This window comes from Narcine bancroftii, chromosome 9, assembly GCF_036971445.1.
Source record: "Narcine bancroftii isolate sNarBan1 chromosome 9, sNarBan1.hap1, whole genome shotgun sequence".
Classification (NCBI taxonomy): domain Eukaryota; kingdom Metazoa; phylum Chordata; class Chondrichthyes; order Torpediniformes; family Narcinidae; genus Narcine; species Narcine bancroftii.
This window is the reverse complement of record NC_091477.1, coordinates 4,088,579-4,376,936: the sequence shown is the minus strand read 5'-3', so window position 1 is coordinate 4,376,936 and position 288,358 is coordinate 4,088,579. Positions and strand designations below refer to the sequence as shown.

General features: G+C 44.5%; 7 protein-coding genes and 1 long non-coding RNA gene across 15 annotated transcripts; 2 read left to right on the top strand and 6 right to left on the bottom strand.

Moving 5' to 3' along the window:
• Positions 1 to 37,763: 37,763 nt before the first annotated feature.
• zmat2 (zinc finger, matrin-type 2) lies at positions 37,764 to 70,510 on the bottom strand. The gene is made up of 6 exons (XM_069898038.1): positions 70,401 to 70,510; positions 64,633 to 64,726; positions 60,924 to 61,047; positions 56,709 to 56,782; positions 46,637 to 46,782; positions 37,764 to 38,050 (listed from the first exon to the last, which is right to left on the bottom strand). The coding sequence occupies exons 1-6, from the start codon at positions 70,416 to 70,418 to the stop codon at positions 37,907 to 37,909; spliced, it is 600 nt and encodes a 199-aa protein (XP_069754139.1). The 5' UTR covers positions 70,419 to 70,510; the 3' UTR covers positions 37,764 to 37,906.
• Positions 70,511 to 76,920: 6,410 nt separating this feature from the next.
• LOC138742801 (dead end protein homolog 1-like) lies at positions 76,921 to 87,565 on the bottom strand. Its single transcript, XM_069897736.1, has 4 exons — positions 87,448 to 87,565; positions 85,130 to 85,594; positions 81,351 to 81,857; positions 76,921 to 78,610 (listed from the first exon to the last, which is right to left on the bottom strand). Exons 1-4 carry the CDS (start codon positions 87,563 to 87,565, stop codon positions 78,546 to 78,548), a joined length of 1,155 nt encoding a protein of 384 aa, XP_069753837.1. The 3' UTR covers positions 76,921 to 78,545.
• Positions 87,566 to 103,193: 15,628 nt separating this feature from the next.
• Positions 103,194 to 146,057, bottom strand: hars (histidyl-tRNA synthetase). 4 transcript variants are annotated; one of them, XM_069898033.1, is made up of 15 exons: positions 145,941 to 145,982; positions 142,355 to 142,383; positions 141,907 to 142,228; positions 138,744 to 138,833; positions 138,161 to 138,280; positions 134,298 to 134,393; positions 132,704 to 132,829; positions 130,332 to 130,439; positions 125,636 to 125,734; positions 119,200 to 119,293; positions 114,526 to 114,653; positions 111,734 to 111,994; positions 107,190 to 107,306; positions 105,747 to 105,893; positions 103,194 to 103,371 (listed from the first exon to the last, which is right to left on the bottom strand). In XM_069898033.1, exons 3-15 carry the CDS (start codon positions 142,015 to 142,017, stop codon positions 103,312 to 103,314), a joined length of 1,557 nt encoding a protein of 518 aa, XP_069754134.1. In that variant the 5' UTR covers positions 142,018 to 142,228; positions 142,355 to 142,383; positions 145,941 to 145,982; the 3' UTR covers positions 103,194 to 103,311. The 4 variants fall into 4 exon arrangements, with proteins under 4 accessions (XP_069754134.1, XP_069754138.1, XP_069754136.1 ...); XM_069898037.1 differs by lacking the exon at positions 141,907 to 142,228 and having other exon boundaries at positions 145,941 to 146,056; XM_069898035.1 differs by lacking the exon at positions 142,355 to 142,383 and having other exon boundaries at positions 145,941 to 146,029.
• Positions 146,058 to 151,575: 5,518 nt separating this feature from the next.
• Positions 151,576 to 188,597, bottom strand: LOC138743143 (UDP-glucose 6-dehydrogenase-like). Of its 3 annotated transcripts, XM_069898030.1 has the most exons (13): positions 188,445 to 188,597; positions 187,004 to 187,160; positions 182,239 to 182,413; positions 176,771 to 176,872; positions 172,237 to 172,437; positions 167,635 to 167,832; positions 166,532 to 166,679; positions 163,223 to 163,317; positions 159,458 to 159,588; positions 158,619 to 158,758; positions 157,121 to 157,212; positions 155,050 to 155,160; positions 151,576 to 152,593 (listed from the first exon to the last, which is right to left on the bottom strand). In XM_069898030.1, exons 3-13 carry the CDS (start codon positions 182,398 to 182,400, stop codon positions 152,486 to 152,488), a joined length of 1,488 nt encoding a protein of 495 aa, XP_069754131.1. In that variant the 5' UTR covers positions 182,401 to 182,413; positions 187,004 to 187,160; positions 188,445 to 188,597; the 3' UTR covers positions 151,576 to 152,485. The 3 variants fall into 3 exon arrangements, with proteins under 3 accessions (XP_069754131.1, XP_069754133.1, XP_069754132.1); XM_069898032.1 differs by lacking the exon at positions 172,237 to 172,437; XM_069898031.1 differs by lacking the exon at positions 187,004 to 187,160.
• Positions 188,598 to 196,414: 7,817 nt separating this feature from the next.
• On the bottom strand, positions 196,415 to 239,690 carry ik (IK cytokine). Its single transcript, XM_069898025.1, has 20 exons — positions 239,470 to 239,690; positions 234,164 to 234,230; positions 231,944 to 232,036; positions 229,702 to 229,761; positions 227,787 to 227,954; positions 225,698 to 225,812; positions 224,333 to 224,403; positions 222,601 to 222,647; positions 218,154 to 218,317; positions 216,520 to 216,628; positions 215,123 to 215,168; positions 212,924 to 213,134; positions 211,122 to 211,140; positions 209,305 to 209,383; positions 208,211 to 208,291; positions 206,869 to 206,926; positions 203,330 to 203,418; positions 201,519 to 201,627; positions 199,626 to 199,660; positions 196,415 to 196,835 (listed from the first exon to the last, which is right to left on the bottom strand). Exons 1-20 carry the CDS (start codon positions 239,483 to 239,485, stop codon positions 196,808 to 196,810), a joined length of 1,665 nt encoding a protein of 554 aa, XP_069754126.1. The 5' UTR covers positions 239,486 to 239,690; the 3' UTR covers positions 196,415 to 196,807.
• Positions 203,770 to 230,981, top strand: LOC138743142 (uncharacterized). Its single transcript, XR_011344667.1, has 2 exons — positions 203,770 to 203,921; positions 230,452 to 230,981. It is a non-coding gene; the product is annotated as an uncharacterized lncRNA (long non-coding RNA).
• Positions 239,691 to 239,781: 91 nt separating the features above from the next.
• On the top strand, positions 239,782 to 245,216 carry ndufa2 (NADH:ubiquinone oxidoreductase subunit A2). Its single transcript, XM_069898029.1, has 3 exons — positions 239,782 to 239,945; positions 244,123 to 244,229; positions 245,003 to 245,216. The coding sequence occupies exons 1-3, from the start codon at positions 239,842 to 239,844 to the stop codon at positions 245,089 to 245,091; spliced, it is 300 nt and encodes a 99-aa protein (XP_069754130.1). The 5' UTR covers positions 239,782 to 239,841; the 3' UTR covers positions 245,092 to 245,216.
• On the bottom strand, positions 240,470 to 286,771 carry tmco6 (transmembrane and coiled-coil domains 6). 3 transcript variants are annotated; one of them, XR_011344666.1, is made up of 14 exons: positions 286,633 to 286,771; positions 285,208 to 285,320; positions 283,688 to 283,797; positions 281,924 to 282,107; positions 281,574 to 281,678; positions 280,025 to 280,110; positions 275,788 to 275,904; positions 273,938 to 274,055; positions 270,043 to 270,223; positions 266,299 to 266,393; positions 264,104 to 264,274; positions 255,358 to 255,477; positions 250,425 to 250,785; positions 240,470 to 241,077 (listed from the first exon to the last, which is right to left on the bottom strand). XR_011344666.1 is itself a non-coding variant. In XM_069898028.1 (13 exons), exons 1-13 carry the CDS (start codon positions 286,721 to 286,723, stop codon positions 250,777 to 250,779), a joined length of 1,500 nt encoding a protein of 499 aa, XP_069754129.1. In that variant the 5' UTR covers positions 286,724 to 286,771; the 3' UTR covers positions 250,285 to 250,776. The 3 variants fall into 3 exon arrangements, 2 of the variants coding, with proteins under 2 accessions (XP_069754129.1, XP_069754128.1); XM_069898028.1 differs by lacking the exon at positions 240,470 to 241,077 and having other exon boundaries at positions 250,285 to 250,785; XM_069898027.1 differs by lacking the exons at positions 240,470 to 241,077; positions 250,425 to 250,785 and adding an exon at positions 252,177 to 255,057.
• Between the last annotated feature and the right edge of the window lie 1,587 nt (positions 286,772 to 288,358).

The window sequence follows — 288,358 nt, the reverse complement described above, 5'->3', positions numbered from 1 at the left end:
CTCTTTCTTCTACGCTCCAGGGAATAAAGTCCTAACCTGTTCATCCTTTCTCTGTAACTCAGTTCCTGAAGTCCTGGTTACATCCTAGTAAATCTTCTCTGCACTCTTTCAAGCTTATTGATATCTTTCCTGTAGTTAGGTGACCAAAACTGCACACAATGCTCCAACTTCAGCCTCATCAATGTCTTATACAATTTTACCAAAACATTCCAACTCCTGTACTCCATACTTTGATTTATGAAGGCCATGTGCCAAAAGATCTCTTAATAACCCAATCTATCTGTGGTGCCTGTTCTAGGGAGATTCCCAGATCCCTCTGTTCTATTGCACTCCTCCGTTTCCTACCATTTACTGTGTACGTCCTACCTTGGTTTGTCCTTCCCGAAAGCAACAGCTCACATGCTTTCTATGTTAGAAATTGTCATGTGAAAAATGGCCATTGGTGTTTGAATATCCCTTATTATTCTGCTCAAAGTTCAAAAAAAACTTCACTGATCGAAAAAAAAACCATTTGGGACGTTATTATAATGACTTGAAATCTGCTGTGCAAATGTAAATCTTTCTTCCAGCCCTGCTCTCTGGCAGGTGAGGGGGTGGGGGAAGGGGATTTTTCTTTCATCTGGTTCTAAATTTGGATGCTAAAACTACCAGTAGAATAATACCAATCCAAGGGTGCTTTCACAGATATGTACAAACAGACAAAGTCAGTGCAGTAGCAGGTCACTTTCCCCTTCCAACCTGTTCCACGATTCAGTTAGATCATGACTGACCTAATTGTCATCACAACTTGCCCCATTGTCTTTCACCCCATTGATTTTCCAATATCTATCTACCTCTCCCTCAAAAATATTCACATTCTGCACCCACCACCCTTAGAAGAAGAGAGTTCAAGAACCTCATGACCCTCAGGTCCTCAGCATTGTCTTAGATGGGTAACCACTGATTCTTAAACTATGATACTTTGTTCAAGAGCTAATGTAATGGAAACATCTTCACATAAATTCTGTAAAGACTCCTTGTTTCAATCCTTACTTCCTAATCTTCGAAACTCCTCCATATTCAACTCTAACCTCTCCAACTTTTGTTATTGATAATGACTGAGTAAAGATTCTCTGAACTGCTTCCAATGTATTGCTATCTTTTGATAAATAAGGAAAACTGCCATCCTTAGAATTCCAGAAGCATCATAAAAGGGTAATAGAATGATAGAGCATGGAAGAAGACCCCCTCAGCCCAATCCATGCCAACCAAGTTTCCAATTGCTAGCAGTTTGCCCATACCTCTCTAAACATTTCCAATCTGCATACCTGCCCAAAGGTGACTGGGTATGTTAAAGTGTTAGGGGATTGGATGGGATGAAAATTATTTAGTTTGTCCAGGGAACTTTCGGCAGCCATATGTGCCTAAACCTACCAGGGATGAGGCAATATTGAATCTTTACTTGGGGAATTAAACTGGTAAAGTAACTAAGGTGTCAGTAGAAGAACACGATGGACCATGAACACAATTCTATTAGTTTCAAAATAGTAATGGAAAAGGAGAGCTCTGGTCCTCATGTTAGAATCCAAGTCTTTCTAATCTACTTCCACTCTTTGGGGTGCTTCACTGCTGTTGTCTTTATGTATTTTGTTAGCTTTTTAGAACTGTGGACTGTTGTCATTGTTGCACACCAAAGTGCTCCAGAAAAGGTCGCCAAATTTTGGCAAAAGTATTGTACTTATTTCTTAAATTATACATTATTTCCTTCATGGGCACGTGGTTGTAAATCTCCGTGGTCCGTCGAGAGATGAGCAGGGGGGAGTTGGACTTCCAGGTGATTGCAATGCATTTTTTTGCTACTGACAGGGCAATAGCTACAAATTTAATTTGGAATTTAGTTAATGTTCTGCCCACGTCCTCTAGGTTTCCCAATAAATGGAGCTCCAGATCCAGCGGGAAGTCTGTTTCCATAATCTTAGTTAATATATTAGATAATTCCAACCATAAGGGTTTTACCTTCGCGCAGGTCCATGTGGAGTGTATAAAAGTACCAATTTCTAACCCACACCTGAAGCACATTTCCAATATCTCTGACTTTCCTTTATGTAATTTTTGTGGTGTGAGATATAATTGGTATAAGAAATTATATTGTACCAATCTTAGTCTGGCATCGATGACCAATGTTACATTTTCCCTACAGAGATCTGACCAACACTCTTCATCAATCATTATTCCCAAGTTCGACTCCCACCTCTCTTTCGATATTTGCAGGCCTGGCTTTGGGCTCTCACTTTGAAGTACAAAGTATATTCTGAGTATAAATTTGGGAGCACCTCCCAGTCGAAGTAGCCCTTCCACCTCGTTCCCTTCAGGTGGGGTCGTGGTAGGGCCCCAATTTTCCCTCAGGAAGGATCTTAAGTGGAAAAAGTAGTGAAACAAATCCTATTTACACTTCAGTTGTTTGAAGGACATAAGCTGTCTACTTTCATAGCAGTCCTCAATAGTTTGGATCCCCTTTCAGTGCCAAATATCCAGAATTATTTACCGAAATTCATAGGCATCAGTTTATTACGTATTAAGGTGCTTTTGGCAATATTGCAATCTCTTTACCGATACGATCATTAATTTCCTTCCAGATTTTTACCAGATGCTTCAGGATGGGATTATCCCTTCTTTTATTTATTAATTTGGTTTTTTTTTGTAAATTGTTACTATTTTTCTGTTTGTCACTTTAATTGCTTTCGTTGTTGTTTAATTTTCAGAGTTTTGGGAGGAGGGAAGGAAGTTGTAAGTAGGCTGACATCATGTTTGTATCTGAGAAATGAATTATACTAAAAGAAAGTGTAAATACGCTAAAAATAATTGTTTTTTTCAGATGTAGAAATATTGAAAAATAAAATTTTCAGAAAAAATTGTTAGAATCCCAAACTGGGGCGAGGCCAATTTTATCAAGATTATGCAAGAATTAGCAATGGTTGATTGGATGCATCGGTTAAAGAGTAAAAGCACAAATGCATAACAGGAAGCATTTAAAAGTGTGGTAAGGAAGGGCCAGATGAATATGTTCTCAGTAGGCTGGAGGGCAGAAATGGCAAGATCAAGGAACACTAGCTAACAAGAGAGATAGAAGCATAGATTAGAAAGAGAAAGAAGGTATTTATCAGGTACAGGTGGACAAGTTAGAGGGAATCCCAAGGAAAATAAGGAATGTCAGAAATAAAGAGGCTTTGAGTTGGCTTTGACAAACAGTGTAAGAACATAGAACACAAAGCAGACCCTTCCGCTCACGATGTGGTGCTGACCTACAGAAACCTACTCCATATCAATCTAACACTTCCCAACTTCAAACCTTACCTCTCCATTTTTCTGATAATACATGAGCCCATCTGAGTCTCTTAAATGTCCATATTGAACCAGACTCAACCACTACCTCCAGTATTTCAGGCAGTCGCCACACTCTCTGTGTAAAAAGAAACCTACCTCTAATGTGTCCCCAAACCTTCTTCCACTCACCTTAAACAGACGTCTTCTGATATTGAACATTACTATTCTGGGAAACAGGTGCTGCCTCTCCTCCCTTTCTCTGCCTCTCCTCCTCCATTGCTCTGAACAGAAACCTCCTAGCTTGGCCAATCTTTCTTCATCAGACCTGTTCACCAGTCTCAGTGACATCCTGGCAAATCTCCTCTGCACCCTCTCTGAAGCTTCCATGTCTTTCCTGTAATGAGGCGACCAGAACTGAATGCAATACTCTAAATATAGTCTAACCAGAGTTTCATCAAGCTGAATCCCTACCTCAGGGCTCTTGAACTTGATGCCCCCAACTATTGAAAGCCAGCAAAACATACACCTCTTAACCATCTTATCAACTCATGCAGCAACTTGTGGACTTCCCTCTGTTCCTCCACACTACTTAAAAATCCTGCCATTAACCACGTACCTTTAACTTCAACTTTTCAAAATGCATCACCTTACATTTTTCTAGATTGAACTTTATCTGTCACTTTTGCCACCCGACTCAAGCATCCTGCTTCTATCCTGCTGGTAATGTATGACAACCTTCTACATTATCCGCAGCATTTCCAACCTTCATATCATCTGCAGATTTATTGACCCACTCCTCCATTTATTCAACAAAGTCATTTCTAAAACTCACAGAGGGCAGGGATCCCAGAACAGAACAGATTCCTGCAAACACAAAAGTTCTGGAGGAACACGGCAGGTCACGCTTGACCAGTGGAGTTTCTCCAGCACTTTTGTGGACTTCAGAGATGCCAGCATCTACAGATTTTCTCATTTACTCATCACCAAACTCTAGACAGAATACATTCCATCTACTACCACCCTCTGCCGTCTGTGGGCAAGCCAATTCTGAATCCACACAGGTAAATACAGACTTGTTAGTCTGATGTCAGTGGTAGGAAAGCTCCTGGAGAGGATTCTGAGAGATAGATGGCCAGGGCAAAATTAAGGAGAGCCAACATGGATTTGAGCATGGGTAATTGTGTCTCACAAACCTGTTAGAATATTTTGAAGAGGCAATGTAGAGTGTGGAGAAGGGCAAGGCAATTGATGCTATTTACATGGATTTTAGTAAAGCATTTTATAAGGTCCTATACAGTAGATTGGTATGGAAGATTAGGACAGAGGATAGGAGACTAGCTAGCCAATTTGATTAAAAATTGGCTCAGTGATAGGAGTCAGAGAGTGGATGTAATGAACAGTTTTTCAGACTGAAGGACCGTGACCAGTGGAGTGCCTCAGTGTTCGATACTGGGACCCTTACTTTTTGTAATGTACATAAATAACTTGGACAAGGATGTTTGTGGCAAGGTGAGTCTGCTGATGGCAAGAAAATATGTGCTTCAGTGGATGGTGAAGAAGGTTAATTGCGTTTGTAATAGGATCTAGATCAGGTGGGGAGTTGAGGTAATGCAGTTTAACTGGGAGAAGTGGGAGGTGTTGCATTTAGGTAAATCGAGCCAGGGTAGGACTTACTCTGTTAACGACAGTGTCTTATGGAGTGCTGTGGAGCAGAGGAACCTTGGAGTGAAGGTATATAGCTCTAAAGATGGCAGCACAAGAAGACACCAAGGGGTGAAGAGCTTGTTTGCGACACACCCCTTCATTAGACAGGGCATTGGAAACAAGTGTTGGGAGGTCCTGCAGAAGTTACACAAGACTTTGGTGAGGCCACACTTAGAACATTATGAGCTGTTTCGGTCACCGAGCTATAGGATGGATAATGATAAAGTCTGAAAGAGTACAGAAGGGGTTTATGAAGTTTAGGAAAGTTGAGACACTGGAAAAACAAGGCCTGTTCATTAGAGAGTGGGTGGTTGAGAGGGGATCTTAATGGGGTCTACAAAATCATGAGGGGTCTAGATAAGATGAATAGTGGCAGTCTGTTTACTTGACTAAACATGGACTCTCCAGTTGTTAATTATGCCACAGACATACATATTTAAGGCACAGTTAAATAGAGTTTGAAGAATTGGGGAATTAGGGTTATGAGGAAAAGGCAGGCAAGTGGACCCAAGTCCACATCCAGAACTGACATGATCTTATTGAACGGCAGGGCAGGCTCGATGAGTTGAGTGGCCATCTACTGCTCCTTTTTATATTTTTATTTAAAACTTTATAGATGTTCCCATGATTAGTGCATGGACCCCTCCACAGCCTCTCCCTTTGGACATATTCAGTCCCCGCTCCCTTTAAATGCCCTTCCTTCAGTGCTCCATATTACTCATCGCCAGCTCTCACTGATCAAAGCAGGGGATGTGAGCGTTTCCAACCATGCAGGATAACAGCGCCCAGCCACAGCCACCTCCCCCCCCCCCCCCGCCCCACTTTCACCCAACACAACTGAACGATCGCTTTCATCTGCCAGCTTTTGCTCCGCATTAACTCAGGACCAGGGATGAGGACATTCTTCTCAGCTCTCTTAGCAGATGGTGTGCCCTAATTGTACATTCTGATTAAAGTGTGGGATCGGTGCTTCGGTTTAAAACCTTTTTACTTACCTTGAAGTCAGATATTTCAAGCTTCAGTCTGAACCCGTGCCCGACGCTGATACATTGTTGCGTGTGACAAGATTGGCCATGGATGCGGACTCAGACTCAGAGAAATAATAACATGTCGGGCATTACTAGTATATCTTCTGTTTATTTTCATATTACAGCTTGTAAACATGTGTAATGCCAGCTTAATCGCATAAACAAAAATCAACTTCGGATTTAAGGCTTTTGGATGAAAGGATTTATCCTAAATCCGATGAATTTATGATTACCACTCATACCTCGTATTTAAGGGTTGGTGACATCAGGCTCCGAACCAAGTAAACACACAATGGACAGATACATTGGGGCATCTTTCCATGTCAAACTGTTATTCTGCTCCAGTTGTGAATGTGGATTGGGAGTAGGCCAATTACCCCCCCCCCCCCCACCCCACTTGGCTTGAAGTAAAACACAAAAGTCTGAAGACACTTTGTAAAAACACGTTGCTGGAGAAACTCAGCAGGTCAAACCGTGTCCTTTATGGAGCTAATGGAAAAATACATGATTGACATTAAAGTGTGGGCGGGGACCCGAACTATATATAGCAAAGATAAAGATACATAACCAACGATTTGGGCTTGAGCCCTTCTTCAAGGTACCTTGATGAAGATCTCAAACCCAAAACATCAGTTATGTATCTTTACCTTTGTCAGAGTTCATACACGGCATCATACCCAACCATGACATTCTTTTTCTTTTGCAGGCCAGGCAGGATTACCACTTACTGCTGGTGCAAAAATAAATGCTGAGTTAGTTCTCTCATAGGAGTCCATAAGACACAGAAGCAGAAATCAGCTATTCAGGCATTCAAGCTGCCCCGCCATTCAATCATAGCACAGTACAGGCCCTTCAGCCCATGATGTTGTGCCAACCTATATATTCTGACCAAAAAAAAACTAAACCCTTCCTACCTCATCACCCTCTAATCTTCTTTCATTCATGCACCTGTCTCTGAAATGCCCCTAATGTTTCAGCCTCCACTGCTACTATCCCTGGTAAGATATTCCAGGCACCTGTGTAAAAATAAACTTACCCCTGATGTCTCGCTTAAATGTTTCTCCCTTCACTTTGTAAGTGCAATCATGAGCTGATCCATTTCCCCACTCAGCCCCACTGACTAGCCTTCTCCCCTTAATCTTTGATGCCTAGTCTGCTCATGAACCTGTCAATCTCTGCCTTAAATACACCCAATGATCTGGCCTCTCCAACCACCCATGGCAACAAATTCTGCAGATTTACCACCTGCTGGCTGAAGAAATTCCTCCCCTTCTCTGTTCTAAAGCAGACGCCCTTCAATCCTGAAGTTGTGCCCCTCTTGTCCTAGACCACACATGTCAAACTCAGGCCCACGGGCCAAATTTGGCCCGTGATATAATTATATTTGGCCCACAAAATCATATCAAATATGTATTAGAGCTGGCCCGCTGGCCACCGCGCCAGTATAGCGCATGCACAGCTAATACTACAAATCCCAGAATGCTTTGCAAATGCATTGGCATCAGCCCACTAATCGCCCCCACCTCCTCTCTTTACTTCCATTAGCATCTGCGACCTGTCGCCGAACTCACATGTAATAAACCCCTTACGAAAAATGGCCAAACGAAAGACAGAAAACAGGACCTTTCAAGACAGGTGGGAGGCAAACTCTGACCCCAGAGTTTGATGAACTTGCATCTAAGAAGAGATGCCAAGTATCTGGTTTAGACCCAGGTGCATCAGGGTAAATCACAGTGTAGCAAGCTAAGCTTGGATTAATATTTTCTTTGGTTAACTTTGGACTGTTCATCGTTGAAAGATTGGATTTTCATTGAAGCAAGTTATTATTTTTTTGACTTGTTGGCTTGTGAAAAAAAATACAATTAAAAGGAGCTTAAAGGCTATAGAGAAATATTATTTATTGAATATTTTATTTCTCATTTGTTAATGCTTCTTCTGGAAAGAGTTTAACCAAAACTATTATTAAACATTTATTTTAATAAGAAAAAGTTTAACTTTACATATGTTGAAAGAAGAGAAAACATGCAGATGTTGTTGAAAATTTTCAAAAAATATTTAGTTTGGCCCATGACTTAGTCCAAGTTTTTAGTTTTGGCCCTCTGTGAATTTGAGTTTGACACCCCTGTCCTAGACTCTCCCTCCATGGGAACCAACCTTTCTACATCTACTCTGTCCACCCCTTTCAACATTTGAAATATTTCAATGAGATTCCCCTCATTCTCCTAAATTCCAATGAGTGCAGGGCAAGAGCCGTCAAACACTCCCTATATGATAAACCTTTCATTCCTGGAATCATCCTTGTGAACCTCCTCTGAACCCTCCCCAATGTCATTCAGTAGGGCTGAAATTTTTTTGGCTATTGCACCACTCTCCCACCTTCTTCTTTGAAAAGGTTAAAACCTTGGGATTTGATTCTTAGTTAATTTTGTTTGTAGTGTTACCATAGTGACAATGATGGACTATGTCGCAATATCTGCCCAGACTAACCACATGCTCATTATTCTACGGGATGTGAAGGAAGCGTGAGCATGAGAAATTTTTCTTTGAACTTTTGTATCTCTTCAATGTTTATGTATCTCTTTAAAGTTTGTGTATCTCTTTAAAAGCTTTTTATATCTTTTGCTATTATGCAGTAAATGCTTTGTTATTCATCATTATGAAAGTTTTGAGATGAAGCTATGCAAAATGTTTATCTGTTTTATCAATGAATTAAAACTACATAAAGTAACAGCCACAGAGTGTGATTTGTTGTATTAAAGAGATTGAAATTTGGGATATCGTACCTCATGCTTTGGAAGATGATACTTTGAAATTAGGATATATTAGAAGAAAGAAAGTGTTCTCTATATCCTCGACTCCCTGTGGGGGAAAATAGCTTCACTTCCACTACCTGTCGTACTTCAGTATGGGTTGACTGGCCTGGATGGCACAGAAAACAAAGTTATTTATCTTGGCACATCTGACAATACTAAACAACTTAATTCATCTCCAGCCAGGGTGTCAGCCTTTTAATCAGCAAGGGTATTCCAGCCCTTCACTTACACAAGACGCATCCCAGATATGTGCGGACAATGATCGAGGCCAACACCACGTTCAGAGAGAGCTGCACTGCCCTCTTTCTGACAGGGACCTTTCTGATTGGCTCAGAAACAGATTCAATAACATTATTTCGAAGAAAAAGAACAGTGAAGTTATGGCCATATTCTTTCTCCTTAATACCTTAAATGATGTCATCTACGGACAGATAGTATTGTTAGTCTAATTGGATGCAAAATGGTTCTGTCTTTTGCAGCATTACAAGTCATGGATCTATACAGATCTACATCGTGGTCCTTGCCCAGCTGACCCATTAACCCTCACCTATCTCCGCACCTGTCCAAATATCTTAAAAATGTCATAAAGGTACTTCTTCCTGCAAGCTGACATAGATGAACAGCATCGAGTAAATATCCTAAAATATTTATTCAAAATTATATCTTCTTGAATACATGTGATTATTATGCACCCGCAAAGGGCCTCGGGCACTGAAGGTTTCCTGATCGTGTCGGAGGTTTGGACCTGGAGCTTGGGATGCCAATGGATCGATCAGGGGTTTGTGTGGCTGCAGAGTCTGCGGGGGCTGGAGTCAGTGACTCCCTTTTGTGTCTCTTTCTCTCGTACTGTAGGGGCACCAGGCAACACTAATGGCGACTCTTTGTCTGCATTACGGCAAGCGGAAGCCAATGTTGTGTAATATTACATGACAATAAAGGAATCGTGAATGTTGTGTATGTGTGTGCACAATGGTCTGAAGCAAAGCGGTTTTTGTTGTACATGTCAAATGATAATAAACTTCACCTTCCTTTGGCAGCTCATCCCATATACTCATCACTCTGTTCAAAGGTACTAACATGTGTGATTATTTGCACCTTTTTGCATCTGTGGTGCAATAAGTCACTGGTAGATCTAACAAAGGTAATTAAGTGCTTTGGGATATGGTGGGAGCACGGAAGATTGCAATTATAAGAATTTGCGTTCCCTTTTTCCTAACTCAGTGGGCATCCCAAAGACCTTTACAAGCAATGAATAATTCCATTGTTTTGTAGCCATTATTGAACTAGCATTGTTCTATGTATCGAGCCACTGAGGTGTGCTTTGAAGCAGATAGCGTAAAATGTAAGCCATTGCCAAAGTTTCAATAAAAGCAACTCACCACATATATATCATTTAGACACCAAGGAATGAATTAGTTCGCAAAAGCCTATTTAATCAAAACATTGATCCAAGTCCATGCTTTTTAAATTTAGTTAACGGCCATTGAAATTTTTAGGATGCAATTCCTGAGAATGTGATTCTGATGCAAGGAATAAATGGCAGGCAGTCACAGTAAAGGTCCTCTAGCGTTTCATAAACAACTAATAGACCACTTAAATGTCAGAAGATTAGTTAATCCAGCCAGAGTGCTTGCAATTATTCATGGATAATTCAGAAGACATCAGGTTTGCCAATGAGCTTGTGCATATCATTAATGGGAAACGAGAAGGGACCTTGTTCTTGTCTAATGACACCTGCACATTAGTGCTGTAATATAGCTGCACAAATTATCATGTTAATACAGAACCCCTCACACATTTCCACTGCAGTAGAGCCAATAAAACCCTCTCTTATTTCTTTCTATAAAGCATAAGACATTTCCTCTATCTCAATGTTAAATCTGGATCTTTTGTGCATCGATAGGCTCAGAATTCTATACCACAAATGTAGGCCCTTCAGCCCATTTTGTCCATGCTGCCCCAGCTAGTTCCTGTTGCTTGTGTTCATCCACTGTTCACCTTCCTGTCCATCCACTGTCTAAATGTCAGTTAGACATTATAATTGTTGACACTTCTAACACTTGCTCCAGCAGAACGTTCCACACGCCCACCCACCTCTGAGTGAAGAAGGTGCCTCCCTTAAATATTTTGCCTCCCATCTTAAATCTGTTCCCTCCAGTTTTATATTCCCTATGCTGAGAACAAGAGTGAATTTACCTTAACTTCAAAACGTACGGGGGTTGTAGGTTAATTGGGGTATTTGGACCAATTGTCTATTAACCATCTATGTTCTTCATGACTTTATAAGCCTAATGTAAAACACTGCACACGTTCACACTGTAAAATAACACAGAGAGGGAGGCCATTCCACCTTTGAGGCAATGCTGGCTCTCAGAAGAATCAAACCCCTGCCACTCCCCCTCCCCTTATTCCCCGTGACTGTTTCTCTTTCACATGCCCACTGTATTTCCTCTGATTCTTCGACAACCCCCCGAGAGCAGAAGGAACTTCCAGCAGTAAAACGAAACTAACATCCAAGGAATCTTTGGGATGTGGAAGGAAACCGGACCACCTGGAGAAAACCCCTAGAGTCGCAGAGAGAGCACGCAAAATCCACGCAGTCAGCACCAATCGATCCCTTGTGACCGGAACTTAGCCAGCAGCACTACCTGCTGTGCCACTCTAATGCTCATACAATCTCACGGTAATCTTCAAAGTTCTTTCACGTTACAGCACGATCTCCATATCCTCTTCAACACCACATCACCCTTCAACCTTCCCACTGTAATGTGTCGACTTCCAACATACCATTCATATATCCTTTGAGCTGTGAGGCGGTGTCTTGAGAGCAGCATCTAACCTCAAGGGCCCCCACCACCATTGTCCTCTTCTCACTGCTACCATCGGGAAGGAGGTACAGGAGCCTTAAGATGAGCACCCAACAGCACAGGAACAGCTTTGTCCTGTCTGCCCTCAGATTTCTGAACAGACAGGAACCACAGACACCCCCTCACTTCCTCTTCTTTTGCATAGGTTTATGTATTTTAAGTGTAATTTATAGCAATGTTTGTGCTGTGTGCTGCTGTATTTGAGATGACTAATTCCTCTCACATATTCTCAACTACGGAGAATGCCCATCAGGGAAAGCCTGCCCAATCCAGCAGACTCTCCGGCTTTACAATACCTGATGACATATCAATGCAAAACACTTGATTTTCTAAGTTCTGGTCAGACCACACTTAGAACATTGCATGATAACCTCATGCCCATGGTGTGGACAGGGTGCAGAAGAGATTCACCAGGATGCTGCCTGGATTGGAGAACATGTCTTAAGAGGGCAAGATTGACAGAGCTCAGGAAGAAGCATATGAGATGCGGCTTTAATAGAGATGTTTAAGATTATGAAGGGCAAAAGCAGCGAAATACCAAAGGACAGCTATTTAAGTGAGTAGAGGCAAGTTTAGGGGAGATGCCAGATTTAAGTGTTTTCTGACATACAGAGAGCGGTGGGTGTTTGGAATGCATTGCCAGGGGCGGTGGTGGGGGCTGGTACAATAGGGACATTCAAAACACTCTGACAGGATGTAACAAAAATCAAGTCAAGTTTATTGTCACCTGATTGAACAAGTACAACCCGATGAAACAGCGTTCTCCGGACCTCAGTGCAAAACAACCAGACAGAACATACCCATAGACAAACAATACATATGCAGGACAAGTATATTCATCTATATAAATAAATAAATAAATAGATAGATTTTGTTCTGTACAAATGAGTCTTTGATTGTGTGAACAGTTCCTTTGGAAATAGAAAATAGAGGGTCATGGGTGTGAGGGAGGGAAGGGTTAGATTGTTGTGGAGTAGATTTACATAGGTTAGCACAACATCATGGGCTGAATGGCTAGTACTGTGCTGTAATAATCTATGTTCTAAAAAAACTTTCTATCACTCCCCTTTACCTTGCAAGATCACAAGAGCATGAGCAACCTCTTCAACCAATAACTATATCATGGGCGAAATAATACTTTTGGTTAAATAAGAAATTTCAGTCTCAACCCCAAATCAATTCGCTCCAAACTGCTTCCTCGTTCCCTGGCTGCTCATAGCACACCCCCACCACCCACTGTGTGAAAATGTTGCTCACCAGGTCTCTTTTAAATCTTTCTCCTCTCACCTTCAACCAGTGCCTTCGAGTTTTAGAAAAACAGTGATTAGTTACTTGATCGATAAAGTAAAAACACAACGTTGGCGAATCTCAGCAGGTCAAAGAGTGCACTTTGTGCAGCACAGATGTTTCAGGCTTGAGCCCCTCATCAAGGTGTGAACAAAATGTGGCCAGGTGTCCGAACAAAATAGTGGGGGGGAAGAGCACGCTCCCTCAGGCAGGAGGTAATATGTGGATGAGGGAGGGAGGGCACAGCAGCCAGGAGGGGGGAGGGGGCAATGGAAAGGGATGCCTCTTACCTCAGAAATAGAAGGATTCTAGTTCTTTCTCTTTCCACTCACATACTACCTTAAGTAATCTCTTACTAGCTACTGAGCATCTATACCATCCTCAGCCATAGGTGGTCTGTGGTTGGTAAGGGATTACTTAAGGGGGTATGTGAATGGAAAGAATTACTGCTTTAAATTGTGCTTCTCCCCTCCCCTTCCTCTCTCCTTTATTTTCTCCCCCCCCCCCCCCACCACTTTTTTACTCAGAAGGCTGCCTGCTATTTGCTCATTCCTTGACAAAGAACTCAGGCCCAAAACGTTTACTCACCATGTATGCTGTGTGACCTGCTGAGTTTCTCCAGCAAGTTTGTGCATTGCACTTGACCCAAGCGTCTGTCAAATTCCCTGTTTAACTCCAGTTGCTCCAAATTTGTACTAATCCCTCATAACCACAGTGGTGCCACAATAGATTCACCAATTAGAGGATCAAGTGCTGTGGGGGGGTGGGGGGGGGAGGGTGGGTAACTGAGGCAGGGCACAGCCAACGTGAAGGCTTTGAGGGGGAGGACCACACAGTCTAGAGTCCTTCCACTACCGAGTATTGAGGGGCTGAAACCGAGATGAAGTCCCTCAAATGACTGGGGGAGGGGAGGTGGGGGGAAAGCAAGGAACCACAGTAGTAGCAACAGTACTCTGAATTAAAGGGGCAAGGTCTACCTTCTGGAAAGCTTCCTGATTGTACTAGAGGTTCAGATCTGGAGCTCCGTCTGCCACTGGACTGAACAGGAGTCTGTGAAACTGCAGGAGCGCTGGAAGCAAATCCACAAGCACTCAGTGTCTCTGAAGGGACCTCTCTTTCTCTTATTATTGGGGGTGCTGGGCAATGTTCGTGGTAACCTCTTTGCCTTTATGGCAGGCAAACATTGAGGCATATCACGTAGATTATAAAACAATGAAGATCTGTCCTGGAGCCTCCATATCGATGTAATCATGAAGACCCGTCAGCGGCTTGAGGAGATTTGATACGTCATCACCCTTGCAAATTTTCACAGGTGTACCGAGGGGAGCATTCTGACTGGCTACATCATTGTCTGGTTTGGAGGTGCCAATGCACTCGACGGGGAAAGATCACAGAGGGTTGTGAACTCGGCTAGCGCCATCACGGGCACCAGGCTTCACTCCATTGAGGACGTCTACAAGTGGCAGTGCCTCAAGAAAGCTGCCTCTAGCCTCAAGGACCGCCCCCCCCCACCATGCTCTCTTCACTCTGCTACCATGGGAAGAAGGTCCAGGAGCCTGAAGACGAACACCTAACTGTACAGAAACAGCTTCTTCCACTCCACCATCAGATTTCTCAACGGCCACTAAAACACAGACTCACTTTCTCTTATCTTTGTACTAATTTATTTATTTTGAAAGGTAAACTATAGCAATAGTTGCACAGTGATACTCCCATAAACAACTGATTTTATGAAATGTTCACGACAATAAACTCGGATTCTGGAAAAGCATTAATGTAACAGTGTGCAGTCATGGAATGCATATCAACTATAGCACTAAGGACACTAAAGGATTTTGCAGAGTGTTCCTTTGTACATAGTTTCATTGTGAACAAAGTTTATTTTTGGTATAATAGATTCATCAACCATACTAGGATTAAATTCTTCAAAGTCCTGGACAAGCAGCGATGCTCTGCTTATCTGTCTGCCCCTACTGGGTGTTTGATTGGGTCGCTTTGTCCCCTATTCTAAACATTTCCTGCTGTGCACCTGATTATTTTAATTGCAAAAAGGAGCAAAAAAGGTTTGTTTGATCTCTTATTAATTTTCTGTGGATTAGAAACAGTTGCATTTTGTTTGAATGGGCATTTCTTTTAAACACACAAAGAAACTTTGGTGGTCGTTTACACAGGGGCACTTTCCTTCCTACATTGTGGAGTTTGTCAGAGGGTCGATTTAGACTGCAGCCACTCCATAAAAAGATGTGGGGGTCTTGGTGGAAAAAAATTACGGGATGGAATTTGGCAAATAAATTCCGACAGGATATTTTTATACTGCCAGCGGAGCAGAAAATTTGACGCTTCTCAGGGGCTGTGTAAAAGTGCCCAAGGCATTAACAGAGAAATTGTCCTTTCTGGGTGCTGTCTGGTGTGTAAATATTGTAAGTAACAGGAGATTTAGTTGAAAGTAGGGTGTCTTAGCACTGAATCACAAGGGTTCTACTGGCCTTTATACACAGAAACCAAGAAAAACTCAGTTTACTTACGCCCAGTGTGTCCCAATGTGATCGTTTACTCAGGGGCCCTTACAGCCTGTGTAGGGGTCCTGATGGAAAAATTATGGGATGGAAGTGACATTTTTATACTGTCACCGGAGCAGACGATTTCCTGCTCTTCAGCAGCTGTGTAAAACGTTTCTTCCTCTTGGCTCCATCCCCACCACTTCTTTCCCTAAACACTGACTTCAGGCTCTGTCCCTGCCAGCAACTAAGCCCCAAAGAGGGAAGCTCAACTGCCAGGAACCCACGTGGTGTACCACAATGCTGGAGGATCTCAGCAGGGCATGCGGCATCCGCAGAGAGGAGTGGGTAAGTCGACATTTCGGGCCTGAGCCCTTCATCACAAATTCTTACCAATAAGGAGGTGATTTGTGGATACAGGTGGTGGAGGGTGAAAAAGGAGCTGAGAAGTGATGGGGAGAGGGGTGAGAAAAATGCTCTCTGGTAGGCAAAGGAAGGGAAGTGGGTGGGAAAGGCTGAGGGCCAGAGGGATGAGGAAAAGAGAGAGAGACACAGGAGGAGGCAGTTTAATGGATTTTGGAAGTCGATATTGACACCAACAAGTTGGAATATAAAGGGCTGTTCCTCCAATTTGCAGGGGGCCGTGGACAGACATGTCAGTGTGGGAATGGGGTGTGGAATTGATGTGGCTGGCCACTGGAAGGTCCAGGCTGTTGCGGCAGACAGAGCGAAGGTGCTCAACAAAACGATCTCCTGTATGCGCCCAGTCTCTTGGATGTAGAGGAGATCGCAATGGGAGCCCCAGATTCAGCAAAGGGACCCCTGCAGATGCCCAGGTGAAGTGTTCCACTTCAAAGGTCTGTTTTCTGACCCCAAATGATGGTAAGGGAGGAGTTGTGGATGAAAGAGCAGCACTCGGGGTAGGTGGGAAGGGACGAGTGAACAAGGGGACAGGGATTCGCAGAGTCCCTGCAGAAAACAGATACGTCTCATTGTAGGTGGCAGAAATGTTTGTGTTTGTCCATTTAACTCATCCATAGACTTGAATGAATATGCAATTGGTGTCACCAACTTCATTAAGACCTGCGTGGACGAGTGTGAACCCAACGCATATACTGGGTGTTCCCCAACCAGAAGCCCTGGACGAATCAGAGGATTCGCAACCTGCTGAGGGTAAAAACAAGGGCATTTAAAGCTGGGGATCGAGATCTTTACAAGAGCAGGTACGACCTGCAGAAAGCCATCTCTGAGGCAAAGCGGCAATTCTGGAGGAAGCGACAAAGAAGATTCACGCCAGCTAAGGCCATTACAGCCTGCAATGCAAGGGCAAACACTATAGATGGCTGTGAGGCTTCACTACCCGATGAGCTGAACACCTTCTATGCCCACTTTGAGGAGAAGAACCAAACAGTGCCAACTAGAATCCCTGCAAAGGCTGAGGACCCCATGATATCTGTTTCTGAGAACATCATTCAAGAGAGTGAACACTTGCAAGGCGTCAGGCCCTGACGGCGTACCTGGCAGGATACTGAAAATCTGCACCAACCAACTAGCCGCAGTGTTCATGGACATTTTCAACCTCTCATTACTGCAGTCGGAGGTTCCTGATACCCAAGATGAGTTGTGTGAGCTGCCTCAATAACTACTGTCCAGTAGCACTAACCTCTATGGTGATTAAGTGCTTTGAGAAGCCGGCCATGGCCAGAATTAACATGTACCTAAGTAAAGATCTGGACCCGCTGCAATTCACCTATTGTCACAATGGCTCCACAGCAGATACAATATTGCTGGTTCTCCACTCAGCTCTGGATCAGCTCGAAAACAGCAACTCATACATATGGCTGCTCTTCATCGACTACAGCTCAGCCTCCAACACCATTATTCCCTCAGTACTGGTGAAGAAGCTTCAAACTCCAGGCCTCTGTACTCACTCTGCAACTGGATTCCCGGAAGACCACAGTCAGTACAAATTAGATCATCAACACAGGCACACCCCAAGGATGTGTTCTTAGCCCACTGCTCTACTCATTACACACCCATGACTGTGTGACCAGGCACAATTCCAAGGCCATCTACAAGTTTGCCGATGACACCACAGTTGTCAACAGAATCAAAAATGGCAGTGAGGAAGTGAACAGGAGGGAGATAGATCAGCTCATTGAATAGTGTCACATCAACAACCTTGCACTCAACATCAGCAAGTTTTTCAGGAGGAAGTCAGGGGAACATGACCCAGTGCTCATTGAGGGCTCAGTAGTGGAGAGGGCCAAGAACTTCAAATTCCTGGGTGTCAATATCTCCGAGGATCTGTCCTGGAGCCTCCATGTTGATGCAATCACAAAGAAGGCTCGCCAGCGGCTATAGCTGGTGAGGTGTTTGAGGAGATCTGGTATGTCACTGAAGACTCTCGTACACTTCTACAGGTGAACCGTAGAGAACATTCTGGCTGGTCTGATAGCCAACTCTCAGGAGAAGAATAAACTCCAGAGTTGTTAATTCGGCCTGTGACATCACAGGCACCAGACATCACTCCATCGGGGATATCGACATAAGGGGGTGTCTAAAGAAAGAAGCCTCTACCCTTAAAGACCCCCACCAGCCAGGCCACACCCTCTTCACTCTGCTCCCATCAGGAAAAAGGTACAGGACCCTGAAGACGAGCGCTCAATGATATAAGGACAGGCTCTTCCCCTTTGTCACAGATTCTTGAATAATCAATGAACCAAAGACACTGCCTGACTTTTTGTGCACGATTTTTTTATGGTAATGTTGTAAGATGGTTATAATATGAATGTTTGATCTATGATGTTGCCACAAAACACAGAATTCAGGACAATAAATTCTGAAATACTCTCATACTTTGTGGGAGAAGGAAGGTCAGGGTGGGAGCGGAGGGGGGGGAAGGTGTGGTGGGTGGAGGTCAAGAGAGTAATATTTATATTTTAACAGAAAAACCTGATCCTTTCAGCAATGATTCTGTGCAGAGGGTTGTTGGCTCAACACCGCCTCCCTGTGGAATGTCCAGGAATGCAGAAGGCTACAACAAACACAACTGAGTCCATCACAGGCTCCAACCTCCCACCATTGAAGACATCTGTGTCAGGCACTGCCTCAAGAAGGCAACTAATAATTTTACTCGTGTGAGACTTATTCAGGAGCCTTTTCTCTACCATATTTTGAGCCGCAGAGTGCAGCCCCAAAGGCCGAAGCAGCCCGGTGAGGCTGTCACAGCCCACCGGCCGCCCCGTGAGGGCTCCCGCCACCTTCCACTGCCCCCTCCCCACCACCCCTGCCTTGAGGGGATCATGGAGGGAGAGAGGTGAGTGGGGAGATGGGTCACAGGCTGACAGCGCCATCAATCCAAAACCCCAAAGGCATCATGAAAAAAGCTCATCAGCACCTCTACTTCTTCAGGAGTTTACAGAGGTTTGGTATGACACCAGAAACCGTGGCAAATTTCTGCAGAGGTGTGGTGGAAAGTACTTTGACCTGATGCATCACAGTCTGGTATGGGAAACACTAATTCTCCTCCAAAAGAAAGTGGCCACACATTCCACTATTGAGAACATCTATAGGGAACGCTACCGTCGGATAGCAGCAGCAATCATCAAAGACCCAAATCAATCAACACATGCTCTGTTCTCGCTGCTGCCATCGGGAAAGAGGTATCGGTGCCACAAGACTCGCACCACCAGGTTCAGGAATAGCTGCTCCTCCTCCACCATCAGACTCCTCAATGACATACTAATCAGAGACTCATTTAAGGGCTCTTACTTGTGCAGTTTATTAATTTCCTATGCTCTCTCTATATTGGACAATTTGTTTACATTTGTTATTGGTTTACATTTTTATGACATTTTTGCTGTGTACAGTTTATTTTTTGCACAACCAATTAGTGTAATTCTGCCTCACCTGCAGGAAAAAGGAATCTTAGGGCTGTATGTGACAATAAATCTGAAATCTGAATCTGAGGTCTTGGAGCCACAAGACACACACCACCAGGTTCAGGAACAGCTGCTCCCCTCCACCATCAGTCTCCTCAACAACAAACTCAATCAGGGACACATTTAGGGACTCTGACTTGTGCAATTTATTAATTTTTTTAAAAATTCTCTTTGTACAGTCAGTTTTCTTAAATTGCTTTAGCAGTTTACATTTCTTTATTTGTTTACATTTCTTTATTTGTTTACATGTGTACGTTGTGTACAGTTTTTTTCTACACTACCAATAAGTGATCATTCTGCCTTAACTGTAGAAAAAAAGAATCTCAGGGTTGTATGTGATATCATGTATGTACTCTGACAACAAATCTGAAATCTGTCCCCTCAGGTTGGTGTTTAGCCTCACCCTGGCAACGGATGCGGCCAAAGACAGACAAGCCTGTCTAGGAGTGGTGAAGGGAATTGAAAAGGCTACTAACCAGGAGTTGTAGCCCAGTGGTTCTCAACCTTTTTCTTTCTACTCACATCCCTCTGTAATCCCTCTGCCATCAGTGCTCTGTGATTAGTAAGGGGTTGCTTAAGGTGGGATGTGAATGGGAAGGAAAGATTGAGAACTACGGTTTTAATCATCCCTAATGACTTGTATTGTGCACGGTTTCATAACTCCAAAGGAAATGGGCCAAGGACAATTTTTCTGAAGCAAAATATTTCAGTAACAATTGGGTCAAGAGCAGTGATTCTCAACCTTCCCTCCCCACCCACGGACCACCTCAAGTAACCCCTTATTAATCACAGAGCACCGATGGCATAGGGATTACGCAAAGTGGGATGTGAGTGGAGAGAAAAAGGTTGAGAACCGTTGCATCTAAGGGCAGGGGGAAGCTGCTCGGGTTGATACACGGAAAACAAGAAAAAAAATACAGAATAGAAAATCCTGGAGAAAAAAATAACTAAGCAGTTTGAGCAGCATATGGGGAAAGATTTTTCTCCCCAGATGAGGAGCACTTCATCAGACTGAGGGAAGCAGCGAGATGTGGGTGAACCCGTGGGAATCCGATAGAATGAATTTACGTCATATCGTTTAAAGTCACATAGTTGTACAATCTGTGCCAAGTTTAGTAGGTCTAGGGACACACAGAGAGTTGGGGGGAGGGGGAGAGGGGAGGGGAAGGGGGAGGAGGAGGGGAGGGGAAGGGGGAGGAGGAGGGGAGGGGAAGGGGGAGGAGGAGGGGAGGGGGAGGGGAGGGGAGGGGGAAGGGGAGGAGGGGAGGGGAAGGGGGAGGGGAGGGGAAGGAGGAGGGGAGGGGAAGGAGGAGGGGAGGGGAAGGAGGAGGGGAGGGGAAGGGGGAAGAGGAGGGGAGGGGAAGGGGGGAGGGGAGGGGAAGGGGAGAAAACGCCAGATGGAAATTGTCCTTCTATTTATTGAAAGAAAGAAAGTTCAGACAGGAGCTGGTTTGCCGTTTGCAGAAATCACTTTCTTCCGTGAAATAAAAAGTTACATTTTAAAAATTGCACCAAAATATCAATGGAGTATGTGTAAATTTAAGAAAGTAAAACGCCGGGCAGCGCCCGTGGTTAACCAGACGCGAACTCGCGACTAGTTGATGACAATGAGCAATTGTTTCGAAGTAACCACTGAGCTAAAGCCGACGCCAATGAATTAGCTCGTCTGAATCCTATTTAAGGCTGACATCATGTGCTGGATCATGTGATATTACTGAGATGACGAATCATTGATCCTGTGAACAGCGCTCACGACAATTACCCACCTTGCTAAAATTCCACCTTTTTCCGGCCTTTTGCGCTCTCCCACAAGTTAAATCACGGCCCCGCCCATGGCGTCGAAGATATCCCATCATGCACTGCGGCGGAAAGTGCTCTATTTCACCCACAGCCCAATGTCTGCAAGCCGAGCACTTCCAAGGGGGTCATGTGAAACCCATTAACAGGCTCTGGTGTGAAATTCTGCACGTTTCCTGGGGCAGCGACCCATCTGGTCTCCCTGCTTCCCCCGATGTTCAGTTTGCATCACCAAACCTGCGGGTTAAACACCAAAATCTACACATGCCTGGGCTCCCCCAAAACATCTTGTACCCCACCTCCCTACCACCTGTACCCCCCCCCCTCCCATCTATCCCTATGACTCATTTCGTCTCTCTCTTTCTCTCTCCCCTTTACCCCAATTCTGCATTCAGTCCACCCCCCTCTCCACCCAATCAATTCTCACCTTCCCTCTCTCCTGGCCTCCCCTCCATACCCGACGAACACCTTTTGTCTTGGTCTGCCCTCCTCTCCCTGCCCTGTCTTTTAATTCAGACCCCCGCCTGCTTTTTACTCACACCTTGTGGCAGCCCGCAGAGTCGCGACCCGGCTCACAAAACGGCCGGTGATCACGAGGGCCCCGCAGAGACCAGCGGCCATTGTCCCGCGTGACCTCCCGCACGGCGGGAAACAGAGGGAATGCCGGCCATTGCTGCGATGACATCACTCGTGTCATCAGACACGAGGAGCGAATTTAAAGAATTGGCAGAACAATAAATCAGTCTTCGACCTCGACTCAACTGTGTATCATTCTTGCTCCACACTTGACGTAGCATGCACACTACATTGGTGACCCCAGCAGGTCCAACCAGCAGTTGGATGCAAAGATGACGGACCAAGCAGCTCTCCATGCAATCTCGCTAAAGCTGCCAATGTTCTGGGCATTACAGCCACACATATGATTCAAACAGGCCAAGGCCCAGTTCCACCTTCGACAGATCGCCGCCGACACCCGCTACTACTACGTCGTGAGCTCACTCAACCAGGACACAGCAGCAAGGGTCATTGGTTCCCTACGGCAGCCTCCGGACCAAGGCAAATACACGGCCCTCAAAGAGCAACTAACCTGCACTTTTGGGTTACACATGGACAGTTTGGGGGACAGGGCCCCATTCGCCTTCGTGAGCAAGATGCTCGCACTCACCAAGGGGCACAGGCCTTGCATGTTCTTAGAGCAGATTTTCCTGGAGCAGCTGCCCAAGGATATCCGACACTTGCTCACCAACAAGGACTCCAGCGACCCGCAGAAAGTCGCAGCCCGGGTGGACATGCTCTGGAGAGCAAAGAAAGAAAACGGAGCCTCAGTGGAACAGATCGCCAAGCCCTGACCCCAGCCAGCAACAAGGCCGCAGCAGACGAAAAGGGGTGGACCCCCCTCCCCACCCAGCCATATTATCATCAACGATGGGGTCCAGGGGGCCCGTCAATGCCGCCCACCCTGCATGTTTCTGGTAAAGGCCATGGCCAGACGTCATTAATGGCTGCAGAGGTTGGCTAACGTGACAGCCTCCTCCATGTGTGGAACTCTCTGTCGGGAAGGCGGTTCCTCATGGATACCAGTGCTGAAATAACTGTCCTTCCCCCTAAGGCCTACAACACCCGGAACACCAAACCAGCCCCGGCACTGAGGGCAGTGAACAGCATCTCTATACGTACTTACAGCCCTCACATAGTGCCCCTACGATTTGCTGGCCACCGATTTAAGTGGGTTTTTTACTGTCTCGGCAGTGGCACAACCGCTCCTGGGAGCCCGTTTGCTGCATTCCCACTGCCTGCTGGTAGAAAGGGCAGCACTTAGTGCACACCAGAACTTTTCAGAAAATGCCCTGGGGGAAGCCAAACTATCAGCCCTCCATCTCAACTCCATCACGCTGTCTGACGACACCCTCATGCGCATCCTGGTGGAATTCCCCGCATCTGTGGCACCACAATTCTCCTCCATGGAACCAAAGCATGGGGTAAGGCACCACATCCTCACCGACCCCCCCCCCCCCCCCACCCCGGCTCCACGCCAGAGCATACTGCCTTTCTCCCCGAAAAACTTGCCGTCATCAAAGAGGAATTGAAGAAAATGGAGAATTTGGGGATAGTGCGGTGGTCAGAGAGCCCATGGGCCTCCCCCCCTGCACGTGGTCCCAAAGGCAGCAGGAGGGTGGAGGCCATGTAGTGATTACCAAAGTCCCAATAAGCCCACCACATCGGACAGATATCCCATGTCCCATATCCAAGACTTTACAGCCAACCTACAAGGAGCAAGGGTGTTTCCAAAGGTCGATTTAATTGGGGGTTATCATCAGATCCCAGTGCACCTCAAGGACGAGCCGAAAATCACAATAATGACCCCCTTTGGCCTGTTCAATTTCACGAGGATGCCCTTAAGCCTTAAGAACGCTGCTCAGACTTTTCAGCGCCTGATGGACGCAGTGGGCTGGGACCTCCCATTCACGTTCATCTACTTGGACGATATCCTTATTGCCAGTCGCAACCATTCGGAGTACACGGCCCACCTCAGTCAACTATTCACTCGCCTGCTGGTGTTCGGGCCGACCATCAACCCTGCCAAGTGTCAGTTCAGGCAGGACACAATTGACTTCCTGGGGCATTGGACTAACAGGTAAGGGGCAAAACCACTGCCCGAGAAGGTGGAGGCCATTCAAAGGGCCTGCAGGAGTTCGTCGGTATGATCAACTTCTACTAGTGATTCATACCGGCAGCAGCTCGGATCATGTGCCCCCTTTTTGCGCTTATGGCGGGAAAAAATAAAGTCATTGCCTGGGACGAGGAGGCCTCGGAGACATTCCAGAAGGCTAAGGATGTTGTGGCTAACGCCACCCTTCTGGTCCACCCCAGACTGGAGGAGCTAATCGTCCTCACAGTGGATGCCTCTAGCATGGCTCCTTGAACAGCTAATCAATGGGCAATGGCTGCCCCTGGCCTTCTTTAGCAGCCACCTCTGGCCACCTGAACTCAAATACAGCACCTCTGACCAGGAGCTATTGACACTGTAGCTGGAAGACAGACAATTCAAGGTCTTCATGGACCACAAACTACTGACTTTCGCCTTCCACAAAGTGTCTGACCCATGGTCAGCCAGGCAGCAGAGGTACCTTTCCTATGTGTCCAAATTCAACATGGACATCCAGCACATCGTCGGAAAGAGCAACGTGGTGGCCAGTGCACTCTCCCATCCCATCATCGAGTCTGTTTGTAAGCAGGCTTTCCCACTGAGGTTAAGTGAGACAAGAACTAGGGGACATAGGTTAAGGGTGAACAGGAAATTGTTTAGAGGAATTTCTTCACGCAGAGAGTGGTGGGGGTGTGGAACGAGTTTCCAGCTGAAGTGGTGAATGCGGGTTCAATTTTAACATTTAAGAAGAATTTGAACAGGTACGTGGATGGGGCTGATGGGGAAATATGGAGGGAGGTGGCCGGATAATGGTTTGGCACAGACTTGATGTACCAAATGGCCTGTTTATGAGCTGTTGTGTTTAATGGTTCTCATCTTTTCCTGCTTCCTTCCTCCAGAACCCTGTTCCAGAGCAGTTCATCAACCTCTTCCTCTTCTTCTTCATCCTCCCATATTTATTTCATCGATCTTTCTAGTTTCTCTTTCCAATGCGGGCTCCTGGGCGTAGAAGGCTCCTGTTACTCTCTGCTGTCTCCTGCTGGCAGTCACCCTTCTTGCACGAGGCTTTAAAGCAAACGATCAGCAGTGGTGATCAGAAGAAGGGTTTCCTGATTTTTTTTTAAAAAAGACTAATAGGGGAACTGTCTGTGAGAAAATAAAACAATCCAAAATTACTGCAGTTGCTGCCATTTTATAGCAAAACTGAACATAAAGGCATATCCAAAATATTTTGCCCTTGCTGTAGGGTTCCCTCAAAAAATACATCACAGTTCTGTTCCTCCATCCAGAAAGATTGGACTCTTTAATGTTTTTTAGATGGCTATGTCAGGAAAATTGCAGAAAAAATTAACATAATTACTGCCCATGTGGTCATTCATGGGCGCCTTTTTAGTCTGCAAGTGCCTGAGTGCAACAGTCCCGAGGGTTGGACGTGCAGTCGAGTGGATGACCGACAATGATTTTTTCCGGTACGATTTATATTGCAGGCTTCCTCCAAAAAGTTGTAGGGGGTTATGCAGGATAAACCGCGGTGCTGGAATGGACTCAAAATTCCAGCACATTCCTTTTTAGACTGGCCGTTTAGCGGCAAAATTCCTTGATTGTGCCGTTACACGACTGCAGTCTAGAAACCAGAATTGCCTTTATTAGTTACCATTCTAAATGTTCCTATTTCAATGGATAGGACAAGATTATTTAACGTGGAGGTAGAAATAAAGTTCTGCAGAACAGGCACTTTGGCACAATTTGTCCTTCTCTAGCCAGCTAGTCCCATTTGCCCAAGTTTGGTTCCTATCCTTCCAAACCTTTCCTACCCATCTACTTGCCTAAATGTCTATTGAAGGGTACAATTCTACCCCACTTCTACCACTTTCTCCGGCAGCTTGTTCCACAGACCCCACCACCCTCTGTGTGAAATAAAAACTCGACACTGGAGAAACTCAGCAGGTCAGACAAGGTCCTTTATGTAGCCAAGATAAAGATGCATCACCGACGCTTGGGGCTTGAGCACTTCATCAAGGAATGCGCAGGCGCCTGAATAAAATAGTGGGGGGGTTGGGGCAGGGGAAGGAGAAGGGGCACCCTCCTGCCCCTCCCCTTACCATTCAAGTACCTGCTACATTTGCTCATACATGGATGAAGGACTCAAGCCTGAAACGTTGGTTCTGTATCTTTATCTTTGCCATATAAAGTACACGGAACTGCTGAGTTTCTCCAGCATCGTGTTTTAACATGGTGTATGCAGACTTTGAAAACATTACTCCTCTGGGGACCCCTTCAAATCTTCCCATTCTCACCTTCAAATCTGTGCTCTCTGGTTTTAGTTTTAGATTCCGTGACACTGGCGAGAAGGCTGCATCTATTTACCTTATCTGTGCCCCTCGTGGTTTTACAAACCGCTGTAAGGTCCCCTCAACCTCACACACTCCAGGGAGAAAGGTCCCAGCCTATTCTGTCTCTCCTTATAACACAAGCCCCAGGCCCAGCAACATTTTCAGCTTAACTATTTCCTCTCTAGCTAGGTGACCAAAACTGCGCAAATAGAACAAATCCTTTTTTTGGAGCATTAAGGAGAACCTTTTTAAATTTAGCCATAGAAGCTCATCCGGTCACTGAAATTCATGTCACCCAATTACACCCCATCAACCTACCATCCCCAGACATTCTGAAGGGTGGGAGGAAACCCATGCAGGTCATGGGGAGAATGGACAAACTCCTGACAGACTACTGGATTCAAACCTCGGTCTCTAGCATTGTAACAGTGGCACATGGGGGGGTGGCAAGGTCAGCACCTGGGTTTGAATCTGGTGCTATCCGTAGGGTGTTTGCACGCCCTGCCCATGTCTGCGCGGGTTTTCCCCGAGAGCTCCGGTTTCCTCCCACAGTTCCAAACATACAGGGGTTCTAGGGGGCAGCATTAGCTCATGGGCCAAAGGAGCTTGTTAACGTGCTGTTTGTCCAAATTTAAATTTAAAAACTACACTAATCGTACCTCCTGGAAACCTGAGGTCTGGGATGCAATAACCATGATCAAATGGAATGCCAGCGAGGCTCAAGGGACCCGACAATTTATTTCTGCCATTTTCTTGTATTGGGCAACAAACAAAGACAAAGCAGCAGAAAACTCAGTGGGCCAGGCAGGGAAAGCCAAAATTCCTTCATTAGGAAGCACTTGTGTCCATTTTGCTTTGTCTTCTAACTTCTTCCACATCTGGTGAAAGGTCATCTATTCGAAACAAGCAAGGCAAAGATGATGTTCAAAATACAACTCGACAGATCACTGAAATGGAAGAGAAACTGCAAGGCTTTGGGGAGAGGCTGTCCGGAGGCCTGAGGCAAAAATCCTTTGAGGTGGAAAAAAAACTGCCATTGGTCAAATAACGACCCACACTCTACAGTTCTGAGAACAGAATGTGAAATGATAACTGGTTTCAGGACATGGTCCTTATGCAGGCAAGTGGAATTAGTGTAGAATCAGGGGTAGCCAACCTTTCGACATACAGCATGGTAACAAGCTATTTCAGCCTATGAATACATACCAGGGTGTGGTGGTACACCACCAGCCTACTGCAGGGGGAAACCTCTGTACCTGCAGGAGTATAAGGGGACAGGACTACACCTGGCCGGTTGCCAATCAGTCGGCCTGAAGGGATCAAGCCCCACCCAGTCAGGTGTCAATCACCCTCTGGGATATAAGCCTGCACCGGCTTTGTTGCTGCAGCCACAGACAGCCTGGCCCTGTAGAAGTCTTTGTGGATTAAAGCCTGTTGTACAGTCTTTATCTATGTGTGTGTCTGATTCTGGCTAACAGACCACCACACAGGGGTGTTGGTTAATTTGGAGGTTCAGACTTGTGGGCCGAAATGGCCTGTTACCGTGCTGTATGTCTAAATTAAAAATTAAAAGGTTGGCTTGTTTTTTAAAAATTTTAGACATACAGCACGGTAACAGGCCATTTCGGCCCACGAAACTGAGCCATCCAATTTATACCCCATTAACCTACAATCCCCGGTACATTGATGGGAGGAAACCTGAGCCCCTAGAGAAAACCCACGCAGACACAGGGTGAATGTACAAACTCCTTACAGACAGCACTGGACTCGAACCCCGGTCTGGTCCCAATCGCTGACCACAATGCCAACCATCTAAGATTCTAATGTCACTCCACATTTGTAACTCAGTTCATTTAGAAGGTCATTTCCAAAGTCCTCTTAAATTGGTAATCATTGTGTAATTCAATGAGGGAACCATTGTCTTTCTAGTTAGCCCCAATAACAACTCAATACAAATCAGTAAATTAGAGCACAGGAGGAGGCTTCTTGAATCATTGGGTTTGCATCAGTTCATTAAAAAAGGACACCGATCAGTTGCACCCCTCTACTGATTTTATCTTCAAATACTTATTCATTTCCACAGAAGAAATACTGGAATACAAAGCAATAAACAACCTGCTATAAAGCCATTCGACAAGCAGAAATAAGCTGTTCAGCCCGAGTCTGCTCCGCCATTCAATGATGATCTGATTCACTTTCCCCACACTGCCCCACAGCCCGGCCTTCTCCCCACAACCTTTGATGACCTATCAATCCCTGCCTTAATCCCAATGACTCAGCCTCCACAACCACCCGAGGTAACAAATTCCACAGATTCTCCGCCCTCTGGCTGAAGAAATTCCTCCACATCTCTGTTCTCAGCGGATGCCTGTCAATCCTGAGGTTATGCCCTCTTGTCCTACTCTCCCTCCATTGGAAACCTTTCTGTATCTACTCTGTCCATGCCTTTCAGGATTCAAAATGTTTCAATGAGATCCCTGCCTTTTCTCCTAAATTCCAACGAGTACAGGCCAAGAGCCGTCAAATGCCCCTTTCATTCCTGGAATCGTCCTTGTGAACCTTCTCTGAACCCTCTCCAACGTCAGCACGTCCTCTATTCCTTAAGAAGAGCTTGGCGACTGTGACCCTTTTTAAATGAAAGGTAAACCAGAATTTTTTTGGAATCATTGTTTTATTTTGATAGAAGATACTATGCTTGAAAAAAAATGATCCAATTCTTTCTCCTTCCCTCAACACATTCCCCCCCTACTTCTTTCTCCTTCCCTCAACACATATTCCCCCCCTCCCCGCCCCCCACTTCTAATTTTATATCGTGATTTTTGGGGATAAAAATGCTCTGAACACTTTACATTATATTGTGTGACCTACCTTCTGTTAAGAATAGATTGGCTAGATACATGGATGGGAGAGGTCTGGAAGGTTATGGAGTGGGAGCAGGTCAGTGGGACTAGCGGAATAGTGGCCGGCACAGACTAGAGGAGCTGGATGGCCTGTTCTCTGTGCTGCAGCGTTCTATGGTACATGGATCTGGGACTCTCTGTTTGAAGTTGGCTCAGTTATACGGTGCCCTTCAATCCTGAAGTTGTGGCCTCTTGTCTGAAACTTTCCTACCTGTCTACTGTCAAGGGAACTCAGCGTGTGAGGCAGCATCGGAGACTCACAGAGGAGGTTGCAGCTGCTGGTAAATGGAGACACACAGGACCCTGGTGCTGCTCCACTGCTGAGCTCCTCCAGCAGATTCTACCTTAATTTCCTTACTGAATGTTTCTATTGAACTTGCTCCCACTGTCCAACTGCAGATCAGAACATACTGAGAGAGCACAGTATTATTTTCCCTCCTGTTATCTTTACTTTCTTTATCTGGCAGAATATGGCAAAGGCTACACAGCCTCTCAAGCTTGTTCAGACATTCATCATTCAACAGCAGTCAAAATCTGGTCATACCGACATGTCTGTCCATGGCCCTGTGCACTGCCAAATCAAGGCCACCTACAAATTGGAGGAACCACAGCTTATATTCTATCTCGGCCATCTCCAACCAGACGGCACCAATATCGACTCTTCCAGTTTCCGTTAACTCCCTCCTCCTGGTCTTTCTCACTCCCTCTCCCCCTCTCCCTCATTTCTTCCAGCTTCCCAGCCAATCTCTCTCCCATCAGAAAGCTACCCTTCTTGCCTCTCTGTTCTCTACACATTAGCGTAATGGTTAGTGCTACGAGCTTGAGTCCGGCACAGTCTGCAAGTGTGTACGTTCGCCCCATGTCTGGGTGGGTTTCCTCCGGGGGCTCCACTTTCCTCCCACCCTCCAAAAACGTACAGGGATTGTTGTTGGTTACTTGGGCAGCAGGGACTTGTAGATGGGTAGGTCCTGATACCGTGCTGTATCTCTAAACACTTCTCCGCTTCTCTTCTACCCTCCCACCTGTATCCACATACTACCTCTTAATTGTTAGCTTGCATTCCTTCCCCTTCTCCCCCACCTTTTAATTCATAAACCAGATTCCTGTCAAAAGGCTCAGGCCCAAAACATTGATTGCCTTATTCTTCCTATGGATGTTGTGTGACCTGCTGAGTTTCTCCAGAACGATTGTGTAATGCACTGGACCCCAGCATCTGCAGACTTTAACCATATAGCAATTACAACATGGAAACAGGCCTTTTTGGCCCTTCTAGTCTGCACTGAACCAAGTCCTCTCCTCTAGTCCCACCTACCTGCACCCTGCCCATAACCCTCCATTCCCCTCCCATCCATTTACCTATCCAATTTTTCCTTAAATGACAAAATGGACCCTGCCGCCACTACTTTTCCCAGAAGCTCATTCCACACAGCTACCACTCTCTGAGTGAAGAAGTTCCCCCTCATGTTACTTCTAAACTTTTGCCCCTTAACTCATGACACCTTGTTTCAATCTCTCCTACCCTCAATGGAAAAAGCCCATCCGCGTGAGATTCTTGTTTGACTGTGTCCTCTATTCACCTACTTTGAGCCACCAGTGACATTTTCTGCTTCATTACTTCATCAACACCTCCACAAAATTTTGCTTGAAGATCACTGGGAGGGTCGTCTCTCTCCTCCATGCCCACCCCTCCCCCCAACATCAACGTGATCTACCAGGATCGTTGTCTAAAGAGGGTGCACAAAATCATTGAGGACCCCTTCCACCCCACACACAGAATCTTTCAGCTATACAGGAGGATCAAAGCCAGCACCACCAGGCTGAGAAACAGCTTCCCCCCTCGGGCAGTGAGAACGTTGAACGATGATGAACTGTTCGCACAGAGGTCATGATTATTATTTAATTAATAATAGTATTTATTAATTTTAATATTTGTATGGTACATACTGTGCGTATGTATTGTTTGTCTAGATGTGCAATAAGTCTGGATGTGTTTGCAGTTTTTGCACCGAGGACTTGAGATCGCTGTTTTGTCAGGTTGTACTTGTACAATCAGATGACAAATAAACTTGAATTTGATGCTTCTCCACAAAACCAGTCTCATGTTTTAGTAAATCTCATCCACATCCTCTCCAATCCATGATGGGATGAACTTCCCAAATCATTATTCCTAGTCAGTTCCAAGTGCCTTTTGTAGACATACAGCACGGTAACCGGCCCTTCCAGCCCACGAGCCTGTGCCGACCTAATTTCCCAACGAACCTACGACCCCCGTATGTTTTGAAGGGTGGGAGGAAACCCAGGCAGACATGCGGAGAACGTACATTCTCCTTTCAGAGAGCGCAGGTCACTGCCTCTGTAATAGCATTCTGCCAACCACTATGTTAATGGTTTTTGCTCTAACCCTCAGCAATTTCTTGTTGGACACAGACTGGAGACTGCAAGGGGCTAGAATCTGAAGCTGAGCACAATCTGTTGGAAGCTCCAAACACTGACTGCTCTCTTCCTCCCACTGATGCTGCTTTGCCCTGCTGAGTTTCTCCAGCTGACTCTGTTTAGCATTTTACCAGCAAACTTAGAAAGATATGGGGAGAACATACAAATTCCTTAGATTTGGATTCAAACCCGCATCACTGGGGCTGAAATGGCATTGTGTTAGGCTAACTGTGCCGCCCCAATTTCCACGAGCAAACTGTGGAAAGTGCACTGACTGCCTGCATTACGACACAGTTCGTCACCTCGAGTGCTCAGGAACACAGATCGCGGAAAGTCACAAATCTAGCCAAGTCGATCGATCTCCTGTCCATTGAAGACGTCAGTGTGAGAAGCTCCCTCGAGAAGGCAGCCAGCAGCATAAACTGCCCCGGTCACCCTGCTCATGCACTTTTCTCGCTGCTACCTTCAGGCAAATCATACAGGACCTCAGGTTTGGAACCCCTGATTAAGAACAGCTTTTATTCCAACAGCTATTGGGTCCTTGACTCTCCGTCTCCACATCACCAGCACACTATTCTAGGGCCAACTTTGAATATTTATCTTCTTTCACTTTCATTGTGGGATTTCAATTATATTTGGTTTCCATTAGTGGCTTCCACACAACTGGGAAACTGCAGCAAGCAAAACTTCATTGCATCTCTACGTTGCAGTCATGTACACTGCAAACCCTCTTTCATTCTTAGGGTGTCGTTAAATCTTGCCTGATAATTACCTCTGACAATCATCTTGGGAGATTTATGTTAAAGGTTACATTTGTTATCGGCTTGTAATTCTGCTCTTTTCCCTTTAGGTCTTATAGTCTCATTAATGTGTCAATAATATCTCGATCTCTAATTGGAACTGACACAATACAATTCACAAAGCTCGCCGGCACAACAGTGACCTTCTGATTGTGATCTGAATGAATGCAGCTTCACTGAACACCTTGAAGCTTTGCAGCTCCTGATGGAATTATAGAGCGATCAATTCAGGATACATGACCGCTCTCACATGATCCTTTAATCCACTTCATATTGGAAAATACTCCATTTTATAGGCAATTCTTTCAGCTTGGTACATTGATGTGTACAATTGTATACAAGTGTAATTTTAGTTCTGTCACTACCTGGACAAATAATACATGCAAGTCAAGTCCAACATGAATTCATGTGGGCAGGGAAAGCTAAATAATGTAGTTTATGGGTCACTTATTGGAACAGATACTAATAATATACATGTGTGACTTTAAAGGAGGCAGCATTTGATGTTGATTTTAAAAAATGATCCTTGCCTTTATAAACAATGGAAAATATAAAGTTTTAATTTAAATTTATTGTCATTTGCACCAAGGTACAGTGAGAAAGTTCAATTTGCAAGCAGTCCATTTAGTCAACCTATAGATTGTACAGCAGGAAAGGTACAGCAGAAAGAGAGAGATCAGTGGGTACAGAGAGGAGGCAACGTTATTTTACTCATGTGAGGTTCATGCAGGACCCGGATAAAGGTGAGAAAAGAAACTCTTCTTGTATCTGGGGCTGCGTGGTCTCACACTCGAGGACCTACTTCCCAACGGAAGGATGGAGAGAGTTAGAACATTAGAGTACAGGTCTTTCGGCCTACAATGCTGTGCCAACCTATATATACCAAAATAAAACTAAACTCTCCATACCTCATAACCCTCTAATTTTATTTCATTCATATAGATGGAGGGTGCAATAGTTAGATCTAAAACTAGTGTATTATGCTTGATCAGAGGAGACTACAACAGGATGAGGGAGGAATTGGATAGTGTGGACTGGAAGCACAGACTAGTTGGCCAACAGTTGAGGAACAGTGGAAGACTTTTAAAGAGATTTTGCACAGTACTCAACAAAAATATATTCCTGTTAAAAATAAGGGCAGTAAGAGAGGGAAGAGTCAGCCTTGGTTAACTAAGGAAATAAAGGAAAGTATAAAATTAAAAGCTCGTGTACAAAGTAGCCAAGAGTCGTGGGAAACTGAAGGATTGGGAAAACTTTAAAAGGCAACAAAGGAGAACTAAATGGGAAATAAGGGAAGGGAGGAAGGATCATGAAGGGAAATTAGCACAAAATATAAAAACAGGTAGCAAAATTTTTTATAAATATATAAATGGAGAAGGGTGGCTCGAATCAACATGGGTCCCTTGGAAGATGAGAAAGAGAGATTGATATTGAGTAATGAGGAAATGGCCGAGGCATTGAACAGATATTTTGTGTCAGTCTTCACGGTGGAAGACACGTCCAGCATGTCTAAGAGTGGTGATGAGGATGTGAAAGGAAGTGAGGGCCTCAACAAAATAATTGTTACAAAAGAGATAGTGGTGAGAAAATTAATGGGACTGAAAGCGGACAAATCCCCTGGTCCTGATGGGATGCATCCCAGGGTAATGAAGGAAATGGTGGGAGTTATAGTCAATGCCGCCCAAATACACCAATTAACCGAACGACTCCATAAGCCTTTGGAACGTGGAAGGAAACTAGAGCACCTGGAGAAAACCCACATGGACACGGAGAGAACATACAAACTCCTTACAGACAAGGCTGGATTCAAACCCCAGACGCTGGTCCTGCAACAGTGTTGCATTAACTGCTATGCTAACCTTCCTCTAATATTTCCTTCCGCACTATTAAACGGCATCTAACTGAGCCAATGAGCAGAGGGTCTCAGGCCCATGTAGGCCAGTGGTTTTCATCCTGCCCCCCCCTAAACTCACATCCCACTTTAAGCAATCCCTATGCAATAGGTGCTCTGTGATTAGTAAGGGATTGCTTAAGATGGGATGTAAGTGTAAGAAAAAGTTTGAAAACCCCTGTTTTAATCGTCCCCAATTGACTCGTTATGTGCTCGGTTTCAGAACTCCAAAGGAAATGGGCCAATGACAATTTTTCTCACGCAGAATATTTCAGCAACAATTGGGCCTACAACCTTCCCTTCCCACTCACATCCCACCTCAAGCAATCCCTTACTGATCACAGAGCACCGATGGCATAGGGGCTACTCAAGGTGGGATGTGAGTTTAGGGGACAGTTTGAAAACCATTGATTGTTGCCCATACAATATATCATATGAGCACTCTGAGATACCCCAAAAAACACAACATAAAATTAGAAGGGAGGTGGAGGAAAATGTGGTGAGGGAAGCAGAAAGAATTGGATTACATTTTTTTCAAGCATAGTATTTTCTTTCAAAATTAAACCAAGATTGCAAAAAAAAAATCTATTTACTTTTAATTTAAAAATGGTCACAGGCGCCAAGCTCTTCAGAAGGAAGAAAGGATGTGCTGACTTTGGAGAGGGTTCAGAGGAGGTTCACAAGGATGATTCCAGGAATGAAAGGGTTATCGTACGAGGAGCGTTTGACGGCTCTTGGTTTGTTCTCATTGGAATTTAGGAGAATGAGAAGGGATCCCATTGAAATATTTCAAAATGTTGAAGGAGGTTGACAGAGACGTAGAAAGGTTGTTTCCCATGGAGGGAGAGTCTAGGACAAGGGGGCACAACTTCAGGATTGAAGGGTGTCCACTTAGAACAGAGATGCAGAGGAATTTCTTCAGCCAGAGGGTGGTAAATCTGTGGAATTTATTACCACAGGTGGTTGTGGAGGCTGGGTCATTGAGTGTATTTAAGGCAGAGATTGAAAGGTTCTTGATTAGCCAGGGCATCAAAGATTGCGAGGAGAAGGCTGGGCAGTGGGGCTAAGTGGGAAAATGGATCAGCTCATGATTGAATAGTGAGGCAGAGTCGATGGGCTGAATGGCCTATTTCTGCTCCTATGTATTATGGTCTAAGATGCACACACTTAAGGAAAATAAAATCTTTGCTTTAGGAAACAGCGACTGGAAGAGTAAAAGGATGAGAATAATTGTTAAGAGCACAGCAAACGCAATGCAGAGGAACCTGACAGAGAATCTCCCTGGATTCAAATGTATCTTCAAATCATTCACCGTGCTTCTTCCTTGTGTACAGTACTTCGTTGCACACATTTACTTTGATGCAGCAAGAGACAATTACTTTGCAATTACCCCTTGCAACTTGTAGTCTTAGTGGTTTTTCAAAATTCAGTTCCCTCCCATTTGCAGCAAGAAATTTAACTACGACAGAGGTTAGGTTGTTTAACTCTGTACCACCTCCCCACCTCATTACTCTTAACAAAGGGCAGCAACCCCAACTGTTCTCATTATTCAGAAAAGCTGTATTGGAGGGACAGGACACAAATCTGTGGCGGCGTGGTTAGCACAATGCTTTTATTGCGCCAGTGACCAGGCTTCGAATCCACGCTGCCTGTAAGGAGCTGTGTCTGTGTGGGTTTCCTTCAGGTGCCGGCAGTTTCCTCCCACCCATCAAAAATGTACAAATGTTGTAGGTTATTGGGGTGCTTGGCCGGCATGGGTTCATGGGCCTGCCTACTATGCGGTATATCTATATATAAAAAAAATAATTTGCAGTAATAATAGTTCATATGTTTTAACGCATGCAATTATGATCTGAAATTTTCTGTGGGAAAAGATGAGAAAAACAGATTCAAATTTGCTTTCAAAAGGGAAGAAAATCAACAAGTCGATAAAGAGCAGAAGGGATCCATTCATCACAAGAGTTAACGAGGAACAGGAACTGAGTCTGATTTCTTTCAGCGCCCAGTTCAAGAGCGGCCCACTCAGCAGGTAGGCATTCAAACCAAATAATCAGTGCACAAGTTTCAGAACCATTCCACACCCACATTTCCCATCAAGCTGTAAGCAAAACCTCACTGATCGTTTTAACAAGGAGATGCATTTATGAAAGACTGTGATTTCGGAGTCAAAAGTTTAAAAAGTCTCCAAATGATGCAGAAAATAAACAGATGGCAATGAGTTGAGAGTCTTAGAAAAACGCTCGCACATACAATTTTGCATGCAGTTTTTGCTGATTAAACCTCTTCTTGGCATGCAATTCCCCTCTCGAGATGCACACAACACAATTTTCAATCAAACAAATTGTCCTAGAGTCTGAATCGTTCTCATCCTTGAAGATCTATCCTGGGGTTTTCATGTTGATGCAATCATAAAGAAGGCTCGCCAGTGGCTAGACTTCACCAAAGTTTGAGGAGATTTGGTACGTCACCAAAGATTCTTGCGACAAGTGCACCATGGACGGCATTCTGTCTGGTTGCATCACTGTCTGGTATGGAGGTGCCAATGCGCAGGACAGGAAAAATCTAGAGAGTTGTGAACTCAGCCAGCACCATCAGTCTTCATTCTATTAATGACATCTGCAAGAGGTGGTGTTAGAAGAAAGCAGCCTCTATCCTCAAGGATCCCCGACATGCCCTCTTCTCACTGCTACCATCAGGAAGGGGGTAGAGAGGTCTGAAGACAAACACCCAATGATACAGAAACAGCTTCCTCCCGTCCGCCATCAGATGTCTGAGCCACAGACACAACCTCACTTTTCTTTTGCGCTAATTTATTTGTTTTAAAAAAAATGTAATTTACAGAAATGTTTGCACCTGTAATGCTGCCACAAAACAAATTTTGTGACACATAAATTCTGATTTTTAATTATTTTGAATAGTCAACCAAAAGGTGTTTAATAAAGGATTTGTACTCTCCACCTGGATCAGAGCCAGAGGGGATAACAAAATCAGACACGTTTTTTTAAACCTCTGTCGTTTTGCGCCGCTGTACTGACTCCAGAGTTAGCAGCTGTCCAGAATTGCACTAATTCAGCGATTTCTCGTGTAAGAACACACATTCAGTCACAGGGGCACCACTTCTGAACCTGATGTTTGAACTCTCTGCAGAAATTGCTCCTTTAATAATTCGTCAAGGGAATCCGCCTGCTGCTACCCGCTCTTACCTTATTCCAAAGGGGGTGGAGCCAATTGCAAGAACCTTGGACTTGAACAGTAGTCTTGGTACAGGCCGAGAATTGAACCAGGGCCATTGTTGTCTGCAGGCCACAGCCATGAACGCATGGGCCTTCAGGAGAAGGCAATAGGGAAGGCTGGGGAAACCAATGCAGGCTATCTTTAACAAAGGAAAAAATATACAGGTCAGCAATGATCATATCGAAACAAGAGACTGAAAGGCCTCTTCGTGCTTATTAGTAAATCTTTGAATGGCTGAACCCATAACCAACTTTCTGTCAAAGGTTTTTAGAGGAAGGGATAACTTTTCTTAAAAAAAATCCTTTATTAACAAACACCTTCATTCACGCTACACACAACCCCATTCTAAAGGGAGCAAGGAGGTTTGGAAGGAAATAAGGGGAGAAAGTGGAAAGAAAAGTCACGGGAAAGACATGTGATGGTTTGGTCAGCTGCTCTTCTTCGATGATCCGAAGCCGGAGAATCCCATCACCGCCGCCATCTCGTCATCTTCCTCGAACGTCAGCTCCTCTTCTGCTTTCCGCTTCTTCTCTTTCAGTTTCTCCTTCCTGTATGCTTTTGCTTTTTCTTCCTAGAACAACAATGTCATGTCTTTAACATACTGTCACCCTGAAAGGTGACTCACTGGAGCATACACAAATACAAACTCAGCATTGAACAGATCATTCATTGGGGGAATCAGAGGTGGAGAGGGTAAGCACATTTAAGTTCTTGGGAATCACTATCTTGAAGGATCTTTCCTGGACCCTGCACACTGATGGCATCATGAAGAAAGCACGTCAGCGCTTCTACTTCCCCAGGAGTTAGCAGAGGTTTGGTATGACATCAGAAACCCTGGCAAATTTCTACAGATGTGTGGTGGAAAGTGTGTTGACCAGCTGCATGGAACACTAATATCACTAACAGAAAGTGGTGGACACAGCCCAGGACATCACAGGCAAAACCCTCACCACCATCGAGAACATCTACAGGAAATGCTGCCGTCAGAGAACAGCAGCAATTATCAAGGATCCACACCACCCAGCACATGCTCTATTCTCGCTGCTGCCATCAGGATAGAAGTATTGGTGCCACAAAACTCATACCGCCAGGTTCAGGAACAGCTGCTCCCCCTCCACCATCAGACTCCTCAACGACAAACTCAATCAGGGACTCGTTTAAGGACTCTTACTTGTGCACTTTATTGATTTTCTTTCTTTTATCTCTCTAATAGTGCACACTTTGTTTACATTTCATTATTTGTTTACATGTTTACAGTTTTATTTTGCACTACCAATAAGTGATAATTCTGCCTTGCCCACAGGGAAAAAGAATCTCAGGGTTGTATGTGATGTCGTGAATATACTCTGACAATAAATCTGAAATCTAATCTAAATGCAGACAACATAGGGTAGTGGTTGAGGCTGATACAATAGGAACATTTCAGACTCATGGGTACATGGAGGGAGGGTTATGGCCGAGGTAGAGGTTAGATTGATTGTGAAATAGTGTTATATAGGTCAGTACAACATTGTGGGGTGGGCCGAAAGGGTTCAATTATGAGCTGGATTCGAACCCAGGTCTCCGGCAGTGTAATAGCGTTGCACTAACCACTAAACGAATGACAGGCACAAATTGGATGAATGGAAATCGATGCAGAAGAGTTTACCAAGCCTAATGAAAATATAACAGGGAGAGCTTCTATCATAATTACAATGGACACAACCAAAAGATTGGGAAATCTAAGGGGAGGTCAACAGTTTACACTAGTTTACAAATAATTCAATCAGAAATTGGGCAGAAAAGTTAGTGCTTGGTAGAGATCTGCCTGAGCTGCAGAAAAAAGAACCTCAGGGTTGCATGTGATGCCATGTATGTACTCTGATAGCAAGTCTGAACTTTGAACGAGCTTTATCACTGTGCCTTGGTACATGTTACAAACTTGAACGTGGTCAACGTGGACAAGTAGGGCCAAAGAGTGTTATAAAACTCTAAGTGGCTTCTGTCGGTTGTGGTTGACCATGGGTACTGCGCCTCTGGTAGTAGCAGGGCACAAGCCAGGGTAGACGATTTGGAGATCTGTCTGTTGCCCATGCAGTGGTACCACCCTCTCCATGGTAAAATGACAAGTCCAAAGGAACGATGAAAGCCGATACAGTTTGGTGCCAGCAGTATCGCAGGAGTTGCTGTGCTGAGTAAAGTAGTCGGCTGCCTTTGGGACTCCAACTCTGGGCTTTCCCTCGGAGTTTACACCCAAAGCCTTTCCCGTGACCAGGTACAGCCACAAGGCAGCAGGGGTTTGAAATCAGAGATTTCCCTCTCTTAGATGAGTTACCATCTGTGGTTGACGAGCCCCATCTGCCCAGAGCAACTAGTTTCAAGGAGCCAGTGGCCCGCCTTTGCCCCTTCTCATGTCAGTGAGAACAGCTCCTCCGGGTATAACTATACCACCTGTGAAGGCCAGGACTGGACTTTGTTATCAGAGGCTGTATGAGATGCAGGCCATGAAGAGCATTTGTGTAGTAGTAGGAGCTCGTCCCCACTACCACCCTTTGGCTATGACAATCTTTAGAGCCTGTAAAACTCAATGATTTTATAAATTCACATTGTGTTTCCACTAACAGTAATTATCTTTGCATTTGTCTTTGCACCAATTCATCCAAAAAAAAATGCAAGAAAAAAAATGACAGACCCAGGAGAGCGGAGACACTGGTCCGCATGCCGGGGGTTCCCTACAGGTTTGAAACAGACTGTTAAAGTAAGTAAATTCCTGCAGCTGTGGAGGTTTGTGCCCAAGATGGCAGCACCTGTGCTTGGCATCGGCCACGAGGGGTTGCAGACTCAGGGGAGCAGTGGACTAGCACAGGGGACCAGGAACAAGGAGAACACACCCTATCACTTGTTGAGAAGCAGCAGAGGGGATGACCCTATATGGAAGGTGACCATGGCAGCAGACCAGCAAGGGACTCACCAGCTGAATGGCCCTCACAGGCAGTGGGCAACTTGCATTTGGATGACACGCACTTGTTCATGAGAACCAGGTATTGGAGCCAGGATTCAAGAGGGTGCTGAGCACAAAAAGGGCTGCAGAAGGGATGAAGGTGAATTCACACACTCACGCAGTGACTCTGAGGGGAATCTCTTTTGCTTCTCTTTCTCTCTTACTGTAGGGGGTGCCAGGCAACACCATTGTTGACTCTTCGTGTGCCTTACAGCAGACAGAAGGCAATTTCATGTAATATTGTTTGTTTTGTCCTATTACATGACAATAATCTTGAATATTATTGCAACTTCTGCTGGATCACAATGGTACTATGGTACAACTTGTTCAAAATGAGGCAAGGTACTTCACCACAATAAATTTACCTTCTTCGGTCATCCCTACCTTCATCTAACATAAAAGTGCACACGTAGATGAGTAGGAGGTGCCACACAGATGCCCACGCAGAGTCTTATTATCCCTAAAAGCAGCAACACTGGGATTACCCAAATTATAACAGTGATAATAATTGTAGACTGTCATTCTTATTTTGCTGCAGTCTGGAGTTAATGCAGAAGCAGCTTTATCAGTCAAAAAATTCAGCCAGAATAAAATTGTGCACTTGGATTACAACCAGAAAGAATTGTCTTACAATCTGTATTCCACTCAGGTCACAGCTCGAATTAGTTCAGTGGTTTTAACAGTGGACAGTTAATCAATATTACGCACATAATCAAAGACTCAAAAGTAATGATGAATTAAAGTTGAAACAAAATGCTCTCGTCTCCACTGAAGCATCAATGCCAAATAAATTCGGAGCGTTGGTTCATTACCGGGATGTCTCTCCCTAATTACATGGCAGCACTGCAGGGCTGCCTGGAGCACTGATAAATAAAAGGCAGGAAATCTGACCCCTGTCCCATGAAAAACAAACCACCACAGACTTCAGAGTTAGCTTGTTGATCCAGCTTTATGCGTGCGACTCTGGAATTCAAACAAGAAAATCTGCAGATGCTGCTGTCTGGTCCATCCAGATGGCATCAATATCGACTCCACCAATTTTCAGTGATTCTCTTTCCCTCATCCCTCTGTCTTTCTTCCAGCTCCTCACCTCCTCCTCTCCTATCAAGAGAACTATCCTTCTTAGCCCTCTCCCCCATTACTGATCACCTTCTACCCTTCTAACTATCACCTATTACCTCTTACCCGTTAGTTTGTGTTCCTCCCCCACTCTTCACCTTTTTATTCAGTTGTGATTTTAATGTTCACAATGAAGGGCTCAGGCCCAAAATTTCAACTGCCTTTTGCTTCCTATGAATGTTGTGTGACCTGCTGAGTTTCCTCCAGCACTTTTGTGTAGTGCCCTGAGGAGCAGAACTGTTATTGGAGGCAAAAGGGCGAATGGTCTTTATCTATCAGACACCAAAGGGAATCAAGGGCAGAGAAACAAGATACTGAACTGCAGCATCAGATGGGGCAGCACAGTTAGCGTAGAGGTTAGCGCAATGATGTTACACTGCCAGCGACCGGGGTTCGAATCCGGTGCTGTCTGTAAGGAGTTTGTATGTTCTCAATTTACTCCAGGTGCTCCGGTTTCCTCCCACCATTCAAAAAATGTACCAGGCACTGTAGGTCAATTGGGTGCAATTGGGCGGCAAGGGGTCATGGGCCGACAGGGCGTTACCATGCTGTATGTCTGAAGAAAAATTACAATTGCACTCCACAAGGCTCCTTTCCTTCCTTCCTCCTTCCGGGGAAAGGTTAAATAGGTTAGGACTTTATTCCTTGGAGCAAAGAAGAATGAGGGACGATTTGATAGAGGTACTCAAAATTATGAGTGGTTGAGACAGAGTAAATGCAAGTAGGCTTGATACTGAGGGTAGGTGAGATACAAACCAGAGGATATGGATTAAGGGTGAAAGGGAAGAAGTTTAGGGGGAACATCAGGGGAAATTTCTTTATTTGAAATGGGCTCAATTTTAACATTTAAGAACAATTTTGGTAGGGACATGAATGGGAGGGTTATGGAGGGATACAGATGCTGAAGGTCAGTGGGACTATACAGAATAATAGGGCCGATAAGGTGTTTTCTGTGCTGTAATGTTCCATGTTCTATGTTTCAATTGTGTTTCTTTTGACTCTTTTCTCAATCATAATTATTCACATATTTTTCTCTTAAAACCATCTCTGCTATGCGTCACAAAGTTCCCATGGGAATAAGTTCTTCTCTGGGTAAAAAAAAGTTCTCCTGAATTCCCTGTTGGGTTTATTAGTGGCTGCTTTGCATTTTGATGGCTGGCTCATAATCCTGCAATGGATGCAGAAAGTGAAGTCTATAAAGTACAACAAACCATGAAACAGAGAAATAAAAACTGCTGGAAATATACCACAGGAAAATAGAATACAGTGGGGGAGTCTCAGTCAGAAATATTAATCGAGCTTATCTTTTGCAATTGTTTATGGAATCCTTTATCCATTCATTTACATTCACTGGCATGGTCCATTTCATTCTCGAGAAATTGACGATGAGCTGCCTTCTTGAATCTGGTGAAAGTGCTGCTCAGGAGTCAGTTCCAGATTTAAACCCAATGACAAAAAGAAATGGAAATAGATTTTCAAGCCAGGATAACGCACAACTTGTAAGAGGACCTTGCAAGCGATAATGTCCTTGTTCTTAGTGGTAGGAATTGAGGATTTTTCAAAGACTTTAAGGCAAAAAACTGCAGTGTATTTTGTTGCTGGTATGCAAGTCATTGGTGAGGGAAGTTAATGTGCTTGGTAGTGCATGGGTGACAAACACATGTATTCATTCAGCTTTGAATGGTAGTGAACTTGCACACTCCAAACATTGTATTGAACCAACACCTTGCTCTTTATCACCAGTCCTCCTGCAAGACATGGCCTCCTGTTGGCATCCATGGTTCGATTACGGAAACTTGAAGCCAGTGAAGACTATCTGGTCCTTCGAGCCTGCTCTCCCATTCAATATGATCTGGCCAAGACCTCGATTTCTGTTCAAGTTTATGGCCATCTGTTTATAGTCATAGAGATACAGAGCACAGGTCCTTCAGCCCAACTTGGCCCTGTCCACCAAGATGGCATTCTGGGCTAGTCCCATTTGTCTGCACTTGGTCCATATCCTTCTAAACCCTTCTTGTCCACATATCTGTCCTAATATTTTTTGAATGTCAAAATTATGCCCACTTCTTTGATTTCCTTGACAATTCATCTCATACATGGACCATCATGCGTAAAAAGGTGGCCCCTCAGGTCCTTCTTAAATCTCGTACCTCTCGTGCTAAATCTATGCCCTCTAATTCTAGAATGTACCCTGGGGATGGTGGGGGGGAGGGGGAAAGACTGTGAGTATACAACCCTCTCATGATTTTATAAACTTCTATAAGATCACCTCTCAGCCTCCTGTGTTCCATGGAAAATAGCGCCTATAGCGCCCTCTGTCCAAACGTCTGACACCCATCTTTTAGATAACTTTACCATAATATCAGCTCAAAAATACAAGTCAAGCTCAGGAATCTTTTAATTAACAAATTATGGCACTACTTGAAAATTATAACTGCAGCTTCCTTGCTTTCACTGATGCAAATTGGTCCTTGATGTGATCAAAAGTCAGATTTTTCAGTTTCTTCTCTTTCTACACTCAGCAGAGCAAGATCACAGAGTCCACCTTGACCCATGGAGGCTCGGTGTGGCCTGCTCCTGAAGACCAGCAGGATGGACAGACAGTCTTCGACATGTGTGTCATTGACAAGCTCCTGCAGCCCGTCGTCGCGGTTCAGCAGCTTCTTGATACACTCGGGCTTGTTTCGGCCAGACACCTCATAAACACAGTCCCAGAGCCACTCGAGGTGGGGGTCATCGATTGACATGGCCGTCCTGGGTCGGGCTTCACCGTCAGATCCACACTCTTAATGGCTGAGCTCGCGACCTCGGTCCCTGGGCACGGACCAGAGTCCTGTCTCCATGAAGATGGTGGAGTTTACTCCCATTCTCATGGTAACCAACATGTCTCTTCTCCAGAGTTGAACTGTTGAGCATCAGCAACGTTGATGCACAGGCACAAGTGGCCAAAACTTCTGCTCCTCAGAGGATGGCTTGTCTAACTTTAATAGAAACTGCTCAGTGATGCTGAGTGGTAAAGGAAAGAAATGGCAGAGGGCGAAAGATGCACGTGATAGGAGGATGCCCTGTTGTTATACCTGATGAAGGTTACAACTGAAACTTTGATTGTCTACTGACTTCCATGGATTCTGTCTGACCTGCTGAGTTCCTCCAGCATTTTCTGTGTTGCTCCAGGTTTTTAGCAGCCATGTCTCCCTTGTTTGTCTTTCAAAAAATGCCACAGCTTTCCGGCCTAAAGCCTTTCTAGAATTCCACCAGGAATTGCACAGTTCTCCCTCAGAAAATGGTTTTCTTATTAATCCTATTGAATTGCAAACATCCAAATCAGAGATGGTTTGCTCCTGGGAGGTTCCGTAATGTATCGTTCCAAGAAACAATCCCTGATGTACTCCACAAATTCTTCTTCCACAGCACGCTTGCTAATCTGATTTGTCCAATCAATGCACATATTATAACCATCCATGATAACAGCGATTCCATCTTACACGATTTTGAGACTTCTTGTTCACATTTGTAAGGCAACACTCTGGAGGCCTCAACACTACTCCTGCCTGTATCCTCATTCTCATTTCTTATTTCTACCCAAATTGATTGCACTTCACAATCCACAGCATCTGACACCTTCCTCGATCAGCACTCCTCCCTCTCCTTTTGCCTGTTCCTTTGGAATAGTTCCCAAACCTGGTCACCTTGAACTCTGTGGTGGCTACAAATTCAGTTCTTTCTGTCAAATCATCTATGCTGTTAAAGTTCTCTGCTTAGATGAGGTACACTTAAATCTGGCATTGGCCAGATAATAGTCTCTTCCTTTGCTGTAGAGAACAGTAATGTAACCAGCTGGAACTTTGCTATCTGCTATCACATTGTGGGCCAGTCCCGTTTGCCTGCATCCTTCCAAAACCTTCTTATCCATAAATCTGCCCAAATGTCTTTTGTAATTCTACCCAGTCTAAAGCTGCCTCCAGCAGTTCATTTCAGATATAAACCATCCAGAGTGAGAAATCTGCCCCTCAAGTCCCTCTTAAATTCTCCCTTTTCACCATGAACACATACTCTCTAGTTCTAGAGTTGTCTACCCCAGGTACAAAGACTGTGAACATTCAATTTATCCATTATTTTATAAACCTCTACAAGGTCACCCCTGAAGGACAGTTTACACTTTCTTTCTGCACTCCCCATCCTCAACCAGGAACCTTGGATCTGCGACTCATGGGTTAGGATTGAGACTTCTCCAGCAACACCCTCAGTCATCCACCAATTAACATTTTCCGACTGGTTGTCAGGCAAGTTGCTCCATTATGACAGTAAATCACAATATTTGGATTCCACCCAATTTATAAATATAGAACATACCAGCACAGTCCAGGCCCTTCAGCCCATGATGTTGTGCTGACCGAAGTAAACCTACTCCACCACAATCTAACTCTTCCCTACCTCACACCCAAAACCCTATTTTGCATTTGCCTATCTAAGAGTCTTTTAAATGTCCCAATTGCAGCAGTCTCCACCACCACCCCTGGCGATGCATTCCAGGCACCCACCATTATCTTTCTAAAACTTACTTCTGTCATCTCCCCTAAACTTTTCTCCATTCACCTTAAGCAGATGACTTCTGGTGTGTTATTGTCACCCTGGGAAAAAGGTACTGGCTGTCCACCAGATCTCAGCCCCTCATAATCGTATACATCTCTATTAAGCCACTTCTCATCCTTTGTCGCTCTGAAAAGCCCCAGCTCTGTCAACCATGCTTCATTCTTGTCTGGAGAGCACGCTGAAAAAAGCTGCACAATGTATATGTGACAATAAAAAATTCATTTGTGGGACCAGAGAGCAGGAGCTGGAGAGGAAACATGGTGGCCAATGGATGTTTAGCAAGATCACTACTGAAAGAGCATCTCAGTTTTATTTTACTGATCCCAAACGATGGACAAATATTGGTTGGGACATCTCAGCTTCTATGATGCTACATTAATTTGTTAAATGTCAACAAGACAGAACTCCCGTCATTCACCTCAGACTACACATCCCTCTCCCCCCCAACAACCCCACAAGGCTTACCTCTTCCCGCAGCTCCTTCATGCGCTCCTCAAAGTCGTATTCCTTCTGTTTTTCCTCAATTTTCTTCTTATTAATTTCAAAACGTTTCTTTACTTGGTCCAATGTTGAGCGCTCAACCTTCATCGACATACCCAGGTTTCTTTGGTCTGCCAAGTGAAGCAGAAATGGCATTACCCAACTTGTTGCAATAAAATAATTCGTGAACGAATCGGTATAATTTGGAAATGCAACAAAAAAATAAATGATTCATTCTTGGGAAAGGAAGTAAAACAAGGATAGGCACCAATTATATCCCGGTTATCACTGATACTTCACTGAGTTTCTGAAAATAATATTCAGAAAGATGGATTGGTCCTGGAGGGGAGAACAGTGGAGATTCCTCATTACATAAATATGGCTTGTATTGTGTGGGAAAGCACGGACCATAAAGATATTTACAGCACAGGTTCCCTCTACTGGGGATACTTCTGCAAACATTTGATCTTAAAACTGAGGCTGCATCATTTAGGAACAATGTCAACAGACACTTTCACATATACATTGAAGATGAGGCTTACTCACTCAAGGCAAAGAGTCAACTGAAACTTTAAACACTGAGATCTGGAGGTTACCAGATGTTACAGAACCTAGACAGATAGTAATGTTAAGGTACAGATTGAGGTAGATAATAGTGTTCAGATACGGTCCAGTCATGGTGTACTTGACTAGTGAAATCAGCTGAAGGGTGAATTCTGGAACACAACTTCTATATACCATGCCCTCACAACAAAGACTTTCTTCTTCCACCTCCATAGTTTGCCCTGATTCCACTCCTTCTTCAAGTCACCTAATGCTGAAACCTTCACTTGTGCTTATTTGAAACTATCCCGTCCATACCTTAGTTCCAATCCCCTATAATCTCGGAGGTTGCTAACTTCTGGTTTCCAGGTAGAGTACCAAATTTTATTCCTCAATGTTGCTTTCAAATGGTTTGCCCCATCCATCTCCAATTTCCTCCCGAACTACAGCCTTTAGATAAATCACCAAGGAATTCCCCACTTCTCTAGTTTCACAAAATGGAAATCAGAATAGTAAAGAGATCAAGGTAACAAGAGTTCAAAGTCACCAAGGTATTTTCTATCCACAGCCAGACAATTTAATGAAGTAACCAAAAAATAATTTTAACAATATAGCACAGTAGAAGGCCCTTCCAGCCCATGAAACCCAATTACACTCAATTAACCCTCAAACCCTACACATTTTGGAGAGTGGGATGAAATCAGAGCTCCTGGAGAAAACCCATGCAGGTCACGGGGAGAAGGTACAAAGTCCTTACAGACAGTGCCAGATTCAAACCTGGTCATTGATGCTGCAGTAGCGTTGTGCCAACCACCCTTAATCTTTCTCTGGAACTCTTGGACTATTTCTTGAGTTTTCACCTACAATGTTCTGGAATGTACCACCTAGCACAGGTTGGTGGTAACAGATTTCATCAGAAACTTTTCAAGTACTTGACCTATTAGTTTTTGGTGTGGCTAGATTTTCCCAAAAAGTTGTGGAGCAAACGTTATGGAGGTATAGGTCTGGTCAGATAGATATCTCAAGGAATCAGAACAGAAATGATGGGCTAAATGGTCTTGGCAAATGTTTCAGCATTCTCTGTCACACTGCCTGTATCTGAGGCTATTTGGGCCCTGTTTGCTCCAGTGCAGTCAGCCTACATGAAAAAGTACTATCATTTCATTTAAAATGGAATGGAATACAAATCAGAGCCTAGAGATCTCAACATTTCTATTACATCTTACAGAAATTTTACAAACCCATTTGATATAAGTACTGAAATGCCTGCTGATGCCAGAATGGGAATTGAATTCTGACTGGATGACCTTGTGTGAGGTGGTGGGAGGAGACAGAAACTTTTATAAAACCCTTGACAAAAAGAAATACCAATTATCTTCAGGATTATGAAACGGTTGGACAGGACAAATGTGCGGAAGATGCTTCCACTTGTAGGTCGGACTAGAACCAAGGGACCCTAAATATTTGATGGTCACTAGGAAATCCAATAGGGGATTCAGCAGCAAACCCATTCTTAACGCACTCTGGGCAAAGATGAAACTCATTATCACGTGGAGCCATTGAGGCGAGAAGCAGTGATGCATTTAAAGGAAAAGAGAGAAGCACACAAGGGAGAAAAGAGTGGGAGCAGAGTGGTCATACCACTAAGCTGTTAACCCAGAAACAAGTTCAAATCCCAGCACATGGATCTATTAATGCAGTTAATTAAATAAAAATCTTCAATTAAGAAGCCATCAGCAATTCTGGCTGAAAAACCTCTCAGTTCCCAAATATCTCTCAGGAAGCAAATCTACTGTTCTTATCCGATCTGACTTTTAAAATGCTGATCATGTTAGCGGCTATTAGCAATGAAGAAGGAGGATACATTGATGGATTGAGAAGGATGAGCGAGAGGAGGTTTGTGTAGCATTAACACTTGGATGGACCTTTTGGTCTGAATACCAGATTTCAGGAAGGGAAATCCAGAGGTATACGATCCAGTGATCACTGGAGGTCAGGGGTGGAGAGGGTGAGCAAATTTAAGTTCTTGGGAGTCAGTATCTCGGAGGATACTGACACACAAATAACATCGTGAAGAAAGCACGTCAGACCTCTGCTTCCTCAAATATTACAGAGGTTTGGTATGACATCAGAAAACTTCTACAGGTGTACTCTGGAGAACATTCTGGCTGGTTACATCACTGCCTGGTATGGTGGTGCCAACTCTCAGGACAAGAATAAACTCCGGAGGGTTGTTAACTCGATCTGCGACATCACAGGCACCAGACTTCACTCCATCGAGGACATCTACAAGAGACGATGCCTTAAGAAAGCAGCCTCTATCCTCAAGGACCCTTATCACCCAGGCCATGCCCTCTTCACTCTCTACCATCAGGAAAAAGGTACATGAGCATTCACCAGCACAAGGACGGCTTCTTCCCCGCTGCCATCAGATTTCCGAATGAACAATGAACCAAAGAAACTGCCTCACTTTGACTTTTCATGCACTACCTTTATTTATTCTTATAAGGTGGTTTTTATGAATGTTTGCACTGTGAGATGCTACTGCAGAACAACAACAAATTTTGTGACTTGTTTATGGCAATAAATTCTGGTTCGGATTCCAAAACCCTGGGAAATTTCTACAACCGTGTGGTGGAAAGTGCGCTGACCGCTGCATCACAGTCTGGTACGGGAACACCAATACCCCTGCCACTGGTAGAGGACACAGCCCCGGACGTCACAGGCAAAACCCTCCCCACCATCAAGAGCATCTACAGGGAATTCTGCCACCAGAGAGCAGCAGCAATCATCAAGGATCCACACCACCCAGTACACGCTCTGTTCTCGCTGCTGCCATCAGGAAAGAGGTCTCGGTGCCACAAGACTCACACCCCCAGATTCAGGGACAGCCACTCCCCCTCCACCATCAGACTCCTCCACAACAAACTCAATCAGGGACTCATTTGATGGCTCTGATGAGCACTTTTATTGATTTTTTTCCCCCCTAACTCTGTATTACACAGTTGGTTTACATTTCTTTATTTGGTTCAATGTGTACACTGAGTCAGTTTTTTTTATTTGCAATGTCAATACTTGGTTAATCTTCTTCGCCCACAGGAAAAGGAATCTCAGGGTTGCATGTGATGCCATGTGCGTGCTCTGACAAGAAATCTGAATCTGTCCTGTGTTATAAACACTCTACAAGGTGAACCTGCTGTCTAAATTACAATGAGATGCAGGAGGAACTCAGCAGGTCAAGTAGCATCTAAGGGTAGAAATGGTCAGCTAATGTTTCAGGTCAGAACTCTATCTTGAAAAGGGTCCGACCCAAAATGTTGTCTGACCTATGGACGTTGGCTGAATGCAGAGTTCCTCCAGCATCCCATTGTATGCTCAAGGCTCTAAGCATTTGCTGTTTATGTGTCTCACTAATTTACATGCAATCTCATTCTCACTTTGTGAACAGGCACACAGTTAACTGAGAGGGTTCAGGATTAAACACATTCATACTGAAATGAAAACCTCCTGAATATAGAATTCAGATGAAGACAGCGCAGTTTGTGGAATGCTGTTACAGCGCCAGGAACCAGGGTTCGAATCAGGTGCTGTCTCTAAGGAGTTTGCATGATCTCTCCATGTCTGCATGGGTTTCCTCCAGGTGCTCTGGTTTCTTCCCACTGTTCAAAACTTATCGGGATCAATTGTGTGTAATTGGGCAGCACAAGATCGTAGGCCAAGAGCCCTGTTGCCGTGTTGTACGTCTAAATTTAAATTTAATCTCAATTCATTTCCTACCCCTCTTTAACCACCAGTGTCCTGGGCCTAACTACAATGTGACATAGACACAAAACAAACAATGAGCTGTGGGAGGAACTCAGCGGGTCAGGCAGCATCCATGGGTAGAAATGGCCAATGGATGTTTCGGGACGGGCCCCTTTATAAACTTGATAAAGGGTCCCAACCCAAAATGTTGCCTGACCATTTGTACCCGTGGATACTGTCCAATCCACCGAGTTCCTCCGCTAGCTCATTGTTTCCTCAAGATTTGAGCATCTGTAGTCTTTATGTTATAATAAAGCACTCTAGGTTCATAAATAAATAATGCCACTTTATCTCACAGAAACGTCCCAAATTTATAAAAAGGGCTGCTTTGTGGTCCCTATGTTTGCTCCATCATTCAATATGGCGGCATGGTTCGTGTAGTGGTTACATCGCTATTACAGTGACCAGTGACCCGGGTTCCAATCCACCACTATCCGTATGGACGTTCTACATTCTCCTCACGCTTGCACGAGTTTTCTCTGGGTGCTCCAGCTTCCCCCCACATTCTGAAGATGTTCACGGATAGTCGGTTAATTGGTCACATGGGTGTTTTTGGGCCGTGTGGACTAGAAGGACCTGGTACAGTACTGTATCTCTAAAAATTTTTAAAAATGAAAGATTATGGTTCATTTTTATTTAACTCAGTGCCACTTCCTGGACTAACTAATCCCTTTTGGTTTATTTACTGCTGGTCAGAAAACACATTTTCCAGCAAGTACTGGATGATCTGTGCAGATTGCTTTGAATTTACTGAGTGAAGTTACTTCCAGAATTATCTAAATTCTGTAGATGACAGAAAACTGTGAACATTCATTTAAGTATTTATGTGTCCCTCTTGTTTTCCCATCAGAGAGGTAGTTTAACACTGGCACCTTTCAAGCCTGGTGTCTCTTTTATTGTTCAATATGTACATTGATGGCAAATTGCTAAATGCTCTTAATCAGTTGGGGCGACCCATCTTCCTGAACTCCAGCCGTTCATCTGGAAAACACTGCATGTTCAAGGGCAGGAAGCTAGAGGGCATGTTCCTCAGCACTGTTGGGTAGGGAGCTCCAGGATTTGGATGCCACAATGAACAATGAGGTATTGGTCAGGATAGGATGTTAAGCAACTTGGACAGGAACCTCTGGGTGGAAATGCTGCCCTTAATACAATAACAAAGCAGGAGTAAACCATTTGTTCTTCACACCTACTCCACTGCTTTCCTAAATTATTACCATATCTTTCAACTCCCTTAAATGCACAAAAGTACATGGCTCTTTTCCCTGAACGTACAATTGTCTCCAAAGATTCGCCACCCTCTGGTTGAAGAAATTTCTGGTCATCTCTGTCCTGACCAGCTCCTTATTTAAAGACAATGACTCTGGTTCCAGATACACTGACCATGGAAAACATCTACTGTCAAGTCTGAGAAAAACGCTGGTACATTACTTTAGAAACTAAGAGATGATTTTATTGACTAGAGTAGAGGCCTCGTCTGCTCAATCCCTTCACATTCTCTTCTAAACTCAGGAGTAGTCAAGCTGACTTTGTGTGTTATTGGCATGAATATTGCTTATCGGTTTGTATCTGGATGCTAGCTGTGTCTTGTTGCATGTAGGGATGGATTGCTTCATTTAAAGTTCCAGACAAATGCAGCACAGCATAGAGTTGACCCCAATGTCCTCTGCAATGTGAAAGAGGCATTAAAACGCAGCAAGAGGCCTGTTGGACTATCGATCCTGTGCTTTATGTAAGGAGCAATTCATTCAATTCCATTCCTCAGCTCTGTCTCTTGGGTTTTGCTCATTTGCTTTTAAGTATATAATGAATTCATTTTCGAAAGCCAAAATTGAATCTACTTTCACTCTCCTTTCCAGCTCGTAGCTACCCATTTCATCGTATATCTCCTTATAGAAGTCATAGTTACACAGCAAAGAAACAGGACATCTGGCCCATTTAAAGTAATCCAATTTTATTTTATATAAATAATATATATAAAAACCGGTTGAGGTCGAATTTGTAGAATTGTGAGCAGCTTTGGGCTCCTTGTTTAGGAAAGGATGTGCTGGTGTTGGAGAGGGTTCAAAGGAGGTTCACAAGTATGATTCCAGGTTATCATTTGAGGAATGTTTGACAGCTCTTGGCCTATATTCATTGGAACTTAGGTTAACATTTCTCTTCAATCTGCATTGGTCACAGGGCAATCAAGACCGAGCGAGATAATTTTGACGGTTCTTGGCCTGTACTCGTTGGAATTTAGGAGAAAGAGGGAGGGATCTCATTGAAACATTTTGAATGTTGAAAGGCATGGAAAGTGTAGATGTCGAAAGGTTGATTCCCCATGATGGGAGAGTTAAGGACAAGAGGACACAACTTCAAGATTGAAGGGTGTCTGCTTAGAACAGAGATGAGGAGGAATTTTTTTTTTTGCTGAGGGTGGGATCCATTTTCCCACTCAGCCCCATTGCCCGGCCTTCTCCCCAAAACCTTTGATGTCCTGGCTAATCAAGAACATATCAATCTCTGCCTTAAATACACCCAATAACCTGACCTCCAAATTGCCCGTGACAACAAATTCCACAAATTTACCACCCTCTGGCTGATGAAATTCTTCCTCATCTCTGTTCTAAGCAGATCCCCTTCAATCCTGAAGTTGTGCCCTCTTGTCCTTGACTCTCCCACCATGGGAAACAACATTTCAACATCTACTCAGTCCACGCCTTTCAACTTTCAAAATATTTCAATGAGATCCCCCACATTCCCCTAAATTCCAACAAATACAGGCCAGGAGCTGTCAAAAGCTCCTTGTACGATAACCCTTTCATTCCTGGAATCATCCTTGTGAACCTCCTCTGAACTCTCTCCAATGTCAGCACAACTTTTCTAAAATGAAGAGCCCAAAACTGCTCACAATCCTCCAAGTGAGGCCTCATTAGTGCCTTGTAAAGCTTCAACATCACATCCCTGCTCTTATATTCTATTCCTCGAAATGAACGCCAGCAACGCATTTGTCCTCTTCACCAGCGGCGCCACATATAAGATTGGCTTCAGGCTGTTCTGCACAAGGACTCTGATGTTCCTTTGCATCTGGATTTTTTTTTCCCGATTTTCTCATGCTCATTTATTTTTTTCTACCAAAGTCCGTGACCATACACTTTCCGACATTATATCAATTATATAATTTACCACTTCGCTGCCCATTCTCATAATCAGCCTAAAATCCCTTCTGAAGCTTCCATGTTTCCTCTACACTAGCTGCTCCTCCACCTACCTTCGTAATATCTGCAAAATTGGCCACAAAGCCGTTCGGTATGAGGCAGTTCGATTTGTTACCGAAGACTCTCATAAACTTCTACAGGTGTACCGTGGAGAGCATTCTGGCTGGTTGCATCACTGTCTGGTATGGAGGCGCCAACTCTCAGGGCAATAAACTCCAAGAATAACAAGAAAAAACTCCAGAAGTTGTTAACTCGGCCTGTGACATCACAGACACTAGACTTCACTCCATTGAGGACATGAGGCTCTCTTAAGAAAGCAGCCTCTATCCTCAAAGACCCCCATGCCCTCTTCACTCTGCTACCATCAGGGGGGAAAGGTACAAGAGCCTAAAGACGAGCACTCAGCGACACAAGGACAGCTTCTTCCCCACTGCCATTAGATTCCTCAATAATCAAAGAACCAAAGACACTGCCTGACTTTTTGGGAACTAATACTGTTATTATTTTATTGTAATGTTGTCAGATGGTTATAATATGAATGTTTACATTACGACGCTGCCACAAAACACCGAATTTCATGACTTGTTCATGACATGAACTCCTGACTGATTCATTCCATAATCAGAATCATTAACATACAGCATAAAATGAATCGGCCCCAACATTGACTTCTGTGGAACACCACTAGCAAATAGTAGCCAATGCGAATAAGATCCTTCTATTCTAACTCTCTGCTTCCTGCCAATCAGCCAATGGTCTACCCACGCTAGTATGTTTCCTGTTACACCATGGGGTCATCTTGTAAAGTAGTCTCAAGTGCGGCACCTTGTCAAAGGCCTTCTGAAAATCAAAATGCACAACATCCACTGCATCTCCCTTATCCAGCCTGCTTGTCATGTCTTCAAAGAATTCCAATGGGTTTGTCCGGCAAGATTTTCTCTTCAGGAAACCATGCTAGGTTTGGCCTATCCTGTTAGGTCTCCAAGTACTCATTCTTTGCAATCGACTCCAAAATTTTTCCAAGGCCATGAAAACTAAGGTACTTTCAGATCCAAACCTACCATACCTTTCAATGAGCTGATGGTTGATCAATTAAAAACCCCTTTGTCTCATCCATATCCTCTATTTCTCAATAGATTTGTGTTAATCGACTCAAATTTAAAACTATTCATGACCCTAATATCCTTTCTGATTGAGGAAGACAGCAATAAATTTCTACCCCATGGCTTGTAGAGCATTTACTAACACGATGAAAGATTCTGAGCTCCATGTAACAAAAATGGCTTCAAGGCTGGGAAGTAGCAATGACAGCAAGCCAAAGTGATCACAGATCACAATACACAGGAGTTCAGTCTATCTGCACTTAATTAGGGACACTCCAGTCTTTTCTACACAGATTTCAAAATTTCCCAATTGTTAACCGATTTATTTTTGAAAGTTAATGTATCCATTATGGAGAGGTCCTTCAGACTCAATGACTCTGAAGGGACTCTCTTTTGCTTCTCTCTCTTGTACTGTGTGGGGTAACACTAGTAGCAACTCTTATGGCAGGCAGAAGGCAATTTCATGTAATATTACATGCTTTGTACTGTTGCCTGAAAATAAAGGAATCTTGAATAAAAGCTTTTTCCAAGACCACATTGAAATGTGAGACACAGGACACTGCAGATGCTGGAATCTTGCAGCTTCTCTTTCTTTTCACGTTAAAACTTGCCTCTCATTTTCTTTTAGCCTATAATCTAAAATCAGTTCTCTGGTTACCGATTCCCCTCGATCAAGCTTAATTGCATAAACAATGATGACGATGAGATCTCTGCTGCAGGAGAGTAGCTTGAAGCTCTGAAGGATTAGTGATAGGGCAACAGTGAACGATGATGAGAATGAAAACTTATTGTCATATATACAAGTACAATGAATAGATGAATTGAAATTTGTGCTTGCTGCAGCTACACTGGTATGTAAAATACACTAACAATAAGCACCATACAAGAAAAAAACTATCCAAGGAAAGATGAATATTCACAGCCACAGATAATATAAAAATAATAGTTGTTACAATAGTGGACATAATCTTTATTCTTGCAATGGGCCCCTGGTGATATATCTGTAATGTGGCATTAACATCGACTTCTCCCCCACCCCCCAATTTTTCCCCTGTCTCCTTTTCTCGAGTTCTCTCTCTCTCTTTCTGTTTCCTTTCACAGAGCCAAAATCTATTCTTACCTTTCCTCTTATCCTATCCAATTAACACCTTTGTCTATTGGTCCAGACTCCTCCCCCTCCTTTCTTCCCCCTTTCTCTCCTCAGGTTTTAATTCAGACACCTTCCTTTTACTTCTACCTTGCAGAAGGGCTCAGGCCCAAAACATCAGTAATATATCTTTATTTCCTATGGTCGCTGCGAGACCAGCTGTGTGGGTTTTATTTTTACTATGGCCATGTAATTTTCAGATTCTCTGATAAACCATCTTGGATTCATCACTACCACCTGCAACCTCTTTGTTTACTTACGTTTTTTGCCATTTATATGATCCAGAAAATTGATTGAATCCTTCACCACACAGTCACAAACGTTGCAGTAATATCTGCCAAGAGAAATCATAGGCAAAATAAAGTCAGGGTTGGAGGAAGTTGAGGGAATCTTAAATCCAGATGTTTAAAATGATGAAATGTCTACACGTGATAATTAGGAGACAACTAGTCCCCTTGTAGTGGCCAAAAAATAGATCAGAATTTCTACAGGAAAACATCTTCACTCCGATTGGGGGAAGGGGTTGGTTCTGACTGTGAAAGGAGAAAGAGGGAAAGGGAAGATACAAAGAGACAGAGCTAGAGGAAAGGAAACACAGGTAATGTTGGGATGGGGCTAACGGAAAACTACAAGCAGCATGTTCGATATAGAAACTGTAGCTGTGCTATCCTGTGCTACACTCGACATATTGCAAGACCACATAGAAACCCTCACCTACATTTACACAAAGTACAGAGGTGAACATTTGATAGGTGGTAACTAACAAAGCTGAGGACCGAGAGCCAGTAAATGAGATCAGTCAACGTTGCTCTTTTTCCAGCCTGCATTTCAGCAAATCCTACAGAGAAAACAGGAGAATGGAAAAGGTTTTCTCTTCCACTGAACTGCTTTAGCTATGTCATCCCTTAATCCTCTGGAACAGGAGAACTGCTTTACCAATGTGCAAGATCATGAATGTTCTTTATCATAGAAAGACTGTGAATTGTCTTTATGGTGGCAGGAATCTCCTCAATGCCAAAAGATGTGTTTAAATACTTAATTTAAAAAGTTCTTGCCATTTTCTTGCATGTCTTACTTAAGTATTTAAACTATATCAAAAGCATAAATGCATTCTCTTTAACGTTACATCTGACGAGATCTTTTTCCCATGCGTCAAAGGCTAGAGGACACGTGTTTAATGTGTGGGAGGGGTGGAGCTTAACGCTAATATGGAAAGGGTTTTTTTTGCACACAGTGGTAATGGCCAGGAGCAGTTTGACAGAGGTAGTGGTGGACTATAATAGCAGCTTTTATGAGGCTTGCAGAAAGATCTGAAATGTACATCATGAGGAAGCTGTGGAAGCACGAAAGCCTGCAGATGCTGTAAAGGTAATAAAAGCACAGAAATGTTGGAGGATTTCGGGTTTCATAGCATCCAGAGGAGGTTAAGATGTATGATGTCTGAGCTCTTCCTCAAGGTATGAGTAAAAAAAGACAGGCTTCTGTATTAAAAGACTGGGGAAAAGGGAAGAATGGGAGAGGGAGGAATATAGACCAACAGACAAAAATGTTAATTAGATATGATAAGAGGACAGGAGAGAGGAAGGGTTAGAATTAATTGGGGAGAAGGAGGTTGTTTTCGGCTCTGTGAAAGTAGACAGAAGGGAATGGGAAGAATGGCAGGGGGAGGGGTACAGACCAACAGACAAAAGGTATTAATTGGATATGAGGAGGAAAGGTGAGAATTGATTGGGGGAAGGGGTTGGTTTTGACTCTGTGAAAAGAAAAAGAGGGAAATGGAAGATACAGAGAGACAGAGCTAGAGGAAAGGAAACACAGGTAAAGTTGGGATAGGGCTAACAGAAAACTACAAGCAGCATGTTCGATATAGAAACTGTTCGATATACATGGTCTTGTAATATGTCGAGTGTAGCACAGGATGGCACAGCTGCAAAGACCATGTATGATCTTTATCAGTGTTCTTCAATCTATTTTCACCTACAAACCACATTAAGTATTCCTTTACCTACCACAGACCACTACCTATAACAAACATCTGTGTAGAGGGAGGGGATGATGGGAAGCTCGAGCTGCTTTCCAGATCACCAATGGGATTTTTTTTTATTTTGGTGGAAACAATTTATGAATATTTGAGGGTTTTTTTGGTCAGGAAATATAAAGCCTTGTTTACACATTACCTGATCATTCCATCAGTCACATATGTCTTCAGCACATCACCAAATAGAACAAATCCACAGGTTGAAAAGTACTGATCTATGTCATTACAGGAATGATATACAGGAAGATCACATTATTCATCAGTTTGTGCCTGGATGCACTTTAAGTCTTGCTGCAAGACTATGAGTCTTCCTTGTCTTTTATTTTTATCCCTTTTATTTTATTTTCTGTTCTTATCAGTTCTGCTAGTGGTTCTATGGCTAACGCGAACAATAAGGGTGATAGTGGGCATCCCTGCCTTGTTGATCTGCTTAAGTTAAATTGTTTTGATATATATCCATTTACTGTCACTTTCACCAATGGCCCCTTATATAATGCTTTAATCCAATTAATATATTTCTCTGGTAAGCTGAATTTTTGTAGTACTTTGAATAAATAATTCCATTCTACTCTGTCAAAGGCCTTCTCTGCGTCTAAAGCCACCGCTACTGTTGGAGCTTTATTTCCTTCTACTGCATGAATTAAGTTAATAAATTTACAAATATTGTCTGTTGTTTGTCTTTTTTTAATAAATCCAGTTTGGTCTAGGTTTACTATTTTTGGTACATAGTCGGCTAATCTGTTTGCTAATAGTTTAGCTATTATCTTATAATCTGTGTTAAGTAAAGATATTGGTCTATATTACGCTGGTGCGAGTGGATCTTTCCCTGTCTTTGGTATTACTGTAATTATTGCTGTTTTGCATGAATCTGGTAAGCTTTGTGTTTTATCAATCTGGTTGATTACTTCCAGGAGGGGAGGAATTAATAAATCTTTAAATGTTTTATAGAATTCTATTGGGAATCCATCCTCTCCTGGTGTTTTATTATTCGGTAGTTTTTTTATTATTGTATTTCTACTATTTCAAATGGTTCTGTTAATTTATTTTGTTCCTCTGTTTGTAATTTCGGTAGTTCAATTTTAGTTAAAAATTCATCTATTTTGTCTTCTTTCCCTTCATTTTCAGTTTGGTATAATTGTTCGTAGAATTCTCTGAAGTTTTCATTAATCTCCGTTGGATTATATGTGATTTGTTTGTCTTTTTTCCTTGATGCCAATACCATTCTCTTAGTTTGTTCTGTCTTAAGCTGCCATGCTAGAATTTTGTGCGTTTTTTCTCCTAGTTTATAATATTTCTGTTTTGTCTTCATTATGTTCTTCTCCACCTTATATGTTTGTAGTGTTTCATATTTTATTTCTTTATCTGCCAATTCTCTTCTTTTAGTTGAGTTTTCCTTCATTGCTAATTCTTTTTCTATATTTGCTATTTCCCTTCCCAACTGCTCTGTTTCCTGATTGTAGTCCTTCTTCATCCTGGTTACATAACTTATTATTTGCCCTCTGATGAATGCTTTCATTGCGTCCCATAGTATAAACTTATCTTTCACTGATTCCGTATTTATTTCAAATTTGTCTTTCAATTAATTCTCTAAAATCCTGCCTTTTAAGTAGCATGGAGTTTAATCTCCATCTATACATTCTTGGAGGGATGTCCTCTAACTAAGTCTATGAGTCTTGAGGAGGAATTGCTTTTCCCAGCTGGTGATAAATCTATGGAATTCACTTTCCAATAAAGGGTTGGAGGCTACCTCAAAATATTTAAGACAAAGTTGGATCAATTTTTACATAGTTGGGGAATTGAGGGATATGGTGAAAAGGCAGGTAGGTGGAACTGAGCCTATCATCAGATCAGCCATGATCTCATTGAATGGTGAAGCAGGCTTGACGGGCCAAATGACCTACTCCTTCTCCTATTTCTTATATATGTATGGATAGTCTTTATTTAAAGTTACTCCATAAATTTTAACATCATTAAAGCAGTAACTACAGCAGTGGACATTGCGTATCGGTCAACTCTAACCCTATGTGCAAAGACTGATTTCTACAGCAAAGTCCCGAAGGGCCGCAGACACTGAAGGCTTCCCAATCGTATCAGAGGTTTGGATCTCAAGCTCGGGTGGCCAGTGCTTTGACCTGGAGTCTGTGCGGCTGCAGAGGCTGCAGGACCACTAGAAGCGAATCCACGAACACTCAGTGACTCTGAATGGACTCTCTTTTGCTCCTCTTTCTCCTATTGTTAGGGGTGCTGGGCAATTCTCACAGTGACTCTTTGTTTGCCTTATGGCAGTCAAAGGTTAAGGTATATCATGTAACATTACTTGACAATAAAAGGAACTTTTGGTCGCAGTGATGTAGAGCATCCAGGCACAGTTGACTAGTTGTATATCTGAGTAGAGCAAACATTTCTGGAAGAGGAAAGAGAGAAACACAGCACTCACCCTCCCATTTCAGACTGGGGAGTTGTCTTTGTAATAACAATCGTTTTGCCCAATTTTGATTCCAAATCCACTTTGTAATCTCTGTGACGCAGGAGCTCACGTTTGATTGGCGCTGGAGGCTTTGCTGCACATAAAGTATCAAGGTATAAAATAAGGTATGAATGCAGTTGGGAAAATCACCAATAAAACTGGAAAGATTCCGGATTTTTTTCTTTTACGGAGTGTGAAATGTACATCCTGCCTCGTTCAACATTCATGGCAAACTTCAAACTGTGAAATATGAACCTTATCAAAAAAAGGCAAATTGTTAAGCAAAGTCCACATAACATTGTTTAGTCATTTTGGAATGAACTCTGAATTTACTTTTACATTCACACCAATGATTCTCTAATCGCTAAACAAAAACTGAACCTTCCAAATGACAAAGCATCTGCATTTCACTTTCATGACAGTGTCAAAAATTGTCAGACAGCATCGGGCGCTGGAGCGAAAGCTTCCACAGGTGCACCGTGGAGAGAATTCTGGCTGGTTGCTTCACTGCCTGGTATGGAGATGCCAGTGCTGAGGACAGGAAAAAAATTCCAGAGAGTTGTTAACTCGGCCAGCGACATCACAGGCACCAGATTCACTCCGTCAACCATAACTACTAGAGGTGGTGTCTGAAGAAAGCAGCCTCTATCCTCATGGACCTTCTTTCTCTCCCCCTCCCTCCCCACCCCCCAAAAAAAAGAGAGAACACCTGAATTTATTTATCATTCACTATTCGTATATTCCTAACATATTATTCTATCCTGTACATATTAATTGGGAGGAGTGGGTGCCATGGACAATATGGATGGACTCTTACTGATTAAATCCATACATGGTTTCCAAATCATATAAAAATTCTCAGGTTGGTTCCTTAAATTATAAATAATCGTTTCCAATGGTATACAGTTTTGAATTTCTGTATGCCATCTATCCAACTTTATAAAATTATCTGACTTCCCTGTTACTGCCATACCCACCAATTTTCCCTTGCAACCGCTGCAACCGTGTCTGCCTGTCCCGCATCGGACTTGTCAGCCACAAATGAGCCTGCAGCTGACGTGGACATTACCCCTCCATAAATCTTCGACCGCGAAGCCAAAGCCAAAGAGACAGACTTCTGAGCTGCATTTATGATTACTATGGATCGCCACAACCCAGAAAACTACATTGATCCAAAATCTTAGCCTGCCAGTCTTGGTATGTATGGGCTCTCCTACATTATCAATTTAACAATCAGAAGGAGGAACATGAAACCAGTTCTCCACTGGCCAATAAAAGGACCATTGGAGCCAAATGCAGCAAATCTTCTGATGTTCCGTCTGACCCCATGGACCTAACCTGGAAACATTGAACAAACCTACTTCAAATCATTATGTCCGATAAGAACCCCAGCGGATGTTGGCTTGCAAAATAATTACTTTACAATAAATCCTAACGATATGTTTAGTGGCCAAATTACAATTTTAGTTTACATAGAATCCTGCAGCATTCTCTTCTCGGCAGTTACACCCTGCGCTCTAGCAAACGTCGAGTAATGAATCCTATTTTGAAATTCTCTCTCACACTTCCCCAGCCTCTTCTATTTTCCTCGAGACCTGGGCCCCAATGCTTGGTCATCAATCATTAAAACGTAATTCTGCCTTTGCAGTGAGTTTTCGCGTCCCATTCAATCACGGAATGGTTTGCTTCAGGGGAGATTGTAAAGCACTGCCTCACGCACCATGTCTCCACCTGCCTCCAGCCCACGTTATCCAACACCCTGCAGTCATTCATTATGTACTAACGAAAGATTCCATGCCTGTGAGGCTGAGCAGTCCAAACATTTTAATGAAGAAACTAGGGAATATTTTAAAAAATTGGGTCTGTCAGAAAGCTTGAAAAATAATGCACTATGTTGGAGTACCTTAAAATTTCATAGGTAAATATGCTACTTGTTACAGTACTATGGTGCAAAGACCAGGTCTTCATTCAATCCAAGTAAAACAGGAAGGTCTGCAGACACTGTGGTTGAAGTAAGAACACAATGCTGGAGAAACTAAGCAGGTCAGTGTACTGTACATAACAAAGATAAAATACGGAACCAACGTTTCAGGCTTGACCCTTTCATCAAGGTATTAGCAAAATGTTGCCAGGTGCCTATATCAAGTACACTGTTTGACCTGCTGAGTTTCTCCAGCATCGTGTTCTTACTCCATTAAATCCACACAGTCTGTGCCAAGTTCAACTAGATACCCATAGAGTACAAATGCATCAGCACTCCAAAATCGAGAAAAGAAACATATCTCAAGTCTCAACTACTCATGTCGCAAAGTGCACATGTCGACATCTCTCAACAGGATGACGGTACAGACCAGGGAAGAAATTATGGGCATTCCTTCCTAAGGCTCAAACTCTCCCAAATAGGACAGCTAACTTTTCTTTTCAAGGTGTCCACCATCCCATAATGAATGGCTGCAGAGTGTGGGATAATGGGGGCTTAAGCAGGTGGGTGAATGAGGCAGTGGTTTGCAATCTCCCCTGAAGCAAACCATTCCATATATGAAAAGGAAGTGGAAGTTTTCTGGGAGGATTAAACTATATTTTAGTGATTGATGGCCCAGCATCAATTAAACTGAGCTTGTTAATTACTGTGTCTGGAAGTCACTCTCCTCCTGGGTTACGTGTCAGCAAAATTTCACTGTCAAAAAGCAGCAATGTTGCAGACAAAACCATTTGTACTGAAGTGACACAATGATTATAAAACATTCATAATAAAAAAGCATTAGCTTCAGCTTTTCAAACTCAAACAATGCATTTTTTTTGAAATTAAAAATTTAGACATATAGCACAGTAAAAGGCCCTTCCAGCCTATGCCTGCCCAATCACCCCAACTGATCAACTTCCCAGTAAGTTTTGAAGGGTGGGAGGAAACTGGACCACCAAGAGGAAACACACGCAGACACAGGGAGAACATACAAATTCCTTACAGACAGCGCCGGATTCGAACCCAGGTCGTTAGTGCGGTAACTGTGATGCGCTAACTGTGATGCCCAATTAAATTGCCCTACTGCGACATTCTACTTTTAAAGAGCCCCCATCCTGAATGGTTAGAGTAGTGGATAGCACAACGCTAGCAGCCTGAGTCTGAATCCACCAATGTCAGTAAAGAGTCTGTACATTCGCCCCATGTCTGCATGGATTTTCCCCAGGTGCTCCAGTTTCCTTCCACATTCCAAGGATGGTCGGGGTTAGTTGGTCACATCGGCATATTTGGGAGGCATTGGCAGGAAGGTCCTCTCTAATAAAATAAAGGAACATTGATCATACCCACTAAGGTGTACTATAAACTTTAAACCAGCCATTCCTATGGTGGGGAGCCATACAACCCCACCCCACCCCACACCCACGGGGGCCATGGCATATCTAAGGGGGGGAGGCACAAATTGAAATTATAAAATATCTTTCACATTATTTTTATGTAGTTGGTAGGAAAGTATTAAGGACTTCTTCTCGGGGAAGGAGGCCCATAAACTTTGAGTCCTAAGGGGTCCAGAGTCAAAAAATGGCTGAGAATAACTGCTTTAAACCATCCTAAAATAAAAAGGGGATTAGCCCTAGCTTTAAAAGAGCAAGCAGAAAAATCCTGACTACTTCATTTCAGGGAAGGGGAATAATTCTCCAGTCCACAACGTCAACTCACCATCTCGCTTCTCCCTTTCTTCCTGCAGCCGTTTCTGTGCCAATTTTTCATACTCATCCTTGTCCCATTTCTTACGGAAGTCCATATTTTTCATCTGCGGGGGTGAAGACAGCTGGATTTAGACATAGAAACTGGGATGGGACATTGGGAAGGGTTAGCAGATCAGTGAAAGGAACATCTGCATCTCCTCCTTGAGCACACGGAAGGAAGCTTGATTTCACTCTCAGGTGAACCCAACATTATGCCATTTCAATAAATTTAACATTTTATTTGGAATCTGCAATGTAGAAAACGTGGAAGCTAATTCGCACATTGCAGCTCCCATACATGGAAATGGAACAAATTACTGCCTGTGGATGATGAAAGTGGGACATATATTAGTCCAGGACACCAGCATGAACTTACTTGCACCGCTTCAGAAATATTTAAGTTCATTGTCATATACATGATGGACAGATGCAAAGGAAGTTCTTAATTGCTGCAGCTTCCCAGGTACATGCATGTGCACGCACACGCACAAAAAAGGAGAATAAAGGATAGTAACATAATTGAAGGGGAAACTAAATAAATAAATGATCTGTGATGTGTGTAATCGGTGATTCAATATCAACAAGGCAAAGTATGCAGAGACTTCGGTTTAACTAAAAGTTATTCCAACAGTTCCTCTCCCTAGATTAGGTGGTAATATATATACTTATCCTTTCACACCCTTGAATCTTCTGAAATGCTGTGCATCCAAGAAGCACATTTGTTCACAGTCATCTTCTTTATCTTCTGGTTGTCCATCCCATAGGATGATGATGGTCCCTTTCAGTCAGTTTGTGGGGTTTGATATGTGGATACCCCACTCCTCAGAAAGGAGCAGCGTGTGCGTGAATGGATTTAGGTGAGTGGGGGTTGCACAGGTCCAGACCCACTCTCTCGACATCGCCTCCCGGATCCAGTGGCATGTTGAGGTCCAAGACGGCTGGGGTAGTTCTGTTGCAGTGAATGGCCAGACCAAGCTTTGATGTAAGCGATGCCCTTTCCGCGCTTCACAGCACGTGCTTGCTAGATGGCCTTTAACCCTACGAGAAGGTTTGTCCACCCTTGTTTTACATCCTGCAGGGTGTCTATCCACCCTCCACACAAGGCAAACCTGGTGGGGGAGCTGGTTTAGTCGCCGACCGCCCAATTATTTGACAGGTAGTACTGGGTTTCATGGTACCAGTAGCTCTCAGATGAGTGAGCTGTTCACAGTACAGGAAGTCCAGCAAGAGCCCACTAAAACAGTGTGGATGCTACTTCAGTAAACAGACCAGAATGGATAGATTTTTGCATAGTAGGAAGGAATCTTGGGAAAAGACAGGTAGCTGGAGATCAGCCCAACATCAGACCAGCCATGATCTCACTGAATGGCCTGCTCCTGCTCCTATTTCTTATGTGTTCTAACCGTGTCCACAAGAATGTACTTATAATTCAGAGCATTTAATTGAGAAAAATAATGAACAGATTTGTGTTTACGTTATTGTAAGAAGTATTAAGAATAAGGGTGATAAACTTTGAGTATGGTTCCATAAGTATGTGGAATTACCATTACAGAAACTTGGGTGACACAAGGACAAGTTTGGCTGATACATGTTGTGGGATTTCAAAAGGGATAAGGGAGGGAGGTAAAAGAGAAGAGTGGCATTGGTAATCAAAGATAGTATCACAACTGCAAAAAGGGAGTTCACGGAGGAGGGGCTGACGATTGAGTCATTGTGGGTGGAATCAGAAACAGGAAGGAGGCAATCCCTGTATTTGCAGTAGTCTATAGGCCTCCAAATAGCCACAGGCCACTGAGGGGCAGAGAAGTAGCTACATTTTGGAAAGGTCCAAAAATAACAGGGCTGTTATTATGGGAGACTCCAACTTCCCTAATGTTTACTGGCATCTCCTGAGGGGAAAATGTTCAGATTGGGCATAGTTTGTCAAGTGTGTCCAAGAAAGATTCACGACACAGAATGTGTACAAGCTAACTAGAACAGAGGCCTTTATGGATCTGGTACTGGGCAATGAACTTGGTCAGGAGACAGACCTCTCAGTGGGGGAGAATTTCAGAGACAATGACCACACCTCCCAGACCTTTCACATAGCTATGGGCAAGGATAAGAGTGAACAAAATGGGAAAGTGTTTCATTGGGGAAGGGTTAATTACAATGAGATTAGACAGGACTCATGAGAGTAAATTGGGAGCAGACATTCTCAGGGAAATGCACAGCAGAAATGTGGAGGATGTTTTGGGACCACTTGTGTGAGGTTCTGGATAGGTTGGAAAAGATGCTATAGTAAAGGAGCCATAGTTGCCAAGAGAGGTGGGAGAGCTAGTCAAGAGGAAGAAGGAAGCATACACAAGGTTTAGGAAGCAAACATCAGGAAGGGCTCAATGAGAATTATATGGTAGCCAGGAAGAAACAAGAAAAGACCAAAGAGAGCGAGAAGGGTTCATGGATTTGCCCAAAAGGCTGGCTATACTGAGTGTAGATAAGGACCCTGGTCCAGATGGGTTGCATCCTAAATTGAAGAGGGAAATGAAAGTGGAGATAAAAGAGATTGTCATAATCTTTACCAGATATGGGAGATTATAGAATATTGGAAACTGGCAAATCAAAGGATGAGAGGGCATTATGAACAATCAAAAAATAGCACAAACTGAAATGCTGGAAATCTGAAATAAAATTAGAAAATAATGGTGATATTCTTGATGAGTAATATCACCATTTTTAGGGAGAGAATCTTTAGAGTTTAGTTTGCTAACATTTCAAAAGAGCTGTCCATAGATCATCCAACAAATGGATCCAACACAGACCCAATCCCAGTGCAGACGGGGATCAAGCAAGACCCTGCCACTATTCTTCTAAAACTTCCTCTAGTTAGAAGCTGACAAACCTATTCAAATTTCAACATCTCCACTCCACAAGCAAGACTACTCCAATCTCGGATATGACAGATTGTAGGTGATGTGTGTACATGAAGACTTGAAGACTGAGTTCCAAGTGGACATACATGACAATCAATAAAGTAACCAATGACTCCTTCAGAACTAAATGGATGTCACATAAAAAACCAAAAGATAAAGGCTCTCTACCATCCTGCCCACACTGCACATCAACTCCCAACAATTAATATCCTGGTTACAACATTTAAAAACATGAATCACTTTCTGTCTCTTGGACACCAATTGTCAGCGAATGCAGAATCAATGCCAAAATTCACCTTGCTCTGATGTGAAAAAGGATTTTCACAGGTCAAAACCTCAAATCTGGTACCAAATGCTCTGCTCTGCTGCAGAGAGAGGCAACTTGCAGCGCAGGAGAATGAACACCAACACTGCTGCAAGACAATTAACATAACCAATCTCAGTATCCTCTCCAACACCAACATCCCTCTCTGGACACTCCTTGGAACCTTTCTCCACATTTCCCACTGGAGGGTCTTTTCATCCTTCTTTGAGAAGATCCTCAAATAAAGATGGTGGAGAAGACTCACAGAAATGCTCCAGGGATGGGGAAACATCCGCTGGAGTAAGAACAGATTTGGTCTCCTTGTATAAAAAATGACTGAGAAGAAATTTGACAGGAGATATTCTGATCTGCAGGGTTTTGCACCCCCCCAGCACCCCCCACATTGGAACATAGAAATCCACAGCACATTACACACCTTTCGGCCCTCAATATTGAGTCGACTTAATCGCCTGTCTAGAATTTCCCTCCTGCATAACCCTCCATCTTTCTCAGATCCATGTATCTATTGAATAATATTGCACCTGCCTCTACTACTGTTGCCAGCAGCACATTCCAAGGCTCCTACAACTCTGTGAAGAATGAACCTCTTGCAACCCCACCCCGGTACTTACTCCCAAGCTCCTTAAAACTATGCCACCTCGTATTAGCTGTTTCAGTCCTGGTTAAAGCCTCTAGTCATCCACCTGATCAACACCTCTATCAGGCCACCCCTCATCTTGCTCCAAGGAGAATAGACTGAGTTCACTCATTACTGATCCTCAGTGCCCCTCACCTCTCTCTGTATTGCCTTCCCTCCTTCTCAACTCCCTCACACCTTCCTAGTTTCCATCCCTATAATTCCAAAATCATCTCTTCCTTACTGCTACCCTTGCTGTTCCTCACGGTCCCCTCCCTCTCTCCAATTGTCCTTGAACTCATCAACCCTGCCCCCTCTCCATTTACTCTGACCTCTTTTGGCCATTCTCCCCTCTCCATTTGCTCTGAACCCCCTCTCTGTGACACCTGCCCCTTCTTGATTTGCTTTGAACCTCTTGTGACCCACTGCCCCCTCTCCATTAATCCTGAGCCCCCTCTGTGACCCCTCTCCATTTCCCCTGAGCCCTCGTGACCCCTCCCAATTTACCGAGCCCTCTCTGTGACCCACCTCCATTTACCCTGAGCCCCCTTACCCCTCCCCATTTGCTCTGAGCCCCCTCTGTGACCCATTCCCTCTTCATTTACCTGAGCCCCCTCTGATCCCTCCCCATTGACCCTGAGCACCCCATGACCCCTCCCCATTGACCCTGAGCACCCCGACCCCTGCCCCCTCCCCATTGACCCTGTCCCCCCAGCCCCCTCTGTGACGCTGCCCCCTCTCCATTTACCTGAGCCCCTTCTGATCCATCCCCATTGACTTTGAGCCCCCCATGACCCTGCCCCCTCTGTGACCCCTGCCCCCTCCCCATTGACCCTGAGCCCCCTGTCCCCTCCCCATTTGCTCTGAGCCACCTTTGTGACCCATTCCCCCTCTCCATTTACCTGAGCCCCCTCTGATCCCTCCCCATTGACTCTGAGCTCCCATTGACCGAGGCCCCATGACCCCTGCCCCCTCTGTGACCCCTGCCCCCTCCCCATTGACCCTGAGCCCCCTGTCCCCTCCCCATTTGCTCTGAGCCCCCCTGTGACTCATTCCCCCTCTCCATTTACCTGAGCCCCCTCTGATCCCTCCCCATTGACTCTTGAGCTCCCATTGACCGAGCCCCCATGACCCCTGCCCCCTCTGTGACCCCTGCCCCCTCCCTATTGACCCTGAGCCCCCTGACCCCTCCCCATTTGCTCTGAGCCCCCTCTGTGACCCATTCCCCCTCTCCATTTACCTGAGCCCCCTCTGATCCCTCCCCATTGACCCTGAGCCCCCATGACCCCTGCCCCCTCTGTGACCCCTGACCCCTCCCCATTGACCCTGAGCCCTCTGTCCCTTCCCCATTTGCTCTGAGCCCCCTCTGTGACCCATCACCCCTCTCCATTTACCTGAGCCCCCTCTGATCCCTCCCCATTGACCCTGAGCCCCCATGACCCCTGCCCCCTCTGTGACCCCTGACCCCTCCCCATTGACCCTGAGCCCCCTGTCCCTTCCCCATTTGCTCTGAGCCCCTGTGACCCATCACCCCTCTCCATTTACCTGAGCCGCCTCTGATCCCTCCCATTGACTCTGAGCCCCCATGACCCCTGCCCCCTGTGACCCCTGCCCCCCATTGACCCTGAGCCCCCTGACCCCTCCCCATTTACCTGAGCCCCCTCTAATCCCTCCCCATTGACCCTGAGCCCCCCATGACCCCTGCCCCCTCTGTGACTCCCTCCCCATTGAACCTGAGCCCCCCATGACCCCTGCCCCCTCTGTGACCCCTGCCCCCTCTCCATTTCCCCTGTTCCGCCTCCCATCCCGGCCGCCTGCCCTGTCTTTATCCCGGCCCCAGCCGGTTTCGGCCCGTCCTGGGCCCCGCTCCCCGGCTCCACACTCACCCCGCTCCCCGACGCCATCCTGCCTCCCTCCGTCTGCCCGTCCGCCGACCGGCTATGAAACCGCGGCACCCTTCCCTCCAGCAGGCAAGAGGCTCCCTGCGGTCTGCACGGGGCTCTGCGGCGCCGCAGCGCCACCTGCAGCCTCGGCAGAATTTGTTCCTCCTTCAACTCAAGTGTCAATCAAAGCCCAGAGGCCACAACAACAATGTGCATTCATGCAGCACCTCTGAGCAGCAAGTCACTTGGATAGATCAATGTTCCTGCTTAAAAAAATAGGGAGATGCTAAAACCTGTGAAGTTCGAGCAAAAATTATGGATTAGGAATGGAGAGGGTGAGCAAATTTATCCACACCTTGGTGAAGGGTTCAAGCCCAAAACTTTGGTATCTTTGTTCTAGAAAGGACAATGTTTGACCTGCTGAGTTTCTCCAGCATCATGCTTCGACTTCAACCGTGGTGTCTGCAGACTCTTGTATTTTACTCCTGAGCAAAGTTTCTGGGAGTCACTATCTCAGAGGACCTTTCCTGGACCCAACACACTAATGGCATCGTGAAGAAAGCACCTCAGCGCCTCGACTTCCTCAGGAGTTTGCGGAGGTTTGGTGTGACATCGGAAACCCCGGCAAATTTCTAGTGGAAAGTGTGCTGATTGGCTACATCATGGTCTGGTACGGGGACACCAATATCCCTAAACGTAAAGCCTTGCAAAAGGTAGTGGACTCCACCCAGGATGCCACATGTAAAACCCTCCCCACTATCAAGAACATCTGCGGGGAATGCAGCTATCAGAGAGCAGCAGCAGCAATCATCAAGGATCCACACCACCCAGCACACGCTCTGTTCTCACTACTGCCATCAGGAAAGAGATCAGTGCCACAACACTCGCACCACCAGGTTCAGGGAAAGCCACTCGCCCTCCACCATCAGACTCCCCACAACAAACTCCATCAGGGACTCATTTAAGGACTCTACTTGTGCCCTTTTATTGATTTTTTTTCCCCTAACTCTGTATTACACAGTTCTGTATTACATTTCTTTATTTGGTTCAATGTGTACATTGAGTCAGTTTTTTTTTAAAATTTGCAATGTCAATACGTGGTTAATCTGCTTTACCCACAGGAAAAGGAATCTCAGGGTTGCATGTGATGTCATATATGTGCTCGGACAATAAATCTGAAATCTAAAAAACATGCAGGAACTCATCAGATTGAACAGTATCTGCCAGACTAAAGGAATGGTCAACATTTCATCGAACAGTACAGCACATGTACAGGCCCTTTGGCCCACACGAACGTGATGCCCAAATTGAACAAACTCTTCTGCTTGCATGATACACACCCTCCTATTGCCATACATATTCACCTATCTGGAAGCCTCTAAATAAGACAATGTTATCTGCTTCTGCCACTACCCCTGGCAGCCCACTCAAGGCTCCTACCACTGTGTTTAAAAACTTACCCCCTCCCCAATCTCTTTTAAACACTCTCACTTTAAATGCATGTCTTATATATAACCATATAACAATTACAGCACGGAAACAGGCCAATTTGGCCCTTCTAGTCCGCACTGATCCAAGTACCCTCCTCTAATCTCACTTACCAGAACTCTGGCCAAATCCCTCCATCCCCCTCCCATCCATACACTTATCCAATTCTTTTTTAAATGACAAAATTGACCCTGCCTCCACCACCTTTCCCACAAGTCCATTCTACACAGTAACCACTCTGAGTAAAGAAGTTCCCCCTCATGTTACTCCTAAACCTTTGCCTGTCAACTCTCAACCCATGACCCCTTGGATCCATCTCTCCTACTCTCAATGGGAAAAGCCTTTCCACATCAACTCTATCTATCCCTCTCATTATCTTAAACACCTCCATCAAATCCCCTCTCAGCCTTCTATGTTCTTGTGTGTGACATTTTTATCCTGGGGAAAAAATTTCGCTGTTTCTCATAGCATTATAAACTTCCATCAGGTCAGCTTCCAATGCTCTGGAGAAAACAACTCCAAGTTTGTTCACCCTTTATTTGGGGATAAAGTGCTAATATATATGACAGACCCAGCAAGTTCGTTGACCAAGCTTTACTCTACCCTGGAGAGAATATGGGCAAGTCTCTGGGTTCAAGATCAATTGGGACAAGGGCAAAATTATGACACTTGCAAAAGGGGACTATAGTATATTCAAAGAAAGTGGTCAATTGAAGTGGCCACAAAAGGGGAGTCAGGGTGGATTATAATCTACAAGTGTTATAAACTAAATTATATCCTCTTGATCAAAAAAATTGAGGAGGACCTAAATAGATGGATGATCCTACCCCTCATATTAGTGCAGGGTCCATTGAACCAAGATGAATATTCTGCCAAGACTTCAATACCTCTTCCAGACTCTGCCTCGGGCACTGCCCCAGAGATTCTTTCAGAATATTAATGTACAGGTAAGTAGGTTCATTAGGAATAGGAGAGTGACCAGGGTCTCCATGCAGAAATTAACCTGGGATTACTGTCTGGGCAGACTGAGATTACCAGACTTTAAGAAATACTATTAGGCAGCACAGTCGAGGTCCATCACCTCACTCACTGAGGAAGGAGGTATACCATCCTGGGCACAAATTGATCTGTACACAATAGGTGAGAAGATAGCAGAAGACTTTATTTATAAATAGGATTCTAAATTGTTATCGGCAACAGACACCCCCTTATTAAAACACACTCTTGATGTGTGGAACAAGATTAATCGATGCATTGGATTTGCAGTCCGTTTACATTTCTCTCTTTTGTATACACATCTTTTTCTTGAGTACAGTTTGCACAAGCAGAAATTCTGTCTGGCCCACAGGCAAAAGAAATTCAGGGTTGTATGTGATGTCATGTATGTACTTTGACAATAAATCTGAACTTTTGACTTTGTTTAATCAAACTCATTAAGGACATTTCTCATAATTTAGACATACAGCTGGTAACAGGCCATTTTTAGCTCTTGGGTTCATGCAAACCAATTTACATTCCATTAACCGACACCCCAATACATTTTTGAACAGTGGGAGGAAACCGGGGCTCAGCTTCAGGGCAGTGTGCACCTTACCTGCGACTCTTCCAAGACACATCTGCAGTAGTGACCTGGCATAGAGTGGTGTCCAGGGCTATCACCACAGGGCAGAGAGAGTGTGTGTCCTCCATGCTGGTGCTAAAAACAGGACTCTAGCCAGTAAGGTCGCTAAGTGATTTGAATCAGCCAATGGCAAAGGTGTGCACTGACCAGTGGTCGGAGCCCAACCTTAACTGGAGTTCCACCTGCAAACCATAACTTTGTAACTTTGAGTGGTACAAAAGTACACATATTGACAAGTGGTACGACTTCCAAATGGGAGGGCACGTGACCATCACACACAATGTCTTAAACAACTTTACCATGACAGCCCAAGTTCTATATTCAATACTTTGATTTATGAAGGTTAATATGACCCTGTCCACCTGTGACACCACTTTCAGGGAATTATGTATCTGTGTTCCCAGATTCCTCTGTTCTACCACTGTTAAAACCAGTCTTAAACCTACCTGTACTCCTTCTTTGGCTTGGCTTCGCGGACGAAGATTTATGGAGGGGGTAAAAAGTCCACGTCAGCTGCAGGCTCGTTTGTGGCTGACAAGTCCGATGCGGGACAGGCAGACACGATTGCAGCGGTTGCAAGGGAAAATTGGTTGGTTGGGGTTGGGTGTTGGGTTTTTCCTCCTTTGCCTTTTGTCAGTGAGGTGGGCTCTGCAGTCTTCTTCAAAGGAGGTTGCTGCCCGCCAAACTGTGAGGCGCCAAGATGCACGGTTTGAGGCGTTATCAGCCCACTGGCGGTGGTCAATGTGGCAGGCACCAAGAGATTTCTTTAGGCAGTCCTTGTACCTTTTCTTTGGTGCACCTCTGTCACGGTGGCCAGTGGAGAGCTCGCCATATAACACGATCTTGGGAAGGCGATGGTCCTCCATTCTGGAGACGTGACCCATCCAGCGCAGCTGGATCTTCAGCAGCGTGGACTCGATGCTGTCGACCTCTGCCATCTCGAGTACTTCGACGTTAGGGGTGTAAGCGCTCCAATGGATGTTGAGGATGGAGCGGAGACAACGCTGGTGGAAGCGTTCTAGGAGCCGTAGGTGGTGCCTGTACTACCCAACCATGAATTACACCAGGAGTATAAATTACCACAATATGCCAAAAGACAGATAAAGAATAACAATGAAGGGATAGATGGACAAATAAATATTCATATTTGCAGTTAATGCAAGAAGAAAGTGACATTTGAGTCGTAGGCTGATCTTTTAGTGGTCCTGGAGTAGTTGGTGATGAATGCAGTAAGAGCCTGACATCTAGTCCTGATCCCAGAGGTGATCTTCAGGCTTCTGTACCTTCTGCCCAAAGCGAGCCATGAGAAGAGGTTGTGATGGGCATCCGTGATGATATTGGCCAACTTCGTGACCAATCTGATCAAAGAAAATTACACCTTGGGAGCACACCCTTCAATTTTCGCTGCAGTTTTTCAGCCGAGACAGGCTCGGAGATGCAAGGCTAAGATTTGAACCCTTCCCTTCGACATTAATGGAAGGCCTGCAACACTCTGAGCCACAGATGAAAGATGTTGCAACTTTGGCACGGGGAGGGGGGGGGGGGTTTGCATCACAGGAAGGAAGTCACATACAGCATGATGAATCTACATAATCTCTTTTAAGTCCAAACTAGTGCATCCAAATATTAACAGAAACCCACTGCAGAATCATTGCCTACAAACCAAACTAGTGAACCTGCCTCAGAGCACAGAATGAAAAGCTCAATTATATACTTTCACTTCCCTTTTAGACCAGTGGTTCACAACCTTTTACTTTCCACTCATATACTACTTTAAATATTCCCTCTACCATAGGTGCTCTGTGATTAGTAAGGAATTGCTTAAGGTGGTATGTCGGTGGAAAGAAAAAGTTTGAAAAAAACCACTGTTTTAATCGTCCCTCATTGACTCGTTATGTGCTCGGTTTCAGAACTCCGAAGGAAATGAATGGGCCAATGACAACTTTTCTCAAGCAAAATATTTCAGTAACATTTGGGTCTAGAGCAGTGATTCTCAACCTTCCCTTCCCTCTTAGTAAGCAATTCCTTACTAATCACAAAGCACTGATGGCATAGGGATTATTTAAAGTGGGATGTGAGTGGAAAGAAAATGGTCGAGAACCACTGGCTTAGAGCTTCCTAAAACTCTATATCCAAGAACTTGTATCAGAGATAACCACTTTAATAAATAGTGCAGTGAAATTCAATATTTTCAAGTATCCAAAGGTGTCAAAATTAACAATTGCATGCAAACTATTAGTGCAACATTTTGTCCTATTGAGGTAGTGACATGGTTCAAGTACTGAACTAGTAATTTGATTTCAAGATGCTACATAATAACAGACCCATCTGGCCCTTGAGACATCCAATTACATCCACGTAACCAATTAACCTACCAACCCCATACCTCTTTGGAATGTGGTAGGAAACCAGCAGTTACAAGGAGAACGTACAAAGTCCTTATAGACAGCAGCAGATTCGAACTCAGGTCACTGGTATTGTTGCTAACCATGTCATTAATTTAATTAAAAGGAAGAATCATCTATAAACACTCTGCTTTAGGATTTAACCCAGTGGTTCTCAACCCTTTTCTTTCCACTCACATACCACTGTAAGTAATCTCAATGCCATCTTGATAAGGGTTCTGGCCTGAAACAGCTGCCATTCCTTTCTCCTGCTGACACGGCTCGACCTACTGAGTTCCTCCTGCAGTTTGGTTTCATCTTGAGACACTATGTGGCCGCCTTCAAATGACATCAGGATACTTAGTTCAGCATTACATAGGGGAACACAGTTAGCGCCATGCTGTTACAGCGCTGTCTGTAAGGAGTTAGCACGTTCTACCTGCATCTGTACGAGTTTCCTCCAGGTGCTCCAGTCTCCTCCCGCCATTCAAAACATACTGGGGTTGTAGGTTATGTAAGGCAGCAGTGGCATATGGACCAAAAGGACCTGTTACCGTGCTGTGCAGGTGGTCCCCTACTTATGACCTATGTGACTTAAGGCCATCATACATACGAATGGAAAAAAAATACTGCATAAATTTTTTAAAATATATATAAATATAAAAATGACACTTCAGGTCCCGGGGATCCAGGGGCTGTTTATTTTGACCGACCAACATGCCGGCAGCCACGAGCCAGGACTCCACTGCTGCTGAGTGCGTTCTATTTTCGGGACACGAAGGCTGTGGCGGACCCAGTGTTCGAGGTGGGGGAGGTAAGCACAAGCCCAGAGTAACACGCGTCCTTCAAGATCCGACTGATCGGACAGAATAGAACTTGGACGCATGTCGGGGACCATCTGTGTATCAAAAAATCTCAACTCCATTGAGTCAACATGCTAACTGGTCTCGCTAATCACTGATGCCTGAATTAAACAAGCTAGGATGCAAGAGACATGTACCAAACCCAACAGTTTTTCACATCCATCCTTTTAATAAACTAAACAGTAACATTTTGTTCAAACAGAAGTTTTGCAACAGGATCAAAAATTAAACAGAAGTCAAACTAAAACCACTTGACTATAACCCAAAATATACATTTTTCACAGCTTTGCAAACTAGACTATTCGAGAAACCTGACGCAGACCAACAAAAAAATGAAGTTGCAAATAACAATCAACTATCACTTCTGCAAGGCCGCAAGAACCAGAATGTGTCCAATCAGGAAGATGCTCAATGCATGGAACTCATCGGTGTTGGTCCATCAGCCTTCCAAATATTTACCCCCGCAATACACACTTATGTAACACAGAATCTAGGTCTTCAGGAAGAGAAAAGGATCGACTCACAAGACCATAATTTTAAGATCTCCAGGGAATGAACTAGAGAATAGGGCGGAACAGTCTCCAATGTCTCGATTCTCTGGCGCTGGTGAGAGCAGAGGAATCTGAAGAGATGTTTGGGGCGGGGGGGGGGGGTTTAAAAAAATGCTGAGAAGCAAATGCATTCTGTGACTGCAAACTTGGTCACAGAGATTTAAACGAAAGGGGAGCGGGCTATCAAACGATGGGTTGAAGTGGCAAAGGCTGGTGATCAGCTATCAATGCTTTGTGGATGATTCTTATATCTTGAGCCAATTGTTCAAATCTGGAGATTAAGTATTTATTATAAATATTAACCAGAGGTTCTCGCTCCTTCATTTGTTCATCTCTCTCATCAAATAAAATCGATTGGCAAGACAGAAACTAAGTGGTTAATTCCAAATCTAAGCCACACAATATGATCCTTAAGCTTTTTTTCTGCATTGTGACACAGAACTTCCATGAAAACCCTGCAATTCCCATTTTTACATCATTGTTGGGAGAGGCAGGAGTGCCTGTTGTCAGGGGTCCATTTAGCAAGGCTGACCCAGAACTATTCTGCATTACTTGGGATCAAAGCTGTGTTCTCTTCTGGTTTAGTTTTGCCTACAAGGCCAGATCTGGGCCCTAGAGGATGACGTGCATCGGGGAAGCAAATTCACCCACCAAAAGGTATGAAAACAAAGTTCCAAACAACGAGCCACATCGAGCGAACGCACAACACACCAAGATGAGAGACTGAAGACAAACTAAAACCATCACCAATCCAGAAATGATTCATCCAGTAATTTTCATACAAATTCAGCAGTTTGTGTACTTGCAGGGGAGGATGCATTCCAAGTCGGTGTCCGTTCTTGAAATGCGCCATCATTACCACAGCCTCACATGTAAAAGCTTCAATGAAAAATTATGCCCTAAAGAAAATTCCCACCCAAAGTTTTCCACCTGTATCTTAATATCATTGTATCAAACTTCTAATACTCATCAACTTTTTCTTGCCTCCAACTTTACCTTATAAAACTACAAACCAGTCAGAGGCTGTCACATAAAGACAGTTTCAAAAAGACTCACCCGTGTTAGCTCGCTTCTGGTTAACTGGTTACATCAAAAAGGAACTGTAAAGAGCTCATAGGAACAAAACTCACCAACTAACTTTAAATATCTTTTTTTTTAAAAAACAATGATAAACTGTGCAAAAACTTTAAAACAAAAAAAATTTTCATTCAAGAGAGATGCAGTTCAGTGAAGCCAATCTTTCAGATATGGCTCTCTAGAGATGAAGTATTGGGGGGGTTAAAGCCAACAAAATCCATGGAGTGACCTGTAAATGAAAATAAAACTTTAATAGTTCAAAATATACGTGATGCATTATTTCCCTAAGTGTAGCAGCCTTGAAAGGTAAAGCCATTGTTGACCCAAATTTATACAAATGGGTTATACCAATTGTACATGAAAATTTATTTGTTCCTTGGTTACAACAGCATCACACTATTAAAAAGCCCCAAGGATTTAACTGCAAGTTGGTCTAAAAGCTTTTAGACAAATGCAGGGGAGCGGCAAATGTGGAGCTGACTGAATCTGTAACAACAAAGGAAAATCAGTCAGAAGGGAGTACAAGCAGGGATATAAAAAAAGGTGTAAATGCTTCATGAAAAGATTGAAAGGGACATGGTGTGTGAGCCCATTAACAGTAGGAGAGGGGATGGAAGATGGTTCATCTTGTGATGAGGAGAGAATACAACATACCAGGAAAAATACAACAAATAGTGCTGATTCATTATTGAAAAATAAAACCGATGTTAGGATTTGGTGGGTTAATTGGCCACTGCACAAATTTAATGTTTAGAATCGGAGGAGAATTGTGCAGAGGATAAAAATGGGATCAATGTAGAGTTGATGGAAATGGCACAGCCGTGGGGGGTTTTTGTGCTAGATCTCCCAATTGTGCTGGATGTGAAATTGGCCACGCATGTTGATAATGGCACACTTGCTTTCACTGGGTGGGCAGCAGTAAAAGAGTCCATAAAACTTCAGCTGTTCAGGCTGGACAAAATCCTGCACGGAATATTGGGCGTAATTCTGTTTACCCCACTACAGGAAGTAGGCCATTCCATCCCAAACTGATCCATTCTTCTCCTCAGCCCAACTCCCTGGCCTCACCAAAACCATCGATGCCCTGACTAATTAGACATCTATCAATCTCTGCCCAACGACCCAGCCTCTTTACCCGGCCTCGGCAGCAAAATTCCAGAGGTTCCCCAGACTCCAGCTAAAAAAAAATTCCTCCACATCTGTTTTAAATGGTCACCCTTCAATCCTGAAACTGTGCCCTCTTGTACTGGACTCTCCTACCAGGATTAGATTAGATTCAACTTCATTGTTATTCTGCCAAGTACACATAACAAAGCCGCCAATTAAATGCAATTAGCATCCAACCAGAAGTACAAAGACTGGTCCTATTTACAAGAAACTATGAATGAAAGCAAGTGCTCCAGCAAACAAACAAATATAAAAGCACTGACAGTACAATGTGGGTGCAATACTGCTCAGTGCTGAGATGAGAGGTTGAGTAGGGTCACAGCCTCAGGAAAAAAGTTCTTCCTGAACCTGCTGGTTCAGGAGCAGATGGAAGGAGAGTAAACAGGTAATCGGGCACCTAGCTACATTTTGCTCACACCTTGATGAAGGGCTAAAACCTGAAACATCAGTTATGTCTCTTTATCTTTGCTTATACAAAGGACTCTGAGCTAATAAGGTTATCCAGCGTTGTGTTTTTACTTCAACTCGTGTCTGCAGACTTTTGTGTTTTACTACTGAGGAGAGATGAGAATTGATTTTGGCTCTCTGAAAGGAGATAAAGGCGAGCCGGCGAGCCAGCGGGAGGAAAAGACATAAAGGGAAGATAGGGGGGGAGGGGGGGGGAAGAGAGGAGAAGGAGTTTCTAACAGAAACCAGAGAAGTCAATGTTAATGCCACCTGGTTGGAGGGTGCCCAGATGGAAGATTTAAGTGCTGTTCCTCCACATTTGTTAGTGATCTCAGTCTGGCAGTGCAGGAGACCATCGACAGACATGTCAGCAAGGTAATGGGGCAAGGAATTGAAATGGGTAGCCAATGGGAGATCCATGTTATTGCGGCAGACAGAGCCGAAGCCTCAAAGGAGCAATCTCCCAGTCTGCCTCCAGTCTCTGTAACGTAGAGAAGACCACAGATGCAGTAGATGGCCCCTACAGATTCATGTGATGGCCCCTACAGATTCATGTGATGGCCCCTACAGATTCATGTGATGGCCCCTACAGATTCATGTGATGGCCCCTACAGATTCATGTGATGGCCCCTACAGATTCATGTGATGGCCCCTACAGATTCATGTGATGGCCCCTACAGATTCATGTGATGGCCCCTACAGATTCATGTGATGGCCCCTACAGATTCATGTGATGGCCCCTACAGATTCATGTGATGGCCCCTACAGATTCATGTGATGGCCCCTACAGATTCATGTGATGGCCCCTACAGATTCATGTGATGGCCCCTACAGATTCATGTGATGGCCCCTACAGATTCATGTGATGGCCCCTACAGATTCATGTGATGGCCCCTACAGATTCATGTGATGGCCCCTACAGATTCATGTGATGGCCCCTGCAGATTCATGTGATGGCCCCTGCAGATTCATGTGATGGCCCCTGCAGATTCATGTGATGGCCCCTGCAGATTCATGTGATGGCCCCTGCAGATTCATGTGATGGCCCCTGCAGATTCATGTGATGGCCCCTGCAGATTCATGTGATGGCCCCTGCAGATTCATGTGATGGCCCCTGCAGATTCATGTGATGGCCCCTGCAGATTCATGTGATGGCCCCTGCAGATTCATGTGATGGCCCCTGCAGATTCATGTGATGGCCCCTGCAGATTCATGTGATGGCCCCTGCAGATTCATGTGATGGCCCCTGCAGATTCATGTGATGGCCCCTGCAGATTCATGTGATGGCCCCTACAGATTCATGTGATGGCCCCTACAGATTCATGTGCTGCTAAAGGTAGACAAAGCTCACTCACCCAAGTACGACAGGACCTGGCGGGCTGCCTCTCGCTTGGGAACATCCTGCCCCAAAGCCAGATCTTTTGGGGTGAGGTTCCCCACCCCAGTGAAATAAGCAGCAAGTCTTGGCAAGAAGACCTTAAACAAAAAATAACGTTTGTTGGATCCCAGAGGCTGCACGCTGTAGATCGGGCACCCAAGTTGCTTCTTCAAACAGTAGGCATTCAAGAGGCGGATAACATCAAAGCTCGGGTCGATTGGTCCTGGGGCCTCCCCTGCATGCAACTGTTGGGTCTTCCCATCTCTCTCCTCCAGGGGCGAGAGGCTCTGGCTGACATCAGCAGGTTCAGAGCATCTGGTACGGCCTATGGATGGCAAGTAAAACTCACGGGTCATCAACTGCCAGGCAGGGGCCAGGGGTCTAGGCTGTGGGTCAGACAGAAGAAGCATCTGCTGACCCCTCTGCTTTCCATCTGGCTTCATCCAATCAACGTCAATGGGCTGGCCCCAGAGCTCAATGCCACCTGCAAAGGAAACACAAGCCAGGTTAACAGGGTCAGCCGAAGCACTGACTACAGATTCAAGCTTCTTTTTATTGTCATGTAATAATACAAAATCCTGCACAAAATTTCCTTCTGCCGATCTTAGGGCAAAGAGTGGCCATTAGTGTTGTCCGGCGCCCCTTACAGAAAGGGAGAAAGAGAAGCAAAAGAGAGCTCCTTCAGAGATACTGAGTCCACTGCTCCACTGGAGTCTGTAACCCCTCGAGACCACTGCCACAGTACCCTTGGTTAAAACGATGGCTTCTCCAACAGGCTGTTTAAAGCCCGTACAGAGCTGCCGGCATTGGGTCGAGGAGGAGCAGCACTTTCTGCTCTCCCACATCCACGCCAGTGGCAACGCTGCCGTTACACAACTGATCCAGCAGAACCGCAGTTTTCTTTTTTCCCCCAAATAAAAAATGGAATCAACCTCTACTCTCGGTCCAACAAGCATTCCAGCCCTTTCAACCCTTGCATATCTTCCTGATCTGGGAGTACAGGCGATAAAGAGTTCAAGAGCTGCAAGGTAATGCTGCAGTTCTATAAAACTCCATCTGGATCACACATGATGTCCAATTATGGTCATCTCTTTAGCGCCGGTGATCCAGGTTAGAATCCACCATTCACCGCACGTTCTCCCCCACCCTCGAACCTGAACTGTCCCACTTCACTCCTGTGACCAATTAACCTACAACATTCATATCCTCTTGGCAGAAACCAAAGCGCCTGGAGGAAGCCCACGCAGACAAGGGGAGAATGTACAAACTCCTTACAGACAGCGACGGAATCGAACCCAGTTCGCTGGTGCTGTGACAGCGTTCCACTAACTGTTACACTAACCACGCCGCCCTCAACATCAAGGGCAGCATTTACTGCCCACCCCCCAATTCCCCTCGATGGGTTGGGGCTAGCAAAGACGCAACGCTGGAGAAACTCAGCAGGTCAAACCAAGTGGTTTATGTAGCAAAGATACATGACAAATGTTTCAGGCTTGAGCCCTTCATCAAGGCATGGGGCTCGAGTTGGGGCTGCCCTGCTTTCTCAAAATGCTGCAACTCCTTCCGGTGAAAGTTCTCCCACAGAGGTGTCTAGGAGGGAGTTCTAGGATTCGGACCCAGCCACAGGGAAGGGTCAGAGGCACATTGTTTTTTTGAATATTTAATTTATAATAAACACATGCAAAATTACAGTTTTCATTTATCACAATGGTACAAAAATTAAATAAATACATGTGTATTTTATAAACAAGGAGAAAAAAAACCATCTAACACCCTCCCCCAAACCACCCACTGTCAACCCAAAAAAAAAACTAAACAACAAAGAAACTATAAAAATGCTAAAAAACTAAGGATAATATAGCAAATATATAACTATGGAAAAATGAATATACATCATGAACTGGATTGCTCTTGGGAACACTCAAAGATCACATAATAAACTGATTTTTTGTGAAATGTCTTTAAGGGAAGACTTCAGGGAACCAGAGGAATAAAAGGAATTATTCATAATTTCCAATCCTAATACTTGAGCATACAGGCTCCAAATCTGTAAGAAAATAGAATATTTGCCTCTCAAAATTGTATGCAATTTTTTCTAATGGAATACAGCTTTGAATTTCTGCTTGCCACCTTCCTAATGTTAAAGAAGCATCCGAGTTCCAGGCAGCACAGAGGTGCATTTCCGAGAGAAGGTGGTGTGCACACTGGGAGGGCAGCCGGCAAGTGAGCCCGCTGTCCTTGCCGCTCTCACCGGGAGAGGCCACGGATTCAGGAGCAATGTGGGCTCCCCACCCCTTCCCCGCCTGGGGCGGCACGGTTAGTACAGCGCTGTTACACTGCCAGCAAACGGGACTGGGGTCTGAAACCTGTGCTGTCTGTAAGGAGTTTGTCCGTTCTCCACGTGCCTGCGTGGGTTTTTTTTTTTTCCGGGGTGCTCTGGTTTCCTCCCACCCTTCAAAATGTACCATGTAGGTCAATTAAGTGTATTTGGGTGGCATGGGCTCGTGGGCCGAAAGGATCCGTTAGCGTGATGCATTTCTAAATTTAAAAAAAATTGAATTCCCTCTCTGCTCAGTGCCACCCTCCTGAGCCCTATTCCCCCTCTACCCTCCCACCTATTAGCCTGTGCCCCGTCCTCCCTACTCTCCCCCCTTCCATTTTATCCTGTTCCTCCTCATTCCCGACCAAGAGCTCGGGCCTGAAACAGCAGCCTCTTTTTACTTCCTATGGATGCTGTGTGTCCTGCTGAGTTTCCCCAGCAGTTTTGGCATCAGTCCTCAGATGTACTTGTTTAACTCCCAAGTGAAATCAGCACAGGATTAGGGTACGTGATGGGAAGCGACCAGTGGTCTGAGGAGGCTGCTTCTGTGTCCCACCTCTACCATCGCCAGTGACCCAGCCTTAGGTCTGTACTGAAAAATACAGATGACGCTGGAGGAACTCAGCAAGTCAAATAGTGTGGATAATGTTGCAAAGATCTTAATTAGCCTTTCGGGTTTGAGCCCTTCATGGCCAGCCGCCTGAACAAAATGTTAGGGTAGGGGAGGGGGGAACCAGGCCCACAGGATGGAGGCAATAGGTGGATAAGGCAGGGAGGGGACACCAGCAAACAGGGGGAGGGGGGATGGCTCTGTGAATGGAGAATGGGGTAGACAGCTAGAGGGAAGGGAGGGAAAACAGAGAGTGGGCGAGTAGAAACGGGAGAGGTCGATGTTAATGCCGTCTGGTGGGAGAGCTCCCGGTTGGAATATGCTGTGTTGCTCCTCCAATTTACCAGTGGCCTTGGTTTGACAGAGCACGAGGTCATGGACAGACATGTCAGTGCAGTAATGGGGCGCAGAATTTGTAGCTTTGCCATATAAAATATGCTGTTTGATCTGCTGAGTTTCTCCAGCATTGCAATTTTACTTCAACCCCGGTGTCTGCAGACTCTTGTGTTTTACTTACATTTGCTTTTCAAATGCACCTTCCTGCATTTTGCTCGTACTTTGATGAAGAGCTCAAGCCCAAAACTTTGGTTATATATTGTTATCTATATAAAGGACAGTGTTTGACTGGCTGAGTTTATCTGGCATTGTGTTTTTACTTCAACCACGGTGTCTGAGACTTTCGCTTTTACTCTAGTGACTGTACTGCTCGTTTAGATTATCGCAGTCTCGCCTGACTGCTGGTTAATGTGGGCTTCATCCATTTCTGTTGACAAGTGGGGGAAAGCGCTTTGTGAAGGGTTCCAACCCTTGCTTGATCATACCGTACCTTCTACCAGTCTCTTCTTGGCCATTGCAGCTGCTCGATGGCTCTCATACTTGACCACAGCGAACACTGCTAACTTCTTCTGATTGGTGCTGAAGTGCAGCGACAGATCGGACACGCCCGAGGTCAGCTCCTTCAGCACCTCGAGCACCTCCACTCTGCGCCTGCCCCAGGGGATACCCTCAATGCACAGCTCGTTCTTCTCGGTGCTTCTGCACACAACAATGGGGCAGCCGTCCCGGACCTGGTGGCCGTTGAGCATCACGATGGCACACTGGGCATACCAGCGGTTGGCATACTTGGCGTAGGCGAACCCTCGGTTCTCCCCACTGAACGTCATCATGAGGCGGAACTCATAGAGTTTTCCAGCTGACTGGAACAACGGGATCAGCTTGTCCTCGTACAGGTCCTGCGGCAACTTCCCAATGAACACCTCAGAGCCAATCAAGGGAGGAGGCCCCTTCCAGCCTGCAGAACACAGACAGCAACACAGGCAGCTGAAATACTTCCACGAAACATCAACAGAAAGTACACTAGACAATGAGGAATTTGGTTTCTAAACACTTTTGGGTCTATTTTAAGGATTTTGGGCTGCTGATCACGAAAATCACCTTAAAATTTTCCGATCACGTACCATTTTTAGAAAAAAATATATTCTATTTTTGTGATTTCCTGTCATGTTTTTACACCTACATCAAGCTACAAAACCATGAAGTGCAACATGTCATTGAAAATTAATTTTATATATTCGCACGTGGACGTCTTCCCTCTGATCTCGGTGCGGTCAATGACGAACACGATGAGAGGTTTCACCAGGACATTACAACCATGGAAAAGTGGCATCAGGGCAACTGGAATCCATCAATGCTGGGCTGACTATTGTTGGACACTGACACGAGAGGCATCAGATGCTGAGTACAAATGAAAATCAGCGGCAAAACATTTTTAGCTCAGTTGAACTTGCATAATTCGTCAGCATCGTTAAGCGATTAAACATGCTAAATTCAATAAAAGAATGTTTCTCCATTTTCCTACGTGAAACAGCAAATCTGAAATCATCTTTGCGTTGAGCTTAAAGTTATCTTATAGTCCCCAATTATTTTTCAGGAAGCAAATCTTTTGAAAAACATTGTTGTCCAGTGTAATCTATTGCCAGAGCACCCAAGCTTTTTGAACGTCCCTGTTGTACCAGCCTCTACCACTACCCCCGGCAACACATTCCAGGCACCCACCCAATGTAAAAAAAAACTTACCTATGAATTCTCCCTCCACTTTGGACTTTTGTCTTTCTAGTGCTCACCTGTTGCACTTAAATTCGAGTTGAGTTGCAGAATACAGGGATCATATGCTGGTTGGCTGCCAATTGTTAGTGGTGTCCCACAGGGGTTGGTTTTGGGTCCATGTTGCATATTAATGTTTCGGATGATGAAATGAACGGCTTTGGGGCCAGGTTTGCAGAATATACATAGGTGGAGGAGCAAGTACTGTTCAGGAAACATGGAGGCTGCAGAAGGACTTGGACAGATTAACGCTGGCGTTTATATCAAGAGGAATAGAATATCAGAGCAGGGATGTGGAGACTTTATGAGATACTTGGAATATTGTGAGCAATTTTGGGCTCCTTGTTTAGGAAAGGATGTGCTGATGTTGGAGACGGTTCAGAGGAGGTTCACAAGGATGATTCTGGGAATGAAAGGGTTATCATATGAGGAGTGTTTCACTGCTCCTGGCCTGTACTCATTGGAATTTAAGAGAATAAGGAGGGATCTCATTGAAACATTTCCAATGTTGAAAGATATGGACAGAGTAGATATAGGAAGGTTGTTTCCCATGGTGGGAGAGTCTAGGACAAGAGGGCACAACTTCAGGATTGAAGGGTGTCCACTTAGAACAGAGATGCCAAGGAATTTCTTTAGCCAGATCATGGCAAATCTGAAATTTGTTGCCACAGGCAGTTGTGGAGGCTGGGTGTATTTTAGGCAGAGATTGATTGGTTATTGATTAGCAAGGGCATCAAAGGTTGTGGGGAGAAGACTGGGGAGTGGGGCTGAGTGGGAAAACGGACCAGTTCATTGAATGGCAGGATAGACTTGATGGGCTGAAAGGCCTAATTCTGCTCTTTTACATTATGATCTTATGGGTAAAACGAGCTCTTCCTATATCTCAGTGCACGTGACAATAAATAATTAAATTCTTCATCATTTATACAAGTTGTGTAGACGGGTGTCCAAACATCTACAAGGCCAAGATTTGCACTGAAGAACCAAGAATTACTCAGGCACGAAACGGAATACAAGTTGGATAATGTATCGAGGACTAACCTGGAGGGGGTCCACCAAACTTCCTTTGGCCATTGATCTGGACCAGGTCGATGCCAGTTTCTGCCACCCAGGCCTCAAATGCCAGCTTCGCAGCAGATTTCAACAAGATGTTTGCCATAACCTGTGCACATTAAATTACCACAAAAGGCCAAGGCAGAAGAGTATAAACAAATAAATATTTACAGTTGCAGATAATGCAATTAAAAAAGTGATGCTCGAAAAAAAGATCATCTTGGCTTTCCTTTCTTGGTGAATGCACAGGGGTTTGTATTTAATGGTCTATGATCCAGGATCCCTTTATGCCACAAAATTAGGTGCCGTTACTTCACCTTCCCATCCTTCATTCCAAAGTGGACAATAATAGTTTCTTGTCATACACATTGCATCCCATGTACATTTCACCAAAATTCTGACTTGCTGCAGTTGAACAGTAATAAAAACTATTGTAATAAATGGAATATAGAACCTCCCATTGCTCCACACTACATTCCAGCTATCCACGTCTTGCCCTGTCATTGAACCCATTTCCCCCTTCTTGCAATGTGCCAAACCACCAGGTGAACTGCACCCCCATCCAAAAACTATGCAACACAAGACCAGCAGATTCTCAAACTGCAACTCTTTCATAACACAAACCAAAGACCCAAGTAACAATTCATCAACATTTCTTCAACATTAAAGTGTAGATATACTACAAGAGAAAAGGTACTGGAGAAGACAATGGAAAAAGTAAGAGAGGGCAACAAACCACTGGAGTATAAAGGGCAAAAAATCTTCATTTATCCAGATACAAGTTTTGAACTCCTAAAGAAGAGAAAAGAGTTCAATACAGCAAAGGCGATTTTATGGAAGAAAGGGTATAAATTTATACTAAAGCATCCAGCGGTATTGAAAATATTTATTCCAGGACAACAAAACAGACTATTCTCGGATCCAGAAGAAGCACGAAAATTTGCAGAACAATTACAAAAATAGACTGAGGGAGGAAGACAGGTAATGAGAGTTAAAATGATCACAATTGATATGTATGTGGGTAAAGACAAAAATAGACTGAGGGATGAAGACGGGTAATGAGAGTAAAAATGATCATGATTGATACGTATGCAGGTAAAGAGGTATAAGAGTGAATAGAGACAATGAGCATACATGAATGTATCTGTAGTTAGAGGAAAATATAGATAGTATAGACAAGAATTAATAAGGGAAGGTAATGGAATAGAGAGAATAAGGAGGGAATTAAAAGAGTGACCTTTGTGACATATGAAAAGTGAAATCTTTTCTGGGGGAGGCGGGGTGGGGGGAAATAGCGGTCACTGCAAAATCAGTTGACGCTTGCGAGTGGATTCGCAAATCCAAATGGAGAGAGGAGATGTGGTTGTCCGACAAGGGATAAAGGACAACTCAGGAGGTGAAGGGGAGATTGGGGATAAATAAGATAGAAATAGGAGAATAAGGAAAATGTTGGATGTTGTAGGAATGTTGTCTTATAAAGAGTTGAAAATAAGAAAACAGAAATGGAAAAGGAGGAAAGGTAATGATGGAAAAACGGAAAGAGAAGATAAACAAAATATAAAAGGGCTACGCTGAACTATATGTCTTTAAATATTAATGGAATACATAACCAAATTAAAAAGGAAGAAACTACTAAATTTAAATGAATAAATGTATTCCATTAGAAAAAATAACATATAGGTTAAGAAATAATATTGAAATATTCGAACAAGTATAGGAGCCTTACATTAAATACAATAGCGAAAACCTACCGGGGACAAACATTACCTAAGTTGATGGAAGGAGAAGGAAAGAAAAGAATGGACTCAGTAGAATTTCTGGTGTAATTTTGTTGAATGACAACATTGTCTGACTGGCTTAATGCAACCTAGATTGTATACCTAAAATTGATGAGAGGTGGGGGTGGGGGGGTGGTTTGGGAGGAAAGGGGGGGGGGGAGAAAAAGTCACTGTATATGTGTGAAAAAGAAATAGTGTATATCATGGCTAATGTGATTTATGGTGTGAAAAATAAAACATTAAAAAAAAAGGAGGTGCTGCCCGCCGAACTGTGAGGCGCCAAGATGCACGGTTGGAGGTGAGATCAGCCCACTGACGGTGGTCAATGTGGCAGGCACCAAGAGATTTCTTTAAAAAAAAATAAAAATTCAAGTGTAGTGTGTGTGGGTATGTATTAGAGTTGCTGAAAGCATGGAGAGCATTAATTAAGCTTAAAACAAGGATCTCTGCAGATGCTGGGTGGGGTCGAGCGCAACGCGCAAATCTGCTGCAGAAACTCAGCTGGTCACACGGCATCCATGGCAGGTAAACAGTGACCAACCTTTTGGGCCTGAGTGCTTCGTCAGGACTGTTAATCAAGAAGACTGCCCAGGGTCAGGCAGTACACTGGCATATTACAGAATTAGCACAGGGTAAGATTATGGTAAAAATATTAACAAAGGAAGATCAGTGTTGTGGGCCAAAAAAGGCATCCTTTGTCTGTGCTGCATAACCATCTGTTAGCCATATAACTGTTTACGGCGTGGAAAAGGCCACGTTGGCCCTTCAAGTCCACGCCGGTTTACTTGAACTTTTCAACAGATTCACTTCTTCCTGTAAAGTGCAAAATCTTAATGAAGTTAATTCTCAGAAACTGTTAGTTTCAGCACGATTCGGAAGTGACTGAGAATTACATTTTATATATTTTTTTAAATTTTAGACATGCAGCAATAGTAAAATGCCCTTCCAGGTCACGAGTCTGAGATGCACAAATAATCCAATTCATCTACATTTTCAATGATTCCCATTTCAGTATAAGGTCACGTAGGATCAGCTGAAACCGGAGAGAGTTCGGCGAACATTCACTGGGATCTCAGAGCTAATATAATGAGAAGCTGAAGGGGCTCAGCGGTACATAGAGGGGAACAGTCAGCCAACGTTTTGGGCCGAGATTCTTTATCTCAACTGGGGACTTCAGCTATGGGGAGAGATCAGTATACATCGGGTAGGGGGTCTCAAAAACAAGAGTGCTTCAGATCAAGATGAGAGATAGGAGTTTTAAAGTGGATCTTATGGTGGAACTAAAATAAAAGCCAGAATGGTTGCATCTGTTGGTAAAATCCAATGCAATTACCCCTTTTAAGATGCATTTGGACAGGTATTTAAATAGGGAAGGCATAGAAGGCCATGGTCTTAATAGTGGCAAATGAGATGAGGGTAGAGAGGAAAGTACAGTAGTGGTGGGCCGAAGCCTGTTTGTTTTTGCTGTCCAACTCTGACTAAACGACAATTACTGTATGGAGACGTGTCCCTATCATGAACCAACAGTCCTTAGCACTTCAAGTCCAGGGGAGCACGTTTGAAGAATCACAGAACCCTTCCGCTACCAGGCATTTGAGGGGCTGAGACTGAGGGGGAAGTCCCTCAACCACAAAGGGGGTAGCAATGACAAGGTGCCTCAGTGAAGGCAAAGGTGTTAAAAGAGAAAGGTCTTGAAAAGGTTTTCTTTTGCAAATAAGGGGTGAAATTCAGAAGTTAACGGCGCTATGGTTGTATTAAAAACTCAGGAACTCGGCAAGCTTCTAGCGTCCATGCGAGGCAAAGATAGATTACTGACGTGTCAGGCCTGAGCCCTTCAAGGTTCGAGTAAAATGCAGACAGGGGCCCGATTCTTTTGCAAATAATTTATCATGAATAAAGTTTATTTTTGGCAAAAAAAAGACACAGTATGGTTACCAACTCATGGAGATGTCGGTGAGGGAATGCTGCTGACCAGCACATTCCAGACTGCAGGAGTACGTGCTGAGGAACGCACTGAGGCTCGGTGTGGCCAATGCGAGGACGCTGTGGGGAAGGGCCACAGTCTGGAATGCTCCCATTACTGGGCACTAAGACCAAGGGGAAGTCCCTCAAACAACCTGGGGGTGCGGGGGGAGGGAGGGGAAGAGTAAAGACAAGGTGCCACAGGGTGGTAACAGTGCTACATACTAATCAGAGAATGTCTATAACAGAGTTATGGAGTGCACGAATCTGACACCAAAGATGCACGGTTATCTTCTGAAAATTATTTTATTGTGAATAAAGTTTATTTTTGGGGGGGGAAAGGAGTGGAAAACAGTATCTCTTCCATTATCAGTCCCTGGGTTGCAGACTCAGGTGATTGCAGATGCTGGAATCTATTGCAAAAAAAAACAACTGGAACAAATTCCAGTGGTTGAAGCAACATCTGTGGAAGGGAAGATGGAGGAGAGGGGAGGAGATTCCACAGATGGACCCTAGCTCTTTTTAAGAGTTTAATGCCCTCAACTCTGTGGACATTATTCCCTGGAGTATAGAAGATGGAGGTGCACACAATCATGAAGGGTAAAGAGTTAATGCAAGTTGGCTCTTCCTACTGAGGTTAGGCAAGGTACAAACCAGAGGACATGGGTTAGGGGTGAAAGGGGAGACGTTTAGGGAGAACTTCTTCACAGAGAGTGGTGGGGATGTGGAATGAACTGAGGTGGAGAATGAGGGCTCAATTTTCACATTTAAGAAGAATTTGGACAGGTACATCGATGGGAGTGGATTGGGTGCTGGTCAGTCAGGCCAGGCCAGTGGATGAAGTGAATTTCTCAAAGAGAATTCATAATTTACTTTTGACTGCAGCTCAACCACAGTGTTTGCAGAACTTTGTGTTTTAAATTTACCAGCCCAGTGGTTCTTGACCCTTCCCTACTCCCTCCTCACACAGCAATGCCACAGATGCTCTGTGGTTGTTAAGGGATGATGTAAGGGAGGGGGGAAGTGGACTAGGAAGAATAAGTTTGGCACAGACTGGAAGGGTCGAAGGGCGCTGCATTCGTTTTCGGATCCGGTTGAAAGACCCTTTGGAGAGGTTCCCCCAGCAGAGCTGCCCCGGGCTGCAGGACTGCGACCACAAGCTGGGCTCCCCGGAGCGGTCCGGGCTGCGCAAGGACTTGCAGCGCGTAAAAAGGTGGGGGACAGATTTAAACGCCAAGGCGCCTACCGGTCGCAGCAGAGAGGGGTCTGGTGCCTCGTCCCGGTCGCTCCGTCTCTCGCCGTCCTCCTGCACTGCTCGGACGCACCCACCCACCCTTTAAACCTTCCACGCCCAGCTCAATGCTCATCCAACCTGGGTGGCCGCGCCGACGCCAGACCCCGCCCTGGTGAGGGCTTGGGGGAGTGAGGACCCCTTTCCCTGGGCAGGGGCAGTGAAGAGACCAGCCTCCCCCCTGTCTCCTGTTACCTTGCCACAATATTCACAAATTGTTTGGAAACTGTTTCTATAAACAAGAATGATCTACAAACAACTTTTTTTTAAACTTGCTCTAACAGCCTTTTACTGAAATTATGAGGGGTATTCACAAAGTAAACACTCTTTCCATAGATTAGGAGGCAATAAATACAAGAGGATGAGGACTTAGGGTGAAAGGTTTAAGGGGAACTTTTCCACTCAGAGAGGGTTGAGAGTCTGGAAGATCTCCCATCTAAAATGTGGGAGTTTTAAAATTAAAACTGGATAGATACATGGATGCGAGAGGTCTGGAGGGTTTTGGAACAGGCACAGGTCAGTGGGACCTACAGTATGCTGTTTTGTGGCAGAGACTAGCAGGGCCAAAGGGCCTGTTCTCTATGCTGTTGTGTTCTATGGGCATCTGTTATTTAATGTGAGTTGGAGGGCAAGGTTCAGAATCACTGCTCTAGACCCAATTGTTACTAAATATTGGCCCATTAGCTTTGCAGTTCTGAAACCTTGCACATAACGATTCAATGAGGGACGATTAAAACAGCGGTTTTCAACCTTTTTCTTTCCACCTACATCCCACCTTAAGCAATCCCTTACAAATCACAGAGCACCGATGGCAGAGGGGTTACTTAAAGTGGGATGTGAGTGGAAAGATAAAGGTTGAGAATCACTGCTTTAACCAATTACCTTTCATTACATTTAAAACAACCCATTTTTTCTCTTGACACCTTTCACCATCTCAGAATAGCAGGTGTCGCAGTACATGGCTTTCATTCATTGGGTGCAGGCTACAAGAGCACAGCTGGGTCCTAATCCTTTTTTTTTAAATAAAGAAAGTGATGTGACTGAGGGACAGGCATTCAGTTCCTTTACTCCACTGACCATAGAACACTGCAGCACACAAACAGACCCCTTTGGCCCTTCTATTCTGCACCAAACCATTTTTCTGCTTAGTTCCACTGACCTGCATCCAGTCCATAACCCTCCCTACCTCTCCCACTCATGTATCTGTCCAAATTCTTCTTAAATGTTATAATTAAGCCCACATTCACCACTTCTGCTGGCAGCTCGTTCCACACCCCCACCACTCTCTGTGTGAAGAAATTTCCCCTCCCTTCAAATGTTACCCCTAAACTTCTCCCCTTTCACCCTTAACCCATGTCCTCCAGTTTGTATCTCATCTAACCGGATTGGGAAAAGCCTACCTGCATTTACTCTATCTATACCCATCAAAATTACTAAAGCTAATACTTTACACAATTAATAAATTCTTTCCCCTGTATTGACCCTGACCCCATTAAAACTTCTAAAAATTTTAAATATGTCTTTCACTTCTTTGCTCTTTCAAAGCCAAGACTTAACACCTCTGTGTTAACAGTGCTCCAGCAGATTGTAACACCTGCTATTCAATTGACAAGATTGTGAATTGTACAGGTGTGATTTATCAATTCACATCAATTGTTTTCAGGTGGTTGCAGGAAGAGAATGATGAAGGGGGTATGGAAAGAGAGTCTCGATGGTGGGGAGAGTTTTGCCTGTGATATACAGGGCTTTGTCCACTACCTTTTGCAGGGGTTTCCACTCAGAGGAATTGGTGTCCCAATATTTGGGCATGATGCAGCCAGTCAGCACACTTTCCACCACACATCTGTAGAAGTTTGCAAAGGTTTCCGATGTCATACCAAACCTCAGCAAACTCCTGGGAAAGTGGAGGAACTGTCGTTCTTTCTTCATGATGACGCCATTGTGCTGAGTTGAGGAAAGATCCATTAAAGTTGTATACTAAGTTTGGATGGTCACTTTGCGATATCCAGCCACTTAAATGGATGATCATGGACTTCAGGAGGACCAGGAACAACCACCCTCCACTACACATTAATAACTTGGTAGAGGAAAGAGTGGAGAGCACCAAGTTCCTTGGAGTCCACTTAACAAGTGACCTATCCTGGACACTCAACATTTCCTTAATTGTCAGGAAGTCAGAACAGTGACTACATTTCCTGAGTAGACTGAAGTGGGCAAGGCTACCGGCCTCTATCATGTCAATCTTCTACAGGAGTTCAATCACAGGTGGCAGTGGAAGCAAGGTCAATGCATGTATTGACCAAGGTCAAATCAACAGATATTTGATTAGTCAGGGCATCATGGGTTACGGGGAAAAGGCCAGTGAGTGGGGCTAAGTGATAAGGATCAGATCATGATTAAATGGCAGAGTAGACTTGATGGGCCGATTGGCCTACTTCTGCTCTTGTATCTTGTGATGATCAAGAGTGTCGTGGGCGGCTATATCACAGTGTGGTACAGTTGCTGTAGAGAATTTGATTGGATTTGATCTACTGGGATTGTTGTCAGAATTGTTCAGGACCCCACCGCCCAGTGCCGGATTACGGTATTGTGGGGCCTGTGGTATTAATTTAAAGGGGCCCTAAATTGTGCCGGCTCAGTGAGGGGGAAATGTGACTGCAGTCCCTCCTCCCAACCCCGAGAGAGTTTCTGACAGTAAGTTTGAAATAGTCTTAATTATTCTGAACAAACAGATGCTAGCTTTCTCAGATCTCTATATATTCAATGATTACCAGTGGCGTATCTAGGGAACATAGCACCAATAGCAAGCTCTGAAATTGGGCCCCCTCCCCTCCCTGTTAAAACCTATTTACTCATTTTGTTAAAACAAACCTTATGGAGGCTGGCTCAATGGGGAATCAATGGCTGTCTTCATTACCCATAATCCCCCACACAGCTGGAACCGCTCTGCGTTTCCCATTGCTATCTGCAGCATGCAGCTCCCCCGACGTAAATGAATGAAACCAGCCAGCTGACTGAGGGGCTGAGGTGAGGATTCGTTTTTGTTCCATTTCCATTTCCATTTATATATTCGCTTTCATCTTTGTGCAGGGGCGATGAGATACCACAGTGACGGTCTGTGTTAATAACCCCGATTAAAGGTGATAATTGGCCCAAAATCACATTGGGGTTATTAACACAGACTGTCAGTGTGGTATCTCATCGCCCCTGCACAAACATGAAAAGGAAAAGGATTCTCATAATTCATAGTACATAAACGCGGAGGCCCTTGAAAATTCAGGGACTGCAGCTAATGCCACTTTCTCCACTATGTTAATCTGGCCCTGCCACCGCCCTGCACACAGCATCTTTCAGCTGCTCCCGTCAGGGAAGAGATGCAGGAGTATCAGAGCCAGAACCATCAGGCTGAGGAACAGTTTCTTCCCATAGGCAGGGAGAAGGCCGAAAGACCAAAGGAACGGCTCACATTTTTATTTATGTACATTGTTCTGCATATGCATTGTTTGTCTACATGTGTGCTATGGGAAAGTAGAATCACAAACGGCAATGAGGAAGCATACAGGAGGGAGATAGATCAGCGATGCTAGTGACGATGGAAGGGGTGGGGGCAGGTCTGATGGCAAGCGATGACCGCAACTGTATGGGGGGGAACAGCACTCACTTGGGGGGGGAAAAACCCACAGATGCCCCTGCCCCCCCCCCCTCCCCACGTTGGCACTGACCCTGTATAGGTGTACCATGGAGAGTATTCTGGCTGCAACATCACTCCATCAAGGACATTGACATGAGGAAGACGAGCACTCAACAGCACAAGGACAGCTCCTTCCCCTCATCATCAGATTCCTGAATGATCAATGAACCAAAGACACTGCCTTTCTTTGACTTTTCGTGCACCATTTTTATTTATTGTTGTAAAGTGGTTTATATGAATGTTTGCCCCGTGACGCTGCTGCAAAACAACAAATTTCATGACTTATTCGTGACAATAAATTCTGATTCTGAACTTCAGGAAGGGGAAACCAGGAGAACACGAACCAGATCTTATCAAGGGGTCAATATCAGAGAGGGTAAAGGACTTTGAATTCTTCTGTATCAACATCTTCGAAGATCTATCCTGGGGCCTCCATGTTGACACTCACCAGCGGCTACACTTCGTTGGGAGTTTAGGGAGATTTGGAACATCATCAAAGACTCCTGCAAATTTCTACAGGAGTACCATGGGGAGCATTCTGACTGGCTGCATCACTGTCTGGTACGGAGGTTCCAATGCACAGGACAGGAACAGGCTACAGAGGGTTGTGAACTCAGCCTGTGACATCGCAGGCACCAGACTTCACTCCATTGAGGATATCTAAAGAGGTGATGTCTTAAGAAAGCAGCCTTTATCCTCAAGGACCTCCACCCCCCCAGGCCCTGCCCTCTTCACTCTGCTACCATCAGGAAGGGGGTACAGGAACCTGAAGACAAGCACCCAAAGGTACAGAAACAGCTTCTTCCCCTCCGCCATCAGATTCCTGAACGGACAATGAACCCCAGACAATACCTCATTTTCTCTTCTTTTGCACTAATTTATTTTTAAAAATGTAATTTATAGCGGTTTTTGAACCCGTAATGCTGCCGCAAAGCAACCATTTTCCTGATGGATGACGCAATAAATTCAGATTCAATACTGAAACCACATTTTTTGCACTAACTTCAACTGTGAATATTTACCTGTCCTTTTCTATTGCGTGTTTTTGTCTTGTGTGGCAATTTAATGTAAACATTGTTTATAGGGTGTTTTATATAGTTGTGTGACTGCAGCAGGCAATTTCATTTCATTTGTACATTGTATTTAAGGATTTAATTTTTTTCATTTAGATATTAGCACAGTTTCAGCCCACAAGCCCGTGCTGCCCCAATATACCTATGAGACCAATCAACCTACAACCTCCGTATGTTTTGAACGGTGGGAGGAAACCAGAGCACCCGGTGGAAACCCATGCAAACATGAAGAGAACGTACAAACTTGAACCCCGGTCACTGGTGATATAGTAGTGTTATACATTATATATGTGGCCAGTGGAGAGCTCGCCATATAACACGATATTGGGAAGGCGATGGTCCTCCATTCTGGAGACGTGACCCATCCAGCGCAGCTGGATCTTCAGCAGCGTGGACTCGATGCTGTCGACCTCTGCCATCTCGAGTACTTCGACGTTAGGGATGAAAGCGCTCCAATGGATGTTGAGGATGGAGCGGAGACAACGCTGGTGGAAGCGTTCTAGGAGCCGTAGGTGGTGCCGGTAGAGGACCCATGATTCGGAGCCGAACAGGAGTGTGGGTATGACAACGGCTCTGTATATGCTTATCTTTGTGAGGTTTTTCAGTTGGTTATTCACCGTGACAGAGGTGCACCAAAGAAAAGGTACAAGGACTGCCTAAAGAAATCTCTTGGTGCCTGCCACATTGACCACCGCCAGTGGGCTGATAACGCCTCAAACCGTGCATCTTGGCGCCTCACAGTTTGGCGGGCAGCAACCTCCTTTGAAGAAGACCGCAGAGCCCACCTCACTGACAAAAGGCAAAGGAGGAAAAACCCAACACCCAACCCCAACCAACCAATTTTCCCCTGCAACCGCTGCAACCGTGTCTGCCTGTCCCGCATCGGACTTGTCAGCCACAAACGAGCCTGCAGCTAACGTGGACTTTTTACCCCCTCCATAAATCTTCGTCCGTGAAGCCAAGCCAAAAAAGACATTATATATGTACAATCATCTCACATAAAGTCAGATATCCAAACAAATTGTCTATTCAATCTCATCCAAGGGAAACAAATATACCCATTCTTGAAAGAGAAAGAGGACTGTTTTTAACAGGGGTTTGTTACCTTTCTTTGAAAGGCTGCCTCATTCAAGAGGCTTATTGTCTTTAGTTTCTTGTAGATCTCTTATCTCCCAGCTCCGTTGTCTGGTGACCAAGGCTGGTGTCTGTGAAAATCTGGAGCCAGCTTATTGTCTGTTGCTCCAGTAACATCTGCTTGGGATAAGTTGCGGGGGTGTGGGGGGAAGGTGTGGTGTTGCAAACCTGGAGAATAGGATCAGGAGTGATGGATTCAGAGGAAGTTGGTTACTTCTATGGATGTGTGGTGACTAGCTCCATCATGTCCTGGTATGGGAACATCAATACCTTTGAGTGGAAAACCCTGCAAAAGGGAGTGGACACCATCCAGGATCCCTTCCTTGAAGAAGGGCTCAAGCCCAAAACGTTGGCAATATATCTTTGTCTCCTATAGATGCTGAATAGACCAGCTGAGTTCCTCGGCATTTTGATGTTTTTTACAACAAACACAGCATCTGTAGCCTACCATGTTTCTCACAGCTCAGGACATCACAGGCAAAACTCTCCCTGTCATCGAGAATATCTATGTCAACGCTGCCGTCAGAGAACAGCAGCAATCATCAAGGATCCACACCACCCAACACAAGCTCTGTTCTCACTGCTACCATCAGGAAAGAGGTATAGGGAGTCACAAAACTCATAGCACCAGGTTCAGGAACAGCTCCTACCCCTCCATCAGACTCCTTAACGACAAACTCAATCAGGGACTCATTTAAGGACATTTCTTTACTTGCTTACATTTCTCTCTTTTGTACCTTTTTAACTTGAGTACAGCTGAGTTACCAATAAGAAATTCTGCCTGGCCTGCAGGAAAAAGAAACTAAGGGTTGTATGTGGTGTCATGTACGCACTCTGACAATAAATCTGAACTTTGTCTTGGACCTTTCATTTCCTGTTGGTGTTACGTAACCTGCTGAGTTTCTCCAGCACATTTGTGTAGTGAATTCAGATGATTTTGCACGCATTCATGGAAAGAACAACACAGTCACCGATTAATTGGAAGGTACAAATCGTGAAGTAACTGAAGATTAAAGGGATCTTGGAATACAAACGAACCAACCCTTAAACATTGCACCACAGTTGTCAGGGCTGTAAAAAAGCAGGCAGAGCACCTCGATTTAATTTTAGAGGGGTAGCATGAAAAAGTTGGGCAGTTGTGGCCTGAGATCATAGGGAGGGAGTAAATACATGGGGCCAGAGCAGTGGCATTGGTGATACATAGCAAATTAGAGGATTGATATAACAATGTAGAAGTTCAAGTTTATTATCATCTGATTGTACAAGTACAACCCAACGAAACAGCGTTCTCTGGTCCTCGGTGAAAAACACGCAGACACACAACCAGACATAACTCACACACAGACAAATAGTACACATGCAGTTATTATATACATAGATATATAAATATTGCTTAACAAATAGAAGAGCTTTGGAGGATTTGTATACACAGTTCATTCAGTTGTTCACTGTTGTAAGGAGCCGAAATGTCCGCTGCAACTTTGGTGCAGTAGAATGTGTGTGAATGTGCATGTGGCGGCCCGCCACAGTGGTGAACGAGCCAGCACTCTGGGCAGCGAGCGCAACCAAAGGGCAGCTGCCCGCGCAGCGGCACTGGCTCCAACAAATGAACCGGCGGGTGAACGGCAAGGGCAGCAACCCCAAAATTGTGCTGGCCTTGCTGCACAGCCTAGACAGTGACAGCGCGCGGGGAAGAAGGGCATTGTTATGCAGGAAAGTACCCGCTTGCGGGAAACCTGCTTTTGTTATGCATGTTGTGACGTCAGCCAAGGGGACAGTGCAAATGTAAAAGTCGGGCCTGAGCCCCAATAAAACTCAGAGCTTAACCTGACTACACTACGTGTGTGTGTGTGTGTCTTTCGAGTAGCACGTGGCTATGTATGTGTGTATGTGAGAGTGAGACTTAAGGATGTGAAAAGACTACATGGTTTTCCTTTGTACATAATTTTAATGTGAATAACATTCATTTTTGGCATAAACTGTTTTATACCTTGGATTGACACAGTTGTGGATAATTCGGGTTCCTATGTTTTCTATCTTTTCTGTAGCTGGGTGACCAGGTATTGCACAACACTTCCACCAAATGTGTTCTCACCAATGTCAGGAATTCCGTGCTCTTGAACTCAGTTTCCTAGCTTGCACATGTATGTGTATTATAGTCAGGATACTCATCTGAGTGCTACTGGTGCCATGTAACCCAGTACTACCTGTCACATGGTCAGGTGGTCGGCGACTAAACCGGCTCCCCCACCAGTCTTGCCTTGTGCGGAGGGTGGCTAGACACCCGTCAGGATGAAAATAAGACATGTTAAAGGGTGGACGAATCCTCTCGTAGGGTTAATGGCCATCTGGCAAACATGTGCCGTGAAGCGCGGAAGGGGCATCCCTTGCATTGAAGCTTGGTCTGGCCATTCACTGCAATAAAACTTCCCCCAGCCATCTTGGGCTTCACCATGCTGTTGGGTCCGGGAGAGGGTGGGTTTGGACCTGTGCAACCCCCTACTCATCTAAATCCATTCACGCACACACATTGTTCCTTTCTGAGGAGTGGGGTATCCTCATATCAAACCCCACAAACTGACTGAAAGGGACCATCATCATCCTATGGGATGGACAACCAGAAATTTGTCTCTGTACATAGAAGGGAGGTGGTAAAAGAAAAAGTTAGAGAATTATCTTGTTACAAGCCCATGAAATACCCCACAGAAAACTCATTTATTTTTAAACATACAGCACAGTAACAGGCCCTTTGGCCCACGAGCCTGTCAATTACACCCAATTGACCAACAATCCCCATATGATTTTGGAGGGTGGGAGGAAACAAGGGGACAACATACAAACTCCTTGCAGACAGCGCTGGTGTTGATTCAGCGTAGCGCTAACCACTACACTAACCGTGATTTTAAAACAAGGGTTAAACCACATGAATACCACAACTATTGAATTTAACAGTTTATCGCCACTTGCACCGAGAAACAGTGAAAAGCTCGGTTTTCTGTGCCATTCAGGTAAGTCAACTCATACTCAGGTGCAGCAGTTAGTACAACAATAAAAAGAGAAGTACAGGATGTAGAGTTACAATAAAACAAAAAGTGCGGAGAAATCACAATTGGGAGAAAAGAAATAGGTTCTAACAGAGACAAACAACGGGGAGCTGGAGGGACTCTGCAGCATGTATGGAAAGGAACAGACATTCAATGTTTCAGGTCAGGACCTTCCCTCCAGTGTTTAGTCCAGACCCTTCAAGAACAAGAAGAACTTGGCAATAATTGTCTGGTAGATTGTCATAATTTGAAAAAGGGATACATGGATAGGATAGGTTTTAAGGGATAGGGGCCAAATACCGGCAGGTGGGAACAGTGTGGATGGGGCCTTTTGTCGGTATGGGTAAGTTGGGTCAAACGGCCTGTTTCCATAGTGTATGATTCTCTGACTATGAAATGCTCCACACGAATACATGTGTGTGCATTTTCACCAGATTCCCTTTTTCATCCGGATAAATGAGTTTGTTTTAAACCAACAATTGCTTTTCTGATACTTCTCCAGAACAAACTTACCACGACTTCATAAGATCCGCAAACAATAGTTCACATTAATAAAAGCACACAGCTTAGAAACAGGCTCTTCTGCCCATCAAATCTGGGCCAACCATCAGCATCGACCTGCACAGATCCTACACCAATTCCATTGTGCATCCTCCCAGCATTCCCACCAACTTCATCTGGATTCTAACCCCAACCCAATACACTACAGGCCTTTCACAGCAACCAATTAACCTACCAACTGGCACATCTTTGGGATGTGGGAGGAGACCAGAGCATCTGGAAGAAATCCATGCAGCCACAGGGAAAACTTGCAAACTCCACATAGACAGACCCAGAGGTCAGGATACTACCCTGGTGCGACAATGTGAAGTAATACGAGACTATTAAAGCCAAATGAAAAGCAAATGAGAGATACAATGGAGGGGAGGGAGGAAAAGGGCAAGGATTTTCATGCGCTGACCTTTAATGTGGGATACTTGTAAGTTAATTCATCAAATTGACATCCAATGGTGAGTATTTCATCTTGAAATGTTCTGAGACAGGATGGGTAAGGAACAGACTAAATACATGCTCTGAAAACATGTAACTACAGATTGAAGGTCAGTTTCATTTCTGCCTTTACCATATTCTTAAATGAACCTTTCAATGGTAAAAGGTGATCACTGTTTAACCATACCTTACACTTGGTGACTCTGTAATACCACACCCTGCATTCTGTGACTGTAATACCCCACCCTTCACTCTGTAACTCAGTGTAATACCCCACCCTTTCGACTCTGCACAAAGTTTATGGGCCCCCTTCCCTGTGCCTGTGAAGCAGTCAAATTTTAGTTTCTTCTGTACTTCTCTCCTACTGACTGCATAAAGAACATAAAAAATATTTGTTACACAAGGTGGAATGGGGCTGGTGCTGTAGGGCTCCCGTTGGGAATAGCTGGTTTGAAGGGAATGCATCCGAAAACAGGCAAACAGGACTCGCTCAGTTAAGCAGCTGGATCAGCATGGACAAGTTGGGCTGAAGGGCTTGAATCCATGCTGTATAATTTTAGGGAGCTATGACTATGACCTGATTCTAACTGGGTACAGAGGGGATCAAACAACAAGTTGCCAGCATGCTTTTATTGATTTGGCTAGACCAGCAAACTGCTGTAAAAGGCAGGATCATATCAAACATTATTTTAACAGGATACTCATTCAAAACCAAATGTAATACCCAATTATTTTCAGGCTCTTATTGAGAAGAATCAGTAAGACTCTTAATCGTGTTGGAACCAGAGATTAGTATTTATTCAGTAGCACATTATACTGACAAGAGACCATGAATAAAAGTGCTTCTGAGCTGCACCCTGGAAAGCAGACGAGCATCTTTGGGTCGAGATTAGAATGAGCATATTCGCTTCTCAATTTCTTCTATGAGATTTTCTCTTCTGACAGTAATCTGCAAGAGATGACAAAAGCACGAGGCAAAATTAAAAATAAATAGAAACATTGATCCACATTAAAAATACTCTATTTCAGCTCAGTTGTTCATTATCTTTTCAAAGAAGACAAGTCAAAAATGGTGGATTTAATCACCAAATATTAGAGTCTTAGAAACACACCAAAATACTGAAGGAACTCAGTCAGTCTTTCAAAGTCCATAGGAGACTAAGATTTATTGCCAATGTTTCAGGCCTGAGCCCTTCTTCGAGGAGAGCCTATTCTTGGCTTATTCCTTGAAGAAGGGCTAAGGCCTGAAATGTCAGCAATATATCTTTCTCTTCTCTGGACACTGAAAGACCAGATGAGTTCTTCCAGCATTTCAGTGTTTTTACTACAATCATAACGTCTGCAGACTTTCGTGTTTCACTCATTAGACACTTAGAGAACAGCAACAGGTTTCTTTTTTCTTGTTACCATGCCAATTTAAAAAATATTCAGAGGTACATTGAAAAATAATCTCACTCTCTTAGTGGAGTGAGAAGGTTTCTCAACAGCTATTCTTGCTATTGTTGGGGGGGGGTTTGCAGTGAAGGTTCACCAGACCAATCCCTGGGAAGGCATGACGAATAGATGAAGAAAGACTGGATAGACCAGGGTTATACTCACTGGAATTTCGAAGAACGAGACGGGATCTCATTGTGACGTACAAAATTCTGATAGGACCAGACAGGTTAGCTCAGTGATTCTCAACCTTTTTCTTTCTACTCATAGACCACTTTAAGTATTCCCTAGGCCATAGTTGCTCTATGATTAGTAAGGGATTGCTTAAGGTGGTATGTGGGTGGAAAAAAAGTTTGGAAACCACCGTTTTAATCGTACCTCATTGACTCGTTATGTGTACAGTTTCAGGACTCCATAGTAAATGGACCAATGACAATTTTTCTCAAGCAAAATATTTCAGTAACAATTGGGTCGAGAGCAGTGGTTCTCAACCTTCCCATCCCACTCGCATACCACCTTAAGCAATCCTTTACTAATCACAGAACACCTATGGCAGAGCAATTACTTAAAAGTGGTATGTGAAAGTGGTATGTGAATGAAAAAGGTTGAGAACCAATGGGTTAGCTGCAAGGAGAATGTTTTTGATGTTGGGGACAACCAAAGAAAGAGGTCAAGAGTCTAAGGACAAGGGGGAAGGCATTTAGGACCAAGATGAGGAGATACTTGTTCCTCTCAGAGAGCTGTGAACTTGTGGAATTTCCTTCCAAGAAAGTTGTTGAGGCCCGTTCATTTGATGTAATCAAATAATATATTTGTTTCCCTACTGGCTAAAGAGATCAAGGGGTAAGGTACGAAAGCAGCAACAGGGTACTGAGCAGTGATCATATTGAAGGGCTGAATGGCCTTCTCCTGCTCCTATTTTCTATGTTCCTACATTTCGTAGCAGCAGAGAAATCATTCCATCCCTTGGAATGGTGCAGGGCAAATACACCAGTGCTACTTGTGGTGGATATAGGCCACCAATCTTGAAACTGGGTCCATTATTTGATGCTGTTGGTTTCACTGAGGCATACAGACTTTAGGATTCACTATTACATTTCTTTTAAGTACAAGATTTCCTGGTCGCTTTGCCATGAGAAGGATGTCATTGAACTGGATGGGGTGCAGGAAAGATTCATGGGATGTGACCATGATTGGAGGGCTGAAACTTTCTTTTAAATGAAAGGATATAAAAACAGGCTGGAGAGGCAAGAATATTTTCCCTAGAGTGAAGGAGGCTGACAGAGGAACTTTACAGAGGTTTATAAAATCATGAAGGTCAGTGATGAGGTAAAGTGTCCTTTTCCCCAGAGTAGGAGAGTCTAAAACTAGAAGGCACAAGTTTAAGATGAAAGAAGAGAGATTTAAAGAGCACCTGAGGGGTATTTTATTCAAAAGGGTGGCACGTTTCGCACAGTGCTTACCACCGGCAGCCCAGGTTCGAATCTGGCACTGTCTGAAGGAGTTTATATGTTCCTTCTGTGTCTGCATGGGTTTCTTCCAGGTGCTCTGGTTCCCTCCCACCTTTCAAAATCTGTGGGAGTTGTAGGTTAATTAGGGTATTTGGGCCTGAAGGGCCTGCTATTGTTCTGTATGTCTACATTTAAAAAAAAGTTTATCCACACAATGAGCTGTGGGTATGTGGAATGAGCTGCCAGAGGAAACCGTTGAGGTAGGTGCAATTACATCAAAAAGACATTTGGAAAGGTGCATGATTAAGAAATGGGATATGGGCCAAATGTAGGCAAATGGGACCAGCTCAGATGGGCAACTTGGTTGGCATGGATGAGTTGGGCCAAATGGCCTGTTTCTGTGCTATTTGACTATGATTCAATGTGTAAATAAAATAACCTCTTCTCTTGTAGAAACATCTCGAAGTTTGACAACTCCTTCTGTTAGTTCTTGCTCTCCAATTATAGCCACCAGGGGAATTCCAGATTCCTCACTGTACTGAAGCTGGTTCAGGAGCTTTGGATTCTTCTTGTACATAATTTCAGCCTTCAAAATAGCACAATAAAAATACCAACAATTTAATAGTTTGGATTTCACTGTAACAAAATAAACACACTCTATTAACCATTATTAATAAGTGTGACAGGTTGCATTATTTTATTAATCCTTCCAGAAGAATAACGACTCCAAGCTTTATTTAATAAGATCTGATCGTTGCCTAAATTTAATCATCTCTGATTGAAAACAATGCCTCAAGATGGCAGCCAGCATCGCAACATTGCCCTGGTCACAACCTCTTCCCACTGCTCCCTTCAAGTAGAAAGAAATGATGCCTGAAATCCAGCACCCCTAGATTCAAGAACAGGTTTCCTCCCCCCCAACTGTTATCAGATTCTTGAACCTTCCCACTGTAACTTCCTTACCTGTAACCTACTCTTGACCCATTACCTATGATAAATTGGTGAGGTAATATTGCAGGTCTATAAATCTCTGGTGATTTCCGATCAGTTCTGGTCACCTCATTACAGGAAGGATGTAGAAGGTATGAAGAGGGTGCAGAGGAGATTGGAAAATATGCCTGGATTGGAAAATATGTCGTGAGGCAACATTAGCAGGGCTAGGGTTTTTCCTCTTTAGAGCAAAGGATGAGAGGTGTCTTAATAGAGGTCTACAAGATTATGAGAGGCATAGATAAGGTAGACAGCCAGTGCTTTTTCCCCAGGGCATTGTAGCAAACACCAGAGGACAGCTTTACAAAGTAAAGAAAGGAAAGTATCAGGAAAACATCAGGGGTAAGTGTATATACAGAATTGTGAGTGCCTGGAATCCATTGCCAGGTGTGATGATGGAGGCTGCTACAATAAGGGCATTTAAGACTCTCTTAAAGGCACATGGATGAAAGAAAAATAGAAAGGCTTTTGTTTTTGTTAGGTATATATAGGTCAGCACAACATCGTGGGCCAAAGGGCCTGTACTGTCTGTAATCTTCTATGACCACCAAATGGAGGATCTGAACTATAGAAAATTCACCTATTTTCTTCCACAAACTGCAATTTTGAATATATGTTCATTTATCATTTTATATTTAGCTCTTTTCTTTATATCTTGCTATATATACATATATATAGATATATATCTATATCTATCTATCTATATATAGATATAAATATATATATATATATATATATAATATATCTATATATAGATATATATATTATAGATATATGTTCAACACACAAGTGCTGAAGGCTGATATATTCGCTGTTCCAGCAGAAAGCATATTAGATCATGCTTTAACCTTCACGGAACTTCTTCATTCTCCCACGCACACCGTGCACAGACCTTGATTCCTGACTCCCAAAGCTCTGACAGCAACTTCATCCTTTCTTCCAGAAGATGCTTCTGTGCAGTGGCAACAAAAACTTGAGTCTCTGTCGTACGGACTTTTTGATTGGAGGCCTGTCGATAGAAATCAGACTGTTGTCAGTGATCTGGGTTGTTGAGGTGATGGGTGCAAGCTGTACGATAGCTGTTAAAAATATCGATTTCAAAAGAACCACAGACAAATCCGATCTTTGAAGTACATGTGGACACAAGAGTGGAATTCAAATTAGCCCGCTGAATGTGTGCACATCTCTTGGAATACATTATCCAATTAGTCTTGCATCAGGTTTAAAGGGTTTACTTCTACAAATCTTCCTTGTACTTCCAGCCTGATGGAACTTTATCAGAGGCATTGATTAGGTGGACAGTCCAGAATCTTTTCCCCAGCCTTTTGGTGGAGGCTATGTTTGGTGGAGGCTATGTTTGGTGGAGGCTATGTTTGGTGGAGGCTATGTTTGGTGGAGGCTATGTTTGATGGAGGCTATGTTTGGTGGAGGCTATGTTTGGTGGAGGCTATGTTTGGTGGAGGCTATGTTTGGTGGAGGCTATGTTTGGTGGAGGCTATGTTTGGTGGAGGCTATGTTTGGTGGAGGCTATGTTTGGTGGAGGCTATGTTTGAGGGCTGTACATTCTGTGAATGTTGAAAAAGATTGTATTGATTGTTGAAAAGTCAAAATAAAATATCCAAAAATAAAATAATCTTTTCCCCAAGAGAAAAGCATCAGACATTCTCAACTTTTCTTATGGCCCCCTTAGGACTTAGGACTCTGCTCAAAGTTTACAGGCCCCCTTCTCTGTGAAGCAGTCAAGTTTAGTTGGTTTCTTCTGTACTTCTCTCCTTCCAACTACATCAAGAACATAAAACAAAATTTATGACTTGAGTCTGTGGCCCACATTGGGAATGGCTGTACTAGAGGAAATGCTTTTGAGGGCAGGTAAGGCATATGGAGGGGGTTTAAAAGGAGATGTGGATGGGAGCATGGCAAGTATTTTTTTAATATAAACAGTACCTATGGGGATTGATAGATGCTGGATAAGTGTATTTTTCGGTTGTTTGAGACTTACTCTTACAATGCCGAACTAATAGACCTGCAATAAGAATAAAGTTTAAAAGACAAAAATGCTCTACTGTACTTACACTTGCATGAATATATAAACCTTAAAGTTTTATTTTCAGTCACATTCTTTGAAAATATTTAACCATCATTCCATCTGCAGGTTCCTCCCCCCTCCATGGAGCCAGCCGAAAGACAAACAATTTCATTATAGATAATTAAATACACCCCACCCAACCAAGTTTACAGATAAAGCCTCTATCTGGGGCAACTCTTAATAAGCAGGGATAAGGAAACATTTTTAGAGAATTACCCCAAAGGCGAGCGGCATCAACCAGCTCTTCATTCTGGGTGATGCCATTTTATTCAAACAGGTGCCATAAGCAAAGTGCGACCAAGGCACTCGCTGGCTGAATATTTGTGCCCATCTTCACTAAAGGTTTATGTGTTATTTCAGAACAGTTACTTTTAGTATTTTAAACTTGCCTATTTTTTACATATTATTTTAATTTATTCTACTTTTTAAAAAATTTTTTTTTCTCGATTTTTGTTTTTTTGCAGTTTGCTTGAAGATACCAGAGGTTTTACTGCTTTCACAATAGTAAATGCCTGGAACAGTCTAGTCTGCCAGGGGCAGTGGTGGAAGCTGCCAGTCTCTCCCCCTCACGCGCCCGACTCGCACTGCGGTCTCTCTCCCCCTCGCCCGCCTGACTCACGCTGCCGGTCTCCTGCCGGCCGGACTCGCGCTGCCGGTCTCTCCCCCTCACCCGCTGGACTCGCGCCGTGGTCTCTCCCCCTTGCCTGCCCGACTTGCCCTGCCAGTCTCTCTCCCCACTTGCCGGATTTTGGAGCTTTCCGGATTTTAGATGTCCAGATAAAGGATTGTGTACCTGTACACTTATGTTTCCCAAATCATTCACCCTACTTTTATGTTTCACAAGGAGCCCAGCCAACAACCACTAATGCACTGGAACACAGAAATGCTGGAAAAGGTAAAAATGTATTACCGAGGTTTCAGGCTTGAGCCCTTCTTCAAGGTTCATGAAGAGGTTGGGGATGAAGTGGGAGGGGATGAAGTGGTAGGTGTCTGGAATCTTGGGATCACTTTGGATCAAGGAAGAAGGGCTCAGGCCTGAAACATTGGTAAAATATCTTTAACTCCTATTGACACTGTGATTCCGGCCGAGTTTCTACTCCATTTCATTGCTTTTATTGCAATCAGAGTGTCTGCAGACTTTGTACATTGGCGGTGGAAACATGAACCTTGTGGATGCTGGCAGATGAGAGCTTTGATAAGTTTCTTGATCTTGCAATGGACTAAGACTGTGGCAGTGTGCTGTGCAGTGGTGAATGTTTTATCTTACTTCATCCACAGAAACATTAAATTGTTTAATCACTTTGAGTTATAAACTGCAACAAAAATAAATCTGCTTGATTTGTAACATTTAAATACAAATGAATAAATACTTTTGATTCTGATCCAAGACCACAAGAAAGTCCTCTCAGAATCTAGGAGGAAATGAATTAATTTTAATGAAAACAAAATTCAAGAACCCTTGGTGCAGCAAAAAGGCTCCAGAAAGTCTGTGTGGAATTGTAACTCATTGTTAAGAAGTGTGAAATTTGGAACCTACCCTTATAAGCACCAATACACATTCATCATTATCAAATTCAACATCTAAAGCTCTGATAACAGCTCAATCTCTTGCTGGGTCACTTCAGAGAGAAGTCAGTGAAGTGGCTACAAGTGATCCCAAGATTCTAGACACCTGCCACTCTAGCCCTTCCCACTTGGATCTCCTGGTCTTAACCTCCTCAAACAAGGTTGAGCAACCACACTTATAGTTAATGTACAATCTTCCAGAATCACCAATTAAGTTTAATGATTGACGTGATAATAAATCCAAACTTTCAACTAGACTGTACCATCTACCTCGGACTAGTGGCTATTGTATTATTTTTGCCATTTCACCTCTGCTGCCTACCATCTTAGAGGGTGATCAAATTTAAGATCTTGGGAGTGACTTTCTGGGAAGATCTTTCCTGGACCCAACAGATCAATAGCATCGTGAAGAAAGCATGTCAGCACCCCTACTTGCTCAGAAGTTTGTTGAGGTTTGGTAATGACACCAGAAACTCTGGCAAATTTCTACATATGTGTGGTGGAAAGGGTGCTGACTGGCTGCATCACCGTCTGGTATGGGGACACCAATACCCCTGAGCATAAAACCCTCTAAAAGATAGTGGACACAGCCCAAGACATCACAGACAAAACCCTCTTTACCATTGAGAACATCTACAGGGAACACTTCTGACAAAGAGCAACATCAATCAGCAAGGATTCACGCCACCCAGCATGCTGCTGCCATCAGGAAAAAGGTCTAAGAAAGAGGTCCAGGAGCCACAAGATTCGCACCACCAGGTTCAGGAACAGTTACTACACCATCAAACCTCCACCATCAGACTCCTCAATCAGGGACTCATTAATGGACTCTTACTTGTGATTTTATTTATACTCTGCATTGCACAGTTTGTTTACAGTTCTTTATTCCTTTACATGTATATGCTGTGTAGTTTGTTTGCACTTCCAATAAGTGGTAATTCTGCCTCACCTGCAGAAAAAAAGAATCTCCAATTTGTATGTGATATCATGTACGTACTACATGATCGTATTATATGGCGAGCTCTCCACTGGCCACCGTGACAGAGGTGCACCAAAGAAAAGGTACAAGGACTGCCTAAAGAAATCTCTTGGTGCCTGCCACATTGACCACCGCCAGTGGGCTGATAACGCCTCAAACCGTGCATCTTGGCGCCTCACAGTTTGGCGGGCAGCAGCCTCTTTTGAAGAAGACCGCAGAGCCCACCTCACTGACAAAAGGCAAAGGAGGAAAAACCCAACACCCAACCCCAACCAACCAATTTTCCCTTGCAACCGCTGCAATCGTGTCTGCCTGTCCCGCATCGGACTGGTCAGCCACAAACGAGCCTGCAGCTGACGTGGACTTTTTACCCCCTCCATAAATCTTCGTCCGCGAAGCCAAGCCAAAGAAAAGAAAGAAAAGAAAGAACTTTGACAATAAATCTGAAATCAACATTTGACCTTAACGGGGTCACTGAAGGGCTTTGGGCATGGACAGCTTGCTAATCGTATTGGGGTTTGGAACACTACACAATCAAGAGCCTTAACTGAATATAGAGATCCATGTTTTATACATTTTTTAATAATTTAGACATACAGCATGGTAACAGGCCATTTCAGCCCATAAGCCCGTGCCACCCAATTACACCCAATTCACCTACAACCCTCGATATGTTTTGAACAGTGGGAAGAAACTGGAGCACCTGGATGAAACTCATGCAGACATGGGGAGAATGTACATTCATTTTGTTTTTAAAGTCTTTATTCTTTTACTCCAAAGTAACATAACGAACTAGCAGTGATACCTCTACATTTTGCTCCATGATAGAGAAAATCCTTTCGATTCCAACGCTAAACCCCACACACGGGACTTTCCGACCCTTGGGATCAAACATCCCAACGAGACCATCGTATCGCCCTCCACCAGCGACACTGCCGACACCGACCGACTCACAGGATTCATTCTGTTGTGTCGACTCATTCGCCTGCTTTTGTATTAGTACAGCCTCGTAGATAACACCCGTGTAGTAGTCCAAACCTCGAGCTAAACTCAAGTCAAAGATAATCTGCAAAAAAAAAGCCAATTCAAGATAAATTGAATGCAATTTTCAATTACGACATTCCTCTTCCAGCAGAGGTTTTAAAAAATGTAAACTAGTGAATTACTTTTGTGAATGTTATACACCTACTAGAAGATTATCAGAGATGCAACAAAATGGCAATGATGCTGTTACTTCCCCTGCCCCAACCCCAAAATTTTACTCATACCTTGATGAAGGGTTCAGGCCCAAAATATTGGTTATGTATCTTTATCTTTGCTACATGAAGAACGTTGCATGACTTGTTGAGTTCATCTAGCATTTTTGTGTAAACTACAATCACAGCATCTGCAGATTTTCTAGTTTTAACTCCTTCGATGCATGCAGTTATCAGGCTACATCAGGGGTCTCCAAAGTGGTCGATGGGACAATTCAAGGGATCAATAAATGCCAGTGGGGCAAAAGGGGGTCGATAAACAGAGGGTGTTGGGGTCGTTTGAACTTTTGTGGTCAAAAGCAGGGCTGTGTCTATGGAAATTAGCACCTATGGCAGGGATGGCCAACCTCTCGCAATTCTGGCCCTTAGTGATTGCCGTGTATTTGACCGACCTATTAATAAGTAGAGAGCAAAGGACTGATGGAGCAGAAGGAGGTATGTGTCTAACTCTGCTCGCTCACCAAGTCCAGTGCTTACCCTGGCTAGCACTGCCACGACCCTGAGGATTCCATTCCATCCTTGGGGATCAAGGAATCCATGAAGGAGTCAATGGGATAAATTGTTTGGTGACCCCTGGGCTAAATGCAGTCATCACCCCACCTCTCATTTACTTTTTCATTCATGATAGCTACAGGAATGACATAAATAGAGATAGCCTCTACTTTCTGAGGCAATTCAACAAGTCATCAGATACTCCATCAGAGAGGTGCACTAAGGAAAGAAGACTGACTGGTTACATCACGGCCTGGTTTGGAAACTCAATTGCCTAGGAATGCAAAAGCCTGCAGAGTGGCAAGTCTAGTCTTGCCCGTCACGGATAGCGACGTCCCATTCGTGCCTCAAGAAGGCAGCCAACATCACAAAGGATCCCCACTGCCCTGGTCACAATCGCTTCTCACTGCTGCCTTCAGGCAGAAGGTACAGAAGCCTGGGGTCCAGCATCTCAAGGTTCAAGAGTAGTCCCCCCCCAGAAGTTCTCAGGCTCTTGAACCTCTCTGTTCTCCCCTCACCCTAAACTACTCCTGCAGCACTAAAAGATCTGTCTACACGATTGATACATCACCTTTTTTTGCACTAACTGCAACTGTGAACATGTATTCATAATCTCTCTTTGTGTCCCATAGCACATTGTGGTAATTTAATGTCTTCTCCTGTTAGTGCATCTTGTGTATCTGTGTGGCTGCAGGAAGAATTTTGGTGCATTTGTACACTGTAATCAAGTATAAGACAATAAACTCACAAATCACTCTTTGATGTTTAAGATTTCTACCAAGAAATAATAATTTTAGAATTGAGTTGCGAATTCCTGAGAATGAAAGCAACACGAATAATACTCGTGCCACACAGGGAATATAATACAGGTACAAAATCTTTTATCCAATATTCTGAAAACCTCCAAAATCCAAACATTTTTCAATGGATGTCTTTGCACACCAAAGCTCGTGCTTGGCGCCAAACGTGACCTGACGCAACCTACGCTCAACTCATGCCATGTCAGTCCATGTTGGTAATTAGTGGAACTCGAGGGAATCCTTACTTTTTGGTGCCAGTAGAAAAAGGTCCAGCGCCTCCAATTCACCATGTATTGTTGCCTGATTTGTCGTAGATGGCCCGATGCCCCCTACCCCGTCCAGCGCCACCACCGCCCACCCCCCCCATCAATAGAATGACAGAATGCTGTAGCACAGAAAATAGGCCTTTCAGCCCTTCTTGTCTGTGCCGAACATTATTTTGCTCGTCCCAGCACTGCTGAAAACACCCCCCATCCAGCAATATCGCAAACCCCCCCCCGTCCAGAGACCCTTCTAGTTGGAGTGTGTTTTTATTTTGTGTGAATCTGAAATCAGCACCATTGATTAACGTACCACCATTACCATTATCCGAAAAATTCTGAATTCCAAAAAGTATCTGGTCTCAAGGGTTTTGGATAAAAGATTTTGTACCTGTACTGTACATGGTGCACACTAAGGGCACTCTATTTACATTATCAATCCTTTTCTAAATGACGTACACTTCCAAATGTCAAATGAACCAGTAATCAGCCTGACAATGCCTTCCAGAAACAAATTATTTTTATTTCTCAAGGAATGGAATCAAAAGTGCTGCCGCAGCAAAGCACTGAGTAAAATATTGCAAATGCTGGGGAACCGCAGCAGGTCTCAGCAGGTCACGCAGCAAGCATGGAGAGCAATGGGCTGTCCACGATTGCCTGGTTTGATGCATTCCTGATGGAGGGTTCTGGCCAAAACCGTAGTGTTCCATGAATGATACATGTCCTTCTGAAGGAACTCAGCACCTTTGTGCATTGCAAAATATTGCAAATTATACAAAGCCTACTTACCTTTTCCTCAACGCCAAAAATGTTCAAATAGACAAAAAGCTGCTTCATGTCATTCAGACCTTCTAACGCCTCCTTATTCTGACACAGTTTGTCATCCTGCAGCAGTTTGTTGATTAATTCAGATTTCCCTGCAAAAGAGAGTGCATTAGGCTCTTGTGCATTATGAAAGAGTAAATAGATTTCAGATTTATTGTCTGAATAAGACAATTTAGAGTACATCAATAACATCACCTACAACCCTGAGATTGTTTTTCCTACAAGCAAGGTAGAATGATCACTTGTACACAACAAACACGTGTAAGCAAATAAAGAAATGTTAACAAATGACTATGCAATACAGAGAAGAAAAAAATAAAGTGCAAAATCCTTAAATGAGTCCCTAATTGAGTCTGTTGTTGGGGATTCTGTTGGTAAAGGGGTAGCAGCTGTTCATGAACCTAATGATGTGAGTCTTGTGGCACTCGACCTCTTTCCTGATGGTAGCAGCGAGAACAGAGTGTGTGTGGGGGGGGGGTGGATCTTTGATGCTTGCTGTTGCACTCTGATGGCAGTGTTTTCCGTAAATATTCTCGATGGTGGAGAGGGTTTTGCCTGTGATGTCCTGGGCTCTGTCCACTACCTTTTGCAGAGCTTTACGCTTGGAGGCATTGGTGTCCGATCAACACACTTTCCACCACACATCTGCAAAATCTGCCAGGGTTTACGTTGTCATACCAAACCTCTGCAAACAACCAAAGAAGTAGAGGTACTGACGAGCTTTCTTCACGATGCCATTAGTGTGTTGGGTCCAGGAAAGATCCTGCAAGATAGTGTCTCCCAAGAACTTAAATTTGCTCACCGTCTCCACCTCTGATCTTCCATTGATCACTGGATCATACACCTCTGGTTTTCCCCTCCTGAAGTTAACAATCAGCTCCTTGTTTTCGGTGACATTGAAGTGCAAGGTTGTTGTTGGTGCACCATTCTCCAAATTTTCAATCTCTCTCCTGTACGCTGACTAATCGCCCCTTTTTATACAACCCATGACCATGGTATCGTCAGCGAAATAACAGGATTAGATTTTTTTTAAAACTTGCTGCTTGATTAATCATAAAAAAATTAAACAAATGAATGATACCCTGCTAAACAGACTTTAATCCACACAAGTTAAGACATTCATTTTACATGCAGAATATCCTACACCGTTGTTTTGTGCATTTGTTCTCGTTGTACTACCTGCATTATGAGTTGACTTACCTGAATAGCACACGAAACAAAGCTTTTTACTATAGTTTGGAACACAAGATAATGAAGCAATTGCTTTTGGTACATAGATTCCATGTGGAGATTTCAGCCCAAGGTGCATCAGCAACCTGACCTCAAAGCTCAGGCTGATTTTTCTTGCTCTTCTATTGAGCCTTTGCTTGGAAGACATCAGGTAGTGAAAGCGAGCTGCCTTGCTCATGTCACTTTGGTGATGGGACCACCACTGTTGTTCTCAGCCCCAATGAAGGCTGCCCTTCTCTGGATTCTGATGGATTGCAACGTGCTTATACAGCATCTTTCGGTCATACAGCATGGCCAACAATCCACAGTGGCACCAGGGTGGTCAGTTATCATATATGGCAGCATACAAGATGACTCTGTGTAAGACCATCCCCAGCATTTTCACAAAATATAGTTTTTGAGCTATACTCACTGTACAAGACTACCCTATGTCCGTACTTTTTACTGACCAGTGGAGTGATGCTGTCACAATATTTTAAAAGCATATTTTAAATGTCAGCTCCTTTAACAGGTCATTTAAAGTCTGTACAGAGTTGACGGCCGTCATATTGCGCACCTGGGGAAACACTGAGACTTTGCTGTGAAAGTTTAGATTCTATACTTAGTGCGGGAGAATGCTGAGACTTTGCTGTTAAGGTTCGGATTGCGTAGGGGAGCAGTGAGAATTTGCTGTGAAGGTTAGGATTTTATACAGTGTACAAGATGACCCCTGGTTTTAGGGTGTCATTTTTCAGATTCAAATACCGTTTAAAATGCTGACATACGCGGTATTCACTTTGCAGTTTGTGACACCTTGCAGTCTGCAAAATGGTCACCATGTTTGTCTAAACAATTCACTGTAAAGTACATTAAAATAGCAAGAACTCGGGGAGGAGTCACGTGATGGAGTAGTGGCCGGACAGTGAACTCCAGCCCTCTCCAGAAAAGTCGGGAAAAACAAAGGAAAACACAAAGGCACAGAAATAAAAGTTACAGAAAAGTGAGTATAAAGGTGGAAAGAAGATGGCGACAAAAAAAGAAAACTCAAAATCAATGGTAAGAAGAGAGGAAGAGAAGACAACGGAGGAAAAAGGTGAAGGCCTTACCTGTCCGAAGAGGCCCGCTGCGGAGAGAGAAACCCGCTCCCTCAGGTCAGTAAATAATGGACTACAAAAATGGCTCACTGAGCCGAGTAAAAGTGCGCAACCGCGCATGAAAAAAAACACACCGACGGGAGGGGGGACCAGCTCGGGAGTCGATCTCCACAGCCGGCAACGACAGCTGCAGAACACCTGCAGCAAGAAGAGACCACAGAAGACAATAGAAACAAGAAAGAAGAGAAGGAAAGGGCAACAAAGAAACAACAGATGGCCAACCCAGAGGAAGAAGAGGAAGAGTACAGGGAAATAGAAGAAGAAAGGAAAGGCAAGATAAAGGAGGTACTTTCTCTTATTAAGGGATACATGGAGTCATTTAAAGAATGGCAAACACAGGAATTTAATGATTTAAGAAAAAGAATAAAAAACACAGAAGAGAAAATGAATAAAATAGATATGACCTTAACAGAAATGGGAAAGAAAATGGACAAGATGGAAGAGCGGGCAGTAGCAGCAGAAATGGAGGTAGAAGACTTAAAAAAGAAATTGGAGGAATCTAATAAAAAAACTAAAGAGACACAAGAACTACTAGCTCAAAAAATAGATACAATGGAAAATTATAACAGAAGAAATAACATAAAGATAGTGGGCCTTAAGGAAGATGAAGAAGGCAAGAATATGAGGGAGTTTATAAAAGAGTGGATCCCTAAGACCCTAGGATGTCCAGAACTACAGCAAGAAATGGAAATAGAAAGGGCACATAGAGTATTGGCCTCTAAACCACAACCACAACAAAAACCAAGATCTATTGTAGTAAAATTCCTAAGATATACTACAAGAGAAAAGGTACTGGAGAAGACAATGGAAAAAGTAAGAGAGGGCAACAAACCACTGGAGTATAAAGGGCAAAAAATCTTCATTTATCCAGATATAAGTTTTGAACTCCTAAAGAAGAGAAAAGAGTTCAATACAGCAAAGGCGATTTTATGGAAGAAAGGGTATAAATTTATACTAAAGCATCCAGCGGTATTGAAAATATTTATTCCAGGACAACAAAACAGACTATTCTCGGATCCAGAAGAAGCACGAAAATTTGCAGAACAATTACAAAAATAGACTGAGGGAGGAAGACGGGTAATGAGAGTTAAAATGATCACGATTGATATGTATGCGGGTAAAGAGGTATAAGAGTGAATAGAGACAATGTGCATACGTGAATGCATCTGTACTTAGAGGAAAATATAGATAGTATAGACAAGAATTAATAAGGGAAGGTAATGGAATAGAGAGAATAAGGAGGGAATTAAAAGAGTGACCTTTGTGACATATGAAAAGTGAAATCTTTTCTGGGGGAGGCTGGGTGGGGGGAAATAGCGGTCACTGCAAAATCAGTTGACGCTTGCGAGTGGATTCACAAATCCAAATGGAGAGGGGAGATGTGGTTGTCCGACAAGGGATAAAGGACAACTCAGGAGGTGAAGGGGAGATTGGGGATAAATAAGATAGAAATAGGAGAATAAGGAAAATGTTGGATGTTGTAGGAATGTTGTCTTGTAAAGAGTTGAAAATAAGAAAACAGAAATGGAAAAGGAGGAAAGGTAATGATGGAAAAACGGAAAGAGAAGATAAACAAAATATAAAAGGGCTACGCTGAACTATATGACTTTAAATATTAATGGAATACATAACCAAATTAAAAGGAAGAAACTACTAAATTTAAATGAATAAATGTATTCCATTAGAAAAAATAACATATAGGTTAAGAAATAATATTGAAATATTCGAACAAGTATGGGAGCCTTACATTAAATACAATAGCGAAAACCTACCGGGGACAAACATTACCTAAGTTGATGGAAGGAGAAGGAAAGAAAAGAATGGACTCAGTAGAATTTCTGGTGTATTTTTGTTGAATGACAACATTGTCTGACTGGCTTAATGCAACCTAGATTGTATACCTAAAATGGATGAGAGGGGGGGGTGGGGGGGTGGCTTGGGAGGAGGGAGGGGGGGGGAGAAAAAGTCACTGTATATGTGTGAAAAAGAAATAGTGTATATCATGGCTAATGTGATTTATGGTGTGAAAAATAAAAAATTTAAAAAAAAATAGCAAGAACTCAAATGATTCTTTAAATGTAAACTTGCTGTGCATGTCAAAAACCAAAGAGCAGTGAGTATGAGCATCTCACGTAGATGAGACACGAGAGAGATGGCAGAGTTAGTGTTCTCTACATAAACACAATGCGCCGATGCACTGAAATTCCTGCTTGTGTGAAAATTCGACACTGATAACTGCTGAAAATACCTTTTTATTTGAGAAAAGAAAGCCTACCATTGAGCTGGACATATTCTCCAATCTTGTCAGCAGTCTCTGGAGCAAGTCCCTTTTCTGCAACCATCTCATTTTTCACATCCTTCCATGCCATCTACAGGAAAGCAGCAGAGGTAACCGTGTGAATCCACACAAATTTAAAAACATATACTGCAAAGATCGTTAAAGAAAGGGGTGCAAACAGAGAAGGCAACATGTACAAAAAAGCGTGAAACCAAAATTGGGGCAGCACGGTTAACATAGAGGTTAGTGCAACGCTGTTACAACACCAGTGATTGGTACAGGGGTGCAAATCCTGCACTGTCCTTATGGAGTTTGTACGTTCTCCCCATGACTGTGTGGGTTTTCCCTGGGGGCTCTGGTTTCCTCCCACCATTCAAAATGTACGAGGGGTGTAGGTCAATTGGATGGCACAGGCTTGTGGGCCGGAAGGGCCTGTTACAGTGCTGTATGTCTAAATTTAAAATAATTTATACATTTGTTCTACAATTGATATATTAAATATTTGGTCCACATAATATAGGCTAGTGCCTACTGAAAGGATATTCAAAGACAAATAGAAAACACCATTTCAATTTAGCTAACATAGAGTGGCAACATTGAATTCTCAACTACTGCAAAAAACCGGAATATTTCATGGAAAATGAGACATACTTTGTTAAATGCCCTGAAATACCATTGAACAATTCACCATCACAAAATTCACAGGTGGCTCCAGAGGTCAGGAAATATGTAATCGTGCACAGGATGATCCCAGAATTTCCACCCAAATGGTAGTTTTAAGCAATACCATTTGTACAAGACGACCCCCAAAATTTGACACTTACTGCCGACCAGTGAATGCAGTTAAAAGCAAATCACAATATTTTGTTAACAAATGGCAATTTTAAGATTTAAATTTTATTTGAACATTTTAAAATAAACCACTATTGGCTCCTGTAACAGGCCGCTTAAAGTCAGTACAGAGCTGATGGCAGTACGACTGGGTGCATGGACTCCGTGGAGAAAAGCTGAGATTTCACTGTTAAACTAAAATTTGGGCAACACGGTTACCGTAGTGGTTAGCGCAATGCTGTTACAGCGTTAGCGATCAGGTCATGGGTTTGAATCCCTTACTGTCTCTTACTGTCTGTAAGGAGTTTCTACATTCTTCCCGTGTTTGCGTGGGTTTTCCCCAGGGGCTCTGGTTTTCACCCACCCTTCAAAACATACAAGGGGTTATAGGGCAATTGGGTGTAATTGAGTGGTATGGGCTCGTGGGCCCAAGCTTAAATTTAAAATTTAAATTTAATTACAAATTTTCAAGATACACCAAAGAAGAACAATGCAGAGAAATTCTCTCATGAGTGTGATCAGGTCACAAAATGTAAATCAGGCAAGATGAGGAGTCAGCTATATTTGATCCACACTCACCTCACCATTAAGGTAAACAGACTTACAGACAGGGGAATTTAAGTATTTGTAATGCCTTTTACTTAGAAAATGTAGCAGTAAAATTGTGCAAACAGGGCTTGATGCAGTTTATCTATTTCAATACAATGAAAAGACATCTTTAGGTGGGGAGAAATACAACAGGATTAGACAATTACTCCTTGATCTTTCCTTACTGTAGCTCACATAGAACCATAAAACATTACAGCACAGAAAACAGGCCTTTCTGCATTTCTTGTCTGTGCCAAATTATTATTCTGCCTGGTTCCACTGACCTGCACCCAGTCCAAAACCCTCCATATCCCTCCCAACTAAGAACCTGTCCAAATTTTTCTCAAATGTTAAGATTGAGTATGCATTCACCACTTTAGCTGGCATATTTCCATACTCCCACCACTCTGTGTGAAGAAGTTCCCCTGAAATGTTTCCCCTTTCACCCATCAACTTGCATTTACTCTATCTGCACCCCAAGTAATTTTGTACACCACTATCAAATGTCTAAAAATGGCTCTAAAGGTTGTCATAGCTGAAGGGGTGGTAATGGGGACGAGCTCCCACTGCTACACAAGTTCTCTTCCTGGCTTGCATCTCAAACAGCCTCTGACAACCAAGTCAAACTTCACATGTGGCATAGTTCTTATGCCCGGCAGAGCTGTTCTCACTGACAGGAGAAGGGGCAAAGGCGGGCCACTGGAGCCTTGAAACCAGTTGCTTCCGGGAGATGGGGCTCATTAACCACAGATGATAACTCCGATTTCAAACCTCCGCTGCCTTGTGGGTGTACCCCCTCACAGGGAAGGCTTAGGGAGTAAACCCCGAGGAAAAATACGGATTTGGAGTCCCGAAGGTGGATGACTGCCGTACCCAGCACGGCAACTCCTGCGATGCTGCTGGCACCAAACTGTATCGACTTTTGTCGTTCCTTTGGACCTGGTCATTAGCATATTGGAGTGGGGGGGGGGGGGGGGTCCCACTGCACGTGCAACAGACGGATCTCCTTATCAACTCTGTCCTGGGTTGCCACTCCAGCTTATACAAGCAGCAACTGTGGCAGAGCCTGCTGTTCCAATAGCCACAGTTAACACTGCTCAACAAACCAGTGACTACCAGAGGCACATTACCCACAGTCAACCACGACGAACAGAGGCCACAAAAACTGAAATCTCCCCTCAATCTTCTATGCTCAAGGGAATAGTCTTAACCATTATCAACTTCGATTTATAAGGCACCTTTACTTGGCACCAGGCCGTAGAGTTATCAAAGAAATTACTGATGAGTCAAAGGGAAACTCCAAAGCATAAAGGTAAGAGGGAGAGGAAATTCTACATTAAAGACACTAGTTTATCATACAAAGTGGTTCCAGAGGTGGAAGAAAATAAAATTAAAGAAAGTGGCAGGGCTTAACCAGGATTCAATATGTATCAGCAAATGTGAGCAAGACAAGAGAACAGAATGCTCATAATTATAGAGGGATGTGAGATAGGCTGGGTGTTTATTCCCTAGCGTAAAGAAGACGGAGGGGTGATTTCATTGAGGTTTATAAAAACATGAGGGCCATGGATGAAGTAAATGCTCACAGCCTTGTTTCCCCAGGGGAGATGATTCAAGAACTAGGGGGCATATGTTTAAGGTGAATGGGGAGAGAATAAGAGAAGCCTGAGGGGCAACTTTATCCAGAGAGTGATCCATATACAGGACAGGCTGCTCCAGAGCAGTGTTTCCAAAACTTTTTCTTTCCACTCACATACTACTTTAAGTACTCCTTTACTAATCACAAAGCACCTATGGCATAAAAATAACAATACTAAATTACGTCTAAGGGATGAAAATTAAATATAAAATATTTAATAAATAGACTAAGCTATCCGGGCATTTAAATAATTCAAATAAGGCTGCTAAACATCTATGAACATGTTATATTCATTTCAAAGATTATCAGTAATTTTCTCCTGGGGTAGACGTACAACTTTGCATTTCCATATTCCAATGATCAATATGGAAGAGGGAATTATAAGGGGTTTCCATGTTACTGCTATACATTTCCTAGCTATTGCCAAAGCAATTTTAATAAATTTAGATTTACTTTTGGGGAAATTAACATTCATGACAGCCAAATTCCCCAAAAGGAACAAATGCAGATCAAGGGGGAAATCCACCTCTATAATTTTTGTTAATATTTCCCCCAAATTTATCCAAAAAGGTCTTAATTTCATGCATAATCAGGTAAAATGTATAAAAGTACCAATATCTAGGCCACACCCAAAACACAAATTTGAGATTTCCGATTTACCATTATGTAAATCTATTAAAATTTTAAACATCTGATACCAAAATCGTATCAGACGTATTGAGGATTGTTACAATCGACAGAGGCTTATCAGTGTCTTTTGAGAAACTAAAAAATAAATAGAACATTCTTCTGCATCTCCAATTACGATCTACTACGATCTAAGGGATAAGTTGGGGCCATCAGTGGCCCTGCCCATGTGCACAGACATGGAGGTTCTAATTCGAAAGAAGAATTCAACTGAATTTATTTCTACTATGTGTATTTCTTGCTCCAAGACCAAAGCCCAAAAGTTGGGTTACATAGATCTCGAGAGAGATGGGGATCGGATTTGGCCATTGTAATGGATCAACAATGTTGGTCAAATTTATTCTTCGATAGTATGACACCTCTTATTAATTCAAAATGTACATTTCATTTTTTTCATCAACTCTATCTCATACCTCAAAAGTTACATAATAGTAAATCGGAAATGGATTGTTCTTGATCCATTTCTCATATACCATAAACAAGGTATATTGGAAGATCACATTTTACACCAAAATTGAAATTGTCTGCTGCAACTGGAAGAAACAGGGATTGTGGTAAGAGTGAAGACCTTAGGTTTGGTCAACCCAGAGTTTAATTGGTGGCAAACATTCCCTCTTTGAGGTAAAGATGGTTGTTTTCAGTATACACATGGAAACGTGACTGGTTAACAGTTGATGTTGCAGAAGCATGGGATGGGCAGGGATCTGCCCATCAGAAATAGGAAGACTGATGCAGACCCAGTGTGTGTGGAGACACAGTGTTGCACCGAAGGTTTCAACTGCCCGGTCCTAATGCCGACAGCTCCACAGAGGCTTTAAATGGCCTGCTAAAGGAGCCGATGGTGTTTGGAAGTAAAATCCTCCAACTGAGGTCTGTGGCTAAGTTGGCAGCACCTGTGCTTGGCAGCTGTCTCGAGGGGCTGCAGACTCCAAGGAGCAGCAGACCAGTGCAGGGCACCAGAAAATGGGGAAGAACAACCACCCCTACTTTCCATTGAGAAGGAGAAGCTGAGGAGAAGACCCAACAGGACAGTGATCACAGCAGCGAGATGCTCAGCGGCTGAGGGACCCACACAGGCTGCGGCCTGCTGAAGACTGAAACCAGGTATCAGGGCCAGGATTCGAGAGGGTGCTGAGGGCATGAAAGGTGTCCAAAGGGCCTTGGGTGCTGAAGGCTACCTGAACACGTCGGAGGTTTTCAAGTTAAATTGGTGCAATGAAGTGAAAAATGAAAGTCTGCAGATATTGTGATTGTGGCAAAAAACACAAAAATGCTGGAAGAACTCAGCAGGTCTCACAGTGTCCATTGGAGGTTACCAATGTTTTGGGCCTGAGCCCTTATTTAAGGTATCAACAAAAACCAGGGAGACGCCTGAATAAAAAGGCTGGGGGAGAAGGGAAGAAAGGGCAGGGGGAAGAGAACAAGCCAACAGACAAAAGGCGATCATTGGAGATAGAATGAACAGGAGAGTAATGGTGAGAATTGATCAGGGGTGGGATTGGATCTCTGAATGCAAAGGAGACAGAGGGAGAGAGCTGGAGGAAACAAAAAATGGGGATAGGGAAAAGGAGGTGGCAAACAGAAACTGGGGGGGGGGTCTATGGCAATGTCATCAGGTGGAGTGAGCAAAGACTGAATACGGGGTGTTGTTCCTCTAATTTGCGGGTGGTCTCAGTCTGGCAGAGCATGAGACCATGGACACACAAGCTGGCATTGGAATGAGGTGGGAAATTAAAATGGGTTGCCATTGGAAGATAGCCGATATTGCCTAATGAAGCAATCTCCCAGCCTGTGTGCAGTCTCTCTGATGTAGAGGAGACCACAACATGAGCACTGGATGACCCCTGCTGATTTACGTGGAGTGCTGTTCTCTCTTTGTAACTCACAATTAGCTCTTTTATGCTTTCAGTTGGGTCAGATTACAGTTACAAGTGTAGTTTGTGTTTTTAGAGTTTTCACTTACAATGTTCTATCAACATTAAATTTCTCTTCCACCCTATCTTAAAGGGCAATAACCCCATGCCAAGATAAGGTTCTATGGCACAGGTGTTAAAATCCCCCAGAGAACGAATGCTATCGGCAGGAAGACAACCAAATGGGAAGACAGGAGCACAGTGTCGCCTTGTCTCATCACCCTTGTCCATGTGCTTCAAGTAGTTGATTTGCTCAATTTCATCAAGAAGCCATCAGTTTCCATTCATCCGGTTCAGGGAGCACGAAGGCCAAAATGTAGCAGTTCCTCAATAATCTCGCCAACTAAACTGACACGAAGTGGCTGTCCTTGTGCGCTTGCTGATTTGAATCCATAGAAACATAGAAGATAGGAGCAGGAGTAGGTCATTCGACCCTTCGAGCCTGCTCCGCCATTCAACGAGATCATGGGTGATCTTAAAGTCCATGTGGATTTGAGCAAGAGAAAGGGGTGGGTGCATGGAATGTGCTGCCAGTAACAGTGGTGGAGGCAGGGACAGCAGGATCTTTTAAGAGACTATTAGATAGGGGCATAGAACTGAGGTTATGCAGTAGGGAAACTCCAGGCAGTTTGAATAGGTTTTTAGATCAGCCAAAGGATCTGTATATTTCTACATTCTATGCAGAAGCTCTTCAAAACAAAAACTGATCTTAGGCAATGATAAAGAATACCCTGCAGGACAAACAGCAGCAAATCTGACCTTGGTAGCTCATTACCTTGTCCATTTTATCCACAGAGGAACATAGAGTCCGAAATTTATCGGCCGGAACTCCGCAAACTTCAAACATTCCATCTAGGACACGTCTGTCATTAACCTGAATGCAGACAAATGGAAACATTTTTAGTCTTTGCAGCAAAATAGGGCCTTTGCTAGACTTTGGTTCATGTAACAGCAATAATAAACCGGAATCTATCCCAAAAGGATGAATTTCCCTGAAGAACTGATTGTGGACTCCAGGAAGGGAAAGCCAGAACACAAATGGGATCAGCAGTGGAAGAGGCAGTGAGAATGGTGAACGACCAAAGGAACTGCTCGCACTAACCATCTGAGACTCTCATATTTATGAAATGATATTTATTTATTTATTTGTATAGATGAAATACTTGTCCAGCATATGTATTGTTTGAGTGTTATGTCTGGTTGTGTTTCTGCATGTTATGCACCAAGGACTGGAGAACACTGTTTCGTCGGATCGTACTTGTACAATCAGATGCCAATAAATCTTGACTTAAGAACTTTAAATTCCTGGTTGTCAATATCTCTGATACTAATGTTATCATTTCGATGCAATCACGAAGAAAGCTCATCAGGAGCCACATTTCAGGAGTTTAAGGAGATTTGATACGCCACCAAAGACCCTTGCAAATTTCTACAGGTGTTCTGCGGAGAGCATTCTGACTGTTTGCATCACTGTCTGGTATGGAGATGCCAATGCACAGGAGAGAAAAAGGCTAGAGGGTTGTGAACTCGGCCAGCGACATCATGGGCATTGGTCTTCACTGCATTAAGGACATCTTTAAAATAGAGACTCTGGTTTGAAAGGGGAGCACAAAAAAATTCATTTTAAAAATGTTTTCCTTACTTCAGGTGGGACCCCTAAACAAGGGCTTGATAAATCAAGACAAAGGTGGGAATCAGATTTGGGTATAGAAATCGATCCATTTTGCTGGTCGACTTATGTCGGGACAGAATGATTAACACGATTAATGTAAGGCATCAGCTGGTGCAATATAACTTCTTGCATCAACTACACCTTACTCCACAAAAATTATATCAATTCAAATCAGAAATACCAATGTTTTTGATGTGGTCAAGATATAGGTAGTTTCTTGCATTTAACCTGGTCATGCCCTAAAGTGAGGCCTTTCTGGGAAGATTTGGGTAATCTCCTGGAAAAAATTACTGAAATTTGATACCCTCTGGCACCTGAATTATTTTTATTGGGGAATTTAGAAGACGTAAAGCCTAAAATGACGCTGTCTAAGTATCAATTAAAATTCGTTAAGATTACCTTAGCAGTAGCCAGGAAATGCATAGCAGTTACTTGGAAATCTGATTCCCAACTACGTTTAGCCACTGGAAGATAGAAATGCATAATTATGTTTCCCTAGAGAAGATCTAGAACCTCAGAAACAGATAGGATGCATTTTTAAGTATATGGAATTCATACCTAAGTACATTGGGGTAAATCTTTAACAATTCCCTCTTCCTATCTCTTCCCCTCCCTTGATGGGAGTGGGGTTTGTCTGGGGTGAAGCCAATCTTTTATTTTTCTTTCTCTTTTCTTACTTTTTCTTCTTGTTTCTTGGTGGGGTGGGGGTGGGAGGGTTCCTCTTATTTTGCTCTTCTCTCTATTTATCTTTTTCTCCCTTTGGTTCAACATGGACAATGAATTTGCATTTTTGTAGTATTATTTGTAATTTTTCTTTCTTGATAATTGAATCACATGTTGACTTTTTTCTCACTTTCTTTAATAATGACATGTGGATTGATATTTATATTATTTTGTTAATATCACTGATATTTTTTTTTGATTATCCTTCATTCTGACTGCATGCTGATTGAAAATTCTCAAAATAAAATATGAAAAAAAAAACATCTTTAAGAGACAGTGTCTCAAGAAAGCAGCCTCTATCCTCAAAGACATTCATCAACTTTCCAGAGATAACTGAGAATGCTTCAGCATGAATTGCAAGATGATTTTTTTAGACATGCAGCAGGGTAACAGGCTCTTTCGGCCCACAAGACCATGCCACCCAATTAATCTCCATCCTCTGGTACATTTCAAAGGTGAAAGGAAACCGGAGCCCTCGGGGAAAACACACGCAGACATGGGGAGAATGTACAAACTCCTTACAGACAGCGCGGGATTCAAACCCCAGTCTTGATCGCTGGCGCTGTAAAGGTGTTGCTACACTACGCCAACTGTGCCACCCAACAATTGCAGCAGGTAATCAAGAGACAAATGGAATGTTTGGTTTTATTGCTGGAGGGACTGTACTGAAGAGCAGGGAGGTCCTGCTGCGACTGTCCAGGACACTGGTGAGGCTGCACATGGAGTACAATGTGCAGTTCTGGTCTCCATACCTGAGAAAGGAAATGCAGTACACAAAAATGCTGAAGAAACTCAGCAGTTGACATTTTGGGCCTGGGCCTTTTGTCAGGAGTGCAGAAAATCAAGCAGATGTCTGAATAAAAAGGTGGGTAGGATTGGGGAGAGGAGTATAGACTAACACAGTGGTTCTCAACCTTTTTCTTTCCACTCACATACCACTTTAAGTATTCCCTATACCATAAGTGCTCTGTGTTTAGAAAGGGATTGTTTAAGGTGGTCTGTGAGTGGGAAGGGAAGGTTGAGAATCACTGCTCTAGACCCAAATGTTACTGAAATATTTTGCTTGAGAAAAATTGTCATTGGCCCATTTCCTTTGGAGATCTGAAACTGAGGACATAACGAGCCAATGAAGGACGATTAAAACAGTGGCTTTCAAACTTTTTTTTCCCACCCACATCCCACCTTAAGCAATCCTTTACTCATCACAGAGCATCTATGGCATAAAGATTGCTTAAAGTGGAATGTGAGTGGAAAGAAAAAGGTTGAGGACCACGGGACTAACAGGTAAGAAGTAATAGATGTTTGGTTCAGAGTTGCGCCATTTCTTTTGTGTCTTTTGGCAAAGGCGTGCTTTTTTAACTTAAATGGAAGGATGCTGCCCCGCCTACTCATGATCAGTGGTTGTGTAACATCATGTCCTGCTTGAACATGGACAAGATTCATTATTTAATTAATACTTCAGATATAGGATTCCAGAAGTTATGGGGGTCATTTATGACTATCTTATTTTATAATTTTACTCCAATGTAATTAAATTGTTTGACTTGTATCTTTTTCACATACCTTATTAATTTTTTTTAACCTTCATTTTTCTTTTAATACCAGTCATATATAGAATCTGGCAACACGGTTCAGTAAGGGGGTCTGAGATTTTCTTCTCTACTATTTTCTTCTTTCTTCTTTTTTTAAATTATTAGTATTTTTCCCCCAAAAATATATATATTATTTAGAATATGAATTATGGATATGATTTACAATTTATGTATGTTAGTGATATACGGAATAACTTATTCAGTTTATGTAACTGTCCATACTATTTTATTGCATTGTACCTTTTTTGTTTGTACAAGTTCTTTATTAAATTCAATAAAAATATTTTAAAAATAAGAAAAGGTAATAGGTGGGAGGATAGAATAAAGAAGCTGAGAAGTGAAAAGGGAAGAGGAAGAGGGCTAAAAAGAATAGCTCTCTGGCAGGCGAAGGGAAGGGGGTTGAAAGCTGGAGGAAGGGAGACAGGGAGTGGGGGGGGGAGAGAGAGAGAGAGAGGCAGAGGGATGGGTGCAAATGGAAATTGGAGTTGATATTCATGACATCTGGTTGGAGACTGCCGAGATGGAATACAAGGTGTTGTTCATCCAATTTGTGGGTGGCCTTGGTTTGGAGGCACAGGAGGCCATAGACAGACATGTTGGTGTGGTGATGGGGTGTGGAAGTGGTTTGGACATTGACAAATCAGTGGTGTTGCAGCAAACAGAGTGAAGGTGCTCAAAGAAGGGAGCTACCAGTCTGCATCCAGTCCAGAATATACTGGGATGCAATGATGAGGAGATGTACCAGGTTGATTCCCGAAATGAAGAATGATCTTATGAGGAGAAATTGAGTAATCTTGAACTATACTCTGGAATTTAGAAGAATGAGGGGGTATCCTATTGAAAAAAGCTAGTGGAGTCGTTCAAGTGAACCGGCGTGGACTTGAAGGGCCGACATTGCCTGTTTCCATGCCGTAAACAGTTATATGGTTATATGGAAATGTATAAAATTCTGAAAAGGAATACATAAAAGTAAGATGGTGGTTTGCAGTAAGACCAGAAGTAGGGAACATGGCCATAAAATTCAGGGGAGTAAATTTAAGTGATAGAAAAAGAAGGAACTTTTTCCCCAAGGTGAACCTGTGGAATTCTCTCAAGGAAGCAGTGGAAGCCGTCTCGCTCAATGTACTTAAGAACCAGATAGATTTTTTAAGAATAGGGAAATTAAGGGTGATGGGAATAAGCAGGTCATTGGAATAGAGTCCACGGCCAGATTAGAGATGATCTCATTGACTGGTAGAGCTGGTTCGATGGGCTAGATGGCTGATTCAAGGTCCCATTTCTTTCAATTCATTCTGCTTTTAGCATTAAATGTTCAAGAGGAAGGATTTATCCAGTCTCACTCCATTGATAAGGCAACACGAGCATGCATCCTCACCCATGGCTCTCAATGAGAAATAGTTTAAGATGGTACAGTCCTCCTTTGGTCATTTGAGCATTTCACCCGACTGTTGTTTGTACTTGATTTTTTTCTCTCACATTAATACCTTAATTAGAAACTCTCCCAATTGCAGATCACTCAAGATCTCGTGGATTATTTTTAGGCATTCGGCATCAGGAATCATTGCATCATATTGGCCAGCAACATCAAAATCCTGGAGAAAGAATAGAATTTGAAAACAAAATTACAATTGGATGCATACAAACTTTGCCCTTCAACAAAGAAGGCTGAACCTATAGCATCTGCATTTAAAACTTAAATTTAAATTAGTCATACAACACAGTAACAGGCCCTTGGGGCTCACAAGCCCGTGCCACCTAGTTACATTCAATTAACCAACAATCCCTGTACATTTTGAAGGGTGGGAGGAAACCGGAACCCGCAGGGAAAACCCATGCAGTCACAGGGAGAACATACAAACTCATTACAGACAGTGCCAGTTTCGAACCTGGGTCCCTAATGCTGTAAGAGCGCTGCACTAACCACTAGGCTAACTATGCCACCCGCTATCCTTTGTCCATCTTTGTCCCTTTCTGTTTCACTCATGCCTCACTATCCTATCCCATTCCTCCAACTTTATCCTCACCATGCTGGCTATTTTCCCTCTGCTCTTTAAGTCTGGGTGAAAAGTTGAAATCAAAATCATCAAAAATTCTGTTTCTCCCATCGATGCTGCTCAACCTGCTGAGTTAAAGTCAAGTTTATTGTCATCTGATTGTACAAGTACAACCTGTCAAAACAACATTCTCCAGTCCTCAGTGCAAAACAGGCAGACATACAACTAGACATAAATCACATAGAGATAAACAATACAGGCGCAGGACCAGTATTTCATCCATACAAATAAATATTGTTTCATGAATGAGTCTTAGATGGTTCGTGTGAGCAGTTCCTCTGGTCATTCAGCATTCTCACTGCCTGTGGGAAGAAGCTGTTCCTGGAAGAAATGGTTTGGTGGCACTGGCTCTGATCCTCCTGTATCTCTTCCCTCACAGGAGTAGCTGAAAGATGCTGTGCCCAGGGTGGAAGGGGTCCTCAATGATTTTGCATGCCCTCTTCAGACAATTCTGAGAAATCACATCGATGCGGGGGGGGGGGGGAGAAAAGAGGGAGGCTACAGTGTTCCTCTCTGCCACTCTTTGGTCCTGTGGATTGACCTCTGAGCCACTTATCTGCAGCAACTGTACCACACTGTGATGCAGCCAGCCAGGATGCTCTCAATAGAGCTCCTATAGAAAGCTGACATAATAGTGGCCGGTAGCCTTGGCCACTTCAGTCTTCTAAGGAAGTGCAGTCACTGTGGGGCCTTCCTGACAAGTGAGGAGATGTTGATTGTCCACAATAGTTCACTAGTTAGGTGAACTCCAAGGAACTTAGTGCTCTCCACTCTCTCCACTACAGAGCTGTTGATGTGCAGTGGAGGGTGGTCCTCCTGAAGACCACGATCATCTCCTTTTCTTGTCCTCAATGAGACTCAGGTTTCTACCCCTTCCCTGTAGTGCAACTCATCGTTGTTCATGATGAGGCCGACTACTCCTGTCTCATCTGCAAACCTGATGACACTGTTGGACCTGGATCTGGTGATGCAATCGTGGATCAGCCGCGTGAACAGGAGTGGGTTGACCACAAGGTCCCGAAGTGCGCCAGTGCTCTGCACGACAGTGATCAACATTCTGCTACTGACCCGGACAGTCTGTGGTCTTTCCATTGGGAAGTCCAGGATTGCCAGCAGATCTTCCGCTAGCAGATTTCTTTTAGCTCCCGATTCCAGCGTTCGCAGGCTCCTGCATGCTTCTAGCTTATCAAAGTTGGTTTCACGACTTAGAACTGTAGTTACTGATGTTAATCAAACAAGCTCACGTTAAATTGAACAAAACTACATTCCCTGCATTAGTCAAGTAAGAGTGCATACCATGGGAATTAATAATTATTTTTGGAAGGAATACACAAAATATGCTCTTAAATCCCTTCCAGCGACTATCCCACCTGATGTTTAGGCTCTCTTGCCTGCTGCTTCCTAGCTTGACCTTACAGCCCTTCTTAACTAAAGACACAACATCTGTCAGGGCCCCAGCAATTATTTCCATGCTGTCTTATGGATATGCTTTGTCATACTCCAGGGATTTAACTACCTTTATGGACTAAGACCACTTTTGAAATGTGATTAGGTTTCCTTAACTTCCAGGACTCTCTCCAGGGTAAATATAAATAAGATGTTTTCATTTAAAACCTGGCTCTCTCCCATGGCTCCACACATGGACAAAACTCCTGGTCTTCACCTCAGGTTTGACCACTTCTCTAAAGTTCCTGTGTATGATGCTCTCCAGATCCAGAACACCATTTAAAGTAGAAACAAAATAAATCAGGTTAATTTTAAACTGCTTGAAAAATCCAAATCATAAAACTATCACTACTTACACACTGATAGAATTCCCTGTAACGACCTCTGGTCATGGCTGGATTGTCTCTTCGGTATACTTTTGCAATCTGATACCTCTTGATATTAGTAATTTTATTCATAGCTAAGTAACGGGCAAAAGGAACCTGGAAAGAGAGGTTAAGGGCAAAAATAGATGACGACAGCATTGTAAGGGGCACCGGGTGAATCTAATGGCGACTTTTTGCTGGCCTTATGGCAGGCAGTAAACCATTTTTGTGTAATATTACATGTTCCATACTATACATGATAATAAAGGAACCAATCTTAATTCTTCATTCAAATACCATGATTTAGTTGTTGATAATGAGGCAGGAAATTTTAATTAATGAAATATTAATTTCTGCATTTTAATTGTAAACTACTTTTGGGAAATATTTTATTTAATTCTCTACGATGAAATGATTATAATGAGGAATGTGAATGTCTGTGACTCCATCCTCCAGTATTCCATGAATAGACACAGGTATCCAAACTGTAGTCTATCCTTCCTCAGAAATGGTTACATTCCAAACTTCCCATGTCTCAATGTATGGAGCAACGAGTTAGAACTGGGCTTCATAATGCAGTTCACACAAACTTGCAGCTTTTCACAAAAATGACAGCTTAATAAACTAAATTAGTGCTTCTCAACCTGTGGTCCACAGACCACTGGTGACCCAAGTGGGCCAAGGCCATGAATAATATTACTGATATAATAATACACAAAACAAGGGTGTAATTTTGATGATGGAATTTTTTTTAAACATTTCCCAACAAAAAAATACAATTGGTGATCTGGAAAGGGGCTCAGGCTCATCAGCCGTACCTCCCCCACCCCAACTGGTGGCCTGGGTGCTTGTTACAGTAAGTAAAGGAATACTAAGAGTAAAAAATAAAATTGAGAACCACTGATTAAAATGATAATATTCTGGCTGGATGAAAATTTGAACCTACCACTCATAAATTGAATACTTACCTCAAACCAAATACATTTTTGTTTACAAAGGATATTTCAAGATAGCAAGAGAAATGTAAAATCCACCTAAAAAATGCAATGTAATCATTAAACAAGTGTCTGGCCATTTCGTAAGAGTGACAGGTTGTCCATCTTCTACCCTAACAACTTTGTGATCTCTTAATTAAAATACATAATTAGGATTACTTCTGCTGAAGAGCAGGAGTTGTCAACACTGGTGAGGAACATGATTGAGATATCTCTAAAGAGTTCATAGCAGGGCTGAAAACCTTGTTCAATAAATCCACCACTTTATCTAGACCAGCCATTCTCAACGGGGCCCCCTGGGGCTACAGTACATTGAAGTAAAAGCCTTGTTTTCTTTACATCTCACGTAACATAAAGTACTTTACATTTTTATGTAGTCAGTAGGAGAGAAGTACGGAAACAAAACCAAAACTTGACTGCTTTACAGGGAAAGGGGTCCATAAACTTTAAGCAGAGTCTTATGATGTAAAAAGGTTGAGAATGGCTCATCTAGACTCCTAACCCTCTGCTTTATTAAGACTCCACATCCTTACTCAATGAAGCAAGAGCTTCATTGTAACTGTTGCATTCAGTTCACAGGTCAAGGATACAGTGAGATCATATCGCAATGACAACAGCTCACCACCCTGGTCCTTCAAATCATAGATAAGCTTTGAGTCTTCACCATATTTCCCCATCAATGTTTCCTAAAGAACAAATTTAAGAATTACACAACTTAAGAAATATATTCTCATGAATAATCTGCACGGTATGAGTGTAATAATAATCATTAAATTACTCAAGCACACATGAAATACTGGTCCAGATGCAGTGCTATTTAAATGCAAATTTTCAAACAGAAGTTTCTTCCAATATGCACACATGAACTGATTGCAAATTAAGATTCTTGGCGACGTGCATGGATTTAAGAGGGTCCCTGAACATTTCAGAGTTTTGGATCTGCAGCACAGGTTGCCAATGGATTGAACCGGAGTCTTTGCAACTGCCGAGGTTGCAAGAGCCTTGGTGGCTAATCTACGGACAGTCAGTGTTTCTGAAGGGATGCCCTTTTGCTTCTATTTCTCCTATTGTAGGGGGTACTGAGCAATGCCAATGGAACTGTTTGTCTGCCTTAAAGCAGGCAAAAAAAAATAGTGTAATATTACATGTTCTGTGCCATTACATGACAATAAAGGAATCTTGAATTGTTAAGGTAAAATCGGCTTGTGCATGTACAAAAGGGCCTAGTTGCCCAACGCAAATGGCTCAGCTTAACACATCTACTTTCTAAGAAGTCTGAGGAGATTTGGCACGTCATCTGCAAATAATCTTATCAAACTTCTACAAGTGCACTGTGGAAAGCATACTGACTGGTTGCATCACAGCTTGGTTTGGGAATTCAAGTGCCCAGGACTGCAGAAGGCTGCAGAAGATTGCTCACAGAGCCAAGTCCATCACAGGCTCTGACCTCATCCACTGATGACATTGGAAGCACTGCCTCAAGGCAAATATCATAAATGATCCCCATCACACTGGTCACAACCTCCTCTGTAGCTACATTCGGGAAGAAAGTACAGAAGCCTGAAGACCAGCACCTCTATTTTTGGAGATGTTTTTCTTCCACAGTGTGGCAATGAGGCTGTTGAACCTCCCCTTATTACACTAATCAGGCACTGCTGCGACCACAAAAAGGCCTGTCTGCTCCTACAATAGGTGCCACTTACTTTCCTGCACTGCCCTATGAACACAGTAAAACTTCTATTATCTGGAATTTAGGCAACCAGCAAAGTCAAGCAACTGGCAAAAAAAAAGAGAAAATAAATATATTTTTAAAATTAAAATAAATAAGAATAAATAAAAATTGTAAGGGTAAATATTCCCTGAAGCAACACATAAACTGTTGGTGAAGATGGGAGCAAATATTCAGCCAGCGGAGAGCCTTGGTCGTGCTTTGCTCATAGCAGCTGTTTGAATAAAGTTCTGCTTGAATAAAATCGCATCGCCCAGGATGAAGAGCTGGTTAATGCTGCTCACTGTTGGGGTTACTCTCTGAAAGTGTCTCCTTATCCCTGCTTAGTAGGATTCTTTATCTTTATTAGTATATTATTAAGTATTTTAGTAAGGCTTTATCTGTAAACTTGGAGGAGGGGGAACTAATTGTGATGTTATTGTTCATCTTTTGGGCTGTGGAGGGGAACATCCTTTCTAATGCAGCAACAGTTAAATGTTTTCAAAGAATGTGACTAAAAATAAAATGCTTTAAGGTTTCTATAGTCATGCAAATGAAGTGTTTTTGTCTTTTAAACTATTTATTCTTAATTCTTAAATTATTTTTTCTTAATACAGCTGTATTAGTTACACATTTTAAGAGTGAGTCCTAAGCAACTGGAAAACTTGCTTATCAAGCATCTATGAATCTCGGTGGATGCTGGACACCAGGGGTTTTACTGTATTTCTAATCAATCTTACGCATTTAACTTTTTAAATTTAAAAATTCTCTTTTTTTTTTAAACTTACAGCAGCCAAAAAGGTATACTGTAGGAATTTCAATGTGATGGTTGCCAATCGTATCTTGAGAAAGAATTAATTTATGATATTATTAATTATTGTACCAGACTAACAATGCAAAGATCGAGAGCTCAAGTGGTTGAAGCATTATCTGTGAGAGAAAATGGACAATCGATGGTTTGGGTCAAAACCTTTCAGCTGGACTAAAAGAGTAGAGGGGAGATAGCCAGTATAAAATGAGGGGTGGTTGGAGGGGGGGGGGGGGGCAAGCAGAACAGACAAGCTGGATCCAAGTGAAGAGGGGTTAACTGGTGGAGTCAAGTGGGAAAGGGAAGAGGGGAGATGGTGACTGGACACCACCAATGGACAATGGAATCTGATAAAAAAAGTGAAGAGCGGCACCGGATAGGGAGGAATGGTGGGCAGATGGATTGTGCAGGGGAAAGAAACTGAGCATCAAGGTGCATGTGAGAGGACCTGGGTAGATCAGATGGACAGAGAAAGGGACAGAGGGGGAGTGGATTACCATATAAGCCCTTGTATAGGAAAACTCTGTATAGGATGACCCTTGAATTTCCACCTGAAATGTTGGTTTTGAGCGATACCCTTTGAATAAGATGACCCTCTTTTCCCTACACCCCCCGCCCCCCAAAAAAAATCTGGCACTTACCGCTAAACAGTGGATGCTGTTAAAAACAAATCACTATTTTAATAACAAATAATCATTCCACTCACATACCACTTTAAGTATTCCCTATACCGTAAGTGCTCTGTGATGAGTAAGGAATTGTTTAAGGTGGTATGTGGGTGGGAAGGGAAGGTTAAGAACCACTGGTCTAGACCCAATTGTTACTGAAATATTTTGCTTGAGAACTCCTTTGGAGTTCTGAAACCATGCACATAACGAGTCAATTAGGGACAATTAAAACAGGGGTTTTCAAATTTTTTCTTTCTACCCACATACCACCTTAAGCAACCCCTTACTCATCACAGAGCACCTATGGCATAGGGAATACCTAAAGTGGTATGTGAATGGAAAGAAAAAAGTTGAGACCATTGATTTAAATTTTATATGGATATTTTAAAATAAACCACTTTTCAGCTCCTGTAACAGGCCGTTTATAGCTGATACAGAGCCGACAGCAGCCGGACCAGGACTCTGCGGAGAAGCGCTGAGACTTCACAAATAACTAACAGGGCATGCGCGAGATTGGATCAGAGCTGGCAGGTAGATGGCAGTAGTGGTGCAACTTCGTTGCCAAGGTAAGAATTTTAGTCTCTATAGGATAACCCTGATTTTAAGTTTCCGGATCATCCTATACAACGGCATATATGATATTTGAAATTAGACAGTTTGTGGGGTAAACTGAGGGATTGAACAAATTTTCTCTTTCAACAATAAGAAGAGATCTCTCGGGTGCTAGATGTGTGGGACTGCTGTTCTACTGTAGGGATAATGTGGGCAGCTGGAGCTGACTGATAAATACTACTTTGGTCTTATTATTTTCTGCTTCCAAAATTCGTCTGCAAGAAAGATCCGAGATGTAGAGGAAAATGCTAGATTACAGATTCAGTGCTGCTGGTAATACATGGGATAATTCCAGATTATGATGATGACAAAATTTTAAAAGCTGTTTAAATTTTAAATTTTGAAATTTTATTTACAGCATGGTAGTATTTACACCTGAGCCACCCAATTAACTACATGGCAAATTAACCTACAAAGCCATACATTTTGGCAGTGGGAAGATACCGGAGCACCGAGGGAAAACCTATGTGGAGACAGGAGAATGTAGAAACTCCTTACAGACACCATCCAAAGTCATCAGGAAGAATTGCCTCACCTTCCTGTATTGCATTTGTATCAACGTGGGTACATGATCCAACTATAGCACGATACTTGTGAACCACACCCCAGATCTTGAGAAATTACTCAGTGCTTGCAATAAAGTGCCTAATGCCTTACCTTGAGCTCAAACACTGGCGTGTCAATAGTTTCCGCTCCATGGCGTTTGAATGATTTGATGATGGTGTTAAACACCTTCTCGCGGATAGCCATTTGCTTTGGATTGTAGTCTCTAGTTCCCTGCAAAAATAAAAGGCTTATTGGCGGAGAGCGGGAGGTTTGAGATAGTGGAGTTCTAGTGAACGGTGCGGACTCGAAAGGCCGACATGGCCTGTTTCCGCTCTGTAGATGATTATATGGTTATGGTTCATTAAGAATCCAGAAAAGAGCATGTTCCTTCAAGAAAACACCATCATTTTAAAAAAAATTTCAACCAGGATAAACTGCTGTGTCCACTCAGTTATTTTAAAACTGTGACAGCTACTAAAGTGGTGAGCTTGGTGCTCACCAGTGCAAATACTATCTGTGTTGAATACAAATATGACTGATACAAGTCTCTGCACATTCATTTCACCTATCCCCAAAACAGCCATTTGTAGAGAGTACATTTAACAACCAGGGGGCTTCGTGTAGACAATAGTTCACCAAAAGAGCAGAGTACTCATCACTGTGGAGCTCTCCCACGTAAATACTACATTTGTACCTTGGGCGTTTTGAGGACAAACTGTGGTTTCCCATCATTTATTCCAAGCTGAGCTTTCAGATCCATCAACTTTGCCAATTCTGTGGAAATCTAAACAATGCAGAAGAGAAAGAGAAAGTGAAAGTCCCTTCAACTCACACAATTTTAACAAACCATGCTTCCTGTTAATTTAGAACACAAATTCATTAAATCCAATTTAATCAGCTCTATTCTGCTCAGGTGGAATATTTAACAAACGGCAAACATTTCAATTCAGTTTATTCCCATTCCAGTTTTTATAGGAACCCAAAATATTTAACTGGCATTAATGCATGAAGGAGTTGCCTTGTACTTAATTCCGTGTTTTTAAAATGGATAAAGGACCTTGTACTTGATTCCGTGTTTTTAAAATGGATAAAGGACCTTGTACTTAATTCCGTGTTTTTAAAATGGATAAAGGACCTTGTACTTGATTCCGTGTTTTTAAAATGGATAAAGGACCTTGTACTTGATTCTATGTTTTTAAAATGGATAAAGGACAATAATTGGAACAGCTTCTGTTTATATGGAACTAGTTAATTTTGCTCTGAACTATATGCTTTAAAAAAACTTTTAGCCAGTCTATAGGTAATTTACAGTTCGAAACAGAAACATTCTGGTGATTTGCAGGAGTCAAGACTCTCCGGTCACTTCTCTCATTAGGAGATCAGGAGAAATACAAAAAAAGTTATCAGATCTTTGACTGGTAATTTAAAAGGCAGTTGGTTAGAGGAGTCAATTAGAATGATACATCTCAAGAGCAGAGAGCTTTGCAAGCTTTCTTCCACAACATTAATAACCAAAAGAAACAACTGTTTTATAAGCACCTTTAAAACAACAGAAATACGAAAAGTGTAGATGCTGGAATCTTAAGCCATCAATGAGAAGCAGGAGGGATTTACCATTCAGGCAGTATACAGGTAGAAATGCTCAGTCAACATATCAGATTGGGACCCTTTATCAATTCTGCAAGTCCCTCCAGTTTCTTATTGCTTGCTGGGAAAAGTTTAAATTGATGAGTAAAAGCTTAATTAAAGCAAGAAGATCTGAGATCAAGATTGGTTTGGTTGCTCTACGAGGCAGATACTGCCGACGATCATCCACATATTAGTTTTTGCACTGTTATTGTGTAAACATTTGAAACACTTTCAATATGTCAACAGTCCTATAATGTGGTGTAATAATCCCCATTCAATAATAAAAGGTAGTCATCATAAGGAGTTATTCCGATCCCCAATTACCCTCAATGAGAGGTCCCATGAACTACTGCTTTAAACTTGTGGTTCTTGTGTTTGATAACTCTCACAGCGTGGCTGAACAGCAACTGGACAATGAAGGGGCAGATCATTTGTTCCCTTGAGCCTGTTGCCATTTAATATCATGGTTGATCTGATTATGCCTACCCCTGGTAACCTTGAAAGTCAAGAACCAATAATACTACAACAACCCAACACTTCTGTCACTGTGGGAAAGGAACTTGAGCCGTGATTGGCGCTTTGTACACATCAGAATAGTAAAGATTAGATGTCATGCTAACTCGAGAGTAAGTGACAGACAACTATCCCTGTAACATCTCACCCCCTTGTTAATAAAGAATCTACTTACCTCAAAAATGTACTCATTAGCCTTTGGAGAGTTCCATAGATTCTCAATTTGCTTGAGTGGAAAAAAAAGTCACCTCGTCTCTGTGTAAAATGGGAACACTCCTTTTATAAAAAAGAGACCCCTTGTTCAAAAGGAAACACTCTGTTCACAGCTCTTAACATCTTGAATTTACAATCAAGTCCCTTCACCAGTTTCCGGCACAGCCTGCCCACTTCTGGGAAAGGGAGTGTGACTTTCAACGATGAAAGGTTTTAGTTTCAAAAAGCTGGCTGACTTGTATTATCTGCTAAACCATATACAAATCAGGATGTGCAGATTTGGAGGGGACCGTTATAGGTGGTGACATTCCAATGTGTCCACTACCCCTTTCCTTCTGGGTAGAACAGGTTAGAGCTTGGGATGTGCTATTGAAAAAGTTCTGGCGAGTTGCTGTTTTACACCTTATGTTCACTGTAGTCAGGATAGCAAAGAGATTTAATATTTATGGTGAAGAATGAGGAGCCAAAGAAAAATATGCTTTGGTATTGTTTAAAATCCTTGTAAGGCAACTTCCAGAAGTCCTTCTAAATGTCTAAACATATCATGTGCTCTAGCTTTTCCTCATCAATCCTACATGAAAAAAAACGTTCAAACATAATTTTCCATTTCTAAATCCATGGTGACAACCCAATCCTGTTATTTTTGTATCTTTTTTAAAAGGTCTGTGGCATCTTCCCAGAGGACATTACCCATTATGGATTGCAGTTCCCCATTTTTTTCCCCCCTGCTTTATTCAACATTGGTTTGCATTCGCTACTTTCTATCTATGGAAACCATTTGATTTGGAAATCAATGCAGTTACTATTTCAACAGTCACCTCTTCCAAACTGTAGGCTGCAGATCATCAGGTCCCAGGGATTTATCCTCAATATACTGCACAAAATCTCTTTATACTCTGTAAATTTGTCCTCCGGGATACCTTTGTTAATTTGGTTTGCCTAATTCTTAAAAAAATTCCCATCCATTATTGTATTACCACTTCTTACAAACACCTCCAATTTCCTGACCAACACTATGCTCTTATTATCTTTACAAAAAAGTTACAATCCTCAGAACAGTAATGCTCAGGTCAATCGTAGATTGTTGGGTTAAATTAGAAACAATAATGGCCCCCAGTACCACAATTACTAACTTTTGTACAAATGTCAGTGACTACCACTGATATTCCAAGTAAAGTTAACTTTGTTTCAAACAAGAACATTTTAATTTGAAAATGTACAGTCCACTGCAGAAAGGTTATATACTGTAGTTTTCTATGAATAGAAATGCTTTGCTGATTTGAAAACATTAAAAACTTTTGAGGATTGATTCATAGTTCTCAATCATGAAGGCATTTTCAGACAATGACGACCATTCAATTGAACAAACCTTTTGTTCTGCAACAAAATCATTTTTTGTTAATAATTGGTTAGAATTTTATTAGAAATGTTAAGATTTTGGTGCATACACACATGCTCTACAATAAACTCATTATTAAAAACACGTATTTAGAGTTACACACCTGTTCATTAGACCAAGAGCACATTGCACGTGCGGCGATGTGACAGTTTCCAAACCAGGAGCAGATGAATTCAGACCAGCATTTCGGAGCAAATGTTCCAAATTTGTGCATTTTGGTTTGTAGTTCAATGGACCAGTGTGCAAAGTACTCCACGTGTCCGAATCAATTCCATTAAAGTCCCATTAAACAGCCAACATTCAGGTCCCATGTAAATACAGCCACGATTTCCATCAAATGTCCAAATGGGATGTGCCGCAAGGACAATGAGTTCCCAGGTGGATTGTGCATGGAGGGATAGGAGAAAACTGGTCAGCAACTACCACTAACCCAGTGGTACAGTGAGGCAGCAAAGCATGGTGGGGAGTAACAATGAGAATTAACCAAACTTAACAACATATTTCAATCCAATTCGATCTGAAATAATTAATTACTAGTCAATGTAACTTACCGAGTTATTGTCAAACACAACTTTTATAGCTACCAAAGCAAAAAAAAACACAGCATTTTATCTTAAGTATTAACAATTTCTCAAACTACAGCATCAAAATTTTACACCCATGATGGATATGACACCTTGATAGGTTGAATAGCCTCTTATTTTATTTTTATTTTAGTGATTTTAGCACAAGGCCCTTCCTATTAACTATCAACCCCATACATTTTGGAGGGTGGGAGGAAACTCACAAAGATCACAGGGAGAATGGACAACTCCTTACAGAAAGTAGCAGATTGAAACTCGGGTCATTGGTGCTGGAATAGGATTGTACTGACTACTACATTAACTGCGCCACCTGACTTCTACATAGTAAGGAAATAATGACAGGAGAGTGTTATTGTATTCACTTACTACTGTGGATTTTAACGTTAACTCCTGACAATTTTTGCCAAAAATCAGCTCCTTATAAATATCCTACCCACATGGGCTTCAAGCTTCCTTGAGAAGTGTTGTTGTTCAATAATACACGACCCTCACTTTTCATTTTACCATTACACATTTTTGGCCGATCCGAAAATTTCTAATCATGAATGCCCACTTTTCTCAAACAACAGAACTACAATCTTTTGCTACTTGATAGCATCAAAACACATATAGTCCCAAAGATGCCCATAGTTAACTATTCAATGAACTCACATACATATTTCAAATCTGTAATAACCACCTCAGTGGGTAAAAGATGTCAAAATACCCTGTGGTCAAAATGAACGACCGAACTAAAGGTTGGTTACAAGCTAACAGCAGCAACTTTCCTAAGTTACAAATCATACTCCACTTGTAGTAGTTCAAAGGAAATTAACAATTATGATTGAGTACTCAAATTACGGCGCTGAAATCAACAGTTTAAAAGTTTGAGTAAAATTGCATGAAAATTTACTGGGAATCTGTAATGATGAAGGTAAAAAAATCCAATAGGCCCTTCTGCCCCTGTTTGGAGGCCCTTTTTCTCTTAACCTTTCCAATCCAGTAACACTCCCATAATTTAAATCCCTTCAATATTTTTCTTTTCAATTTAGATAGAACACACTAACAGTCCCTTCCAGCCCATGAGCCCCAATACCCTACAACCCCCATATGTTTTAAAGGCACCCTCACACCTTTGATGGGGTTGGGACTGGCAGATCCTGCATATTCTGGGATAGATCTCCTATTAATAACCCAATAGAAATTTATTTCACAATTTTTAGGATACGCAAAAATGTGATACACTGCATATTTTTTGTGATATTGTGTTTTAAATCTTTGCCAAAGTAGAAACTATAACACAAAAGAGTATCCAGACTGGGGCGAAAATTGCTATAAATGTGCTCATCTGAAAGCTTTCTAAATATCCAAACAACATAGTTTTAAAAGCATCACTGAGGATTGGAAATTTCCTCCACAGTCCTGAGGCAACTTCAGCAAACATTGCATCATCCACCACTGGGATGCAACTTTTCAGCTATGATGTTTGGGTTTCCTCTCTCTCATGGTGAAGGCAGAGAAGTGACCTGATTGAGGAGTACAAAATATGGGTAGAGAGCAAGAAGCCTTTTCCCCAGCAGAGGTTTCTATCACGAGAGAGCATCAGTGGAAAGAGTCAGAGGCTTTGCAGAGATTGAATGATGGGAAATAGGATATTCTCAACCCTTTTGTGGCTGTCGCCCCCTTCGGGCCAGTCTCAGAGATTATAGGCCTCTTACCTGTGAAGCAGTCAAATTTTGGTTTCTTCTGTCCTTCTACCGACTACATAAAAAATATGATGTGTGAGGCAGAAAGAAAACTTTTACCTAAAGGTGCTGTGGCCTCCAGGGGAGCCTAGGGCCCCATTGAGAATGGCTGGTAAACAGGGTCTTTAGTCCACACACAGTCAGGTGAAGGCCTGATTCCGTGCTGTGTAGAATCATCATACTTTCAACAAACATGATAATTTGAAGTAAATGAGTCTCAGCTTCATGTCAATCACTTTATTTTTGAGTAAGTGGGTAGTACTCTGCTTGAGGGATATTTTATCCTCCCAGGTTTGCTGTTTTACTCCAAACATGACATCAATTTGGCAGATTACATACATATGTATGTCAGCATTTATCTGCACAGAAAATGTAATATTCTAAAGCCAAATTCAGAGCAATATTACAGATCAAAGGTTTTTTTTCCAAAAAAAATCATTTTGATTTTATGCAATCCACAAAATTGTCATTTTGGTGAATAGACAATCAGGATAAATAAACCTCCAGGGATGTGGGATACAAAATAAAATGGCCTGATTAAGACAACAAAACTAAAACCTTCATACATGAACACCTTGCAGAATGGGTGTTTTATTAGCCTTTCTTAATGCATTTTATTCTGATTACTGTATAATTAATCTAGACTTTCAACAGACTAACTCTGCTCAGTTCTACTGTAAAATACATGTTGTTTCTTTGTTTGTGTGAACTAGCAGCCCAGATCAGCAGTTCTCTCTTATTCCCTGAGATAAAGAAATGAGTGCACGACAACACAATGGGCAGGACAGTCGACATAGCAGTTAGCGCAATGCCTTTACAGCTCCAGCGATCGGGAGTCAGGTTCGAATCCTGCGCGGACTGTAAGAAGTTGGTACGATCTCCCCGTGTCTGCGTGGGTTTTCCCCGGGGGCTCCGGTTTCCTCCCACTGATCAAAATGCACTGGTGGTTGTAGGTTAATTGGGTGTGATTGGACGGCACGGACTTGTGGGCCGAAATGGTCTGTTACCATACTGTATGTCTAAGTTTAAATTTTTTTAAGGCCACGAGAGATGGCCAGGGCTGAAAAAAATGGCGGCACGGTAGGAGCTGCTGTAATGAGAGGGCTGCCGCTGGTGCAGATACGGGAGAGCGAAGACACAGCGCTGCTCTGAAGGCTTCAACCGCCTGGACTTAATGCTGGCAGCTCCTTACGAGCCTTAAACAACCCGTTAAAGGAGCCGGCGGCAATGGTAAGTAAAATCCTGCATCCGTGGCGGGGAGGCGGGGTCTGTGCCCAAGATGGTGGTTCCTTCGCTTGGCAGTGGCCATGAAGGGGTTGCAGACACCGGCGGAGCAGGGACATCCCCACCGCGGAAGGCAGAGAGGGGAACACGTGTGCGGCGGGATCACGTGGTAGGAGGTGGGAATGGCGGGAGGAGGGCATGTTGGGTGCTGGTGGGAGTGGTAGGTGAGGCCTGATGCGCATGGGTAGATGTGCAGGTTGTGGAGGCTCTGCGGGTGGATGGTGGCCAGGCTGTTTGGAGGAGGAGAATAGTTCTGATGGGGGCACAGAACAGACTCGATGGGCCGAATGGCCTGCTGCGGGTCCTTTAACTTGTGAGAGAAGGGAATGGAATCCTTACAGGGTGGGAAGAGGGAGCTGTGATGCTGGGTGGGCGAATGGATCAGCTCATGATTGAATGAAGGGGTCAGACTTGATGGGCTGAATGGCCTCTCTCCCGCTGCGCTCTCGGCCGACTCCACGCCCAGGATCCGGCTTCACACGGCGGCGGCCCCGCCGGCCTCCCCCTCGCCACTTGGAGGCCCCGGCGCATCCGACGAGACTGACCTGGTCCTGAGGGGCGTCCTCCGCCTTCAGCCGCCGCACCAGCTCCGCTTGCCGCCTCACGCTGGCGTCCGCCATGCCGCCGGGCCCGTCGAACAGAGCGAGCGGCGCAGGGGGCGGGGGGACGGGGGGGTGGGCGGGCTCGCTCCCGCCTCGCCGCCGGTCATTCGCCCAGCTCCGCGTCCATCCGCCGGCTCGCGCTCCGATTGGCGGGGCTTCGCTCGAGACGCGTTGCCCGCCCCTCCCACCGCTCCTGAAAAGGGTCCGCACGTCACTCGACACGTCCATCACCCAGGTCCTGCTCCGATTGGCCGCTCTGCTCATCCCTCATTGGTTCGTCCTGCCCTGCGCCGCCCTCTGACGTCCAATTCCTGATGGTCCCAGTGAAGAGCCCGCCTTCAATTCTGCGGAGGCTGCTGTCAATCACAATGACCACGCAGCAAGAGGTATCCCATTCATAAAAGTACCTTGAAAAAGTTCATTCAAGTTTATTGTCATCTGATTGTACCAGTTCAACCCACCGAAACACCGTTCTCCAGACACACAGGCAGACACAACACACGTCCAGTCAAACAAAACAAGCCGGACAAGTTTCAGTTCAGATTTATTGTCAGATACATACATCACATCACGTATCAACCCTGAGATTCGTTTTGCTCCCAGCGCAGCAGAATTACCAGTGCAAAAAACAGTGTATCCTATTCCTCATTCAGGTTTATTGTCAGACTACATACATGACATTACATGCAAACCTGAGGCAGAATTACCAAACTGACTGAGTCCCTGGTTGGTTGAATTTGTCCTTGCGGAGTCTGATGGTGGAGGGGGAGCAGCTGTTCCTGAACCTGCGGGGGGGGGGGGGGGGGGGGCAGTCTTGTGGCACCGAGACCTCTTTCCTGATGGCAGCAGCGAGAACAGAGCGTGTGCTGGGTGGAGTGGATCCTTGATGATCGCTGCTGTTCTCCGATGGCAATGTTCCCCCTGCAGATGTTCTCAATAGTGGGGAGGGTTTTACCTGTGATGTCCTGGGCTGTGTCCACTAACTTTTGCAGGGCTTTATGCTCTGGGGTATGGTGCCCCCATACCGGTCCGTGATGCAGCCGGTCAGCACACCTCCCACCACACCTTTGCAGGAATTTTCCAGTTTCCGATGTCATGCCAAACCTCCTCCAGATATGAAAGCCTCCTTTTCCTAAAACCCACAATAAGCTCTTTAGTCTTGTTGATGTTGAGAGCAAGATTGTTCTCTGGCACGACCAATTGGATCAAATGCAGCGAAATGGGACCAGCTTGAAATCTCAACATAGCTGGTCAGTATGGACAGGTCGGGCCAAAGAGCCTGTTTGTGCTGCTTGACCTCATGACTCGAAAACAAGTCTTAATTTCCTTTTTATTTACACCATGCTGGAATCAGATTCCGACCATTGAAACCCGTGCCGCTAAATTACATCCAGATTAACCTGCAAACCCTGTACGTTTTGAAGAGCGGGAGGAAACTAGAGAACCTGGGGAAAACCCAGGCAGACACAGGGAGAACCGTAAAACTCCTTACAGACAGTGCTGGATTCAGACCCGGGTCACTGGTGCTGTCACAGCGTCGTCAAAAGACTGCCGCTGCGGGCAGGGTTCAGACCGGTGCGTGGAGATTCCTTTGGATTTCAAGTCCAACGCCTTAACCACTCAGCTATTGCAGCACTTTCACTTTGAATTGGTTAGGGAGTGGTCTTATTTATCCAGGAATTCTATCCTTGACTGTCATCCAGCAGTCTTTTCTGATCTCAGGATACATGAGTCCTAGAAAAAGCTGCAAATCTCAATCCAATTGGTCCGAACGTCTCAGTGAACCACCAGAGGGCAGCGACGAGTCACGGCTCAGGGTCAGGACACTTCATAGTCAATATCCCCGACAATAAAAATGAATCCTGAAAATTAAAGCTAATATCAACTCGTTTTGACTCATCCAAATACCACGGTGGGATTTGAACTTTGGTAATACCAGAATCAGAATGTAGTCATGAAATTCGTTGTTTTGTGGCAGTGTCACAGGGCAAACATTTATATAAACCACCTTACAATAATAAATAAAAATAGTCTATGAAAAGTCAAAGTAAAGCAAGATCTGTTGTTCATTGATCATTCAGGAATCTGATGGCGGAGGGGAAGAAGCTGTCCTTGTGCCGTTGAGTGCTCATCTTCAGGCTCCTGTACCTTTTCCCCGATGGTAGCAGAGTGAAGAGGGCAGGGCCTGGGTGGTGGGGGGTCCTTGAGGATAGGGGTTGTTTTTTTAAAGACACCGTCTCATGGAGATATCCCCAATGGAATGAAGTCTGGTGCTTGTGATGCCACAGGCAGAGTTAACAATCCTCTGGAGTTTATTCTTGTCCTGACATTGGCACCTCCGTACCGGGCAGTACCACCAGCCAGAATGCTCTCCAGTTCAGTAACATTACTGTCTCACTCGCTAGGATTCAGTACCCCTCTCTGCAACCTGATGTTGATTGAAAGACCACAGTCTGTCTGGGTTGACAGCAAAACCTTAAACCCATCACACTGAGCTCTGGCATTCCTCAGGCCTGCATGGTCAGCCCGCAGCCGTCCCTGCTGCTAACACACGGCTGTACCGCTTGGTTCAGTTGCAACAGAATGACCAAGTTTGTGGATGGCACCACAGCAGTTGGGCCTCATCCCCAACAGTGATGAGTGGGCTCATAGAGAGGAGGATGAAAGTCTTGTACAGTGGTGCAAGAGTAACAACCTGACTCTCAACATGGCCAAGGAAAGGAGATGATGGTGGACCTCAGGAGGACGAAGGACCACTCCCCACTACATATCAATGGCTCCTTCATAGAGAGAGTGGGAAGCACAGAGTTCCTTGGTGTGTATACAAACAGCAACCCATCCTGGACCACAACATCTCATTACTCAGGAAGGTACAGCAGCGTCTACACTTCCTAAAGAGGTTGAGGGCAAGGCTACTGACCACCATCCTAATGAGAGGCAGGCTGCATCATAGCATGGCATGGTAGCTGCAAGCATCAAATCAGAGGTCAATATGGAGGGTGATTAAAACTGCTGGGAAGATCTCCGGTGTCTCCCTGCCCTCTATCAATGGCATCTACAGGGAGCAGTGCTTAAAGAGGGCTCAGAGAATCATTGAGGACCCTTACCATCCAGCCCACAGTATCTTTTGAGACCCGCCTTCAAGGAAGAGTACAGGAGCATATAAACCAGGATTGCCAGGCTGGGAAACAATTTTATCCCGCAGGCGGTGGGATTGTTGAACAATCCGTGAAACCTGTAAACTATTTTGGTGTATTTATTTTGGATCATTACATATATATGTAATTTATCTATCTGTGCGTGTGCTCTGTGGTTTGGAGATACCGTGTTTTGTCCAGTTGTATATGTAGAATCAGATGACAATAAACTTGAACCATCCCTTCACTGAATGGGAAAAAATTGAACAAGAATCAGTTCTTAACGGAGGGAGACGGCAGATGCTGGACCAACACACAAAACACTGGAGGTCTCAGCAGGTCAGACAGCATTGGTGGAAGGAAAGAGACAGTCAATGTTTCGGGCTGAAGCCTTTCATTGAGACTGGAAGAGGACAGAAACCATTATAAAAGGGAGGGAGGTTCAGCACAACTGGCCGGTGAGTATGAGATTTTCCACCTCTTCTCTGAAGTGCGACTCATCGTCATGTCACCTGCCAACCTGATGACCCCGTTGGAGCTGGATCTGGCAATACAGTCGTGGGACAGCAGCATGAACAAGAGTGGGCTGAGGTGAAAGTTTTAATGATTACAGCTGCGAATAATTTGTTAACATTCTGTGGAACAGAGGGACGGCGTGTAGAACAAAATGTGACCCATTCTCGTTGCAGCCATCAGGAAACAGGCTCAGGACATGTACCACCAGGTTCAGGAATCAAGGGATTGCATTCAGGAGCTCTCTAAAACTCTGGTTGGACCACATTTGAATTATTGCATTCATTTCTGCTGGCCTCATTACGGGAAGGATGTAGAAGCTATGGAGATGGGGCAGAGGAGATTTACCAGGATGTTAAAACACATACCTTCATCAAGGTTTGGAAAAATACCTTGATGTACCTTGGTGAAGGGCCCGAGCCTGAAACGTTGGTTCTGTATCTTTTTCTTTGCTACATAAAGGGCATTGTTTGACCTGCTGAGTTTCTCCAGCACTGTGTTTTTACTTTAACTATGGCGTCTACAGACTCTCGTGTTTTACTTACTTGTACCAGGATGTGGCCTGGATTAAAGAACGTGTCCTCTGAGGCAAGGTTAGCAGAGGTAGGGTTTTTCTCTTTGGAGCGAAGGTTGAGAGGTGACTTAATCGAGGTACGTAAGACTATGAGAGGCTTAGGTGGGGTGGACGGCCAGCATTTTTCGTTTTCTCAGGGCAGGAGTAGCAAACACCAGAGGACATCAGTACAAAATGAAAGGAGGGAAGTGTAGGGGAAAACGCCAGGGTATTTTGGTTTAAACACGGAGTGGCGGGTGCCTGGAACACATTGCTGAGGGAGGTGGTGAAGGCTGGTACGACAGGAACATTTAAAAGACTCTTCGACAGGCACATGATAAAAGACAAAAAGAGGGTGAGGGGTGCGAGGTAGGGAAGGTATAGTTTGTTGAGTTTGCTGAGCACGACACTGTTTCAGTGCCATTGACCTGGGTTCGAATCCAGCGCTCTCTGTAAGGAGTTGGTAGCTCCCAGGTGCTTCAGTTTCCTCCCACCCTTAAAAACCATATGGGGATTATAGGTTAATTGGGCAGCATGGGCACATGGGCCAGAAGGGCCTGTTACCAATGTAAATCTAAATTTTAAAAAATAAAATTAAAAAAAAAGAAAGATCTGGAAGCACTTCGACGTCTAGTGTATGACTGGGCACCTCAGTGTGAAGCTACTCATGTCACCGAAAGACTCAGTTACAAGAGATTAGGGTCATACAGCACAGAAACAGACTCTTTGGCCCATCATACCTGTGGACAGCATGTCCATGGTGAGGGAGATGGACAGGTTTAGTTGCCGATCACTCTTTGGAGAGTCCACAACCAACCAGCCCTCTCCCTACAAAAGGAATCAATCATTTGGGACAGAGAGGAGAATTTTGTCCACCTTGGGAATCTTCTACACAAGGTGCTGTCGCGCCGCTAAAGGCAGAGCTGCTGAAGTAAATGCTGTCCGCACCAAACAAGTAAACCAGTACTTGCCGGTTATTCAAACCACGTGCGTTCCTTTTAAGGGGAGGCGACAGGAGTGATGTCGTAATGCTGCTGTGAGGCCTGGCCGTTCCCCTGGCAATGTGCTCCTGCAACCTGGAAATTCTGCGTGGTGGTGGGGGGAAAGCCCCTATGCCTTGCCGTGCTGGATGTTCGCTACGGCAATTCAGCCCTTCGTGTGTGGGGTTGACCTGGCCCGCTACTCTACACTGGTTGTTCCAGGGTCAAAAACGTTCCGAATTCGATCAACAGGTGGCTTGGTTTTATAGGACAGGCAGAGCTTTGAGGTAGGCAGTGGATAAACTCCATCAGGCTGCAAGCTTAACTCCTGCTCCAGTAGTGATGGTCTGACATGTCCACAGATTAAAATACAATATTAAAATTCAAACCAGCCATTTCTCAAGCCTTTCAAATTTATTTCACAGCTATTTCCCCTCCTTTCTCCACCCTCAGTGTAAAGTCACAGCAGGATATTTGTATTTAAAAATACATTGAACAGCACATAAAATTCCATACAATCAAAACAACTGAGGTTACTTCTTAAAATGGAGAAAATTCAGAGGAAAAAAAAACAGTTGTTTAAAAAGTGACAAGTTCCACCGAGTTGGTCCCAAGGAATTAACTCCACATCCATCTCCCAGGAATGACTAACCATCTTGTCTGGAAACCCATGAGTCATGAACCCAGGACAGAATCATAGGGAAATTAAAGAAAATAATGCCTATTTAATCAAATTAAAACTTCTTCAAAGTCACTGAGGAGGAGGAGAAGTAATCTGACCAATCTGGTTGTTGACTTTGTATTGTGCAGGAGATATAGGACGGACCCGATGGGAGGGGATTGGGGGCGGGCAGAGGGATGCACGGATGCAAGAGGTCATGTAATCTGAAGTCCACCAAAGTGTCTAATCAGAGCTTGGCAAACCTTTCATCGAGGAAGTAGCTAAGGAAGACCTTTCAAAGTGCGTGTCTTCTTCTTCCCTTTCCTTCCCCAAATATTCCCTGTCCAATCTGATTAAAAAATATTAAGGGTGATATATTTAATAATATCCTTAATAAAGATTGGATCATACTTATAAACCAGTGCATACACCACCATTTCATTGATTACTGGAGAATAAGCCTCTTTTTAACCAAAAAAGGAAATATCCTATAAGTCAAAGCACTTGGTGATTTTTTTTTAAAGAAAGAAAATAACTAAAAAAAATGAAGTATATTTCATTAAAATTAGTGTTTTAAGCTCAACGGATACAGATTTAAAATACTTATAAAAACTTATCGAGTGTATAAAATACTTGAGAGTGTATTAAATCTTCAGCTTTTTGGCAGCAGGGGCTTGCAAATCAATCCTGGAGATATCTTTGTTTGCAGTGAAAGGGATTCGCTCAGTCACCTTCTTTCCAATGGTCTCAACCTGTTGACAGAACACAGGCAGCATGAGTTTTCAGGAAACTTCCCGTCAAGTTGCAGTGAATTTGGAACCTGACAGGTGGTGTCAAAACAACAACACTGAACATAGCATTAACAAAACTAAGGAACTGATTGTGGGCTTCAGGAGAACATGAAACAGTCTTCATCAAGGGGTCAGCAGTGGAAAGGGGTGAGAATTACAAATTCCTGGGTGTCAACAGCTCTCAAGATCTATCCTGGGGGGCCTCCAAGTCAATGCCATCATGATGAAGGCTCACCAGCAGCTATACTTCCTGAGATTTGGTATGTCAACAAAGACTTGCAAATTCCTACAGGTGGACCGTGGGGAGCATTCTGACTGGTTGCATCACTGTCTGGTAAGGAGCTGCCAATGCACAGGAAAGGAAAAGGCTGCAGAGAATTGTGAACTCGGCCAGCGCCTTCGTGGGCATCAGTCTTCACTCCATCAAGGACATCTACAAGAGGCGTTGTCTTAAGAAAGTAGCCTCTATCACCAAGGACCCCCGCCCCCCAGGCCATGCCCTCTTCTCACTGCTACCATCAGGAAGGAGGTCCAGGAATCTGAACACGAGCATCCAACGGGACAGAAACAGCTTCGTCCAGTCCGCCATCAGATTTCTGAATGGACAGTTAACCACAGACATTTTCTCTTCTTTTGCACTAATTTAATTATTTTTAAATAAATGTAAGTTACAGTAATTTTTGTACCTGGAATGCACAACATTGCTGCTGCCAAACAACCAATTTAATGACTATAAACCTCATTCAAATTCTGAATTACTGAGGACAGTTTGTGAATGTAAACCTCACAAACTTCGGAAGGAAGGGGTAGATTTTGTAAAATACTAATTATTTCTCTTCTTCAATTAGCCATTTTATATTTGTTTAAGTGGGTAGTAGAGTTTTGGTCTTTCTTGTAGTCCGTTTGTTAAAGTATTTTGTTTATATATGAAATAATTTTTTCTACATACAATTACTACACCTTTACGACCTTCTCTGTTTAATGACTTTTACTTGTTTAAAATAATAAAATATCAATACTGTACAATATAATCTGTTTGATTAAAATGTGGATTACCTTGGGTGAAATGATATGATTTGAGTGTAATGTCTCTTTTTGAATTTTAACATGTATTTGTATTTACTCTGTATTTTTGGATGTGAAATTTCAACGTTAATAAAAATATTGAAAAAGAAACAGGAAAGATACACTGGGTTTGGAGACGGTGCAAAGGAGGTTCACCGGGTTGATTCCAGAGATGAGGGGGTTGGCCTGAGAGATTGAGTCGTCTGGGACTGTTCTCACTGGAGTTTAAAATAATGAGAGTGGATCTTATAGAAACAGATAAAATTATGAAAGGCATCGATAAAAGGGAGGTAGGTAAGTTGTTTCCGTTGGTGGGGAGTCTAGAACTAGGGGACATGGTCTCAAGATCCAGGATAGGACGGAGATGAGGATGAACTGCTTTTCCCAGAGGGTGGTAAATCTGTGGAATTCGCTGCCCAGTGAAGCAGTGGAGGCGACCTCAGTAACTATCTTTAAGACGAGGTTGGATAGATTTTTACATAATGGGGGAATTAAGGGACATGGGGAAAAGGCAGGTCGGTGGAGATGAGCCCAACATCACCTCAGCCATTATCTTATTGAGTGGCAGAGCAGGCTCGACGGGCTCACTCCTGTTCCTTATATTCTTGTCACTTTGCAAGTCAAGCAACATCCGTGGAGAGGGACAGTCAGCCAATGTGTCGGGTCGAGGCCCATTAATGGACTCTAAAGGAGAAGGGGAGGGGTTATCAGATTTTATCTGTCTCTAGGGGGTGCTGGGAAATGCTAATGGTGGACTCTTTGCCTCATGGCAGATAAATGCAATCTCCCGTAATATTACATTTCAGTTTTATTACGTGACAATAAAAGAGTCTTGAACTGGTCCGAAAAAAATGGCCAAGAGGTGATAGGATGTAGTCAGAAAGTGGCAGAGGTGGTGGGACAGGTAGAGGAGAGACGACTGGTGAGGGTGGAAAGGGGCGAGGGGTGTTTAGAGAGAAAAGTGAGGAGTAAGAGCTGGAAACAGTGGAAGCAGTGATGCCATTGGGTTTAAGCCAATCTACGGATGGGTTCTTCGAGTTTCATTCATTCTTCACTGCCTCCCCCCTACCACCCCCCCCCCTCAACCCAACCCTGTCGGGGGCCACAGCACATTTAAGTAAAAGCCTTTCTTTCTTCTCACCTCATGTTCTCATAAATGTTTTCTTTATTGTAGTCGGTAGGAGAGAAGTACGTCAGAAACCAAAATTTGACGGCTTCACAGGGAAGGGGGGGCCATAAACTTTGACCAGAGTCCTCAGGGTGGGGAGGAGGGAGGAATAGCCAGACGGAAAGTTGAGAGTGGCTGCTCCAGATGCCACTGTTGGGACACAATGCTCCACTGCTGTACTCACCTGGAAACCAATGTGCTGGAGCTTCTGGTGAAGACTGTCCAATATGCGTCTCCCATCAAAGATAAACGCTGGCTTCAGCATTGCTTTGTAGATCCTCTCATAGTCCAGCTCCTGCAAAAGACATCAAACCCAGCCTGACTTTGCACACCATTTACTCAAATCACCAGCGATTTAAACATCCTGTAGCAGGTCTCTATCCCAGCGCTGATGAAGGATCTCAGATCCTTAAGTTTCTGCAGAGATGGAGGATCCACCTTGGCCTCCAAATCTGTCTGAATGGAGTTGCAGGTTCTTCCTCGTGGTTTCCTCCCTTAGCCCAAAGATATGTGGGTCGGCAAGTTAAGGTGTCACTTAGTCAGAGACAGACAGATCCACAGTTGGGATGTTATGGTAAAGTTGTACAAGACAGTGGTGAGGCCAAATTTGAAGCATTGTGTTCAGATTTGGTCACCTAACTACAGGAAATATACAAAACTGAAGGAGAGCAGAGAAGACTTACTAGGATGTTGCCAGGACAGGAGTTACAGGAAAGGATTTAACAGATTAGGGCTTTATTCCCTGGAGTGTCGGAGAATAAGGGGTATACAAAATTAGGAGGGCTTTTGAGAGAGTAAAAGCAAAAAGGCTTTTTTTCCAGTGAGATTGGGTGAGACAAGTACTAGAGGACATGGATGGAGAGGGAAAGGTGCGATGTTTAAGGGGAATTTCTTCACATAGAGAGTAGCGGGGGCTGTGGAATGAGCTGCCAGCTGATTTGGTAAAAGCAAGCTCAATTTTAACATTTCAGAAAAATTTGGACAGGTACGTGGACGGGAAGGGTAAGAAGGGATATGGACCGAAGGGGTGCATCTCTTTTTGACAGACTCACAATACAGCAGTTGAGGGTATTGTATCTTTTAGAGCAAGGTTGTGATTAAGCTAAACTGGATACAGCAAAGACTGGAGGACGTGGCCAAAGGGAGATTGTATAGGCTGGACCGGTTTTCCCTGGAGTGTAGGAGGCTGAAGGGAGAGCTTACAGAGGTTTATTAAATTACGAGTAGCATTGATTGAGGAAATGCTATCTATCCTGAGGGAGTTTAAAACTAAAGACCAATGAAGTGCTGGAGAAACTCAGCCGGTCAGGCACCATCCACAGGAAGTCAAAGGCAGTTGACGTTTCGGGCCGGATCCCTTCATCAGGGATGTGGAATAAATGGCAAATGTCTGAATAAAAAGCTGGGGTTGGGGGTGGGGGAGAGGATGGAGGGGAAGGGAAGTAGCACAGGTTACAGGTTAAGAGGCAAGAGATGGTTACAGGTGGGAGGGTAGAAGAAAGAAAAAAGCTGAGAAATTATCGGGGTAGAGGGCAAAGTAATGTCTGTGATGATGTAATGGGGGGTTGAATTATACTGACTGCTTGCTATTGGCTATGGCTGTAGAGATACTCCACCCTACTGCTATAACAGATGGAGATGCTTTCCCACTAAGCTGGTAGTTATAGTCCATTAATAAAAACCCTCTATAACACTTGTCTGGTCCATGTCTAAGGCATATCAATGTCGCTCCCTGAAACAGGGAGAGGAGGGAGGGGGAGCTAGAGGAAAGGAGGCAGAGGAATGAGGAAAAGAGAGAGGCCAGAGAGGGGGTTAAATGGAGGTCAACATTGATGCCATCTAGTTGGAGCCTGTTGAGACGAAATACAAGCCGTGGTCCTTCCAATTTGAAACTTGAGGGCACAAGATTAAGATTTAAAAGGGGATCTGAAGAGGGTGGAGCTCGACTATTTATTGAACAATATCTATTTATTTTGCATGTTTTACACCAAGGACCGAAGATTGCTGCTTCGTCCAGTTGTATTTGACAATTGAAATGATAACAGTAAACTTGAACTTGGTGGGTGTGTGGAATGAGCTGCCGGGGGAAGCAACGAAGGATGGTACAATCGCGAGCTTAAACCACATTTGGACAGGTGCGTCGAGAGGAAGAGTTTGAGGCAAATGGAATTTGCATGGAGTGCAATCTTGGTTGTGTTGGCCAGTTTCCATGCTGATTAGTTCCCAGAATCTAAATGTCCGACACTCATCAGTACCTTGAACATATCCCATTCTGTACAGATCACAATTGCGTGGGCATTCTTACACGCCTCATAGGGGTCCAACGAGACCGTGACCAACCGCGATACTACAAGGAAATACAAGACATGCATTAATCATGAGCGTTCCCTGGTCATTTCAGAGAATTGCTGCCAATGGGGTCTTTGAAAGTGTGTCAGATGACACTAAGGGTGGAGGTGTAGTGGAAGGCAAGGAAGGCTTTCAAAGCTTGAAGCAGGATCTGGACCAGCTAGAAGAATGCACTGCAAAATGACAGATGGAATTTAACGCAGACAAGTGCAAGTTGTTCTCTTTGGGAGACCAATTTGGGGTAGGACTTAAGATGGTAAACGGTAGGGAACTGAGGAGTATGTGGTAGAACAGAGGGATCTGGGAATACAGTGACACAATTCCTTGAAAGTGGTGTCACAGGTAAAGAGAGCTTTTGGAACATCAGCCTTCATAAGTATTGGGTACAGGAGCGATGTGGTGGAGGCTGGTACGATAAAAGACTTCTTAGATAAGGAGTCAGATCACATAGGTCAGCACAACATTGTGGGCTAAAGGGCCTGTTCTGTGCTATAAAACTGGATACTCGGATTTTTCTCTCTGCAGCATGCAAGTTTAAGAGATGACATAGAGATTTTAAAGTTCATGAGAGGCATGGATAATGAAAATAGTGACAGCCTTTTACACCAGGATAGAGTCCTCTACAAATAGAGGGCATAGATTTGAAGTGAGAGGGCACAAGGGTACTGAGGGTCAACCTCTTCACCCAGAGGGCGGTGAGTACTTGAAATTAACTGCCATAGGAAGTGGCGGAGTCAGGGACAATCGTGACATTTACAAAAAAACATTTGGGCAGGATTATGGATCAGTGATTCTCAACCAATGGGGCCACAGTGTGATTCCACATTCGTTCTTTGAAAATGTTAAAATACTTTAAATTATATAAAGATGTGTTTCTGACAGAGCTGCCTTTGACTTGAAAATAATACTTTTTTTTTTAAAAAGTCATGCTGCACGGTAACAGGCCATTTCGGTCCATGAATCTGTGCCACCCAATTTACACCCTATTAACCTACAACCCCTGGTACATTTTGAATGGTGGGAGGGAACTGAAGCCCCCGAGGAAAACCCACACAGACATGGGAGAACGTACGAATTCCTTGCAGACAGCACAGGATTCGAACCCCGGTCCCGATCGCTGGCACTGTAATGGCCCTGTGCTAACTCCTACGCCAACTGTCATTGCCACTAGTGGGCATGTTAGGCTGGGAAGCCAGAAGGGCCTTAGACCAAAAAAGGTTGAGAACCACTGGAACATATATGGGTTCAATGCAGGCAAAGGGGACCGACTGGGTCACCACGGACGTTAGGCCGATGGGCCAGTTTCCATGCCAAAAGATCTTACGATACTTGCTGAATGAACCTTGCTGGTCCATTGCCTTTTCCAGCCAACAACCCTTGTTCCCTTTCGCCAGGAAGACATACCCCTGTCGGGCTCATCATCACAAATGCTGGTGTGAGACAGGTCTTGAATAATTTGTTCCTTTTTCACTTTCGGGTCGAAGATGTGGAGCCTAGCTCCTTCGTCCAGGAGGTACTTGGATATGTAGATACTAGAAGACTCTCTGAAACAGACAAACAGATTTCAAAAGCAGCCAGTGCTGGACTCTTGAACCAGAAAAGAAAAACCGGAGAGACCCAGCAGGTCAGATAGAATCCGTGGGGCAAAATGACGGGTCAACGTCTTGGGTCGGGGATTGGATGGCTGGGAATTGCAGGATGTTAACTGTAGAAACTCCGATTTTTCAAAAAGATTTATTAATTGGAGTCTCCTGTACTCAGATACAGCTTTTGTTGCATCTCAGAAGGCAGCAAAGAGACACCATGCTCCAGCACATTCAACATTACAGCACAGAAAACAGGCCTCTCGACCCTTCTAGTCTGTGCCAAACTATTATCCTGCCTAGTCCCACTGACCTGCACCCAGTCCATATCCCTTCATACCCCTCCCATCCATATTCCTGCCCAAATTCTTCTCTTGAGAGTTGAAAATACAGACACTGAGGTGTTTCACCAAGCAGTTCGGTTAGTGCAACACCTTTACAGTGCCGGGGATCGGGGCCGGGGTTCAAGTCCTGCGCTCTCTGTAAGGAGTTTGTTCTTTCTCCCCGTGTCTGCGTGGGTTTTCTCCGGGGGCTCTGGTTTCCTCCCACCCTTCAAAAATGAACCGGGAGTGTAGGTTAATTGGGTGCGATTGGGCGGCATGGACTCATGGGCCAGAATGGCCTGTTACCTGGCTGTATGTCTAAATTCAACATGCATACCTGGTATCTCCAGTATCTTTCTTGAAGGCAAATCCCAACAATCCAATCTTCTTATCAGTGACAGTGTTGAAGAGGCAGCCAATGACCCGTGCAGCAAACCTTCGCCGCTGGTAGTCGTTGATCTCGATCACCTGAGGGCAAAAACCACAGAGCTCAGTGATTTCTGCAGGAAGTCCATGCCACATCTGTCTCCCTCCAGCTCGGATCTCCCACCATCACCACATCCTCTCTTCCTTTCCCAGTTCTTCAGTGTTTTCTGCCCCACAGTCTCACCCACTTCCTGGGGACAGACTTTTCCAAATCATTCATTGGAACAAGACCAGTGGACATTCAGCCCATCGAGTCTGCCCCGTGATTTCACCATGATTTACTCTTTAACATTTAAGACATTTTTTACATTTGTGACAGAGTATATAGATGTGTTTTTGGGAGATAAATTGGATCAGAGGTTTTAGTGTAGGTCACATACAAACACTTTGAAACAGATCTTATTTAAAATAGTGGAGCTCTGCTCATGCTAGACATATCAGGGCCAACAGCACTTGCAAAAGCTTTGCAGAGTGCCCAAGAAACTTCACTAATGGATTGATGTTTACAAAAAGGTAACAGATGAAAGAACTTGTTAGAGCCACATTCTGTCTGGAAGAGAACGTGCTGTTCTAGGAGGATCATGTGGTTTTACAAGCAGAGAGAGTCAAACGGCCTTTTTCTCTCAGAGAGAGAAAGTGAGAGTGAGAGAGAGAGAGAGAGAGAGAGAGAGAATGTGAGAGAGAGAGAGAGAGAGAGAGAGAGAGAGAGAGAGAGAGAGAGAGAGAGAGAGAGACAGAGATGAGTTCTACAGTTTGACAGTCAGCAGCAACAACAGGGACTGGAACAGGACAAACTGGCAAGCTTGTGGAAAACCCCATTTGGAAGACGGGTTGTGAGTGCTTAGTTCAGCCTGGTCAAAGCCCTTGTGGTTCATGAAAGAGGAGAGGACTGGCTGTCTAATGTTTCACTTGGAATAAGAGAAACAGAAAAGGCACTCTGTGGTGACCAGAAAGAAAGAGGTTATCATCTGGAGAACCCTGAGGGGTCAAGTTTCATCAGCAAGACACTGGAGTGGCTGATTAAAAAGGAATCAGTTGTGGGTATCCTGGAACAACAAATGTCTCTCTGAAAACTGACAAGAACCTTCCTGAGTGGTAACCGTTTAACTTTCAAGCACCAAAGCCTGGTGAACTTTATAATTGTTAAATTCTGTGCACAGTTCCTGCAACCAGTGAACTTGGAGGAATAAGAAGTGAAATTGGACTGTGAATCAAATAACTTTTCTGAACTTACACATACATATTACATACACGTGCGCTTAGAATTAGAAGGGGGTTAAGTTAGGTTAGTAAGTCAATAGTGATAAGTTAAACTGTGATTCTGTTTTCATGTTTAAAGATAATTAAAAGCAATCTTTGTTTAAATAACCATTTGTCTTGGTGAATATCTATTACTGCTGGGTTTTGGGGTCCTCTGGGCTCGTAACATTTTTAAATTTTATTTAAAGCATGGTAGAAGCTGATTTTAGTCAGTTAAACCTATGCCGCTCAACTAGACCCAAATTAACCTCCAAACCCCATATATTATGGAGGGTGGGAGGAAACTGAAGCACCCGGGGAAATCCCACAGAGACATGGGGAGAACGCAGTGCGGGATTCAAACCCCGGTCGCTGACTCTGTTGCGCTAAACACTTCGCTAAACTGCCACCCTATTTTTAACCACATTCTCAATTATCTTCCTGTCCAAGAACCTACCTACTGTACCACCATATTAAACATCCCTAATCTTGACCTCCATAGCCGTCCACAGATTCACCCCCAACATCGGACTAAAGAAATTCCTCTCTATCTCTGTTCTAAAGGGACATTTTAAAAAGATTTTTATCTAGTCAGTACAAAAGAAACCAAAACGTCAGATTCTCAGAGAAGGGAGCCCATGAACCTTCAGCAGAGTCCTGGTGGGGGGGATACCCCAAAAATTGGTGAGAATGGCTGCTTCAATCCACATCCTACAGGGGGATCTGGGAAATCAGATACATCATTCCCTGAAAGTGGCGTCACAGGTGGATAGGGTTGTAAAGAGAGCTTTTGGCATTTCATCCTTCATAAATCACAGTACTGAGTATAGGAGTTGGGATGTTATGGTAAAGTTGTACAAGACATTGGCGAGGCCAAATTTGGAGCATTTTATGCAGTATTAGTCACCAAACTACAGGAAAGAGATCAAGAAGATAGAAAGAGGGCAGAGAAGATTTACTAGGATGTTCCCCGGACTTCAGGAACTGAGTTACAGGGAAAGGTTAAACAGGTTAGGACTTTATTCCCTGGAGTGTAGAAGAATGAGGGGAGATTCGATTGAGGTATTTAAAATTATGAGGGGGTTAGGCGGAGTAAATGTAGACAGGGTTTTTCTACTGAGGGTGGGTGAGATACAAACCAGAGGACATGGGATAAGGGAGAAAGGGAAAAGGTTTAGGGGGAATTTCTTCACACAGAGAGAAGTGGGGATGTGGAACAAATTGCCAGCTGAGGTGGTGAATGTGGGCTCATTTTTAAGAAGAATTTGGACAGGTGCATGGATGGGAGAGGTAGGGAGGGCTATGGACTGGGTGCAGATCAGTGGGACTGGCCAGAAAAATAGTTTGGCACAGACTAGAAGGGCCTGTTTCTGAGCTGTAATGTTATATGGGTCGATGATTATTTCATCGACAGCTGTGTCATTTAAAAAAAAATCACCTTGGATGTTTGCAGATGTGATTTGGTTCTTCAAGCCCAAACCAACAACCTTTCCCGCACCACAGCAAAGCTCTAACATCTGACAAAATCCAGTGAGAGACTCATTCACGGGGTGGGGGGAGGGGGGGGTGCAGCAGTTACCAAAAAAAAAGCAAGAAATGATCCATCCTTTGGTCTAAATGTTGTATTTCCATTTTGTCACATCAAGAGGGATGGGGGCATCTTACATCAAAAGGCAACATAGCTGCGTTATATTGGCAACAATTGACCACAAGTGCATTGGACATTATTCAATGGCCACTGTGAATGGACTTTACGGACACTTGACTGATTGGCATTCAGATGCGTCAGGCAGCACTGCCCTGGGACAAAAACAGAAAATGGACAAAAGTTTCAAGGAAATCAATATTTGTTTTGGTTGATTTCCGTATCCTCTTCAACAAGTCCAGCCTGAAGTTAAACAAGTCTGCAGATGCTGGGGTTGTGCAATGCCCAAGCATGCCGGAGAAACTCGGCAGGTCACGCAATATCCATCGCGAGTAAAGGGTCACCAATGTTTTGGGCCTTCGTCAGATAGAAGCAAATTCAGGCAGGGATATGAACAAAAATGTAGGGCAGGGGTGAAGGAGGGAGGGGAGAGGAGGGAGGGGCATGAGCACAGGCTCGCAGATAAGAGGTCAAAGGTGGATACAGGTGGGTGGTCAGGAGAAAAATGCTGAGGTCTTAGGGGAAGGGGGTAGCTCTCTGAGTGGAGAGGGAAGGGGTGGGGAGCTGGAGGGAAAGGGAAAGAGAGAGACTCGAGGAGAGGGGTTAATGGAGACGTCAATGTTAGTGCCATCTGGTTGGAGAGGGTCGGCCTTTTCATTGTGGGCGATAGAGTGCGTGGAAAGTAATCCTGAAATGCAAGGGGTCAACTCTTCATGAAGTGAATAGCATCTTTCCCCTTCCCTTGACGTCTTCCAGCTTTCTTGTGATCGGCCCAGGACGGTAAATTCTCACCTGCTGCCAATATCTGGCCACTTCTGGCAAATTGAGGGCCTCACAGAGGTAAACTAAGTTCAAGACATCTTTCTGAAAGCAACTTCCCCCGAAGCCTGCAATCAAGAACCACGAGAGATCAACAAAGTGTCTGTCACAGGAAACTTTGAATTTTAAAATTTAAATTGTAAATTTAGACATACAACATGGTAACAGGCCCTTTCAGCCCATGAGCCTGTGTCGCCCAATTAATCTACAACCCCAGCATGTGGGAGGAAACTGGAGCACCCGGGAAAAACCCACGCAGACATGGGGAGAATGTAGAAATTCCTTACAGACAGTGCAAGATTCGAACCCCGGTCCCGATTGCTGGCGCTAACCTCTACGTTAACTGAGCTGCCAAACTCTCCCTGCATCTGCGTGGGTTTCCTCCAAGTACTCCAGTTTCCTCCCACCCTTCAAAACCATACAGGAGTTGTAGATTAATTGGGGTATTTGGGTTGCTCGAGCTCATGGGCTGGAAGGCCCTGTTACCATGCTGTACGTTTTAACAAAAACATTTCTGTGGGCTGCATCTCCATGCAGTCCAAGTGGCAGGGTGGTAAACAAAGATGTGGGATTAGCAAGGCTCCAGAACCAGATGGTGTCTACACTTTGACTCGACAAGGAGAGGGAAATGTCCCTTAATTCCCAACCTTGGATGCCTGATGGGAGCAGGCAACTCTGTCAACTTCAGTCCATCCCCTGCCTCACAGGTCCAGATACCTGGGTTCGACCCCGACCTCAGGGGCTGAGTGGAGTTTGCACGTTCACCCCGTGACTGCACCTATTTCCCCTGGGTGCCTTGTTTCCTCTCGAAGGCGAGTGGGTTAGCTAACTGCCGTAAACCGTGCCCAGTTCACAGGCGAGGCACAGTAACTGGGGGGAGGGGAGTATGCGGAGAATCAAACAAAACGACCGTAAGTGGGTGCTTGATGGTCAGCACATGGTCGATGGGCAGAAGGGCATCTTTCCATGCTGTCCATCTTCACCAGTCCAGCACAGAAGCTCCAATTGAATCGGAATTTGGAAATGCAACCACAGAGTGGAGAATGACAGGAACAAACAGAGAAACAGACCTTTTGTCCCATCGAGTACAATGTTGACCATCAAAATGCAATGAGGAACTCCGGACAAGTATTTTTCCCCAATCACAGGTGAGAAAGGAAATGGTGATGTTGCCAGAGCTGTTGTAACCACAGTGCTGGTGCTGGCATGGACCTGGGAGGGTGGGGAGCAGAGACACAGAGCTACTCTGCAGGGTCCTAGTCATGGCTTCACACAGGCTTTAAATGGCCTGTGAAAGGAGCCAGCAGTGTTTGTAAACAAAATCCTGCAACCACGTGCCCAAGATGGCGGCACCTGCATTAGTAACAGTTACGAGGGGTTGCAGTCTCCCGGGGGAGCAGCGAACTGGCGCAGGGCACCAGAAACAGGGAGAACACCACCCCCCCCCCCACCCCCAGTTGAGGAGAAGCAGAGGAGGTGAGCTACAGGTTGGTGACCACGGCGGTGGACCAGCGAGGGGCAGAGCGGCTGAGGGCCTCCAGCAACTTATGGTTGCAGGATGCACAGAGACTGTGGGCGACTTGTGGTCGGGGTGACCCGCACTGGCTGCTGGAGACGGCTCATGGGAACCAGGCATTGGAGCCGAGATTCGAGAGGGAGCTGAGGGCAGGAAGGGCTCCCAAAGGGGCTTGGGCCCTGGAGGCTTCCTGATTGTGTCAGAGGTTCAGGAGCCCGGCCGGCTGATGGATTGAACAGGGGTCTGTGCGGCTGCAGAGGTGAATCCACGGACACTCAGTGACTCTGAATGGACTCTCGCTTCCTTCTCTTTCTCTCTCACTGTAAGGGGCGCCGCGCGACACTAATGACGACTCTTTGTCTGCCTTAAGGCAGGCAGAAGGCAATTTCATGTAATATTACATGTTCTGAACTATTACATGACAATAAAGGTATCTTGAACATGGAAGCTACAGACTAAGGGAGAGGAACAGACACCCTGAAGGACAATATTCAGCAGGTTGATCCCCGGGATGCGGGGTTGTCATGTCAGACTGCTCTGTGCTTGGACTTCAGAAGGAAGCAAAGCGACGTTCTCACGGGGCTGGCCTGTCAAGGGCCCAGATGACCTGTGGGGTTGAAAACCAGCAGAGAGCACACCAAAATCAGGAGTCAGTGGTCAGAGGAGGGATGAGGAGAACTTTTTTCATCAAGACGGCAAAGAGGTTTATGGAGACACACAAGGCTGAAATCTGGAGCAATAACAAAACCAATCTGCTGGGGGAACTGAAGTGGATCGAGGTTCCAAGTTCCTCCAGCGGGTTGTTTGGGGCCTTTGGAATTCTCTACTCTGGAGGCTCGATGTCCGGATAATAGGGGTCAGGGCTGCGTGGAATTAAGAGTAGGAGGGTGATAGTGAGACAAGTAATCAGCCGGGATCTCAGTCAATGCCATCGCCAGCACGTGGGGCTGAATAGTCTACTCCTAACTTCTCAGACGCAGACGAGAGGAATCTGCCAAAATACATGGGCCGGAGGGATGGGGATGGAAAAGAAACACTGGAACAATGGCTGTTAGCACGAGGCGGAACAGATGCAAGGAGGTTCGCACTGAGCACACGTTGATAGGAGGCTCTTTAGCCAATAAAACAGAAAATCCAGGCGGTTCACTCGGTAGTTTTGCAATGAAAATTTGCCAGTAATAAATGTTACCGACACAGAAAAATGACACTTCATCTATTTTCTTTCAAGAATCCAACTCGATGCTCCACCAGTCCTATTTGTTTGTGGAGTGACTGTACAAATCTTGCTGGGACTGGCCCAAGAGTTACCAGTGATAAGACTTTAAAAGGGCCCCTCACTTCTAACGCAGACGAGGTGTGTTTTATAGGGACAGAAAGCTGGAGCGCCATTTTGATTCATAATTTTTGAACCTCATGTCAAGCACAAAGATTCCCACCATCCACAGAGCCAAAGGGAAAAGAGGAAACTCAATCCTCAAAGGCATCTTCTGGTTGGCCAAGACTTATGGGCACGGGTCAGATTAAGGGGTGGTACGGTTAGCGCAGCGATCAAGACCGGGGTTCGAATCCCGCGCTGTCTGTAAAGAGCTTGTATGTCCTGTCTGTGTGGGCTTCCTCTGGATACTCCGGTTTCCTCCCACGTTCCAAAATATATGGGGATTGTGGGTTAATTGGGAATAATTGGGCAACAAGGGCTTGTGGACTGAAAGGCCTTCTCACCGAGGTGTATGCATCTAACTAAAACTTAACTACAATCAGATTCTTACCCACGCTGGCTTTCAAGAACTTGCTTCCAATCCTTTGGTCCGTGCCAATGGCATGGGCAACTTCTTCCACGTCAGCCCCGGTCGCCTCACACAAGGCACTGATGGAGTTAATGCTGCTGATGCGCTGAGCAAGGAAGGCGTTGGCAGCCTAGGCAGGGAATAGGGAATTGGGGGAGCAAGGAGCAGGTCACAGGAGACACACACACACACGAGACGGGTTTAAAGTCAGAGATTTCTCTAGCACAGAAACATGGTTAGTATAGAGGTTAGTGCGACGCTATTACAGCGCTGGTGATCCGGGCTCAAATCCAGTGCCACCTCTAATGTGTTTGTACGTTCTGCCCGTGTCTGTGTGGGTTTCCTCCCACATTCCAAAGATCTACGGAGTTAGTCGGTTAATTGGTCACATGGGTGTAATTGAGCGGCATGGGCTTGTGGGCCAGAAGGGGCTGTAACAGAGCTGGATCTAAATAAAAATCAGGCTATTCAGCCCATCTTGTCCAAGCTAGTCCCATTTGCCTGCGTTTGGCCCAAATCTCTCTTAACTAGCCATTCTCAACAGGGGTCCAACGGCACCCCATAGGGGTGGGAGCACAGTACATTCAGCAGGTGAAATAGGGTACTTTATATGGCAAAGGGATATAACCAATGTTTCAGGCTTGATCTCTTCATTAAGGGATGAATAAAATGGAGGGGGAAGGGACAGGGAGAGGAGCACGGTCCCATGGACAGGAGGTAATAGGTGGATGAGAGAGGGAGAGCACATCAGAAAACAGGGGGAGAAGGGGATGGCTCTGTGAGTGGACAGGGAAGGAGGTGGAGAACTGAAGGCAAGATGACAGGGGGATGGGGAAGAGAGGGAGAATGGGGAGTGGGTTAACAGAACCGGTGAAGTCAATGTTAATGCCAACCGACTAGAGAGCACCCAGGCAGAAAATTAGGTGTCGCTCCTCCAGTTTATGGTTGTCTTGGTTAGACGGAGCTTGAGGCCGGCACAGGAATGGGATGCAGAATTGAAATGGTTGGCGTACTGGGAAATTCTCATCATTGCAGTTAACCACAATCATGGAGTTCTACATAACCGACCCCACCAAAAATCTTACCAGTTTTGAGAGCTCTGACGACCAGGTGTTGGTGGTGATGATCTTGTTCTCTGGCACCCAACGTTCATAGATGCTTTTGAGGGCCAGAATGGCCTTCTGACCTTCTGGTGTCTCATCTCCACCAATCAGTACTCGGTCAGGATTTTTAAGGTCAGCAATCGCCGTTCCCTCTGCCAGGAACTCCGGGTTGGAGAGCACCTAGAGGTAAGTGTTCACACTTCAGCAATCTTTAAACACACGCTTTAAATTTGCAACCAGGTTTGGTGCCCTGGGGTCACTATGGGGGTAACTCCACACTAGAGAGCAAACAAATGATAATCTTTATGTCAAATGTCAACATCTCTGAAGATCTGTCCTGGAGCATCCACATTGATGCAGTTACGAAAACGGCTCGCCAATGGCTAGATTTTGCAAGGAGATGTGGTATGTCACCCAAGACTTGCAAGTTTCTACAGGTACCATGCAGAGCATTCTGTCTGGTATGGAAGTGCTAATTCACCTGACAGGAAAGGAGAACAGAGAGTTGTGAGCTCGCCTGCGACATCACAGGGATTAATTTTCACTCCGTTGAGGCGGCATCTCATGAAAGCAGCCTCTATCCTCAACCACCCAGGCCCTGCCCTCATCTCACTGCTACCATCAAGAAGGAGGTCCAGGAGCCTGAAGGCGAACACACAACAGGACAGAAACAGCTTCTTCCCCCCCCCCCCCACCCTGCCGTCAGATATGTGAACGGATGGTGAACCCCAGACGTGGCCTCACTTTCTCTTCTTTTGCCCTAATTTTAAAAATGAAATTTTATGGTGATATTTACACTGTGACGCTGCCACAGAACAAATTTTGTGGCATTTTATGACAATAAATTCCGAGAATGCGAAAGGACAGAAGATCCCGGACAAATAGCCAAAACTTCAGTACCACCACTCTCTGATTGAATGTTGACCTGAGAGTGACCTGGAATACAGTCCAGATTTATCATTAATCTCAGATACAAGGTTAACAAATGCCTGGGCATTAACTGTTCTTTCTGACCGAGTTCCAGGTTTCTGCACACAGAAGTGTTTTTAAAGCTCACCCTCGAGAGCTCCAGGTCTAACACTCAGTATTTCTCAACCTATGGTGGTCCGTGGGTTTGGAACAACTGGTCGCGGTGGCAAATGCTAAAGATAAGCATGCAAAATGAGGGGTCAAATTCACAATGTTAACCAAGAAAGTCTCCAGATCCTTGATTTGTGTGCAGTACACAAGCAAACTGGAGAACGCAGCAGGTCACGCAGCATCCAGAGGAAGTAAAGGGTAACCAACGTTTCAGGCCTGGGCCCTTCAGGTCAAAGAAAAAAAATTATTCAGGCACCTGCCTGTTTTTTCTTTGACCTGATGAAGGGCCCAGGTCCGAAACGTTGGTTACCTTTTACTTCCTACAGATGTTCCGTGACCTGCTGCGTTCTCCAGCATCTCATTGCCGGTTCGAGATTCCAGCACCTGCAGCTTTTGTGACTTTCTAAACTAGTGCAATATTTTAATATTTGGAATCATTCAATCATATTAACTGGAGCGTAGTCAGACTGAGCCCTGGCACACCTCACTCCTGGTCTTGTTACTGACCCATGACGGCATCGGCAGATCCAACTCCATCAGGGTCATCAAGTTTGCAGATGACACAACAGTCGTTGGCCTCATCAGCAACAACGATGAGTCGCACCACAGAGGTGGAAAATCTGGGGAAATGGTAAACTGAATCTCAACATGGATGAGACGAAGAAGATGATCGTGGACTTCAGGAGGACAAGGTACAACTACCCTCCACTACACATCAATAACCCGGCAGTGGAGAACACCAAATTCCTTGGAGTCCACTAAAGAAGTGACACACATCTCCACAGCGACTACAGTTCCTGAGAAGACTGAAGCGGGTGAGGCTACTGGCCACCATCATGTCGACCTTCCACAGGAACTCTACCCAGAGCACCCTGAACGACTGCCTCAGAATAGGTTGGTTCCTGTCGAGCAATGGATTGGAGGACAATCCACAGGAACATAAGAGTGGCAGAGAAGATCACAAGAGTCTCCCTCGTTACCCATCGACGTGATCCACTGGGATCGTCGTCTGAAGAGAGATTGCAAAATTGTTGAGGACCCCTGCCACCCTGCATACAGCATCTTTCGTCGGGGAAGAGATACAGGGTATCGGAGCCAGCACCGCCAGGCTGAGGAGCAGCTTCTTCCCATGGGCAGTGAGAATGCTGAATGACTGATAAACGGGTATAAATATTCTAAGCATGACTGGATGTCTTAACATGAATTTGTAACCTTTTTTTCCATAAAATCGATTTCGCTGTATTAAACTCCTTCCTCCTCTTTAAGAGTTCAAAACTTATGTCTGGGTAAAAAATTATTTTTTGACCCTTGTTTTCCAATGGTTTATTATCTTCTCTAACTTTATTCCTTGCCCATTCCAGTATATTTTCTCTTGTTGTGTATCTCAAAAATTTTACTAAGATGGATATTGGTTTTTGATGTGTCTGTGGTTTTGGGGCTAATGCTCTGTGTGCCCTTTCTATTTCCATTTCTTCCTGCATTTCTGTCATTCCCAGGACCTTCAGGATCCATCCTTTTATAAATTCCTTCATGTCTGTGCCTTCTTCACCCTCCTTCAGGCCCACTATTTTTATGTTGTTTCGCCTACTATAATTTTCCAACATATCAATTTTCTGAGATAACAACTTTTGTGTCTCTAATTTTTTTGTCACTTTCTTCCAATTTTTCTCATCATTTACTTCCATTTCTACAGCCGTTTCCCGCTCTTCCACATTCTCTACTCTTTTCCCTATTTCTGTCATGACCAGTTCTAACCTTTGCATTTTATCTTCGGTTCTTTTCATTTTCCTTTCAATTGCATTAAACTAATGATGACCATTCTTTTAGTGATCTCATTTGTTCTTCAAAAAAGACTTTATCTATATTCTGTTCATCAGTTTTACCTTTTATTTCTCTTTGTCCATCAGTTTTATCTTCTATTTCTCTGTGAAAATCTTGGTCTTCTTCTTCCTTTTCTTCTATGTCTGTATCCGTGCTTGTGTCTTCTTCTTCTTCTCTTCTTTGTGTCTGTGTCTCTTCTGTTTTTCCTGATGAGCTGCTTGTATCTCTTTGTCGGGCCTCTTGTTGCTGTTCCTCCCCTCCTGGGCTGCTCGTCTGTTGTTCCTCGCCCTCCAGCTGAGAGCCATCTTTTTGTTATGCTTTGCTTTTTCCTAACTTTTTTCCTATTTTCCTGGAGAGGGCTGGTTTTCCCAACCAGCCACTACTCCATCACGTGACTCCTCCAGGTCCTCAATGATTCATTGAGCCCTATTTAAGCAACAATCCCGCTAAATAAGATAACCTTTTATTGTTGTTGCACAAGTAGAACGAAATTCAGTGCACATCCTGACAGGGCACGTGTACATCAAACAATAAAATATATAAACAACAACTCAATAAAACAGTCCAATATTCAATGTTTGGTGGTATTCAGTTCACATACGGCTCTGAGGTAACAACTGTTTTTAAGTCTGTCCGTGATTTAATGGATGTGAAATGGCTATCGGGGGGCAGCAGGTCAAACAGATGATGACCAGGGTGATCAGGGCCTTTCAGGATTTTTGGCTGCTCTACCCAGGCAGAGAGAGCTGTATAACTCCTCCAAAGAGGGAAGGGCACAGCCGATAATCTTCTGGGCCCTACTGATGACCCTCTGAAGGTCTCTCTTGCATGCTGCCTAGCAGCTGACAAACCACATTGGACTGCAGTCGGCCAGCACCCTCTCGACGGAGCAGCGATAGAAGGACACCAGCAGTTTGACCTTCCTGAAAATCCTGAGGGCATGGAGTCATGGCTGTGCTTTGTTAACTACTGTGATGGTGCTGGTAGTCCAAGAGAGATCTTCAACAAAGTGCGTCCCCAGAAACCTGAAACCAGTGACCCTTTCCACACAGTCCCCATTGGTATATAATGGGTCTGGAACTGTACTGTTCCTCCTGAATTCCATTATAAGTTCTGTTGTTTTTGAGGATTTCAAGATGAGGTTGTTCTCTGTCAGTCTTTGGGCTTCATCCTTGTCGGCTGCCTCGTCTCCACTTGAAACAAGTCCAACCACAGTCATGTTGTCCACAAACTGGTTGATGGTGTTGATAGAATACATGGAAGCACAATCATGGGTATAAAGAGGGAATAGAGGATGGGGCTCAATACACACCCTTGTGGGGAGCCGATACTGAGTGAAAGTTTAGAGGTGAGTGCCAATTTTAACAGAGGACTTCAATGAGGAAAGGGAAATCCCAGCGATCTTCTCGGCCGTTTTGATGACCCTCTGTATTAATATCCGGTCCGATGCTTTGCAGCTACCGTCCTCACACAGTGATGCAGTCAGTACACTCCCATTGGTGGTCCTGTAAAAGGTTGTCACGATGGGAGCTGGTAGCCTTGCCCTCCTCAACCTCCTGAGGAAGTGTTGGGGCTGCTGCGTCTTTCTAACTAATTAAGTGGTTTTGGGGATGAACCTGGGACAAAGATTCTGGCTGTTCACCTCATCTATGCCTTTCAACCTCCCCGAGCATGCTCACCCACCTGAAGGTTCAAGTTCGATTTGGTGTTGGCGTTGAATATCCTGCGGATGCTCTCAGCTGCCCTCACGGGCACTGTGCTCTTCTCCACCACAATCTTGCTGCCGTTGCCCACCTCTGCTATCCTGCGGGCGCATGACTCGATGTATTTCAGGTCCGCAGCTCGGCCTTTCCCAATCCCAAAGGTCTTCGTGGGGGTGTTGACCTGTTGCGCGAGAGCGAAGGGAGATGGTGAGAGAATCGACAGCCCCAACAGACTCAGCGAAGAAGTGTTCACTTCATGAATGGTCAAACTGCTGTCGTCAATTCTGGCCACCAGTAGGATTTCCAAGAAACAGCATGGATTGGGAATCATGTTGGGATAGAATTATGGGAAAGTGTGGATAAGTTTCAAGGGAATTTAGATAAATACTTGTAAAAAAAGATGACGATGTTTATTGTGATATGCCATCATGCATCTCCTAACGTCCACAATACTTTCTGTGAAATAGGACGTTATGTGATTTGGACTCCATAGTATCCGGGGACGTCTGCTATGTCCCGTTCTATGATGTAGATGTGGTCAGACATTGCCCAAACGGATGTTATGCGGTGCATGACTGTACACAGGTACAACATTCAAATGCACTGAAATTCTTCCTTGATGTAGTTACGCAAAATACACATTCAAATCTGGCACCATTAATGAGGAGTTTGTACGTTCTCCCCTTATCTGCGTGGGTTTCCCCCAGGGGCTCCAGATTCCTCCCTCCATTCGAAATGTACAGGGGTTAATTGGGTGTAAATTGGGCGGTACAGATTTAAATGGGTAGAATTGTCTTCTACCGTGCTGTAAATAAAATGTAAAACGTAAAATATTAACGTTAGATTATCATACAAGAGGAATAGCACAAAAAAAAGTGACTTTACACTGGAGCAGGAAAACCTGCCTAAATCACATGGAGCACGACAGTGAGCTTAGCCCTTCTGACATGAAACGTCAGCAGGTTCTCTCTCCATAGATGTTGCCTGACTCTCTGAGTGTTTCCTAGCATCATTTTCAATTCACGGCAGCTTCACTAGAACTGAGTCAATGAAACAGATTGATTGGACAGATTTTTTTCACAGAATGAGCATGGGGTAGGGAATTTAAAACAAGAGGCCATTGGTTTTAAGACAAGAGGGGATTGACTTTCTATGTCAGGGAAGTTTGTTGGCTACTATCAATGCCAGGTATAGATTGATCCATTAAAGTTTTCTCCATCAACAGTACATCACCCCATTGAAATTGCACCAATATAAACATGAATGAGCAGACATGTGTTTTAGGTGTAGAGGTAGGTTCCTTTTGACATTCCACCTGACTTTGCACAAAGGTAAGGTCCTTCTGGTCTGACCTCTGTGACACCCTAACCAAGATCACAGGAGTCCCCTTCCCAGTCGACCCAGAGCTTTGACTTCTAGGGAACATTACCACGGTGGGTCAATCACTAACTAATTCTCAAATTAAATTCACAGAAATTGCTTTGTGTGGCTAGGACGTGCATAGCGGTAACATGGAAATCTGACTCCCATCTCCTCGGGGAGAGCTGCATTCCACTTGAAAAGGCCACGAACAATCTCAGGAGGGGAGAGAACACCTTCCTAAAAATCTGGCAGCCTTATTTAGAGTGTCCAGGAACCTCACTGGTGCCAATCTAGGGTTACGTTCGCTGCAGACTAGCCAGTAGACTGCTGTAAAAGTTTTAACTCTGTGGGATTATCATGCCTCCATGTGTTTAACTGTGTGCACTGACAATGGGATGATCTTCTTCTTTGTTCTTTCTCTGTTTAATAGGACTTGTATAGAGGGGAGGGGGTGGAGGGAGGGGTTCTTATGAAGTTTTGTATTTTGTATGATTGTTAAATATATTTAAGACGATAAATAAAATATCACAAAAAAAAGAGAAGATAGACTTAAAAAGGACCACTGAGGGCGGTGGATGTGTGGAACGAGTTGCCGGTAGAAGTGGTAGGGTCAGGATGAATTAGTGTTTCAAATGCATTTGGACAAGGTACACAGATTGGAACAGTTTAAAGTTCAAAGTTATTGTCAAAGAACATACTATATATCAAGTTCTCTTTCCTGCAGGCCAGGCAGAATTTCTACTTATCTGTAACTGTAATCTGTACTCAAAGAAAAAAGATATGTAAACAAAAAGGAGAAATGTAAGCAAACTGTGCAATACAGAATGAAAAAAAAAATATTCATCAATAAACAATGTGGAAAGTCAGAGTCCTAAACGAGTCCCTGATGGAGTTTGTCGTTGAGGAGTCTGATGGTGGAGGGGGAGCAGCTGTTCCTGAATCTGTGGGTGCGAGTCTTGTGGCACCGATACCTCTTTCCTGATGGCAGCAGCGAGAACAGAGCATGTGCTGGGTGGTGTGGATCCTTGATGATCGCTGCTGCTCTCTGATGACAGCGTTCCCTGTACGTGTTTTGGATGGTGTGGAGGGTATGGCCTGTGCTGTGTCCACTACCTTTCGTGGGGCTTTACGCACAGGGGTGTTGTCCTCATACCAGGCTGTGATGCAGTTGGTCAGCACAGTTTCCACCATATATCTGCAGATGGTTGCCAAGGTTTTCAATGTGATACCAGGCAGGTGGGAAACTTGGTCAGTGTGGATGAGTTGAGCTAAAGGGCTGGATAAGTGCCCCAGTAATTAATGATTCCAATGTGTGCTTGGAAAAGTGTGCAGAGTTCAGAAATCCAGTGCTCCACACTGAAGGCAAAGGGTGAACAACCCCTGGAAATAATTAACAGGGTTACAGCCCCTTAATGATTCACTCCGTCAGTACACCGAGGCTCCTCTCTGAGAGGCTGAGGCATACTGAGATGTAGCATTGAAGCAGGCTCCCAATTCCCCCTCCTCTCTGACTCACGGGCAACTTACACTAGCTAATTAACCCACCCACATGCCTTTGGGACGTGTGAGGAAACCAGGGGAACGGGGACGGCAATCACAGGGAGAACATGGGGACTCCACACAGACAGCAGCCAAGGTCAGGATCAAAGTCAGCCCTCTTGCTCTGTGAGGCAGCGGCATTACCTGCTGCCCAACCTCGAGACTGACATGGGGGAAGGGGGGGTCAGTTAACTTACAGTGGGGTCAGGTGGAGGGACAGCACTTCCAGTGGCAGAAGAGACCACGAGACAATCTGCTGAGTGGGTAATGTGGGTTCCCCTTAGATAGAATCCAAAAATAATTCTTCCCATATGGGTGGGGGGGGGGGGGGGGGAGGGGGCACGAGGGAACAATGAACATCTGCAGATAAACGGAAACCTAAAGGAGGTACATGGAGACGGCAATGATTACACATGGAGACACGGGAGGCTGCAGGTGCCGCAATCTGGAGGAAAACAACAAACTGCTGGACGATCGTAGGGCATCAGGCAGCATTTGTAGGGGGAGAAGGGATGGTTGATGCTTCAAGTCAAAACCTTGCATCAGGACTTCTTCTCCAGATTCCAGGATCTGCCATCTCTTGTATCTTCACCACCTGAGGGGTGACATGATGGAGGCCACGAACTGAAACCATCAAATATTTTTAATGTTTTTTTTTATGGAGCTGGTAGGGGAGAAGTACAGAAAAAACCAACAAAACCTGACAGCTTCACAAGGAGGGCAACTTTGAGCAAAGTCCCCAGGGGACCTGACCCAAAAAGAGGTTGAGGATGGCTAGACTGTACAAGATGATGAGAGGCTTTTTCCCCCAGAGCAGAAAAGCTCACACCAGGGGGCATGGTCTTAAGGTGCTTGGGAGTAAGTAAAAGGGGGGATGGGGATGCAAGAGGTAGATTCTTCACACAGAGAATGGTGGGTGCATGGAATGCACTGCCAGCAACGGTGGTGGAGGCAGGGCAATAGGTTCACTTAAGAGACTATAGGATAGGTACACGGAACTGAGAAAACTGGAGGGTGATACAGTAGGGAAATTCAAGGCAGTTGTTAGAGTAGGGTATTATGTATGGGGACACCAATACTTCTGAGCATAAAGCCCACCAAAAGGTAATGGGCACAGCCCAGGATTTCACAGGCAAAACCCTTCCCACTATTGAGTAAATCTACAGGGAACACTGCCATCGGAGAGCAGAGGTCCCAAACCACCCAGCACATGCTCTGTTCTCGTTGCTACCATCAAGAAAGAGGTCTCTGTGCCACAAGACCCGCACTACCAGGTTCAGGAACAGCTGCTCCCCCTCCACCATCAGACTCCTCAATGATAAACTCAATCAGGGACTTATTTACTTGTGCACTTTACAGATTTTTAAAATTCTCTCTGTATTGCAGTTTGTTTACATTTGTTATCGGTTTACAGTTCTGTGGTATCTGTTCACATGTGTATGCTGTGTACTTTTGTTTTTGCACAGTGGTCATTCTCCCTGGCCCACGGGAAAAGGAACCTCAGGGTTGTATGTACTCTGACAATAAATCAGAACTCTGAGGTCAGCACAACACTATGGGCCGGAGGACTTGTGCTGTGCTGTAGATTTTTATGTTCTATTGAGTAAACTCACCGAAATAAAGACAAGGTCTGCTTCTTTGATAGCAGCGTCAATGTCTGTAGAGAAGAAAAGATTTTTTCCTCGACAGTTTTCCACCACTTCCTGAAGACCTGGCTGTGTAGAACGTAGGAAAGGACAAGGTGTGACATTTGCCTTCACATCAATAAACAAGGCAGTCAATATATCTCAGTGCCTCGAATGACGTCTTCCCTGACCGATGGCAGGAGCTTCACCTTTAATGTCACATTCTACCTGGTACAGTGAGAAGGGTTCTTCCATGAGCAGTGTGACAAGTCATCTCAAGTAATCACACAGCAGCAGGATCTTTTCCCTGAGGCTGAAATGGCTAATATCAGAGGACATCTGGTTGGAGGAAAATTTAGGGGAGATATCAGAAGCAAGATTTGTTTTTCCTTACAGGGAGAGTGGTGGAATGCATTCAAAAGACACTTAAGACAGGCACATGGATGCAGGAAAAATAAAAGGTTATGGTGAGAGAGGGAAGGGTTAGAGTAGGCTCAACATAGTGGGCTGAAGGGCCTGTACTGTTCTGGAATGTTCTATGCTCCATTATTGAGTCATGGAGGTACACCCCTTGGCCCATCTTATCCATGCTGGCAAAGTTGTCAATCCAACTGGTCCCCTAAGCCTGTATCCCTCAGGTTGCCGACTCCACCAAAGTCAATCAGCCCTTCGATTTGACTGTGTCTCAACCCTCAAATTTCGGTTAGATCTCTCCACCTGCATTCTTTCAACGAAATTAACTCCCACCTTGTCCAACGAACATGGCACTGACAGGGCCATACCTTGTTTGACCTTTGACTCCCTACTTTGCAAATAATCTGTCTACATTTTAAATACATTCTGTGGGACAGAGAATTCCACAGATTCACCACTCACTGAGGGTGGAGAAACCTGCCTTGAGGAGTGTGAATAAAAGGGGAGGCAGGGGGGGTTAGGGTTAGGGTTGACTTCCCTGACTGTTCCAGGAAGGGGTTTAATCTCATCTCTTTCCATTTTTAACTAGAAGGTGCTGGGAATCCTCAGAGTCTCCTCTTGCAGCAGCTCTATGTTATCCGGTACACACACAATTGGAAGAACACACTCCCTCATTCTTCACTACAAAATGGAGTTGGCCCTTTTTATTCATCTCAGCCATAACAATGAATTCTTACTCCCACAAAACACCACTCAGCCAACCCCCCCCTTCCCACCAAACTTTTCACTGGCTCTCCACCACACGTGTGATCTCAATGTTATCGCTCCTCCTCCCACGTCCGAGATCCTTCACAGTGTGCGCAGCCCCCCCCCCCACACCTTCATTCCGAACTGCATATGCGTGCTACTACTCCCGCGCGTGGTCCCGGATACATCATCAGCGGCGACCTGCACTGCTCCCAATGCAGGAAAGTACAGGACCCCGAAAGTTCTGTGACCATGGGCGGCGCGGAGCAGTTCATGCAATGCCTTAGCCAGAGATCGGGACCAGGCCTCGAATCCTGTACTGTCAGCAAGGAGTTTGAATGTTCTTCCGTTTCTGCATGGGAGCCTAAAGATGAGCCCTCAGCGGCACAAAGGCAGCTACCTCTCCACTCTCATCAGATTCCTGAACAGACAATGAACCAAAGACACTGCTTTATTTTGACTTTTCATACACTATTTTTATTTATTGTTGTAAGGTGGTTTATATGAATGTTTGCCCTGTGACACTGCCACAAAACAATGAATTTTGTGACTTGTTCATAACGATAAATTCTGATTCTGACACTGGGCTGAATGGCCACTGATGGAAATTCTTAAATCTCAGTGATTTTCTAATGGCAATGAGAAGGTTGTACAGACAAACACAAATGCAGAGAGAGAGAGAGAGAGAGAGAGAGAGAGAGATGCACACATACAGTGTGACATGCAGACACATACACGGAGAGGGAGAGAGAGAGAGAGAGAGAGACACACACACACACACGAACAGAGAGACACATAGAGGTGCATGAACACACACTGACACGCAGAGAGGCGCGTACATGCACACAAACTTGGAAATATACACAGAGACATACATTACTGCACACACACACACACACACACACACACACACACACACACGGTGTTCTTTCACCAGATGTCCGCTGGAATAATTGCACTTCACACTCACTGTTTCCCAGGGGAAGCTGTGTGCTTCATGCCTAAACAAAGAAACCCCTGTAACACGGTTAGAACCAGCATCTTGTGCAGTTTTAGAGCAGTCAATAATGAAGCCTTTCACAAGTCTGAGAGGATTTCAGTCAGCTGTAGATTTGACATGAAACCCGGCAAAAACAGTTATTAGATATTCCAAAGTAAAATCTCAGTCCAGAACAAAATAAAATATACAGGAACCGAAACAAAAATAAACAAATGGAAGATGCTGGGATCGCTCAAATTCAGTAGCGTCTGTGGAAACAGTAAAGTGCTTCAGGTCAAAGACTCAGTATTGATTTGAGACTCAACGGAGAAGGCAGACGCTGGAATCTGCTGGAGGATCTCAGTGAGTCAGGTGATATCAGAGGGAGAGAAAGAGTGGTCAATGTTGAGTAAAAACTCTTTATCAACACCTGATAATTTGATGAAGGGTTTAGGCTCAAATCGTCGACCATTCTTTAACTCCTCACTGATGAGGCTTGACCCGCTGAGTGTGTGTGGATTTGATCCGGGTCTCTCTTCCCTTCCTGGATCTCTGTCTCCATCTCGGGAGACAACTTTCCCCCGACATATATTACAAACCTCCCAACTCCTACAAATGCCTGAACTACACATCCTCACACCCTGTTCCCTGCAAGGATTCCACCCCTTCTCTCAATTTCTCCGTCTCCACCACATCTGCTCCCAGTCCAGATCTTCCGTAATGTCCGCCTTCTTCCACAAACGTGGCTTCTTCTCCAACACCATCAACTCAGCCCTCACCTGCATCTCCTCCATTTGCCACTCATCTTCCTTGGTCCCCCCCCACCCCCAGACACAACAAACATAGAATCCCCCTTAACCTCACCTACCACGCCACCAGCCTCCACATCCAACACAATATCCACCAGAATTTGCAGCACTTCCTACAGGATCCTTACCACCAGACACATTTTTCCTTCTCTTCTCCTCTCGGCTTTCCGTAGGGACCATTCTCTCCATGATTCTCTCAAGCACATACCTCCCCACCCATCACCCCCCTGCCCCCACACCTTCCCCCGTGGCCACGTCTTTCCTCACCGTGGTCTGGGGTCTCAAACAGGCCTTTCACGTGAAGCTACACATCACTTGGGAAAAGATCATCTACTTCCTCTATGCTCTCATGATCTTAGAAGGTTCCTCTCCTACATTCCAGGGAGAACGTTTCCACCTATCCTTGTAATTTAAGCCTAACAAGGCCATTTCTCTTTTCTGCCTCCTTTTGACGCTGATGAGGCTTGACCTGTGCGCACAATAGTGCAAGTCTCACCAACGTGATGACCCTGCTCCTAGACCCAGTGCCCTGACTGAAGGAGGCAAGTGTAAACACATGAAGGGTGTCCCTCATGGAGGAACGTCCAGAACCAAATGTAACAGTCCAAAGATGATGAACAAGCCATCTGGGTCTCTGACAGGAAGAAACCTTTTCTCCCTAAAGAAGTGTGGACCTGTGGAATTCTCCACCATAGAGCAAGCTGAGGCCAAATTATCAACTATATCAAAAACGGGGCTGTAGTTCTAACAGGCAATCAGATCAAGTGACCTTGGGGAAATAGGAACAGGGGACTGATTCCGCATCATCCATTCCTTGGAGTCTATTTAAAGGATGACCTATCCCGGACCCACAACACCCCCCTCATTAGTCAGGAAGGTGCATCCTAACAACATCCTACAGGAGCACAAAAGAGAGTGTCCTGGCCGGCTGCATCGTAGTGTGGTCAGGTCGGAGGGTGCTGAGAAGACCACTGGGGTCAACCTTCTCCCTATCAACGATATCTACAGGGAGCGGCAATTAAAGAGGGCTCGGAGGACCCTTACAATCCGGCTCGCCGTATCCTTGAGACACTACCTTCACGGAAGAGATGGACAGGTTCTTGATTAGCCAGGGGATAAAGTTATGGGGAAAAGGCCAGGGAGTGGGGCTGAGTGGGGAAATGGATCAGCTCATGATAAATGGTGGGGCAGACTTGATGGTTGAATGGCCATTCCTGCTCCTAAGTCTTATGGAGTTAAGAGGTACAAAAGAATAAAAATCAGGACTACCAGGCTGGGGAACTGCTGCTTCCCACAGGCGATGAGATTGTTGAAAGACCCAAGAAATCAGTAAATTATTTTTAAATGCATTTATTTTGCATTGCTCTGTATTTATGTCATTTGTGTACAGGGCGTACTGTGTACAGGTACTCTGGTCTGGAGATACGCTGCTATGTCTGGATGTATAATCATCCATAATCAAGTTGAACAACAGAGCTGTTTCCGAGAGCTGTGGCTGCAACTCCTTGGATCTCAGCTTCAATGTTCAGAGGTTGGTTGGTGAAATGGAGGAGAGAAAGGAGAGGGCGTATGAAGTGGGAGGGGGGAACTACCAATCACTGGAGAGGTTTGGAGATAGTATTGGTTGATCAATAAAAGGGACTCCTGAATATTGTCCCAAGGACGCAGCACGTGCATGTCCTCCCAGCAACCGCAGGGGTTTATCCTGGACTCAACTCCCCCACCCACCCCCCCCACTTCCAACACTTCCAAAGACGGGCAGGTGACTGGAGCAAATTGCCCATTGACCGAAGGGAGTGGCAGAGGATTGGGGAGAGTAAATGGGAGAATGAGAATACTGTGATAACCGGCGCAGATGAGATGGATGCAAATTCCTTCAGCGTCAGATAAAAAAAAAACAGAAAACGAATTTTCTTCCAATCGACGAGGCCTTCCCTTCACCTGATAAACTTTGGACAGGTCTCTGAACAGCAAAGATATGGACCAAATGTAGGCAAATGGGACTGGTCCAGAATATCAACTTGACCACCATGGATGAGTTGGGCTGAATGGCCTGTTTCTCTGCTGTGCAGCTCTAGGAATGTGTTGGATCAACCAAGGCAGCTCTACCATTGCTATATCAGAACCCCCAACTCATAGAAACATAGAAGATAGGAGCAGGAGTAGGTCATTCGACCCTTCAAGCCTGCTCCACCATTCAACAAGATCATGGCTGATCTTAAAGTTCAGTACCCCGTCCCCACCTTCTCTCCATAACCTTTAATACCCTTATACTGAAGAAATAGATCTAATTCCCTCTTAAATATATTAAATGAACCTGCCTCGACTGCCCTCTGTGGCAATGAATTCCACAGATTCACCACCCTCTGGGTCAAGAAATTCCTCCTCATCTCGGTCCTAAATGGTTTGCCTATTATCCTCAAACCATGGCCCCGGGTTCTGGATTTTCCAAAGCTCCTATGCCCAAAGGTCATCTCCATTCAATGAAATGCAGTCAAACGATTCACCTCAAAGATGGGGAGGTTGTTGGAATTCCAGGCCTTGATCCGCTCAGCATTCACATCCACCACGGTTACAGTGATGTCCTTGCACATCTGCGCAATGACGCTGCATGTCGGGCCTCCGACATATCCCGCCCCAATGCAGCAGATCTTCTTAACCACGACCATCTTCTTCACCTACCTGAGGACCAAAACAAATTTGCCATTAACATCAAACCGTAGAACACTACAGCACAGAAACAGGCCCTTCAGCCTCTCTAGTCTGTGCCAAACTATTATTCTTCCTAGTCCCACTGACCTCACCCAGACCATAAACCCCCATACCCCATATCTACGTATTGTCCAAATGTTAAAATTGAGCCCCCATTCACCGCTTCAGCTGTTCCACATAGAACAAAGCAGCCCACAGCCACCTCTAGAAACCTACTTCATGACAATCTAATTCTTCCTTCGTCATACTCATAATCCTCTATTTCTCACAGCCATGTGTATATCTAACAGTCTTTCACTGTACCAGCCTCCAACACCATCCCTGGCAATGCACTCCAGGCACCCACCACTCTCTGTATTGACGGGTAAGCAAGAGGAGGGCTGGGGTGGCCCTGCTACACCAGTGGTTCTCAACCTTTTTCTTTCCACTCACATCCCACTTTAAGTAACCCCTCTGCCATCGGTACTCTGTGATGAGTAAGGGATTACTTAAGGTGGGATGTGAGTGGGAAGGGAAGGTTGAGAACCACTGTTCTAGACCCAATTGTCACTGAAATATTTTGCTTGGGAAAAATTGTCATTGGCCCATTTCCTTTGGAGTTATGAAACCGAGCACATAACGAGTCAATTAGGGACGATTAAAACAATGGTTTTCAAACTTTTTCTTCCCACCCACATCCCACCTTAAGCAACCCCTTAAATATAGAGCACTGATGGCAGAGGGAATACTTAAAGTGGGATGTGAGTGGGAAGAGAAAGGTTGAGAACCATTGGGCAACACCAGTGCTTCAGTGATAGTTCTTCTGAGTCCCTTCACAAGGTCAATGCCCTTAGAATCCCCTCCTTTCCCGCACTCCTTCATTCCCTTTCCCGCGAACCTTGTTTCAATTAATATATAATATAACTTCTGGCTCCCATCAGTTTTGGCCTATTTTATGAAAAGGTAAATCGGGACAAGGGAAGAGGAAAAAATGCTCCCTCTAAGCTGTGTGCACACACGCTTTGCAACCAACACACAAAGGAAATGAATGTGGGCACAAAAGGTTAGTGACCCAAAATAATGCAGCAATTAATTCAATTATACTTACTGAGAATAACCTCTTGGGCAGCTGTTCCTGTTAACTAGTTAGTCGGTGTTTCAAATACCACATGTAACTGAGTGACTTATTCTGTTGTTATTCTGTGCAGTTTTATGTCAAATATTTTGTAAATCTGACATAAACTGCTTTGTGCGAAGATTTTCATGTTAAACATCTGGCCTTTTGTCAACGATATTTGTAATTAAATGAGTTTTGATTTAACCGGTAACTTTAATAATCTGTGAATTGATTTATTTCGACATTGAATAAAACATCAATGATGTGATGCAATGGACAGCAAACTGAACAAAGTAGTTCAAAGTGTAGAATAAAATCTTAACTAAATACGTTTCTTTATCAAATGCAATTGTACCTGTTTGCTATAAAAACATGCCAGTACGGTTTTATAAGCCATGAGAGATCGGCTGTGCCAAAATTATTTTGAAACAATTTCAAGTTGACATTTACACAAGCATTCAGTGTACACAGATATTTGTCACAGGAAAAAAACACGCACAACACAAGATTTTTGCACATACTGACTACTAAAACTTAGAGGGAACATTGCTTACAATCGGTGTATTTGGGTGGCACTGGCTCGTGGGCCAGAACGGCCAGACTCTTGCAAATTTCTACAAGGTGTACCATGGAGAGCATTCTGACTGGCTGCATCACTGACTGGTTCGGAGGTGCCAATGCACAGGACAGGAACAGGCTACAGAGAGTTGTGAACACGGTTAGTGCCAATATGGGCATCAATCTTCACTCCATCGAGGACATCTACAAGAGGTGGTGCCTCAAGGAAGCAGCCTCTATCCTCAAAGACCCTCATCGCTCCAGGTCATGCCCTCTTCACTCTGCTACTATTGAGAAGGAGGTGCAGGAGCCTGATGTACAAAAAACAGATTCTTCCCCTCCGCCATCGGATTTCTGAATGGACAATGAATCACAGACATGGCTTCACTTTCTCTTTGCATGAATCTATTTATTTTTAAATATAATTCATAGCAATATTTGCACCTGTAACGCTGTCGCAAAACAACAGATTTTGTGATGTTTAAGACAATAAATTCTGATTCAGATTGTCTAAAAACAAATAAAATCATTCTTCCAATGTTGATTTTGCTGGTGTTCAGGAACTGTGCGAAGTAACGTTCACCTGATTGTAGGGACACATTAATTCATCGTGGACTTCACCAGGTTGCACAAACAGTGCCAAAGTTCAACTCCTGGGGACCAAGGAGGGTTGAAATTTCAGTAATCAAACCAGAACCAAATCACAGTTCCAGTTTGCATTCTCAGGCTCTTTAGTAAATGAGGTGTTAACAACCAGAAAATCCTTTCCAGGAAACCAATATAAAATGCCTGAAAATAAATAAAGTTTGCTGTTTGCAGCACCGTGTTCCCAAGCCGCAGTCCCAGTTGAGGCAGAAATTGGCCAGCTACATGCGTTCAGTGGCACTGAGAAAGTGGCGCTCAGGCCCCCAGAAATCCTTGGCTGCCTATTGCATTCCATGGATGTGGCATCACTAGCGGAGTTCCTCCAGCATGTTTGTGTGTGGCACACAGTTACTGAGGCTGGCTTGAGTCTGGTTGAAGGGGTACCAAGTATCGGAGCCAGGAGGCGAGAGGGTGGGAGGGGCTCCCACAGAGCCTCAGGCACTGAAGCCTTCCTGGTCGTGCCAGAGGTTTGAATCTGGAGCTGGGGTTGCCGATGATTTGGATCGAAGGCTGTGTGGCTGCAGAAGTCCTGGTGGTGAATCCATGGACACTCAGTCAGTTCTTTCAAAGTGCTGTGTAAAATGGGGTTAACCAGGCAAATTGCCCGGTTAGCGCCCCAGTTACACAGCACTTAGAAAGGGTCTGACCCAGTCAACCCTGTCGGAATCCAACCGGGTCCCTGACCTACCTCAGAGGTAGTCCGGGAACCCAGTTAAACTTACCCAGGTCATGCCCACAGGCGATTTGAAGAGGAAAATGGACAACCCGCTTATTCCGGTGATGTCAGCATTTGTGTGCATGCGTCACTTGGCAGCCAGCACCTGAACATCCGGAAGTATTTCCGGTGAGTACATGACACGTCATTGCGAGGGGCGGGATCCCCCTTAAATTGCCGGGTTGGCAATTTAATGGGTAGATCCCCTGCGATGTGAAAGGAACTTCCACCACCTTTGCCCTAGTCATCGCACCCGGGTCCCAGGGGCTGCAGTTTGAAAGAGGCTCTTGTCTCTGAAAGGAATCTCTTTTGCCTCTCCTATTGTTAGGGGTGCCAGGCAATGCTCACGGCAACTCTTTGTCCGTCTTACGGTCGTCAAAAGTTAAAGCATATCATGTATGTAACATTTTTAATGTTTTATTATACGAACATAAAAGGAACCTTTAAACCTTGAGGAGTTTGGAATTCCAAGACCCATATTAAAGAGTTGAGCACAGTTCAGGCCATTACTCCAGAGGGGAGGTGAGCGGATGGATTGCCTGACCCACGTCCATCACAGATGCTCACATGCAGCCAGCTTAATTGATAGGGCAGCACTGTCAGCGCAACACGGGTTTGAATCCGGTGCTGTCAGTCAGGAGTATGTATGTTCTTCAGGTGACAGGGTTGGAAGGTTCATTGGATGGCATGGGTTTCATGGGGCTTTCTACTGTCCTGTACTATTACCGTTTTAAAAAAAATTAAATTAAATTGAGACAATAGGTTCTTAGAATTCTGTGAATTTGGATTGGCCACGATTGGGCCAGGTTTTAATTTTGCGCGCAGGATATACTCAGGTACAGTGGGATCAGATCACACGTCCACTGCACCTTCCTGAAAAGTGGCATCGACTTTGGGCCTCTGGCCTGTCCAATGATAAACCACCAGAATGCTTGTGGTGTACAAACCAGCTGATGGATCTTCTCATGGACTAATGTGTGCACTTCACTGAGAAGAATTAGACCTAATTGTCATGAACGTCTTGAAATTCGCTGCTTTCTGGGGAAAAAAATATTTACAGATGCAACTACTGCTTTCAATTACATTTTTAAAAACAACTAAATCAGCAGGGAAAGGAGGTCATGTCTGGGATTCAGAAATCTGGTGGCGGAGGGGAAGAAGCTGTTTCTGACCTGTTCAGGCTCCTGTACCTCCTTCCTGATGGTAGCAGTGTGAAGAAGGTAAGGGTCTTTCAGGCTGCTTTCTCGAGACGTCAACTCTTGTAGATGTCCTCGATGGAGTGAAGACTGGTGCCATGATGGCGCTGGCCAAATTCACTACTCTCTGTAGCTTTTTCCTGTCCTGTGCATCAGCACCTCCCCACCAGACAGTGATGCAAACAGTCAGAATGTTTCCCACGGTACACCTGTAGAAATCTGTAAATCTTTGGTGTCCTCAAACTCCTCACGAAGTAGAGGTGCTGGCGAGCTTTCTTCATGTTTGCATTGACATGGAGGCCCCAGGACAGATCATGAGAGAGAGTGTCACCCAGAAACATGAAGCTAACCTTCTCCTCTGCTGACCCCTCGACGAGAGCAGGTTTGTATTCTCCTGGTTTCCCCCTTCCTGAAGTGCACAATCAGTTCCTCGGTTTTGCTAACGTTGAGCGCAAGGTTGTTGTTGGGTCACCACTCAAGCAGCTGATGTAGCTCCCTTCTCATTGCCTTACCACCGGCAATTTGTAGATGGCATTGGAATTGTGCCGAGCCACACAGAAAAAGGAAGGAAGAGTAAAATAAGAACTGTGGACCAGCCAGAGAAGGGGAGAAGCAGCAATTGATTATGAAGCGGTATGTGAGAATGAGGTTATTGTACAATGTCCACATTTCCCCAAACTCTTATTTGCTGCATCTTCAGTTACTTGGCAAAAAACTACACAATCAAGAGAATAAATCACAGATGCAAACAAAAACAGGTGGATCAAAAATATTCAGCATTTGGAATTGTAGTTCATAGTAATTTTGCACCTTGTTACTGCTGCAAAACAACAAATTTCACGACACATTCCTAACAATAAATCTGATTCGGAGTTACCTTCTTGTAGGGCGGTTAGAAAGCAACAATAGAATTGAGGGAGTAAAAAGGCTTTATGGGAAGCAAATATCATTTGACTAATATGCTTTGAAGGTGTAACTAGCAGAACTGATAAGATTTAAGACTCCATTTCATGAGTCAAGAGAAAAGATTTCAAGATAAAAGAGAACCAGTGCATTCCAGGGTTGACACCTATCAGGCGGCTTCCAATAAGGTGGACACAAGGGTTGTTAAATCAAGTTTCACAGCACGATCCAACTCATCCTTCCCTAGACCAGTGGTTCTGAATTTTTCCACTCACATCCCACTTGAAGTAATCCCTCTGTCATCGGTGCTCTGTGATGAGTCAGGGGTGGCTTAAGGTGGGATGTGAGTGGGGAGGGGAGAATCACTGTTCTAGACCCACTGTTACTGGAATATTTTGTTGGAGAAAAAATGGATTAAGGTGGAATTAAGAGGAGTTATCAACCTTTTTGTTTCCACCCACATCCCACCTTAAGCCACCCCTGACTCATCACAGAGCACCGAAGGCAGAGGGATTACTTCAAGTGGGATGTGAGTGGAAAGAGAAAGGTTGAGAACCACTGGGCGAGGGGGCTTTAGTCGGCAGGAAGGGGGAGTTGGATCCAGTGCAGTGAGACCTGATGAGTGGATTTAATAACCCTTGGTTGTGAAGCCCGGGTGGATCAGCCACTGCTGGCGGAGGGAATTGATGCAGCAGGGGAGGTTGAGCCGGGAGCCGGAGCGCTGAATGAATGGAACTGGCGCTGCAGCCCCGGGAACGAGACCTGGAGAAAGGACGTGCGAGAGACTGAAAGCGCCTGGGAACCTCTCGGGCCTCGCTTCCTCCCCATCACCCGTTCAATGCCAGCCCAGCCCAGGCGAACGTCTGCGCCGTGGGGCTCCGGACTCACCTCGCTCTCCTCCCCGGGTTCTCGGAGGCAAAAAGGCAGCCGAGCTCGCCCCCTTCCTGATGGGCACGGGGTGCGAGTTCATCCGGCCCCGGGCACCTTCATCCCCTCCCACAGCCACGCAAATCCCCCGGCCGCGTGATGATGTCGCTGGCAAGGGGAGGAGAGAGGGGAGGGGAGGGCTGAGCCCCGCCCGGTCTGCAGAGGCGGGGGGGGGGGAGAACAGGGGGGGGGGAGAACAGGGGGGGGAGAACAGGGGGGGGGAGAGAACGGGGGGGGGGGAGAACAGGGGGGGGAGAACAGGGGGGGGGAGAACAGGGGGGGGGGAGAACAGGGGGGGGGGAGAACGGGGGGGGAGAACGGGGGGGGGAGAACAGAGGAGGGGAGAACAGAGAGGAGGGGAGAACAGAGAGGGGGAGAGAGCCCCTCCGGAGAACAGGGAGGGGGAGGAAGAGAACAGGGAGGGGGGGGGAAGAGAACAGGGAGGGGGGGGGAAGAGAACAGGGAGGGGGGGGAAGAGAACAGGGAGGGGAGGGGAAGAGAACAGGGAGGGAGGGGAAGAGAACAGGGAGGGGGGGGAAGAGAACAGGGAGGGGGGGAAGAGAACAGGGGGGGGAAGAGAACAGGGAGGGGGTGAAGAGAACAGGAGGGGGGGGGAAGAGAACAGAGAGGGGGGGAAGAGAACAGAGCGGGGGGAGAGCCCAGGTCCTTCGGCCCTTCTAGTCTGTGCCAAAACCTCTCGTTCTGATGAAAACATGAACTTGCAGCGTCCACAGATGGTTTCACTCCGAGCTATTACCCTGCCCAGTCCCACTGACCAGCACCCAGTCCATAGCCCTCCGCACCCCTTCCATCCATCGACCTGTCCAATTTTTTTCTTCAATGTTAAAATTGAGCCCACAATCACCACTTCATAGTTGACCCTAACCCCAACCACCCACCAATCTGAGCTCCCAACCGCAGTCCCTCGCCTTGGTAACGTGCCCGTCCGCCGCACCCTTGATGCACTGATTGCAGACTTACCACCCAGTCCCTGCCGTCCGATCTCTTTTGAACAGCGCGGGTACTTACCGCGGTCAAAAGTATGACCTGTGTAAAAGTCGACCCGCCCCCAAATTTGACCAGAAATATTAGTTAAAAAAAACTTGCCTCTTACACAGTAGATTTAATGGCACATGGAGCAGCACGGTTAGTAAAGTGGTTAATGTTAGAATCCGGCACTGTCTGTAAGCAGTTTGAACGTTCTCCCAGGGTCTGCATGGGTTTTCCCCAGAGGCTCTGGTTTCCTGTTACAAGCCCAGAGGACCCCAAAACCCAGCAGCAATGGTTACTTAAAAAGTTGCTTTTAATTTTCTTTAAACATTAAAAAAAGGATCAAACTTTAACTTATTACTATTAACTTAACCCCCTTCTAATTCTAAGCACATGTGTATGTAATGTGTGTATAAGTTCACAGTCCATTCTCACTTCTCACTCCTCCAAGTTCACCGGTGTCAAGCAATTCTTATAATGTGCACAGAATTTAACATTTATGAATCTTCACCAGGCTCTGGTGATTAAAGGTAAATGGTTACCACTCAGGAAGGTTCTTGTTGGTTTCAGAGAGGTATTTGTTGCTCGTTGGACACAAACTGATTCTGTCCAATCAGCCACTTCAGTGTCTTGCCAAAGAAACTTGCCCCATCATGGGTTTCCCAAATGATAACCTCTTCTTCCAGGTCACCACAGAGTTCCTCTTGTTCCCCTTATTTCAGGAGAAATACTCTAGCCAGTCATTTCCTCTTGTAAGTACTACAAGAGGTTTGAACAGGCTGAACTCAGAACTCACAGCCCATCTTCAAAATGGGGTCTTTCAACAAGCCTGCCAGCTATTATAGAACTGAGTTCTCTCTCTCTGAGAAAAGAATCCTGTTTGTTTTTTCCTCTCTCTGCTTGTAAAAAACCAAACGACCTCTCCCAAGGCTCCAAACCCAATCTTTGAAAGATCTTTATCAGGATCTGAGCCATTTGCACCTGCTTTTGAAGTTCTTTCCAAAGACTTCCATTGTCCTTTGCAAAGCCAACCGGAGCCTCAACGTCAAGCTTCAGCAAAGCTCTTGTGTTTTAAATGAGATGTCTTTTGTAAAGTGTTACTCTGTGAAGTGACCTACACTAAACCCCCCACAATCTATCTTCCCCACGATCTATCTTTTAAAAAAAATATTTATATATAGCCCACAACACCTCCCACTGTTTGAAATGTCCCTGTTACTGTGCTCTATGTCAAAATTTATATTATAGTTATTTAATTTACAGGGTTGTTGCTGTATTGTACAGACCTGTGTAGCTGCAACAAGGATTTCAATGCATTGTACTTTTGTACATAACCGTACACTCCCAGACATCTTTGTAAAAAGGGGGTTGGCTTGAGCCAGTTTCTTGCACTGCCACCATCGGTGAAGGTGCCGCCCCAGTGGGGGAAGAAGTTCTGGGTTTTAGACCCACCCAGAGAATAATGAAGGACAGGTAATGCATTTCCAACAAAGGTGCAGTTAGCCTTGCTGAGATTTAAACATTGCAGCACAGAAACAGGCCCTACAGCCCATCTGGTCTGTGTCTTTTATTCTGCCTAGCGCCATCGACAGCACCCAGACCATTACCTCCATACCCCTCCCACCCCTATACCTATCCAAATATTTCTTAAATATCAAAATCAAGCCCATGAAATGAATACCTTTTGTCAGTGATCCTCCCCTTCTTCCCATTTCACCAGCCTTTTAATTCAGGTGCTTGCCTACAGTTCACTTACACCTTGAGGAAGGGCTCAGGCCCGAAACGTCACTTGTATATCTTTCCCTCCTATGGGTGGTGCAAGTCCAGCTGAGTTCCTCCAACATTTCTGTGTTTTGACAATAAACAGTATCTGCACTTTTGTGTTTCACCGCGTTCCTCTTGGCTGGCAGCCCTTCCACACTCCCACCACCCTCTGCGTGAAGAACTTCTTGGTGGGTGGCAGAGGTTGTTGGTTTGGGAGATGCTGTCCGAAAAGCAAGGGTGGTAACTGCAGATGGTGTCCAGGGGGATCTACAGCCCTCGGGCGGGGGGCATATTTAAATAAATGCCTTGCTTTTTTAAAACCTCATGTAAATATTTTTTATGTAGTCGGTAGGAGAGAAGTACGGAAGAAACCAACTAAACAACTGCTTCACAGAGAAGGGGCCCTGTAAGGGAGTCTGAAAGGGGCCGTAGCCAAAAAGAGGTTGAGAATGACTGGTGCAGACAATAGACAAAGTCACTGATGTAGCAAATCTTTCCCAATGAATTCTGATTTCACATTTGGGATTGTGCCACCTTCTCGAACCTCAAAAGGCCGTAATCCTTCATCAGGGACAGCACGGGTTATGGCCCGAGACGTGGACCATCCGTGGATGCTGTCTGACCTGCTGAGTTCCTCCAGCATTCGGCGTTACTCCACAACCGAGAGCAATTTCCCTCAAACCCTCCTCCATGCACCTTTTGAAAAAAGACCACACGCCTTCTGTAAAGAAAGCGTATGGTATGTTTGTGTTCACTGGGTAGAGCATCAAGTATAAAAGTCACGTTGGCACTGTACAAAACTTTGGTTGAACCACATCTTGGAGTACGATGTGAAATTCTGGTTGCTCCATTACAGGACGCAGGTGGAAAGAATACAGAAGAGATTTACCTGATTTAGAGGGCACAAGTTTTGGGGACAGGTTGGACAAACTTTTACATTTAAAATTCATTTTTTTTAAATTTAGACATACAGCACGGTTACACGTCCTTTCAGCCCATGAGCCTGTGCCGCCCAACAAACCTTGGGGTGTTTTCTCTGGAGTGTTGGACACTGATGGAAGTGTGGTAGTTGCATTAGACCAGAAGATGGCTGGGGTCTCCCTTTCCTTGATTGTCATTTACTGGGAGTGTTGCTTATATACAGCTCAAAGAACTATGAAGGACTGTTTCCATCCATCACACAATATCTTCGACCCACAATTATCAAGGTGGTGGTATAGGAGCAGGCTGGGAAAAATAGACTGTGAGATTGAACACTACCCTGTAACCAAGTAAATCTTCCCAAAAAATTTATTTTAAATCACATTTTAGCGCGTCTGCACTGTAGTGTGCAGAAATGCTGTTTCACCTGGTTGTATGACAAGACTATAATAAATATGAACTTTCTAAAAAATTGAGAAGATTGGTAGTCAGGTTTAAAGACGTGCTGGGCACGTTTCTATTTACACAGAATGGTGGGTGCTTGGAACAGGCTGCCAGAAGCTGATACAAAACCACCATTTAAAATGCTTCCAGGTGGACATGTGAATGGTGAGAAAGTTTGTTCTGTGAGCAGGCCAGGTAGTCAATACATACATAGAATTGCAGTTAAAAGCACAGTCCAGAGAGAAATCAGTTGGGGCGGAGCAAAGGCAACATTTTACTGTTGTGAGGTTCGTTCAGGAGTCTGATAACGGTAGGAAGACACCGTCCTCGAATCTGGAGCTGCGTGATCATCCACTTGGGAATCTTCTTCCCAATTCTGGGGATTGGGGTGGGGGGGGGGGGAAAGGAGTTGGTTGGGAAGATGAAGAGTGTGTGGCTGGGATGAATCTTGTAACATGTTGGATGCTGTCCCAGACAGCAGCAAGCTGTACGTCATTTTCCAGTGGTGATGTAAACCCCCACCCAAAGACTGTCAGCAGTCACAGAGGAAGGATGAGACAGTTTGATAACGAATGTGCAAAACTTTAGAATCTGAAGCTGGAGGTTAAACATTAGCTTTCAATATTAATGCTTAATACTGGGTCCATATCCAGACCAATCATCCAGACATTATGTTCAACACAGAACATTTTCATCAGCTTCCCTTTATTTTTCTGAAGATGATCAAAAGGAAGGTGGAGCAGGCAGTGTTGAGGAAACAGGGAGGGTGCAGGAGACTGGGCAGAGAAGTGGCCAATGAAGTACAATTTCAGAAAATGTCCTCTTAGAACAGAGATGCGGAGGAATTCCTTTAGCCAGAGGATGGTGGATTTATGGAATTTGTTGCCACAAGTGGTTGTGGAGGCCAAGTCATTAGTGTTATTTAATGCAGAGGTTGATAGATTGTTGATCTGAGCATCAAAAGTTATGGGGAGAAGGTTGGGAGTGGGGTAATGGATCACCTCAAGATTAAATGGTGGGGCAGACTCGATGGGCTGAGTAGACTATTTCTCCTCTGTCTTATGGTGTTAAGACTTCTGATCGCCCAAGTGGAGTCTCCAGATGCTGGGGAATACACAAAAAGAGCTGGAGAAACTCAGCAGATCAGGCAGCACCCCTGGAGGAAGATGAGGGAGGCAACATTAAACCAGAACCCTTTTGAGTATCAGCTGCCCATTGCTTTCTGTGGATGCTGCATTACCTGTTCATCCTCCAGCACTTTCTGCGATTGAAGTAAAAACACAACGCTGGAGAAACTCAGTAGGTCAGAGTACTTTATATAGGAATTACATAACTGATGTTTTGGGCTTGAGCCCTTCATCGAGGAATGGAAATATGTAGGCAGGCATTCTCTCCTCTCCACTCCCTTCCCTCTCCATTCAGAGGGCCATCTCTCCTCCCCTTGCTTCATCACCTAATACCTCCTGCAAGGTTGGTGCAGCAGTTAGCGCAACGCCAGCGATTGGGACCGGGATTCAAATCCCGTGCTGTCTCGAAGGAGTTTGCACATTCTCCCCATGTCTGCATGGGTTTTCCACAGGGCTCCGGGTTCCTCCCACCATTCAAGATGAACTGGCAATGTAGGTGTAAATTGGGCAGCACGGACTCATGGACCGAATTGGTCTGTTACATGTCTAAATCTGCAACCATACTCCTCCTCGCCATAGCTTTTTAAAGTGGACGCCTGCTGATATTTTTCATTTCCTTGAAGAAGGGCTCAAGCCCAAAACATCAGTTCTGTATCTTTGTCTTTGCTATATAAAGGGCATTGTCTGAGCTGCTGAGTTTCTCCAGTGTTGCATTTTTACTTCAATCACAGTGTCTGTGTGGTACCTGGTCTTCCCAAGCTTCTTGACTGGTGGAAGCAAGCTATTTTTGCCCCATTTCCATGTCAACTTTTGACACCAGAACTATGCCCAGTGCTTGTCTGAACATAAATTTGATAAGGGTTTTTAAACTATTGTCCAGCTGAACTTTGTAGTTTGTACTTCAAGTTCCAAGCAATTGTTGCATTTAACAAGCAGGTCTGAAGCAAGATACGAGGTATGATGGTCCTGGGTTTGGTCTTCATCCAGTCACTTCCTCAGTGACGCCCTCAGCTGGGCCCATCCAAATGACACATTTCTTGTCAAAGCTGACCTCAGTCTGTGAGTTGTGAAATCTCTTTCCCCTGAAGACATTCTGCTGAATTAGTGACTAATCAATCCCAGATTTTACCTCATTCTGTTGAGCCACAGATGAGGGGCTGGTCGTGTTTCCTTGGCAACTGGCAGATTTGCACGTCCCAAGAGTTTTCCTGCGCCTGAGTCAGATTCTCTCCTTCCAAAGCAAGGAGGAAAGAGCAGCATCTGGAGCCACAGTTTCAGATAAGATGCCTGAGCACAGGGACCAACAGGGTTTCCTATATGCCTGGAGTAAGAGGGTAAAGTTTAAAATTAACTTTAGACATACAGCATGGTAACAGGCCCTTTCGGCCTACAAGCCTGTGCCACCCAATTCATTTACACCCCCCCTCCTGGTATGTTTAAAAGTGGGAGGAAACCTGACTCTCCAGAAGAAATCCAAGCAGATACGGGGAGAACGTACAAACTTCATACAGACAACATGGGGTTTGAAACCCGGTCCTGGTTTGCTGGTGCTGTATCAACATTACACCGACTACTATGCTAACCAGTCCACCCCAATGTTGTATAAGACATTGGGAAGGTCAAATTTGGAGCATGGTGTGTAGTTTTGGTCACCTGACTATAGGAAAGATATCATTTAGATCAGTGGTTCCCAAACGTTTTCAGGCTTGGCCTCCAGGCCACATCCCGTATGCACCCCCCCCCCCCATACAACAGTGCTGGGGGCGGGGGTTAGTGGAGGTGCTGAGGGGGGGGGAGGGGGTAGTGAGGTCAGTACAGCATGGCAGCTAGAAGACCAGCTCTTGCGAGAATGCCTTGTCGCTATTTACGTTGCTTACTACAGCCACCCCGATTCCAGCCAGAAAATTATTGCCCTGGCTTCTTCATTAAACTTTCACCAGACTGAATAATAACAAGATGGAAGGTTCAGAACGCCCCCTATTTCCTCACCGACCCCTTTTCCCCAACCGCCCCCATGGATCTTTCCACCACTCACATGGGGGCAACAGTGCCTACTTTGTAAATCACTAGATAGAAAGAGTGCAGAGATTCACTGAGATGTTGCCTGGATCTCAGGAACTAACCAACAGGGAAAGGTTCAACAGGTTAGGCCTTTATTCCCTAGAGCATAGAAAGTAAGGGGATTTGATAGAGGTATTTAAAATGATGAGGGGATAGACAGAGTAAATGTAGCTCGGCTTTTTCCACTGAGGGTAGGTGAGATACAAACCAGAGGACATGGGTTAAGGGTGAAAGGGGAAAGGTTTAGGGGGAATTTCTTCACACAGAGAGTAGTGGGAGTGTGGAATGAGCTGCCAGCTGAGGTGGTGAATGTGGGGTCAATTTTAACATTTAAGAAGAACTTGGACAGGTACATGGATGGGAGAGGTGTGGAGGGCTAAGGACTGGGTGTAGGTCAGTGGGACAAGGCAGAAAAATGGATCTGCACAGACTAGAAGGGCCGGTTTCTGTGCTGTTATCTTCTAAGGCTACAAAAAACATTGTATTTTCTATTATTTTTTCCCATTGGGCCCAAGTCCACCAGCTGGTGGTAGCTGTTGACGGGCAACTTGGATGCTCTGCAAACTAATCCTCCACGTTGCCCATAGATTCTTGTTCAATTTGCAAGCGAGAACCATGCCACACTTGTGTTTCAATGTGTTAAACACCTTGAGAGGTTTAATCCTTAAGGTTTTCACAACCATTCACAAAAGAACAGTATACAAATGTCAAGAGATCCAAGCCCCACAGACAATTCATGGTGATCTTCATTTAAAAACTCCCTCCCTTCATCCAGCACCCTGCCAAGCAGGTTCACCTCGAGCTTATAAACATCAGCTGCTTCAAAATAAAAATGCAGGAATCAGCAGAAAGTACACAAGGGCTCTTCAAACATTGCACGTGGCTGCCCATCAGAATAGAGTAGGCATTGAGGAAGCGTTTTGGCAAGGTCACGCACAGATTAGCGGCAGTAGGCTATCAGCGCACCATGGAATGCAGGAACAGCCAACGCCGCCGCTATGTTCCACTGCCCCAGTCTCAGTACTTGGGCCTCTTCACTTCCACACTGTCAAACAAAGCAGATGGCAGAGTTACACCCAGCAAAGCAAACATACCTGGGGGGGAGAAGTGATTAGTTCTGAGCACGTGTGAATTATACAAGAAGATAGGAGCAGAACCCCAGGCTCATCAAGTCTGTTTAATGGTTCAACATGACCATGGCTGATCTACGTGAACCTCAACTCCTATTCTGTACCGTAACACTTGATTCTTCCTCAGTGCAAGACAACAAATGCATATACAGACAAAATACACATACAGACAAATGATACATACCTGTACATATATAAACACAAATAAATATTGTTAAATAAATAGTTGAGACCTGGAAGATTTGTAGGAGGAATTCATTAGTCGTTCAGTGTTCTCACAGCCCGTGGTAAGCTGTTCCTCTGCCTGGCGGTCGCTGCTGGATCCGATGCTACTATATCTCTTTCCTGATGGAAGTAGTTGGAAGATGCTGTTCGCGGGGGGTTCTCATTGATTTTGCAAGCCCTTTTAGCTCTTCCTGGTAAATCACGTTGCCGATGGGGGTGGGGCGCACGGAGATGAGGGAGAACCCAGTGACCCTCTCTGCTGCTCTGATGGTCCTGTGGATTGACCTCCAATCTGATGCTAGACAGCAGTGGTTTTCAAACAGCCCCCCCACTCACATTCTGCCTTAAGTAATCTCTATGCCATCAGCGCTCTGTGATTAGTATGGGGCTGCTTAAGGTGGGATGTGGGTGGGGAGGGAAGGTGGAGAATCACTGCTCTCGACCCAATTATTACTGAAATATTTTGCTTGAGAAAAATCGTCATTGGCCCATTTCCTTTGGAGTTATGAAACTGTGCACATAACGAGTCAATGAGGGATGATTAGAACAGTGGGTTTCAAACCTTTTTCTTCCCACCCACATCCCACCTTAAGCAACACCTTACTAATCACAGAGCACCTATGGCATAGGAATTACTTATGAGTTTTGGGGGGGCCCAATTTGAAAACTACTGTTATACAGCAATATTGCCACACGATGCAGACTCCAGGAGAGCAGTGGACTGACACAGGGCACCAGAAACAGGGAGAACACGCGCCCCCCCCCCCCCCCCCACCCTAGCTCCATTAAGGAGGAGAGGCAGAGGAGACGTCCCTACAGAATGGTTGACCACAGCGGCAGACCAGCTCATGGGAACCAGGTGTTGGAGATGGAATCCCAGAGGGTGCTGAGGGCAAGAAAGGCTCTCAAAAGGCTTAAGGTGCTGAAGGCTTCCTGATCGTATCGGAGGTTTGGATCTGGAGCTTGAGTTGACGATTAATCAAACAGGATTCTGTGCAGCTGCAGAGGCTGGAAGTGAATCTGAAGGGACTCTCTTTATCTAAGGAACACTGGGTGTCACTGATGGCGGCTCTGTCTGCCTTATGACAGCCAGAAGGCAATTTAGTGTAATGTTACAGTCCTCTACCGACATCACCTACGGCTCCTAGAACGCTTCCACCAGCGTTGTCTCCGCTCCATCCTCAACATCCATTGGAGCGCTTTCATCCCTAACGTCGAAGTACTCGAGATGGCAGAGGTCGACAGCATCGAGTCCACGCTGCTGAAGATCCAGCTGCGCTGGGTGGGTCTCGTCTCCAGAATGGAGGACCATCGCCTTCCCAAGATCCTGTTATATGGCGAGCTCTCCACTGGCCACCGTGACAGAGGTGCACCAAAGAAAAGGTACAAGGACTGCCTAAAGAAATCTCTTGGTGCCTGCCACATTGACCACCGCCAGTGGGCTGATATCGCCTCAAACCGTGCATCTTGGCGCCTCACAGTTTGGCGGGCAGCAACCTCCTTTGAAGAAGACCGCAGAGCCCACCTCACTGACAAAAGGCAAAGGAGGAAAAACCCAACACCCAACCAACCAATTTTCCCCTGCAGCCACTGCAACCGTGTCTGCCTGTCCCGCATCGGACTTGTCAGCCACAAACGAGCCTGCAGCTCTGCAGGCTGCATTCTCCTCATTACCCTGGATTCCTTTCCTAATCAAGAACCTAACAAGACGTTCATTTCATGCCCCCTGCATCACCATGAATCGTGATGTGGACACGGTCATTTTACAAGCAACAGCTGTGGGAATCTTAACTTCCCTCAGACAAGTAAATGCCACCTTCAACATCTTCTTTAACGAGCAGTGTTTCCAAGCAAGGTCCTCCTTCCCACTGCTCTGGAGTTACCCCACAGTGAAGCACAAACCCATAGCTAGATGATTCATCAGTCGGGATTGAAACAAAGACAGAATGAGAAAGTGGTCTTGCATTTGCTCTTCAGTGTTCAAGTTGGAGCGGGCTTTGGTTGGGAACACTCGTGTGCGTGCATCTGTGTGTACGTGCGTGTTCTGGCCAGACATTTCCAAGGTGGTGACACATTAAAGTGAGGCATGATACACTTTTACAGTGAATCCAAAGGACCTTTTGGTGTGGGATTCAGCCAGCCATTTCCTCCCCATAATTCTGGAATAATGGCTAGAGGAAGGGCTCCAAGCAGAAACGTGTCTCACTGATACTGCTTGACCTGCTGAGTTCCCCAGAAGTTTGCTACTTTTTCCCGATTTTAGCATCTGCAGTCTCTCGCCCGCCTCATCACCTCAAATCATCTGTTACCATCACATGGATTTTAGTGGGAGCTTTCTATATGCAGGCTGGCAGTTGCGAGGGCAAACTTGAAGGGGCCACTTGACTGGCTGAAAGATTATTTAGGGATTTCCAGAAAGGCAGTTTTTGTCAATTTCCTTAATAAATCTCAACACAGCAACAGAAGGCAACATCACTCACCCATCTGCCTCCAACTTCTTTCTCTTTTCAATGATCTAAAACAGGAACAGGCACAAAACTTTCAATCAGAAAAGAAGCAGAATGTAATGGAATGGGTTAATAAAATTATGATAAAAATATCTTAAAAAGGTCTAGATTGTGGGGGTTTAGTTTAGGTACACTTCACAACAGACATTAACATTTCACAAAAGAGATCCATGTCTAAGCAGAGACTTCAAGTCTGCAGTGACTACAGAAAATTTGAAGAATACCAATAGAGACTTCACAAGTAGGTGTGAAATGGTCACTGTGTTTACACAGTCCCCTAGGCTCAAGAATTGAAAATGTTCTGCTGATAAAACCCCTGCCATAAGTTTAAATTGCTGGTTGAAGGTTGCTATTCTAAGAGGGATCATGTGGTTTTGCGAGCAGAGAGAAGAAAAACGACTCTTTGAGGAGAGGCAGAGAGAGAGAGGGAGAGAAGTCAGTTTACAGCAGGAGCTGCTGTTGGAAACTGCAAGTTTTGCACTCCTGCTAAAAGATCCCATTTGAAGACGGGTTTTCAATTTGGAGTTCAGCCTATTCTAAATGCTTGTCGTCAATTACAAGACGAAGTGGCTGGTTAATGTGTTTCTCCTGGAATAGGGAAAAAAGAACTCTGTGGTAACCTGGAAGAAAGTTATCTTTTGGAAAAACCCATGAGGGAGCAAGTTTCTTCGGCAAGACACTAAAGTGGCTGATTGAAGGAGATCAGTTTGTGTGTGTCCAACAAAGAACAAATCTCTCTCTCTGAACCAACAAAGACCTTTCTGAGCTAACAATTTAAGTTAAAGCAACAGAGCCTGGTGAAGATCATAAATGTTACATTCTGTGCACAGTGTGGAAATTGCCTGATCCCAGTGAACTTGGAGAAGTGGAAAGTGAATGATTGGACAGTGAAACAAAGAACTTACCTGAACACATACACGTGCACTTAGAATTAGAAGGGGGGTTAAGTTAAAGATTGATATTATTATGTTTGAAAATTAAAAGCAACTTTTGTTGAAGTCACCATTGTCTTGGGGAATTTCAGTTCCTGCTGGTGTTTGGAATCCTCTGGGCTCGTAACATCAGGCAGATTCTTCCATATACTGTCTATCTAGAGCAGCCATTCTCAACCTTTTTTCGGCTTTGACCCCCCCCCCCCCGCCCCCCATAGGACTCTGCTCAGAGTTTATGGGCCCATTTCCCTGTGAAGAAGTCAAGTTTTGGTTTCTTCTGTACTTCTCTCCTACTGACTATATAATTAAAAAATTTTTTTTTCAATCCATGTCCCTCCTTAAAAGTGCTGAGGGGTGGGGGGGGTGAAAGGTGGTGGGAGGGTGGGAGGAAGAGCGTGTGATTCCTATTGAGAATGGCTGATCGAGAACAACAGCAAAGAGTAGGAATTTATTGCAAACCTTGTTGACTGAGAATTTGGTGGAGGAGGGAAGAGAGAACTAGATGGTAAGGATGGGAATAGGGGAGGGATTAGACTGGGGCCAGTGAAAGGGGGAAAAGCAGAGAGAGTGAGTCTCACAGAACTCCTGAAAAGGGGAGGACTTCGTGAAAGTCAGCATGCCTTGAAGAGACTTTGGAGCGGAAAGGTAAAATGGAGAGACAGGAGAATGCTGGGATCGGACTGGCTTCACGAATCTGCAGTCACTCATGTTTTCAATGTAGTTCTGCAACATACTGTGGAAGTGTTGACAGATAACTTGGAAAGACGTGGCATCAGAATAACACTCAGCCACTCATATCCACATGGTGATGAACACTGTATCATCTCACTTACACTGTGCATTTGTAAATTGGGTAAAATACTTAACATTTCAGACTCGAGGCAGAGGTGCTGCTTCGTTAGTGCTGAGGGGGGTCTCTGAGTTAGGCACATACCGCACTGATCTTCTTCCACTGGCGATCCAGTTCTGCCTTCTCATTGGTTTCTTTGAAGCGCCTGGTTTTGCGTCCCTCTGACATCTTGATACCGTACTGGAAGGCAGCTCTGCAGGGAGAAAGAAAAAAAACTATCAAATGAGGAAGGAAACAAGTCGTAAGGCAATGTTGTACAAATCTCTGATGAGACCACACTTGGGATATTGTGTTCAGTTCTGGTCACCTCATTACAGGAAGGATGTGGAAGCTATGAAGAGGGCACAGAGGAGATTTACCAGGATGTTGCCTGGATTGAAAAATGTGTCTTTTGAGGCAAAGTTGGCAGAGCTGGGACTTTTCTCTTTGAAATGCACAAGGATGAGAAAAGACTTTTGAGGCCTACAAGGTTATGAGAGGCATGGATAAAGTCGATAGCCACCACCTTTTTCCCAGGGCGGGAGTAACAAATTCAAAGTGAAGGAGGAAAGTTTAGGGGAGAATCGGGAAATGTATTTATTTATTTAAAACACAGAGATGTGGGTGTCTGGAATGCTTTGCAAGGTTGGGTAGTGGAGGCTGGAAGAATAGGGGTATTGAAGAGACTCTTAGATAGACACACGAATGAAAGAAAAATAGAGGGTTACGAAGTAGGGAGGGGTTCTTTTTGGTAGGTATATCCAGGTTGGCACAACATCATGGGCTGAAGGGCCTGTACTGTGCTGTAATGTTCTACATTCTATGTTAAATATGCATGTCACTTTGTGATTAATTTGTGACAGTGGAATCTCTGAGGACTGTTTAATTGGCCAGCACTCTCACCTGTATTCTGTGTTTTATTATCTGGATCCATAAGAACATTTGAAATAAGAGCAGGAATCAGTCATCCGGCCTGTTGAGCCTTTTCTGCCATTCAATAACATCATGGCCAATCTGGCCATGGACTCAGCTCCACCCACCTGCCTACTCCCCACAACCCTTAATTTCCCTTCTATGTAAAAATCCATCCAACTCTCGTCTTAAATATATTAAAGACTGTGGCTTCCTTGGGCAAATAATTCCAGATTCACTGCTCTCTAGAAAAAACAGATCTCCATCCAAAATCGACTCCCCAGTGTCCCCCTAGTTCTAATCTCACCTGCCAGTGTAAAAAACTGTCCTGCCTCTACGTTATCTACCCCTTCCATCTATCCAGCTACTTCAGATCTTAGTTCAGATTTATTGTCAGAGAACATACATGATATCACATATAATCCTATGATTCTTTTTCCTGCGAGCCAGGCAGCATTTCTATTTATTGGGAGTGCAAAACCGGACTCAAGAAAAGATGCACATATAAAGAGAGAGAAATGTGAACAAACTGTCTGTGATTTAAAAAAATTCAGTAACAAATAATGTGCAGAGTTTTTAAACAAGCATGAGTTTTTTAAATTTTTGGAATAATTTTTTAATTAATTGGGCGATTAATTCAACTTCTAGTATATTAGTGACAGGGGACTTCAGTGTGGCAGGCAAGATCTTTGGCGCATGTCATTCAACAATGCCCCTGTTTGCCTTCTCAAAAAAAAGAGGTGCACAAGATCCTACTTTGTGTCCAGTACAGCTTCTGGTTAATGGCAACAGCCAAACTGGTTACAGTTGAAGAGTGGGATGATTTGTGCCTTTCGGACAATAATTTGTGACACAGTCTGGAAGCTGTACAGTTCGGAACAGAATGCAGCAAGAAGCAGGTAATGCAACCTCTACAAGTGCCCCATCACTGCACAGCCGAGAGATAGGGCTCTCCATTCAGTCAGTGATAACAACCTCCGCTGACCTGGAAACACTTCACTTACTTGGGTAAAGCCTCTTTGTTGTTCATGTATTCGCTGTATTCCTCCTGTGTGTCAAAATCCCAGCGCCCAAGGGGTCCCTTCTTATTACCCTGAAGGAAGGAAGGAATAAGGTCACTCTGTGTACCTGCCTGTTTTAGAGAGCCCATGCATTAGATCCAGTTGATTGCTAATCTGTATTGAAGCAGCAGTTGAGGAGGTTTGATGGAGAGCAGGAAGCTGGATAAAGCTGAAATAGAATGACAGAACTGCCACGGAGCAGACCTGGGGAGAGGAGACACAGCAGTTCCCCGCACGTCCCCAGAAGGGCGCTACCGTTCAGTCCTACTGCTGACGGCTCTCTAAGGGCTTTAACTGGCTTATGGCAGACCAAAGGCAAACTAGTACAATATTACATTACATTCTATTTTATTACATCACAATAAATAGTATCTGGTCTCAAGCTCAGCGTCTGGGAGGGGCTGAGGCAGCTACATCGGAGGAGGTTGTGTGACCCTCAACTGGTAGCTGTCTCTCGAGAAGCACCCTTCATTTCATGGCAAGATATCACCAGAGGATGGCAACTTCTTGCTAGCTTTTGAACGACAGACAAAAGGTAACTTTCTGCTACATCTGTGCACACATGACAATAAATCTAAATCAGCCCAGAACAGCTCTGAGTAAAGGTGGTCTAATCAACCTCAGTGCTAGCAACGTGGGAAGAAGTCAAATAGAAGCTACAACAGCCAAAGGTCCAACATTTTATAGAAACAATTGACAAAATGGCAAAGGTATTTCAATAAACCAACCTGCATTTCTATAGGGCTCAAGGTTGCAAGGAAACCCCAGGAACATGAGCAAACAATATTGACCCCAAACCTCAAAGAGACACTGGAATCTGATCAAAACCGGCATAAACAGGTTTTAAATATATTCCATAAATCTGGCACCTTTAGAACATTGGTAGCAAGCCATTGCTACCTGGAGGGACTCTCATGAGTAGAAACAGTCAATGCTTTGGGTCTGAGCCCTTGATCAAAATTAAATATCAAGTTCTGAAATCAGGATTCTAGCAAGGGGAGTAGTTTGTCATGGTAAAGAATCTTTATTTTAATAATCCCTTCTGTGAAGTGTTCCAAAGCATTTTACATTAAATACAAGTTCGTGTCATACAGCAAGGAAGCAGGCTCTTTGGCCACGTGTCCAAGCCAACTTGAGCAAGTCCCATTTGCCTTCACTTGGCCCATCTCCCTCTAAATCATTCCTATCCATGTACCTGCCCAAATATCTTTAAATCATTGTGCTCATACCCACCTCAACCACTTCCTCTGGAAGACTGTAAGAATCAGGGGTTCATCTGCCAACGTACTATATATATATATATATTCATATAATAGTGGATACCGTGTAAAATTTGGCCCAAAAATCGTGCAATTTTGGTATATCCCATGTAAAAGTTGATCACCCCATTTTTGGTCCTGATTGCCCGGCTATCAGAGCTCCTAATGCCCTGACTGCAAACCCTCGCCTCAGCTACCCACCCATCCGACCTTGAATAGTGCAGGCACTTACTGCGATCAAAAGTAGAATCTGTATAAAAGTTGACACCCCAAATTTAATCAGAAACATTGGTCCCCAAAACTTGACTATTACACGGTACCCACCACCCCCTGTATGGGAAAGGTTGGCTCTCTTGTCCCCTTTTAATCTTTCCCCTCCTGCATTAAACCTATGCCATTTTGTATTAGTCCCCACCATCCTGGTAAAAACACCAATCATTCTTCTCAACACCTTTCATGATTCTATATATACATTCTTTATTTACAACGTGGTAAAAGCTGATTCCGACCATTTAAGCCTGTGCCGCCCAATTTACAATCAATAAATCCACAATCCCCTATGTTTTGGAGGTTATATGTCCATAACACCACCCCTCAGCTTGCTATGTTCCAGGGAAAATAGTCCCAGTTTATCGAGCCTCATATGCCCTAATCATTCGTACCTTACACCATCGCTTACAAAATTCTCACTGAGGAAACTCGGTAGGTCAGAAGTTGAACTGGACAATGTGGGAATAAGCAGTTACGTGGATATACCACTCGCTCACCAACTTTCTACTCTACCCTCGCTTCCACCTCCTCACCTGATCCACCACCTCCTCACCTGATCCACCACCTCCTCACCTGATCCACCACCTCCTCACCTGATCCACCACCTCCTCACCTGATCCACCACCTCCTCACCTGATCCACCACCTCCTCACCTGATCCACCACCTCCTCACCTGATCCACCACCTCCTCACCTGATCCACCACCTCCTCACCTGATCCACCACCTCCTCACCTGATCCACCACCTCCTCACCTGATCCACCACCTCCTCACCTGATCCACCACCTCCTCACCTGATCCACCACCTCCTCACCTGATCCACCACCTCCTCACCTGATCCACCACCTCCTCACCTGATCCACCACCTCCTCACCTGATCCACCACCTCCTCACCTGATCCACCACCTCCTCACCTGATCCACCACCTCCTCACCTGATCCACCACCTCCTCACCTGATCCACCACCTCCTCACCTGATCCACCACCTCCTCACCTGATCCACCACCTCCTCACCTGATCCACCACCTCCTCACCTGATCCACCACCTCCTCACCTGATCCACCACCTCCTCACCTGATCCACCACCTCCTCACCTGATCCACCACCTCCTCACCTGATCCACCACCTCCTCACCTGATCCACCACCTCCTCACCTGATCCACCACCTCCTCACCTGATCCACCACCTCCTCACCTGATCCACCACCTCCTCACCTGATCCACCACCTCCTCACCTGATCCACCACCTCCTCACCTGATCCACCACCTCCTCACCTGATCCACCACCTCCTCACCTGATCCACCACCTCCTCACCTGATCCACCACCTCCTCACCTGATCCACCACCTCCTCACCTGATCCACCACCTCCTCACCTGATCCACCACCTCCTCACCTGATCCACCACCTCCTCACCTGATCCACCACCTCCTCACCTGATCCACCACCTCCTCACCTGATCCACCACCTCCTCACCTGATCCACCACCTCCTCACCTGATCCACCACCTCCTCACCTGATCCACCACCTCCTCACCTGATCCACCACCTCCTCACCTGATCCACCACCTCCTCACCTGATCCACCACCTCCTCACCTGATCCACCACCTCCTCACCTGATCCACCACCTCCTCACCTGATCCACCACCTCCTCACCTGATCCACCACCTCCTCACCTGATCCACCACCTCCTCACCTGATCCACCACCTCCTCACCTGATCCACCACCTCCTCACCTGATCCACCACCTCCTCACCTGATCCACCACCTCCTCACCTGATCCACCACCTCCTCACCTGATCCACCACCTCCTCACCTGATCCACCACCTCCTCACCTGATCCACCACCTCCTCACCTGATCCACCACCTCCTCACCTGATCCACCACCTCCTCACCTGATCCACCACCTCCTCACCTGATCCACCACCTCCTCACCTGATCCACCACCTCCTCACCTGATCCATTTTACTGTAGTCCACTTCTTCGTCGCTGTCAACAGCCATATCGTCCAACCTGCAACAAAAACGAAAGGGAATGAGGTAATTCCCTTAAGTGGTCGCCCTGACTCAGTCACACGAGTACTGAGCCCTAACCAAGATATATTACATTTCAGAAAGGAATTTGACGCATGTCCTTGCCAGCACTTCAAAAAAAGCTTTTTGAGCAGCATTAATCAGAGAAAAAGAATGGTTATGTCGGCTTGAACCCTCCACCAAGATCCAGCCCTTGATCAGTTCATGCCTTCTGGCCTGTCACACCGACCATTCTGCTTCTCCCACTGATGATGCTCAACCCAGAGTTCCTCCAGCAGTCTCCTGTGTCTCTCCAAGCCGACCCACCTACCCTGCACTTTGGCCACAGCCCTGCCCACACTGAACAAACTCGCTGCTCACTTTGATTCAAAGCCTGGTCATGGTTTAAAATCTACATCCAGAGTTAGAAAAAGTTTCCTCAATATACCATCAAAGCCCCCCCACCCCTTACTGGGGATGTGTAGTTCTCTGTGGGGTGGGAAATACAAGGCTGTGGGGAGGGAAGGGGTCTTAATCAAGTTTTTTCAAACAGCCAACATAGGGATAATGAACTACGTGGTGTTCTGTGTTAATACAATGATTGTTGTGGTTTCATGAAGGGAGACCAGTAAGCCCAGCAAATAGTCACAGAACTGTACAGCAAGGAAACTGACATTAACATCGACTTCTCTGGTTTCTAACCTGCTCCCCTTTCCCCCTCCCTTCTCTCTGTCAGCTCGCCATACCATTTCCTCTCTATTCACCCAGCCATCTCCCCTCCCCTTGTTTGCTGCTGTGTCCTCCCTCCCTTCTCCACCTCCTACCTTTGCGAACATGCCTCCACCCGTATCCTTTTATTCAGACACCAGCCTGAAGCATTGATTATGTGTCTTTATCTTTGCTATATAAAGGACATTGTTTGACCTGCTGAGTTCCTCCAGCATTGTGTTTTTACTTTAAGATGTTCAAGGTGCCCATCTGAGCTGGTTCCATTTGCCTGTGGTTGGCCTATACCTGTGTAAACCTTCGCTCTCCGTGAACCTGTCCACATACGCATATCTCTCCCCCATCTCTACCTCTTATAGCTCTGTCCACATACCCATCACACGATGTAGATGAAGGGGGATCTCTTGGGTCCTTTTAAATCTTTTCCCTCTCACCTGAATCATATGCCATCGAGTCCTGGGCTCTCCCGGCCTGGGGAGAAAGCTCATTTATGCCCCTAGTTTTATACACCTTGAAAATCCTTTCAAATTAAGAATTTTGCTTCTAAGCCAACACTTACGTGGCAGGGTAACACTCTGCGTAGCTGTCCGATGTTCCAAAGAAGTCTCCAAGCCGCTTCTTCTCTTCTGGTCTCTTTGCTTTGATGTACAGTTAAGGAAACACTTATCCTTGCACTTTTGTTTAATTATTGCACTGTTTTACTCCAGTACAGGTTAACTTGCTTGGATAGTACATAAAACAAAAATTTTCACTGTAGATGTCATGATAAACAAATCAATTTAAAAATAGTTATGGGGAGAGATGGGCTTGGGTGGAATTTGGTTTCTCTAGGGGGTAAAAAACTGAAAGACTTAGTTGGGATGAGCAACATTTTGGGAGGTCAGATAGTAAACAGGAAGGGCCTACTTCTCACAACAGAAAGATCACTACCTAATTTAACTGATGAATAGGTTAGAAGAGATTCAAGGGGAAAAAAAAGGCATGTGTAAAAACAGTGAAAGGGGGTGAACCTGTGAATGAGAAACCAAACAGCAGGAAACTACAAGGCCATGGACAACAAGCTGAAAAGTGGGAATCACGCAAATATTTTTTTTTTGACCAGTCTGGACTGGCTGAAACACTATCCTTTTGTGTTGCAAATCTGTGCTTCTATGTTTGATGGACAAAATATCCTAGAGGCCATTTGAGATACGGGGAGAGTGTTAACCCCCAACCACTGCGTCAAACTTCATCATACAGTAAAACCCTGGTATCTGGCACCGATGGGGATTGGTAGATCCCAGATAAGTCAATGTTCTGGTTGTTTTAGGTTGTGTGGATTGGCGAACTAACAGTAAGGCACGCCAATTTTTAACTTGCATAATTTTTATTTATTTATTTTCTGCAATTTTTTTGCCAGTTGCTAGAATTCCAGATAATGGAGATTTTACTGTACTTATTTCCAGATATGCCAGTCAGTGGCACTCCAGAAACTCAAAACATTTCCAGTGCCAGACTGAAGGAGTTCTGCCCTGTCTGAGGCTCTGTCTTTTTAAATAAAATAGCAGAAATTATATTTCCTGTAGCATAGCTCTGAATGTTTCCCGTCTTACATTTCCCCCTCAGTTTTATTCTCCCTCTAACCCAGCATTGCAGTCGATATAGAAAGGATATGATTCTGCCCCCTGCCACCCTGCAGCTCCAGCAAACTTCTCATTAATCGATTTAATCAGATCCTTTGCTGACCCAGGACCTAGATAAAACAAATAGAGTGAGGTTAGATTTTTTTTTTTTAAATTGCCCCTTTTCACCCTCCCACCCAGTCATGCAAATTTTGCATTAAGGTAAGGAAACTAACAATATGATCAACACAGCAGCCAGCACAGGTTTCAAGCAGGGATTGCCTGGGTTTGATGCCTGAGTTCATCGCAGCCACACAAACTTCAAAAGACTGCCTCCTTTGCCTGACTTGTTGCTTGTTCAACATCAATTTGCAGAGCTTTTTGGCATTTATTAGCCATCCCTCATTAAATTGAGAAATAGTGGTGCACCTTTTCAGCTGAGTCGGTTACTGAGCCATCTCAGTCGGGTATTTAAGAACGAATTGCACTGGAGTGCAAACAGACCAGACTGGCCACAGAAAGCAACATGAAAGTCCATGGCTGAAGTAAAAACACAAGGCTGGAGAAACTCAGCCAGTCAAATAGTGTACTTGATATAGCAAAGATAAAGATACATCACCAATGTTTCAGGCCCAAGCACAAAACGTTGGTTATGTAGCTTGATGGATATAAAGTCCACTGTTTGACCAGCTGAGTTTCTCTAGCATTGTATTTTTACAGAAAGCAACACCTTATCTTGAACTGGACAGAAGGGTAATCCTTTGACAATCCAATATTATCATCTGGGTATGTTGTAAAACAAAATATAAAATTCTTAAACTCGAGGGTAAGGAGGATTTTTTTTTTATATAAAGTCCAATCATTTTAGCAGTGCTTTTTCTGGCTGGGTAACATAGCCACTTGTGTGTTCTGAACAACTTTATAGTGGGCTAATGTGACTGCAATAACCTGGTGGAACTTGCTAAAATTATGTTAAACAGAGGCTCACAGTAAGCAGACAGAAGTAGCACTCTTTCAGCAGGTGGGCCGGTCTGGGCCTGTAACCAAATCCCATGTGTTTTTAATGAAAGGAAGCCTGAATGCTCTCCAATGTTCAGCACAGAACACCAAATAATTATTCAATTTTTCAATAAATGATCCACAGTTAAATAATTGTTCACAATGCAAAAAAGGGGACATTTCAAATTGTAGTGGCAGGAGAGAAGTCCTTAAGCCAGAGATGTAGTGTAGATTTAAGTCATCTTTATTTATCATTCATTCCATTAACACATAGTAAACACAAGATAGCGTTTCTGCAGGACCATGGAGCATACCAGGATTGGAGACCATGTACTACAACAGAATGGGACTTTGTCCCTGGAGCACAAGGCTAAGGGGGACCTTGCAAGATTTACAAAACTGTGAGGGGTATAGATAAACAAGTCACAGTCTTCTTCCCCCGAAGTGGGGGAATCCAAAGCTAGAGGGCACAGGTTTAAAGTGAGAGCGGTAAGATGCTAAGGGACCCTTCTTTACACAAGGTGGTGGACTCGTGGAAGGAGTAGAGATGGTGGAAAAAAATACAATAGATCAAAGGCATTATGTTCAATAACACGTATATGGATAAGAAAGGCTTGAAGGATGTGGGCCAATCACAAGCCAATTGGAATAGCCAAGAAAAACAACTTGGTCAGCATGGAGAAGTTGGCTGGAAGGAGCAGTTTCTATGCAAATAATATTCGATTAACCAACAACACACAACCATTTTTAGAGGGGGTCACACAGAAATTTGATTATGAAAATTATTAATCCAAGGAAACACACACGGTGATCCAAGGCATTGAATTCCGAGACCAGACGCGATCCCTTAAAAAACACTAAAATACTTACCAGTCTCCAATTCTGCAGGCTGTTTAAACAAATAGAAATGGCATAGGGTTATTCCTGTCAGTATAAATCAGTGACACAGGTGCAGAAACACAAACTGATCAAACTGCAATTGTATTTGACAAAAACAATGCAAACCCAGAAGAATTGAACTTTCTGACATTTTTGTTACTTCTAAATATTTTTAGTGTGCAGATAGGTCCATATATTGCTAATCTATGGTATCAGGGAACAGGGATCAAACCACTTCAGAAAAGAGCACAGATTTACTCAGGAGGGACATACAACCTAACCTTTACTTTTTCTATTTCAAATTTGCCATTTTTCTTGGATATAATTTCAGATAAACAAAAATTATAATTTAGCCCATCAAGTCTGCCCCGCCAATCAATCTTGAGCTGATCCATTTCCCCACTCAGCCCCATTGCCCGGCCTTCTCCCTATAACCTTCGATGCCCTGGCTAATCTAGAACCTATCAATCTCTGCCCTTAAATACTCCCAATGATCTGGCCTCCACAACTGCTTTTGGCAACAAATTCCACAAATTTACCAACTTCTGGCTGAAGAAATTCCTCCACATCTCTGTTCTAAGTGGATGCCCTTCAATCCTGAAGTTGAGCCCCTCTTGACCTAGACTCTCCCACTATAGGAAACAGCCTTTCTACATCTACTCTGTCCACACCTTTCAACATTCAAAATGTTTCAATGAGATCCCCACTCATTCTCCTCAATTCCAATGAGTACCAGCCAAGAGCTGTCAAATGTTCCTCACATGATAACTCTTTCATTCCCAGAATCATCCTTGTGAACCCTCTCCAATGTCAGCACATCCTTTCTTAAATGAGGAGCCCAAAACTGCTCACAATACTCCAACTGAGGTCTCACCAGTGCCTGATGAAGCCCATTTTAATCTCCCTACATCACCATCAATGTCTCTCATGTTCTATCCTTCCAGTGCACATTACAGAGGCCAATGGACACCCCCAGCAGATGCCGATGACTAAACTCGCCTTGGCTGCTCTAACATCTCCCTACCTGTGCCTTTTCTCCAAAAACAAAGAGAGGAGCAGTTATCTCTTGATAACTCGAGATGAAGCAATAGTTCAAGGGCTGTGCAAGGTTTTGAATTGCTATCTGCAACAATTGATCATACATTACACACACACGTTTATAAAAATACTAAAGTACTTTCAACACGAGACGTGCCCCGATAGCTGCTTGTAGCCCATGAGAAGGTTAAATGACACTTTGAAGAAATGGAATGAAATCCAGACAGCAAGAGGATAGACAAACTTTAGGAAGCCAATTGCGTCTGCCTCAGGACAGTGCTCAGGAATATTTAGTGGCTTCATCAGTGACTTTTCCTCCATCATTGATTCAGGAGGAGGAAAGTTCACTGGTTGCACAGAATACCGTTCCGTTCACTGCTGTAAATGAAGCATCGGGATGTCATTCAGACTGATTCAGGGCCACGTGCACGTTCTCCAAGGGGCAAACCCGGACTTGGAAATATCCAAACAGTAGAATTCCCTTCCCAACAACATGGGATTACCTTCATCAGAAAGCCTGCAGTGATTCGAGAAAATGGCTCACCACAAGAAATTAAGATAAATGCCCATTTCCATCCAGGTCACATTACATAAATAAATATCTGGCCCAACAACAGCTACCACTTGAGAATTAATCAAGTTCCACATATGAACAATAGCGTCCGCAGCCACAATCGAATGACCCTGGCATAAATTATGTTTGATTGGCTTTGGATTAGGTGCTAGTACTGGTAATATAATCGAATGGAGCTTACTTCATCATCCACTCTTGGCTTCTCAAAGTAATTGTGTCTCGACTTTTTCTCCTCGTCCCGCTCTCTTTCCCTTTCCCGCTCTCTTTCCCTTTCCCGCTCTCTTTCCCTTTCCCGCTCTCGCTCTCTCTCCTTTTCCCGGTACTTTTCGCGCTCCTTCTCCCGGACAACTTTTGCTGTTGTTGGCACATAGTCACCGATGTCGTCAAAGATGCTGAAAGAAAAGAGGGGAAAGCACAGTAGTTCACAATGTGGGAATTGTTCATGCATTCAGCAAAATGTCAAGGATTTCCCCTAAACTACACTACAGCAGAGAAAAATCCCCTTCGGTCCTTCAAGTTTGTGCCAAACCATTCTTTTTTGCCTAGTCCCACTGACCGGCACCCAGTCCATATCCCTCCATACCTCTTCCATCCATACCCCTCTCATCCATGTCGCCATCCAAATTCTTCTTGTTTGTTCAAACTGAGCCCGTACTCACCATCTCAGCTGGCAGCTCATTCCACACTCCCATCACTCTCTGTGTGAAGTTCCCCCTCACGTTCTTGAACATTTCCCCTTTTACTCTTAACCCATGTCCTCTGGTTTGTATCTCACCTCAGTGGAAAAAGCATACCTACATTTACTATCAGATCATTTATATAGAAGACACTAGTCACAGGCCGCCAGTCTGAGAAGCAATCATCCACCACTACTCTCTGGTTTCTCCCGCACAGCCGTTGCCAAATCCAGTTCACTACTTCACCATGAATACCTAGTGTCTGAACCTCCTAAGTAACCTCCCATGTGGGGCCTTGTCAAAGGCTTTACTAAAATCTATGCAGACAATATTCACACCCTTTCCTCGTAACCGCCTCAAAAAACTATTAGATTGGTTAAACACGACCTACCTTGCACAAAGCCATGTTGTCTATCCCTAATCTGGGTATCCAAATAATTGTACATGCGATCTCTTAGAACACCTAATAATTTACCTAGTACTGACGACAGGCTTCACCAGCCTCTAACTTGCCTTTTTTTAAAAACAATGAAGCAACGTGAGTTACCCTCTAATCCTCTAGCACCACACCCGTGGCTAAGGACATTTTTAATATTCCTGCCAGAGCCCCTGTAATTTCTACCCTAACACCACTCAAGGTCCAAGGGAATATCTTGTCAGGCCCTGGGGATTTATCCAACCTTATTTGTACAAAACAATATTTATTTTTATAGATATAATACTTCTCCTGCATATGTATTATTTATCTATATGTGTGCTCTGTCTGGTTGCGTGTCTGGTGTTTTGCACTGAGGACCGGAGAATGCTGTTTTGTCGGGTTGTACTTATACAATCAGAGGACAATAAACTTGACTTGACAGTCCGCACTTTCCAACCCACCAGCCTCCACATCGGAAGATCCTTTGAAACCTACTATACTTTTAATGAGTTTCATCATCAAATACATTTTCCCCTTTCCTCCCATCATTTCAAAGGGAGAGGTTGAGCAGGCTGGGGCTTTATTCCTTGGGGCGCAGGAGGATGAATAGTGATCGCACAGAGGTGGACAAGATCATGAGAGTAGATTGGGTCTTTTGCCAAGAACCAGGGAATTGATAACCAGTGGACATGGGTTTAAGGTGGGGGATGAGATTTAACTTTTTAAACAGAGGGAGAAGGGTGTAGGAAACAAGCTGGCAAAGGAGGAAGAAATATTTGGACGGATGCATGGAGAGGATGGGTTTAGAGGGGTATGATCAAATGCAAGGAGAAATCAGGAGCATTATGGTTGTTTGCACAACGCTGTTACAGTGTCAGCGACCTGGGTTTGAATCCGGAACTGTCTGTCCAACACTGTACGTTCTTCCCGTGTCTGCGTGGGTTTCCTCCACGTGCTCCGGTTTCCTCCCACACTTCAAAATGTACCGAGGTCGTAGCAACCTCAATATGCAAAACACGGAGGAAATGAGGATTATGAAGACCCTTACACTCTGTAGCCAATGTAACTAAGTTCACCCAGTCAAGCCAGTATTGTTACATTTTCCACACCAATTGGTTATCCTGTTTATAGTTCTACATCAAAATACAAACTAGCTTTTCCCTCTGTCAATCACTTTTACAGAATTTAAAACCATCTGTCCTGCTGACAAGAATCCTCCCCTCCCTCAAGGCCCTTCACCACTTCTAAAACAAGTGTCCAAGTAGATTTAAATGGAAAAAAAAACCTTATATCAGCCTCCGGTGGTCTCTTTTCATCGCCTCCCAATTTACCTGAGAAAGAAAACCGATGAAGAAAAAAATTAATTAAAAGGGCATTCATATAACCATTGTGAATATATGCATTTTCTGATGAGTCCCTCTCCCCACCTTTTGTGCATTTGGAGGATTTAACATAGTTATGACCACGAAATAAACATTTTATAGACCATTGTTTAGTATAAGAATGCAAACCCCTACCATGAAAATGAGTCTGGCCTTCATGAATCTGCATTTATTGCTTCCTGAAACAGTTGAATTACTGCATTTTTATCCCCCACAAAAAAAAATTTAAAAATAAAATTTCAGTACACTGTGATAGACTGTAAACCTTTGGAACTGTTTAATGAATCAAAATTTTAACATTTCTGCAGAATAAATATTGTTTTGGTGAATCGTTGCCTTTTGCATATTTGCCAATGCATGGAATCTCAGGTGTTATCCAAAAGAACTAGCCACCATCAACAGCGTTAACAGACCTCCAACACAAATTTTATGTGAGCATTTTGCTCGGTCGTTCACCCAAGCTTCTGCCCTCACCCCTCAAGGACCTGCCATTCAAAGACATTTTCAAAAAGTACATGCTAGCATTTGTTCAGTCAGTGATCCAGATACAGTCCACATTGAGAAGAGAATCTCCTTCCACGCACTTCACCAATGATATTATGTTTATGGTTCATTCACCGGGAAAACCATTCCTTCAACTGATTAAAAACCCCTCATCATGTTGAAAACCTTTGATGTGTTAGCATAATCTTCCCTGTCCTAAGGGGAGCAATCACAGTTTCTTTCATGCTGTATCAAACTCTTGAAATAGACTTCATTTGTAAACCTACCCTTGCATCGTTTAAACTAAACTTCTCTCCGCCGCACTCTACACTGCCATTTTGTTTTATTTTGCATTACTTGTTGAACTCAAGTATGGGCTGACTTGTCTGGATAGCACACAAATCGAAGTTTTTCCTCCGGAGCAAAAATCCATCTGCTGAGGAGCCCAGTCAGTTGAGCAATATCAGTGGAAGAAAAAGAATGGTCGGCGTTTAGGGTTGGAACCCTTCATCAAGACATCAGCCGTTTTATTCCTCCCAATGATGTTGCTTGACCTACTGAGTTCCTCCAGTAGACTGATTTTTGCACCAAATTTCAACATCTGACATCTTGTCGTGTCTTAAACTTTCACTGGATCTCAGTACATATGACACAAAACAGTTTAATTCTAATTTGCCATCTTGTCACCAAAAGTGACAATTGTCAGTTTTGTTAAACCATCATTTTGATGTCCCAGATGCATCTATTATACTGAACTGTCTGATGCGCTGGCCCGAGTTTTAAATGAGAGTTTCTTGCTTTCTATGTTCAATCTTACCTTTATCCTTCTTCTTCATTTTCTTGTTACGCGTTCCTTGGCGCAAGTAGGACAGGATTTGGGTCAGTTTATTGATAACGATGTCATTGGTGGTCAATGTTGTTTGTGCCTGAAGGGAAGGGACAGAGGAATCATAACAGAGCCACAAAATCACCTTAGTACACGATCAAATCATGAAGGCTGAGATGGAGGAGACACTAGATTCTAATTAAACTGAAGAATTTTCTTAAATCTTCAGTTTAAATAGAACCTGGAATGAGAAAGTAAGAAAATAAAAGGAGAACAACTTGAAGTTTTCAATTCTAAAATCTCAATGAACTTCCCACATGTGTGGATAAAGCAGCCTTGTCTTGTGTTGTTTCTAGAGTGGAGTGGGTCATACAGGGGTGGAGAGGATTGAAACAGGCCCTTTGACCCACCACGACCATTTACAGAGTCCCATTTTATTCTCCTCATGTCCCTATCAACCCCCCCCCCACCCCACAGAGTCAACCGTTCACTGACTCACTGGGGGGCAATGTTCAATGGCTACTTTACTTGCTGATCAGGGTAGAGTGGGGGAGTAGGGGGAACCCAGACAGTGTACAGGGAAAGAGACAGAACCAGGAGTCAAGATTGAACCCAGGTTCCCAGAGACGTGAAGCAGCAATTCACTGTCCATCTCAATTGGCCGGACTTGCAGTTTAAAAAAATTACGATGTAGCTGCAAGAGTGCACATCATGCTCTCATTAAGAGGTCACAGAAAGTGTTCCCAAAGCCAAGAACTACATCAGCATCATCAAGTGGGAGACTATTGCCAACAATACCCTAGACTAGTCATCACTTGCTGCAACAGGTTTAAAGCCGAGGTTAACAAAGCTATGGTCAGGTTAACAACACACTGAGTTCATTCAGAAACTGCCAATCCCTGACTGGACTCAGATAAATTCTTTCTGGGCACACCATCATTGCAACAGGATTTAACCCACACTGTTACTCCACCATCTTAACTTTCCAGTTAGTTAACAAAAAACATAGCCGGTCAATTAAGGGGGAGATACTGTTTATGTCAATAGACCATCTCACTCTGAAGACTTGACAACTTGGTGTCTTGTTATCCTCCAAATTTGCTGGCCATTTCATAAAAGACCACGTGTAATGTTCTCGGAGAGAGAACACATTATCTGCAAACGTTGGAAAAAAGCAGAACCTGGAGACACTCAGCAAGTCAGGCATCATCAGTGGAGAGCAATGGAGTGTCAACTTTTTGTGCCAGGTCAGAACCTATGCCTTGAAAAGCTGCCCTGATCTGCAACATTTATTATCCATTTTTCTCTGTGGACTCTGGCTGACTTGCTGAGCCACTCCCCTTCCTCTGTTTTCTCCAAGAAAGAATTGCCTTGTTGTTTTAAACCAGGTCACATCATCACAGGATACTTTATATGGCCACTGCTTATATTTTGTAATACCAAAACCAGAACTTTGAATTTCACAACAGCTTGCAGGAGGCATTGCTGTACGACATGGGCCAGGGATTAAGATATTAGCTTTCAATGTTCTGCGTAAACCTGGCAAAATGGAAAAATCACCAACCAGTTCCAATTAAAACCCATACAACAATATAACATGCTGTTACTGCACAAGGCATTTTCACCTCCATGGTGGGGCAGTCAGCTTTGCTCCTGATCAGTGTTGTAGGTACATCCGTGTCTGCATATTCATCATCCAGATCCACGACATAGGCCATGCGTCCTGGTAAAAACAGTTCATTGCGCTCTTGTGGCTTCAGTTTAAACAGAATACGGTATGTGTTACGCCCTGGAATGAAAGAGCACGGTCAGGAATTGGATCTTTAAAACCTCGAGTCCTGAGTGACAGAAAACCCAACAGCATTGCATTGTGGTTCTGATGGTGAAGGGCCTGCTGTCATGTCTCCTACAATTGAGAGGCCAAGTGCCTTGACTGGGAGATGCATGGGTGGGGAGGGCTGAGACAACCAGAGAGTCATGGAATGGTCTCTGGAGACAGCAAAAAAAAAGGGGAGGGGGGAGGTGGAAACAAAGCGACTGGTGCTGGGATCACTTTGGAGCTTGTAAAAATAGTGGAAGATGACGTGTTGGACATGGAGTCTGGTGGGGTGAGGGGTGAAGACCAGAGAATTATTGCTGTTCTGTCTAACATAGAACATAGAAAAATGTTGTGCCCACCTTCGTCCACCTACTCCACAGCAATCTACTTTTTCCCTGTCTCACACCCATAACCCTCCATTTTTCTTACATCCATTTGCCTATCTAAAAGTCTCTGAATGTCTCTATTGTATCAGCCTCCACCACCACCTCTGGCAATGCATTCCATGCACCCACCACTCGGTAAAAAAATAAAACCTGCCTCTGACACCTCCTCTGAACTTTCCTCCACTCACCCAGATGTTCTCTGACATTTGCTACTGTCGTCCCAGGTGCCAAAGCCACTGATAATCTTGTACACCTCTATAAAGTCACCGTCCTGAGATGGAGAAGTGGGAGGGCAAGAAGGTGCATCAACTATAGCAGAAGGAAGGCCACCTCTCCTGAAGGAAAAGCATATTTCAAGGACCCTTAAGCAGCAGACCTCATTTTGGAACCAGATGATGGAAAAATTGAGGAAAAGTTGTGGCATTCTTAAACAAGGAAGGATGAGGGGGGCGGATACAGTTGAGGGAGTTATTGGAGATGGTGGGATTATAGATGATAGGAGTGGCATTTATCTGACAAGATGTAGACAGAAATCCAGCAGAGGGAGAGAAGCGTCAGAGATGGCCCAAGTGCATGTACAGGCAAGGGTGGAAGTTGGTGGCAAAGGCAGCAAGTTCTGCAGGAAGTAGCACCAATGCAGCTAGGGATGCAGGGCAGAGTTTGGATTGGGTGTCTGGAAAGGCTTGGAATAAGGATTAAAATCAGAGAGATGCTGGAGGAACTCAGCAGGCCTCACAGCACCCATAGGAGGTTAAGATACAGGCGGTCCTCAACTTACGACCCATACAACTTACGACCATCTGCACATATGAGCGAATTTTTAAAAAATGTTTTAAAAAAAATTTACATGGTTTATGTTGTATTTCACAAACTATAACAGGGATACATGGAATGCAAGAGTCAAAATGTGTGTACTTACATTGTTAATTGGCATTCCGGGGTCCCAGAGCTGGGCACGGCCATCTTGATTCCTGTATGAATGCATGGTGGGTTTGCGTATTGGAGTTCGGCTGGCGCATGCGTGAGAGTTAAGGATGCGATTTCAATATCGTCAGTGTGCTGGAGAGCCAGCTCTCCAGCGCATGACGTCCTGTTTTGCAGAAACTGCCAAAATGTTTGGCCTGGAAGTCAGCCTGAAGAAAACTGAGGTCCTCCATCAGCCCCCCCACATCCCCATCGGGCACACAGAACTCAAAACGGTCAACCAGTTTACCTACCTCGGCTGCACCATTTCATCTGATGCAAGGATTGACAAAGAGATAGACAACAGACTCGCCAAGGCAAATAGCACTTTTGGAAGACTACACAAGAGTCTGGAAAAACAACCACCTGAAGAAACATACAAAGATCAGCGTGTACAGAGCCGTTGTCATACCCACGCTCCTGTTCAGCTCCGAATCATGGGTCCTCTACCGCCATCATTCCATCAGCGCTGTCTCCGCTCCATCCTCAACATTCATTGGAATGACTTCATCACCAACATCGAAGTACTCGAGCTGGCAAAGGCAGAGTCTGCAAGCATTGAATCCATGCTGCTGAAGACCCAACTGCGCTGGGTGGGTCACGTCTCCAGAATGGAGGACCATCGCCTTCCCAAGATCGTGTTCTATGGCGAACTCTCCACTGGCCACTGAGACAGAGGTGCACCAAAGAAGAGGTACAAGGATTGCTTAAAGAATTCTCTTGGTGCCTGCCACATTGACCACTGCCTGTGGGCTGATATCGCCTCCAACCGTGCATCTTGGCTCCTCACAGTTCGGCGGGCAGCAACCTCCTTTGAAGAAGACCGCAGAGCCCACCTCACTGACAAAAGACAAAGGAGGAAAAACCCAACACCCAACCCCAACCAACCAATTTTCCCTTGCAACCGCTGCAACCGTGCCTACCTGTCCCGCATCGGACTTGTCAGTCACCAACGAGCCTGCAGCAGACGTGGACTTACCCCTCCATAAATCTTCGTCCGTGAAGCCAAGCCAAAGAAGTGTGCTTAACTATCGTGCATGCACCAACCAAACTCCAATACATGAACCTACCATGCATGCGTGGTGGATTCATGTATTGGAGTTCGATTGGCGCATGCATGACAGTTAAGGACGCGAATTCAGTATCGTCAGTGCACGCAAGTCTTGCACGTGCGCCAACCGAACTCCAATATGCGAACCCACCGAAGGCTCGCACATGCGCACAAAAAACAAGATGGTCACACCCACCCCAGAACGCTGATTTACAAGATAAGCATGGACCAAAATGTGGAAAGATTTGCCAAGGTCGATCGACAAATTCAGAAAGCTTTAAGTTGTTATCGTCAATTGTACAATGAAAAAAAGATTTAATTAAAAAGTTTGCTTTAAGACTTTGGCACTCCACACGGGCATAATTCTGAATTATGACCATTCCAAGTAGTGACGATTCTTCAATCCCCAGTACGGTTGTAAAGGGACTATATATAATTGACATATCAGGCCTAAGCCCTTCAAGGTACAAGTACACAAAGCGAAGACGAATTTGATGCTTAGTCAAGCAGCATTTAACCATTAACAATCTATGAAAAAGCAAGAGATGAACAGATTCTAACTCAAATTGGATCAGGAGTTCTGAAAGCATCTTGGAATATGCAATAACTGATCAGAATTTTAATCTGTGACATTGTTTGGAGACTCTTCATCTTTGTCCAGCTTACTACTTGTAAGGTAGCCTTGTATATTGCTCAGCAATGTAAAATTATGCCATTTCCAGCATCCAAGAGGCTCCAAGGACACTCAAGGCATTTCCTAATAAGTTTAGTCGAAGCCAGACATACTATGCACAAGTTGGAGACAAAATAAAACTGCAGGTGCTGGGATTGAGCAAGCAAGAGAAGCTGGAAGGGCTCGGCGGGTCAGCCAACATCCGTGGAGAGAGAAGCACAGACAACGTTTCGAGGGGGGGACTTGAGAAAAGATCCTGACCTTAAGACAAAGGAGCAGAAATAGGCTATTCAGCCCATCAAGTCTGCCCTGCCATTTATCATAAACTGATCCATTTTCCTCATTCAGCCCCACTGCCCAGCCTTCTCCCCATAACCTTTGATGCTCTGGCTAAGCAAGAACCTGTCAATCTCTACCTTAAATAGTCCCAGTGATGTCCTCCAGTCACCTGTGGCAACAAATTCCAGTTTTATCACCCTCTGGCTAAAGAAATTCCTCTGCATCTCTGTTCTAAGTAGACGTCCTTCAATCCTAAAGTTGTGCCCTCTTGTCCTAGACTCTCCCTCCATTTCTACATCTACTCTGTCCAAGCCTTTCTAGATTCAAATTGTTTCAATGAAATTTCCCCCCCCCCCACCTGAATACAGACCAAGGGCTGTCATATGATAACCCTTTCATTCTCAGAATCATCCCCCTCTTCTTTTTACATGAGGAGCCCCAAACTACTCACAATACTCTGCGAGGGGTCACCAGTGCCTCATAAAGCCTCAAAAATCACATCTCTGCTCTTGTATTCTATTCCACTTCAACTGAATGCTAACATTGCATTTGTCTTCTTCACCCCCGACTCAACCTGCAATTTGACCTTCACGCTATTCTCCCCAATTAAGAAATAGTCTGTCCATTTATTTTCTCCACCAAAGTGCGTGACCGTCCGCTTTCCGACATGGCCTTTCATTTGGCCACTTCTCTGCCCCTTCTCCTCATCTGTCTAATGCACAGGAATCATTGACTGGCAGTTTCTCTCCACAGATGCTGTCCAACCTGCTGAGTCCCTCCAGCTTCTTGTTTACTACAGAGAAGCTGTGGCTTATTTGTCTTCCAGCCTTAAGGCTCAAGAGTCTCCTGCTTTCAAACCTGTAATAAATCGGTGACCAAATTCCAAGATAAAGTTGCTTACCCAAGCGAGTCTTAAATTCAATTTTGTGTTCTGGATCTTCATCTTTCCTGAATGACAATTTAAAAATAATTAACAGTTACATTAGGGTTAGGGTTAATCACACATTTCATCGAGAATCAGAATATTTCTACGGACAATTCCAATTCAAGCCCAGATGTCACTGAAAAAGCAACATTTAAAAACTCCTATGGAGTTGAGTGTTTATGCATGAATCACTGTCACCATCTTCACCCTCCCCTCCAGGCTCCATCCACCTTTATTTTTTTCCTCATCAGTCCATCAAGACCCATCCATCAGATTCAGGAGGCAATATCAAGGCCTTCTACAAGTTTGCCGTTGACACCACAGTTATCGACAGAATCAGAAATGGCAATGAGGAAGTGAACAGGAGGGAGAGAGATCACCTCGTTGAATGTTGTAATGACAACAACCTTGTGTTCCACATCAGCAAAACCAAGGAGATGATTGTGGATTTGAGGAGGAAGTCAGGGGAACATGACTCAGTCCTCATCGAGGGCTCAGTAGTGGAGAGGGTCAAGAACTTAAAATTCCTGGTTGGCAACAACTCAGAAGATCTGTCCTGGAGCCTCCATGTTGATGCAATCACAAAGAAGGCTTGCCATTGACTATACTTTATGAGGTGCTTGAGAAGATTTGGTATGCCACCGAAGAATCTCGTAAACTTCTACAGGTGTACCATGGAGAGCATTCTGGCTGGCTGCATCAATGCCTGGTATGGAGGTGCCAACTCTCAGGACAAGTAATAACTCCAGAGGATTGTTAACTCGGCCTGCGACATCACAGGCACCAGACTTCACTTCATCGAGGACTGAATCGAGATGAGGTGTCTTAAAAAAAAGCAGCCTCTATCCTCAAAGACCCCCATCACCAGGCCATTCCTTCTTCACTCTGCCACCATCAGAGAAAATGTATAGGAGCCTAAAGACAAGCACTCAGCGGCACAAGGACAGCTTCTTCCCCGCTGCCATCAGATTCCTGAATGATCAACAAACCAAAGACACGGCCTGACTTTTCATGCACTATTAATGTTATTTTTTTCACAGCAATATTGCAAGATGGTTATAATATGTTTGCACTCTGATGCTTCCACATAACACCGAATTTCATGACTTGTTCATGACAATAAAATCTGATTTGCTGCCCCTCCACCATTAGACTCCTAAACAACAGACTCAGAGACTCTTTTAAGGATTCTTACTTGACATTATTTATTAGTGAATATTATTTTTTTTCTGTATTTGCACAGTTTGTTTATATTTCTTTGTTTAAATTTCTCTCTTTTGTATTTTTTTTTTACTCAAGTATAGTTTTCACTACTGACAAATAGAAATTCTGTCTGGCCCAAGGGACAAAAGAATCTCAGGGTTGTATGTGAAATGTATCGGATTATAAATTTAACTTTGGAACCATTTCCACCTGTCATCCACCTGCACCTTTCTCCAATTCCAACCCTTTCCCCTACCCTACCTGGATCCATCCGTCTGTCATCCATACTCCAGCTTGGTCCACCAATCATCTACAGGCCCATCTCACTCTCTCCTCTTTATACCAGGTATCTTCCCTCTCTGCTCTCAATCCCAATGAAAGGCCTCAATCCAAAATGTTGACGATACCTCCTTCACACCCCCCACAGAGGCCACGTGACCTTCTGAGTTCTTCCAGCTGATTGGACATCTTCCTTCCCTCTCCCACTGTTGTAATAGTTACTTACTTCACCTCCTTCTGCACTTTCTCAATCAGATCCTCTTCTTCTCTCTCTTTGCTGGTGATTTCTGCACGGACCTAATATAGGACAAACCAGAAAAATTAGTTAGATCCTCCTGAACACTTTCCCAAATCTCATATTCCTCACATTAAAAGTCAGATGGACTGAAAATTGTAAACAGTGGCAAACAACAGTGTTAATCTTACACTGTGCATGAATTGTCAAAACTCAAATGTAGAGTAAGGGATCTCCATGCAAGATACCAACAGACTACTACATTGACAATGGTCTCCTTTGTGATAATGCTTGAAGCTTCAAAATCTGGTTTATATTATATCCATTTGTCCCATCCTGACCACAATTTTAAAAAAAAGTTATACCATTGAGGCTGAAGACCACATTACTGAATTGATGAACATGTTATTGTCATGTATAATGAGATACAGCATAAAGCTTGGTTTTGTGTGCCACCCATGCAAATGAACTCAAACAGCAAGTAGTCCAATAATAACAAGAGTTTAGCAGGGTTTGGGTTAAAGCAGTCAAGACCAAAATACACTTATGAGACAGTTTTAATGTTAATAAGAAGAAAACGTGGAGGAACTCCACAGGTCAGATATCACCTGTGGAGGGAAACAGACAGTTGACGTTTCAGGTTGAAACCAGAGAAAACAACCCAGGTTTATCCAATCTTTCCTTATAGCAAATGTACTCTAATCCAGACAAGGATCTCTTGAACACCTCTTCAAAAGGCTCCACATTCTTCGATCGTGTGGCACACAAATGTGGCACAACCAAATTATACAGTGCTACAACATGATTTCCAAACCTTTCTACTTAACGTATACATGCACGTAATAGTCGATGCCATGTAAAAATCAGCTCCCCCTATTTTTGGCCCCAGCCACCCGCCCAGTGGAACTCCCTAGGCCCTGGCCACCTGCCCAGTGGAACTCCCTAGGCCCTGGCCACCTGCCCATCCGAGTTCCTAAAGTCTCAAACCACATAGGTATTTACCATGATCAAGAGTAGTATGATTGTAATTGTCAACCCACTAGATCTTACCCTAAAAATGGTCCACAAAGTTTGCCTATTAGACATGTTTATACCCTGATGAATGAAGGCGAACTCACCATATGTCTTTATCATCCAATCTATTTGTACTGCTTTTTAAGGGAGCTATGGCCTTGCACTCCAAGACTCCCATGTTCCGAAGGAGGCTGCCATTTACTGAATTGTATTTACACTTCCAAAGTAACCTGCAGTAAAGCTGAGCTCTGACAGCACTTGCACTCAAGGATCAGGTGCCATCTTTTGAAAGATCCCTTCCTTCCAGGGCACTTTATTCCCTACAAAGGGGAAGCTGCTAACCTTTTGCAGGAGCGCAAAGTCCAGCCCCTTCACCAAGTGAGTGTGCTCCATGTCACCACCCAAGAACTTGGACTCCTGAATCAGTTGGCGCCTCTTCTCTGCAGCAGACTTGTCCCTGCATCAAAGAGAAAAGAGAGTTACAGGCAATGACGGAAAACACTGACATCATGGCTTAAAAGAAACTAAAGAGCTGTTGGATTACATGACTCGAATTGTGCAAGGAAAAAGTTGATGGCGTGAAAGTGATGTTTAAAGTGCTACAAGACCTTTTTCCAGAATATTCACAATAAAAAGGCAGGAAGGTGATTTGAAGTCTCAACTAGCCATTAGGACTCTGCTCAAAGTTTATGGGGTCCCCTTCCCTTAGAAGCAGTCATGTTTAATTGGTTTCTTTCACACTTCTCTCCTACTGACTGCATAAAAAAACATTTTATGATTTCAGGTCGTGGCCCCTGTTAAGTGTACTGTGGCCCCCGTTGAGAATGGCTGATCAAAAGCACCACACGACTCCCTTCCTATTGCAACACAAAATACATTCATTTTAAAAGGAAATGTACAGCAAGGTTAAGGAGAAAGACAGATATATTAAATAACGTAACCTGAAATGTCAGCCATGAAGCAGCATCAGGTCAGAAATAAAAATTGAGTAATTAATGATCTCAAAACATTGGGCAGTGTGCTCCGTTATTTCCAATTCCCAACATTTGGCAAGTGTCTTTGGATGTCTATTTACCAAAATAGGGAAAATCCATCAATTGTGGGCCCATGCAACGGCAACTATTATACACACTAGTCGTTGTAGTATTACAGAGCTCTTTTTACATTATTATTTCATCCAATTGGTGACCACTAAATTTGGCTCCACAGATTAAACTAATTGTAGTTTAAACCTCCTATTTTCAACAGTGGTGAGGGCCAGGGGGTGGGGGGGGGGGGGACGGGGGGGACGACAGCCTGAAATCAAAATGATTTTTCATGTAGTTGGTAGGAACAAAGTATGGAAGAAATCAACTAAACTTGACTGCTTCACAGGGAAGGGGGCTCATAAACTTTGAGCAGAGTTCCAAGAGGGTCATAGCCTCAAAAAGATTGAGTAAATTGCTGTAACTCCACATCAATTACAATGGCAATTGAAAGAATTTTTAAAATCTGCTATTTACATTTATAAAATTGGTGAATAAATTACCTACTTAAATTCCAGTCATCCTCAGGTAACTAAGATTCAGCTTGGGTCATGAGGTCAGACCCCCTTCACAGCATCAGAATGGGGTTCTGGGGGGGGCGGCAGGCAAACATGATTTGACAACAATTGGTGGTAGCTTTATGAGAGAACTGAAAAATCGGGATAAAACATCATGAAATCTAAAATCATGAGATGGTGTGGATCGTTATTAATTCTTGCCTCTGGAGTACGAGACAAGAAACAGAACCATCTAATAATCAGTTCTGATTGCTCTTGTGCTTCCAGGCACTGTAACCTGGTGCAAACAGAAACAGTTTGGTCCAAAAGGCCCAGAGCACTTGAACGACTAAAATTGGCACATTTGAAGGTGATGTGGAATGAAGGGTTTAGCACATGAGGAATATTTCACAGCTCCTAGACTGCACTCCTTGGTGTTCAGTAGATAGAGGGGGAACCTGATAAAATCATTTTGAATGTTGAAAGACTTGGGCAGAGTAGATGTAGGAAAGTTGTTTCCATGGTAGGGAAGTCAAGGACAAAAGGGCACAACTTCAGAATTGAAGGGTGCCCATTTAAAGAAGTTCTTTAGTCACAGTAGTGAACATCTGGAATTTGCTACCATGGGTGGCTGTGGAGGTCAGGTTGTTGGGTGTATTTAAGGCAGAGATTGATAGGTACCTGAATAGTCAGGGTATAAAAGGTTATGGGGAGAAGGCAGGGGAGTGGACTGAATGGGAAAATGGATCAGCTCATGGTGGAACAGACTCATTGGGCCTAATGGCTTACTTCTGCTCCTATATCTCATGGACTTGTAATTTAAAAGCTAATACAAAGTGAACAGGCATTCCAGGGGTTGTGTCGTGGCCTCAAAAGAGGACATGGATTTAGACTGGTGTCTGTACTTACGCCTCAGCAGTTGGTCCAACAGCTCTGTAGTTTGCTGTGGTACTGATGAGCTCAGTTTCCTCATAATCTTTGTTCACACCATCGCGTCTCTCTCTTGCTCGATCGCGGTACTTCTCGGCCAGCTCACGTTCTCTCTCCAACTCCTGCTGTCGCAGCTTTGCATAATAACTGAAAGTAAATAGGACATTCCAATTTCTCTGCTACTTTCACACAGGTTCAAAGACAAAATCAGGTCACAACAACGGAAATGCCTAGTTTCTAACTAAAGAAAACTCCAGGTAATTAAAAAAAAAGCAACCTGCTGAAGTAACTTAGCAGGTTGATGGGTCGAGCAAGATCAGCCAGAGAAAGAACGGTTGATGTTTCAGGTCAGAACCAGAAGAGGTCTGATGAAGCTGACCTGAAACGGCGACCATTCTTTTTCTCCCACAGATACTGCTCAACTCACTAGGTGTGTGTTGCTCCAGATTCTAGCATCTGCTCTCTCTTGTGTTGCTCCAAAATGCAAAGTAAACTCTTTGGTTAGTTCCCTTTGGAAAAATAACCACAGCAGAGAGATGATGCTTGAATTTCACTCAAAATTTATATTTGATGCAAGAAGCAAAAAAGCTGGAAATTTCAGAAGATTGCAGCCAAAGAAAATTGCAGGAAATTTTGCAATTAAATTCTGAGCAGAAAAAGGCTGCCTAAAGAGGTAGTAATGCTTGAACAGCTATGATACATTCTCAGACTTAAGGGAAAGAAATCATCCACAACACTGGGGAAAATGTAAGGGAGTAACTGAACAGCTCCCACCTTTCCCCCCCACCCCAAAAAAAATCCAGTCAATCTGACCATCTCTTCATCACAGAAGTTAATTTCTCTTTGAGAGAGAAGAGAAAAGCAGATCACAGCTGAATTGTTTTATTACTAATAAAGAATTCTACTGTTTTTTCCACAATGCATTTTCTTTTCATACACATTTAATTTAGTAATGTGTTGGGCAGCACAGTTAACACAGCGCTATTACAATGCCAGCAACCCGGGTTTGAATCCAGCATGTTTGGTCAGGAATTTGTGCATACTCCCAGTGTCTGCGTGGGTTTGCTCTGGTTTCCTCCCACCCTCCCAAATGGATAGGGATTGTAGGTTAATTGGGGTATTTTGAAGGCACAGGCTTGTGTGTCGGATGGGCCTGTTACCATGCTGTAGATTTTAAATTTCATAAATTTAAAAAAATCTAAAATTTAAAAATGCAAAAAAAATAGAACCATGTTTTGAATATCAGCCCTGTCCCGGTCCAATTCTTGACACCTGATAGCCTGAGATCATCTGATCTTGGAAGCAAAGTAGGCTCAGGCCTGGTCAGTATTTGGAGGGAAGACTGCCCAGGAACACCAGGTGCTGTAGTTTTCTGTGAGGGACGCTGGACAAAGTGACGACTCTCTGTCTGCCTTACGGTAGACAAAGTTAAAGAATTTCTAAACGCAGTATTGTGTGACAATAATGGAACTTTTACCTTTCAAGGTTGGCTCTTCTAGATGAGAAAACAGTTTAGCTCAGGGTGGATTTGTGGAGTGGACTCAATGGGTCGAATTGCCTACTTCTGTTCCTTTCTCTGTGATCTTCTGCCCTTTATCTTAACATCTTTCTCCAAACTTTAATATGCCATCTCATACGCTTCTGTCCCTTCATGCAAGCTCACTTCACCAACTAGACCCACGCCCAGCACTGTCCAACCACTGCTTTACATTCACAGCATCCCAATCTAGCGCGACCCTACTCTTTGGTCTGGCCCTTCACTATATTTCTGAATTAAAGAAAAACAAATTAATTCCTTGACAATTATGTGCCTGTTTCAGATCTTATCAATTAATTTCCTTCACCCTCCATGTACAACTTGCCCACATACCTTTTGAGAGTCCATCATGCTTACCTTTTCTTTTTCCTCCTGCGAGCAGCTGGATCATCCTCCTCATTGTATTCCCTTGGCATCCTGTGACAAAGCATCAGCAAACATTTGATTACACTCACTCTAACCACACAAAATGGAAGCAGATTAATTTGTGTTATCGTTATTAATTTATTGACATGTACACAAGAATCTTTACTTGCCTTTCAAAGGCAAACAGTCATCAGGTAAATCAGTACCATGAATAAAACAAGCAAGACAGAAGTCCCTTCAGAGACGAGCGGTGCGGATCTCACTGCTTCCTCTGATGGAGCTGATCTGGAGCCCTTTAACCATACAGCCTGTTGAACAAGAGCTTGACGTATCCAAATTGCATCTGCTTGATTTCGATTCCAAATTGTGAGGAACCCATCAGTTCTCTCCCCCTCCATCCCTCCCAGCCTTTCGAGAGGGCTGCTCCCCATCGCACCTTAAGTCCTGACCAGACTGAATCCAGTCAGAGCAGCCCCATTTAGCCCTGAGAGGACTGACAGAAGCTTCCCTGAACCTAGCATTAAAATCGAACAGTTATGAAACGGGCCAGGTATACCTTCCAAGTAGATCCTTCCCACCCGAGATTAATTTATTGAACTTCTTATTTACTGGATGACAGTACTCACCCCAACTACAATGTTCTACATTCACAATACTCTTTGGAAGTTTAACAAACTTTCCTTTAGTTAATCTAGTGGCCACACTGCCACCATCTCAATGAGTTTCTTTTATATATTTCAGAATGGGAAACTAGATCTGCAGAAACAACATTAGTTTGACTAACAGCAAAAAAATGAATCGCTGGAGGAACTCGGCAGGACAAGCAACAAACCCAGCAGCAAGGAATGGTTGAGACCCTGCATCAGGATGAAATGGAGAGAGATGATGGCCAGTAGAATGGGGGAGGGATGTATTAGGGGCTGGTATGTGATGTAGAGTCAGGCAAGGTGGGGGATGATGTGCAGATGGTGCCAGAAGGGGTTGGGGAGGTTTTTGAAGAACTAACTCCATGGACTCCATCCACATCTCACTCTTCCTAGGAAAGGAAGTCAACATATCCTTCCCGCAGCCATCAAGCTCCTGAATGAACCCCACAATTGGGCCATCCCGCTGCCCTTGCTTGGTGCCAACTGACCTTCCTTTACATTACAAACCTATACTGCAAAATTGTTCTTCTTGTGCGACTGTACAAATGTTAGATTGCTTGCAGAAGAAACCTTCTGACTGTACTATGCAAAAGTGACAAATAAATTTAAACTAACTCCCCCTGACATGGTTGTGGTGAGGTGCCTTTCTTGAACCACAGTAATCGATGAGATTTACTTTACATCCTCATCTTGATCATTACAATAACTGCCATTTCTCAATTATGCCCCATATGAATTTAAATTTAATTTTTTTAAAAAATGTAGATTTACAGCACGGTAACAGGCCATTTCAGCCCATGAGTCCGTGCCACCCAAATTAACCTACAACCTCTGGTACAGTAGGGAGGAAACTGGAGCCCCCGGGGAAAACCCACGCAGACGCGGGAGAACATACAAACTCCTTCGAACCCCAATCCCAATTGCTGGCACCGTAAAGGTGTGGTGCTAACTGCTACGCCAACCGTGCTGCCCTGTAAATATTTACATCATAGCTGTCACTTTTTATGCCCACATTTTAATTTTCCAAACTCCTATTTTGAACTACTGTTGTCCTTCTGGTGACCTACAGAGCAATTAGTCCGGGTGTGGGGGGGTTCAAATTTTGGACACTTGAAGGAATGGAAATCTATTTTGAAGTCAGGACAGGAGTAAATTGCAGTGCTGTTTCTCCTTGCTCAGAATATCCCTGATAACCTCACAGAATTTACCCCACTTATGGGAAGGGAACTTCCTTGCAAGAGGAGGAAAAATGTATAGGATTCAAAAGCTTTGCAATCCATTCATGCTGTTTACTGAAAAGATTTATGCCACTTGAATTAAATGCTTGATCAGAAAATCTGTAAACATCTCAAAATCAAACTCTTTCCAGACTCATGGCCATCTCAATATGAGCTTCTGGGAGAAATAGTGGCGGCGGAGTCAATTGTATTATTTAAGAAAAGGTTGGACAGGAATATGGATGAGAAGAAGATGGAGGGTTATGGGCATTGTGCAGGGAGGTGGGACTAGAGAGGGGTGTTTGGTTTGGTGCGGACTAGAAGGGCCTAATGGCCTGTTTCCGTGCTGTAAATTGTTATGTTACTTACTCATGTGGGCGAGTTTTTGATGGTGGAGCTGATGATGGTGTTGACCTTGGGGTCATCAGCAACTTTCGAAAGTCCTCATTGGTCAGCTTGGATCTAAGCAAGGCAACAAATGTAATGTTAGCAGAAGTGCAACAAGTATAGTTCAATGCGGGAGGGCAATGCAAACATTTTATTTTTGAATCACCTTGGTTATCAAATTATTTTTCAGGAAGTCAAGCACTTGGAAGAAGAAATTTAAAACAAAAATGAATTACCATTTTATCCATGTCGAGGAAAGAAATAACACTCAACGCAGTTTCCCTATCTCCACTAAACTGGAATGAAAATGGCAGTGCTGCCGTTGGTGCGGACCCGCAGGAAGCGAGAAGCGGCGATACAATGCTTCTGCGGGGTCCAACCACTCAGTCAACCCCTGCCAGCTCTGAACAAGCTTCGAACGGCCCATTAAAGGAGCCGATGGCAGTTTTATTTAAAATCCCACTATCATGGGGTCTGTGCCCAAGATGGGCTGTAGCAGGCATCAGGGGAGTGGCAGACTGGAGCAGGGCACCAGAAAAAGGGGACAACATCCACCGTCTGAGGAGAAGCAGAGGAGATGACCCACAGGACGGTGACCATGGCAGCGGACCAGTGAGGCGGTTGACCCACGCATGCGGTCGGCTGCTGGCGACTCGTGGCGAGGAACCCATGGAGAGTGTGACCTGCTGGAGACTGCTGTAGGGAGACTCTCGCTAGGCTGCGGACTGCTGGAGACTGGCTCAAAACTGGCTGAAGTGGTACCAGGCATCGGAACTGGGATGTGAGGGGGCACTGAAGAGTTCCTGACCACGTCCGAGGTTCGGATCTGGAGCTCGGGTTATCGATGGTTTGGACTGGACTCTGTGTGTCCGCAGAGGCTGCGAAAGTGCTGGAGGTGAATCTACACTCAGTGATTCTGGGTGTAAATCTCTTTTGCTTCTTTCTCTGACTGTAAGAGGCACTTCAGGCAATTTCTGCCAATGGTGAATCTGTCTGCCTTACAGCCGACAAAAGCAGGTTCATGTAATGTGACAATTACTATGACAATAAATTGAATCTTGAATGTTGATGAGCACCAATTAACATGAATATCTATTGTCTTTCCTTGCCTAATTACAATGTTATAGAGTCAGGATGGTCCCCAATCAATAGATGGTTTCAATGGGTTTGAGGTATCAGTGGCTGTTCCATTATTCAATAGTGTATAGCTGTACAAGTACCAATAGAAACAAGTGGTTAGAGCAATGGTTCTCAACCTTTTTTTCCCCACTCACATCTTTCTTTGGCTTGGCTTCGCGGACGAAGATTTATGGAGGGGGTAAAAGTCCACGTCAGCTGCAGGCTCCCACTCACAGACCACCTAATGTAATCCCTTACTTACTTATAGACCACCATTCGTGCTCTGTTAGTAAAGGATTACTTCAGTGGTAAGTGAGTGGGAGAAAAAAAGGCCGAGAACCGCTGAGCTAGAGAAACTCAGCGAGTCTGGCAGCATCTGTGGAGGAAAATGGAGAGTCGACATTTTGGGTTAATGATTCGAGCACGGTCAGTGCAACGCTATTACAGCACCAACGACCCAGGTTCAAATCCAGCACTGTCTGTAAAAGGTTATGTTCTCCCCATGTCTGGTTTCCTCCCACCCTCCAAAACATAAATGGGTTGGAGGTCGATTGGTCAATTTGGGCAACACGGGCTGTGGGCCGGAAGGGTCTGTTATTGCACTGTGCATTTAATTTTTCTGAAGATCCACACGGAGGGTCTCAACCCAAAATGTCAACTCTCCATTTCCCTCTGCAGATGCTGCCTGGCTCACTCAGTTCTTCCAGCAGATTGTTTTCAACCAAGTTCAAGCTACAGCCTTGTGTTCCTATCATAATTGATTGTTAGTTTCCAAAGCAACACGTTTAAGTATTCTCCTATAGTAAAACTGGACGCCTATGTTCTTAAGAGACAAAGGTATCTGATTAGTGTGGGGAGCAGAGATGCAAACTGGTATTTTGTTTTAAAGACGGTTTCTCATTTGAAATCAATCATTTTTATGGAAACTCGATTCTATGTAATGAAGAGCCTTTAGGTCAGCCATTCATCACCCAGGGAAAAGGGGAATGTGCAAGAAGTCAGTATAGCCAAATGGTATTCATTTAGGCTACATGATTCTCTGGGAGAATCAAGATTCCCTTTCCCCAGCTGTGGGATACTCACTGATTTAGTGACCGAGGATCTTCCATCTCGTGTGAATCAGGTGCCAAAGGGTTTGAAAACGGCTCATCTGCAGTGAAGGAAAAAAAGAAAAAAAAACAGGTGAACGTTTTTTTTTTAAAAAAAAGGAAACATTCTCTTGCTAAAACTCCAAACTGGATCAGTCTAAACTTAACCATTTTATTATCATACTGTAAGTAAAACACAGAAAATCTGCAGACACCATGGTTGAAGTCAAAACATAATGCTGGAGAAACTGTCAAACATACGCACAAAACATTTGTTATGAACCTTTACCTTTGCAAAAAAAAGTACACTGTTTGATCTGCTGAGTTTCTCCAGCATTATGTTTTGACTACCATACTGCACCCAGTAAATCTTCTTAACATCAAGCAACCCATGCCTTGTTTTAAATTCAATAGTTAAAACTATTAGGTTCAAACTGAAGAAATATGCTCATCATTTTTCTGCATCATGTTTTCACATGCAGGAATTATACATATATATATATATATATATATATATATATGTGGGTATGACATGGGTCATACCGAATCATGGGTCCTCTACCGGCACCACCTACGGCTCCTAGAACGCTTCCACCAGCGTTGTCTCCGCTCCATCCTCAACATCCATTGGAGCGCTCACACCCCTAACGTCGAGGTACTCGAGATGGCAGAGGTCGACAGCATCGAGTCCACGCTGCTGAAGATCCAGCTGCGCTGGATGGGTCACGTCTCCAGAATGGAGGACCATCGCCTTCCCAAGATCGTATTATATGGCGAGCTCTCCACTGGCCACCGTGACAGAGGTGCACCAAAGAAAAGGTACAAGGACTGCCTAAAGAAATCTCTTGATGCCTGCCACATTGACCACCGCCAGTGGGCTGATAACGCCTCAAACCGTGCATCTTGGCGCCTCACAGTTTGGCGGGCAGCAGCCTCCTTTGAAGAAGACCGCAGAGCCCACCTCACTGACAAAAGGCAAAGGAGGAAAAACCCAACACCCAACCCCAACCAACCAATTTTCCCTTGCAACCGCTGCAATCGTGTCTGCCTGTCCCGCATCGGACTGGTCAGCCACAAACGAGCCTGCAGCTGACGTGGACTTTTTACCCCCTCCATAAATCTTCGTCCGCGAAGCCAAGCCAAAGAAAAAAAAAATATATATATATATATGAAAGGGCTTTGGCAAATACTAGAGCGCATCGGATGTCCCCCAAAGTTCCTCAACATGATTATCCAACTGCACGAAAACCAACAAGGTCGGGTCAGATACAGCAATGAGCTCTCTGAACCCTTCTCCATTAACAGTGGCGTGAAGCAAGGCTGTGTTCTCGCACCAACCCTCTTTTCAATCTTCTTCAGCATGATGCTGAACCAAGCCATGAAAGACCCCAACAATGAAGACGCTGTTTACATCCGGTACCGCACGGATGGCAGTCTCTTCAATCTGAGGCGCCTGCAAGCTCACACCAAGACACAAGAGAAACTTGTCCGTGAACTACTCTTTGCAGATGATGCCGCTTTAGTTGCCCATTCAGAGCCAGCTCTTCAGCGCTTGACGTCCTGCTTTGCGGAAACTGCCAAAATGTTTGGCCTGGAAGTCAGCCTGAAGAAAACTGAGGTCCTCCATCAGCCAGCTCCCCACCATGACTACCAGCCCCCCCACATCTCCATCGGGCACACAAAACTCAAAACGGTCAACCAGTTTACCTATCTCGGCTGCACCATTTCATCAGATGCAAGGATCGACAATGAGATAGACAACAGACTCGCCAAGGCAAATAGCGCCTTTGGAAGACTACACAAAAGAGTCTGGAAAAACAACCAACTGAAAAACCTCACAAAGATAAGCGTATACAGAGCCGTTGTCATACCCACACTCCTGTTCGGCTCCGAATCATGGGTCCTCTACCGGCACCACCTACGGCTCCTAGAACGCTTCCACCAGCGTTGTCTCCGCTCCATCCTCAACATCCATTGGAGCGCTTACATCCCTAACGTCGAAGTACTCGAGATGGCAGAGGTCGACAGCATCGAGTCCACGCTGCTGAAGATCCAGCTGCGCTGGATGGGTCACGTCTCCAGAATGGAGGACCATCGCCTTCCCAAGATCGTGTTATATGGCGAGCTCTCCACTGGCCACCGTGACAGAGGTGCACCAAAGAAAAGGTACAAGGACTGCCTAAAGAAATCTCTTGGTGCCTGCCACATTGACCACCGCCAGTGGGCTGATATCGCCTCAAACCGTGCATCTTGGCGCCTCACAGTTTGGCGGGCAGCAACCTCCTTTGAAGAAGACCGCAGAGCCCACCTCACTGACAAAAGGCAAAGGAGGAAAAAACCAACACCCAACCCCAACCAACCAATTTTCCCCTGCAACCGCTGCAATCGTGTCCGCCTGTCCCGCATCGGACTTGTCAGCCACAAACGAGTCTGCAGCTGACGTGGACTTTTTACCCCCTCCATAAATCTTCGTCCGCGAAGCCAAGCCAAAGAGAGATATCTATCAGGCATTAAGTCACCATCCCATAAAGCTCAGTTTGATGAGCCAAACTGAAGATGTGGACATATAATCGAAGAAAAGAATCAATCAACTGTCATAACACTGAGAGATTAACAATTTCTCTCACTCCTCAGATGCTGCCTGGCTTGCTATTTATTTTCAACATGTTTTTTTCTCATAATAATTCATGATCCGGTCTGCCACACTACTCATGGTTTACACAAGAACATACGAAATTGTCGCCAACATATTGATCTTGCTCTGCCACTGAACAAGATCGTGGCTGATCTAACCTTGCCCTCAACATCACTTTTCCATGCTCTAATTTTCCCTTAATCCTCTGTAGTTCAATGTTTGCCTTGAACACAGAACCATAGAACACAATAGCACAGAAACAGACCCTTTGGCCCTTCTAGTCTGTGCCAAACTATTATTCTGCCTAGTCCCACTGACCTGTACCCAGTCCATACCCCTCCCATCCATGTACCTCTCTAAATTTTTCTTAAATGTCAAAATTAATCTGGCATTTACCAGTTCAACAGGCAGCTTGATCCACACTCCTGCCACTCTCTGCATGAAAAAGTTACCCCTAATGTTCCCTTTAAAATTTTCCCCTTTCACCCTCCAGTTTTATCTCTCCTAACCTCAGTGAAAAAAGCCTGCTTGCATTTGCTCTCAATACTCTCTCGAAGAAACATCTCCTGAAACTCGTTATTGATACACCCACTAGGGAAAATGTCCTCTCAGATCATTACTGTCAATTTCGCTCGGAATCATCTCTCATTCCTACCAAACTCAGAATACGTTCAAATGTTTTGACTTCAACCATGGTGTCTGCTTGACCATTCTTCAGATGTCACTTCTTGCATGCTGAGAAAGTATAATCTCTGCAGTGCATTCAATGCACATGTATCATCTCTTCAAGACATTGAGATGCTGCAGGTGTGTCTCCCCAAAACGCTGTAACATTGCAATAAAACTTCATCATGAATTTGATTTTCAGCCTGAAACATGGACTGTCTATTGCTTTCCATGCATGCTGCCTGACCCACTAGTTCCTCCAGCATTTAGTTGATTGCTATAGGTCTTGAGGCTTTGTAACATCGTTCTCCCAACTCAAATCCTCTGACCAACCTGAACCAGACCTCATTGAAAGACATCCAAAAATCTAAATGCAACACATCAACTGTCAGTTATTACATCCTTCAGAAAATATTCCAGTATTTCCCTTACCACTGAAGGGACACCAACTCCCATTTTTCCTTGTGGTTGGCTAATTTAAAATCATCTAGGGTCATCATTGACTAGAAGCACCGTATATAATACTGCATATTCTTTCTCTCTGCCTCATGGTCCAAACCCCATACATCGCTCCACCCCAGCTCTCTACTGTGGACATCGCTGGAAGTGTCACAGGTAAGGTGTGCACTGCAATGAAGCTGAGCCTTAGTACCGCAAGAGATCAATACTTGCAGAGAGCCACAACCGCCATTGGTACAGGGAACCAGGTGTGTAAGAGTCCCTGCTTGTAGCGTGTGTATTCAAGTGTGTGAGTGTGTCAAATGTAGGTTCATTATTGTCAGACTCCAACTTTGATCCAAGATGAATATCTATATGGTTCTTTAAGTGAAATAGTAATCAAGTACCATTTAATGTTCTGCCATTTGTCTCCCATGTGTTCATTAGTGTGATTGTAATTTGTGTCCAGAATCCTCTCTGTAAACCCACCGAACCTGATGCTCTTCCCAACACGACAGCTGCTCACAATGGCAATCTGGTCGGCATGGTCGAGCTGGGCCGAAGGGCCTGCTCTGGGAGATGCTCTGTTATAATAGCTGATGGTTCTGCAGCACCCCCTCAAACTCCCGGGCCCCCTCACCCCCCCCTCGGGCCCATCCAACTCACACACATACACACCCACCCACCCACACCAATCCCCCCACACACACCCCATACCCCCCCTCACACCCCTCACTCTCTCCAACCCCACACTCTCTCCACCCCCCTCACTCTCCCCACCCCCCTCACTCTCCCCACCCCCCTCACTCTCCCCACCCCCCTCACTCTCCCCACCCCCCTCACTCTCCCCACCCCCCTCACTCTCCCCACCCCCCTCACTCTCCCCACCCCCCTCACTCTCCCCACCCCCCTCACTCTCCCCACCCCCCTCACTCTCCCCACCCCCCTCACTCTCCCCACCCCCCTCACTCTCCCCACCCCCCTCACTCTCCCCACCCCCCTCACTCTCCCCACCCCCCTCACTCTCCCCACCCCCCTCACTCTCCCCACCCCCCTCACTCTCCCCACCCCCCTCACTCTCCCCACCCCCCTCACTCTCCCCACCCCCCTCACTCTCCCCACCCCCCTCACTCTCCCCACCCCCCTCACTCTCCCCACCCCCCTCACTCTCTCCACCCCCACACTCCCCCCACCCCCACACTCCCCCCACCCCCACACTCCCCCCATCCCCCTCACTCTCTCCACCCCCACACTCCCCCCCATCCCCCTCACTCTCTCCACCCCCACACTCCCCCCACCCCCACACTCCCCCCATCCCCCTCACTCTCTCCACCCCCACACTCCCCCCCATCCCCCTCACTCTCTCCACCCCCACACTCCCCCCATCCCCCTCACTCTCTCCACCCCCACACTCCCCCCATCCCCCTCACTCTCTCCACCCCCACACTCTCTCCACCCCCACACTCTCTCCCCCCACCCCACGCCCGCCCACCCACTCCCCCGGGCTCCCAAACTCCCCGCACCCCCACGGGCCCCCCCGGCCGTCAGTCCCGTCCACTCACTGTCTCTCTCCGGCATCGTGACGGCCTTTCCGCTCCGTCCACCTGGGAACGGCTCCGCGACAAAACAACCGGCTCTGGGCGACCCTTCCAAACTCTGCACGATCCCACAATCCCTCTGCCAAGCCTTTCCGATTGGCCCCTCCAGAGCCAATCATGGCTGTCTTTCCCTCTCCCGCCTTTGCGCGATCTCTATTGGTCTATCGGTTGCCGGTCTTCAAGTACATTGGTCAATCGCAACGTCCGTCAACGCGCTTTGTGAGCGGTGCGTGACCGCATCTTGCTGCTGAGTGGCGGCCGTGCGCTGTCAATCAAGCCGCCTTCGAGTCGGGATTGGAGCCGGGGAGATTTGACGTCACTGCAGTGCGGCGCAAGATGGCGGCGGCCGTCGTGAGGGGCATCGGGTCGAAGCTGAGCCAGAACCTGCGGGAGCTGCGCATCCACATGTGCCAGCGGTCGGCGGGCAGCCAGGGCGTCCGGTGAGGAAGAGCGGCGGAGAGCGGAGCGGCCCGGGCCAAGTGCTGAAGGGAGTGGAGGGTGCGGGCAGGGTGGTAATGGGCCGAAGGTGCGCAGAAGCTGAAGCGTGGGCGGGGCGAGGCGGGGGTGGGGGGGGGGGGATGATGGGAGCTGCTGGGTAGACCTGGGAGGGAAGGGAAGGGAAAGGGTGATGAGGGAGCTGATGATAAGGTTCCTGCCACCGGATCTTTGACCCGCTACCATCAGGAAGGAAAGGAAAGGAAAACTGGACAGACTCAGCTGGACAAACTGGAGTTGATATTAGCATAAAGATGCATAACTATCGCTTCAGGCTTGAGATCCCCATCGAGCTATGAGCAAAATGATGATGAGGAGCCCTACCATCCAGCACTCCAGATCTCTGACCCTCTACCATCAGGAAGGAGGGACAGGAGCATCAGATTCAGGACTGCCAGACTGGGGGATACAGCTTCTTCCGGCAGGCTGTAACCTGCGACCCTCACAAATGAAACAGTAAATTACGACACAATTTTAAAAAAGTATTTTAATGTATGTGATTGTTATACATTATGAGTGGTCTGTGATTTGGAAAATCCCATTTCATTTGGTTGTACGTCAAGTTATTATCATCCCTAGTACAACCCAATGAAGTAGTGTTTTACTGTCCACGGTGCAAAACCTGCAGACGGACAATCAGACAAACAATACAATTGCAAAGCATGTATACAAATAAATATGAGATTCTCCGATGGTTAGTGTGAGCAGTTCCTTTGGTTGTTCAGCATTCTCACTGAAGAAGTTGTTTCTTAGCCTGGTGGGTGGTGCTGGCTCTGAGACTCCTTCATCTCAGGAGTAGCTGTGTGTTGGGTGCTTGGGATCCCACACGATTTTAAATGCCAAATTCAGACAACCATCTCGATAGATCACGTGGATGGTGGGAGCAAGACTCCAGTGATGCTCTGTTCAACACTTTTATAGCCCTGTGGATTGACTTCTGATCCATTTCTCTGCAGCAGTCGTACCACACTATGATGCAGCTGACCAGGATGCTCTCGATAGAAGGCTGACCGGATGGTGGCTGGTAGCCTTGCCCACTACAGACTTCTCAGGAAGTGCAGCCAGTGTTGTGCTTCCCTGACAAATGAGATGTGTGTAGGTCAGGAAGAGTACAGGAGCATAGAAATTAGTACTGGCAGGCTGGGAAATAGTTTCATCCTGCAGAGTTTCACTCTGTGAGATTGATGAACAGTATCCTGTAATCATGGGTCTCGTAAACGAAGCTCAGCAAATTATTTATACATTTATTTAATATTTTTAACATATGAATGTGATAATTATGTGCTGAAATGTATTATGTGTGCTGCAGTTTCATCGGGTTGTCTGATGATCATAAATTTGAACTTGGTGTAGTGGACAGTGAAGAAGGTTTTCAAAGTTTGTAGAGGGATCTGGACCAGCTGGAAAAATGGGCTGCAAAGAGGCAGATGGAGTTTAATGGAGGCAAGTGTGAGGTGCTGCATCTTGGAAGGAGAAACCAAGTAAAGGACGTACACAGTAAATGGTCGGGCCCTGAAGAGTGAGATAGAACAGAGCGATCTGGGTATGCAGACACATAATTCACTGAAAGTGGTGTCACAGGAGCATAGAATTGTCAAAAGAGCTTTTGGAATATTGGCCTTTATAAATCAATGTATTGAGTAGAGGAGTTGGGGCGTTATGGTAAAGTTGTGAAAAACATTGGTGAGGTCAAACTTGGAGTATTATGTACAGTTTTGGTCGCCTAAATACAGGAAAAGTATCTATAAAATTGAAAGCCTGCACAGAAGATTTAGTAGGAGGTTGACTCTCTGTGGCAGGAAGAGATCAGGAAAAGACAGTAAGAATTTGGAAGGACTTAACAGGTCACGCAGTATCCATGGAGAGAAATAATCAGTAAAGGTTTTGGGTTGGGATCTTTTCTCAAGAACTAGTTGATGAAAACATCCATGAGGCAAATATTTATCTGGAGCACTCTGCCTGAAAGGTTGGTGGAAATGTTCAACTATGGGCAGAATCCTACTGAACTACAGCTGATTCTGGTGTGAAATGGTGGCAAGGAGACATACAGGAGACTGCAGATGCTGGAATCTGAAGTTAAACACAATCTGCTGGAGGAACTCAGCCGGTTGAACAACATCTCTTCTTGGCATGCAAAACCTCTACCAGGTAGGACAAGTGTAGCAAAAGCAAGGAAAATGCCACTTCCTCCAATCCAAACACCATGCTGACTTGAAAATGTATCTCCATTCCTTCACACGCACTGGGTCAAAATCCTGGAACCTCCCCTTCCCTGACAGCAGGGTGGGTACTGAAACGAATTGTTCTATTTTCCCGTGTACCTTAATACACTGAAAAGCTTTGTTTTGCATGCTCTCCAGGCAAGTTAATTCATGATGTGGGTAGTGCAATAAATGACAAATGAAGAACAGTATATGTCTTGTCCAATAATGCTATGGAGAAAAGTAGAAACACATAGTGCAAGGTGGAGGGAAAAATGCACTTATAAGATTCAGCAGTTAACCAAGCCTCAAGTGGTTCAAGAAGGCACTCACTTTTGTTTTCTGAAGGCCATTTTGGGATGGGGAAGGACATGCTGCATCTGCCTGTGAAGCCTACATCTCTTGGATAATTGAAAAACAATTATTCACTGAAACCAAAATGCTCCTCAATTGACATGTCACTTGTCCAGCCTCATTTCCTGTTGATGAGATTGGGTGTACCCCTTTCTCGATTGGGCCTATTTACATATTACTTCATTAAGGACAATTGCAGGGAGTAGGAATGACTGGAGGATCACCTTGTATTCTGTCTGGGCACTCTCCAGCCAGATGGCATTAAGATCAACTGACTGTTGATCCCCTCCCCCGTGTCCCTCTTTCCCTCTCCCTCCTTTCCTCCAGCTCCCCACCCATAGAACATTACGGCACAGAAACAGGCCTTTCAGCCCTTCTATTTTTTTTCCCTAGTCCCACTGACCTGCACAAAGTCCATATCCCTCAACACCTCTCCCTTTGGCCATCTCCCCCATCTTTTCCGCTTTTTTTCCACCTGCCCTCTCACCCATATCCACCTTTGAATTCTTATCTATTAGCCTGTCTCCTCCCCCTATCACTTTATTCAAGTGCCTGCCTGCTTTTGCAGGTACCTGACAAAGGGCCCAGGACCAAAGCATTGGTCACCTTTTACTTCCTGTGGATACTGCATAACCTGCTGAGTTTCTCCAGCACATTTGTGTATTGCAATCAATTAATCCTACTTCCCCAATTAATCAGAAGCTCTGACCCTCTCCACTGCCGACCCGCCGATGAAGACTGGTTTGTGTTCTCCTGATTTCCTCCTGAGGTCCAGTCATCTCCTTGGTTTTGCTAAAGTTGAGTGAGCTGATCTATCTCCTTCCTCTATGCTTCCGTCTGTGATTCTACCAACAACTGTGGTGTCATCAACCAATGTATAGATAGCATTTGAATTGTACCTAGCCACACAGACATGGGTGTTAGAGCAGTGCGCTAAGCACGCAACCTTTGATGTTCATCGTCATTGAGGAGACCTTGTTTCTAATTCATACTGACTGTGGTCTTCCGATGAGGAAGTCAAGGATCCAGTTGCGTGGGTGGGGTGGGGGTGCAAAGGCCCATAGATTGGAGCCTCTTGACCAGCCCTGAGGGAATAATGGTGTTGAAGTCTGAGCTGTAGTCGATGAAGAGTAGCCATATGTATGAGTTGCTGTTTTCTAGATGATCCAGGCCTGAGTGGAGAGCCAGTGATGTTGTGTGCTGTGAAGCAATTGTGATGATAGGCGAATTGCAGTTGATTCTGTCTTTATAATTAAGTAAGTGTTAATTCTGGCCATGACCAACTTCTCATAGGATTTCATTACAGCAGATGTTAGTGCTAACTGGGCAATAGTTGTTGAGGCAGCTCAATCTGCTCTTGGACGCCGGTAAGATTGATGCCCTTTTGAAGCAGGTGAGGACCTCTGACTGCAGCAATAAGAGATTGAAAATGTCCATGAACGTTCTGGCTAGTTGGTTGACTCAGATTTTCCATTGCAACTGAAAATTGACTCCATTCTCAGTGGCCCCCCTGTGCAGTATAACATGATTTGCAATTCAGTGGCTGTCATTGTTTTGCTTCTCTCAGGGATTTCATTGGGCAGCACTATGTGACATTGAAGAGGGCCAATCCTGACTTCCCCATTCTCATCCGGGAATGTGCTAATGTGCAGGCTACAGCATGGGCTCGATATGGTAAGGAACCAGATGCAGCACTTGTTTTTTCCCCAGTTATTTTTGATTTCTGACTTCAGGAATTTGTTTGGCTTTAGGTTTAATTCTCTCAATTCATCCTCTTTACTTTAAAATCCCTTATTCTCTCAGTTCCACTATAATATCTGCTGCATGTTTTCTCGATGGAAAACTTATAAAATTTATTAATGCCATATAATGCCAGATTTTCTCAATTGGACCCATATAATATGATTGGCAGTTTATTTTTATTTCAACTATTGCAGCAATATTTTTGTTTGTAATTTTTAATAGATGAGTGTGGCAGCATAGCTCAGGTTCAGGCCTGACCACCAGTGCTGTCCATGTGGAGTTTGCACTTTCTCCCTCTGACCTTGTGGGTGTCCCCCCGTTCCCCCCCCCCCCCCCCCCGGGTGCTTCAGTTTCCTCACAAAGGCTGCTCTAAATCACTCTGTGTGTCAGTGAGATGGAAGGAGAGTTGATGAGTGGGTGAAGGAGAATAGATTGCAGAGGAAGAAGTAGGGAAGTGGAATTGCCTTGTGGGCCAGAAAAATGTGATGGGCCAAATGGCCTCTTTCCATGTCCAGTGAAAAATCAGCATATGGTCATGAAAAACACGGTACAAGTAAAAGCTTTTTCCTCATCGTATTCACGAGGGAAAAGCCAAGACAATCTGTAGAATGATTGCTATTTTTTTTCAAGCATGTCCTGAATTGAAATGATGTCTGGCTCAACTGATTATGATGCATGCGCTCTTTATTTCCCTCCTGCATCAGATTTTGGAAGGGAGAGACATGTACCATTGGATGATCTAAACTCTGAGCAGGTGGCAAAGGCACTGGAGTCCCTGATTACCAAGCCGTGAACTATGGAGCAACCAGCCTGCAAAGAACAAACAGTAGCGCTCGAGAATGTTTGTTCCACTGCGCTGCCAGATTTCTCTCAGTGGAAAGAAGATATAACTGTAAAATAAATCTAATTTAAAATGGATCCGTATCCTGTGTGCTTCCAGCTTCTGTGGTAATGTTCCAAATGTGTCTTTGGCTCTCAATGAACAAGCAGATAAAAAATATTAAGGCTGCTCTTGATTGCCTTGTGCGACGACAATTTCCCATCCGTGCAAGATTTAGGGGCAATTTATGCTGCACGTTGGCTTGGGATTTCTTGATCTCATTTCACTTAGCTCCTTTAATGGTTTGCAGAAATCCTCATCCCTGCTGTCTGAAATGGATTGAAATTCAAGTTCCCAGATGTGAAAGCACTTCAACTAAATATTGAACACCCTTGGAAGTAATTCCAGTTTAAAAAAAAACTTTTCCTTGTTCACCTGAGTTGATTGTGTCTCAGCCTGCAAGTTTGCTTTTTAGAGCTGCACAGAAGCATCAAACTAATTGTGATAACCCACATAGGGGCAGTTGAGGTATCCTTAAAAGTTTGGCATGAAAGTGAGCAAGCAGTGAAGAGAATTTCAGAACTTGAAGCATGGTGGAGTGATGAAAATCAGGGATGATGAAAAGGCTAGAATCAATGGTGCAAATACCTTGAGGTAATGAGTTGTGGATAGAACTGAAAATAAGATGCATGATTCCTTTATTATCATGTAATTGTAATTGTCTGCCTTAAGGGAGACAAAGAGTTACCATTTGTCTTGCCTGGCGCCCCTTACAGAATAGGAGAAAGAAACAAAAGAGAGTCCCTTCAGAGACAGAGTTTGATCCATCAGCTGCCCGAGCTCTAGATCCAACTCTCTCACTTCATCAGGGAGCCTTTCTTGCCCTCAGCAGCCTCATGAATCACAGCTCCAATACCTGGTTCCAGCAGCCCATCCGAGTCCCTCAGAGAGTGAGCCCCTCGCTAGTCCACTGACGTGGTCATCGGTTTTTTTGGGGTATCTCTGATTCTCCTCAAAGGAGGTGTGTAGGGTGGTGGTCTCCCTGTTTCTGGTGCCCTGTGGACAGTCGGGGCCTTGGATGGGCTGACGGCCGGGGCTTGAATGAGAGATGGCGGTCGGGGTATCGGGAGCTCAGTTGGGCTGACAGCCAGGACCTGAACGAGAGATGGAAATCGGGGCATCACGAGCTCTGGTGGGTGGGCAGGCAGCTAGGGCCAAAAATAGGGGCTGACTTTTACACAGTATCAACTATTACAGGCGTTTATACAGATGCTCTTCTACCTATGATGGTTTGACTTACAATTTTTTGAAGTCACGATGGTACGAAAGCAATACACGTTCGGTAGAATCCACATTTTGAATTTTGATCTGTTCCCGTGCTTGCAATATGTGGTATGATACTCTCTCGTGATGCTGGCTGATGGCAGCGAACCACAGCATCCACTTAAACTGGCCCTGTCGTTTTAGCATCTCCACCATCCAGCAATCAATTTTAGTTCAAGGCTTCAATCATTCTTCAAGCCCAGTGTGCTTTCAGCTGTGTACGTTAATGGTGGGGTCTGCATTGTTCTTTCTTTTTCTTCTTTTCTTTGGCTTGGCTTCACGGACGAAGATTTATGGAGGGGTATGTCCACGTCTGCTGCAGGCTCGTTGGTGACTGACAAGTCCGATGCGGGACAGGCAGACACGGTTGCAGTGGTTGCAGGGGAAAATTGGTTGGTTGGGGTTGGGTGTTGGGTTTTTCCTCCTTTGTCTTTTATCAGTGAGGTGGGCTCGGCGGTCTTCTTCAAAGGAGGTTGCTGCCCACCGAACTGTGAGGTGCCAAGATGCACGGTTGGAGGTGATATCAGCCCCCTGTTACTTTTGGCCTTTTGTGATAGTCAATATGTACATCAGAAATCTTTGTAGTCGGTCCTTGTGCAGCTCCAAATGACCTTGGGGCATTGTGCCACAGTAAAGCATCTATATAAATGCAAATACTGTCATCAAGCTTCAGCAGTCTGAATTGAAACTCTTTTCTGGAGAACAGCTGATGTGGGAATTTGTCAAATGCCTGGACCTTTGCTTAAGTTGAGAAAGAAAGTTTATACTTTAACAAATAACCAAACAGAAGATTTAAACAAAATGATCTGCAGACGCTGGGGTCGAGTGCAATAGACAAAGGTTTTGAAGAAACTCAGCAGGTCCCGCATCATCCATAGGAAGGAAAAGGGCAGTCAATGTTTCGGGCCTGGGCCCTTTGTCGGGTATAAGCAAAAAAACAGAAAAATGTTTGAATAAAAAGGTAGGTAGGGGGAGGGGTGAGCACAGGTGAACAGGTAAGAGATCATAGGTGAATACAGGTGGGAGGGTAGAAGTGATGGGAAGAGGGCTTTTGAAAGAAGGGAGGGGAGTGGGGAGCTGGAGGAAAGGAGATAATAGAGAGAAAAATCAGAACACATGCTTGAGGGGGTAAACAAACTCGAGAAGTTGATGCCATTTGGTTGGAGGCTGTTAATTCAGAGTAAGAGGTGTCCCCAGTTTGGCAGCGCACGATTACCCAGATTCTGCTGATTTACCAACCCCTCCCTAAACTGGTGTCATTTGTAGTCACACCTATGGTCACCAACAGGCTGAGCGGTGGATTGAACCCTGAGCATCTCAGATTCTCTCCACTGTAACCCATTCCTCTTGGCACAGTGCTCTCAGCCCTGGAGCTCGATGCTATCCAATCATTTCACACTGGACAAGATACTTCAAACATGGATCATAACAACTAAAGAACATAAATCAGGCCATACACCCAAACTGGTAGTGCTGGACTCCACCCAACCCCAGGCCCATTCTGATCATCTCCTGTTATTCCCCATGTTCGATTGAACATCTTAAATCTACCTCTCTGCCACACACAACTCCTCCATGAAGCAGCAGCTCCCATCTCCAGGCACTGCAATTCCCAGCCTCTTCCACTTCCAGGGTGAGGCAATGAATAAAATTTGAAGATCAATGCCTCATATTCCGTGTGTGTAGTCTACCACTCAATGGCTTGTCAACGGAATTCTCCAGTCACTAGTACCCTCTCTCCTTGGTCCCCTTCTCTTTTACTCATCCATTGGGATTCTCTCTGAAGCACGCACTTCTTTCCAACTCCCCCTGCTCCTTTCCCCTTCATTCATTCATTCACACATATAAATCCTTCCCCCATAATTCCCATCAGACTGCCCTTGTATTGTTCCACCAAGCCCCTTCCTTCAGCCACCGCCTCCCCCATCCTTTGCCTCCCCCATCCTTTGCTTCCACCTGTCCTATCAACCGCATCACTCCTCTTCGGTCCACCCATCACCCAATGACCCTGCTCCTTCTCCTCTTTAACAGACCTTGCTTCCCTCACCTCTCTGAGTCCTGAAACAGGGTTTTGAATCAGCACTGACTGTCCATTTCCCCCAGATGCTGCCTGATCAGCTGAGTTCCTGCAGCCCTGTGTCTTCACATTCACTGGCTGATAATTTTTTTCTGGGGGGGGTGGGGGTGGAAGTTTTATCAATTTGTGATCCCATTTTCAAAGATTAATGTATGTGAAGCAGATTCCAGATTGTTTTTATTACACTCTGCTCCAGATGGTCCAGCTGAGACTGCAGATTAACAGTAACAACTTGGAGCTTTAAAGAAGGAAGGTGCTTCTTGGGAGCATTATCAGATGTTTAATGCTGAGCTGCATAGTGATTCAGTCAAATGAATAAGCTTTTAAGAGGAAATGAAAGGAAGCAAGCAGAGAGACTGAGAGAGCAAATTCTAGAACCGGTAACCTTGGTACATGAGAACATTAGGAGCAGGATTTGGCCATCCGGCCCATCGAGCCTGCTCCGCCAGTCACGGTTGATCTGATGATGGGCTCATCTCCACTGACTTGCCTTTTCCCCATATCCCTTAATTCCTTTACTGTGTAGAAATCTATCCAACCGTGTCTTAAATATATTTACTAAGGTCGGCTCGACTGCTTCAATCTATGCCTTTCAGAATTTTATGTTTCTATAAGATCCCCTAAATTCCAGTGTGTACATTCCCAGATGACTTGATTGCTCATCATATGTCAAGTCCTTCAACCCTGGAATCAATATGACAATAAAATCTAATCGCCATCAAATGATAAAGGTTGAAAATCTTGTGGAGATGACAGAGAAAGGGAGGAACCAGGCCACAAAAGGATTTGAAAGCCAGGTTATAGATCATCACAACAATGAGGGCTGAAGGGCCTATAATGTGCTGTAGTGTCCTAAAAATAAGGCTTTGCTATTCAAAGGTGCCTGGGGATATGTCAAAGGTCAGTTTTTTGTGTTTAGAGAAGGTTGGGTGCCTTAAATCCCAGGGGGTGATGGTGGAGGCTCGTACAATAGGGATATTTAAAAGATTCTTGGATGCCTCAAAGGATTTTTGGCTGTGAGGTTGGGAAAGGTTAGTTTGTTGCTGGAATAGGTGTGTAAAAGTCAGCACATTGTGGGCCGAAAGGCCTGTAGTGTGTTCCAGATCAGCCGTTATCCACGTTTTTTTGGATATGGCCCCCTTAGGGCTCTGCTCAAAGTTTATGGGCCCCCTTTCCTGTGAAGCAGTCCAGTTTATTTGGTTTCCTTACTTCTACCGACCACACAAAAAATATTGCTGTTAATTGAGGTGAAAAGAAAGCAAGGCTTACTTAAACACACTGTGCATACCCCCCACTTTGAGAATGGCTGATCTAGATCAAATGTGTCACCACATGTGGAAAAGGAGATCCCAACTTAACAATAAATGAATATAAAGTCATAAAAAGCAACTTCTGTGCCCAACACTTTGCATATTATTTTCTTTCTCTTGCCCTCTCTGAACAGTGGGAGACTGTGCTACAGGTTTATCCACAGATGTGGTGCTTGCATTGATCAGACACATCTCTGCTGTCAGCAGCAGATCCGCCATATCAGCCTTTGGGATCCCTGTCTCAGCCTGGATTCTTTCCTCGCCTGCAGCAAGCTCAGAGCATTCCCTTTGAACTCCTATACCGTTGCTCTGGTGGGGTTAAGGGAGCTCATACTGTTTTGGTGTACCTCTCATTTACTGTAAGTCCAAAGAGCATGCTTACTTTGTGAAACAAACAAATTGTCACAGAGGATTGATGAATTATTTCTAGTATCAGAATGCAAGAGGCTCTGGGGATTTCACTTGCCAGCAATTAAACCTGGTGCACCCTTTATTTGAATGCAGTAAAACTAAGTACATGTATAGTCCTGATACAGCTCTGTGACAGATTGGACATCAGTGTCCAAAGCACACTAAGGTCCAGGAGATAAACTGACCTTCTTCCCGAATGATTGTCCAAGCTTTCCTTGATAGCAGGGAACGTTCACCTGAGCCCCACAGTCGGTAAAGGGCCTTGCTCAGCCTGTTGGTGACCGTAGGTGTGGCTACAAATGACGCCGCATATTTCCGGTTCAGGGAGAGGTTGGTAAATCAGCAGAATCTGGGTAATCAAGTCAAAGGTCACTGGAATGGGAAGGCCCATCAAACCAAAACCTGGCAGATGTTCAAATTCTTCAGAGGGGCGAGGGACAACTCAGGCCCCAGAGATTGGGGAAAGTAAAGAGCTCATTTCCATAGTTCCACCTTCAAATGATCTTCATTGGGATTTTGGCCAATGCTAACAGCTTGTCACATCGCCTGTAGAGAAAAAGAAAGTAATTAGTTGAGCAGGATTTGCCTGAAATATTATGCGAATCAGGTCTGTGCATTATCATTGAGTTTCTAATCAGATAATCAGTTTCCATGGATACCACCAGCAGGGCCTTTAATCTCTGGCATGAGATAAACCCCCCTCCCAATCTCAGCTCCCAATCTCAGCTCCCGATTGGGAGAGAGCTTTCTTGTGACTATCTCCTGAGACCAGTGTGGGGACTGTCAGGAATCATTTCAGTAGAAAGGCTCCAGGAGTCAAACATCTTCAAATTGTAGCTCCAGACAGTTGAGATAAAAGAGGTCTGCAGCAGTGATGTGTCTTTCATCCCCATCTGTCATGCTGGATAGAAGAGCCGAGCTAGTCTTTTGCTGCCAGAGAAAGCATTGTGCTACTCTCAACGTCTGCAATCCTCTGTTTGCAGGGAGACAAGTAATGAGTCATGAGAGTTTATTGTCATACACACAAGTACAATGTGCGGATGCTGACTTGCTGCAGCCAGAGGTACACCAACTACACTTTTACACTCAATATCTCCTCACTTGTCAGGAAGGACTTCCTGAGAAGACTGAAGTGGAGAAGGCTACCAGCCTCCATTATACAAATCTTCTGCAGGTCCTCTATTAAGTGGGTTCTGGATGGCTTCGGGAAATAGATCGGAGGTCAATCCACAGGACCATAAGAGGGGCAGAGAGAATCACTGGAGTCTCCCTCCCCTCCCCCAGATCAACGTGATCTACTGTTGTCTGAAGAGGGTGTGCAAAATCATTGAGGACCCCTTCCACCCTGCACACAGAAGCTTCCAGCTGCTCCCATTGGGGAAGAGATACAGGAGGATCAGAGCCAGCACCACCAGGCTGAGGATCAGCTTCTTCCCATGGGCAGTGAGAATCCTGAACGACCAAAGGAACGGCTCACACGAACCATCTGTGATTCTCATATTCATGAATCCATTTATTTGTATAGATGAAATACTTGTCCTACATAGGTATTGTCTGTTCGTGTGTAATGTCTGGTTAGACATCTGCATGTTTTGCACCAAGGACTGGAGAACACTGATTTATCTGGTTGTACAATCAGAAGACAATAAACTTGATGGTACGCACTATATCAGCCATTCTCAACAGCTCCCCCCCACCCCCCCAACTCATCCCGGGCCACAAAACTTGTCAGGTGGGGCCACGGTCTGAAATCGTAAAATTTCTCTATGTAGTCGGTAGGAGTACGGAAGAAACCAACTGAATTTGACTGCTTCACAGGGAAGGGGACCCATTAACTTCGAGCAGAGTACTAAGGGGGGGGGGGGGGGGAGACCATGACCAAAAAAAGATTGTGAATGATTGCTTGAAATTACAATAAACCAAGATAGGAAAAGAGGTAGATTCACAATTCTTTTTATTGTCATGTAATAACACATTAAAATGTTACATACATATACTTTAACTTCTGCCAGCCATAAGGAAAACAAAGAGTGGCCATGAGCATTGCCCGACGCTCCTTACAGTAAGAGAGAAAGAGAAGCAAAAGAATGTGGATTTGTCTCCAGTGCTCTTCCAGCCTCTGCAGCTGCACAGGCCTGTTTAATCCATCAACAACTCAAGTTCCAGATCCAAACCTCCGACATGATTAGGAAGCCTACAGCACCTAAAACCCTTTGGGAGCCCTCCTTGGCCTCAGCACCTTCTTGAATCCCATGAGCTGGTCTCCAGCTGCCCGTGTGGGTCCCCGACCGCAAGTTGCCCGCAGCTTCTGTGGGTCCTTCTGCCGCTGAGTCCCTTGCTGGTCTGCTGCCGTGGTTACAATCCTGAAGGGTCATCTCCTCTGCTTCTCCTTCTCAATTGGGTCGGGGGGGGGGGGGGGGGGGGGATGTTCTTCCTGTGCCAGTCCGCTGTTCCCCCAGAGTCTGCAACCCTTCGTGGCCGCTGTCTAGCACAGATGCCACTATCATTGGTACAGATCCCTCAGTTGCAGGATTTAACACCATCAGCTCTTTTAACATGCTGTTTAAATATTTATAGTTGCAGTTAGAGCAAAATAAGTGATGTTTCAATGGTCCCGCACGAGTTTATGGGGATAATCAAGAGTCTGATGGCTTTTTAAAAAAATATTTTATTTATGATGTTCATAGACTCACAAAACTCAACAATTCAATTTTTCCAACATTCCTGTGTATATGCAGAGTCTGTGTTCACCCCCTTCCCCTTCCCCTTCCCACATACAATTTGACATACAGTCAAGTAATTTATGTTAATACAGACATCAATGGGGCCATCGAACCCTACAAAAACCTACAAAGAAAAAACCTAGGAATGATAATAACTAAGAAACAAAGGTTAAAACGAGAAAAAAAGACTCAAAAATAAAACTCAGAACAACTGAAAAGAAAGAAAAGCCCGTTGTCTGCGCCATATTCTGTTTCACTAGTCACATTCCTTTTCCTACTGACGACAGATTGAGGGTGGGGAGGAGGAGTAATCTATCTGACGACAGATTGAGGGTGGGGAGGAGGAGTAATCTATCTGACGACAGATTGAGGGTGGGGAGGAGGAGTAATCTATCTGACGACAGATTGAGGGTGGGGAGGCGGAGTAATCTATCTGACGACAGATTGAGGGTGGGGAGGCGGAGTAATCTATCTGACGACAGATTGAGGGTGGGGAGGAGGAGTAATCTTATCTGAGTGCTGATATATCTCCGGTCAGGTTCCATACTCCAACGAATGTGTCATTCTTCTTCCTTTGGTGAGATGTGATTTTCTCCAGGGCAATGCAACTCTGCATTTCCACGTTCCATCGTGTGGAGCCTGATAGCTCTTTGATTTTAAAAAAAAATTGTTCTTAGGTTTAAAAAGGTTACTGGCAGGGCTAAGTTTGTAAAAAGTATTAGAAAATTGCAAAACTGCAGATGTTGGAATTTTAAAACCATAAGACATGGGAGCAGAAATAGGCCATTCAACCATTTGAGCCTGCCCCATAATTTAATCATGAGCTGAACCATTGTCCCACTCAGCCCCACTGCCCGGCCTGCTCCCCATAACCTTTGATGCTCTGGCTAATCAAGATGTCTGAGTCAGGGGATTGAGAGGTGATCTGAGGGGGAAATGTTCTCACAGAGTTAGTTGGTGTCTGAGCAGGTGGAGGAGGCAGAGACTCTTTCATTTATGAAGCATCTGGACAAGTACTTGAATCGCCAAGGCATAAATGACTGCACTCAGAATGCAGGTAAATGGGATTACTGTGGATAAAGGAAGGAAGTCATGTTGCTGCCATATAAATCTTAGGTCAGTTCACTCTTGGAGACCTGTGTGCAATTCTGGCCACCCTGTTACAGGAAGGAATCGGAAAAGGATACAGACGATATTTACTAATGATAGAACATTGAACACTACAGCACAGTATAGGCCCTTTGGCCCTTTGGCCCTCAAAAGAATCTCAGGCTTGTATGTGATGTCGTGTATGTACTCTGACAATAAATTTGAACTTTGAACTCAAAGCCATTGTTAACTTTGAATCAGCGAGATTTCTGTGAAGCCAAGACATTACAAGGTATTGTATGTAGAAAAGAAAGGTTCTGTATATACGGGTGTAATTCTTGAATTTTGTGGACCAATTTTTAGGGAAAAATTTAGGGGGTCGACAATTACACGCATACTACTTTTGACTGCAGTTAAGTAGCTGCATCACTCGTGGCGTCGGGAGCTCAAAGAGGAGGCTGGGACTTAGGTGAGAGTCAGCGTTCAGGTTATCGGGAGCTCGGATGGATGGGAAGGTGGCCAGGACCAGGTGGTAAGTCATGCCACCTTTATTTGTTGTTCATACCATGCTTGCATGGTAAAGACGAGATAGCGTTTCTCCAGGACCACGGAGCACATTTATATAAATATAGGTTAGAATACAAGTTCAACACATTTAAAATATTAAGACATACATTAACAGTCCACGTTACCCAATCCTCTAATGTTCTGGGAGTTCAGGAGTCTGATGGCTTGAGGGAAAAAACTGTTGCCCAATCTGGACGTAATGGCCTGAGTGCTTTGGTACCTCCTACTAGATGGCAGAAGGGAGAACATTTTACGTGAGAGGTATGTGGAGTCCTTCACAATGTTTATTTCCTTTCACCTGCATCGAGTGTTATAGATGTCTGTCACGGTAGGAAGAGAGCCCATTTTCTGCTGACTTCACTATGTCTTGCAGTCCGAGGTGGTACAGCTTCCAAACCAGGTGGTTATGCAGTTGCACAGGATGGTCTCAATACATCTTCTGTAGAATGTAATACGGATGGAGGATGGGAGATGAACTTTCCTCAGACTCAGGAGCTCAGATGGTTGGGGCCTAGGTGAGAGGCGATGGTATCTTTGGTGGGTGGGCAGCTGGGGCGGGACACACTGTTACACGTTATATAAGGAAAATTCCAGAAACGGGGGATCGACTTTTACAAGATATCGATTATGACGCAGTAAGTGGAATTAAATCAGATCAGCCAACGAGCTGATTGAATGGAGAAACTGGGTGGATGGGCTAAATGACCCGTGCTGTTCCTATGTTAGTACCAACACATACCTTGTCTGTAAAGTATCTATCCATTAGAAAGTTGGCTCGGACTCTGATCTCCTTGTTGCTGTGGTATTGAATTGCCTCAAGTGCTGGGATGCCACTTTGATTTACAAACTCCTCACAGGCCTGTCAGAATCAGACATGCACCAATCAATTGAAACAAGCAGATGAGCAACACCAATCTCCACTTTACCCATCATGTCTTCACACAGTCAAGGGTGAACTCCACCTTGATGCATCCCATGATTCACAGTGAGCCACCTCATGTTCTCTTGCAGAGCACCTCCGCCAAAGTTTTATCTGTGGCCTTTTCCTGCAACTTGACTTGACCTTTGAGGCTATAATGAGCACTGTAGATAGAGGGGAGCAGGTGGACATCATTTACCTGGATTTCCAGACAGTGTTTGATAAGGTAATGCATAAAAGACATATTCAGAAGATAAGGATGCATGGAGTTGGGGATGATGTATTAGCACGGATAGAGGATTGGTTAACCAATAAAGAGCAGAAAGTTGGGATACAGGGAGTGTTTTTCTGGTTGGCAATCGTTCCCGATATTTATAAACAATCTGGAAAAGGGGGCAGAGAGTCGTGTCTCTACGTTTGCTGATGACACTAAATTGAGTGGAAACGCAAATTGTGCGGAGGATACGGAGAGACTGTAAGGAGATATAAATAGGTTAAGTGAATGGGCAGATGGAGTACAATGTCGGCCTATGTGAGGTTATCCACTTTGGAAGGAAAAATGGAAGATCAGATTATTATTTAATGGCAAGCGATTGTAGCATGCTGCCGTGCAGAAGGACTTGGGAGTGCAAAAGGTTTGTTGCAGGTACAACAGGTCGTCAAGAAGGCAAATGAAATGTTGACCTTCATTGCTAGAGGATTTAGGAGCAGAGAGGTTACGCTGCAACTGTACAAAGTACTGGTGAGGCCCCATCTGGTCTTACTTGAGGAAGGAAATACTGGCTTTGGAGACAGTGCAGAGGAGGTTCAACAGGGTTATTTCCAGAGCTGAGGGGGTTAGCCTCTGAGGAGGGAGGGAGTCATCTGGAATTGTACTGCTGGAATCAGAGGGGATCTTATAGAAATGAATTATGAAAGGCATAGATAAGACTGAGGTAGGTAAGTTGTTTCCATTGGTGGGGGAAGACTAGAAACAGGGGACATAGCCTCAAGATTCAGGTTAGTAGATTTAGGGCAGAGATGAGGAGGAACTGCTTTTCCCAGGGGGTGGTGGCTCTGTGGAATTCGCTGCCCGTTGAAGCAGTGGAGGCAACCTCAGTAAATAATTTAAGACAAAGTTGATTAGATTTTCACATTAGAAGGGGAATTAAGGGATATGGGGAAAAGGCAGCTAGGTGGAGACGAGCCTATCATCAGATCAGCCATGATCTCACTGTCTGGCGGAGCAGACTCGATGGGCCGGATGGCCGACTCCTGCTCATATTTCTTATGTTCTAACAGTGACTTGTATTTATTTATTTTGTTCTATCATATGTAAAAGCAATTAATGTGGCTTACAGGAGAATTGTCCAATAAAATCTGCCCACAGGCTGTTTAAAAAATAGGTGCTGAATCAAGGCCATATTTTGTGAGCTATTCCATAGACCATGTTCCCGGTTTCATGCCCTTCAACTGTTTTATTTCTCAGGCCCTCCATTTAACACTTTTAAGATTACAATCTACTCTATAAAGTTTTCATTCAAAGTAGTAAAACTCTGCTGCTTTTGCTCTGTCCCAACTGATTTGTACTTCTACAATGTGTCTTAATTGTACCAATTAGTTTGATTATATTTATGATGAGGAGAGGAGACCACCTTGAGGATGGTGACCGTGGCAGTGAGGGGCTCTGCAGCTGAAGGACACACAAAGTGTTGGTGACTTGCGGCCAAGGGACCCACACAAGCTACGGGCTGATGGTGGCTAGAAGTCAAAGGTCTCACACCAGGCTGCGGGCTGCTGGAGGCAGGCTCATGAGAACCAGGTATCAGAACCAGGATTCGAGCAGATGCTGAGGGCAAGGAGGGCTCCCAAAGGGCCCTGGGCACTGAAGGCTTCCTCATTGTATCGGAGGTTTGGATCTGGGCTCGGGTTGTTAATAGTTTGAACTGAACTGGAATCCTGTGTGGCTGCAGAAGCTGCGGGAGTCCTGGAGGTGACTCTGGGGGGACTCTTTTCCTTCTCTTTCTCTGACTGTAAGGGGCGCTGGGAAATGTTAATGGCAAACCTTTGTCTGCCTTATGGCAGACTAAATGCAATTTTGTGTAATATTACATTTCCATTTTATTACATGACAATAAATAGAATCTGATTTCTTTCTGTGTTTATATTTCTCTCTTTTAAAAAACAGATCTTTTCTTGAGTAGAGTTTGCAGTTATCAATAAGTGGTAATTGCGCCTGGCCCGCAGGAGAAAGAATCTCAGGGTTGTATGTGATGTCATGTGTGTACTCTGACAATAAATCTGAACTTTGACTTTGGTTACCCTTTACTCCCATAGATACTGCGTGACCTGCTGAATTTCTCCAGCATTTTCGTGTGTTAGACAAAGGAAATGATCATTGACTGGGGGTGGGGGGGGGGGGGGGCAGAGACTATAGCACTGAAGTATAGAGAGTAGACAGCTTCAAGTTCTTCAGAATACACATCTTCAATGACTTCACTATTGCACTGACGCGATGGTCAAGAAAGCAGACTTATGGCTCCACTTTCTGAGAAGGATAAGGATGAATCACAGTGTGGGACAGGAACTGCCCTACCAAGACCAGAAACTGCAGAAGGAGTTGAATGCAGCTCAGAACATCACGTACTTCCCTCCCCTCCATCTACATCTTCTGCTGCCCAGGAATGCCAGCCAACACCTAACCTACCCTGGACACACTCTCATCTCCCTCCTCCCATCGGGGAGGAAGCTCAAGAGCGTGAAAGGGTAAAAATAGTTTCTACCCCACAACTCTCAGGCTCCCAAGTGAACCTCACAACTGTGCTCACTATGCTGCCCTTACTTTGTACTAAGTGGTCAGCATAGGGTTAGCGCAACACTGTTACAGCGCCAATGACCCGGGTTTGTAACCAGTGCTGTCTGTAGGGAGTTTGTATATTCTCTGCGTGGGTTTCCTTCTAGTGCTCCAATTTCTCCCCACCCTTTAAAATGTACAAGGATTGAAGTTTAAGAGGAGCATTTAGGTGGCACAGGCTCGTAGACTGGAAGCTCCTATTACCGTGCTGCATGTCTACATTTTTTAAATAAATTAAATTTAGTGAGAGATCTGGTGCACCAAGTCGCCGTCCTATCCAGAGTGTCAGTAGCCCCTTGACAAACCGCAATGCCAAGCATTCTCATGGAACCTCACCCACGCTTCTACTTTCACCAGACATCTCAGATTTGGTCCTCAAACAGCTCACCTTTCTATGACGCTCATGGTACTTTGGTATACAAACATAAAATGTCGGAAATACTCAGAAGATCAGCGACCATTTCTGGTGACAGGAAAGCAGGGTTAATGTTTTGGAGGTGAGCTTACATAACAAAATATATCAACCCGAAAAATGAATTAATGTTGTCTGATTGTCTCAACCCAGCGCAGCATGCCCCACTGAGTATTTCCAGGATTTTGTTTTTAGCTCAGATTTTCAGCATCTGCAGTGGTTTACTTTCCTCCTGGTTTGCTCTTAATCTAACTGGAATCTATTCTAATGTGATCTCTCTTACTTCATTTTCTGCATCCACAATATATTGAATGAGAGCCTGCAATGGTTGATAAGACGACTGACAGTGCAATTTCAAGGAGAAACTGACGGGCTGCTGCTATATTCCACCAAAGGCATAACACTACAAAGAAGCTCCTCAGGGAGGTACAATTACATGGATAGGAAAGGCTTTGAGGGATCTAGGGAGTCAGGATTGAAGGGCATTCATTGAAAAGAGAGATGTGGAAGAATTTCTATAGCCAGAGTGGGGTAAACCTCTGGGATTTGCTATCATGAATGCCCGTGGAGGTCAGGTCGTTGGGTGTACTGAAGGCAGGAATTGATCGGTATCTGAATAGTCAGGGTTTCACAGGTTAGGCTGAAGAGTGGGGCTGAGTGGGAGAATGGATCAGCTCATGATGGAATGGCAGAACAAAGTTGATAGGCCAAATGGTCAACTTCTCCTATATCTTATGGTCTCAAATGCAGCCTCAGATGGAAACCTTGGTCAGCATGGGCAATTTGGGCTGAATGTCCTGTTTCGCTGAAATACAACTCCACGAATCTTGTAAATGTAGAAATTTTCTCACTTTCCAAAATCAGAATACATAATCAATGTTATTAATAAATTCAACAGGATATTTGGAATGCCTCAAATGGTTAGAAAATGGTGGATGGAAAAAGGTAACATAGGTTTGAAAGGAATCTAAATAGGTAGAGGAGGGAGCGGAGAATAGAAATATGGAGTGATGGTAGTGAAGAGCTGAATGGTCAGTTTCTTCCCTGTTAAACCTCAGAGGTAGAAATATCTGTGCTTCCACACTTGTCAAATTATGCACGAATTGGTCAGGTTTAGTAAGGGGGATGAGAGCAAAGGAAAAAGAAAGAAGTTCTCCACAGTTGCCAAGCATTAGCTAACCACGTGCATCCCTCGGTAGATTGGCTAAGACAACAGCTTTTTGCAGACATTGAACTGAAAAGTAAATTAATCCCTCGTGTCCTCTTGAGAAACAATGCTCATTACCGAACCGTTTGAACATCCTGAAAGGAAACTCACCAGAAATCCAGAGCGATCGGCAATGAATCACAGGGTTACAGCCCTGGGACTGAGATTAGCCAGATGTAGCCTTATCTGTTGCTTGAAGAAGAGACTGCCTACTGACTCTAACCTTCCATTCAAACTCCAGTGCTGAAAGCCATGTATTCATTCAGCTGCCTGGGATCAACGCTTCACTCCCCCACCCGCTCTCCTCTTAGTAATACTGTGAACTAAGCATGATGAGCAACAACTCCCACTAGCTTTAAAAAAAAGCAGTCAACTCACCAAAGGACCCATCCCATCCCAGGCTACACTCTCTGCACCTGAAGAAGGTTCACGAATGTAAAGTCACGCACCCCCAGCTTCGAGTGCTGTCTTTCCTGCAGTTATCAGACACCTGAATGAACTCCAAATTGTAAAATTATGTTCCATTTGCTCCTCCCCAATTGATCTCTCTTCATAAAATCGCAATGCTGGAGAAACTCAGCAGATGAAACAGTGTCCTTTATATAGCAAAGGTAAAGATACATAACCAATGTTTCGGGCTTGAGCCCTTTATCAAGGTATCAAGTTTTTACTTCAACCACAGTATCTGCAAACTTTCATGTTTTACTTTTGATCTCTCTTGGCAACTCTGCACTTCTGACTGTGCCTTATTTGAACAATGTATGGGATATCTAACTGTTCTACTTGCAAAACAACCTCGAAGACTGCATCTTGGTATAGCGAACAAACTTTGTGATTACTTAGAAGGGGAATGATCTGTCTCCTCTGCAGAACTTTACAGGTTAAGATTAGGATGCCACATAGTGCAGCAGGTGTATTGTTTCTTGTTCAGATTTATTATGATGAGAACATACGTGACATCTCATATAACCCTGAGATTATTTTTTCTGAGGGCCAGACAGAATTTCTACTGAGAAAGATAAGGATACAAAAGAGAAATATAAACAAATTGACTGTGTAAAATAGAAAATAAACATTCAATTAGAAATAATGTGCAAAGTAAGAGGTCCTTAAATGAGCATCTGATTGAGTTTGTTGCTGAGGATGGTGGAGGGGGAGCAGCTGTTCCTGAATCCGGTGGTACGAGTAGAACCAGATCCAGGAACCTGACCCCCCCCCCCCCCCCCCACCACCCCACCAGTGCTGTCTGTGTGAAGTTTTCACACTCTCTCTGTGACTACGTAGGTTTTCCCTGGTGCTCCGGTTTCCTCCTGTATCCTAGCTTTGGTCGGTAAAATAATATGGGTGAGTGGTGGAATCCAGAACTTCAAATTCCTGGGCATCAATTTTCTGAAAATCTATCCTGGGGCCTTCATGTTAATGCAATCTCAAAGAAGGCTCACCAGAGGCTGGATTTCATTTTTTGAGGAGATTTGGTATGTTGCCACAGCCGGTTCTACTCGCATACAGGTGTACCGTGGAGAGCATTCTGACTGGTTACATCTGTGCCTGGTACAGAGATGCCAATGCACAGGACAGACATGGGCTACAGAGAGTTGTGAACTCGGCCAGGACAATCACAGACATGAGTCTTCCCTCCATTAATGATATCTACAAGAGGCAGTGTCTCAAGAAACCAGCCTTTATCCTCAAGGACCCTCCCCACACACACAGGCCATGCCCTCTTCTCACTGCTACCGTCGGGAAGGAGGTGCAGGAGCCTGAAGACAATCACCCAACGTTACAAAAACAACTCCTTTCCCTCTGCCATCAGATTCTTGAATGGATAATGAACCACAGACACCACCTCTTTTTTTTTGCACTAGTTTTTTTTTTAATCTTGTATTAACGGAATTGTAATTCAGAGTAGTTTTGCACGTTGTTCTGCTCTATACTGCGGCTGCAAAACAACAGATTTCATGACACATGTTCATAACAATAAACCTGATTCTGATAAAGTTGATGGGAACGTGAGACCAATTTATAAAAATTCAGATGAAATATGAACAGATGGTTGATGGTGAGCATGGACTCTGGGCTGGAAGGCTGCACGACTCTAAGTTAATATAAACAGTTTAATCAACCCCTGTAAACCAGAACTGAATCTCTGATAAATGTAGGCAGTGTGAAACAAGCTTCATCCACAGTCAGTTTAATTCTATATGGTTCTGACACAATTACTCCTTTTCAGGTTTAATGTAATCCCTTTCCAAACCAAATTGCACTGGCATGCCAGTAGCATCTCTGGGGTCCCTTAAGCTTTGGAATTAGAGCAGATTTGAATCAAACGTTTAATGGGCAAAGAGCTATTTAATGACTAGCTTTTGGCATCTGTTCTTTCAATGGTACATGAAAGGAATTAATACATTTTAATAAAGGACACACAGGCAGCCAAATATTGGACCTTCGTGACTGTCACCAAGTACCTTTTACACACAAGCAAGCTTGTACTGACTGAATGAATTCTAACATGGCTGAAAGAAAATATCGTAACACCACTGCTCACACTACCATCTGAGACTCTCATATTCATTAAACAATATTTATTTATGTGTATAGATGAAAGGCTTGTCCTGTATATGGATTGTTTGTCTCTATGTCTGACCGTGTGTCTGCGTCTTTTACACCAAGGACCTGAGAATGCTGTTTCGCAGGGTTGTACAATCAGCTGATAATAAACTTGACTTGAGATGTGAAAATAGGTGCGGAGAACAAAGAACTACAGCAACAGGGCATTTGGCCCTTGTATCATACGTGTCCAAGTCCAACTATAAATCTGCTATTTGCACCTAATAGATTTTTCTACACCCTCTTCATATTCATTTGCCTTTACTGTAACCATGGCACAGTTGCTGTAGAGCACTTGATTAGAGATCAATTCACAGGACCATAAAAGCAGCAAAGGGGACCACTGGGGACTCCCTTCCCACTGTCGGGGTGGAATGCGCAGAGGGAATGCAATTCTGGTCGCCCCATTACAAGAAGGATGTGGAGGCTTTGGAAAGGGTACAGAAGAGATTAACCAGCATGTTGCCTAGTTTAAAAGGGATGAGTTATGGGGTGAGGTTGGAGAAACTTGGGTTGTTTTCTCCGGTGCATAGAAGACTGAGAAGAGACCTGATGAAGGTTTATAAAATCATGAGACATTGATAGGTGGGACTAACAGAATCTTCTCCCCACTTGAGGACATGAATTTAAAATGGTGGTTGCTTTTTTTTGGGGGGGGGGAGCGAATCTGAAGGACATGTGTGGGCAAGAGAGTGGTGGATGCCTGGAACAGGCTGCCAGGGATTGTAGTAGAAGTAGATGCAAAAGTAGTGTTTGATAGGCTTCTAAATAAACATAAATATCAGAATCAGAATTTATTGTCATGAACATGTCACAAAAAGTGTTGTTTTGTGGCAGCGTCACAGTGTAAACATTGATATGTGCCACTTTACAAAATAAATAAAAATAGTCCATGAAAAAGTCATAGTCAGGCAGGGTCTGTGGTTGATTGTTCATTCAGGAATCTGATGGCGGAGGGGGAAGAGGCTGTCCTTATGCTGCTGGGGGCTCAGCTTCAGGCTCCTGTACCTTTTTCCTGAAGAAAGAAGAATGAAGAGAGCAGGGCCTGGGTGGTGGGGGTCCTTGAGGATAGAGGCTGCTTCCTTAATACACCGTCTCATGTAGATGTCCTCGATGGAGTGAAGTCTGGTGCCTGTGATGTCGCAGGCCGAGTTAACAACCCTCTGGAGTATTTTCCTGTCCTGAGCGTAGGCATCTCCATACCAGACAGTGATGCAACCAGCCAGAAGGCTCCCCACGGTCCACCTGTAGAAGTTTTCAAGAGTCTTCAGTGTTGGACCCAATCTCCTCAAACACCTCACAAAGTATAGTCTCCGGCGAGCCTTCTTCACAATTGTATCAATATGGAGGCTCCAGGACAGATCCTTGGAGATGTGGACACCCAGGGAATAGAGGGAGATGTATCAGGTGCAAGCAGGAGAGTTTTTAATTGGGCATAATGACAATCATGTGGGCCAAAGAGCCTGTTTCTGTGCTGGACCATTCTGTGCAAGAGAGATGGACCCACCTGCTCACAGTGTGAAAGGATCAAGTTCAGTACTTCCAGTGTCAGACGCACTGCCTCCACTTCAGAGGTCCTGAGCACGGTGCAGAGGGCAGAAAATATTTCCTTCTGTTGCTGTAGTTTTTCACAGTGCTCAGACCCCATCTCAGCTATGTTTCCCAACAGCATCAGGACCTGTGTTAAACACACACACACACACAAATGTATTGAGTAATCAAGCCTTCTGCATGAAATAGACAATTTAGCTCAACTGTTGCATGCTAGTGTTTATACTCCACTTAAAGGTTCCTCCAACCTCTCTTTATCTCTCCATGAACATATGTCTCAGCGCAGAACAAAAGCAATAAGCATTCTATCCTCTGATCAAGATAGTGGTTAAATCTGAATGCCATTACCCCACACTATCCAAGATTTTCCAAATTCAGAATCAGAATTTATTCTCATGTTCATGTCACAAAATTCGTTGATTTGTGGGAGCATTATTGTGCATTACAGTTGCAAAAATTGCAAAAGATTATATCTCCAAATACACGTGTAATAGTTGATGCAATGTAAAAATTGACCCCCTATATTTGGCCTGGGCCAAATATAGCTCCCGACATCCAGACCCTCACCCAGTTCCCAGCTGCCCACCCTCCAGAGCTCCTCTCAAACTGAACGCGGACTTACCACCCAGTCCCGGCTGCCTGTGAAAGAATAAGTTTAACGAATATGCTTCACAAAGGGTTAATGAATTAAGTGAGAAAATACAGTAGTTGCCTTGTAACATGGTGGGAATGTAACTGCCTTCTAACGTGACCTTCCCTGTGCTGTTGTGAGATAGTAACTAACACCACAAATAATGTAGTAATGTAAATACACCAAGAGTAAGGACTCCCTGACATTTCCCAGCCGTCTGCAGACACCACAATGGAACATGTGTAAAAACAAGTATTGCCAGCTGTGTGAATCTTGTAGGGTCTCGCGAAGATCCCTGACCAAAGGTGTATAAAAGTGGGGTGAACACTTTATATGCTTTGAGTGCAGCTCAGTGTAGAGAATTAATTACTGAACTCTTTCCTTGTACCCCTCACTCCCACTAGCATTATCAAGATTGAATAAAGCAACTGTTCGCTTAATTGGTTCTGCTGTTTGTTTTATTATAGCACGAGCTGACTTTCACATGCCCACCTGAGCTCTAACGCCTCAACCGATGTAGCTACTTACTGCAGTCAAAAGTACTATTATGTGTAACAGACAACCCCTTAAATTTTACCCTAAAAATTGGTTCACTAAATTCGACTATTACACATGTATGTATGATTTTAAAAAAATCAATCAATTAGTGCAAAAGAAGAGAAAAAAAGTGAGGCAGTGTCTGTGGTTCATTGTCCATTCGGAAATCTGATGGCGGAGGGGAAGAAGCTATTTCTGAACCGTTGGGTGTTCTTCTTCAGGCTCCCATATCTCCTTCCCAATGGTAGCAGTGTAAAGAGGGCATGGCCTGGGTGGTGAGGGTCCTTGATGGAATGGAGACTAATGGCTATGATGACGCTGTTCTCGTTGTAACTGTGCTCTTTGTACAGCTATATGATTGGGCTGACTTGTTAGACTGCTCGTGGAAAATATCTTTCCCATTATACCAGGTATAATGTGCAAAAAACTCAATCTTGAGGAGGAGAGGAGTAAGGGATAGTGAGACGGAGAGGGCAAAGGCAACGGTGAAAATCAGGAATGTGGCGGAATTTAATTGATGGATATCTTGAAGGGTAATAGAGAAGGAAAGGTTATGGTGGGAGCACGAACTGAACATGTTGGAATTTAGTTGTGTTTGCCATTTATTTTTTTACAAATGCCCCGTTCAACTGGAGCAAGTAAGAACTTCAGTGTATATGTAAATTGTACAATCTATATGACAATAAACTCATTATCATTTTGAGCAAACAACAAGAAGCTGGAGGATTTCAGTGGGTCAGGCAGCATCCATGGAGAGAAATGGTCTGTCAATATTTCAGGTTGCGGCCTTTCTCGAGAAGCAATGAAAGATCCTGACTCAAAGTGTTGACTGTCCATCTCTCCCCACAGATGCTGGCTGGCTTGCTGAACCCCACTGGCCTCTCACTGCTTGCTCAGGCCACAGGGAGAATTCAGAACTTGCATCTGAAGAGCACAGGTGTCAATGCAAATGCGACATATGTGACATGGGGGAGCCAACTCACCAGTGTGTTAATGCCATCAGAGAAGGGAATCAGCTCAAACAGCGCTGCCACCAGACCTAGGCTGAGGAAGGCAGAGCAGAACCTCTCATCACCAGCTGCAGGGAACAAAACGACGTCACCCCAAGTGGGAATCTGGAATACCGCAGGAAATATCAGCTGGTTCTGATGAGAGTCGAGTCACTTACGCACCAAGTTACCTGCTTCTCTCTCCTCAGGCTGAGTTTAATGGTAGGTATGATCCCAGCTCTCCTCCCACCCCTTTTTTTATGTTTGCTCTCTTCCCGTCCCACTTTTCTCTCGACAAAGGGTCCAAACCCTTTGATTACGGTTAGTTAACATGGGCTTGTGGACGGAAGGTCTTGTTTAACCAATATGATAGTTTTTCGAGAAGGTTACCAGAAAAGTTGATAATGGAAAGGCTGCGGATATTGTCTACATGGACTTTAGTAAGGCCTTTGACAAGGGCCCTCATGAGAGGTTCGTCAAGAAGATTCAGATGCTCGATATTCATGGTGAAGTAGTGAACTGGATTTGATAATGACTGGACAGGAGAAACCAGAAAGTAGTGGTGGATGATGCTTCTCAGACTGGAGGCCTGTGACTGGAGGGGTGCCTCAGGAATTAGTGATGGGATCATTGTTGTTTATCATCTATATCAATGGTCTGGATGATAATGTAGTAAATTAGATTGGCAAGTTTGCAGATGACACTAAGATTGGAGGCGTTGTGGACAGTGAAGAAGGCTTTCATAGCTTGCAGAGGGATCTGGACCAGGTGGGAAAATGGACTGAAAAATGACAGATGGAATTTAATGCAGACAAGTGTGAGGTGTTGCATTTTGGAAAGACAAACCAAGAAAGGACATACACAGTGAATGGTCAGGCACTGAGGAGTGCGGCAGAACAGAGGGATCTGGGAATACAGACACAGAATTCCCTGAAAGTGGCGTCACAAGGGTTGTAAAGAGAGCTTTTGGCATATTGGCCTTCATAAATCATAGTATTGAGTACAGGAGCTGGGATGTTATAGTAAAGTTATGTAAGACATTGGTGAGGCCAAATTTGAAGAATCATGTGTAGTTTTGGTCACTTAACTTTAGGAAAGACCTAAAATAGAAAGAGTGCTAAGAAGATTGACTAGGGTGTGGCACAGTGTTATGGAGTGGGTTAATAAAATTATGATAAAAATATGTTAAGTATGGATTGTGGAGGTTTAGTTTAGGTACACTTCACAAACAGATATTAACATTTCACAAAAGAGGATCTCATTTAAAATGCAAGAGCTATGCCTAAGGTGGAGCCTACAAGTCTACGGTGAATTTGCAGAAACAATGGAAGAGTACTTGTGACAGTTTTACAAGGTCTTAATTGGATGATATTATGGAATAAATGGACTATTGTCTTTAAAGAAACAGATGTCCAGGTGAAACTGATTCCGGTGCCAGTGATCCAAGATTGGTTGAAGTTTGTTGTTCTAAGAGGGGTAATGTGGTTTTGCAAACAGAGAGAAGGAAAAAACATGATTCTAGAGATAGAGAGAGAGAGAGAGAGAGAGGGAGAGAAGTCAGTTTACAGCAGGAGCTGCTGTTGGAAGCTGCAAGCTTTGCACTCCTGTTTTAAGACCCCATTTGAAGACGGGTTTTGAGTTCTGAGTTCAGCCTACACTAAATGCTTATAGTCAATTACAAGAGGAAGTGGCTGGTTAATGTATTTCTCCTGGAATAAGGGAAAAAGAACTCTGTGGTAACCTGGAAGAAAAGGTTATCTTTTGGAAAACCCAAAAGGGAGAAAGTTTATTCAGCAAGAAGTGGCTGATTGAAGGAGATCAGTTTGTGTGTGTGTCCAACAAACAACGAATCTCTCTCTTTGAAACCAACAAAGACATTCCTAAGCGGTAACAATTTAAGTTAAAGCACTAAAGCCTGGTGAAGATCATAAATGTTACATTCAGTGCAGTGTGGAAATTGCCTGATCCCAGTGAACTTGGAGAAGTAGAAAGTGAATGATTGGACAGTGAAACAAATAAGTTTCCTGAACACATACACGTGCACTTAGAATTAGAAGGGGGTTAAGTTAATAGTAATAAATTAAAGATTGATCTTATTATTATGTTTGAAGAAAATTAAAAGCAACTTTTGTTGAAGTCACTGTCATCTTGGTTTATTTCAGTTGCTGCTGGATTTTGGAATCCTCTGGGCTCATAACAACATTAGGGTTCAGGAATTGAGTTACAGGGAAAGATTAAACAGGTTAGGTCTTTTTCTCTGGAGCATAGAAGAATGAGGGGAGATTTCATAAAGGTATTTAAAATTATGAAGGATACAGATAGAGTAAATATAGGTAGGCTTTTTCCACTGAGGGTAGGTGAGATACAAACTAGAGAAGTGGGAACGTGAGGGGAAACTTCTTCACACAGAGAGTGCTGGGTGTGTGAAACAACCTGCAAGCTAAAGTGGTGAATACCAGCTCAATTTTAACATTTAAGAAGAAGGAAAAGTATATGAATTGGAGGGGTATAGAGAGCTCTGGACTGGGTGCAGGTCAATGGGACTAGGCGGAATAATGGTTTGACACAGACTAGAAGGGCCAAAGGGCCTGTTTCTGTGCTGTAATGTTCAATGGTTCTTTGAAACACTGACTGACCACTTCTACCCACAGATGGTGCCTGGCCCACTGAATTCCTCTGGCACCTCAAGATTTGAGTTTCTCTGCAAATACAGCAAATTATTTCTCTCCATGGATGCTGCCTGATCCACTCAGTCTCATGTGAGGGATGTGGTCTCACTCCCCTGTCTGCATCAAGGATGCTGAGGTAGAGATAGTCAACAGCTTTAGGATACCAGGGGTACACTCTCCAGTGACCTGTCCTGGTCCACCCACATCGATGCAATGGCCAAAAAAGAGCACCAGCGCCTCTACTTAACTCAGAACCCTGAGGAAATTGGCATGTCACTGTGTTCCTTAACAATGTACAGGGGACCAGTTGAAGCATCCTGTCAGGGTGCATCACTGCTTGGGTCGGGAACTGCTCCGCCCAAGACCTCATGAAACTGGAGAGTGTTACACATCCACTCCCCTCCACCTATAACTCTCACTGTCCTGGAAAAGCAGCCAACGTGTTAAAAAAACTCCTCCCATGCTGGCCGCACTCTCTTCACCCCTTCCCTGTTGGGAAGATTTACGAGTGGGAGATCATGCATCCCCAGATTCTTTCCTGCTGTTACTTAAAATTTTAATTTTAGACATACAGCATGGTAACAGGCCATTTTAGCCCAGGGGTGCATGCCACCCAATTAACCACAACCCTAGTACATTTTGAAGGTGGAAGGAAACCAAAGCTCCCAGGGAAAACCCAAGCACACACAGGGAGAATGTACAAACTCCTTACAGACAGCGTGGGATTTGAACCCAAATTGCACTAACCACTACGCTAAACATGCTGCCCCAAGATTCCTGAATTAACCCCAAAGTTGTAAGATTATGTTGCCTGAGCTTCAGTCCAACTGATCTCTTTCTGTAACTATGCACTTATGTACTGCCTTACTTGTGGTACTTTGTATGGGATATCTAACTGTTCTGCTCACAAAACAACCTCTATCATTGCATCTTGGTACATGTGACAATGAACCTGGACTTCGCAGGCTGATCCAGCACTGAATTGCCTTCCAGGCAATGTTGTTGAGCTACCATCGTGAACCGCTGCGGTCCTCGAAGTGTGGATGTACCAACTTTAACGCAGACTCACCGGTGAGGTTGTTGAGGAGCCACAAGCATTCCCGGGACAGGGACGGCTGAGAATGCAGGAACTTGCTAGTGATGGAACTCAGTGCCTGGAGCACACCGTGGGTGTCCAGCTGACTTCTGTGCAGGGGAGCTTCACGGCTTGCCATCAGATTTCCTAAGCAACGAACCACGGGGTAAATCAGCTGAAACAGCAAGGAAAGAAAGGGGAAATCGATAGGTGTCTGTTTAGTCAGGGTGGTGGGGAGAAGGCTGGGGAGTTGGGCTAAGTGGGAAAATGGATCAACTCATGATGGAGTGACAGAGCAGACTCGATGGTCAAATGGCCTACTTCTGCTCCTATATCTTATGGTCTAAATAAAACAGCATACAACAGAAACAAACTTCCAGGGAACAACAGGGCCAACTGGTGAGATTATAATGGCATCCTTAATTTGCAAATGGTTCTATCAAAATCTAGTTCTTCCTTAAATACTTAAATTATATAAATAGTCATCCAGGATCCATGGGTAGCAATGGTGAGTCAACAGGGCAGGTAAAATTAAGTTCAACAAACTTACTGAAACCATTATAAGAGGAAACAGATTTCTTCTTAGGTGCTACTTTTAAAATCTGTTAGAGAGAGTACAGAGGAGATTGCATAATACATAGGAGCAAAAATAGGCCATTCAGCCCATTAGGTCTGCCATGCCATTTAATCATAAACTGATCCATTATCCCACTCAGCCCCATTGCCTGGCCTCCTCTGCATAACCTTCAATGCCATGGCTAATCAAGACCTCCCAATCTCTGCCTTAAATACACTCAATGACGTCCTCCACTTCGGCTGTGGCAACAAATTCCACAGATTCTCCACCCTCTGGCTGAAGAAATTCCTTCACATCTCTGTTCTAAGAGGACACCCTTCAATCCTGAAGTTGTGTCCTCTTGTCCTAGACTCTCCCACCATGGGAAACAACCTTTCTACATCTACTCTGTCCATGGCTTTCAACATTCAAAATGTTTTGATGAGATACCCCCCCCTCTCATTCTCTTAAATTCCAACAAGATCAGGATGCTGCTTGGATTAGAGGACTTTAACTATGAAGAGATTGGAAAAGCTGGGCTTGTTTTTCCTGGAGTGAAGGAGGCTAAGGGGTAATATGATGGTATATAAGGTTAGGAATGAAATAGATGGGATAGATAATCAAAATATTTTCAACCAAGGTGTGGATAGCAAAACCAAGAGGGCATAGTGAGAGGTGGGAGTCTTATGGGGCCCTGAGGAGTGTTTTTTTAAGAGAGTGGTTGATTTATTTTAATTTACATCTTTAAGTATATATGTGATTATTATGTGCTGTGTGGTGTGTGGTCTGGAGAAATGTTGTTTCCTCTGGTTGTACATATACAGTCAGATGATAATAAACAAACTTGATACAGTAAAATTCCCATTACCTGAATTCAAGCAACCTACAGCCTCAAGCAACTGGCAAAAAAATCGCGGAAAACTTTGGTTAAAAGTACCAAAGTTTAAAATTGCCACCCCCAGCTTTCAGTTCGTCAATTGCACAAGATGCACTCTCAAACTGGTCAATTCAATGATCTGGCATCTACCAATCCCCATAGGTGCAGGATACCAGGGCCTTTTCTGTATTTGGAACTTACTGCCTGAGGAGGTGGTGGGGGTTTAAAGGGGGTATTAAATAGGTGAGGCAGCGTGTCGACAAATGAGGTTAGTGTGGATTTAAAAATTTTAAATAAAATGTAGACATACAGCAGAGTTACAGGCCATTTCGGCCCATTAGCCTGTGCAGCCCAATTATACCCAAATGAATGGGAGGAGGAAACCGAAGCACCCGGAGGGAACCCATGCTAACATGGGGAGAAGAATGATAGCGCGGGATTTAAACCCTGGTCCCATTCGCTGAAGCTGTAATAGCGTTATGCTAACCGTGCCGCCCCTGGGCAACAAAGATCAGTATGGATGTTATGGGTCGAACAGCCTGCTTCTAGTCTGTAACCGTCTATGACTAATCTTCAAAGTCAGCCTGTTCCAAAGAAAAGAACAGCAGCCTTCCCCAGAGCTGAAATACTATATTTTTCTCATATGGTGGAGACCAAAATGTTCTTTTCCCCTTTGGGCTTGAGCTGCCCCTTAAACACAAACTCTGCTTCAGCCTTGTGTCTGTGTGGGCTATGGCTGCCTGGAATCAGAAGGTCCCATTCCACAGACTAGAGTGCAAAGTCTGAACATTCTCCCAGAGCATTCATGAGGGGGAAAAGCTCAAAGGACATGAGAACTGCAGATGCCGGTAACTTCGAGTGAGCAGTGAGAAGCTGGAGGGACAGGCAGCATCCATGGAGAGAGATGGACAGCCAGTGTTTCAGGTCAGGAGCTGAAAAGTGAGACAGCAAGCATAAAAAGGAAGGGTGGGAAGAACTGAGGGGATATAAGATACTGGACTAATGAAGGTAGGAGAGGTGGAGAGACAAATAAGGGAGGAGACATTGAGGGTGTGGGCAGATTGAGAGAAAAGTGAGAAGTTTATTGTCATCTGATTGTACAAGTACAACTCAACGAAACAGTGTTCTCCAGTCCTCGGTGCAAAACACGCACGCTCACAGCCAGACAGAACACACATACGGATAAACAATACATCTGCAGAACAAGTATTTATAGCTATAAAAATAAATAAAAAGATATTGTTTCCTGAATATGAGAGTCTTGGAGGGTCAGTGTGAGCAGTTCCTTTGGTTGTTCAGCATTCTACTGCCCGTGAGAGAAGCTGTTCCTCAGCCTGGTGGTGTTGGCTCTGATACTCCTGTATCTCTTTCCTAATGGAAGCAGATGAAAGATGCTGTGTTCAGGGTGAAAAGGGTCCTTAATGGTTTTGTGGCCCTCTTCAGAAGGGGATCCAGTAATCAGTGGAACCAGATAGCAGTGGGATTATGGAATCTTTACCTTAATTACCTACAGGCGCAACACTATTATTGCAGCAGCGACTTTGGTTCGAACCCGTTGCTGTCTGCTAAGACTATATACATTCTCCTCGTGTCCCTGTGGGTTTCCCCCGGGTACTCTGGTTCCCTCCCATCTCCTAAAGACATTGGGCGGCGTGGTCTTGTGGACCAGAAGGGCCTGTGGTTGTGCTGTGTCTGAATTAAATTAAAATTAAAAATTCAGAAAACCTAATATTTGCGCTGATGGCATGTAGGCTATTCAGGAGCAAAATAAAATGTTCCTCTAGTCTCCATTTAAGCCTCACCCTGGCAATGGATATTGGCCTGGACAGACATGTCTGCAAGGGGATTTTTAAATTTAATTTCAAAAATATAGCACAGCAACAGGCCATTTTGGCCCATGCTGCCCAATTACACCCGATTAACCTACAACCTTCAGTATTTTTTGAACAGTGGGAGGAAACCAGAGCACCTGGAGGAAATCCACGTAGACATGGGGAGAATGTACATTTACAGACAGTGCCAAGATTCGAACTTGGGTCAATGGCTCTGACACAATGCTGCGCTCACCACGACACTAATCGTGCCGTCCCTGCGAGGAATGGTAAAGGAAATTACAATGGTTGGCAACCGGGCGTTCCAGGGACCTACTGACTTTCAGGAGTAATGTTAAAACAAGGGCCTGTCCACCCTTAAGTGGGAGAGTTACTGCCAGGAAACCTTAGCCAACATTTATCCCCAGAAAGTTCTCTCTGCTCATGAGCACACGACTGGGAACTTGGTGTTTCCCACTTTACATCTAAACTATGCCTGCACGAAAACAAAAAGTGCTGGAGGACATCACAAAGCTGGAACAGGCATTGCATTAATATTAATTCAGATGGATCCTCTCCCACTCTGATATGGCAGTAACAATGGGCATGAGGGGATAAATTAAAGGATCTCCCAGCCTTACTTACCAATTCGACACCATCTGCTACTGTGCCTGAATCAATGGCTCGGCCCAAAGCTATCAGCAGTATTCCAGCTTGGTGCACAAGGCCCTGAGAGATCAGGACTTTGTCACTGCTCACACCACTGCAGGGGGGAATGAGAAAGAGAAATAAGCATTTCCACCAACCAATTTTTGAAGGCAAAGTGGAATCGAACCCAAGTCTTAGGAGTAGCAAATGGATGGGAGGGAATGGAACGGGAGGAGGCGGAACAGGAGGGGGTGAGAGCAGGAAGGGGCGATGGCAGGGAGGGGGCGTGGGCAGGGAGGGGGAGAGGGCTTTGGCAGGGAAGGGGAGGGTCGAGGGCAGGGAGGGATGAGGGAAGGAAGGGGGTGAGGAGGAGAGGGTGGTGCAGGGAGGGAGGGGCGAGGGGGAGGGATGAGGGCAGGGCGGGAGGGGCAAGGAGAAGGAGGGTGAGGCGAGGGCAGGGAGGGATTGCAGAGAGGAGCCAGTTTAGTCAGTGCCTTGAAGTGAAAGGTGCACCACTGGTGGTCTCTCATTGGATATTCAGCTACAAGAACCCTTTCACCATGGATTTGCTGTAGAATTAGAACCTTTCTGTGGTCTCATTTCGTGTCTCAGTTTGGGTGAAAGCAGACTTTACCTGAAGTGAATGTCCCTGCTGTTACCCAGGGGAAGAGCCACATAGCACAGAACAGCTCGTCCATGCCGTCCAAACTGACATATTGGGCAAGCCCCATTTGCCTGCATATAATCCATATCCATCTAAACCCTTCCCATCCATTCATTCATCCCAAAGCCTTTTGAACAGTGTAACTATGCCCGCTTCTACAATGTCCTCTGACAGCTTGTTACAGATATGGAACATCCCCCCCCCCTCCCCCCCCCCACCTGAGTGAAAAAGTGCCCCTTAGGACCTTCTTAAATCTTCCCCCCCCCCCCCCCCCCCCTCAGCTTAAACCTGTGCCTGCTAGTTCCAGAATTGCCTACCTTGTAAAGGGACTGTGAGCATTCAATTTATCTATGCCCTTCATTACTTTACAAATTTTTATAAGATCACCCCTCTGCTCCTACACTCCAGGGAATAAAGTCCCAGCTTACTCAACATCTCCCGATAAACCCTCTAGTGTTAGCAACATCCTGGTGAATCGCCTTTGCAACCCTTTCCATGGTGACTTTTACAGTGGGGACGGTCTTGCTCCACTTTGGAGCCAGTGTGTTTTTTCACACTCAACTTTCAGCTTCCTACCATACTGGCCCACTATGGTGCACAGGTATATGACAGGACAATAGGGGAAGGTCAAATGGGAAGCTCTTGTGCCATCAAATAGTTTTAAAACCCTTAATTCACAAATCATTGTTAGTGCAGTCAATTCGAGATAAAATCTGCAGACACTGGGGTCGAGTCCAATACACAAATATGCTGGAGAAACTCAGTAGATCACACAGTATCCATAGGAAGTGAAGGGTAACCAACATTTTGGGCCTGATCCCTTTAAGAATAAGAAAAAAAACTAATCGACTTTTGAATAAAAAGGTGGTGGGAGAGGAGAAGATGGAGGAAGTGACAGGTGGAGCAATACAAGCTCACAAGTTCGGGTGCCTGTCTACATTTTGTCCATACCACAATGAAGGGCTCATTGGTTATGTATCTTTATCTTTGTATTATAAAATATGGTGTTTGACCTGCTGAGTTTCTCCAGCATTGTGTTTTTACTTCAGTCACAGTGTCTGTAGACTTTCGGGCTTTACTCCGCAGACAGAGCGCGGCAAGTTTAGCACCAGAGAAACTTGTATTGAAAATCAGCAGGGAATAGTTACGACTGGGAGTGCAGCCAGTTGCAAAGACAAGTTACCTACTCATGATGTAATGCAGACACCATGCAGCTTCCACAGCTGCAGGCATCCCGACTTCAGATTCCGGATCCAGCAAGTGGATCAAACGTGGAGTCAGGCTGGTTTGAAGGACGGCACTGCCAAGATGAAAAATAATTACAGACCAGCGAGAGAAAGACATGACAATTGTGAATAACAAGAGCAGGAGTTACCGGCAACCCCTAGCTATCTGAAAATTGTCCAGTCATAAGAAAAAGCTCGGATCTACACAGATGATTCATACATTAGGTGCAGACTCACAGAACAATTTAGTTCTCTCATTCCAAAGTTCAGATTTATTGTTATGTACATACATGATATCACATGCAATCCTGAGATTCTTTTTCCTGCAGGCCAGGCAGAATTTCTACTGATTAGTAATTGTAAACTGTACTTGGATTTCACTGCTCTTTCCTGATATCCAGGCAAATCTTTCTCCTTTTATTCTTTCAAATTCTTTTTGGAAGTTTCTACTAGATCTATTCCCCTTTTTTAATTTCAAAGTAAAACTCCGTGCACAAGGCAAAGAACATTCTCAGTGTCCGGTCTATGCATTCAGCTTCAAAACATTGTCATCTTCGCACATTTATTTTGATACATTGTTATCAAGATTCTACATTCTGAATATCGAAAGAGCTGGATAGAGTGGACGTGGGGAGCATATTCCCAGTTGTGGGAGAGTCTAGGACCAGAGGGCACAGCCTCAATAAAAGATATCCCTTTAGAACAGAAATTAAGAAGTTTCTTCAGCCAGAGGGTGGTGAATCCGTGGAATCCCTGTTGATAAGTAAGGGCATCAAATGTTATTGGGAGAAGGCAGGAGAATAATTCTGCTCGTTAGTCAAACATGGAGAACTTCCTCTGGTTGTTTTTTGGCTTTGGGTGGCACGGTTAGCTTAGCAGTTAGAATGACACTATTACAGCACCGGTGACTGGGGTTTGAATACCATGCTGTCTGTAAGGAGTTTGTACGTTCTTCCCATGCCTGTGTGGGTTTCCTACGGGCGCTCCAGTTTCCTCCCACCCTTCAAAACATACGGGGATTGTAGGATTAATTGGGGTATTTGGACGGCATGGGCTCGTGGGCCAGAAGGGCCTGTTACCAGGTTGTATATCTAAATTTAAAATATATAAAAAATTAATTCCATTGCTTGCTGCTAACTTGGTACACAGAACACCATCACCCTCTGGTGGCAGGGCAGCACAGCAAAACAGCCAGTAGAAATTCCACAGGATGACAAAAACATGGAATGACACAAGAGACTGCAGATGCTGGAATCTGAAGCTAAACAGTCTGTTGGAGAAAATGAGTGTCTCCAGCAGCATTAGTGGGAGGAGGAAGGAGAATGAGCCAAAACCCCTTAGCGACACTGGTTAAACATAGTAGAGAAGCCAGTGTAAAGAGGATAGGGTGGGAGACAGGCGAGAGAAAGACATGACAACTGCGAATAACAAGAGCAGGAGTTACTAAATGGCAATCCATAGCTATCGGAAAAATGTCCAATCATAAGAAAAAAGTTTGCATTTACATAGAGGGTTCACGCAGTAAAGGGGCAAGGGCTCCCCCCCCACCATGTGATTGGGTGTCCGCTTCACCAAACACCTGTGCTCTCTCTGTGGGTCTGTAGGGACTGTAAGTTAAATGCTATGCACACGATTAATGGTTTTATCCTCATGCCTTTCCATTCTCACTTAGAAGATGGTGTAAACCAGTGGGGTTACCACTTGTAGGGATTCTAAGTTAAACACTATTAAAAGACGCTCTTGTGCATTGCCCCAGATGCATCAACAGCAGCGACCAGCTCTACTCCCAGCCCACGTAAGTATGAAACCACGACAGGTCCAGGCTCAAATCCCCAGTGGCCAACCATTTCAATTCACCTCACCATTCCCACACAAGGACGCCTGCTCTTGGTCTCACCCATTGCCAGGATGAGGCCAAATGTAAACTTGAGGAACAATGTATCATATTCCTTGTGCAGTAGGGAAAAGTGCTGGAGAAACTCAGCAGATCACGCAACTTCCATAGGAAGTAAAAGGCAGTCAACATTTCGGGCCTGAGGATGCTGAGTTTCTCCAGCATATTTTTGTATTGCACTGGACTCCAGCACCTGCAGAGTTTCCTGTTTAACATCAGTAGAAGCCCTAATAGCATGAACACGCCTGAGATTGTCTGATCTTGGAAGCTAAGCTAGCTCGGTACTTGGAGGAACACCAGGTGCTGTAGGTTTCTGTGAGGGACTCTGGAAAAGTGGCAACTCTCTGTCTACCTTACGGTAGATAAAAGTTAAAGAATTTCATGTATGTTACATTCTAAATGTAGTATTACATGACAATAAGGGAACCTTTACCTATTCTTTCAAGCCTTAATCCCAATGATCATTGATTTTTCTAATTTTAGGTAACTCCTCTCTGGTTCCACTGTTTCCATCTCTTCTTTACCTATTCCCTTCTTCCATTTTCTCTCCAACCTCTCAAGTGGTCTATCTTTCTCCATCTCTCTCCATCTCTCCCACTTCTCATGAAATGGTGCAAGAATAACAAGGTAAAGGAGAAAATCATAGACTTCAGGAGGCCCAGAGACAAGCACCCTCCACTACACATTAATAGCTCTGTCGTGGAATTCAAGTTCCACTTTAGAAGTGACCTGTCTTGAACACTCAACATCTCCTCATTTGTCAGGAAGGCACAACAGCGACTGCACTTCCTGAGAAGACTGAGGAGGGCAAGGCAACGGCCACCATTACGCCAACTTTCTACAGGAGCAGTGGAGAGAGTGTCTGTAAAGAGTTTGTACGTCCTGTCTGTGACTGTGTGGGTTTCCTCCCAGGTTCCAAAGAAATACGGGATTAGTGGGTTAATAGGTCACAGGGCTGTATTTGGGTGGCACAAGCTCATGGGCCAGAAGGGCCTGTTAAAGGGCTATATCTCTACACTAAATTAAAACTTTGAACAAGCCTTGGATCTAAACAGCAGATGCTCAATTCTGACCTCTGTTACCCAGAGACTGGCAGAGGAAATGTGCTCAAAGCATCTGGGGACAGTGGAAACGCCCCCTCCAATCCATGGGAATCTATGGCCTGAAAGCGTGAGTCCGTGCTCCCCAATTAACCTGCACCGCCTGTACGCTCTTGTGGGTTGAAATGACCTGTTATCATGGTGTATGTCTAAGTTAAAAGTTAAAAGGTTGGGCACCCCTGCCTATACTTTTATTTTATTATTGTACTACCTGCTGTACTTGAGCAGGGGTCGACTTCCTCAAAACAAAGCTTTTCACTGTATGTATGACGATAGATGATTCCATTCAATGCACCATCTCAGTCTTCAGGTGACAAAGAATGTTTGAACCACAAGCCTGGCACAAAATTCATTATCTATCAGACACCCCCAGTGCCCCTCAAGGCATTGGATAGATACCAGCAACACATTCTCCTTAATATCTTCCATCTCCTGGAGAAATACTTTTCCCTTTAGCACCATACCCTGCACTTTTGCCTTCTTTTACACAATGTTTTTACTCTTGGGCTACCTGCTGTAATGTGTGTAAGTTAATGTGCCTGAATATCATGTCAAACAAAGCTTTTCACTGCATAAGACCATAAAACATAAGAAAAGAAACATGTCTGCCATGCAATTCAACAACGTGCTGATACATTTTTTCACTCAGCCCCACAACCTTCTCCCCATATCCTTTGATACCCTGGCTAATCAAGAGCCCATCAATCTCTACCTTAAATATACTCAAATGCACACCAAATACACCCAATGACCCGGCCTCCACAACTGCCTGTGGCAACAAATTCCAGATTTGCCGCCCTCTGGCTGAAAAAATTCCTCTGCATCAATCATGAAGTTGTGCCCTCTTATCCTTGACACTCCCAGCATGGGAAACAACCTTTCTTTATCTACTCAGTCTGCACCTTTCAACATTTGAAATGTTTCAATGAGATTCCACCTCATTTTCCTAAATTCCAATGAGTGTAGGCCAAGAACTGTCAAATGCTCCTCATATGAAAACCCTTTCATTCCCACAATTGTCCATGTGAACCTCCTCTGAACCCTCTCCAACATCAGCGCATCTTTTCCTAAATGGGGTGCCAAAAACTGCTCACAGTACTCCATGTGAGGTCTCATCAATGCTTTACGTTTCTTGCTCTTGTCAATAAATGGAAGCAGATCACCCTCATTCCTGAAGGACCGTGCAAGAGGAGAACTTACGGCACGATCTTCTCTCCCGCTTCCTTGGCCTGCAGCAGTTGGAAGAGTGAATAAGCCGCTGCCTCCACCACAGCTCCATGCGGGGACTGAAAGAGACCAGAAAAACCTCAGGCACACATCACGTTCATGGGGTGGCTCCGGTGAAAATCAATGTACTGACACCGAGCACCCAGAATGGGAAAGGTTACGGCGAATGCGCAAGGAGCCAGAAGTTGAATCTGGAGAAAGCTACTGAAAGAAGTGATGGCCCAGAGAGGGTTAAAGGAGGACATGGTTAAATTACAAAGCTTCTACAATCTGAGTTAACAAAGAGGGGGCCCAGAGAGACTCAGCAGGTCAGGCATCATTCGTGGAGAGAGATGGTCAGTCAATGTTTAGGGACAGGTCCTGATCTGAAAAACTGACTGACCATCTGATATGTATGAGGCTGGGGGGGGGGGGGGGGTGAGAGATTTATAAAATAATGAGGAGCATAGGTAAGGTGACATGTAGGGAGATTCAAATACTTAAAGGCACATTCAAGATAAGAGGTGATAAATGTGAATGGGACCTGAGGGACACCTTCTTCACACAGAGGCTGGAGGAAGTTGTAGAGGCAAGCACAATTATAACACTTAAAAGACACTTGGACAGGTTCATTGATGGGAAAGGTTATGACTAAATGCAGGTAAATTGAGTAGCTTTGGGAGACAGCTTGGTTAGCGTGAAGGAGATGGGCTTTCATTCCCACAATTGTCCTTGTGAACTTCCTCTGAACCCTCTCCAACATCAGCGCCCACACAGTCACAGACAGAACATACAAACTCTTGACAGACACTCTCCAGTGCTCCTGTGGAAAGTTGGCGTAATGGTGGCCGTTGCCTTGCCCGCCTCAGTCTTCTCAGGAAGTGCAGTTGCTGTTGTGCCTTCCTGACAAATGAGGAATCTATGGCCTGAAAGTGTGAGTCCATGCTGCCCAATTAACCTGCACCGCCTGTACGTTCTTGTGGGTTGAAGAGTTAGCTCAACTCTCTCTAGGGTGCCATGTCACTACACCCTGAATGACAGGGAACAGAGAGCACTTGAAGGAAGGCACTTTGAGACAGAATCTGCAGCAAAAACAAACCATGTGACCTCAGCTGAATGGAGTTAAACAGGAAAGTTTGCAGACGCTGTGATTACAATGTAAGATACAAGGCATGATCTTAGTCCTTTAGATCAACCATTCTTAACAGGGGCCAAATGGCTCCCTTGGGGGCCACAGCATATTTAAGGGGGGGGGGGTGCCACGGTCTGAAATCCTTCATTAGTGGGGTGGGGAGGGGGAGCCCAAGGGTACCGAGGGTAGGAGAGAAGTACAGCCGAAACCAATGAAATTTGACTGATTCACAGGGAAGGGGGCCCATAAACTTTGAGCAGAGTCCTGAGAGGACCATGGTTGAAAAAAAAGATTAAACATGGTAACTGCTTTTGATTGTCGGATACACAGTGTTTACGTGGTTGATGTGCTGTGTGAAAATATGTGCGATTACAAGCATGTTCACTACTCGCCTCGGTGATCGTGTCTCACCTGTAGACAGTTTTCCAGTGCTTGGACCACACCTTGTAGCAGCAGCTGGTTCCGAACGGCCTCGTTCTCTGCCGCCACGTTTCCCAGAATGACTAAACATTGCTCCTGAAAGAATTTCGAACATCATGAGAATCCAAACGATCTGATCCTTCCACCATCCGTACCTTTTACAAACAGCGGCTCACCATCTAATAAACATCGCTCTGATGATGAGCGAGGACAGAAGAAATGGGAGCAGGAGTCAGCCCATCCGGCCCTTCGGCCTGCTCTGTCTTTCACCAAGATCGCGGGCGATCTGGCCAAGGACTCGGCACCACTCCCGGCTTGTATCAGAACTGCCCGGCACCTACCGTGAATTTCACGCTCTGGCCAGAGAGGTACGTCAGTAGGTACGGTGTCGCTGGCAAGCACATGAGCGAGATGCTGGGATCGTCTGCGTGAGAAAGATGGAGCAAACACAGTGCAGCTTCAAGCTGAACTGATGCCAAGTTGCTGGTGAAGAGGCCGATCAGCACATGCATACTGTTTTCCAACCTGCACAACAGGGTTAAAAACACCCAACAGATCACACTCACTCACAGATCCTGTTTGATTGGGCTAACTGCCTGATCTGTTCCCTCACTTCAAAACAAAAGAAAGAGCAATAGGGGTGACATGGTTTCCATAGGGTTTAGCTTAACACTATTACAGCGCCAGCGATTGGGACCAGGTTTGAATCCGTCACTGTCTGTAAGGAGTTTGGACGTTCTCCCCGTGTCTGAGTGGGTTTTCCCTGTGCTGTAGGTCTAAATTTAAAATTTAATTAAAAATTTTTAAAAAGTTACACTGGAGGAGATACAAGGGAGATTCCCTCAGTTAATTCCTCAGATGAGAGGGTTAACCTTACCAGGAGAGACAAAAGAATTTGTGTCCGTGTTCCTTCGAATTTTTGTGCAAGGAGAATTTTAGTTTGATTGGGACACCATGATCAACAGACACGTGGGCAGAAGGGCCTGTTCCTGTGCCATACTGTTTTATATTTTATGTACAGAGTATGGGGGGATAACCTCTGTAAGTCATACAAGATCGTTAGTGGTGGGGGGCGGGCAGGGTAGATGTTGGGATATTTTCACTGGTGAGAGAGTCTCAACCAAGGCGTCCTAACTACAAGGGGCTGGCCATTTAAAATAAAAGTGCGGAGAAATTTCTTCTCATAGAGAGCAGTGTAACTCTGGAACTCAGTGGGTGGTGGAAGCTGGATTATTTGAAGCATTTAAAGTGGAGGTGTAAAAAGGTTTGATAGATTAAGGAATAGAGAGAAACTGTGGAAGAGAGTTGAAGCTAGTATCGATCAACCATCATTATATTGTACAGTGGGGCCAGCTTTGGGAATCTATTATTTTAAATATCTCCTGCTCTTATTTTCTATTGTCTGCTCAGTGTCTGTCAATCAAGTAATAAATACAAGTATTTTCTGGAATCGAGTTTTTCCCATTTCAACGACCCAGTAATACTCCCAAACAGAGGTGACCTGAAAATTGGACGAACCATGCCTTGTCTTCTGACTGCGCACTCTCCAACCAGACAGCATTAACATTGACTTCTCCAGTTTTCATTAACCCCCTCCCCTAAGTCTATCTCCTCCTCCATCTCCTTTTCTCCGGATCCTCACTCGCTTCCCTCTTTTATCAGACAGCTGACCTCCATCATATTTCAGCTTCTCTTCTACCCTCCCATCTGAATCGACCTATGATCTCCTACCCATTAATCTGTGCTCCTCCCTCTGCCCCTTTCTCCTGCCCCCATCTTTTTAGTCAGGTGCCTGTCTGTTTTTGCTTATTCCTGACAAAAGGCCCAGGCCCAAAACTCTGATTATATATTTTGTCTGCTGTAGATGCTGCGGGGCCTGCTAGGTTTCTTGTGCTGAGTACTGCACTCGATACCAGCACCTGCAAACTTTCTTGTATAACTAACTTTTGATGCAAAATGAAGCTACTGCCAACTTCAAAATACAGCCCGTTTGACCAGAACAAATTGAATTGAATGGAATTATTGGTGGTGGAACAGCAAGAACAAATTGGAAGCACATAACTGAGGAGAGGTTTGTTCTCTGGATCCAAAAACAATACTCATACCCAACAAACATCTTCTGGACCTCCTTCAGGTGCAACAACTGGCACAGGGAACGTAATGCAGCAAGCCGACCCTCCGATCCTCGCTGAATCCTTTGGTACAGTTGTGAGACCTGCAGGAGCACAAGGCTCAGTGTTAAACCCCGATTATCAAGTCATTTGGTGTTGACAAACCCTTATTCATAGGACCTTAAACCGAACAAGCTACCATACTTGAGCCTGCTCCCGTATTAATAGCTATAATTTCGAACAAATGATTGGCACGTGTGAATAACATAACACGGAGAATTGAAAAGAGCTCCAAGAGTTATATATAAGAATTGGAGACAACTGAAAGATGATTTGGCCAATATGAAGATGAAGGGATGGTGTGAAGTCATCGGTGAAGACTGCCCATTTGTGTTGCTAGCAGTTTTGTGCAGTTTAAAGGGCCTGTTAAGGAGCTGACAGTGTTTTATTTTAAAATCCTGAAACTGTGGAGGTTTGCAACCAAAATGGCAGTGCCTGTGTTGGGCAGCATACCACGGGAGTTGGGGGGTGGGGGGGTTGGTGCAGACTCTCAGGGAGCTGTGGACCGGCACAGGATATCAGATACATGGAGAACACCCACCATCCCCACTGCCATTGAAAAGAAGAGGCATAAGACACAACCCTACAGGATGGTGACCATGGCAGCGGACTAGTGAGAGGCTCACTGACTGAAGGACCCACACAAGCTGCAGGCGGATTGCGGTTGAAGGACTTACACAGGCTACGCTTTGCTAGAGGTAGGCTCATGGGAACCAGGTATTCGAACCGGGATTCAAGAGGGTTCTGAGAGCAAGATCATCTCCCAAAAAGCCTCTGGCGCTGAAGGCTTCCTGATTGTGTCAGAAGTTCAGATCTGGAGCTCGGGCGGCCAATAGATTGAATAGGAGTCTGTGTTGCTGCAGAGACTGCGGGAGGTGAATCCACGGACGCTCAATGTCTCTGAAGGGACTCTCTTTTGCTTCTCTTTCTCTTATTATTAAGGGGACCAGGCAATGCTCATGGCAACTCTTTGATTGCCTTACGGTTGGCAGTTGAAGTAAATCATGTATATGATATTTTTATATATTATTATGAGACAATAAAAGGAACTTGAAGTCAGGACATGGCTCGTTAGTGTCAGTGTGGGAATTAGCTGCACTCACAGCTGTGAGTGTTTTCTCCCACTGTCCCTGACAGTGGTTTTGAGACACTGCATCAGGAACAGTCTGGTAAATACTACGTCTAAACTTTGATAACTATGGTTCAAGTGCTGAGTAATTGTATAAACAGGTACAAAAAGGAGAGAGGCAAGTACATATATGGGAGAAGGAATAAAGTCATGGCTGTAAAATCACCGATATATCCAGAAGGCTTTTAAAGAAAGAATTTAAAAAGTGTGACATAAATTTCATTAATAAAATTAACATATAACATATTAAAATCAATGGTACAAAGTTCTGTGCAATGATTTTCAGGTATGCCTCAGGCCAGCATATGGACTGATTGGATCTCACCTCCTCCTGAGTGACTGAGGGCTCTCGAATCTCCATCTCCTCTGCATCCTCTTGAAGCTCCCTCAGCAATCTCTTGCTGACCAGCTGCTTCTCCCTCCGTGCCTTCCTCAGAGCTGAGCACAGAAGGAAAATCGAGCAGCGTTAAAGTCAAACTGATGCAGAGTATCGTTCAATAGCTCCAAAACCTTGCCGATAAATTAAATGTTGTAAGGAATCTTATGGATTTATGGCAGTGAGACTGCTGCGGATAAAAACCTTCTGAGACTCTACTATTTATATGACAATATTTATTTATTTTAATGTACTGCATATGTGTTGTTTGACTGGATGCATGTTTTTGTACCGAGGACTGGAGAACACTGTTTCATCAGGTTGACTTGTATAGTTGGATATTAAACTTGATCTTAAAAATATTATGTACTGCCACCTTAAACTAAACATATGATCAAAGCATTATAGGGGCAGAAGTAGTTTTTTGCTGATTAAATGCTTTTGAAGTTGTCGATGACTCTCATGTGGAAAACATAGCCATGAATCTGTGCATCAAAAATCTGATCAACAGCAGATAATCTGTTTCAATGATTTTGATTCAAGGCTAAGTAGTGATCCAAGGTTATCAGGGAAATCTTCTGATTCTTTGTCAAAAGGATAAAAGAGGAATGGAGGTCAGAGGTTCACCGAGTGAATTTGGGGAGTGAGAAAAAAGCTTACCAGAGACAGGAATTTGCCAGGATTTTTCCAAAGAACACAGAAAAGGATGAGTAGGCTAGTGACTGAGAGGAAAGTGGGTGACGGGGGAGGTCGAGGAATCCCCCAGCAATTGGGTGGGGGAGGAGAGAATTCCTGGATCTCTAAGTGACATGCTGTGTACTGGGACTCCAGTGATGAGCAGGTGGACCATCTATTGAGAGCAATGTGGGAGGAAGGAGTGGGATGGGGTGGGGGTGGGGGGGAGGGATGGACTGGGGGAGGGATATGTGGGAGAGAGATTGGGGAAAGTAGCAATGGGGTAGTGGGAAAGGGGGAGGCACAGGAGGCTATAGATACCAGGAACTGAAGCTGAACCCAACTGCTGGAAGCATCTCAGCAGGTCAACAGAGGGGGAATTTAGATCCGCACATGACATGGGAGGGAAGCAGAAGGGAGGGCACTGGTAGATGATGTGGGGGGGGGAGGGGGGTTGAAGGGAGGCAGAATGGGAGGGGGGTGGGGGAAGGAGGGGGTGGGGGAAGGAGGGGGTGGGGGAAGGAGGGGGTGGGGGAAAGAGGGGGTGGAGGAAGGAGAAGGAGAGAGACGGGAGGAAGGAGGGTTTTGAGGGGATGTGGGAGCAGAAGGGACAGGTGGATGGGGAAATGAACATGGAGGAGGGGAACGTGGGCTCAGACCGGATAGACGCCCCTGGGGAAGAGGGGGGGCTCCGCTCACCCCACTCCTGCTGCCTCCGCCGGGCTTTAATCTCCTCCACGGACCCCGCTCTGCTGCGAGTCCGGCTGGGAGCTCCGTTCCCCCGCAACATCCTGACTCCCTCAGCCCCACTGCCGTCGCGTGCGTCCGTCGCTCTCTGATGACATCGCTCCGACTCCCCACTTTAGCGACCCCTGCAGCCCGGGAGGACTCACACCCTTCCCATCCCACTGCAGGTAATCTCTCTGGGGTCACATTGAGCAGGTAGATCTCTCTGGGGTCACATTGAGCAGGTAGATCTCTCTTACATTGAGCGGGTAAATCTCTCTGGGGTCACATTGAGCAGGTAGATCTCTCTGGGGTCACATTGAGCAGGTAGATCTCTCTTACATTGAGCAGGTAGATCTCTCTGGGGTCACATTGAGCAGGTAGATCTCTCTTACATTGAGCGGGTAAATCTCTCTGGGGTCACATTGAGCAGGTAGATCTCTCTGGGGTCACATTGAGCAGGTAGATCTCTCTTACATTGAGCAGGTAGATCTCTCTGGGGTCACATTGAGCAGGTAGATCTCTCTTACATTGAGCGGGTAAATCTCTCTGGGGTCACATTGAGCAGGTAGATCTCTCTTACATTGAGCAGGTAGATCTCTCTGGGGTCACATTGAGCAGGTAGATCTCTCTTACATTGAGCGGGTAAATCTCTCTGGGGTCACATTGAGCAGGTAGATCTCTCTTACATTGAGCAGGTAGATCTCTCTGGGGTCACATTGAGCAGGTAGATCTCTCTTACATTGAGCAGGTAGATCTCTCTGGGGTCACATTGAGCAGGTAGATCTCTCTTACATTGAGCAGGTAGATCTCTCTGGGGTCACATTGAGCAGGTAGATCTCTCTTACATTGAGCAGGTAGATCTCTTGGGTCACATTGAGCAGGTAGATCTCTCTTACATTGAGCAGGTAGATCTCTCTGGGGTCACATTGAGCAGGTAGATCTCTCTTACATTGAGCGGGTAGATCTCTCTGGGGTCACATTGAGCAAGTAGATCTCTCTTACATTGAGCAGGTAGATTTCTCTGGGGTCACATTCCACGTTATTAATTTGAATTATCATAACACCAATTCCTGCTGGGATTTGAACTCATGTCTTCAAGCCTTTGGGATACTGTATAAATTGGTCTCGAGATGTTTTGCCGAAAGAAAGAGGTGAGCCCTGAGCAGTTCTTCATTCCAGGATGGACTTCCAAAGACGATGGGTTTGGCATGTTGGCAAATACCCTGTCTTTGTTGGGACCACCCATTAGTTGGCTTGAGAGGTAAGATCCATCAAGTGCGCCTCTGGGTTGCCACTCTCCTTCAAGAAAGTAAATTTACTGATAATAAGGGGATGCTGACGGACGGTTTTTGGCTGCTGGCCACAGCCTTATGCCACTTTGTTCTGCGTGAAGCAGAATTAGTTCAGCGAGAAGTAGAATCCCAGCACAAGAGAGAGCAACTAGAGGAGAAGATAGAAGCCATGCGACAACGCTGCTCCATGATGAGTGAGATTGTTCACACCAGTCAGGACCGAGCCAAAGAATGGGAGGATAAGTATGTCCAAACGATCTGCCATAATATTAAACTCTGGCAGCAGCTCTATGCAGATAAGGAAAAGCACGGGGTAGAACCCGATCCACATCGTATTCGTGCCATGATAAGAAATGGCGATGATCCTGATGTAATTGATTATTGGGACGGGAATATCTGGAATG

Excerpts from the sequence above, each read along its gene's own strand:
- zmat2 (XM_069898038.1), bottom strand. Across the intron at positions 56,783-60,923 it reads CCCCAGTCTGAAATGGGAGG|ATATTACTGCAACGTTTGTG; the intron begins GTGAGTGCTGTG and ends TTCTCTTGGCAG. Across the intron at positions 38,051-46,636 it reads TGAAGGAGCTGCGGGAAGAG|GAAGAAAAAGCAAAAGCATA; the intron begins GTAAGCCTTGTG and ends TTGTTGTTCTAG.
- LOC138742801 (XM_069897736.1), bottom strand. The coding sequence starts at position 87,565 with ATGGCAAACATCTTGTTGAAATCTGCTGCGAAGCTGGCATTTGAGGCC. Across the intron at positions 85,595-87,447 it reads GTTTGGTGGACCCCCTCCAG|GCTGGAAGGGGCCTCCTCCC; the intron begins GTTAGTCCTCGA and ends TGTGTTCTGCAG. Across the intron at positions 81,858-85,129 it reads CAAGAAGAGACTGGTAGAAG|GTGGCATTGAGCTCTGGGGC; the intron begins GTACGGTATGAT and ends TTTCCTTTGCAG.
- hars (XM_069898035.1), bottom strand. The coding sequence starts at position 142,017 with ATGCACAAATTTGGAACATTTGCTCCGAAATGCTGGTCTGAATTCATC. Across the intron at positions 111,995-114,525 it reads TTTTTGGCGTTGAGGAAAAG|ATTATCTTTGACTTGAGTTT; the intron begins GTAAGTAGGCTT and ends TTTTTTTTGCAG. Across the intron at positions 103,372-105,746 it reads ATGTTTCTACAAGAGAAGAG|ATTACTGTCAGAAGAGAAAA; the intron begins GTTATTTTATTT and ends CATCTCTTGCAG.
- LOC138743143 (XM_069898030.1), bottom strand. The coding sequence starts at position 182,400 with ATGGTCGTGGTTAAGAAGATCTGCTGCATTGGGGCGGGATATGTCGGA. Across the intron at positions 167,833-172,236 it reads AATCGAACTTGAACCTTCAG|GTGCTCTCCAACCCGGAGTT; the intron begins GTGGGTGAGCAT and ends ACTTACCTCTAG. Across the intron at positions 163,318-166,531 it reads GTTCTTGAAAGCCAGCGTGG|GCTTCGGGGGAAGTTGCTTT; the intron begins GTAAGAATCTGA and ends TCTTGATTGCAG.
- ik (XM_069898025.1), bottom strand. Across the intron at positions 229,762-231,943 it reads TCAAAAACTCGCCCACATGA|GATGCCAAGGGAATACAATG; the intron begins GTAAGTAACATA and ends GCTTTGTCACAG. Across the intron at positions 222,648-224,332 it reads AAAGTGCAGAAGGAGGTGAA|GAAAGATGAAGATCCAGAAC; the intron begins GTAAGTAACTAT and ends ATTGTCATTCAG.
- ndufa2 (XM_069898029.1), top strand. The coding sequence starts at position 239,842 with ATGGCGGCGGCCGTCGTGAGGGGCATCGGGTCGAAGCTGAGCCAGAAC. Across the intron at positions 239,946-244,122 it reads GCGGGCAGCCAGGGCGTCCG|GGATTTCATTGGGCAGCACT; the intron begins GTGAGGAAGAGC and ends TGCTTCTCTCAG. Across the intron at positions 244,230-245,002 it reads TACAGCATGGGCTCGATATG|ATTTTGGAAGGGAGAGACAT; the intron begins GTAAGGAACCAG and ends CTCCTGCATCAG.
- tmco6 (XM_069898027.1), bottom strand. The coding sequence starts at position 286,723 with ATGTTGCGGGGGAACGGAGCTCCCAGCCGGACTCGCAGCAGAGCGGGG. Across the intron at positions 281,679-281,923 it reads GCCAGAGCGTGAAATTCACG|GAGCAATGTTTAGTCATTCT; the intron begins GTAGGTGCCGGG and ends AAATTCTTTCAG. Across the intron at positions 255,478-264,103 it reads TCCTTTCACACTGTGAGCAG|GCCTGTGAGGAGTTTGTAAA; the intron begins GTGGGTCCATCT and ends TGATTCTGACAG.